We start from the raw sequence: 216,256 nt of genomic DNA on the forward strand, positions 1-216,256 counted from the left end.
ATTACCATATTTGCTGAGGAAACAGGTTTATAAAAATAGGAAAAATCCTTTAGTCATGCCCCCACTGCCACCTTCAGAGAAATTACTTTCTTCCAGAGGGCCCCAGGATTTCCCTGAGTATTTTCAGGGCCTCTCTACTGATCCCCCCAAAATAAGACAGAACCCTCAGTGCCTTGGCCCCATGTTCCTTTTTCAGCAAAGAATAAATTTTAAAAATGGCTGCATCCATAAAGAAGAGTGAAAGGATGGACTGAATTGCACTTGCTCAGTATTTCTGTCTCATCTGGGACTTTGGGGAAAGGATACATCAAAATTTGAAGGTTTCCCCTCCTAAGTGCTCCCCCATCCCCACGCTTCGGTAGAGTCCCTTCAATACTGTTTGTGAAATTTGCATGTTGCTGCTAGAAGAGACCGTCAAAAGACTTGGACCATCTCAAAAGGGTGCTATACCTGAGCAGCCTTGGGCCAAAGTGAAAGGAGACCAGAACACTGGAAACCACCCCTTACTCCTGCTTCCAGCACTTTGTGCACAGGCCACAGTGAAAAATTCATACTGGAAGGTGGAGCTCAGGAAATGACTCCATCGGTGGGGTTACTCTGGGTTGGGATCACGCATGAACCACTCTCAGCTAAATGCCCGAAGTGCTATGCATGTGGCACTCCTGTCACTTCACACCCAGCCCCAGCCATAAGTTTTATTGCCTTGTAAACTTGAGATGCCTCAATCTAAGACACGTAATCACATTCAATTCTGAAACAATTTCTGGTGTCCCAAGAACACCTCTTATATACCCTTCTAGTCACTCTCCTTGTGTCCTTACTTCTGTTGTTTTGAGTATGTTATCCATATACATGTTGCTCCTTTCACAAGTGAGTGAAGTCGCTCAGTCGTGTCCGACTCTGTAGCCTGCCAGGCTCCTCTGTCCATGGGATTCTCCAGGCAAGAGTACTGGAGTGGGTTGCCATTTCCTTCTCCAGGAGATCTTCCCGATCCAGGGGTTGAACCCGGGTCTCCTGCACTGCAGGCAGACTCTTGACTGTCTGAGCCACCAGGGAAGAGCCTTTCAAAGGCCATCACATTACCAAAGCTGTTTACAAAGTCATTGTCAGCTGTGTCAAATGCCTCACAAAAAAATCATCTAGGGAATTCCCTGGTGGTCCAGAGGTTAGGACCCCTCACTTCCATTGGAGAGGGCACAGATCACTGGCTAGGGAAACTTGCATGCCGTAGGCGCAGCCAAAAAAGTCTATACCAGTGCCATTTTTCTTCATCCATTTATCAGTTCATTAACAGTCCGTCATAAACATGAGGAAGAGTTAAAGCACATTCCCTCTCTTCCCGGAATGTTCATTCTCCCGCCATACTCACTCCTGGGATGAGTGATTCTAAAGATGATTCTGATGCCTTTACAACACAACTGTTGAAGACGTGGCGAGGGTCACAGCAAGAGAAGTCTAAGTGTGAAACCACCCCCATTTGGTCCTGTGGTAAAGATTGCTAGTACTTTAAAAGTTTTTTGTTTGACACTTAGAGGACTGCTTAAAAGTCATCTTTGCTTCAAACCTGACATTTGCATATACTTTCACATGCATTACCTCACTGAATCATTACAACAATCTTGTCACATAGGATATTATTATACGTATTTTGCAGAAAGGAAACTGAACCTGGACGAGGTTAAATGGTTTGCCTGAGGTCACCACAGCATGAGGGGAAGTGACTGTACCCACCTCCAACCCAGGATTTCCGACGCTTCGCAGTACACTATTGCAAAGCTGTCTCTTCATGTTGGTTTGTTCTGAAAAACAGAATATTGCTCAAGAAGTCCATTCAATAAGAGACCTTAAGAGGGTTTTTCTTTGTTGTTGTTGTTTTTTTTTTTTGCTATAAAGACAGAAACTTTCTGGCTAGTCAACGTGTCAGAAAAGACTTCCAAAGTCAATCAATGAGAGGACATCAAATCATAGATACCAGTTTTGATAGTGAGTGCTTTGGTAAAATAAGTCTTAACATTGGTTTTCCAGACTACATGGCACACTGTACGGTATGTAGAAAAAGAAGCACTGTGCACAAGGAACATGTGCACACGTGTGTGTCAACATTCTCTCCCCAAATGTGGCCACAGAAGAAAGTGCTAAGCAGACTGAAATAAGATAATATTTATGGCTGAAGAAATTCGACTTCACATAACGGCAATTATGAACAAGATATTTTCCCTAACAAAATTACTGCAAAACAAAATCTGGAGAAACTAAGTGTTTCCCTATGTCTTCTTTATTTTACTCCATGTGCTCAAAAATGGTTGCGACAAAGAAAGAGTATAGCAAGCAGAGGCAGAAGAGTCCTAGCCAGACGGCCTCTGCTGAGGGTTGCTTTTGCTTTAGAAACTGGAATGTGTCCAGGCTTGATTTTTATTTTCAATTCACATTTCAGATCCAGCTCCCCAAACTCTTTGATCTTTCTCCCTGTCTCCTTACCCGGAAGAGAACCCTTGGCCTTCTCAGCTGGGAGCTGGGAGCACACGTGGAAAGACTGGCTCGGATCCATATTCTTTCCAAATTTAGTCACACAAAGGGGCCTGCAAGGGAAAAAAGAAAGGATGAAAGCGGCAGCCGCCGGGACTTCAAAGGCCGCGCCGCCGCGCCGGGCCCCGCGCAGGCGCCGCCCTCCGCGGATATAAGGCGCGGCTCGCGCGCGCGGGCGGCCTTTCTGCGCGGAGGCTCCGCGCGCGTCCCCGGCTCGAGGGCGCGTGGAAGGGGGCCCCGGCGGCTGAGGGAGGGGCCGGAGGGCGGGCGGAGACAGGTCCTCACACCAAGTGAAAGACGCCTGAGAAAAGTTTTCAGAAAGGAGGGAAAAGACTTTCACGTCCAGCCCAGGAGGCGAGCCGTCCCGGCGGCCCAATTGTATTCCAGCTCCCACACCCGTGCCATCCCTTCCTGGGGATCTCCTTCCAGACTCTCACGCCGACTCCTTTGCGCCGGAGGCCGGGTCCCCGCGGGGGGTTGTCGGGGGTTCGGGACGCGAAGCCGAGCCGCGAGGGCGCGTGGCAGGCCTCTCCCCGACCTCCGCCGCTTCTCTGAGCCTATCGCGGGCTCCCCTTGTCCTAGTCCGCGAACACCCCGTCTTGCCTCTGCTCGCTGCGCGTGGGCAGAGGGTTGGCCGGCCGAGCCCACAGGTCGTGGGGTGGGATGCGGCCCTCCCTCGCGGGCAGTGGGAGGACCGGGCCCGCACGGTCGCAGGAGACGCCGCCGGCGGACTCCTGCAGCCGACCCCGCGGGGCCGCGTTAGGCTGCGGGCGCCAAAGAGCGTCGGCCCCGAGGGAGCCGGGCGTCCGCAGGCGGCCGGATTGGGGAAGGACGTTTTCACGGTCCCCCGAGTCCTCGGTTACCCCGGAGGGCGGGGGGAGGCTGGGGGGCTGAGTTTTGTTTGTATTCGGAGGAGGCGAGAAGAGGCGGAAGAACCCCTGGGACACAAACTGCCATTTCCCGCCCCCCGCTTTCCGAAAAGTCCGTTAAACTGAAGATGCCCACAGCTTTAGTCCCCTGGTGACGCCGGGGTGGGAAATGGAGGGGAGTTGGTGTTCCGTCCCTGGAATCACATTATTCGTTTTTCTAGCCCTTCACCCTCGTGTCTCTCTCTTCCAGCATCCTCTTCCGTACCCCCTCCTCCGGCCACCTCCTTCCTCTGGGATCCCACCAAAGTTGTCTCTGGGAGAGAGTCCAGGCCACACAAAGGGGGAGACCCGGAGCCCAGGCGGGGGCTTAGGGCTGAGGAGGCGGAGAGGGCTCTGAAGGGCACCGCGCTTTTCTCTCTTCCCTGTAATTAAGTACTCATTGCGTGTCTGCAGCTGACTTGACTTGGCAGCGACCCCTTCCCCCCACAGGTAGGAGGGGTCTCTGGTGTGGGTGGGGGTCAGTCTAGTCCCCCTGTCCGCATCCGCGGGGGGCTGGGCTGTATGCACCCTGCCGACTTCGAGAACCGTCTTTGCAGCCCCCCTCTCTCCCTGTTCCGGCGCAGGGTGGGCGCCTCGCCCCCCACGCGCAGCGCGGGCGTCGGCGCCCGGCGCAGAAGGAAGTGTTGCTATAAAACAAGTCACAGTTCGCTCCCAATGTAAACCCCAACCAACCAAAGCCACCAAAAGGGGAAAAACCAACAGCAATCCAGTCCTTAGCAATTGTTTCACGGTCGGAATTAAATCACATCAAAACGCCCCCTGAAACCCACATCCTGAAGGAGTGAACCTGCAACAGCTAACCTTCAGTCGTTCGCTCGAGTTCACACGAATAACCTGCCTCTACATCCGAGAGAAGGGGGCGGCGGCGTCTCTCGCTCGCAACACCCACCAGGTCCCGGACCTTGCGCCCCAAAAGGCAGCTGTGTATGTTCATAGCAGCCCCCACACGAATTAGAAGAGACCTCTCCGCGACACAAATACCTTTGCCAGGAACTTCACTGAACCTGTAAAGGAGGGAAGGAACGTCTTCCCCGCGGTTGCCTCGCCGTCCAGTGTCTCCCAGCTTTTCTCCCTGAAGAGACAGGCTTCGCGTGGAAATGTCAATCTTCCTCCCAGACAAAGCTTAAAAAAAAAAAACTTGAATGAATGCTTTCTAAAAAAGCCCCTTTTAAATGCACCTCATCAGAAGACTTGCAACAATGCTAAGGACATCAGCGAACGAAACACCCCGCACGCCACGGGGAGGGAAAACAGTCACGCAAATAGAGTAAGACGTTGGGTAATTTCGTTAGAAACAGTGTTTCCAAAGGTGAGGTTTGCCGCAAAATGCAAAACGCAGCCACCTACCCTCGGCCCTTATAGTAAACAGTTCCACTAGTTATTGTTCCAAAAATTCCCATCTTCTCGAGCTCTTAATCTCCAGGACACCTGGAGCTGAGCTCCAAATGACTCAGGGAGTCCAGAAAATTAACATGAAGGAGTAAATGGGATTCGAATTAGTTGCGACACTTTAACGGGGAGGGGGGCAGATGTAGGAGTCGTCATTTAATCTCTTTGGCTTTCAGAAAATCCCCCCTCCCCCACCCCTTGACAGTCTGATGAAAAGGAATCTCTACTCTGGCTGTTTTGGTCAAACTGCCTTTTCCAGTTCTTTTCCTGTCCGTCGAATTGGCGCATTTATGGGACGACTTTTACCTTGTTTTCCCATATTTGTTTTAGAACAGAGGGTATGTGTGCTCAGTCGCTAAGTCGTGTCTGACTCTGAGACCCCATTGACTGTAGCCCTCCAGGCTCCTCTGTCCATGGGATTTCCCAGGCAAGAATACTGGAGTGGGTTGCCATTTCCTTCTCCAAAACAGAGGGAATAAATGTCTGACATAGCTACATGTTCACGTCTCTGAGACATTACACTCACTGGTGCCTAGTGAAGTTGCATAATGCTACCAACCAAAAAGTAAAATTGGGTTTCCCCCCATCTTTTAAGTGTTGCCTTACACATTGTAGAAAATTATTTCTCTAAGGCATAGCATTCTCACCTATGGAGGATTTAATGCTTTACTCTCTCTGGCTTCCATCACCAGCCCTTTAATGTAACCCTAACCTGAGACACAAGGACTGGGACACGACTGAGCGACTGAACTGAATTGAACTGAGCCTGAGACAGAAATTTTCCGTGTGACTACTGGCCATGCTCTATGAGACCAACTGAATGCTTTTAATGATAGTTTTAAAAATTGCTTCCTAGTGAGTTCCCATCTCAAGTAATTACCAATAAGCGATATTTTGAGTGCTCACTTAGAGCATTGTTAGTGTCTTTACTCATACGCTGTCTAGCAGCATGCAATTTCTTCCTTACACAAAAGAAGAGGGATCTTTACATGGCTATTCCTATATAACAGAGCTAAAGTCTGATTCTGTAATGTTTTCCCCATTTTCAATTTAAGGGAGATGGAGACACATCTCTTCCTGTCTCTTGTTTACTGTTCTGAAGTTTTACAGATGGCTACTGTATTGGGTATAATAATTTTGCCTGGATTTTTAACTGAGGGAGTTTGAGAGCCAAGGAACAAAATGTGATGTGTTTTCAAACTTCAGCTTCGTTTATACTGTAACTTTCACAAAGCATCTCCTTAAAAGTCCTGTCCTTGTACAAAATGCATCAAAGAGACGGTGGAGGCTGGGAAATTTTTGAGGTTGAATTTGGATTTGCATCTTCAAGGGTCTCTTTGAGCCCGAAGTCTGAGGTGCCAGAGACTGCCCTGTCCTCCCTGCTTCTACCAGCTTCACTCTCCTGGGTCCTTTTGCCTCCCCCCGCCCCACACTTGGGTGGTTTTTTTGGTTCTTTATGAGGTTCCCACACATTGTGGCATGTATCGTCGAAAATACACGAGCGACCTAGTGTAACTGTGTGTGAGCATCCTATGGTGAGGATGTAATGAAAAAGATCTTGCTTAAAAAGCGATAATTAAGATTCAGTCTTCGGTTTTTTCTTCCTCCTCTTTTTCTCGTTAAGTCTGGAGGTTTTATTTTTGTTAGCATGCGTTCCCTTGTCCTTTTACATGTATTTAGGAAAGCCACAACTCTCTTTCTTGTTCTTCTTGCTTCCGTTCTCTCTTATTAGTTGAGCAATGTGTTATGTTTCCCCTTTTCCTTCTCTGTGTCCCCGATTCCCGCCTCATCCCCTCTGTCAGAGCATCCATCAACGTGGTGTCGATCACAGCTGCGGCGGCTTCTCTTTCATCTTCTTCCCACCGCCAGAGCGAGGGAGGGAGAGGGAGAGGCGGAAAAGAGGTGGGGGAGGAGACTGGCGGAGGAAGGAGGGGGGTGGGTGGGAAGGGAACAGGAGAAGAGACACTTAGATGATGGAGTTAAACCGCTGGGGCAGAGTTTCTTGTCAATTTCACGCGGGCAAAGCGTGCCTCTCGTGGGTTACAAGAAACGCCGGGTCCTTCCATCCCTAGCCAAGTTGCCTGAATCTTCTCCCTAGGCGCGCGCGCACGCACGCACGGACACACACACACACACACACACACATATACACAAACACACCCCCCCCAAACCTAGGACTCGTCCTACAGGCTCTGGGAAAAGAAAAAAAAAAAAAGTCCTCAATCACCACCTCCTTCTCGCCGGCCCCCTCCCCCCCACCTCAGCGGGCAGCCAAGGAGAGCTGGAGGCGGGGGAGGGGAAGGGGAGGAGAAGCGACGCAAGTGGGCAGCTTTTCAGCGCCGGCGAGGCGCGGGAGGAGGAGAGGCGGCGGGGAGGCGCAGCCGCTCACCTGCGGGGCAGGGCGCGGAGGAGGGACCAGGCTGCGCGCTCTGCCGCGAAGAAGCTGGGACGCATCCGCGGCCCCGCACGCGGCTAAGCTCCGGGCGTCTCCCACCCCCCGGCCGGGGGAACCGGAGGGGTACAGCTCTTTGACAAGCGGCCCGGCGGAGGCGTGGAGAGCAGCGAGCAAAAGAGCGAGCGAGCCAGACTGAAGAAACTCGAGCCGGGAACAAAGAGGAGTCGGGTTGTGTGTGTGTGTGAGTGTGTGTGTGCCGGCTCCAGCTCCCGGCAGAATCTTTTGGGTCCGAGGTCCCTGCTGTGACGCCCGGAGACCCAGTAGTGCCCTCCACTGCCGACTCCCTGCGCTCGCCGGCACAAACTTTATTCTTGGCAAACTTCTTCTCTTTCTCTTCCCCTCCTCCTCCGCCCCCCACCTTCTCCTCCGGCAGATTGAATGCGCCTGGAGAAGGAAAACCGAAGCGAAAGGGAAGGAAATCAGAAGCTTTGAAACGGACATCTCCAACCCGGGTGGCTTTTTTTTTTTTTTTTAAATCTTCCAGGAAGTGGACATTTCATTATCTTCTGATTCTGCTTACACCGTCTCTACTGGGGTAAACGGGGCCGTTTTGCCCAGCTCGCTCCTTTTCTCGGGAAACAAACTCCTGGATCGTCATCCAGGGAAGCTAAGGTGGAGAGATCTGCGAAGAGTCGCACCGACAGACCCTCCCGTGCACTTTGGAGAGTCGAATCTCCTCCAGAACCGGCGTCCTCCGCGCGCAGACCCCGGAGACACCGGGGGCGTGGGGCGGCCGCCCTGGCAGCCTAGCCTAGCGCGCGGCACAGACGCCCCCAGAGGCGCCGGCCGCCGCGGTCCTCGCCGCCCTGTGTTGTTCGGCCTCGGGGACGGGCGCCGGCATCGGTCTCCGCCGAGTGGGAAGGCGCGGGCGGCCACCAGGGCTCGGGTGCCGCTGCAGCAGCTCCGGCTGCCGGCTGCCAGCCCGGCGCTCTCCAGCCCGGCTTCCGCCCGCTCTACTCCCTGACGCATCCTTCCAATTCTCCTTTTCCTCTCCCCCTTTTCGTTGATCCCTTCTCTTTTCTGCTGTTGCCTGGGGTGCTCCCCCCGCGGAGCGGAGATTATACAGTGGTCGGGATGCCCCAACTCTCCGGGGCAGGCGGCGGCGGTGGGGGGGACCCGGAACTCTGCGCCACGGACGAGATGATCCCCTTCAAGGACGAGGGCGATCCTCAGAAGGAGAAGATCTTCGCCGAGATCAGTCACCCTGAAGAGGAAGGTGACTTAGCCGACATCAAGTCTTCCTTGGTTAACGAATCCGAAATCATCCCGGCGAGCAACGGACACGAGGTGAGCTGGCCGCTGCCCTATCCCTGAGAGGCGTGCCGGATCCCGGGAAAGAGCCGAGGGAGGAAGGGAGGGAAGGCGCCGGGCATCCCGAGTCCCGGGTAGGTCTGCTGGGAGCGGGATGGGGGGTGGCTGGGCTTCTGGTCAGCGTTCTTCCTGTGTGTGGGGTGGAGGGGTGTGCAGGGAAGCGTCCAAGTGTATCAGTTTTGGCGTTCGGTGACTAAACCGTTGGTTTGCGGCCAGGAGAACCTGCGCTTAACCCATTGACGTTTCGCCTTCGGCCTTTTTGGTGGGGTTCAGGGGGTGCGGTGCATTAAGGCGAGGATGTCTGAACAGCGCTCCTGAGAAGTTCTTCCGTAGGACGGAAAACAAAGTGCACCCGCTATCTCTCGGTAGATGTCTGCAAAAGTGCGTACACCACCAAAGGCTTAGGTACAGACGAGCAGAGCCGCAGGGAGAGAGGAAGGGGTGGCGGGCCCAACTGCCGCCGAGTGGGGCTAGCGCGGGGCCCGCCCGCGGAGGGGGCGCGCGCCCGGGCGGCGGGGGCGGTGCGGAGCTGGGTCCTCGCGGCCGCCGGGCCAGCTGCCGGAGCCGTGGGCGCGCCGAGCTGAGCCACCCCAGGAGGGCTCTCTCACTACCGGCTGGTTTTCCCCATCCATCGCCACTTAAAGGGGAAAAAAAGCAAGCTTAAGTTTGGGCCCGAATCAGGCCTTAAATCTATGCAGAAGAAGGGCGAGTCAGAGAGAGGCAGCGGAAGCCAGGGCACCCACTCAGGGGAGGGTGGAAAGCGCTTATCAGATCTCTTGGCCCGCTGCGGGCGATAGCGTTGGTAACCCGAGTAGAGTAAATAGAGACACGTGGGTGCTGGCGAGAGCAAGCCGCGAGCGGGACCTCGCGGAAGGGCTATTTCAGGCCTCGCGGAGAGCTTCAGAGGTGGGGGAGGCGGATGGACCCTGATACCGGACACTCCACTGGCCACCGTTGTTCAACAACTGGGAGACGCTTTGGAGGAAATCCGGTAGAAAAGTCCTGACACTCAAATGGTTTCACCAACGCTTTTTCCCTCCAAAGAAATTTGGAGGGTATATTCTTTTTCCTTAAATGGCATCCTTCTGCCCCCAAAAAGAAAGCCTGTGGTTTTGGGGGCGGAGACATTTTGTGTTTTAAACAGCAAGCTTAAGAGCACCTCAGAATTACCTTCTTTATCCAATGGCAGGGGTGAGTAACGCGTTTTGGAAGGCCCAGGGCCTGGTTCCTGAGGAAAACATTGGGATGTTCTCTCTACCCTGAATCTTTCATCTCAACATGCCAACTTAGGGGGGAAACTGGGGTTGCCCAGAGCATACCTAACTACACTTAAAAGATTTGTGACTGTGTATTGGGCGGGGAGAGGAGGTCACTGGGAGGACACATGTCCAAGGAACCAAATAGCCTCTGAAACACTTGAGGCCAAACTCAAATTTGTAGAACAGCCTTTTCAAATTTCTGCCCGTTTTCCTTGCCCTTCCTTTTTCTATAAATAAATCTGCCACCCACTTCACATTTTCTACGAGTTTTTGCCTTGGGGAGAAGGGCGCTGCGTTTGAAGCCCCAGAACTCAGGTATTAGGGCTCTGTTAATCTTTGCTGGTGATAAGTGGGCATGGGGCAAACCCAAGGAAGATGGTGAAGGGGTAATACCACCGATTTGCACGTGGTTGAGTCTGGGTGGATGGTGGTTACCAGAGCTGATATTAGCTGGGCTACCTTTTAGTTGTCTGTAGCTCGACTCTCAAGTTTTCCTCCTTTAACCACAGAATAGTTCACTTTTCTCTTGTAAGCTCGCACTGACAGCCATGGGGTAGCTTAGGAGCAGTGGAGCTCCTGCTGTGATTGGTTTGGGACAATTGCCTAAGACCCCCGGCTTGTGAGTCATGGGCTTGTTTTTATTTAAAATGTCATTTTCAGTTGCAAGATGATATTTCAGCCTCCTTTTAATCAGCTCTGACTGAAGTAAATAGTGGTTGAAGAAGCTATCGAAGTGAACAAGCCCCGCAACTCAAATTCCTATCATGTTAGGTGTCCAAGCATTCTTGATGTGTTTTAGTAAACAGTGGTCAGAACAGCGAGTGGATTGTTGACAAGTTTGTTTCAGTTATTATTGTTGTTTGTAGTTTCTAGTACTGTAGAGGTAGTTTTCAGGAACACACTGAAAAGGTTTCCCAGGACTCAGTCCGAGCCTGCCCTCTTAGATCAATAAAGCAGGTAGACTGAGTTGCATCTAATCCCCCTCTTTTGAGTTACCAGTGGATATGCGGTTATATCATCATTGTCACAAACTCTAAAGCAATTTTCTTTCTTTTGGGGGTGGGGATTTGTGCTGGTAGGTGGCCAGACAAGCACAAACCTCTCAGGAGTCATACCATGACAAGGCCAGAGAACATCCTGATGATGGTAAGATACTAATTCTACTTTTCCCAACTTTATTATTTAACATGTACAATTTGTGAATATTGGTACATTTTGCTATTTTTATTTGCATCCAAGAAACTCGAAGCAGATTTAATAAGATTGTGCCCATTGTTTGAGCAAAATGGTAAAGAAAACCCAGAAAACTTATTGCTTACCTCTAATACATATTTCCATAATTATAAAACTGAATGAGTTAAGGGCCTTTGAATTTCCTTTGGCTTCCAGATTCTTTATGGAAGAGAAATGTCTGTAATGAGTATTTTTCTTTTCCTCATTTTCCCTAATATTCTAATTGTCATAGATCTTTAGTATTTTTTTTTTTCATGCATTTTTACAAAGAGTGACAGTCTATACCGATTTATTTTCCAACAGGAATAGTTTCAAGTGGGCCTTCATTTGTTTGCTGTTTCTTGTTTTAGTGAGAAGGCAGGCACTATATGCGCAGACTAAATATAACTCAATAAAGAATAATCTAATATGTGAAAATATAACACTTTAATCTTGAAGTTAAGAACTATGCATATGAAACATGATGGATTTTCTCCCTATTTCTGATGCTTGCTCAAAACTGTAAAAATCCTGTATATATTTTTTGAGACTTAAGGAGAACTCCTTGTGACTTTTAAAAGAATCTGTGATCTATAGGGTTCCCTTGTCGAACAGCCTGCATTTCTGTTCTCCTTTAATTACTTACAATTGGCCTGACCAGAATGAAGGGTTCGCACATACATGTCAGCCAGGGGAAGAAAGGAAGAGAACTATAATATCAAGCTTCCTTCTGAGCTACAAAGTAGATACACAGATAAAAGGGAAGAAATGTATACACTGAACACACACACGCAAACACACTTTTCTTTGGCAGTGTAACATAAATGTAGCACATAAAATGAAGTCTCCTGGAGTTAACCCTTCATAAATTTGGGTAGTTGCCCATATGCTAGACACAACTTGCTCCATCAGTAAAATCTAGAAATTTTCCAGAAATCCAGAAGTACAGGTAGAATTTTTGAGTTTGCCTATAAAGTGGAGCGTAACTTTAAGTGTATAAATATATATCTGTGTGTATAGCTGAATAGTCTAGTGTATTTATATTATAGGTTTGTATGCCTTTTTTCATGTGTCTGTATTTCTTAGTCCAGTTAGTTAGTATTAGAGCAAATTAACTTAGATGGATAACACTTATTTTGTAAAAACACCAGTCAGTAGTGGAAGTAAATTGAACCACATGTTTTTAAAACATCTGGTTCACTGCTAAGCCATTTAAGAGAGTAAATACTGTCAATATAAAATAGAGCATAATAACCCAGTTATAATATTTTGTAAACAAATCTTTTATGTAAAGTCTGTAGTACAACTATTAACTTTTCAATGAAAAATACAGTGCTATAAAAGGAAGTCAAAGCATTATTGATTGTTCTTTGCCTTCTCTTAGGAAAGCATCCAGATGGAGGTCTCTACAGTAAGGGACCCTCTTATTCGAGTTATTCTGGATACATAATGATGCCAAATATGAATAATGACCCATACATGTCAAATGGATCTCTTTCGCCACCCATCCCAAGAACAGTGAGTAACATGCTGATGTTGCAAATTATTTTCAGAAGTGCTAATTAATTTGTATTTTTGACAAAATGTTTGTTTTTTTAAACTTACCGGAAATGCTCTCATTATATATGACCAGTTGTTGCTAAATAAGACATGCTATAAGGAATGACTGCCTTAAAATGGTGCTACTTTTTGATATTTTGACTTTCGGATATTAGCTTTTGGTTTATTGGTTAAGATGAATAAAAAAACATCATGAACTATCATGATGTCAAGTGAATTTAAATCTACAAACTCATGATTTTATGAATATTATGCTTTCTACTCTGATGAGAGAGAGAAATTGATTTAATCTTACAATTAACTAAGTGGTCTATGGCTTTCACTGCCGGTAAGCTATGTAGAATCAGAATTCCTTTGGCTCACTTGGAACTGAACATTGGGAATGTTACTTCAGCTTTTAAAACAGTGTCTCATTTTATTGTGTTAGCTAATGTTTCTTTAAAATCAGTTTAGGTGTAGGGGAGCAATGAGCTATTTTTACTTTATTGTCAGTTGCTAAGAAGTATAGCTTGAAAATAACTCTTAATGAAAAAAAATTTTTTAAGTGGTGGCTCAGTTAACTTTTAAGTTCTAAAAATGTAGAGGCATTATAACGGCCTTATACATTATGGTTAACATGGAAACCTCAATGTATATAGTCAGAAGACATCCAAGGGGTAACTTGTTTAGTACGTGAATGTGAAATAGAGTTTTCCCTGAGGTTCATCTGTTTGGAGGTAGTGGTGGATTTTTGCTGATCCATCAATATATTTACCTACTTTCTGGGCCTCACTCCCCCTGTGCCACCCAAACCCCAGTGCAAAACATATTTGTTTGGGTCTTGGGGATGATGTTTCAGTCTAACTGGCCCTCCTGCGAGTCAAATCTAGGATCATAAAATGGAACCTGTATCTTTGCCCTATTAGCCCAGTGCTTTCACCAAGTGAAAAGAAAAGAAATCAGTGGAAGGCATCTGGGGCAAGTACTGTCACTGATATCTCAGTGGACAGAATCTGGGAACCATGCAATACTCCAAAGTAGAAAAGAGAAATATTTCCTAATCAGTCATGAACAAATAAAGAGTATTTGCGGTTATCTTGATTATCTGTGGCCCTCAGCTGTTGAAGAGATCGATCTAGGAAATATGACCACTTTTGGGGGGGCACTGTGATTTAAAAGTTATTTTTTCCCATGAATTTCAAAAAGATATTTGACCTCTTTAAGTAGGGAATAAGAGTTTTCCAATTTTCACATAGAAGCTAAAATGGAGATCTAGGAAATCTTATGATGGTTGTTATAGGAAATAGTGATTTCACATTTTATTTTAAAAGGCTTTTCAAATATTTAATGATAGAAATGTGTGTGTGGTACATATGAATCTCTTACCTAAAAAGTGAATGAACTAATAAAAGCAAATACAGTTTTTAACATTTAGAGACCACCCAGATAAATGCTTTTGAGTTTTAAAATTTGTAGGAGACTTTGTTTCTATTGAATTAGATATGCATGCATATCAGATAATTTAAAGTTGGGCTATTTTTTTCTTGTTGATGTTTTGAAGGGGTCGGGGAAGGAGACTATATTTTAGATAAGAAATAACTGAAGATTTTTGCTGAAGGCTTCTTAGAATATAACAAATAATCTTTCCAACAAATCAAGCTATAGTCTCTGACTTGGTAACAATAGAAAATAGCCACTAAAATAATCTTACACTTTTAGGCTGTGAACACAGTTAATGCTTCATAAGTATTTGTGGAATTTGTTCTTCAGTTCAGCCAGTTCTTCTTTCAAGGCAATAATTTTTTTAAAGTCAATAGAATAAAAATCTATTGTTATTTATATTGTTATTCCCAAGGATATTGAAAATTAAGCTGCTCTTCCTCTTTAAACCAGCCTTTTCCCCTAGCCCCTCAGTATACTAATCATTTTACATTGATAGAATGGAAAGTATTTATTGTTAGTGTATATATTAAAATTTTGAGGTCAGTGAATTGAACAGTCATTCATTGTTTAGGAAAGATTTGTGGCCAGAATAAATGTTGGTGGGGGTAGTGTAGAGGAAAGGGGTGTGGTTAGGAAACAGTTACCTTCCCCTCCTATCTGCTGCTTTGCTTTTATTCTGTTCCATTTTAGAACACTTTTATTTTAGGCACCTTTTCTTGCCAGTATTCTGCAGTTTGCCCAATTCCAGAAGCTTTGCAGTTTTAACCACAAGACTATGTTCAATTTTTCTCTTTTAGGGTCCAGCCGAAGTGGGTCGCAGTCTTTGGTTTTTAATATGTAACAGCTGTTTTTAATGCTAAGCCCCAAAGCACTTTAACCGGAAGGCAACCCCTCCTCTTCACCCCAACCACACTTGTGCCTCTTGCTCTTTAACTCTGTTCTTAGCAGGACTGAGTGTTTGTGCAGCGGACATCCACAGTGATAGGTTTGCATCCAGGGTGTCAGGAGCAGGGTGACCATTTGTGTTTGGACTTAGGGTGGGAGCAGTCCCCTGTCAGCCCTGTGGCTTGGATTTGCATCACAAACAACCCCTTGTTTACTGTATCTGCTGCCCTCAGGTGTTAGGATTAGAATAACATCTGGGGGATGGTGATGAGGGAAAACCCAACTGCCCCTTGCCCACACAGAATCTTCTGTTTGCTTGTAACCTTAGATAATGCAGAGAATACCAGCCATGGCCAACTGGCACGCACAGAAGTGTTTCTGCTGGTAGCTCGTTTTAACAATCCCGTATGCATTTGCTCTTTTTAAGACAAACACTGACATACATTTGCTCACACAGCCCTTACTCATGACCTAAATATAGAGTTACCTGCACAGGAGAACCACTTTTGCCATTCAAGCTGTTTTTTTCCCCCATCTGAAGGAAAATTTTAATTGGCTAATTACATCCTTCCAGAACTGGAATTCTTAGAGGTGTGTCTATACTAGAAATCTTGTGAATGGGTGTCTCATAGAATTTGAAATAAGAATTCTTGTTCAGATAAATGAGGCAGGCCTAGCAAGAAAGCACCTATAATAATAACATGTTTGGTGTCAGTGTGAATTCTTAAAGCACAGTAAACCTTGGCTTGGGATGGTCATTTTCACTGAGTGTGAGAAGATGCGGTAGCCTCTTAAATATTTCAGAGCAAGGGCCCTGGAGAGTTTATTAAAAGCATACTCCCAAGACCTTCTTTCTCTGAGTCTCATTTATGAAAATCCTTGGAGGCCAATGGCGATGTCTTAAAACGGACTACATAGTTGGTTGTCTCCTGTGCTGGGTCCTGGCCCTTGTGTGCCTGAAAGCCGTGAGACAGTGAGCTTGGCTGCCTTTACATAGTGAAAGTTCCCATTGGCCTCACGCACTGTGGTTATTCGTCTTAGGTGTCAAACTTCCATTTGTCCCTCAAGCAACCCAAATGTTTAACACCTCTGAAGAGAAACGTCTTGGTTCTCTTCGGCTGCTCAGGGAAGGAACAGCAGCAGACTCAGTGCAGGAAGCGACAGCAGACGTTGCTGCTCGGCTCACACCAACCGCAGCGACACCTGGGCAGGAGTGTTGCTGACTGCGTCGTTGGCTTCTTTGTGATCTTTCTCAGGATGGATTTTCAGGTGGGAAAGGAAGATGTCTGTGTTTGAATTTCATCATCTTTTCTTATTTTTAGTAGATTTATTTTTCTTGTTTTTGCTCTCAAAATGCTTCAGGGTTCTTTTATAATTGTTTTGAGCAACTCACTTCTGTGGTATGGTTTTTACCTGGAGGGGGGTCAACATTTTGACGTCTAATGAGCAGAATTATCCCTCTTAGAACTTTGTCTTAACCTGCCCCCACCAGCTTCTACCCACGTTTGTGTTTGCTTACAGTTAAAATTAGATTTTTGTCATCGTTCACATCTGGAATTAAGGAACTAAGTGAACATATCTGATCAGTAAGGCAACACTTACCCATCTGTCTCTCACACTACTGCATAGCTTTGAAAACAGTCACAGAAATAGTCATCGATGGGAAGACAATGACTTACTAACTCTGTGCAGAGAGACTCTGGCTCATATTTTCAGCAGAATTTTTAAGTGTCTTTTCACTTTCCTTGAGGAGCTATCTCATGTGACTTACTGATTAATGATTTAAAATTTCCTACTATAAGTTGTCTACTTTTTGAAGCTAAGTACATGAAATTTTCCTGTTTACCTTAAGTTCAGGAGAAGTTAAATTTTAGAAAGTGTATTCTATCTCAGATTTGAATGCAATCTCAAGAGGATATGTGGGAAAGCTCCTCAGAGCCCCAGACTCTTCTGTTTGATTCGTCTTAATTGTATGGCTACAAAGTAGGGAAAGGACCACAGTCAGAATAATTGGAAGTGAGTGCCATTCCCCCTTCAGATAATTTAGGTATCTTATGACTGACTGGCATGCTAATTCAAGTGTCCCAGGTGCCATGCTGACATGACCTTTCAGGAGTTGATATTGCCTTGCATGACTGGTACGGCAGAAAGTGTGATCCTTAGTCAGATAGGTTTTTTTGAAGTGACCCTTGAAATTTCTTGTTCATTCATAAAGGCATGAGAACAACCCAGGTTCACTAAAACAAGACTGTTAAGCCAACTTGCAGAAAATCTTGCTCTTTGAAGTTCCCCTCCCCCTGCCCGCATGCAGGTCCTCAGCTTGGTCTCATCAATCCCATTATTTTGATCCATTTCTCTCTTGCAGACAGACTTGTGTAATTCTAACAGGAAACCTCAGGACCTCATAAATGGCTCTGTCTGGACGTCAACTTGTGACCTCACATGTATTCTTCATAATATCAACTGAGGAATTTTTTACAACTCTTGAGTCTTGTTTTTAACTGATCCTGTTAGTTCTTTAGGCAGAACTGTTTTTGATGTATGTGACTGACATTTTTTTAAGCAATGGGATCATTCCATTCCTCTCTGACTCCCCTTGCTCCTCATTTGCATATTATAGATAGAATTTTATAAAACTGATTTCCCTTTGATTTCAAGATTAACTTGAAATTTAAAGAGAAAATATGCCAGCACTGTCCTTGTGCAAGCAGAAAGGCACATATATTTGATTCCAAGGCAAAAGTAGAACTCAGCATTATGTAGGTGCTGCTGTTGTGGAACTGAATGTTTTTTTAAAGAAGATACTCATTTCAAACTTGTATCTTAAATTTATCACTTAAGTGACCATGCCAGACTGATCCAGTCTGTAGAAAGCTAATATTGTAGCAGTTGAGAGGCTTGGTAATGCTTTGTACTGTCCCAGCAGGTTCTTACTCAATTATTTTTTTTTAACTCTCAGCTTTATAACCAGACACACCCTCAGACACTTCGTTTAGGCCTCAATTCTTACGAGATTTTAGCTATATGTATTGTACCAGCCATTGGACTTTATTTAAATAATTTTAAAAATATATTTTAGATTGATGATCACTTTTTAAACATTAATTGTGACCTTATGAAGTTTCTGTGGGAACTGTCGACTCTGCTATATGAGGGGTGGATAAAGGGAAGGTGCTATAATTTAAAAAGAGGAGTGGCTCTAGCGAAGTTTTAATTTTCTGTTATTATTGTCAGCTTCTGTATGAAATAGTTACCAAAACTGTTAAAAGCTGACATACAAAGGTATTTTTATAAGTCTTTTTTTAAAAAAAAATCCTGAACATTTTTGCAATAAAGCCTATCCAGCTGCAAATGATAATTGATCAGTTAATCAGAGATTACTGATGAACTTTGAGTTAGTTATGTGTTAGGAAAGCACAGAATAGACACTTCAGTAGATTTGCTGAATAAATAACATACTAGAAAATTTTCATGTATGGTTTTCACATATGTCCAAAGGATCTGTCTTTATTCAGCCAAATCCTATATGAAAATCTGAAGGTGTCTACTAAATAATCCTTAGTGTTTTATTATTGTACTTTTTTTGATTTGTTGCATCAGTGAAAAAAAAAACAAACCATTTAAACCATGTCTTTAATGAAGAAGTCAGAGTCATTGCTTGCAGAATGTCAAGTTTCTGAGTAATAGCTGAAAACAGTCAGCTGGAGAGCTCCCTGCTAGAGTGAAAAAGAATGGGACTGGGTCCTCATTTGAGGACTGATCCTGAGACGTACTTATCTTTACTTAGGTCCTGGAAACCTAATTGAACAAGAAGAGATGATGTAAATGCTTTTTTTCAGAAGGGTACTTGAGACGGAAATGAAGTCATAATAAAAAGAAAACTATCTTCAATTATGTTGCAGTATCATATGGTTAATGCTTCTCAATTCATTTTTATTCTTTCCCAGATAGAAAGGATATTTCTTTTCTCAGTAACAGGTGACGTATTTTGAGACACTAAAAAATTCTGCATGTGTTTTCTAAATACGTGTAGTAGCAGCGGTGCTGACTTTTCTAGACCAGTATGTGTTGTAAATTGATTATATCCTTTGGGAATACGGAGACCAAAATTTTTGAGTCTTTATTAGGTGGAGGTAGGCAGTCCCTTGTGAAGGCTGAGCTTGTGGAGGAGGGAAGTCCTGGGCAAGATGTCAATAGATTCGGGGCCTAGTCCCATGTCCATCACTCGCCATCACTCTCCGAGAGCCTTGGACCTCTGTCAGCCTCTGTTTCCTTGTTTATCGTGAGGCATATTAATGTCTGGCTTGCTTACCTTATATGGTTGGTGTGCAATTCAGATGGCACAGACCCTGCGAAAGCACTCCATTTTCTAGCCAAGGAAGCAAAGCACAAGTCTCATCCCAGTCTGGTAGGAATCCTGCCATAAAAGGTGCTTGACTGTATTTAGGAAGCTCCTGAGAAAGGGGAGAAATTTTTGTTTCTTACAGTGTCACCATGCTGACTTAGAATCTGGATGACTGGGTAAAGGCCTTGCAATAACCTTAAGAAAATATCTGTGTAAATAAAAGTTTTGGGGAGACAGCTTTCTTCTCCTGGGCTCTTTTTTCTCTCCTAGTTGTTAGGAGAGCATCATTTCTTCTACTAAGGGAATGAGATGCATGAGCGAACAGATTTCTAAATTAAAGATTTGTTAAAATTCTTACATCCTTCTGTTATTTGGTATGAAATTGCCAGGTGACTCTTAAGTCCTTGGATTGGGGTAATAATTGATTTTTATTTAGGAGACTTTTTTTCCTTAATCCTTTGAGAGCTGGGATTCTTCTTCCCACTGCGAACAATCTATAGAGAAGAGATTTAAGAACGTCTTGTGAATGTAGAGGACGACAGGCGAGCTATTTTTCTTTCCCCTTGGAAATTTCTTCTGACTTAAGTCTTTCTTGCTTTCCTGGCACCTAAAAAAATCAGGTCCAAGGGGATAGGCTGGCCGGGCAGCAAGGAGAAATCAGTGCTTTTCTAGTCTCATTGGAAAATTCCAGCTTCCATCCTTTCAAGACTTTTCTTTTTCTCTCAGTAAAATTCAATGAATGTTAAATATATATATCAATGTAGAGTTAGCTTTCTCCAGTTTTAAACATTATATATTATGCCTTGTAATAATTATGAACACATAGCTTCCTGGCACTGTAGTTCATATGACTTGGACCAAGGCAAAAACGTATTGTGATCTTACCTCAAGTGTGTCAAACTTTGTCTTAGACTCCAAAACTTAGATTTTTTTTTTTTTAAGTCTGAAACAAACCCAGCAGTACCAAAGTAAAAATTTTTACCAGAGTAAAAAATGTTTACTGTTTACTATAACTGGGCTAAGCAGCTAAATAGCTGACAGGGTTAGGAAAAGAATCGAGTCTCCAAGACGTTGCTTGAATTGGTTTTTACTCAGTTTTTTGGTGTAAGTAAAAAGTTTAAAATTAAAACTCAAATTCTTTTGAAAGGGAGAACAATTAACTTTTTTTTTTTTAAGTATTCCCATGTGCCAGGTACTGAGCTAGGCAGTTTGCACAAATGAAAACTGTGGCTGGGTGTAGTAATCTCCATGCTAGAGATAACAGCCCATCCTCAGGGGCAGTAGTAACCTACTTCAGTTTAGTGAGCAACCGAGTCATGGCTGTTCCCTTTCTAAGATCTGAAGACTTGTTAATTGTCATTTAAAATACCCAACCATTACTGCCTTTTGGAACATAAAACACTGATTAAATGAATCATATGTTGATTAAAATATAAAACCCAAAATTATTACTTTGAAGATTTTGTTGGCAGTTTCTTTTCAGTAATACTTAGCTATTTTTTATGAAAATAAAAAGAAAATACTTTCATTTAAAAAAGCAGTACACTAGAAAACTCAGATGACCAAAAGGAATAACAATTATTAAATTCCTAGGATCCTGCTGTCAGAGATGGTTGTTAAAGCTCACCATGCAGCCTTTTAGACCACTTCCTGTGCACATTTAGAAATACATGTAAACATACATAAATATATATGTTATATACTCATGGCCATGGAAGCATAATATGCCATTTTTTCCTGCTTGTTTTCCCACCAGTATGCAGTGGATATCTTTTTTACTCTTCTGTAATAACATTTTTAATGATGCCTAATGTATTGCCTCGGAGAAGGCAATGGCACCCTACTCCAGTACTCTTGCCTGGAAAATCCCATGGACGGAGGAGCCTGGTAGGCTGCAGTCCATGGGGTCTCAAAGAGTTGGACACGACCGAGCAACTACACTTTCACTTTTTACTTTCATGCATTGAAGCAGGAAATGGCAACCCACTCCAGTGTTCTTGCCTGGAGAATCCCAGGGACAGGGGAGCCTCGTGGGCTTCCATTTATGGGGTCACACAGAGTCAGACATGACTGAAGCGACTTAGCAGCAGCAGCAGCAATGTATTGCCTAATTTATTTATAATCAGTCTTTTGTTGGTAAGACATTTAGATAGTATCACTTTTTTTACCTCTATCTTAAGCAACATTTGATGGAGTGCGTATTTTCTAAGTACGTCTTTGCACACATTCTGTTTCTTTGAAATGAATTACTAGAAGTGGAATTGTATAGTCAAAGGCAGTGCACCTTTTGAAGTGAGGGACGGGGGTAACCCAACAATGTGATTTAACCCTAAAAAAGTTTTAAAGTCAGTATTTAGAAGTATAATTAGATTACGTTCACATTTGGTTATGGTTGATGTTTTGAGGCCTTCTTCCAGTCAAGAATCAGTCCAGCAGGAGACAAGGAGCTGGACAGATGGGGAGCAGAATATGAGCTTCATTATTAATCAGGCTGGATGGAGAAAGTGGCCTGAACCACGACACAAGTTTGGACTTCCTTTGACTTCCGCATGTTGAACACCACTAAGTCACAGGCCTCCCCAACAGGAGCAGGGAATTTACCTCCAGTGGAACTGGAGACAAGAACAAACTCATGTTGGGGGCAAGCTGGCCCCAAAAGAGAACAAAGGGTCAGTCTGTCCTTGCTCGGTTCTTCCTCCAAATCGCCAGATATGAGTCGCCCTCCCTTGTGGAAAGTGAATGAGGGTGTGGGAGAGACAAAGGCTACAGCTACTGCCGAGAAGCTTAAGGAGGAGGGGACAATGAGAGCGTGGTTATCCCCTGAGTCACGATCACTGACAGACCAATGCCCATGGCCAGTAGTGGTGAGGTGCGTGCGTACACGATGGGAGCTGCCGCAGAGCACTGCTGTTGGAGTCAGAAAGGTCTAGAGCTCGGTGTCTGCTGCTGACCTGTGACCAGAAGGTCTAGAGCTCGGTGTCTGCTGCTTACTCTCTGAACCTTGGTTTCTTAACCTGTAGCATAGACTGCCACTTCTTCTACTGATACTGACAAAGGTACAGTATAGGGTACTCTGCATTAGTAACAGTGTTTATGGAAGGCAGGCCAACTGCATCCGAGTTTACTGGTGTTCTTATTAAAAAGGCACATATGTAGGCCCCCCTGCAAATGTCCTGAACCGCAGGCTGCAGGTCGGCCATGCGTGGGCACTTTAACCCAGGCACTTCAGTGATTCTTACCTAAAATAAGGTTTAGAAAAATAATGACCAGGTAGACTTTCAGTAAATTAACTGAGGTTCCGATATCATGAGTGACTCGTGGCAGCAGTCAGGCGCTATGGCCCCAAAGCTCACTCTCCGCCACTCAGCCCTATCCCTCAGGGAGACCCCTGGGACTCTGTTCGTGGAGACCTCCAGGGTTTTGTACCCTTCCTCCACTGACTGCAGAATGAAAGCCACGTTCTTTTCAAAGCTTTCTGCAATCTGGGCTCATCTACCTTTCCAGCCTTGCCTCCTTACCCTGCAGCTTACAGTTAAGCTACATTTCCACACCTGACTCCTATCACTTTCCCAAATTCTGGTCTTCGGGTTGTTATGGCTTGCTCTCCCTGGAATGCCCTGTTTTTTCTTCCTGCTGGCTTAGTCTTGTTCGTCCCTGAAGATCTGGGCTACATGGTATCTCCTCCAGGACGCTCCTCCTGATTTTACCACCAGCTAAGACTCTGCTGTCTCCTGGCGGGCTCCCACAGAACCTTCTTCATAACTGTTATCACTGCTTACAGTCGTCGTCGTCTGTGTCTGTCTGTCTCACTCACTGTTAGTTCTTTTAGACAGGGAGCTTCTCTTACTCATCTCTGTGCTCACAACCAGTTATACTACTTGGCAAAGAGCAAATTAGTCCACAGATATTTGTGGAATATATAGAGCAAAGCTTTTTAAAATGTATTAATGTAGAGCAGTAACAGCAGATATCAACCTATATTTAAATGGAGAGTCTTTAACAAAATACAGACTAATACAGAATCACATACCTGAAATTGAGCTCAGAAATGATCTGAACATGAAGTATATAGTCCATGGACTAGACATTAGCTGTTAGTTTTGAGTATTTAGTAAATGTCAGGACCTGTTCTGAGCACTTAATGTATATTAGATGATTTAATCTTCACAGTAACCCTGTGATATCCCGAATAGCCCTATTCTACAGATGAGGACACTGAGGCATAGGGATCGTACAAGTGGTTAAAGGACCACTGTAAAACTAGACCAAGAAATGCTCGGTCAGATAAAGAAGGTAATTTGGCAGGATCACACAGCTAGTAAGTAGTGGTACCATGCTTGGACCAGACTTTGACCCTCACTGCAGATGCGTTGGAGAAGGAAATGGCAACCCACTCCAGTGTTCTTGGCTGGAGAATCCCAGGGACGGAGGAGCCTGGTGGACTTCGTCTGTGAGGTCGCACAGAGTTGGACACGACTGAAGCAACTTAGCAGCAGCAGCAGGATGCTTTCTGCAACTTCAGCTATCACTGCCGTCACTGGCACTCAGAAGATGCTAGATGATTGTTGAATCAATGTATTTTTCATCAGGAAGATGTAAAAGATTTTTAACTTATTTGTTGTTCAGTAGCTCAGTTGTGTCCGACTCTATGTGACCCTGTGGACTGCAGCATGCCAGGCTTTCCTATCCTTCACCATCTCCCAGAGCTTGTTCAAACTCATGTCCATTGGGTCAGTGATGCCATCCAACCATCTCATCCTCTGTCGCCCCCTTCTCCTCCTGCCTTCTAGCTTTCCCAGCATCAGGACTTTTCCCATGTGTTGACTCTTCAATCATGTGGCCAAAGTATTGGAGCTTCAGCATCAGTCCTTCCAATGAATATTCAGGGTTGATTTCCTTTAGGATTGACTGGTTTGATCTCCTTGCTGTCCAAGGGATTCTTCAACAGTCTTCTCCAGCACCACAGTTCGAAGGCATCAATTCTTTGGCACTCAGCCCTTTTTATTGTCCAGCTCTCACATTCTACATGACTACTGGAAAAACTATAGCTTTCACTATACCGACCTTTGTAGGCAGAATAATGTCTCTTCTTTTTAATGTGCTGTCTAGGTTTGTCATTGCTTTTTTTTTCAAGGATCTTTTAATTCCATGGCGGCAGTCACCATCTGCAGTGATTTTGGAGCCCAGGAAAACAAAGTCTCTCACTGTTTCCATTGTTTCCCTATCTATTGGCCATGAAGTGATGGGGCTGGATGCCATGATCTTAGTTTTCTGAATGTTGAGTTTTAAGCCAGCTTTTTCATCTCCTCTTTCACCTTCATCAAGAGACTCTTTAATTCCTCTTTGCTTTCTACCATAAGGCTGGTGTCATCTGCATATATGAGGTTATTGATATTTCTCCTGGTAATCTTGATTCCTGCTTGTGCTTCATCCAGCCCGGCATTTTGCATGATGTACTCTGCATAAAAGTTAAATAAGCGGGGTGGCAATATTCAGCCTTGACTACTCCTTTCCCAATTTTGATGTCCATTGTTCCATGTCAGATTCTAACTGTTGTTTCTTGGTTTGCATACAGGTTTCTCAGAAGGCAGGTAAGGTAGTCTGGTATTCCCGTATCTTTAAGAATTTACAGTTCGTTGTGATCTACACAGTCAAAGGCTTTACAGTAGTCAATGAAGCAGAAGTAGATGTTTTTCTGGAATTTTGTAGCTTTTTCTGTTATCAAGTGGATGTTGGCAGTTTGATCTCTGGTTCCTCTGCATATTCTAAATCCAACTTCAACATCTGGAAGTTCTTGATTCATGTACTGTTGAAGCCTAGCTTGGAGAATTTTGAGCATTACCTTGCTAGCATGTGAAATGAGTCAGTTGTGCAGTAGTTTGAGCATTCTTTGGCATTTCCCTTCTTTGGGATTGGAATGAAAACTGACCTTTTCCAGTCCTGTGGCCACTGATGAGTTTTCCAGATTTGCTGCATATTGAATGCAGCACTTTAACCTATAGAGGGTTTGTGAACAGAAAAAATGTATGAAATTATAAATGTCTTTAACATTATTTTTGGTAGTAATAACTATGGTGCTAGTCAAAAGTGCTCATGTTTAAGGCAACAAGTTAGATGCAGTGAAGAGAGGGGAAACTGGAGGAGATACAAAACAGATGGAGAAAGTTCTGGCCTGATAATAGAGGGGCAGTGTTAGTGGAAACAATAAATTTAGAAAGAGGAGCAAGTTTTAGGACAGACATTCATGAGTTTGACTTAAGGACTATTCTATGTTTTCTTTTCTATGTTAAGAAAACAAAAAATTAACCCATATCTGCAACCCAGCATTTTACATTATGGACATCGTTTTGGTCTATAATTTATCTAAGTCAGCCATGCCTCACAAGTATCACTTCACTTCCTCTAATGCTGCCTGAACCTTGTTTAGAAGCCTCTGTGTGATTATAAAAAATAGAAGTGCATACTGACCACAGGTGAGGGAGGAATAGTATTAATATACTACTGTATAATATCTAATGAATTCACTTTACCTGCATTTTTCTTATTAAATACTCACTATATCACTATGAAAGGAACACTACCAGGTTTCCCATCTTTTCATTCAAGATAGTGACACACACACAGCTTACATTGTTTACTGTAGTCTCAGAGTTTAGTAAGTGGTAGAACTTGGATTCAAAGCCACAGACCCATTTTATAAACTCATTCCTCCCTCTAAAGAATAACCCTTAGTGTCAATAAATTACATTGAAGATTAAAAACATCTGTTATATTTGTGTTTTGTTAAACACTGTAAGTGGTTCGGCTTAAATAAGTTCTCAGGATACTTGAAAATTGTCTTCAGGTTTAGTCAACACATAATCATGTAATTGTTCAATGTGTTCTTGAAAATTCCCAGGAAATATTTGTTTGTTGGGTGTATCAGCCACATTTTGATAAATGCTTAATTTTTATGGGAATTCCTATAACTTAATTCTAGGGCCCCAGTGTCCACAAATCTTAAGGACTCAATAGAGTAATCAAATAGCAGTGTGGCCAGAAGTTTTTGTCATTTTTGGAATCTCCTTGGCGAATGATGTTGCCACCTTATTCCATAAGAACTGAGTAGTATTGGCAAAAATCTGCTGCCAAAGAGTGTTCTTTGCACAATAAGCAATTAAACTGTGGTAGGTGCTTTGTTTCTAGGAGCTGTTTGTAGTGATTTTTGTGGTATCATGATATTAGGTTACGTAAGAGAAATTAGCTTAGAATTAACTGGAATTGTGATCATTCCTGAGAAGTTACAACAGTGGGTTTCCTTAAAAAAAAAATCGTTTTTGGCAAGAAGATAATTATTAGAAACAATCTTCTTTCTCTCAAAAGGAAATGCCTTTGTTGTTGTTTTAAGGTAATATATATATTTTTAAAGTTAGGGGAAAATTCATTAAAGAACAGAAAAAAAATGCAAGTGCCTTCTGTCACTCATATAATGGTTTCATTTATGTTTTTCTTAAAATTTTCTTTCTCCAACTCTACATATAATACAAATTTTTTTTTTAATAAGAGGGCTCATAAGGTTACTGTTAAAATTTTTCATCAAAAATATGTTGTTGCTCATCTTCCCATATGAATGAGTAAAGATCTATATCATCATCTGTTGCCATGACTGGATACTACCGAGTTATAAGTTTATTGATTTTATCCTCAATTATGGGTGCTCTTTGTTTTTCTTATTTTGAACAATGCTAAAATAAAACCTTGTTAAAAATACATATTTATAATCTATTTTTATAAGTTATACAGAATTAAATAGATTATAGAAATAAGCCTATTTAAATAGACTTCAGGTAAATGTGTTTTTGCGTATTTATGTTTATCTGAATCACTGGATCATATCTTTCTTGATTTATGTGAGCTTTTTATGTATAAATATATATATGGCTCAGCAGATAAAGAATCTGCCTGCAGTGCAGGAGACAGAGGAGACATGGGTTCAGCTCCCTGGGTCAAGAAGATCCCCTGGAGAAGGAAATGGTGACCGCTCCATTATTCTTGTCTGAAAAATCCCATGGACAGAGAAGTTTGGTGGGCTATAGGCCAGGGGGTCACAAAAAAGTCAGACGTAACTAAGCAAATAACACATGTTTATAGATAAAGCATATTAACCATTTTGATAACAAGAAAATGCCTTCCAGCATTAGCTTGGCTCATTTCATGTACTTTATTTCAGAAGAAAGACCCTCTTTTGACTCTTGTAGGATGGTACAGGAACCAGAGAAAACATTTTATTTCCTTTCACTATCAGAAGTTACCTGTCATAGCAGTCTCTGAATTAGCCTTCAAGTCTAGGGTTAAGCGAGTTTCCTGGTAGGATGAAGACAAACACCAAAGAATGTTTATTTGAGGAATGATTTCTCATTCATCTCATAAATATTCACTGAAGGTACTTATTTTGAAAGTCATTGTGCTGAGCCCATTGTTAGTATATGACAGCAGTTCCTGAAGACAGTATTTGTATGTGCCAGCCTTTCTCGATCTGCTTTCAGTTCAGTATGGACCATCAGAAATATGATAGAGAGTATTTGATTTACTTGTTTTAAAATGGTTATGGAGATAGTTCTATTTGGGTTGGGCCAGGAGAGTTGCTTTAATAAATACTTTTTTAAATTAAAAGGTTATGCATAGTAAGTAATCTAAGACTTACTTAAGAAAGCAATAATTTATAGAGCATTTTGTTTTATTTATTTTTAATGTAAAATAAGTTAGGACATTCATCATAAAGCATTTTAAATTGGCAAGTTTATCAACATGGCTGCCAAGTTAACTGATGGTTGGTAAGAACCAAGGCTAGGAGTCAGACCTCCTCTGTGCAGTTGTTGGTACTGTGTCTCTGTTTCATTAGCACCATCACCAGGAACCTTTACATTTACTCTGTGTACTCTCTAACCACATTTTAAAGAGTTATTTTCAGACTTGACCACAATTAGAATTAGGGAAACAGGATCTCAGGAAGGTAGACAAATTTACCTTTGGTTATATCACGTAGGGCTCAGAACACATGCCCTGGGTCTCGAATGCCTGAACCCAACCCAGGATCAGCTCCTTGCCGGCTGTCCAGTGGGCAGATTACCTTTACCTCTCTGTCTCTCTCTTTACTCACAGTTTGAAGATTTTCCTAATAGTTGGAAACACAGCAGGAAACTATTGCTTTGGAAATGGTGTTACTTAGTTATCACATATATTAAATATTTGGTCAAGGTCCATGGCAGGGAATCTACCTGCTAGGAATAGGTATCAGGATAGACCTGTGAATTAAAGGCCTGGGGATGTTTGTTTTCATGTCTTCCATACTATTTATTAAATAATTCTAAACTAAAATAATTCTGAACTAAAACCACATTTAAATAATGTAAAATCTTATTAACTAGATTTTTGAGGCAGTCTCATGTATCTGATTGGGGAAATTAGTAAATTTTTCAAAAGGAAATGTTTCTTCCCAAGATGGAAAGAACAAGAAAAATGTGAGATTTAGCCTACAACTGAGAAACTGGTTCATAATTCAGGGACATGTGAGGTGTGTATGTAATGTTTATTGGTTGTCTGAATAGTTTCTGAATAAATTCTGTAATGTGTATGCAATGAGAAATTTGAAAATAGTTGGCTACTTGAGGAAAAATAAATTTTAAAAGGCTTTTAATTTTTTCTTTAAGTTCTGTTGCTAATTTCATGGGAACTGGGCGGGGGTAGTATTGACAAGAAGTTAGGCAAGGCATTTATTGGCTATTGGTCTTTGAAGGAGCTCCTAACATTTTCGAGTCTTGGTTTTCTTGTCTAGAAGTGGTAACAAGTGAGGATGGCATGGACTGAGCGAGGCACTGTCACATCCATGTGCTTACTTTGTCTGAAAGCCCCTGGGCTTCTGGGTGCTAGACCCCTGAGCTGCATCATATTCGCATCTCTCTCTCGCACTGCTTTATCAATATTGACAGCATCAGAACCAACACCAGTGCTTTGGCAAAGGAGTTTTCCTGTTCTAGGAGTACAGGAAGGTCTGATGGTATGAGAACTGGAGAAAACTGACCCAGTACTGCTTTTGCCTGGCTCTGGGAAGGCATCCTGTTGTCCATTAGTAAGTTCTGGGAGCACCCCCAGTGCAGACTAACCATACAAATGAGATCTGGGCATCTAATTTGGATAGTTCCATGCAGTTGAGTTGCTGATTGTTAAAGGTCTGTCTTCAGAGAACCAACTCATACCTCTTTCTGCTTTTCCTTTTCTCACAGCCCAATATATTCCTAGAATTCCTTGCCCACAGTTATCACCCAGACACTGCACTTCATAAGTAAGCATTTTGTCATTTTAAAGTCACAGCGTAGCCCTGTGGACAAGGATTAAGCCACACAGCACTTTGACGCAGGGAGAACATGTCTGGGAGGGTTTTAGCCTCTACCTTTTTTATTTTTTTTTTTAATTGGAGAGGAGGAATTTACTCATGTATTTAGTATTTATTCAATGATTATTTATCCCAAATAGCTTTACTGAGATGTAATTCCTGTGCAGTACAATTCAGCCATTTGAAGGGTACAGTTAATGGTTTTTAACATATTCACAGATGTGTGTGATCACCACCACAGTCAGTTTTAGAGCATTCTCATCACCACGGAAAGTAATCCCACACTCTTCAGCTGTCACAACCCATCTCTCTCTTCCCTTACCCCACCACCCCAGGTCTGAGCAACCAGTTAATCTTGTTTTTCCGTCTCAATAGATTTCTCTGTTTGGGACATTTTATAAGAATGGAATCATATTAGGCAGCCCTTTGTCACTTGCTCCTTTGACTTAGCAGAGTATTTTTGAGGTTCATTCATGTTGTAGCCTGTTATCACTACTTCATTCCTTTTACTCTCTGGCTTTTCATGGCTGAATCTCCCCTTACAGAGGTTGGATACTCTCCCTGACAGAGGTATGAGCATCGGTACAGAGAGAAGATGGGTTAGGTTAGTCTATCTGGGGAAGGGGGAAAGGTAAAATCAGTTGACATGACAGATATATATATAAATGTAATATATATAAATATAAATCAGATACTTATATGTAAATCAGTGATGAGAGAATATTTTTGATTGCAGTTCCCAATCAGTTAAAACATTTGACCACTGTAATTATTTATGAATTACATACATAAATTACACATTTATCTAATAACTCAGAGTATACACTTAGGGTACTGTTTATAGTCATTGATGGAAGCTGCAGATTCTTCTTTCAAATAAAATAATCTCTCGTTATTTTGGTTAGCTTCTTGTTAGATCTCATCATAGATTTTAGCACTAAGGCAGGCTCTTAAAGAGTTGTTATTAGAAGTAAGGTGACTGTCAGCTTTGCCATTTTCTTGAGTTTCCTTGTGCTTTCATTATTAGCATCTTCAGTGCCCTTGGTACTCTTACCCACCTGACATACAGAGTGAAGGCAGGCCTTTTCTGAGACAGTCTGTATATTAAAGGTATTTTGTAAAGCTTAAATGTTTTGATACAAATGTGAGTGTTGACATTGTGACGTTTTCTTCCTGCACCGATGCTGTGTGCTCTCGTGCTACATTGTAGCCCGCTGTTCTAGACTGGTGGGAAAAGTAAAGGGAAGCTGTGTTCCTATTTGAGCCAATGAGATATTTCTGACAAGCTGGCTGCTGTGTTTCCTGTGAAGGTTTTTTTATGAGACAGGCACATTCTGCACACATGTGAGAAAAAAAAAAAAAGTCTTCCTCTTTTTGGCCTGTTAGGGAGGTTCTTTTCTGTGCAGGTCACTTGCAGATGGTTCAGAATCCCCTGGGCTTGCTGCACCCTGGGTTGGGGGCTGAGGCTGTGTGTAACTCTGCCGTAGCCCCACTGAGTTACCTTGTGCCAACGGTGCAGAATCTCCTGCTTGTCCCTGTGGCCCTGCCCTCTAGCAGCTCTGTGGGAATCCTGCTGCCTTCCCAGAGATTAGATGTCTGTGCTGGGCTGTTTGCTATTTTAAACCAAAAATGTACAGTGTGTGCAAGTGATGAAACTGCTTGGAAAGAAAGCCCTCTGCTATCTGAGGCAGCCCTCAGTCATTCCTGAGCACACTGGAAATTGGGAACCATCCAAACCTTGACATATTGATGTGGCTCTCAATGGTAGATCTCTATGCTAGTCCCCAGAGGACATGCCCGATAAGAAGCTGGTCGTTTGACTAGGACAAGGCAGGGAGGCCGCTTGAAATCATCTCTGGGTATAAGACTGTTTCTTCAAAACAAGTTTGTGACCAGCTTTGTTCTTCACTGAAGAAATATCCAAAGAAAATGGGCTTAAACTGTTGAAAGAATTTAGGTTGGAAGAATTACTTCAGAGGGAGGGATTAATAAACACTGAAATGGTTTATCAAAGGAGGAGCATGGAATCTGATTATTGAAAGGTTTTAAGAATAAATGTTTGTATGAAGCGATTTAAATGCCTCACCTGGAGGGATCCAGACAGTGGGCTGGGCCTCTTCCTGGGCCTCACGCACCTTGCCTCCCCTACTCTTCACCTCTGAGGCAGTGGTATTTTCTTTTCTGTCAGCAGCATGCAAACCCTCTAGGTCCTCCAAGAGATTATAGTCCTTCCTGAAGGGAAAAATAAATAGGCCAGCATATAGATTATGCTATATAACGAGTCTCCTGTGTATTATTATAGTGTTGCCACCCCAACTCTCAATTATGGCAATTTTTGCTGAGGGGCAGTCTTAGGAGTGTGTGAGCCCCCGGCTCCTGAGATTTCCTTGCTCTCAGTGTGTCTCTGCTTAGCCACGGAGGTGTCGCTCTGAAGGCTGCTGGCTGAGCAAATCGCGCTAGATCATCTCACATCCTGTTCAGGTGACTGAAATTCTGAAATTGAAGATTTCTCTGAAGAGAGCCTTGAAGAATATTGGACTCACTAGAAAGGGCCTAGGAAACGTAGGCTGCTTGGTCGTGAGCAAGGGTCTGGGTTCAGTTAGCCTGCAGTGACTGTCCCTCAGGTATGAATGAGAAGCGGGGAATGCTTCCAGTGGCTATTCGGCTTGATCGTTTGCTGGAGAAGGCCAGTGATAGAATCATAAAAGAAATGCTTTTTTCTGGTAATCGGAAATTAGACTGAGGCCTTGAGGTCTAGAAAATGTGATAAGCTTATTAGGAATGCAACGTAGAAAAAATAACTGGAACTTACGTCTGGCAATTTCTGAAAATGGTAAAATTCAGGAAAGATAGCATTTTTCCAAGAGAAAAAGGTCTGTATTTTGAAATGTCATTATTCATGTTTTCTTGCTGAACTTTGTTGTTGCAATTCTAAGTTCATTTAGTTTGTACCCCTTTCCCAAGCACAAAACCAAGCAAAAAATAAACTCCAAATAAAACAAGCATCAAAACTGTAACCCAGTAAACTGAGGTAGAATCTTCCAGTTCAACAAAGTTTGATACAAATTTTTCAGAGAAGATTTACAGTTGGGGACCTTACAGCCATGCCTGTTGATTCAAAATCCTGTCAAACACACAGAGGCAGCTTTTGTTCATCAATTACTTGGTGTTTCAGAACTAAGAGATTTTGTACAGAATGAAAGGACGCAGCTATTTGATGATCATTTCTTCAATGTCAGTATGTTTTAGAACTTCACAGACTTGAAAAAGCAAAAGACTCATGGTTCATGAGTAATAGCTACATAAACTATATTAAATCTTTTTGAAAAGGGGGTTTTAATAAAGGAGATGCATTCATTTTTGTAAGTTTTGTAAAAGTTCTGCTTTTCCACTTTCTCTATCCTGAAGTCTCATCCTGTATTACGTTTGGAGCTTCTTTATAGATATAAATTGGGGCAGATATTTTCAAAAGCAGAAATTTAAGTATTGGAAGACAAGGGGGTTTTTTGGTAGCCGATGAGTAGAGATTACTGGACATGCATAACACTGTGTGTAACTCTGGAGATACAGTATAATGATTTATGGTTGAGTTGCTTGTTTTCTGTGTTGATTTTAAATGTGGTAATGGATATTCCCACAGCATGCTTGATAAAAGTTTCCAAGATGTCTTAATTTTTAAAAAAAATCAGAAACACCTTCACTGTTATTTGCCACCATAAGAAAGCTTAGAATATTAGTGTTGATACGTTTTGGTTGCTGTATCCTTAAGAATTTTTCTGCCGTTTGGTGGCTTCGGGTTTTGATTGAAATGTCAAGGTGTAATCATGGCAGACTGATGTGTGTCTGTGTATCTGGAGCCAGAACTGAAAAACTTCCGCTGACTTTTCTGTTTTTCTTCTCTTAGTAGTAAAGAATTACGCATTTACAGTTTCCCAAATGAACGTGTAATTTGTCACTGACGCAAATTTAAGCTCCCTTAAATATAAACTGGAGTGGAGAGGAGGCAGTTCTTAAGCTGCAGGGTTCGCCTTGCATCAGGTGTCTGCAAAGTCTTTAGATGCAATGCACGTTAGGGTCCCTTTCCCAATTGGAATCACTTACCCCACCGTTTTCATTTTACTCTTTAGGCTTGAAGAAGTGTGTATTTAGCCATCAGTTCATTTTGTGTGGTCTGAGTTATAAAAATGCCCCTGCTGGTTTTTCCATATGAAAAACATGTTTCTCATTTGTGGAAACTTATATAAATTTTTTTGGGGGGGGGGGCTGGGCTTTCTTTTGTGCTGCTTTAAATTAAAAGCAAATGTACTTCCCTCCCCTTCATTCTTGATTCCCCACCCCCATCTTTGCATGTTCCAATTACAGAGTTGTGAAAATAAGTCATCTTTCGGCTTTTGTTACTTTAAAACAGCTCTCGGTGATGTCAGAGTCAATACTAAAAGCATTAAGAATGCTGGCAGACTGCAGTGCAGCTGCAATCCAACATGGTGCTGGAAATGGGGTTGAGAGCATAAAGGCTTTCCATATTCCCAGGGCGCACAACTGCTTGCGGCCTTGGCTTTGATCTCTTCAAAGGCTGCTGCCTCCTCCTAGATGGAGAGACTTGGCTGCCACTCGCTTGCATTGAAAAAAGGCAGAGGTCTCTATTCAGGCAGAAATCAATCACTGTGCAGAAACAATTATGTGTAATTCAACCATCATGAAAACAGGACGAGATTACGGGTTTGTTACCTGAGTGACTGTGTGGAGACAGGGAGCAGAGAACGCTGGAGTCCTGCTGACATGCCACATCTCTATGACAATTCTAGACATATGAATGGTGTGGCAGGCGGGGGAGGCACGGCGACAAATGCTGGTCACGCTGTCCAGCAGAGCAGAAAATGAGGTTACAATTGGGAGATAATGTTTGCATATGTAACCATATTTCAGCAAGCCGAACAACTTCAGGGAACAGCCCCTCCGAAACTCCTGTGGGTATTTATATGTACGTACACTGGCATGTGAATGTGATATTAGCTGAATTAAGACAGAAGTCATCCTAATAATTTGAGAATTAGGCTGGAAAAGAGAAAGTAAACTTTGGGTTATTACATTTGCTAATTTGGAATTTATACTGCTGACACCAAACTCTGAAAACACAACTAAGTTCCTGACCTAATATATGTGAGCCTGACTTTAAACATGTTGTAGTTTGAGGAACATTTTTGTTTTGAATTTGGTAATCTGCCTCAAAAAAAGCCTTTTGTTTTTTTCATCTTAGTTTAAACCCTTTGGGAAAATGATTTTGTCAGTTGTTCTGTCTTCCCTTGTTTTCACATGTTATTTTTCTAAAGCAGGCTTCTGAAATGTGTTGGAAGTTTCCTTTCATTGTGAATAAAAACAGGGCCTTTTTTCTAGGTAGGAAATAGCTTTCTGCTTTAAGTAGCAGTATATTTAATCTCAGAGCCCTGACATGCAAAGCTGTCGAGGCATTTATTTTTATTTTAACTTGCTCTTGTCACCTAACAAAGGCTTAGGAGTAACTTCACACTTTGCCAGCTAGCCCAGCTAAAGGGCGGGAAAAGGCGAAAATAAGACGAAAACCTAGATGGCTGATTATAAAATGGTATTGCTGCTGCTCAGCTTGCTACCCAGGCCTGGGTTTACCTTTCATGCCGCTCCAGCTTAGACATCAGAGGCGTGAGAGCTGCTTTGAGTTACAGATCTTCAAACAATAAGTCAAAACAAAAAAATCAATCCCCTCCGGTCCCTGGGTGCAGTTATCAAAAGATAAAAGAGAAAAATAAAGTTATGCTAAAGCAGATAGAGGAAAGGAGTAGATATGCCAAGGAAACTCGGAGGACAAGTGCAGAGTTGAAGTGGGCCTCGTGTGAGCCAACATCAATGAATTTTTATCTTATCAGAAAGTTTTAGGGCTGCCAGTTCTTTTCAAACTGGATCCAGTCTGCTTGCTCCAGGGCTGCCTGGAGCATTGGCTTTTATAAGGTTGCTTCCCACCCTCTCCCCCTTTAAATATAACCACATAGGAATTAGACTGCTTTTCACTCAAGGTATAAAACTTGCCACAGACTTCAACAGCAAATTAGGGGTTTCAATAATCCCTTGATATTTTGAATATAAATTGAGAATTTTTTTTTTTAATGTTTATTGAAAGCTGTAGATTTACATGAAAAGTAAGGCAGATCTCTACAGTGTGTATTCTTTCTTCAAGCCAAATTACTAAGGAGAGCTGGAAAGCCCCCATGAATTCTTTTTGAGGTAAGAAATCTGTGTTTTTCCTCTGTTTTTTTGTGGGTAATGTCAGATATTTTTGGAGATTAACTTTAACTATCTTTCTGAAGCCGTTTGGCCAGCATTTTGATATATGAGCCAACACGTATTTTTATGAACCCAAGTTAGAGTTTAAAAGGCTTATATTTTTAGGTATTATAGAAAACTGAACCTGTTTGCGCACTAATTTATCGCTGTAAACATTTCTGAAATCAGTTCCTTCATTAACTTCCCTAAAGGCCTTTAATAGATGACAGTGCAGATTCTCTTTCTACCTTCCCCTTGGCTTCCCTTTACTTCCTCAGTGATAGTGGCCCTGAGCTTCTGCCCCCGGAGCCACCACACTCGTCGCCTTAACCACCGTAGAGCCTGACCTGCCTCTGTATCTCAAGGGAGAAAAAGATAGTTTGGCTTTATAGAACTGGATGCCCTGCTATTTAAAGAAACATGTTCTATATATAAACTGTAGTTATTCACTTGAGTACAGTCATCATAGCTTTCATTTGCATAGTTCAGATGACTCACTGTTTTGAAAATTAAGTAAACTCAAATGGAAAACAACCACACACTGCAGGTTGCAACTTTTATTTCCTAGTATAGAGTTAATGAGCAGAAAAATGGCAGAGCCATTTCCACACATCTAAGGCTTCCAATTTTCTTGAACTATTTAATGAATGTACTTTATTATAAACATTGAAGCTAGCAAGTATGTGCTGTAGGCCCTGAGAGAAAAAGTGAAGTTTCTTTTTAGTTTCTTATAATTAAGCTATCGTCGAGAATTGCAGTCTATATTTTTAGGCCTTTGTCCTCTGACTCTCCTTCAGGCTAGATTTGGCTTCCATTTCTACTCTAGTCTCTCTCTTCCATTTCCTACCCTTAATCCCATCTTGTCATCCTTCCAGGCTACTTAGCAGATGTTGTTGTGTCTTCACGTTTACATGCGAGGAAAGAAAGAAGACTGGGGGAAACGGGTCAGGGTGTACGCACATGCAGCGTGTGGGTTCCATGCTCTAGCAAAGTCTGGTCTGTCCCAGCTGGCAGAACCTCTGAATTCCTGACATCCCAGCCCTGAATACTGAGCTCAGAGCTTTTACTCTCACACCGGCAGTAGCGGCTCCAAGGGATTGGAGGGGGGGCAAGGGTGTAGCGGTGGACTATACCCACTAATCTCCAGCAATATCCTCAGCCTCCCCAGATAAACACCTATGCTAAGTAAAAGCATTCTTCAAACTAGAACCTCTAATCCCTTCTTCCAACTAGATTGCTGTCCCTAAGCTCCTTTTATGTAGAAAAGTACACACTAGGTAAATTGTCAGGCATCTTCCCCTGTGTGTGTGTATACACACACACATACAAATACATGTACATGTAATGCAGTGTTCCAAGCTGATGAGTTCGATTGCCTGCACTTGAATCCCAGCTCCACCGCATCATGGTTGAGACCTTAAGCAAGCTACTTTAAATGTTTTAGCCCTTCCTTTCCTTACTGTATAATGGGAGTAATAGTAGTAACTGCTGTGGGGACTCTAAAGGTAATGCAGATACAAAGCATTGGTGGCATTTAGGTACTGTGTTAGTGGCTCTTGACTTCCTCACTCAGTCAAGACATTACTTGCAGTTTGCTGCTCATTGTTGAGATGTTTTATCTATTTATGCATTTTTGATATTTGAATTTCTTTATGACCCACTCCCAGAGTAGACCCCAGGCTGTGGAGGGAAGTGTGGAGTCCAGCATGTTTCATCTAAGCTTGAATGTCTGTTGAAGATGCAATAGTGAGGGGTTTTGTTATAATGATCCTAGGAACTGCATAATCATGGGAGAAAATATATGGTTAATATTTTGTTTAACTCTTAGGTTTCATAATTTGAAGTTGAGGAAAACAATCATAATTCACATTTTCCTAGCCTTTTTGAAATAGCTTATTTCTTTCAAAGGAAAAAAATTTTAACCACATGAATGTTATATTTTCCATCCTATATTTGTTAGTTGGATATATTCCATAGGATGGTGTTAAGTTCTTCTACAGAGTCTATGCATATAGCATCACTTGCATTTAGAGTAGTGAAAAGGAGAGCCATATTCAAATATTTTGAGATACAAGTGAAAATGGGTTAAAGATGTAAAATTTATAATATCTAGGGATTTGGTGGATGAAACAAATAGGATTCCGGTGACTGGATGACTAAATCCTCCCGGCTACAAGCAGAGTCTGGGCAGCCCAGTAACGACTATCTGTCCTTCCTCCGTTCAGCCTGCTCCTTGCCTGCCAGCGCACGCGGCCTCCCACCATCAAGCCAGCCATCGTCACTCGGCTTCAGCTTCCTCCTTTCAGGTCTTTGAGGGCAGCTTTATCACACACAGACTCCAGAATTTTAAATCTCAGTTGCAGTGTGAAGATACCCATATGATATTTAAAATATTACCTGGACCCTGTTTTAATAGGAAATCTCCAATTTCGGTGATTTGTGTTGTTTTTGTAAAAACCATTGAAGTTAACTTATGTAACAATTTGACTCCTTTTAGCTTCAAAATTCTGTATTGTTAGAAGAATAATGATTCAGGAGAAGGGCACCAAAGTGTTTTTTAATTAATGTTAATTAACATAAGCTTAAAAATATTTGAAGTAAAACCTCTGAATTTTTGACAAGTCAAATAAACAGTGTGAGTAAATAGCTTTATCCTTAGCAGAAAGGAACAGACAATCTCTCAATTTTTTTTCCAATTTGTTTGAGGTATAATTGACAAATTAAAATTGTATATACTAAAGGTGTACAAAAAATGTTTTAGTCAACTCAGAATTTTAAAGGAACACTTAAAACTCTTAATTGCAGTCATTTAATTTTCAGTGATTATGTACTTATGTAGCGACTTCACAGAAGTTATTGGCCAGTATCTCCCGTTTTATTCTTGGCTATTCGGAGTTAGAACATTCTTTCAAAATCTTACAAGCATAGCAGGGTAAACAATCACAAACATTTATGCTTTTGAAAGAAAACTACAAATCTTACTGGAGGGCACATGACCCTAAATGATTTTATGTGACTCTTCAGGCCTGCTAAGAGTTAAAAAGGGAGTTTTGTGAAACATGTAAATCTTGCCTCTAGCTTTGCTGTTATAAGACTCCTAAAAGGCAAACTTTTGGCATTTGACCCTTTGTGTTGCTTTCCAGATTTGAGTGGGTTTTCCAGAGTTGGAATGTTACTATGCAACATAGGCATCTAGAGTTTAAAAAAAAAATTAAAAAGGAAGTTAAGGAGATGTGCGTTATTTCATTAGAAGTATTGAACTGCCAATTTAGCATACGTATCTCTATTGAGATTAATGCTTTGATTTTGGAATATTTGGTTGAATAACCAGTACAACTGAAGTATTGAAAGTTTGGGGGGATATATATATAGTAGAAGGACAAAGCAGACAGAAAGATAATTTATAAATTGTAGAAAATGCTCAGTCAACATGACGTTGAAATTTAAAAGGTAAGGGTTCTTCAAAGAACTTGAGCACGTAGTGTTTTCCTGTGTGTCTTAGAAAAGATAAACTATGCCTTATAATTTTAGAGTTTTTGATGTTGTCTTCAGGAAATCATTTTGCATTTAAATTAGAGGTGTTTCTTTTTTTCTTGTCTGCCGTGTTTTGTTTTGTTTTCCTACCTGAATTTTAACCTTTGAAAGATTTGCTTTTCACTCCACATCATCATCTTCCTGTGAGTGGCTACTGCTTTCAGGTAAAATGAGCCTGGTTTTTGTTCAGTTGGCCTATTTGTCTAATAACTTAGTAATTGATTTTCTTTATGAATGGTAAGGAAGAAGTCAACCTAAGAAATTTTTAAAAGGATGTACTTAATCACACGTACCATTTGATGTTCATTTGGGTAGAGGGGTGGAGGGCAGTGATGAAGCCAAAAAGAAGAGATATTTTGGAGCCAGCCTGTGGTGTGAGTGGGAGGCTCCCAGTGAGGTTAGCCCCTGAAGGATTCAGAGTGGATAATTATCTACACTATAGGGCTTGAGGAGGCCTACAAGTCTCTGCTTGCCTAAAAATCTCTCCCCTGCTGGCAGCCCATTGAAGTGTCACTCAGCCGACCTACTTGCTCCCGATTCCACTATTAGAGGTTCTTTACAGATAGAGCAGGGGTGCTGCTGCCTCCGGCCCCTAATCTCTGCCCTTAACCCAGACGCCAGGGATGGGGCGCACCTGAGAGGTAGGATGGTCTAACATTCTGGCTGGTAGACAAGCTTTACGCCTCTCCCCTGGTGGGGCCCAGCCCTCTGCAAGAGTAACTCCATCATCTCTCATGGTCCCGCCATCTCTCACCCCCACAGGGAGAGGCACCTACCTTTTAGGGCCATCCCTGAGGATAAATGGAATCACTCTTGCATGTGTATTTGAGACCACTGTCATTTGCCTTCCTCTCACTCTTTTCCCCATTTTCAGGCTGAACATTCTTAGTTCCTCTAAGCCTCTGCTTTTAGAATTATTGCTGTTCTGGCCCCCCTCCTTGTTACATGCTTTGTTCTGGTTCAATAAAGGCTTGCAGTTTTAATGCCTCAGTGCTTCAGATTGGGTCTGACCACTGCAGTATATAGCTGGTATGTGGGGTTCTTCATTCTAGGCATTAGAGTTCTATTAATGCAGCCATTAATTTGGAAAACTCAGCAGTAGCCACAGGATTAGAAAAGTTTTCATTACAATCCCAAAGAAAGGCAATGCCAAAGACTGTCCAAACTACTGTACAATTGCACTCATTTCACATGCTAGCAAAGTAATGCTCAAAATCCTTCAAGCTAGGCTTCAGCAGTACATGAACCAAGAACTTCCAGATGTACCAACTGAATTTAGAAAAGGCAGAAGGACCAGGGATCAAATTGCCAACATCTGTTGGATCATAGAAAAAGCAAGAGAATTCCAGGAAAATATCTACTTCTGCTTCATTGACTATGCTAAAGCCTTTAACTGTGTGGATCACAACAAACTGTAAAAAATTCTTAAAGAGGTAGAAATACTAGACCACCTCAACTGCCTCCTGAGAAACCTGAATGCTGATCAAGAAGCAACAGAACTGGCATGGAACAACGGACTGGTTCAGAACTGGGAAAGGAATGCAGCAAGGCTGTATGTTGTCACCCTGCTTATTTAACTTATATTCATAGTACATTATGCAGAATTCTGGGCCAGATGAATCAAAAGCTGGAATCAAGTTGGTAGAAATATCAGCAACCTCAAATATGCAAATGATACCACTCTAATGACCAAAAGCGAAGAGGAACTAACGAGCTTCTTGATGAGGGTGAAAGAGGAGAGTGAAAAAGTTGGCTTGAAATTCAGCATTCAAAAAACTAAGTTCATGACATCTAGTCCCATCACTTCATGGCAAATAGATGGGGAAAAAGTGGAAACAATGACAGATTTTATTTTGGGGGGCTCCAAAATCACTGCAGATGGTGACCCTACCCTTGGAATTAAAAGACACTTGCTCCTTGGAAGAGAAACTGTGACAAACCTTTACAGCATATTAAAAAGCAGAGACATCACTTTACCAACAAGGTTCCGTATAGTGAAAACTATGGTTTTTCCAGTAGCCATGTATGTATATGAAAGTTGGACCATAAAGAAGGCTGAGCATAGAAGAATTGATGATTTTGAACTGTGATGCTGGGGAAGACTGTTGAAGAGTCCCTTGGGCAGCAGGGAGATCAAACCAGTCAATCCTAAAGGAAATCAACCCTGAAATATTTGCTGGAAGGACTAATACTGAAGCTCGAATAGTTTGGCCACCTGTTGCGAAGAGCCAGCTCATTGGAAAAACTCTGATGCTGGAAAAGATTGAAGGCAGGAGGAGAAGAGGGCGACAGAGGATGAGATGGTTGGATGACATCACCCATTCAATAGAAAGGAGTTTGAACAAACTCCAGGAGATAGTGAAGGACAGGGAAGCCTGGTGTGCTGCAGTCCCTGGACATGACTTAGCAACTGAACAATGAACAGCAATGCAACCATAGGTTTTAGTCATTTCTTGACATCTGGACTCAAAGTTAATTTGAGGCAACTAAAATTCCTCTCTTCTTCCAACATATTAGTATATGGACCCATCATATTAATCCATATTAAAGCCTCTCTTCTCAGTGTTACTTAGTCATTTCTAGCCATTTGGGATCATTTTGGATTCAGTGATAGTGTTTTTTACATTTGCTATTTTCTTGTCCTATTGGAATTTGAAAGGCAAGCATCTTCATTTTCTTTAAGTCACTGATTTAAATTGTGTGTGGAGACAGGGCTAAGAACAGATGTACCGAGCAATTCATCAGTACTCTTTGGGTATTTTGGAAGGATCTTGCTTGGACTTTGGAAGCAGGTAAGAATCCTAGTTTTAGTTTTGGCTTGCAGTGTGACCTTGAGCAGTTAACTTCTCAAGATGTTAATTTCCTTATATGTAAAGTGATGATACCACTTGATTAGAACAGTTGTAAAGATTGGAGATCATGTATGTCAATTATCAAACACAGTACTTGGCACATAGTAGTGGTCAGCAAAGATTAGTTCTCCTTTTTTCCTGTGCTTTGGAATCATAAAGTTTTTCTTTTTAATTAATTTAATTTAATTGGAGGCTAATTAGTTTAAAATATTGTGGTGGTTTTTGCCATACATTGACATGAATCAGCCACAGGTGTACATGTGTACCCCCGCCCTGAACCCCCCCCCCCACCTCCCTCCCCACCCCATCCCTCTGGATTGTCCCAGTGCACCAGCTTTGAGTGCCCTGCTTCATGCATCGAACTTGGGCTGGTCATCTGTTTCACATATGGTAACATACATGTTTCAGTGCTGTTCTCTCGGATCATCCCACAGTCACCTTATCCCACAGAATCCAAAAGTCTGTTCTTTACATCTGTGTCTCTTTTGCTGTCTTGCATATAGGGTTGTTGTTACTATCTTTCTAAATTCCATATATATGCATTAATGTATTGATATTTTTCTTTCTGACTTACTTCACTCTGTATAATAGGCTCCAGGTTCATCTGCCTCAAATGTGTTCTTTTTTTTACAGCTGAGTAATGTTTCATTGTGTATATGTATCACAACTTTCTTATCCATTTGTCTGCTCATGGACATCTAGGTTGCTTCCATGTCCTGGCTATTATAAACAGTGCTGTGATGAACATTGGGGTACATATGTCTCTCAATTCTGATTTCCTTGGTGTGTATGCCCAGCAGTGGGATTGCTGGGTTGTATGGCAGTTCTATTTCCAGTTTTTAAAGGAGTCTCCACACTGTTCTCCATAGTGGCTGTACTAGTTTGCATTCCCACCAACACTGTTAGAGGGTTCCCTTTTCTCCACACCCTCTCCAGCATATATTTGTAGACTTTTTGATGGCAGCCATTCTGACTGGCATGAGATGGTACCTCATTGTGGTTTTGATTTGCATTTCTCTGAGAATGAGTGATGTTGAGCATCTTTTCATGTGTTTGTTAGCCATCTGTATATCTTCTTTGGAGAAATGTCTGTTTAGTTCTTCAGCTCATATTTTGATTGGGTCTTTTTTTTTTTTTCTGGTATTGAGCTGCATGAACTGCTTGTTTATATTTTGGAGATAATTCTGTCAGTTGTTTCATTTACTATCGTTTTCTCCCATTCTGAAGGCTGTCTTTTCACCTTGCTTATAGTTTCCTTCATTGTGCAAAAGCTTTTAAGTTTACTTAGGTCCCATTTGTTTATTTTTGCTTTTATTTCCATTCCTCTGGGAGGTGGGTCATAGAGGGTCTTGCTGTGATTTGTGTCAGAGTGTTCTGCCTATATTTTCCTCTAGGAGTTTTATAGTTTCTGGTCTTACATTTAGATCTTTAATCCATTTTGAGTTTTTTTGTGTGTATGGTGTTAGAAAGTGTTCTAGTTTCATTCTTTTACAGGTGGTTGATCAGTTTTCCCAGCATCACTTGTTAAAGAGATTGTCTTTTCTCTGTATATTCTTTTATTATGTCTTTTCTCTTGTATATTTTTGCCTCCTTTGTCAAAGGTAAGATGTCCATAGGTGTGTGGATTTATCTCTGGGCTTTCTATTTTCTTCCACTGATCTGTATTTCTGTCTTTGTGCCAGTACCATACTGCCTTGAAGACTGTAGCTTTGTAGTATAGTCTGAAGTCAGGCAGGTTGATTCCTCCAGTTCCATTCTTCTTTCTCAAGAATCATAAAGTTTAATCCTCCATCCTTATGTCTTGGATTAACTGATTCATTGTCTCCCCCATCAGTTTCACAAGTCTTCTCTTTTCTAGGATTGAGGGCTGCTTTTGACTGTTCCTCTGGTGCTCTGTATTACTGCACATTTGAACCTTAAATAAAGAACTTTGGATAAGTGGTTGACCTGCTGCCTAGGCCTCTTTCATTACACTGGATTAATTTATCAGTTGATACTTTGGAAGAAAGGTGGCCTAGGAGGAGACACAGTAGGAAGGAAGGAGCGCTGTGATAGCAGTGTTCAGATAGTTGAGGAGTGTGGGACAGGAAGCAGACTCACTTCGTGTGGTCATAAAGGACAAACTTATACAGGTCCACAGTCCTTTATTCATAAATTTGGAATTGAAAGATACCTACAAATTGAGTGTTTTGGTAAATTTGGTAAATCTGACTGTTAATTGATATGAAGTTATTTATAATCTTTATTCTACTGAGTGTGAATACTCATGTGCCTCACTGCACAGATAAAAACATGTTTGATTATAGAGCATTGCCCTGGGCCCCACTGAGGACGTACATGATATGTTGTGTGTGTCCCATTTTACCTTTCTAACATCTGAAAAATTGAGTTATAAAACATATGATCCCAAGGGCTTTAGATAGATTGTGGACCTGTACCAAAGGGTACATAGAAATTTTAGAAGAATACCAGTCTAGCTTAGGGAAGACTTTCTCATATACTTGGCAGTAAACTGGGATTATTTTCCAACATGATGACATCTCTAGCACTGAGGTCATTTGTGGCAGTGGTGGGGAGGGGCTGTGCAACCATGTCTTAAAAATGTTGTCAAGGGAGTTTTATGATTAGGAAGCTGGACCTATAAAGTCTTCCAGTCCTGCATGCCAGAGTGCCAGCACCTAATGACAGAGAAGCTCATAACTGCTTTACATTTATTACTTATGTCTCGTGATTACTTAAAATGCGATAGTCGTTGTAAAGTTTAAATTTGAAATAAAAGTTATATGATAAACTCCTGTTTCGTGAGGTTGATCTGACCCAGACGTTCTCAAAGTGGGGTCTGGGGATCAGCAGCATCACCATCCCCTGGGAGTTTCTTAGAAAAAAGCCAATCTCTGTTCCCATCTCAGGTCTGCTGAGAACTCTGAGCGATGAGGTCCCAAACCCCGTGTTTTATTAAGCCCTCCAGGTGGTTCTGGTGCATTCTGTAAGATGAGGTCCCGAACCCCGTGTTTTATTAAGCCCTCCAGGTGGTTCTGGTGCACGCTGACTCAGTAAGCAGTACTGAATTGTCATGACAAAACCCCTGGGGGGGCCCTGGTGCCTGCAGTCTAGGCCCAGGTTACTCTGTGTGGAGTAGCTATTTCAAAGGGGCTAAAAATGAAACTCACATACAGAAGGGAGAGTGTGGGGGGAGTAAAGGAACTGTAACTGGGACACCGAGAAAAGGCTCACTGGAAAGAGTGTGCTTTTAGAACAGGTAGGACTTTGGGGTACAGATGGGCTAGTATTCCTGGCTCAGAGGAAGGAACAGTTCTCTCTCCGCTGGGAAAGCAGTTGTGTCTGGATTGTCAGTGGGGATATAGCACTGACAAGAGAGGACCAAGGCAAGATACGAGCCAGAATACTAGATTACATGTTTCACTACTTTTGGATGTAAAATCAATGTTGGACCCAAGTGCCTTAACTTATTTATCCTCGTTAAATTTCATCTTGCTCAAATAGACATGTCAGTTGAGTCCTGTAATATTTTGGATTCCTGACTTTCTCAACCCCATTGCCTAATTAGATCCTCATCCAGGTAATCAATAGAAACTTTGAACTTGTAATTGCAATCTCCCTCCAAGTTGACCTAAATCCTAACATCATGTTAGGTGCACTTGCTGAACACAAAGAAATAGTCTTGATTTCTTGTGTGGTTTGCAAAAAAAAAAAAAGAAGTCCTTTTGTTTAATCATCATACCCATTTTACTGAGAACTTTTTACATTTTAAGGTTTTTATTATAAAATATGCTTTACACTATATGGTCAGCTGCCCAGGGGCAGCATTTTGTCTGATTTTCAGCCTGTCAGAAACTCTGAATTTTTATTTTATGTTCTCAAAGAGCCCATGCCTCACAAAAGCCATACTGGTGATTAATAGCATGAATTGCCTTGTCCCAGAAAGCTACCGAGAATAGGGGCTCACGGGTAGGTTTTCCATAACCTCCTCTTAGATCATTCAGGCAGTTTGTGGAGACTGACTTTGATATTGTTGCTCAAGAGTTGACAGTGCTTGCAGATGCCTTTCTTTTGGCCGAAATTATGTCTAGTGATATACGGAAGTGTGTTTTTGTGATGCCTCTTGCATAATCATGTAGGCATTGCCTATGTACTTTTGAGTGGTTTAAGTTAGAAGAAACTGTTTCTATACAGCACCTCCCACCACCATGTAATAGTTTCATCCTGTTTAGCACAAAAAAATATGTGTACCTTATTCATTTTTTTCTTTGTTGGTTAAGGACGAGCCTAAGCTCCAGGAAGCTACTTGGGAAGTCAGGGAAGAGAACATGTTATTTTCACTTCATAGCAAATTAACTAGAAAGCCTTTTGATGAACTGTAAACAGTTAATAGTGTAATCATAGGCTAATAACACTGCATCATAGGACCGTCAACATAGAGAGCCTTCTTGTGCCTTTAAGGATCTCATCAACATTATCCAGGTAGATAGTTATCTGTCAAGCTCTTAATGGCTTCTTTTAAAGAGAATCATATAAGCATTCTTAATCATTGGTTCTGGTCACCTGTGTTACAGGCTGTCAGTCCTCTTTTTTTCAACTAAATTCCAGCTGCCGATCTAAAAGTTCTTCTATGAAGGGAGGGATTTAAAGGGCTATTTCAACTCATCCTGGAATGCAAAGGGAAGTGAAGGAAGTATTTTAAAGTGATCTTGGTAGTGATGATGTTATGGAAAAAAGAAATGAAAAATAGAATCGCTATTGACTACCTCAGTGACTATTCACTTTGAACAGCACTGCTACCCATTACATGGCTTAAGAGGACAGTGTTTCTTTCCTAAGTTGTTACCATTTATTATTGGTACTTCAGTCAGGCTAAGAAAATTGTTCAAAGAATACACAATGTGATTCCTAGGATTACACCCTAGTAATATTGATATCGGGGCTTCCCAGGCGGCTCAGATGATAAAGAGTCTTCCTGCAATGCAGATCCCTGGGTTCAGTCCCTGGGTCAGGAAGATCCCCTGGAGAAGGAACTGGCAACCCACTCCAGTATTGTTGTCTGGAGAATCCCATGGACAGTGGAGCCTGGTGGGCTAGAGTCCCCGGGGTCGCAAAGAGTCAGACACGAATGAACAACAACAATATTGATATAACATTTTTTATCTAGGATATTTGCAACTAGCTTTTAATAATATAAGATAAAATAGTGTATTTCTAACTTCATTTTAAAAATTCAGATACCAAGATATGATCCTGAATTAACTGGAAACATTTTGTTGTCGGATAGCCTTATGAAGAGTGAGAAGAACCACCAAAGATAGCTTTGTCATTTGTTTTTTTTAAATGAAATACCCAGGGCAGGGTTTTTGTTCTATATCTGAAATTTTCTCGGAATTTGAGAAGAGTTATTTCACTTGGGTTGTTCTCTCTTCTTCTGCCTCTCCTTTATTCTTGAATGACCATGTTTTTGAGAACAAAGCATTCAACATTCATGCAGTCTATACATGGGTTGAGCTTCTAACCTACTCCTTACCAAAAAGAAAAAAAATTATGACTCTGACGCTTAGAGAAACTATGATTCAGAGATACTCTTTCCTCCAAAATTATAATTTTCTTTGGAATTCTAGTGCTGTTATAATGCTGGAGGCAAAGGGAATGTTCTGACTGACCACTGGTTCTTGGGAATGGAAAGATTTAGTGTTCTTCTGTCTCATTCTGGTGAGCTGGTTGGAACTGACCAGAGTTCTATATAGGTCAGAGAGACTGGTCAGTGGCCCAGATCCTGCAGGGTGTTCAGGGAAACTGGATTTTCTGTATTTCTTTCTTCTGCCCTTGAGAGCAGCAGGTTTGATGATGTCAGGAACTGGAGAAAGGACAGAAACAGAAGGTGGACAGAGAGAGTGGTGAAGATGGTTGCCCGGTGGATGCTCTTTGGGGTTTTCCCTGGCCTTCTTTTCTGAAGTAAAAGTGATGCCTATGATTTTGTAGTGTGGGAAGGTTTCGTTTATTTTATCTGTGGTATTTATTTGATTGCTACAAACAACCATTTATGATAGATGTTTTTATGAGTTCTTTTCCTCTTTTATTTTTTAATATATCTTAAAGCAACAGCAAAGGAAATCAAATGAACTGATTCATACATAGCCTTACTATCCTAATAAATAGCTCTTTCATTATTTATGATCTTTTCTATTTTCTAGTCCTTGCCCATGTACACAAAAGTATTTTTTTGACATTTTTGTGATTGTATCTGCTTAGATATTTATCCCTTATGGCTCAGACAGTAAAGAATCTGCCTGCAATGCGAAGGCCTGGGTTCAGTCCCTCGGTTAGGAAGATTCCCTGGAGAGGGGAAGACTACCCGCTCGAGTATTCTTGCCTGGAGAATCCCATGGACAGAGGAGCCTGGCTGGCTGCAGTCATAGGGTTGCAAAGAGTCGGACACTCCTGAGTGACTAATGCACACACACAGCCTTTCAATAAGAATGGGTGTTGTATATTTAAAACTATATATTTATTTTCTAGTTAAATATATTTCGCAATTTAAAAAAGGACAGTTTAAAGTCAACTTTAAAATAAGTTATTTTAGAAAATTTATGGTTACTAAAGAGGATGAATTAGGAATACAGAATTAAACTACTATACATAAAATAGGTAAGCTATAAGGATTTGTTGTATAACAGAGAATTATGCCCAATATCTTTTAATAACCCATGATGGAAAAAAAATCTGCAAAAAAACAGAATCTTTATGCACCTAAAGCTGACACTATATTGTAAATCATCTATACTTCTGAAGTAAGCCAGAAAGAAAAACACCAATACAGTATACTAACACATATATATGGAATTTAGAAAGATGGTAATGATAACCCTGTATGCGAGACAGCAAAGAGACACAGATGTTTAGAACGGACTTTTGGACTCTGTGGGAGAGGGAGAGGGTGGGGTGATTTGGGAGAATGGCATTGAAACATGTATCCTATCATGTAAGAAACGAATCGCCAGTCTATGTTCGATACAGGATACAGGATGCTTGGGGCTGGTGCACGGGGATGATCCAGAGAGATGATATGGGGTGGGAGGTGGGAGGGGGTTCAGGATTGGGAACTCACGTACACCCGTGGCTGATTCATGTCAATGTATGGCAAAACCAGTACAGTATTGTAAAGCAAAATAAAGTAAAAATAAAAATTAAAAAATAAGATAAGTAATGTCTTTCCAAAGGGCAGAAAAAGTTCCAACTCCTTCTTACTTTTAGTCACGTCAATTTATCCTTAAAGAAAAATACATCCTCTTTTTTTTTTTCCTTGATATTTGAATCCCACCTTGCTTTTCTACGAGTGACAGATTTCTTGTCAAGCTTTTATGGTTACAGTTTTTTTTCAATGTCAATAAAATAATTTTGCTTATATTGTTAACATTGACATTTAGGAGCTCTTGTTCCAGTTTTATCTTCTTTGTCGTTTTTATTGAACCTCTAACTTGTCTTTGAAGGGCAAAACTGAAGATCTTTGTGAAAGTCCTGACTGCTGGACCCTCCATTAGTAAGAGGTCCTTTTTTGGGAACTCCACAACTGTTGAATATTGTCACTTTTATATTGGGGTTTGCATGTATATTTCTTTTTGAGACTACTACCCCTCTTGAGAACTGTATGTAATTCACTTGCTGTTTTTCCCCCAACAGCCGTACTTTATGAAAACATACTCTGCATGTGTTACATTAGCAGACCTTCAGTATCTGGAGAGAGAAAGAAATGGGACTTGTGGGACTGAAATGTCTAGCACTGGACCCTGCAGAGAAGATTCGGGGCCGTGGTCTAAAGTGCTGGAAAAGGGGATGCAAGGACAGGCACCCAGTCCTTGGCCTCATTCTCTTTGCCTGGCCTCAAACATTTGAGACTTTAAATTTCTATTTCCCACTGTTCATCCTTTACTATCTTGACAAGTTATACTCCATACATCCATAAGCTCTCTGTGACTTCCTTTTTCCCTCTGTATTTATATTCCTAAAATCTCTGATTCCTCACAGTGGCAGAAATACTACAGTACATTTTCTGCTTAAATAAGTGAGATGTGGCTACAATACATGCTCTGTTCTTGTACGTGAAATATACCATAAGACCAGTTCAGGAGACTGCCCGCTGTCCCTGAAGTAGATTGGTGGGTGGTTTTCAGCTGCATGGAGAAGAGACCGTAAAATGTATGCCAGTACAATGGCAGTTGTAAATAGTGAACCTCTGTGCTGGCTTCTCTCTGCCCTGACTTCTCCACCCCTCTTCGGCCTCTCTCTCTGGAGGTTCCCAAGATTTGACCTCAGCAATTTATATAGCCGTCTTGCGGTGGTCAGCATTTCCTTGGGTATACAACTTTATAAATGAAGTAAGTAGTTTTTAGATGTCTTTCATTCCCTTACTAGTCTCCCAAGTTTAGAGGACTCTGAAACAACCTCAGGAGCCCTGCTGAAATGTAATCCAGAGAATCAACCTGTCAAATGGGAAGTGTCCAAAGTGCAGTGGCGGGTCTCTTCCAGGTTTCCATTTGTTATTCTTTCTGCTAAAGTGCCCCCTCCCACACAGGGAAAACTCCTACCAGCTCACACATCATCTCTCCGGAGGGGCCCTTCTTGGGCCCTAGGTGGCCTTAATCACTCCTGTAGAATTATGTTGTTGTTGTTGTTTTTTTAATTCATGCCTCACAGCATTTTACACATTGTATTGAAAGTTCTTCGTTTACATCTCCTTCCTTCCTCTTATTAGATAGACTGTGCACAGATTCTTCAGGACAGGGGTCACCTTTATATGATTAGCCTCTAAAATAGAGCCACATATACACAATGGATGGCACTGTCCATCTCATTTTTTCCCCTAAGTATAAAAATTAAGGACATGAATATGTTAAGAAACTGTTAAATTACAGTTTTGATCACTTCTGATGTCATTTATCCTAACTTCTGCACATGACAAAAGCAAAGACAAATTCTGTCTGGAAGCGCTACCTCTAAAATAGGTCTCAGAGAATTTCCGTAAATAAACAACAGAGAGAGGCACTAACAGTAAAGAAGGAAAAGCACAACGCACAAGGAAACATGGCCCCATAGTTAGTAGATTCAGTTGAGTCAGACACCACGGTCTTTAAATCAGCATTATTGTATGTATTATCCAGTATGGTGGTAGTCCTTATATGTATGTGACTCTTGAGCACTTAACTAAGAAACTGAATTTTTAATTTAATTTAGGTGGCCATATAGCTAGTGACTTCTTTAATATATGGAACAATACAGCTTTAGAAAATAGAATTATTATACACTTAGTTTAATATGTTTAAGAAATAAAAAGGAATTGAAAAACATGAGCAAAGATCAAGAGACTAGAGAAATATGACAGCTCTGAAAAATAAACAGTTTTTAGAAAGGAAAAAGTTAAGTGTTTAAAGCTGAAAATTAAAATGGATGAGTTTAAGAGCAGATTGGACTTAGCTGAAGGGAGAATTAATGAAATGGGAGAGAAATCTAAAGAGATTTTCCAAAATACATAGAGACCGAAAAAAAAAGGAAAATTATGAAAATTAATGTAGAAGTTATTACATGTAAAGACCACCCCGAATAAGCTGATAGAATATGATAATATCAGACAAAGGATGATAAATTCTAAACTATCATGCTTTTAATAATATAACTTCAAAATCTATAAAGAAAAAAATTGATAGAAACACAAGGAAATATGGACAAATCTACCTTTCAATAAAGGATTTCAACATATCTCAATAATTGATAAAATCACCAGATGTTCCTCCTGCTCAAAATAATTAAACTATAAAATATTTGAACAACACAATTAACAAACTTGATTGAATTATGTGGATTGTTGTATCCAGCTGCTTTGTGATATAGAATAATTGGCTAGGAATCAAGTGTTACCAAACTTAAAATGGTTAGTTATCATACTGCTGAGTTGCTTCAGTTGCATCCGACTCTGTGCAACCCCATAGATGGCAGCCCACCAGGCTCCACCGTCCCTGGGATTCTCCAGGCCAGAACGCTGGAGTGGGTTACCATTTCCTTCTCTGAGTTATCATACAGCTGTATTCTTTCATCAAAAAGTTATTGGGTTGGCCAAAATGCTCATTTGCATTTCTCCATAACAGTGTGACAGGAAAACCTGAATGAACTTTTTGGCCAATCCAATATTAATTTAGAAGAAAACTACAAATACTTTCTAGTCTTTTTTCGATAAGGAGAACTCTTCCAAATGCCTCAAAGGTCAAAGAAGATATTTAGTACTGAATGGTAATTAAAAGTTGACATATGAAAACCAGTAATATGCAGCCAAAGAGATTCTTAGAGAGAAGTTTATAGCCTTGAATGGTCCTAATAGCAATACAAGAAAGAGTAAATAAAGGTGCGATAAATATGTGATGAATCAAAGAGAGTGACTGAGACGTGAGAAGTGATTGCAGCACGGTGCAGGTGAGGGTCTAACCTCCATTTGCCGCTAGCAGTCATTCATGACTCTCTTAGTCTTTCAAAATCTTGACCAGAAGATGTTGTCCAGGTTACTGGGAACAGCTGGTCTAGAGGGTGAGAAAAGGAAAGTGTTTTCTCTGTAATACTCAAAATACTAGGACATGCTTCCTTTGTGCTTTGGTATCTCTATTTGTTTACTCAGAGCAAAAATGAAACCAACTTAGTTGAGTGGATTAGTATTAGCAGGTTTGGTTTGGCAGATAGGTTCTCAGAGTGCAGTCTCTGAACCCCTGGGTCCCTGAGACACATTTGAGGGAGTCTATGAGAATGAGATCAGAATAGTTTTCATGATTATATTGTCCTTTCTTTTTTTTTTTTTTTTTTGCTGCTTCACTTAACTCTTAATATTTGCACACCAGTGTTATGAAAGTAACAATGAATGAAACTGGTGGCCGCACAGGTCAAGGCGGTAGCACACCAACTCTATTGATAGTGATTGTATTCTTTACTGTAATGAATTCAATTAAGAAATGTTGGTGTCCCCTGATAAATTAGTAAAAGTTATTAATTTTATTATTAATAAAATAATATTTGTTTTCTTTTCTCAAGAGAATGCCTGTGTGATTTTTTTCTTTACAGAATGATTAATGATCAAATATGGCTATTTAGACTTGACTTTTGGTACTTTTTATCAGAACTAAGTGAAGTGAACCTGTCACTTTCTAAGGAAAATATACATTTATTACCAATAATAAAATTCAGACTTTCAAGAAAAAAATTAGAATTTTGGACGTCTTGTATTCCTCTCCATAAGCTTAAAGCCTGAATCCTTAGAGACTTTTCTAGTAAGATCATTAGTGATACTGAAAAATGTGATTTTGATATTGTATAATGAAATATGTCAATATGTGGAAGATCTGCCATAACAAAGTAAACCAACGTTCTCAAAGTGATCAGTGCTTATTATAAAATCATACATAGATGAAAAATCTATTCAGTGTGCAAAATAGACTAATGGATTTTCATTTGACAGAGTAGGGAAAGTTCACTTGTATGGTTTCGAATTTCATTTTGCAGCTAACCCTTAAGTGAAACCATTGTTTGTCCAATGTAGTATAATACCTACATTATCTTACAAGTATAAGAAGAATATTCAAAATTATCTAAAAAAGCTATTAAAATAATTTTGTTTTCACTACATATCTGTGTGAGGCCAGGTTTTCTACATCTATTTTAATCAAAACAAGATACCATCATGCATTTTATGCTGAAGCAGATATGAAAACGCAGCTGTTTTCTATTAAGCCAGATGTTAAAGGGATTTTCAAAAAGGTAAAACACTAGCACTTATTTTCCATACTAATATTATTTAAAGTCACATGTGATGAATTTATTGCTATTGCTTTTATAAACAAGTAAATACTTTGAAATGTGCTGTTTTAATTTCTATAGGGTAATTATTAATAGATATAATCTATATAAACAAAAGCCCTTTGAGGTCCTCAATAATTTTTAAGAGTAAAAGTCTCTTGAAATAAGAAAATTTGAGAACTACTAGTTTAGTAAGTCAGACTTTTAAGCCCTTTCATGGGAAAGACTGTATGCTGCCAAAAGCATAGATACATACCTAGGGTTTTTTTTTTTTTTTTTTTAATGCTATTAAGATACCTTACTTAATGATATTAAGTTATGCACCACACTGTTCAGAATAATCCCAAATAGGCCATACTGGCAAGACGTAAGACATTTTATTGAATGCTTTGAGCTTTTCTTTTTTCTTTTTTTTTTTTTGCGTGTTTAAGTGTTGGTAATTTTTCCTATCATTTTGTACATGACTGTAGTATTATTAAATAACATTTTGAACCCTGTAAATCTGAACCCTATCATATATTTGAAGTAGAATTGAAAATTTCTTAAGTGAAAATTTATGATGAGAATCCATCATGTCCTTTTCAAATTAAAATAAAATTTCAATGTGTTGATTCAAATATCAAAAATAGAATGATCTTTTCTAAATGAAAGTAGAAAAGAAAATTTTCTCATTTCATAAAAACAAAGGATTCAGAACCCAAAGACTTGCTCTTTTCCTCAGTATGTGATTTTTGGTAACCTGATGTTTGCACTTTCATCCTGAATGTGGGTGTTGGCCTTCACCTCTACAGATGGGGCTCCGATCATTACCTTTTCTCTTGGCTTTTAGACCTTGGAATTCCACAAGCACAATCAGGAGATGGGAGTGAGAAAGAGGAAACAGTCATTTTACCGTGTTACTCATATATTCTAGAAAGTGAAAAAATTAATTAAGACTAGGAAGCCCAGCTTCCTGCAGAATTTGCATCTATAATCTACATAGTTGATCTGGTGAGAAGGCAGAAGAAATTGAGTAAAGTCCTCCTTTTTAAATTTTATTTTTATGTTTCTTTCCTTGGTGTAAGTTTCTTGAATGTATTTGGTCACAAAGCATGTGCGGCGAAGGACAGCTCCCTCAGAAGGGTGCAGAGCTGTCATCTACCCACACCAAAATACATGTTTGGAAAACAATAGTTATAAAGTTTTTGCCTCAACCAACAAGGAGCTTAAGAACAGATTTGACCATAACCACCAATGTATGTGAAACAAAACCCAGAGAACAGGTTGGGTGAATGTTGTGTTACACTGTCTCATTAAAGTAAATGAGTCAAGATTGATCTAATTACCTGACACAGATTCAGCATATTTACCCACTAAAGCAGGCGGCAGTGGCCATCTCCTGCCACAGCTGTTTGTTTAAATTACTCACATGAGTCATTCTGAGAAGAGACTCTGCCTTTAAAAAAATAAAATAAGTAAACAGACTACTTGAAATCTCTGTCTTGTACCTGATAGTCATCTAAAAGAACAGGGTAATTTTGTACTTGGGAGAGTCCCTGGCCTGAGGCCTTTCCAACCCTGAAGTGGCCTCGGAGGAAATTAGAAGAAACGTCTTTGTATTTGTCGCTCATGGGAGACACGGTGCTTTATCGAGTCTGTCACCTTCCCTGCTAGTTCCTCCATAGCACTGCAGTTGGTGTCGCATTTAGCCTAAACTCAGAGCCAGTATATGAAAAATATGGAGGTCGACTGCCAACAGATCTGTTGAGTATTTATGTCAATGTTTAACCAATGAAGGAATCTGGATTTGTAAAAAGATGATGAGAGAGATGAATAAGCTCATCTTTGGAAAAAACAATGCAGCAGAAATAATCATCGCTCCTCCGATATGCTTGGAGGGAACCTGTCCAGTGGTGTCAGATATAAATCTGACTCCTACCTCTATCGTGCACCAGCTCTGGGATCTTAGGGAACTCATTTCGTCTTTCTAAGACTCACCATTCCCCTCTCCTAAAATGGGGATAATTACAGCAATCTTAAAGGGCTGTCATTGGGATTAAACATTTGTTTAGCACAGTACTTGGTGCAGAGTTAATGCTCCAAATGGTAGTAATAGTAATTGTCACTGTTATCTTTGCTAATTTTAAGTTGTATTTCCCAAGTACTAATTAAGTCCTGTTATCTTCTAGAGCCTTGGTTCTCTTACCTCTACAATGTGGGGTTGGTGGGTGAGCTCCAAGTAACTCTTCCTGCTGGACATTCTGAGCCTGGTTTAGGAGGTTGGCAAGCTGCCCAGTGGAGGGGCCATGACATTCCCAGCTTCCCTGCCTCCTCTTCCTCCCCCTCCCCCTCCCCGAAGCAGCCCCGGCCAGTCAGCTCCCAGCAGGAGGCTGCTAGATCAAAGCCCTGGGAAAGGTCAGGCATTCCTGGCACCAGACACTCAGCTGGCTAATAGCTGCCCTTCCCTGGTCTAGTCCTGCCTGGGCACCAACTCCTACAAACAGAGGCTTTTCTGGAAGCTGCTTTTGGGGCACTGGGGCCCACCTGAGCTGGGGGGGGGAACTTAAGGGAGAATTCTTGTGTGGAGGTCACCATCAAAAAGCCTTAACTTATGCTTTTGCTTTCTTCTGAGATACATAAAAGGTGAGAATAGGATGGTGGAGGTCAAGTCTTGTCAAAGATGTTAATGAGTGGTAAATGGTGGCACAAGAGGTACCACCATTAAAAATGGTGTCCTAAAACATACTAAGGGATCTGTTTACAATATATTGAGTAAAAGACTAGATTGCAAAACATCATCACGGTCATGGTTTTTACATGCATGTGTGTGAAACCAGTAGAGAAAAAGGAGGGAAGGAACTCTGTCAAAGTGCTTTTCTGGGTGGCAGTCAGGTAGTTTTTGGCTTTTACTTGGATTTTCTAAATGTTTTACACATGCAGAGAATTCTAGTAAGGAGAAACAAAAGCTGTTTTTGTTTTGTTTTTTAAAGAAAGAAACCAAATTGTCTTTCAGAGAAAAGTTTTAACCTTTCAAAGAAAAGAGGATGTGTGCGTGTGAATTGTGTGCAGCAACGCCTGGAAGCGACCTGTTGCCACTCTGGGAGGCTTGTGGGCTTGAAGCTCTGAAAGGAGCAGGCTCCTTCACGTGTGCACACTGCGTGCCCAGCACTGTTCTCAGTGCTCTGGGTCTGTTACCTGCATGGAAGTTCTGTGTGTGTGTGTGTGTGTGTGTGTGTGTGTGTGTGTGTGTGGTGTGTGTATAAGAGAGAGTGCCATGGTGAGGTGAATTGGGGTCCTGTAGCCAAACACAGTTAATAAGATGTAAAGGGCTCTCTGGATCCTTTTCTCTGACCTGTTGATTCTCTGTCTTGTTAGCTGAGTCCAGCCCATGTCCTCCCACTCTCATGACTGGATCCCAGCCTTGGTTTTCAGGGTCTACTGTTCACTTAACTTGAAGCTCAAAATCTTACCTGGGTGTGAGCACATCAATGAGTCTGTGGCTTCACTCAGAATTAAAACCACCATTTCTTTCCTTTTTGTTGTAATGGCTTCAATTCTGTCTACAAAAATAACTCTTCCATAACTGCTTCTCATGGAAGGACAGAAAGCAAGGTAACAAGGAACGGGTACCCTTGGCCTGAAGGCTTCAACCCATAGACATATCTAAGCCATCTCTCTGTGTTACAGGCAGATCTCTTAACTCTCTGGGCCTCAGTTTCCTCATTGGAAAAATTCAAAGACAGAATTGAATGAATTTCAAGGTCTCTCATTGCTCTGATTCTTTGAAGAAGTTTCAGTGCAGTCTTTCAACATTTTCTGTTACATGTTTTTTTGTTTATTTTCTAGTATATTCCAGAAGCAGGAGGTTGAAATCTTACTGTATATTTCTACAACAGCCACGAAAGTCTTCCTTTCTTTAACCTCTTCGGGTCTGTTAAGTGCCTCAGCTGTGTCCTGTAGTTTTAATGGCAGTTTTCTTCCAGTAGTATTAGTTACTAATTTATTTTTGATGGAGCACTCAGAGTTATCAATATTGGGATTAATAGCAAAGCTTTCTGCAAAGATCTTTATCTCCTCAAAGTGAAACACTTTAAAATAACATTTAAAGAATATAGAAATTTTTAGAAATTTAAAGAACATAGAAATTTTCTCAAGGTTATAAAGCAGAGGAATGACTTGGGCTCGCCATAACCACCGAGAAAGGAGGTGGCTTCCCAGTCTTAAATCATATCCAACTTCCCTTCCTCAGGTCTTTGTACTGTTTTCACTTACTCCTGTTCTCATAATGAGGTTGACACATGTGTTAAGCTGGGCATGTTGGTCTGATCTATTTGGACAGCTCATTTTCCAATATATAAAGTTGTGTGTTTGCATGGCCAACAGAGATTTTCTGTCTTCAATAGAGGAGTGTATCAGTTATACCAATGTCTCTGTGTGTGTGTGTGTGTGTGTGTGTGTGTGTGTGTGTGTATACATATATATATATATATGGGAAGGGGACCTTTACTTGAAAGCTTATAATCTAAAATGGGTAATAAATACACTGCTCTAAAGGCAGCCTCTTGGACTTAGGTTATGCATAGCAGGCCAGAGGGAGCACAGTGCCAGTGGCTTTCTCCCCAGGCAGGCAACCCCGCCCTCAGCGTGCCCAGGCCTGCTGCTTGAGGTGGTGCAGTCCTGGGGGGTTCAGGGGCCATGTTTACTGAGGGGCCGGATAGTTCCATTGATGAGGACAATTGATGTGTCACGCAGGACGTGTGCCACTGACCGTGGTCCTAACTGCCCTCTGTAAACCCTTTTCCAGGGCGCAAGGTTTTTTCCTTGCCCTCTTGGCTGCTGCTCATTGCTATTCAGTGTCTTTCCCGAAACTTTAAATCCCGTGTCATCAGTTCATGGAGTCCGTCTGCTCGTATGCACCAGAACAGTCTTCAGTTTCCTAGAGAACACTTGTTTCCATATTACTTTGGGCTGTTTCCCCCAATTGTGTACCTTTTCACCTCTGTGCTTTTGCTGCTTTCCTCATTTTCACCTTTCCCCTTTAACACAGGACCCTTGGAGTGGTTGGTGTCCAGTCACTCAGTCGTGTCCGATTCTTTGCCACCGCATCGACTGCAGCATGCCAGGCTTCCCTGTCCTTCACTATCTCCTGAAAGTCACTCAGACTCATGTCCGTTGAGTCAGTGATGCCATCCAACCATCTCATCCTCTGTCACCTCCTTCTCCTCTTGCCCTCTGTCTTTCCCAGCATCAGGGTCTTTTCCAATGAGTTGGCTCTTCATATCAGGTGGCCAAAGTATTGGAGCCTCAGCTTCAGCATCAGTCCTTCCAGTGAATATTCAGAGTTGATTTCCTTTAGGATTCCTTTAGGATCCTTTAGGTTTAATATCCTTGATGTCCAAAGGATTCTCAAGAGTCTTCTCCAGCCTCACAGTTTGAAAGCATCAATTCTTCGGCTTCAGTTAATTCTTAGAATGGTAGGGGTGATGAAAACTTGCTTTCTGAAAAAGTGTTTTCTGGAACAGCTCAGTTTATATTTCTTATTTTCTTCTTATATCGACAACAGTGATGATGATAGTGATACCACTGTTTGTATGGCTTTTTTTTTTTTTTGCAAAGTCTTTCATGTAGGCAAGCTTGGTCCTCCTCCCTGCTTGTACTTATACATGGGCTATAGTCCATAGGGTCGTAAAGAGTCAGACATGACTGAAGCGACTTAGCACACAGCGTCCAGAGCTGAATCTTTTACAGCTACGAGTAGAACAAGCCAACTTTCAACTCAGATCTGCCTTTTCTTTTATCCTAAGCGGTGGTGACAGCAGTGGCCAAAGGGTAGAAGTAGCCACATATGGCTTCGTCCTCCCTTTCCTCTGTCAACACACAGCCCTGCCTTGTGTTCATGACCCCAGCCTCCCCACACGGTGATGGCTGTTTTGCATCTGCCCTTCCTTCCTTTATAAAGAGTGCCAGGGACATCTTGTTGAATTCTTCGAAGAGCAGATTTGTACATGTCTTATGTTTTGATATTTTGACAGCGCAAGGTGCAGACTTGGGTTAAGGTACTTGTGATCTGCGGCAAAAACAGGATGTTTTAGGTGAGCCTGACTGTACAAGTGGTAGGCTTGTGGCAGGGTGGGTGCTCCCTGACTTCAGTCTCCATTTCCCCCTCCACGCCCACAACAGTTCTCTTTGTGTGCAGGTTAGTCATAGGACTTGTCAGGGGACAAGTCACTCAGGAGGTGCTCCCCAGGGCCCCTGTTACACTTGGGGGCTGGATGGACCCGTCCCACCTGCCTCCTTTCTGCCATCATCAGAAAGCTTCTGTCCGTGTGCTCTCTCCCCAATTTCCAAATTGAAAGTTCCGGGTTGGTGGACTTACTGGCTTAATGTACTTCTTCCTCTTTGGTCAGGTGTGACATTAAACAAAAAGAATGGTTTCCACCAGTATCGTTAATTAAACACATCGCATATTTTTCAGTTCAGTAACGTCTTGCCGCAGTGCGTGGGCTCGTGGCGATACCAGGCTTCCATTCCTGGGCTCCTCCCTTTTCCAGTGTTGCTTCTACTGCACCAGCGCAGTTTCTGACAGTGATGTTTTTGACTTTGCCTAACCCTGTACTTTGGGGATCTCTGGAGGATGTCTTAGGGATAGATAACCCTTTATTGTGTGGAGTTAGACCCTGGCTTGAGTCTACCGTTTCTGAGAGGGCTGTTTCTATAAAAGGGCTCAGGTGTAAAAGGACGTGTACGTACTTAATCACATTCCTGTTAAACCATTTGCACTAGTTACGTTTGGTTACTGTGCAGCAAATGTTGACATATTTTTACGTTTTACCTATTTAACTAACATATGAATGTATGTCAGTATTACGAGCCAGGAAGTGATCCAGAAATGTAACTGATAGTAGCTTACTTAATCCTTAACAGCCTGTGAACTAGGTATTGATGTCATGGGTAAGAAGATGTAGTGCCAATAGTCCGGCTTAAGCGTAGACCCTAGATCCATCTGCCACTCTTTCATATGCCGCACCGTTCTTGTTCAGTCCTCCTCTCGCTCATCCTTTCCCAGCTCTCCCTCTTGTGAAGTGGCGGAGGTAAGTGTCAGAATCAGGACTGGGAATCCACATAGTAGCTGTAGAAGGGAATCTCTTTTTGTACCCATCTCTTGTTTTGCCCTCCTGTCTTCCCCTCAAGCAGGAGTTGGTAGGGACTCTCTAGGGTGGCCTGGTTGCTGAAAGGTGACTTAGCCAACTATGCAGTTCATTAACTGGATCCGCAGGTACACTCAGCAGGTGGTGCTTTCAAAAAATAGCTACAGGCCAGTATGCTGGGAATCAAGATAAAAACACAGCTCTTGTGAAGTCATCAAAGCGTCAGCTACATGCAGGAAAAAAACAATGGAAATGGGAAGAAAGTCGAGAGCTGAGTCCATGGGGACGGGCATCCTTCGTTTACCGTCGTGGGCGTCTGCTCAGGTCATCATCGGCGTGATGATCTTCTCTTCTTCCTTTGGTGACTCATGTTCTTCGGTGTATCCTATGGAACTACTGGGTGAGGGAATGGTAATGTGCTGATTAGCCCCATATTGTGTTTAGAAAGGACTTCCCTGTTGATCCGGTGGCTAAGACTCCGTACTCCCAATGCAGGAGACCTGGGTTAGATCCCTGTTCAGGGAACTAGATCCCACATGCCACAACTAAGACCCGATGCAGCCAAGTAAATACATAAAACTTTTTTTTTTCCTTAAACTTAGAGGAAATTTTCCCAGATTTCACGAAATTCAGCATAGAAAGAAGATTCATCTTTCTTCCAATTAATAAATGCTCAGTATGGACAGGTTTCAGAGGGCTTATGGTTGTAGGACCCATCCAAGTTTTCAAATAATATTAAAGATTGCCTTGTCCTGTTGAACAGCTACTAAGGGCTTTGAATTTTCTATACATTTTTCTTAATTCTTTTCATAACACTAACATTTAATGTTAACATTAACACTAATGTTGGATGTTAACATTTCCATTTTTCAGTGGAGGAAACAGAGAGGTTTATGTATTTAGACAAAGATTAGGAACAGGGCAGAGTCAACATTTGAACCCAGATCTGCGAGCCTTGCACTACACCACGAGGCCTGTGCGGAGTGCCCATGCAAAGTGAGGGGCCTACATTAGCTCAGATGATTTTATGAGAGAAGTAGAGAGGGGAGCATTCGCAGGAGGGTGAACAAATCAAGAACACTGATGTGTGTCTCCTTGAAAAATAACATCCTTTGTTTTTTTTCTTTTTTTATGTAAATGCCAGTAGCACAAGTGTCAGTCTCAAAGACAGCTATAATCATCCTATTAGCAACTGTCTAGGCAGTAGACACATGGCTGCATCACCAATGGCAGATTGAAACTATTACATTGCACCAATAGTAAATACCCATACTGTATGATGCTTGTGAGAAATTCTGACCTCAGAGAAACAAGTATAAAGTACTGAAACGTGTTAATTTTAGAAAGTGAAAACATGCCCCCATAAGGAAATGATTATAATACTTAGTGACCCCTATTGCTGTACTCAAAATAGCAGACAGAAAAATTTAACAATTATGTACTGTTTGGAGGATGTTAATTTTCTACCCAGAAAACTATTCAGCCAACATTGCCACCTGCCTTTCTTCCCCATCTCCCGTCCCTACTGGAGGCTGCTCACCCTTGCTGAATATAAACAGTTGAAGGGAAAAGCAGCTCTGATACAAATCCTCATTATTCTCTCTTTCACACCCTTCCCCCCAGTAGACTTTAAAAGTGATAATTGCTTGAAATACTGGGAAAAAGTAATTTGTATTGGTAAAGCTCCAGTGAACTTCAAACAAATCTGTGTTCTGTAACGGTGACTTGTTTTTAATTACGGGTCTGGGTATTTCCATGGACCTGCTGCTCCTGCCCCACACCCTCATCCTGAGAGCTTGGGACTTGATGGAAAATGACTTGTCTGGATTTTTAAGAATCGATGTATATACAGTGGGAGACCATAGTTTAGAACCTCTGTGAATGTCTTAGTGTTCAGGAGGCTGAATGTTTTGGCTTCTGTTGCATCTAATGCTCATTGGCCACTATTCCAAGTGCTTCACATACATCTATTTCTGTTCCACATTGACATAGTTACTTACCATGAGCCAGGAACTGTTCTAAGGGGCTTGCAGATATTAACACATGTACTCTTCATGCAGTCCTGCACCTGGGCTTAGGTGGCGCTAGTGGTAAAGAACCCACCTGCCAGTGCAGGAGACATAAGAAACAGTAGTTCAGTCCCTGGGTCAGGAAGATCCCCTGGAGGAGAACATGGCAATCCACTGCAGTGTTCTTGCCTGGGAAACCCCATGGACAGAGAGGCCCGGCGGGCTACAGTACATGGTGTCACAGAGTTGGATATGACTGAGTGACTTAGCACACACCCACTCTTCATGCTACCTTTTAGGGGTGCTCCTGTTCTGGTTCCCACTTTTCACGTGAAGAAACTGGGCTCATGAAGATGGAGTGACTTGCCAAAGATCATCCAGCTGTTAAGCGACAGATGTGACATTCAAACCCAGGCAGTCTGGTCCAAAGTCCACACTTCAGCCCCTTTGTATACTAGAAGACAACTTGTTTCTCTTCTTAGAGGCCTTTCTAGATGACAGCTTCCAGCAGGGGACCAGCATTTAGCTTTCATCTGCTAAATATTGAAACAAATTGACCAATGAGGACGTGCTCAGGCTATAAAACACTAAAGGGGAATAATTGACGGCCATGCAAGGAGTGCATTTCTCTTCTTTCTTCCAATTTAATTTTTCCACTCAGATATGCCCAAAGATCGCATGCCCACAGCGGATAAGTAGCTTCTAGCAGATGTAACAAATTATCTTTTGTATGCCAACCTCCTTTATTATCCAAACTACATCCTTCAGTTCAGTTCAGTCGCTCAGTCGTGTCCGACTCTTTGCGACCCCATGAATCGCAGCACACCAGGCCTCCCTGTCCATCACCAACTCCTAGAGTTCATTCAGACTCACGTCTATCGAGTCAGTGATGCCATCCAGCCATCTCATCCTCTGTCGTCCCCTTCTCCTGCCCCCAATCCCTCCCAACATCAAAGTCTTTTCCAGTGAGTCAACTCTTCGCATGAGGTGGCCAAAGTACTGGAGTTTCAGCTTTAGCATCATTCCTTCCAAAGAAATCCCAGAGTTGATCTCCTTCAGAATGGACTGGTTGGATCTCCTTACAGTCCAAGGGACTCTCAAGAGTCTTCTCCAATACCACAGTTGAAAAGCATCAATTCTTCGGCGCTCAGCCTTCTTCACAGTCCAACTCTCACATCCATACATGACCACTGGAAAAACCATACCCTTGACTAGACGGACCTTAGTCGGCAAAGTAATGTCTCTGCTTTTGAATACGCTATCTAGGTTGATCATAACTTTTCTTTCAAGGAGTAAGTGTCTTTTAATTTCATGGCTGCAGTCACCATCTGCAGTGATTTTGGAGCCCCCCAAAATAAAATCTTGACAGTGTTTCCACTGTTTCCCCATCTATTTCCCAAGAAGTGATGGGACTGGATGCCATGATCTTCATTTTCTGAATGTTGAGCTTTAAGCCAACTTTTTCACTCTCCTCTTTCACTTTCATCAACAGGCTTTTTAGTTCCTCTTTACTTGCTGCCATAAGGGTTTTATCATCTGCATATGTAAGGTTATTGATATTTCTCCCAGCAAACTTGATTCCAGCTTGTGTTTCTTCCAGCTCAGCATTTCTCATGATGTACTCTGCATAAAAGTTAAATAAGCAGGGTGACAATATACAGCCTTGACATACTCCTTTTCCTATTTAGAACCAGTCTGTTGTTCCATGTCCAGTTCTAACTGTTGCTTCCTGACCTGCATACAGATTTCTCAAGAGGCAGGTCAGGTGGTCTGGTATTCCCCTCTCTCTCAGAATTTTCCACAGTTTATTGTGATCCACATCCTTAGGTAGAAATGGAAGTTTTTACACATCAAAGTTTGTATGCTAAGTTGGGGACAGGAGGGACCTATTGCATTTCATACTTGGTCTGGATCTGATCCTGTATTCCTGGTTCACAACGAGTGAAAAACACACAGAAGTCACCCTTAATTATTAGCAAGATCTTTACTGCAGATCCTTTTAATGTAATTAAGAGGTTTAATAGAGATAGGAGTGTGAGGGGAGAGAGAGAGGAACTTGCAGCTCAACAGGAAGGACTTGTTTGCTTGTTTTCTGTTTGTTTTCAAACCTAATATTTAACAGTTAATTCTAACCTCGTGCAAGTATACCTCATAAATAAATTAAGAAGGTAGTGATTTGTACAAGTATTGCGGGTGATCCTGTTTACTTCATGGGGAAGAAAGAACTGGTGGGATGAGGTGGGAGGTCTTTCCAGTCACTTGTTTCTCCTGACCATGAGACTGTTTGTATTCTGATGGAACTGTTCCCAGTGCCAAGGCCATGAGACATCTCCTATGTTGTAATACACATTCAGTTACTATACACATTCAGTTACTGTACACATTGAGAAGGCAACTACCAACTGTTACACATGCTGTTGCTTTAACTTGGATAGGAAAAATGGAGCCCAGTAGAACATTACTGCAGCACCTCTTAACCAGATCAGGTTACAAGGAGAAAAGGGTGTACTCTGAGTGAGTCAATCTGGAAGAAGTCGAAAGTAAGAAAGAGGTGCTATGACAAACTGATCGCAGATAAGATGATTAACTGAGACCTTTTCATTACCAGCATGATGTTATGGCTTGTTATACAACTCATCTCTTGCAAAGCACCTGAAGGTTGATGTGGAAAATCTGAGCTATTCCGAGAGGAAACCTCAAAGTTGAAGCACACTGTTACAAAGCCACAGAGCAAGGTTGAGGTCCCTTGCAGCTGTACACTTTCCAGAGTGATTGAATAGGTGATTGGGTCTCAGTCAGTACTTCATCTCTCTCTAGAATTCAGTGCCATTGAGTTCCACTTTATGGCTCTCTCTGTCTCCTCTACCCCTTCCCAGGGAGCTGGCCCTTTGTAGCCAGCTTAGCTGTGGATGTCTGGCTCTGAGACATCAGAGTTGTGCTTTCTGAGGATATCCTGGTTCCAAGTATAAGACCTTCATGTGGTAGCTGTCCTCATGGGTTCTGTGCCTGTATTAGGTTTTCTGAATCTTCTTTTTCTTATCAATATAACAGTGGAGGTGGCAGTGGGAGGCAGCGAGGATGGGGGGAAGGAATGAAAGTGGACTATTGAATTCCGCAGTCAGTTCAGTTCGGTCGCTCAGTTGTGTCTGACTCTTTGCAACCCCATGGAGTGCAGCACACCAGGCTTCCCTGTCCATCACCAACTCCCAGAGCTTGCTCAAACTCATGTCTGTCGAGTCGGTGATGCCATTAACCATCTCATCCTCTGTTGTCCCCTTCTCCTCCTGCCTCCAATCTTTCTCAGCATCAGGGTCTTTTCCAGTGAGTCAGTTCTTTGCTTCGGGTGGCCAATGTATTGGGAGTTTCAGCTTTATCATCAGTCCTTCTAGTGAATATTCAGGACTGATTTCCTTTGGAATTGACTGGTTTGATCTCCTTGCAGTCCAAGGGACTCTCGAGTCTTCTCTAACACCACAGTTCAAAAGCATCAACTTTTTGGTGCTCAGCTTTCTTTATGGTCCAACTCTCACATCCATACACGACTACTGCAAAACCATAGCTTTGACTAGACGGACCTTTGTCGGCAAAGTAATGTCTCTGCTTTTTATTATGCTGTGTAGGTTGGTCATATCTTTTCTTCCAAGGAGCATGTGTATTTTAATTTCATGGCTGAAGTCACAATCTGCAGTGATTTTGGAGCCTCCCAAAATAAAGTCTGTCTCTGTTTCCTTTGTTTCCCCATCTATTTACCATGAAGAATTCCATGATAGGCAAAGGATATAACACCCCAGTTTTTTCTTTTCGTGTTTTCAGTGTGTTTGTGTGAAGATAATCATTTTCTTGACAGAAATATAGGGGAAAGTTTTGTGAAAAATCTAAACATTTACACCTGAAGCTGAGTTCAGTGGCTCTCCAAAATAAAATTCATAATATACTATTTCTTTTTTTATTTTTTAGCATTTATTTGACTGCACCGGGCTCTAGTTGCAGCCTGTGAGATATTCATTGCCATTTGTGGGATCTTCAGTTGGCATGTCTACTCTAAGTTGCAGCAGGTGGGATCTAGTTAACTAATCAGAGGTTGAACCCAGGCCCCTGATTTGGGAGTGCAGAGTTTAGCTACTGGACCACACGGGAAGTCCCTGAAATTTCTTTTATACAGGAAAGCTCAAGTAACACTAAAATTTCACTTTGTTATAAAACTGTGTTTCTTTGACTATAATCCTAATACATAACATTCTTAGTGGAAATTTTAGAGCAAACAGAAAAATACCAGAGACAAGATCACCTCTTGTGTCACAAGTTAGCCTTGAGGTTAACGTGTCATTGTATGTGTTTCCAGTCTTTTTTCTCTCTATAGATACTATGGGAAATTTCACTTTTCCCAGAACAAAGACTGCAAATCTGTGGGACATTTCCTAGAACCCCTTTCCCTGTCAGTGCCCATAAGCTCCATCAGGTCTGCCTACAGAGGTCACTGACCTCAGCCCCTCTTCCAGGCGTGTGTTTGTATTCATGTGGAAATAAAAATGACACGGGGCATAAAGCAGACAGAGTGGACAGGTTGAAGGCCAGTCGGCCTTTTCACCAAGACCAGTGGCCTTTTTACCACAAGAGGCATGTGAAGTGTGGGTTTTTTTTTTAATAGTTTCTAATCAGACTCAAGTTGGACTCTGGCTGACACACTGTCAGTGTCTGGCCTGCTGTCTGATTTCTACTCGTCCCCCTGTTATTCCTCATTTTTCAGCCTTCTCAGTCAGGTGGGTTTCCTCTCTGATCACTCAACAAAAGTTGAAAGCAAATATAAATATGTAAACTGCCATTCATTATCAAGTGTTTTTTGATGACCGTGTGATGTCGCTTTTTCTTATCTATTTTTCTACCATTTTCCAAGTGGGCTTGGGAAAATGATTACTATTTCTGCAACCGATCTTTCAAGCTCATCCACCGTAGAGGTAGCATTATGGAGGTAGAGGATGGCCGGGGCCAGAACCCAGATCCTGGGCCACACTTGGGGGGCCAGAGCCCAGATCCTGGGCCACGCTTGAGGGGCCAGAACCCAGATCCTGGGCCACGCCTGGGGTCTGGGGTCGGCTCTGCCACTTTCTCGCCCAGTGACCTCATGAAAATCGCTTCGTTAATTTTGTTTCATTAAAGGACAACAAAGTGCATACCCTAACTGGTACATGAGCCTGTGGTCTTGTGTAACAGGGGAAATGGCGCCGAGAGGCTGCGGGGTGGAGGGGAGGGGAGGCGAGGGGTGAACCTGGTCAGTTGAACTTCATGGCAGTCAAAGGCCATGACACCCCATTTTGTTTCCCTCAGTGGACCTAAAATGTTCTTAGAAAGTGTGTGTGCTGACAGAGCCCAGTGTCATTCTTCATCCACCTGCCTCCCTCATCCTTGCCAACAAAGGCATCCTCTCCATTCTCTGAGGCTTCTGTGTAGAAAGCCAGAAGGCGGTTCTCCTGGCCGCTCCCCTCACGCTGCGCAGCCTGCCATCAGGCACAGCTCCCCGTCCTCTGCGTCCTCTGAGGCACTCTCGTTGGCGATCCTCCTCCTGTGCCTGCCACTCCTCCATCCCGTCACCTCCTGCCAGACTCACTCGTCTCCGCACTGACCTAGCCTTGCTTTGAACGCTGCATGTGATAGTTACTCACGTATGGGTCTCGCCTCCGAGGTCCGTGAGGACAGAGATGAGGTTTTCTTTTGTTTGGCCCCTTTGCCATCCTCCCTTGTCTGGCCCTGCACCTTAATGTGGTAGGTGCTCAGTTTAAAGTTTATCGAGTTGAGCAGAAGTGAACTGATTGAACTGTTTATTCCCTGAGCCAGATTTGGCTCACTCTCGAGCCTTTCTAGTGGATCTGGTGGCTTCGTGCTCTCGTAGGAGAAGCGAAGGATCTGGATCCCGGCTATAGACAACCACGTCCCCAGCTTTCCTCGACTCGCTCTTCAAACAGACCGACTGAGGGTAGTCAAACTTGGAGCCCTTAGGCTTCTTCCAGCTCTCAAATCCCACTTTAATAAACTGCTTTCCTCTTGATCACTTTGAAGTGGCAATTTTCCCCTCTCATATGAGATAAAATGAATATTTCATCTCAAGCCCAGGAGTCACTCTGCACATATCCGGTGATGGGAGGCTAATGAGAGCCCTGACAGAGACTCCACATTCGAAGAGTGGGATCGTTTCCATTGTTTTCTCGTAAACATTTGGCCAGATCCTCCATTGAGAAATGAGAAGACTTAAAGTTTTCATACATAATGGTTAAAAACCATGATTTGAACATTATTGAAGTTAATTTTGAAACCACTTGGGATTGGGAAGATGGACATATTTGAAGTGAAAACAATTTTTTAAACTTAGACTGTAGCCTTGAAACTTTTTATTATAACCCCAGTAGTCCTCTTAAGGAGTGGATAATACATGGCAGTGGATTATTTACACACTTGTAACTTTAAAACTCGCTGCCTTTTTAAGTATAATATAAAATATCTGCCATAGTACTTAGAACTCCAGGTTGCACACACAGGCTTCCCAGGTTCCTGCTGCCTGTAAACCTGGCCTGCTGGTTGGGCCTGCAGATAGTCCCTGGAGGCTTTCCTTCCATGTCTGCCCTGATCTGAGTCTAAAAGGTAGGCTCCCTTCAGCGCCCATAAAACATGCCTGCCTGCCTGCCTGGCAGCTGAATGCAACCTGAGAAGTCCGTGCCAATTCCCTGGAGGCTTGCACACACCGTAATCATCCCCTGGCAGGTTGGAGAATGCCTGGAAAATTCTCCAGTTCCCTAGTGTCCATTTGCAGTGGTGCCCACAAAAAGTCAGACAGATGCCTTCTATGGACCGACCCCAGAGAGAGGCCCTGGAAGGGCAGGGGCACAGCAGGACCCGTAATAGCCCTCCTGATGGCTTGTGAGAAAGGCCCAGGAGTGTGTCTGTAAGAGAAAGGGGGGCTCACTCCTTGCTGTGTCCTCAATATGATTATCTAGGTGGCATCTGTGTCCCTAAACACACAGTGTGTCATGGTGTAGGCTGGGCTTTGGTTCTGCATAATTCCAAGTTTAGCCTTTTGAGATTGCCCTTTCATCATTGCATGTAAAATTACAAGGTTCAGAGATAGAATACACACACACAGTAAATATCACTTGTATTTGCCTTACATATGTAGTCAAATTAGCCTTCATTCAGTCCATATCAGTTATTGCACCTTTATTTTATTTTTTGAATTGAGGTATAATTCACATACCATAAAATTGACTATTTAAATTGTACAGTTTAGTGGGTTTTAGTATATTCTCTTAAGTTGTGGAACTCTTACTACTGTTTAATTCCAGAACATTCCTATCACTTAAAAGGATCCTTACCTACCAGCAGTCATTCCTAATTTTTAACTCCCCTCAGCCCTGACAACCACTTTTCTTTCTGTCTCTGTGGATTTACCTGTTCTCGACATTTCATAGAAATGTGCTAGTTTATTTCACTTCATATGTAGTTCTTAAGGTTTAGCTATATTCTAGCATATATCAGAGAAGGCAATGGCACCCCACTCCAGTCCTCTTGGCTGGAAAATCCCATGGACGGAGGAGCCTGGTAGGCTGCAGTCCATGGGGTCGCAAAGAGTCGGACACAACTGAGCGACTTCACTTTCACTTTTCACTTTCATGCTTTGGAGAAGGAAATGGCAACCCACTCCAGTGTTCTTGCCTGGAGAATCCCAGGGACGGGGGAGCCTGGTGGGCTGCCGTCTATGGGGTTGCACAGAGTCAAACATGACTGAGGTGACTTAGCAGCAGCAGTAGCAGCAGCATATATCAGAACTTCATTCTTTTTTCTAACTGCATAACATTCCATTGTATGGATGTTCCACAATTTGTTGATCCATTCATCAGTTGATGGACATTTGGATTGTTCTGCCTTTTGGCCATTATGAATAATGCTGCTATGAATATTTGTGTACCATATTTATATGAACATATGCATTCCATTCTCTTAGGTACAATGGAATTGCTAGGTCACATGGTAATTCTATGTTTAACTTTTTGAGAAGTTGAAAAACTATTTTCTTACCTATTTCTTTGAAATATTTTTAAAGGCCTAAATATCACCCAGTTAAAACATTTTTAAGGGAAGTAGGAGTTAAACAAGTTAATATATATTGTTAGAGGAAATGTAACTGAACTAGGAATAAGCTGAGTAGGAAAATTTTAGGTTGTGTTAAATACAAGAAAGCATATTATTTACAATGATTTATGTTATCTCTACATTAAACTGGCTTAAATAGGGTTGATGGAGAAAATGAATTTTCATGGATTTTTTAATAGACATATTCAAACTCTGGTGAAATAAAGCTTAATTATTTTCAAGAATTAGCAGTAATAATCAAGGTTGAGAAGGTATCTTGAGCATTGCTAATTAACTAGAACACTTGAGAGCCTGAGGAAATGACCCTTGTTAACATAAACTGACAGTTAAAGGGAAGGTGAAAAACAGAGGCACGTAGGTTCCCTAAAATGTTGCTTTTTGTTTTATAGGCAGGGGTTTTCTAAATAGAATGATCGCTTATATTCTTCCTTGACATTCTATTCATCAGCTTGGCTTGGGAAATTGCAAGGTTCATGGATAATGTATTGATTGATTATGCTGTTCATTAATGTGTTGCATAACCATTCCTAAAACATAAACACAGATGATGATGGGGAGGGGAAAGGTGGGAGGGTGGCAGGTTCTGTGGTGCTTTCTTGTTTGGCTATTTGCTTGGCATTTCTCACGCCTGCGTCTGAGGCCCTGTGGCCTGTTCCAGGCCAACTTTTCCAACCTAAGGAGAGAAGTTACTAACCACTGGATAATCAGAAAATGGGCTGCATCGTGGTTAGATGTAAGAAAATAGGGTTTAGTCCTGCCTTTCTTATTTCCTTTGTGATGTTGGACTTCCCTGAGCCTTCTTATCCTTGTCTAGAAAATGGGGATACTAATAATACTTCTTCTTGCAGGGTGATACCAAGATCCAAAAGAGACAAGGAACATGAAGACATCTTGTAAACTAACGTCAGTTGGTTTTGTCATAGTTCAGTTTGGGCTTTCCCCCGCAGGATATCAGCCTTTCCTTAGAGTGCTCATTCATAGCTAGACCAAACTGCCAATGCTGTGTCCTCTTTGCAGTAAAGTACTTAAAGGATACCTGGAATCTAGATTCCAGGGTTCTTCAGCGTTTGTTGTTTTATAGACCATCACTCTGTAGCCATATGACTAACAGCGCTTACTGGTGCTGAATATCGGCTCAGACTGCCAGTGTAGACTCTGGGCTGGCCTTCTGCTGCATGTGTTTCTAAGTCGGGAGGCCACCATCTCCCTGCTCGGTGACAGGGGATTGCCACTCCTTAAGTCAACTAGGTTTGTCTTTGAAGGTTAATGTAGTGGTGGAGAGTCCAGGTAGACTTGGGGTGCAGGAGTACACAGTGGTACCTGTGTTTTCTGCAGAAAGGGAGAGCCCTCAGTGGAATTTTGGCAGGATGACTCATCTCATCTGGAAGTTCTGTTTCTTAATCATAATTAGCACAATCTTACAGGTCCTTGGCCTGGGAAAAATTGGTTTAAAGACAATTAAAATGCTCCTTCCCTTTAATGTGCATGTGTTTTATAAGCTTTATGAATGTTCCTTCAGATTATCAGTACACACTGCCAGCAAGCCCATGCCCAATCAGAAGGGTGACACTGAGCCATCTTCAAACTGATTTTTTAAATGTTCAGGTAAATAAGTCATCTCTGATCATATACAGTTCTTTCTTTGCTTCTTGACATTCTTCTTCCTTTCTCCTGTTTACTCCTAGAAGAAACAGAACTTCAAGATATAAAAATATTGAAATTCAAAGCTTTAGAACCCTTGGGATCACAGAATCAGTGGTGCTAAAGAGAGCATTGAAGATACTCAGGCCCACACTTCTATCATTTGTTGATGGCAAGAATCCAAACCTCAGACTCAAAAACATGAAGCTGTTGCCCCTGATTCCTGTCTGCCCACCCCTCACATGTGTTCACCTTTCTTGCTACCTCCTGTGTTGAGAATCATCTTTCATCTTTGGTCTGTCTTGGCCCCCCAGTATATATATTTGCACTTTTTGTGTTATCAGGTAAATCACTAACTTCAAACATCATTAAAATATTGGTATTCAGATGGATTAGGTGACACGTGCTGAATTGAAATATTTATAAATTGAAATATTCTTCATGCGTTCAGATGGACCATATTGTAACATACTTGCCTCAGAGAAAAAGCATTCTTAAACACAGAAGTTATCTTTTTTCATGAATCGCCTTATGTGTTTATTCTTGGCTGTGCCAGGTCTTTGCTGCTGTGTGGGCTTTCCTCTGGTTGTGGCGAGTGGGGGCCGCTCTGTTGCTGTGCACAGTCCTTTCATTTAGGTGGCTTCTGTTGTTGCAGAGCGTGGGCTCTGGGGTGAATGGGCTTCAGTAGTTGCAGTACATGGGCTCAGTAGTTGTGGCTAGTGGGCTCTGGAGCGCAAGTACAAAAGTTGTGGCGCACAGCCTTAGTTGCTATGCAGTATGCGGGATCTTTCTGGATCAGGGATTGAACCCACGTCTCCTGCACTGGCAGGTGAATTCTTTACCATCGAGCCACAAGGGAGCCCCAAAGACGTTATCTTAATGGAGAGTAGAGATTTCTTTGAGGCTGCAAATCAGTAATGAAACACAGTGATTGAGAGGATTTTTTGAGGCCGTTATTAATTGTTTCAGCAAATTTCTAAGTTAGCTTCATCTGGTATTCACCAAACTCATGCGTGTGGACTCAGGTAATAACTTTCTCCGTGTAGGAAATGAGATTAATGACTTCTTTTTTTTGCAAAGTGGAATTAATACTGTATTTACATAGTGTTGTACGTTTGCAAAGTGTTTTTCCATGCATGATCTCATATGATCCTTACACAAACTTAGCTGGGGAAAATATTAGCCTCATTTAATGAGCAATCTGAAATACAAAAAAGTATGTCATTTGCCTAAGTTCACACAGCAATTATCAGGTAGGACCCGGAATAGTATCCAGGTCTTTTGATTTCAAATCCTGTATGCTATTATGATCTGCGTGAGAATGAAACCCAGGCCAAAGCTTTGTTAAAGCAAAGAGTAGAGTGTCTTAAGAATATTCCTTAATTAACCCTTAAATTGTTTTTGCTCCTTTATACTTCTCCCTAAAACTCATAATTGCTTTCCAGTATCCCTAAGTTGATTCTCAATTCTCTACAGAGAATTTATGTCCTACTTCTTGAATGAATGTGCTATAAAGACAGCAGCCTCTCATCTCCCTCTTCATTAGTATTTAGCCCAATACCAGGTTCTGTGCAGTTTACCTGGATAGTTGCACTTTGAGATACTGCCCTCATGCTGGAAGCTGTATTTGTTAATGCACATATGACATAGTTTCAATTATTTGCTTTTCTGTGTAAAATTCATTTGTTATGGATAACTTTCAAAAATAATTACATGAAGCATTTTATACATTTTTGGGCTACGTGAACTATTTCCATGAGAAGAGGGAAGACAAAGCCTACAAATCTTCTACAAATCTCTTCTCACTCCTGTCTCCTGACTCACCCAGTGCTGTTGAGGCCCAAGGGTGGGGAACCAGGCAGAGTAACTGATGACCAGTAGCCACATGTCTTCCAAGTATTCACAGGGCCTAGGGACATGGATCAGGTCACCTTCGATCAAATAAAATGATAATCTTTGGAATTTCTTATTCTGAAATGGTTTCAGACAAAGATAAGGATATGTTCCTGTTACTTGCAAAGAGAAATAGGAAAGAAAAGTTTGTTTCACCTGGCAGTTTAGGAAGGGATTCAGTGTTTGCCAGTGGTGTGCTGTTTCATGTTTAACAACCAGCTTGCGGGGAAGTGGCACTGACTTTTCACATTTGCCAATTTTCATGGTATAAGTAATCCCACCATGGCCAATTTCAAACTACCAACATAGTATTAACAGGTTCTCAAAATTCCTGAAAATGTAGCAGTCAGCTCTAGAGAGCTAGGAGAAGCCAGCTCCAACACACTGCTATAAATTAACAGTAACCTAGGTTGCTCTTGGGAGAGGTTGTAGGTCAGGCATTCAGTATCTGCCTTCAGTTCATCAGCAAGTTTTCCAAAAAAAGATGCAAACTAATTTCATAAAGGACATTTATTATTCAAGTAGATGCTACGAAATGTAGTTTATCTTTGATTTTATATTCACAGGAGTATCCTTTTTCACCAACGGAGAATAGTTATTCTCATCTCTGCTACTCTACTTTTCCACTGGCTATAGGATATTTTTCTTCAAAATGCACAAGTAGAACTGAGTTTTTAAAGAGTCTGTACATTTTGCTTCCTCTTTTTTATGCCATTGAGACAAATATTTTCAAGGAAAGTTTGCTATTCTAGTTTGACTTATTTGGGGGCTTTTTAGATGAATCAAAATGTGGTGAATTATGTAATAAAATCCTCTTAATGTAATCTGCTTCATTTGTCACTCAGGTTTTATGCCTCAGTTTCAACTCATTTCAAGATTTTGTCTTCAAATCCAAAACAAAAGGTTCTTTTCCCTTGACTCATATAAGTATATCCTATAAATAGTGATATCTATAGCATCATTTTCACTCAAGATAAATTCTAGTGTTTTGTTTTTTTTTCAGACAATATACTCTGATGTGAGATGAGAAAGATGATTACCGATCAAAGGCTGAGTTAATCATTAACTTGCAATGAATCTGAAAATGTGTATTAGGTGTTTTTTAAAACAATCTGTGCTGACAAGTTGAAGAAGTTATATATAACTGCTATGCAAATCACCTTTCATTCAGAAGGCTCCCTGACCCATAAAACATAGATATTCTTTAGTAACTCCTTTTGTGCTATATAATGTGAAATGCTATAGTTTTATATTATGTCATCTAAATATTTGGTTTTAAACTTACTGACTTGGCTTTCAGTATGAGATATTGGAACCTAAGGTTTGATTGCCAGCTCTGCCGTGAAACTTTTCTGATTTTCAGTTTCCATAAGTTTCCTTTTCCATAAAAGGAACTTTTGTTAACAAACATGCCCTTTTTTGTTTATTTGTCTTAAGTCACATTGAGTACAGTAGGGAAAGGTACATTCTTACCTACAGATTTTGAAACTATGAAGCAGAGCTGCCTGTTAGAAATATAATGCAAATTCACAACTGTAAGTCATACATGTAATTTTAAATTTTCTAGTAGCCCCATCAAAAAAGTAGAGAACCTGTATAATTAATTTTAGTAATAACTTTAACATAGTATAACCAAAATGTTATTTCAATATATAATCAATATGAAAAATTACTGAGATATTCTACATTCTTTTTTCCACAGTAAATGTGTGAAATCCAGTGTTTTATAATGATAGTACATCTACGTTTGGACTAGCTACATTTCAAGCCCTCAGAAGCTGGTGACCATATTGGACATCATGGCTCCACAGAATAACTTTAATGCTTATGTTAGAGCATAAATGTGACATTCATACATTCATAGAAAATGAGTTGCTTTTCCTAATAAGCTTTAGCTTTCAATTCAAGTTATATAGTTAGTAGCCAAACCCAAAATGATTTGTAGTCTTTCCTTTGATTTCTGAAAGACTCTTCAGCAAATTCTATAGAAAAATGAGGATTCCCACAGACTTAAATGTTCATCTTTTTTTAAGCTGAGACTATTTTACACATATGGTACTTACTGAAAACAGACCACTTGATGGGACAAAATTGGCTCAAAAGCCGTCTTATTACTGTGTATAAATGCTTCAAACCTGACCTTAAAACAGAAGTCAACTTTATTTAAACTAAAATGAAGCAAATGCTTTTCATAGTTACTTTACATGTCAAGGATCCCTTTTCAGTATGAAAATACTAGGTTTAAGCCTGTTGGGCCTTGCTCCTATGGAATTTTGTATCATCCATTTGCAACCTGGGCACAGATCAGCTCATCCACCCTCCTGGGTAGCTGTGGGACTTCCCTGCCCTCAACCCCACACAGTGTCCCTGCTTCCTCCTCCCCCGAGGAGATCTCGAGTCACCCAGGGTCACGGTCTGGACCTTCTGAGTGCTGTGGGCAAGTCTTCCAGCCCCCTGAAACTGGATAATAGATTCTTCTGTGGTGACAGTGGGGACTTAGCTTCCCTTTACATATGCTTTACATATGCTAGGGCCGTGGGTAGAGAGTCTTTTTAACCAGCCTGTGCTCAGACCAGCCCCAGAAAACCTGCTGGAGTCTGTGGAGAATGGATGGCTGGCGAGGTTAGAGGAGAACCTCCAGGGGTCCACTTGCCCCAAAGCAGTGTCCACCCTCTCTGGTTTCAGAGTTCCTGGAGTTGCCTCTGCATCGTCCCCCGTTGCCCGTTGTCCTCACGCAGCCTTATCACGGCTACGGAGGAGACACTGCCTGCCGCTCCTGCTCCGCGCGCTCCGTGGTAGACACAAGGCCCTTGCCCTGCTTCTCACCTGCCCTCACTGACGTGGTTGCATTCCATTACTCCCCAGTGACCTACACAAACACCACTTTCAACAAGCTGAGTAAACTCCAGCTTAGTAATAAGAATAAATTTTTATGCAATGATTGCTGAAACGCTTCTCTCTTAGAACAGGGTGGCAGTGTTTAATCTCGGGTCCATGGACTGCACCGTTCCCTCTCCTCCCCTGCACACACTGAAACCTCCCGCCCTAGTCCATGGCTGTTTCTGTATAAAAGCTTCTCTCAGATCATGACGTCTGTGATCCAGAAAATGTTACATACGTTGGAATCTCGCTCTACCCACGACCTTCCTTTGTAAAATGGTACGTACACACATGCAACCCATAGCATCCATGCTCCTCCAGCCAGTCGCCCAGGCGGGCTCCTCCTCCTCATTCTGCCTCCTCGGAGTCAGTGACCCTTCCTCTCACCTGTGCCTCATTGCTTTATTCATCTTCTGAATTAGCCACTGTCAGGCCTTGCTCATAATATTTTACCACTAAAACAGTAAGTCTCAAACCTGTTTGTTTTGGTTTTTGGTTTATCTTGAACGACTCTAGTTCTTCCTCTTACTTTTCAAAGAGCAGTCTTTAACATGAAAAGCAAAGGCAGTGTTCAGAGGATTAGGGGTGTGGTGAAGGTGTTGTGAAATCAAATAATAGGATGTTGCAACTTTACATAATTATAAGTCATTTTCCCTTTTACTCTGATCTTTTCTCAGCTTCACCCCAGTCCCTCTATTTATAGACTCTAGTTACTGGAAAGTAGGTCCCCTTTAGGCTTCCAGAATGAGTTATTGCCCTTTGTTGCCATTCTTTTCAGCACTTCACAGTGATCAGTTCATCTATTTGGGGTAGAACAGATCTGTATTTAATCCAGGTTCAACCATTTACAGGCTAACCTGTGTGACCTTGGGCAAAACTTAAACTTAGTGAGTCTCAGTTTGTTTCCTTATTTGAATATGGAGATCCCAAGTGTAAAAGTATCACTCATAGGCCGCAGAATACAGTGGACACTCAGTGAACATCCCTTCTCTTGTCTTTCTCACCCAAGCATCCAAGTTTTAACCTATGGCTGTGATGTATTTCCCTTCTACCATGTTTATTTTCTATAGAATTTAGTGCATTACTGCTGCTGCTGCTAAGTCGCTTCAGTCGTGTCCGACTCTGTGCGACCCCATAGACGGCAGCTCACCAGGCTCCCCCGTCCCTGGGATTCTTCAGGCAAGAACACTGGAGTGGGTTGCCATTTCCTTCTCCAATGCATGAAGGTGAAAAGTGAAAGTGAAGTCACTCAGTCATGTCTGACTCTTCACGTTACTAGTGATTAATAAATGGTATGGGAGTTATCTGACTCTATATTCACCCTATAGGGTCAGATAATTAAGCCAAAAACTTCAGGTTAGACAGAACCTTGTAATAAAAGAGTTGCACTTAAATATAAAATAATGATTTCTCTAAAAAATTTACTTAAAAGGCAAGTAATTTGGCCAGAATCTAATATGTTGGCTGTTATCATTTTCTTCAAAATAAATCTGTTCAGAGCCCCAGCTCTGTTTAGTTCTTGCTCGTTTCTGATCCTTAAGCCATGACCCTGTTGTTAATGTGGAACTTCCCTTGCACATAGCTCTCTCTCCCTGATTCCCCTGACGCTGAGAGCAGGTGAGGGGGAGATGCGTGAATCCTCTCTCAACCCTTCGCCTCTGAGCCACCACCGCTGTCCGCTCTCGTGTGTGAGTAACACACTGTTGACGACATAGTCCCCCGGTTAAAAAAAGAAAAAGGAGAGGAGGAAGACACAAAACGAAATCTCAGAACTTTCCAGTGTAACCAGAATAACTTTAACACCAGATAATAACATTTGTAATGGTACTTCATTTTTATCTGCTGAAAATCAGTCGGTGATAACATTTTGCAAACGGAGAAAGAAATGAGAAAGTGAAGTGGGTTATCTGATGACATCAGGTCTTGCAGCATCCTGAGCTGATCAGAGCCATCCTCTGTCCACTCTCTCACTCCCACTGTTGGCTTTAGGAGAGAGTGGCTATGGGGTAGCCCTGACATAGTCACAGGAGCCCTTGGAAAGTGGGTTTTTCTAGTGGTTGTAGAAGAGGAAGTCAGTGTATGGGCTGCTTGACAGGGAATATGAGTCGTCCCATCTGACAAGCAGAAGGGACCGGGGACTACCACAAGGCACAGAATTCTCCTACCAGCAGGAGGGAGCTTGCAGAGCCTCCTGACAGAAACTCGGTCGACACCTGTGACACCCTGAGCCGAGTGCCTGGTGACACCACCGGGATTGGTCCCCGTGGAATCTGTGATTTAAACCCCCGCAGTACATTGTGATGTGTTAAGCTGCTGAGAAATTTGCAGTAACTTTAGGCAGCAATAGAAAACATGAGGATCAATCCCTGTTTTTAATTTAAGGGTGTGAATTCTTTCTTAAACAGACTTCTTAGTGTTGAAAGCCTCATTCGGAGTTTAAGTCACAAGAAGTAGGTATTGAATGTCTCCACTTCAGCAGGACCTGTGCTGATGCTAGGGATGAGTTACCAAGACCCACCCTCTATCTAGTGAGAGGAGACAAGAGGTAGCAACACAGTGTGGCGAGTGCCTGGCATCCTGTCCTGGGGCTGTAAGCACAGAGCCGGTGATAACTGGGTGTACCCCAGGAAGGTGACGAGGGCTTCTTACACCAAAGGGGACAAGTCTATTCCCAGCCAGTATGTGTCAAGGATTCCTTTGAAGAAAATAATTCAAGTTGAATGAACGAACATAAGTTTAGGGTTTTATATTGAGTTTAAAGAGTTGAAGGAGTGGGAAAAGTTTTAATGTCATTTTAAAAGATGTGGTGTATATTATGTTTGATTGTTGGCCTTTCAGATTTCTCTTGTGGATTTGTAACACCAGCAAATAGAAAGGGAAAAATGATAACTTAGTGTATCATGAAAGCACTTTACCTTTGTACCTCATTGATCAATTTCTTTCTGAGGTTAACTTACCAGATATGGTACTTTTCACCTTGTTAGCTCAGATCATCCTCAATCAACAACTATCTCTGTACTATTACTTTACTGCAGGCCGTGGTTCTCAACGCGTGGCCTGTGGCCCCCAGGACTCCTGGAGACAGGAGGTCCCAAGGGCAGAACTGCTCTCACGGTAACAGCAACACTTTGGTCTTTTCTCCTGTGTTGGCACTTGCATCAACGGCCCAGGAGCAACAGTGGGTAAAACGATTGGTGCTTTGGCACCAAATGATACTAATAGTCATTAAATTCTACGTCACAACACGCTCCTAGAGGAAAAAATGCCAGAGTCATTTAGTAATATCCTTGATGAAGCAGTAAAAAAAACCATCTTGACCCTTTGACTGCATAACTGACAGGCAAACTGGGGTTCTTTGGACTTTGGCACCTGGCAGATACTTTCTCACAAATGAGCAAGGTAAGTCTCTCTCCTCAGTGAAACAGTTGATAGCATTTGTTGCCAGTGATAAAATTTGAGCTTTCAAGCAAAAATTAAAATATGAGAAAACATGTAGCTACTCCGTGTGGTGGTGGTGGTGATTTAGTCACTAAGTCGTGTCCGACTCTTGCAACCCCGTGGACTGTAGCCCGCCAGGCTCCTCTGTCCATGGGATTCTCCAGGCAAGAATATTGGAGTGGGTTGCTGTTTCCTTTTCCAGGGGATCTTCCCGACCCAGGGATTGAACCCCAGTCTTCTGCATTGCAGGCAGATTCTTTGCCAACTGAGCTACGAGGGCAGCCCATAGGCTTGATAACTTCTCAAATCCTTCAAGCTTTTCTGATGAGTGATGATATTAATTAATGTGATTTTTATATTGTATAACAAAATATGTCAACTCAGTGAACACTATTTTCCATATACCCAATGCAAAATGATACATGGATATATTCAAAGTGCTCGACAGAACAACCAATTTTAATATAAGAATAGGAAAAGTGTATTGATAAGGTTTTTGATTCTACATTGCAACTGGCTTTTGAGAAACTACCACTTGTTGAGTTTTGGTTTAGTATCAAAGAAGAATATTCACAGTTATCTGAAGAAATTATTAAAATAATCCTTCCCTTTCAACAATGTATCTGTGAGGTCAGATTTTCTTCTTCTACTTCAGTCAAGATAACATATCAAAATGGAGATCTGAAGGTAAAAGCAGATATAAGAATCCAGTTGTCAAGGAAAAAAAAAAAAAGAATCCAGTTGTCTTCTATTAAACCAGTTGCAGAAGGGAGAGTTTGAGGGGTAATTCACCTGAAAGAAAGCACAGTTCTAAATTCTAAAATGTACTGTCTTAGAGATGCGTGGTTTGAATTTTGAGGAGCAGAGTATTCATTTATTGGCCCTCTTTCCCCTTTCCTCTTTCCTTTATCCATTCCGCGAATACTTATTGAACACATATTCCAGGACTTGATAGGCGTTTTATTTGCGTTGTTCAGTAATCCTCACCTTCATCTTGTGAGGTATGATTCCACCCATTTTACATGTGGGAATACTGAGATTCTGAAAAACTACATGACGTACCTAAGTAGGCATAGCAACTGAGTGGTGTTTGAATGTTTGGGATTTGAACTCTCTGCCTCCAGTTCCCGTGTACTTGAATATTAAACTGTATCATTACTCATTGAACCCACTTGGCAACAAGAAGATGCCAGCACTGTCTGCTGTTAGTTCCTTGGGACACATGCTGTAGACTTCAGGGTCACCAACTTGGATTTAAATCCTATCTCTGCTGCTTAACATCCTGTGATCTTGGATGAACTACTTACCCTCTCAGAACCTTGGTTTTCTTCTCTGTAAAACATAAATCACAACACCTGACTTAGGGGTAACTTCTGGATTAAGTGAGGAAACATATGGAAATCATCACTGTATGGGGAAGTGGGAACATGAAGGGCCCTCCACACTGTTTCATTTTAGCAGTGGTTCCGGCGCTCTGCTTGGAGTCCTGCTGGTGACATCAGCCTTCTCCAAGTGGCCCATGGTTCTTTCCAGACGCTTCATCACCGTAGGGCCCAGGGCAGGCCACACTCAGCTGGCAGGGTGGTTTGGAGCAGCAGTGGAGAGAGGGGCTGAGTGGTGAGTAGTTGGGGCGGGACGAGCAGGACGTGGGTGCCTGACCGTGCCAGCACAAGTTCTCTCCCCTCTGATTATGACGTAGCTGTGTCCAGAAGGCCTCTGCCTTCTCATCTATAAATGTAGAGATGACGCCACCCACCTCTGTGGATGAGTGGCACAGATGCAAAGGCACGGCTGTAAGGCACTTCCTGGGTGTCCAGGACACATTAATTCCTTTCCCTACAACATGTTCCTTCATTTCTTCAGGAGAATTTAACAGATGTCCAGTAGAGACCATTCCTTTGCCTCTGAAGTCGGGCTCATGGAATATTTGTCCTTTGTTAACCTTAAGAGTTTTTCCAGTTCCTGCTCAGGAAATCTGCAAAGTCCTGGAGCTCAGCATTATCTGGGAAAAAAAGCTGCTGCGTCACAACCAGTCATGGTCCTAGATGTGACAGTCACATCAGATCTGAGTCAGGTGTTTATTGTGGTGGAGCTTAGGAAAGTTTTCCAGGTTACTTTAGAGTTCTCATTAACACAAGAATTATTGTATCCTTTTGGGGTATATTAAATCTGTTCTTCTTTGGGGGAAGGCTTGAGAAGCTCAGATTCTCAGAAGAGGAAGGGAAAGCACGATACGAAATAATTTGGCTTCTATTTCACCAACACCAGACTTCTTTAGAGTTTAATACGAAGTAAAGTACCACCATAACAGTTCAGGCCAGGTGAAATTCCTCATCACAGTAAGTTGGTGGAGTGTTAAAATTCCCCTGGCTTCAGTTGATCAAATGTACAGCCAATTGAAATGGAACTCAAGACCCTCACACACAGCCTGTTCCTGCATGGTGAGTTTAGTGGAAATCTGGTTACATGAAAAATGGGGACTGGCTCCCTGGACAGCAGGTTTCTCCGCGAATCACTCCACTTACCAGCAGGCCCACGACCTGAGCCAGGAGGAAGCTGAGCCACTTTTTAGTCCTTCCCAGAACCGCATCCTCAGAGGCTGACAGCATGTGCGACAACCTGAGTTACTGCCAGCGGCAAGTAGGTCATTTCTGGGAATGCTGCTTTGGGGGTGGCTCTCAGGGACCCTAAGTGGCACCCACTTGGTGTCCACAGGAGGTGTGGGTTTTATTGGCTATGATGTCAGAGCAGTCTTTACCTGCAGGGACCAGCCTGGGTGGCAACCAAGCTGGCTTTCTTGGAGTGTTTTCCAACCCCGGACAGAAAAGTGGCCATTGAGCGGGTGCAGCTCTGACCGCTTCGGCTGAGGTGCCTCTTTGTCTGACGTGATTCCTGTGCCAGGGACGGAGACCACACGCTCATTTCACAGATGTCATGTACTGTCAGCTGTGGTCCACTCACTCAGCATCCAAGATTTTATGAACTGGGCTCTTCAGGGAGGCCACATGGTGTATTGGTAATGAACGTGGTCTCTAGAGCCAGGCGTCTTACATCTGAACCTGGCTTTGCCACTGACCGGCTCTGGGCCTCTGGGAAAGTTACTTACCTTCTCTGTACTTCATTTTCCTCCTCCGGAAAAGGCAGATAATGGCCTCTATAAAGTGTTGAGTACATAAGAAGTACTTGGCTAAGTGTGAGTTGCTGTAGTTATTGTGTGCTACATGGGTAGGGTGGTCTGATGGTAGCCTTTCCAGTTTGGGAAAGTACTGTGGGCTTCCTCCTGTGTGGGTGCTGAGTGTAGACAGGAGAGCTGTCTTCTCGAATCCATCCTTGATATTTAGTACCCACGCCCCGCTTCCAGTACCTGCTTTTTCCATCTTTCACCTTTGCTCCCTGCTGGGGATGTATAGCTGGGATCAGTAGATGAAGGTCTGTGGCCTGACTTGACCACGTGCTTCTATGTGAGCTTAGACAAGGTACTGAACCCCTCTCTGAGCAGGCATGGAGGATTTGGGACGACTTGAGGCTGCCAGGTATCTTGGAAAGGTGGAGTAATTGCACATTCTATTTTCCCAAGATGATCGAGGAAGAAACACTTGTTGGGACTATCTGGTGGTTCTAAGACTTACCTGATTGTCCCTGTGAATGAAAAAGAATCCCCCCCGCTCCCCCATACAGGGAGATGTGTGCTGAGAAAAGCACAGGGCAGGGTAGGGGAGGATCCAGAAGACTGGGGGCCATACTGGCTGCGCAGGACCCAGCGGAGTACCAGCCAAAAGAGATGGAGTTTCCCTCCTGCTCGGTCTCGTGGTACTGAGTGCAGCAGGGGCTTCTGTCCCCGTTGTCTTCGCAGTGACCCTGTATTCCTGGAGTTGTGCAGCGAGCGGAGCTGTCTTACTTTAAGCGCTGACAGTAGTCACAACGTGAGTACCCACCCATGCTGACCTCTGATTCTCAGCTTCCTGTCTTGGCAAATAAAAATCTTGGACCAAATGAACTTCTGATTTCTTTCAGGATTAATATGATACAAAGCGATACAGATATGCACTGTCTATTCTATCACCTGGTTCTTCCTCTTCGTAGTACTTGATGCAGTCTTTTTAGATTTTGCTTTGGGTTTTTCTGTTCTGTTTTTTACGTACTTCTTTTGTGTCTCCAACACCTGCATCCCCATTTTCAGGCACCTAGAAAGGAAGCTGCCGTGTACAGGACAGCAGCACCAGATCGTGTTCGGCACATTTTAGGTGGTAATGAATATATGCATATGCCCACATAGACACCTGTAACCAGGCATTATAATATAGTGTCATAAATTTGTCTGTAGAAACTAAGTGATCAATTATTCTTTCTTTCCTCACATACTCCCCTCCCCAGTATGCAGCACATTGTTATTTGGAGATTAGCAGACTAGAATTAAGAATGGTCATATAGGGAGTTTGGGATTGGCATGTGTACACTGCTGTATTTAAAATGTGTAATCAACAAGGACCTACTGTATAGCACAGGGAACTCTGCTCAGTAATATGTAATGACCTAAATGGGAAAAGAATTTGGAAAAGAATAGAGATACATGTATATGTGTAACTGAATCACTTTGCTGTACACCTGAAACTGAGACGTTATTCATCAACTGTGCTCCAATATAAAATTAAAAAATAAAAGAAAAAAAAACCCAAGGGCAGATGGGGAAACAATGGTCATATTTTCTGTCTTTTTAAAACTTGCACAAAGTAGCGGTGCCCTTGTGTGCGCAGGTAGTATCAAGGGACAGTAACTCCTGACGTCAGAGGAAGCCCACAGTTCAGGGCTGAGGACACTTGATTGGGGAGGTGCTATGCCAAGCGTCTGTGGTGTCGGTTGGATCCTTTTATATACACAGTGGAGGTGGTCAGCAGGAGGCAAACTCTAAACCTTAGAATTGTGCTCGCTCATATTATTGAGATTTCATATTGCTTTTATTATTTGGCCACAAAAATGGACATAATCCTTGTTGGCTTTAACACACCTACTAGTACTGCTTTTGCTACCCATCTTGCAAAATATAAGACAAGGCCAGAGCTTAAATTAAAATCCTCAGCTTCTTATCTCCTTCCCACAGGAAAGCAAATCTGTGTTGAAAACCGTAAAATTAAGAGGAGAGCAAGGATAGCATAATTTAGCAAAAATTCATGGCACCAGATTCTGAGCTATATGACTGGAGGGATAGGTCAGACATTAAGAAGATGCTGCCTGCTAATGCAAGTTCCTTAAGGTGGTGCTCTGAAAATAAGAAAGGCACGTAAAATGTGTGTGTGTTATTTATATATATATAAATATATATATATTTGCAGAAGATTTCTGCATTGCTTTACTCTTTTTAACTACCCTAGGAAAATATCTTTGTAGATTGTTTGGCAATTATGCTTCTTATGAGACTTCTGAAAGGGAACTCGAAACAGTTATTCTCAAGTATAGTTGAATTTCATTTGTTTTAGCATTTGAGTGTTGAGATTTTCGCTTCCATATTTAAAGGGGTTTATAATAATAACATCCTCACACCCACCCACCCCCCACTTCCTCTAGCACTCTGAATTCCTTATATTTGAGAAGCTCATTCTGTGTATTTGGCATACTGTATCATTAACACTTGAAAACCATGGAAAAAAATTTTTTTAACCTTTTACACATTTATATGCATAGATGTCTGTGCAGAGGTGCGTAGAGAAAAGGCGTGTGGCTTTGATAATGGTGCTCTACTTAATAAACGCCAAGGGCTATAGGAGCATGCGAGTTCTACTGTTAGAGGGGAGCTGGTAATTATAAAATAAGGGGAAATCTAGCGAGGAGAGCATATCATTGTCTAAAAAAGTGTGATTTTTCCCCCCCTCGCTTTTTTTTGGTTCATAAGTTTCTTTGGGTGGAGATTGTAATGATAGGGTGTAAAGAATTACTAACTATAAAGAGAATTAAGAGTTACTAGAAAGATTACTCCTAATTTTCCTGAGGATGGTTCTTTCTGTTGGAACCACATACTTTTTACATCTTATTTGTAAAACAACAACAACAACAAAAAGGGACATAATCAGTGTATGTAGTAGGTACAGCCGTCATACACAGTTGTGTCATGGTTCTCAGCCATTCAGATTTGTCCCTACACTTTAAGCAGTTTACACTGTGCATTTTTCAGGGACTTACACAAAAAAATTTTAATAATATGTTCTTTTCTGGAGAAAGTGATTTCACATGTATTTTAGTCTGTAGAATAGTAACAGTCTATTTAAACTAGCATGATGAAGGCATGTTTGAACGAGTGAATTAGAGAATATTTAGAATTCATTAGAGTTTATTCCTTTTAAATTCATGAGTTACTTATTATTATATTTCTAAATAGATATTTTTCTGAGACAGCCTAAATTAGGAGATGAGTTTAAAATCAGAAACATATTGTGCATATAATTGTGTTGAATTGTGTGTGTGGGGTAGTTTCTTTTAAAACAATCCTCTAATCAGGTTAAACTGCCTGAGTCTTGTTTGTATTACTGATGTGCTTAGTAAGCACTTTATTGAGGGGGCAGTATGCATGGGAGATTCAACTTTAACACCAAACAACAGAATTCCAGATTTCAAATTGAAGTCCAAATAAATAACCTGAGCCTTTAATGAGTGTTACTATTATATAGTCTTAGAATTCCAAATTAAATAGTAAAATTTATTTTTAAACAAGTAAGAGACATAAAATATGTTAAATATAAATGTCAAAAATTTGAAGTGTTCTTATAAGCTATATTTTTCATTATGCAGTTAAACCCAAGATTAGAAATTCCATTTTATCTGTTAATACTTTTGGAAACTAGAGGAACTAAAGATGAGCTAAGCAGCTCTAAAGCATGATAAATGATGGTCATGTTTGATTGGCGAAACCATAGAACATGAAAAAAATGGTATAATTTGGCTCTTAAGGATGTACAATTCTGTTTGTGTGCACATGAGCACACGCATGTATGTGCGTACGCTCAGTTGTGTCCAACACTTTGCAACCCTGTGGACCCACCAGACTCCCCTGTCTGTGGGATTCTTCAGGCAAGAATACTGGGGCTGGTTAACATTTCCTCCTCTAGGGGATCTTCCTGACCCAGGGATCGAACCCACATGTCTTGTATCTCCTGCATTGGTAGGCGGGTTCTTCGCTAGCTGGGCCAGATTTACTGCTCCACAACTCTAGGATTATGAATTTTATAAACTAAGATGATGTCATTACAGCAAATTTATATATACGAGGTTGTTTAAAAAGTTGCCTTTTAAGTTGGAACATTTATTCATTTATCTATTCAACGTTTATTGAATGCCCATTTTATGCCAAACATATGTAATGAATAGAGTTACTAAAACATTCATAACTTTTGCTCCAGAAACTGTTTATTGACTTAAAGCTAAGGAGATAATCCAAAAGGGGTGTAAATATGTATATATAGAGAATTGATGTCATGGAGTAATGGTGACCAACCTAAATCTCCAAAGGGGCCTAGGTTAAATAACTGATCGTTTTCTTGGTGGGATATTCATGTACTTAAGGCATATTTAACATGAGAAAATCCTGAAAATCTTAAGTGGGTAGAGCAGATACTTCAGGTGTTTAGGTCTGGAGATAATTCTTGGTTGACTTTTGAGGAGAGAGGAGACAGGAGCTGGGAGTCCATATTAACTGTTGTCCTTGTGGTTACTTTGCAGTCAAATAAAGTGCCCGTGGTGCAGCCATCCCATGCGGTCCATCCTCTCACCCCCCTCATCACGTACAGCGACGAGCACTTTTCTCCAGGATCACACCCGTCACATATCCCATCAGATGTCAACTCCAAACAAGGTGAGAGCCTTGCTGCCCAGGCCTCTTTGGATAAGGAAGAGCCTCGTCTCACCAGTCTGAGTGACCTCACCGGTGCCTCTGCTCATGTCATAACACATTTGTAGGAGATAAGAGTAATTTATTTGATAGCAATTTTTTAGTAAGCATACAAGAATTTGTTGTTGGCCTTTTCTTTTTCGGGATAAAGAAAAACAAAAAAAATAGTGAAGGGTCATTTTCATCGTGACAGCTCTGAAGATCTATGATCACAATATAAACCAATATGTTGTGAAAATATATTACAAATTCAGTCCTTGGCGCCCCCTGCCATATTCATTTATTTCAGCATGTACTACGTGTTGATGATAGTACTGAAAAAGAAGTTAGAAAAAGGACAAAGTTTTTCTTCAAATGTTATATTTTTGAGACTTGTGATTTCCTTTGGTTTCAGTAATATCCCTGTTGTGTTTTCTTTTCTTTTGGTTGTTTCTCAACAAAAATTATATTTAAAGTACAAAGGGTTTCCCAGGTGGCGCTGGCGGTAAAGAATCCACACGCCAATGCAGGAGACCTAAGAGACACAGGTTTGATCCCTGGGTCAAGAAGATCCCCTGGAGGAGGGCATGGCAACCCACTCCAGTATTCTTGCCTGGAGAATCCCATGGACAGAGGAGCCTGGCAGCTACAGTCCATAGAGTCACAAAGAGTCAGACACGGCTAAAACGACTTAACACACACACACATAAAGTACAAAACCATCTCTGTCTAAAGTCAAAACAGACTAAGTGTTGGTGGCTCAACTGTGTCCAACTCCTCATTACACCATGGACTATAGCCCACCAGACTCCTCTGTCCATAGGATTTTCCAGGCAAGAATACTAGAGTGGGTCTGCATTCAAAGCAACATGAATATTCTTTGGCTTCTCTACACTTTTACCAAGTTCTGCTTCTGTGTCATTTACAGAGAAACATACATCATAAGAAGTCTCAAAAACCAAAACGCCTGTTTCTAACGTGAGGCATGAGGGTTGGTGTGGTTGTCGGACGGACACAGAGCACAGGCCCTCGAAGCCTTCTGGTCCCAGCACCCTAAAGCAGGCCTTGAGAGAGGGGCAGTTTGCTCACAGGGGAGCCCTTGCTCTCTTCATGGGCATGTACACTCGGGACTCAGCAGGATCTTGAGATGTTCACAATGAAAGATCCTGTAAAACCATGTGAAGGCAGAGAATGTAAAGGGTAAAGGGGCCAAACATGCCTTCTCCAGCACTTCTCCCTTTTGTCCAGCCCTATCTTTGATGGATCATGAACAACAGTATTTAGTAAGTGTATAAAACAACAGTGAAGTTCAGAGGTTGGGTGTTTTTCCTACCTCTGTGAACACTTTTAGGTTAAATATATATCATCTTCATTTCCCACCTTAATTAAAAAGACGACTCTTTGACAATTTAGTAGGACTTTGCTTGCTTGGAGCCCCAGTACGCCTTCTTAGAGAAGGCAAGAATCACTGTGGTGGATGTTTCTGGGTTTGTCTCTATTTTATTCTCATTTCCAGCCCTTTCTCTCCTCTACTTCCTTTTGTAAAGGATCTCCAAATAATCAGAAACAACAGAGGCAGCTGTGAATATGTAGTGAGAAAGGAAACGTAAGACAAGCGTCTTCGGCAGAAAGCTGAGTTTGAGAGGGAAGCTCGAGAATATGACCTTGGCTGTGGCAAGTTTGAGGTCCCTTTGGGATATCTGAAGGGAAGTGTGCAGGTCACCATCCCAGAGCAGGGCCTAAGCTAGAGATGCACGTCTGGGAACCATAAAGATGCAGATGACAGTTAAAGATAGATGTAAAAGCCCCAGACAAACTATTATCAAAAAGAATCCAAGAGTATGTTTTATTTAGTTTTAAACTATTTATTTACATAACAATTACATAGTATTTACCTAATCCCAGTCCCCGTTCAGAGCACGTTGAAATGAACTTATTTAAAAGAATAACATTATAAAAAATTTTAAAAGAGTAACACATGATGGTTCAATAGTTTTTCTCTCACAAATTCTAGGAGAGTTTAGATTTTAAAACAGAAATTTTTCTAACTGGCTACCAATTGCAATTGCATTTTCTCTTCTGTTTCCATATCTTACTGCTACCCTACCTTGTTTTACCTTAATAATTGTAATTTATCATTACTCCTCAAACCTTTTCTGTTAAACAAACTTTTCAGGACTAGAGAAGGGACTAGTGGGCATGACCAGAAATTGTCTGCTTGCAATTTCTTTGAAATATTTTGTGCTAAAAATTTGTGATTTTTGCATTCTACTCTATAATACTGTTTGCTTTTGTTGTAATATAAAAATCCTGTTTTAATTACTTTTTTGTCATAGACTTACTGTATCCCATCACCATGTAGGTAGGGGGATATAAAACCTTGGTTAAAGAATTAATTTACATGATCTTGAGTTTATATCATTCCACTTGGGTGCAATCATCACCAAAAAATAAGTATGATGGAGAAAAGTCTAATGCTTCTTGGATCTCTTGCCTTTATTCTTCTCTCCCCTGCCTGCCTTTTGGTTCTATCATGTACAGCTGGTTACAGCATGATGGTACTAAGCTGCTGATTTCAAAGTTCCTGGGTGGCTGGTTAGCTTTATCCCCCAAAATAATAATAATAATAAAAAAAGAAACTCATGTTCATACTCTAACTCTAGTTGGGCTTATTCAGTAAATAGAAACAGTTTGTCAGCAGAACCCATTCTTATTTTTAAGAAAATAACTTTAGGTTAATTTCCTGTTAGGAATCACACTAGTTTTTATGCATGTGTGTTGGGGTAAGGTGGTAGGTGCAAGTATAGTTGTAAGCAGAAGAAAGGAAGCTAATATCCATCATTTAATATTTGTTAAATATTAAATGATATAATAAGCTAATATCCATCAAAGTTCCACTCATTGTGTCTGATAAAAATGTTAAGAGGAAGAGCTTTTAGGAAATACTGGGTTTATGTACCTGTTTATATATTTGTGTCCTTGTAAATAACAGCAAACACTCAACACAGCACTTACCAGGCACTTTTCTTTATTATATATGAATGCATTTACTTTTCAGAACAACCTCGATATTTCATTTTTATTCTGATTCTGCAGAATAATAATTAAATAACTTCCTCAAGAACATATAGTGAGTGGCAGAACTACTATATCCATGCAGTCTGACCCCAGAATCATTTTAGCTGTATTTATAAAAATTTAAGGCTATATTGCATATAGCCTCCAGCATATGCACTCTGCTTAGTCACTCAGTGGTTTCCAACTCTTTGTGACCCCATGGACTGTAGCTCTCCAGACTCCTCTGTCCATGGGGATTCTCCAGGTAAGAATACTGAAGTGGGTTGCCATGCCCTCCTCCAGGGGATTTTCCCAACCCAGGTCTCGCCCATTGCAGGCAGAATCTTTACCATCTGAGGCACCAGGGGATCCTGTATAACAAGTGCTCAATAAATACTCGTTAAATAAATGATGTGTAGCACAGGAGTTGGTAGAGAGACACACACTTTTAGGAATCTTTGGAAACAGGATCTTAAGACAACAATGAGCTATTTAGAAAACACAGACCCACTTTCTTCTGCTCGTGTAATGACCTAAGCCATACCGTGTGTGTACATGCAAATGGCTTATCGTATTGACCCAGCATGGGTAATGTGTTCATTTGTTTAATCGCTCAGAATTCTATTCAGAGCCTTCTCTGCGAGACAGCCATGGTTTGATACACAGATAAGGGAAAAAATGGTCTTTTTTTTTTTTCCTAGCAGTGATAAGCTCACACAGGAAATGATTTGCACAAACTCACTATAAAACATAATGAAGAACATCTTAAGTACCATGTTAAAAGTACAAATAAAATGTTGTAGATTCTAAGAAGAAAGATCTCTCACAGCAGTAAGAGTTAGAGAATATTTCATGAGAGAAAGCTATCTGAAATAGGAGTAGAATTTTAATAGAAACAGTCAAATACCCATCACAGGAACCAGCGTGTAGCAGGTGCTAAGGAAACGGTAGTTCCCTTGTTTGTTTTTAAGCAGTAAAATCAAATCCAAATACGAAAGACAATTGTATTTTTTGTTCTGTCAGGTTATTCCTACACCAGATCACAAATGCACTGTTCTCAGTGTACTTAAAAACACAGACTCGTGTGGAGAGCAAGGTTTCCAACTCCTCTGCTTAGAGGCATGTGACTGAAAGCAGTTCACTTCTCTACAGCCCAGAGATAAGATCCCAGGACAAATCATATTTTTTAGGTACCTAAACAGTCACTTCATCTCCCTAACAAAGGGGTTAAGGTTGACCATTCGCATAGTTCAGCCTCTAATTATGATTTTCAAGTTCAAGTTTCCAATATTCTTCTGTGTTGGTCAGGTTTTTCAAGACTGAGCAACCCCTCTGCAGAACAAGAGCTTTGGAGAATCTGGGGATGAGGGAGGCAGCAAGTTGGAGAAACTGCCCTATGATTCTGCCATGTCAAGAATCACTACTACAGGCCCCCTGCTGCCGCTGCCTCCCCAGGCCCAAGTGAAAACAAATCCCAAGGGCTCCTCTGTGATCAAAAGAAGCAGTATTGACAGCTTTTTTATAAAGGGAGATTTTTATGGTAACTCTGCTAAAGTGAACTTCCAGCTTCCATAAAAACAGTTGCCAGGGGCTCTGCTTCAGAGAGAGAGTGGATCCACAGAACTCCCTTAGGTCCTATTGTATCCAGTGCTTTTGGTGACTTGATGATATAAAGGAATTTAAAAAAATACTCATTAAATTTGAAAGTGATAAGAGATCAAAAAAGAAGATTTTAGACTCCTTTTAAAAACAGCAAAACCTGAGATGATCTCATGTAAACTCCGTCAAAAGAGATTAAAGACCTTTCTCCTTCCTAGCTACTTCTTCTAAGAGTTAAAGAATAGTTTGTCCTAACTTCAAAGTCAAATTAACATCAACTTTGAAGACAACACTTCTTAAGCCATTCCCATATGCTCAAGGCCTTCAGTATCTTTTAATATCCAAATGAAATTCACAGACATTTTGAATAGTAACAAAGCAGAATACGTAAAGAACATCTTCTGTATACTCACCTGATTTTGCCTATGAGGCAATATAATTATAGCCACTGAATGTATATTCGGGTTGTTAAACCTGGGGATATATGTTTATACAGGATAATGCTCTTTTAAAGCCAGATTAACTGTGTAAAGAAACTCCTGTGGCTTTCTTCTGTTCAGAATCCCTTTCCCCCAGATATGAATGTAACGTTTTGTTTTGCGTTTTTAACGTATACATCGCACCCCTTCTTTTCAGTGCCCAAGGTAAGATGTAAACAGGGATGTCAAGTGGGACTAGGATTAGGCATCATCTCTGGGTAGTTTCACAGCTCTAGGGTAGTGTGCTCCAGGGAGTGTGAGCTCGTGAAACAGCGTGGCACGCTCGTTCTCTAAGGAGTACAGCTGATCCAGGCCGGCTTGACCTCGGAGCCCAGGGGACTCGACCCGGTGAAGAACTCGGTTGGAGCTGCAGTGCCAGAGACCAGATGAATCCTATCACGTGCGGCCATTATGGGGCTGAAGATTATTTCCAATTAATCTTTGATCCTCTGAGGTATCACATTTCCCAAATCTACGTGCCCATAAGGGAGCCAGTGAAGGTCTGAAACGAACGATTGACCTAATCCTTGAACACCGTGGCAGGCCTTCTGCTTATGAAGCGCTGTCATTCTACACAGAAACAGTTGTCTACGCTTTTCCTAGCCGAAGTGAAATAATGAGGCAAACTTAAGTACCTTTACAGTCTCATTTTGATGCTTGTTTTACTCGCAGTATATTTACTGTTTTAGGAGCCCCTCAAGATGTACCACCTTCGGACGTGTTTTCTCAGATGCTGAAATCTTGAGTAAAGATAAACGGACTTCTGTTAAATCAGAAAATTAAATACTGTCTCATTCTACACCTTAAGTGCTAATGATAAAATGCATTTTCTTGCTTTCTATTTCTCTCAGAAATTGAATGTCCTGTGAATCTGCCTCTCCATTGTTCTTTTTTAATAGGCATGTCCAGACATCCTCCAGCTCCCGAGATCCCTACGTTTTATCCCCTGTCTCCAGGTGGTGTTGGACAGATAACCCCACCTCTTGGCTGGTAAGATCCTTCTTGCAACCTGCAGCCAGACGTCTGATATCTCCTACTCCCCATTTATGGAAATTAGCTTTATGAATAATAACACTTGTGGAGTTAAAGAAACTTCAACACACAAGGTGCTAACTTTATTTCATTTCAATTTAAAAGATTAAAAAACATACAGACTTTGAAATGGACTGAGTCCGTTTGCTAATATGTGTAGAAAATGACTGTGTAGCATTTGCTTTGAAGCTTATAGTTTTATGGATTCAATTTGTGGCTCTGGGCATTTACTATGCCTGTACAAAGTGTTCACTGTGGTTTTTCTTTTCTAGTTCTTTATGAACAACTTATATTTTTGAAGCATAACCTTAGATATATTGAATATCGATCTTTGCTTATAAATGGGCAAGTGATGTAAATGACAAATAACTGTAACAAATGCAAAAGCATCTTTTGAATTTTAATAAAGTAAGTACCAGTTTGAGTTCAGAGGAGTGAAAAACTGATGAATGGGCTTTATCCTTTCAGAATCCAAATGTTCTCTATTTTTGTTGTTTCTGAAAGATCCATACCACTGTTTTCAGGTTTTGTTTTTTTTTTAAATTATAAAGGTAAAGGAAAAGAAATGTATTTAGAGAAGAATCACTTCATACAGTGGAGCCTGTTTCTATCATTTTATTGTTAGTTAGCACATAGCTTTCCCTGCCCTCACTCCCACCCCTCGCCCCACTGCTCACTCCACAGACAAAGGGCTGCACCTTCAGCAAACGTTTTCTCTCCTTTCTTCCCTGACTGTGTGTCCTTGCAGACCCCTGGCAAAAGCCCCAGTTTCCCTTCCTCACATCCTTACATTATCTCCTCTTCATAAGGAGGGCTTATCCTGCCATGGATATTCCAGCTTTCTCTCTTCTCTTTAGCATTAACTTTCTCAGTCAATAACTCTGTTTGGACTTAATTGATTATGCGAACACTTCCAAACCTACATCAGTTATTCTGTCTGAACTTACCTACTTAAGGGCAATAATCCTGGGCTGAGTTCCATCAGTGGCATCTGGAAATAAAGACTTTGTAAATGAAAAATGTGACATGTAGGAAAAACAGAGGGAGAGATGGAATTCTCAGAGCAGAGAGAAAATAACTCCATGAATTGATCTTTTATTTCTTGCCTGCAGCATGGGTGTAAGGGTGGGAGGTGGGGTGCAGGGTTTTCAAAAATGTGTTCATTTTTATATAAACTTTTATTTCCTCCTTTCTTCCCTTCCCTGAAGTTCTCAAAGATTCTGATAAAGAATCCGTTATCCTAAAAAGAATAGTTCACAATTCTCAGGTTCTGTTATATTCACTAAGAGCTGTTCACATGCCTACTTTGTGCAAAGCATCAGTGGGGCTGGAGAGGGGCAGGGGTAGAAAACGAGCCACCCATGGACTGCAGCGGGAGGGTTCCTTCAAGGCACTAGTGATGCTTGGGGTGGGCGGAGGGTGAGGAAGGGAAGCAGCTGGGTGAGTGAGCAGTACCCCCTCGTAACACGCCCCAGATTCTGGTTGAGGACCTCCCCTCATCAAACTCTTGTTGCTGGTTGGTAACTCATGTTTTGTCATTGATGGGTTCCTCTCTTCTGTGACCTCAGGCAAGGTCAGCCTGTATATCCCATCACGGGAGGCTTCAGGCAGCCCTACCCATCCTCACTGTCAGTCGACACTTCCATGTCCAGGTAGGTGGAGGTGGAACCGGGCGCGCCAGGACAGGCTGCTCTTGCGCGCTTGCGTCTTGTGCGCCTCTGCTTGCCTCTCGGCCCGGCGGGCGCACAGCTCAGCCCGCGTCTGTCTGCGCAGGGTGCCTGGCTCCCACACTAGGCGTCCTGGGGAGTCCCGGGAAGGAGCCAGACTCCACGCCCCACAGCACCAGCCACACCCGTCAGGCAGACGGACTCAGCCACCCTGGAGACCGTACCTCCAAAAGACTTCGCCGCCCCCCGACGGCGGGAGGAGAAACGCCCCCAGAGGGGACATCATAGGAAGAGCTTGTTCAATTCAAAACATGCTGAGGGTGGGTCAGCGGGAGAATACAGACTGGCTTTTTTTTCTTTTTTTCTTCTGTGAGGAAGGTTGTCTCAGTTTCATGTGACGGTGTCTGAAAAGGCCCAGGTAGTCTAGAGCCTTCCTGGACCGAGGCTGTGGGAAGAGAAGGAACGGGGCTTCCGGGCTGTCAGGCCGAACGGGCTGTGTGTCCTAGTGTGTGAATCAGGCCCTGTGTGGACGTAGTGGTGTGAAGCTCTGCGAGGTCTGCTGTGCCACACCGCTCTGTGTAACGCTTTTGCCTCTGGAAAGGACGGCTTTTGTGCCCTGTGCTTGATGTACACACACATTTGTGGTGTATCATCTGTGTGTTCAATGTGGCTTTTTCAAGGGAGCTAGCATTAACATGCTGGAAGTCAAACTGTTGGGTTAGTAACTGGTTGTGAATCTTAACTTTTTAATATATGTATGAAATTTGCAGTTTTCTGTGGTGAATTTCAGCTTTTTCAAAAATCATTTTATTCAATAAATTGTACACCTAACTGGTTGAGAGGGAATGAAATTAATATCCTTCCTCCTAAATATATTTTATACATATATTTTTACAGTGTATAAGAATTGTGTGATGATAGGATTTTCTCATAGGCAAATAACCAGCATCACATATTTTTGCAAATAGTCCATTTAGCAAGCATCATAATTTGATCAAGTGTTTGTATTTTTCCCATGCCTCCTTAATTTTTAAAGATTTGTTTCTGAAATATTACATATCCAAGCAGAGTCCCTTCTTTCCTTCCCAGAAGAAGGAATTAACTGTACAGACGGTGATGAAAGACCTGAGAATGTTTTTTGTTGAACTACATGTTTACTTTAAAACAGTTTGAAAGCAGAAATTTCTAAAGCATATCCAGATTTATCAAAGAGCTTGTTGAAAGTACTGTCTTTGTTTTATTTTTCTTGCATGGCAGTTTCCCTCCTTTGTGTTGGATGGTGGTGGATATTTTGAGATTTTTTTTAATGCTCTATAAGCATACTCTGGGAAAAAGCCTTTATTTGAGCTTGTGTAGTTTTTACCTTGAAGCAGAGCTGTATCCTTCCCTTTAATTAAATTATTCCCCTTAATTTTGTTATCAATTTTCCATGAGGCTAGATCTCTCAGACACTACCTTCTTTATGTGCAGAAAATTATTTGGTATGATGCTGATGGCAGCCTTATTAAATCAGAGACTGAACAAATCTTCCTGCCCCTTGTCTGCTCAGTTGCTCTCTCCCGATATTAGGGGAAAAGCCAACAGGAGAAGACTTAATCTGAAGGTCCACTTAGGGATGTAGGCAGAGATTTAAAAAGATGATGTCTGTAGATTTTAACATCATTTTAAACAGCTAAGTCTTCATAAAATATTCTATTTCCAGTAATTATTCTTACTGAAATTCTTCTCTGAAAACTGCTTTGCAAGAAAAGTGACTCACCTTTTTTTAAAAATCCTATTGCCTAGAGCCCTCCCAGGAAAAATGCCAGATTCCACCATTAGCTTGAAAAAAAAATCTGTTAGGTGGTGTGTAATTATAAATATTTTCCACCTGAATACAGAGAGAAAAGAAATTAATCATCAGCCTGCTCTTATAGTTAATATGTCTGTGTGTGAAGACGTGTTTTTACTCTCAGCCAATAGCAGTTAGTGAGTTGTTTCAAAATTCCATCCAGCTCTTGCTACAGCAGTACATTTTGTTTTCTCGACTTTCCTTCTTTCAGGTTTTCTCATCATATGATTCCTGGTCCTCCTGGTCCCCACACAACTGGCATCCCTCATCCAGCCATCGTAACGCCTCAGGTCAAACAGGAACACCCCCACACTGACAGTGACCTAATGCACGTGTAAGTGCGCCTCTCTCTCCACCTGTGAACGCCTTATGGTACCAAGGACTTAAACCCCACCGTTTCTCCTTTGCTATTGTCGAATCTTACCCCTATCTGTTATCCTGAAAGTCAGTGTAGCTCCACCTTGAAAGCTCTGCCCCTGAGGACACGGAGCAGCTTGATTCTCAGTGCTCTGATTTGGTTCTGAGATGGAAAAGGAGCACGAATCTCAAAAGATGAAGGGAAACCCACTAAAGAGAAGAGATCTTCAGAGCGGAGAGGCTGAAGAAACGGAGCTGTTCAGCCATTTAGTGCAAGGCTTGAACTGGGTTCCCACTCTTGGGGACCATGAGCGTGAAGTAGATTGGGGGGTTCAGTGCATTTCCTCCTAGAAATAGTCACCCTGCCTCTGCATCAAGGCTTTGGAAGCACTGAATTGAAAGGAAGGGGGCAAAGCAAAACCCAGGATTTCCTGTCGGACCAGGGTTGTTGCAGGCTGTTACAGCACAGCTGAATTCTCCCAAAAGATTAGTAATTAATTGAATTTCTTAATCTAGAGTTTGTACTGGAACAGAAGGAATGCGGTGGCAGGGAGCATGTGAACACTGTCCATAAGACCCCTGCAAGTACAGGCAAAGCCAGTGTGCATTTGTCTGGGGGAGAGAGCCTAAGGTTTCATTAGCTTCTCAGAGGAGCCCTGACCCACAGACGTTAAGAACGTCAGTTCTAGAGGAGGACTGACTACCTGCACTGTATGTTCAGCTTTTCCTAAGGTGACCAGGGAGCATCTAAAATCTAGATGCAGCGTCTTCACAAGCCCATTTCTGTGTTGGGTTCAACCCTTCTATAGCTATAGGTAAGCTTTCGCAAACCAAAGGATCCTTATTTATCAACAGTAGATGGGTCACTCTTTTTAAGTAGACAGTGTCCTGGGGGCTGTTAGAGAGCCCAGAGGGTGGTCCCAGCCTGAGGTGGACTCATGATAGAAGCGGATGCTCTGCTCCTCCTCCCATCTCTTCCTGATTCGTCTAACCCCTTCCCCACTCCCAACTTTTAGGAAGCCTCAGCATGAACAGAGAAAGGAGCAGGAGCCAAAAAGACCTCACATTAAAAAGCCTCTGAATGCTTTTATGTTATACATGAAAGAAATGAGAGCGAATGTCGTAGCTGAGTGTACTCTAAAGGAAAGTGCAGCTATCAACCAGATTCTAGGCAGAAGGGTAAGTAGTGGGATGGTATGTAAATGTTTATGGTAACCGTGGAACTGGTTCGTTAACAGCTGCCCAAATGCACTTACACATCAGGTAGTCATAGAACCATCTGTATAGTCACCAGTCACTTGGGGAGTAACAGAGAGCGCATGACAACCTTTAACAGAAATGATATAATGCATTGTATCAACAACTGAGATTGTATCTGGCACTTGGAACATTTCCTGTAAATGATAACTATTTTCCTATTATTATACTTTAAATGAGTATATCTGGAGTGTCTTTTATGTGCCAGGCAGTGTAGTAAGCATTACATAATTATTGCGGAGTAAAATAGATGTAGTCTTCACCTTCACAGATCTTGAAGTTTTGTGACAGGATACTGATATGAAATAATTCCTTATTATATATACAATTAAAATTGTGATAAATACTGTCAATATGAAGAGCAAGAATCAGAGAATAATGGAGGTGGGGCGGGGCTAGGGAATGGCCTCCTGAGAAAGTAGTTGAGAGATGAGTGGGGTTAACCCCTGATGAAGGGGGTGAGGTGGACTCTTCCCCACATGAAGCAGTGTGTGTGTGTGTGTGTGTGTGTGTGTGTGTGTGTGTGCAGACTCTAAAGCAAGAAAGCAGGGAGCTACAGCAAGCCCTCTGGGGCCAGCCATGTTTCTGGATAAACCCTGGCAGTCAGCAGTGGCTGCTCCTTCCAAGATGTAAGCAGATCATTCTTCCTTAAAGCTTTACATAGAAGAATTGGTGTGGGCCGGAGAAGTCTTAATTCTGGAAGCATTGTTCTCTGATTCTCCAGGTGTACATGGGCCAGGTTTCTCGATTGCCCTCCCTTTCTGTTGATGTTGTTGCTTCTTTCACCCATGCGGAGATATTTTTCTGAGTACCTGTCATGTCCCAGGCACTAGACTTGTAACTAGGACAGACACTCTTAGATTTCTTTGTCCAGCCACCAGCCCAGAAACGAGTCAGTCCGTCCCAGTACTTTTCTCAGGGTTGAAATGGGTTTAGTTGGGTATCTGAAGGGTGGTGGAGAAAATTGGAATTTTTCTCATTGAATTGCATTTTACTATAATTCCATTGAAGTTTTAGAAATGCTTCAGCTTAACTTGTATGATGCTCCTCATATATGTGTGGTGACTTCTTAAAATATGATCTTGTGTATTTGTTTTTGCAAACTCTCAAGAAATTCATGGTTTGCAAATGAACATTCAGAAGAAGGAAGGTTTTGACAACCTTTGTGGGACTTAAAGGTCATGTTTTAGCTGCTGCTGCTGATCATTTTCATCGTGTTTGTTAAAAACCTCATACATTTCAGCATCCATGACAGAAAACATTAGGAGATTTCCAGTCCATGTGAGGAAAGCAGATGGCGGAGAGCAGGCATTGTTGAATTATAGATTCCTGTTGGATGGCATAAAAACACAGCTATTTCCAATCTTCAAGACCCCAGGTTTCGGGGGTAGGATGTGGTGGTAGATTATAGCTCTTTTGGTGCCCTGTGTACAATACTCTATCTCCCTGTGGATTCTTAAACACTTAATAACAATAATTACAATGATTTTCAAAGCCAGATCATAGCAGATGAGTGATTCCCATCATTTTTTTTCCCCTTGACCCTTCAAAAGAAGAAATTAGAGGAAAAGAAGGGTTCTTTTTTCAGCTTGTGTAAAACACTTACTTTTTTTTTCTTTCCCCCAAGTTAAAGGTCCATGGTCCTCCAGTGGGAATTATTTTCCTGCTCAAGAGAGTTAAGGATATGATATGGACGTATGCTTCCTATTTTTAATGCACATTTCCAACAGTTGCTACTTTCTCAGCTCCCTTAACAATCCCCAGATCAGAGCATGTGTCCTAAAGGATGGTTCTCATTTAGGGTCTCTCTCTGTCTTTGATTTGGACACCTGTTTCTATTTATAGGTCTCTGAGATCTTTGATTAAGATCAGGTTTTCTATCCTTTCATAACTCCCCTCTGGCAGGATAGTTCTTGCTAGTTCTTTAAAGTTCCTAGCTTTAAAATCATGAAGTTTTACACTAGGATAATTAGAATTCTTAATAATGGATTTGAAATTCATCCTGGAACATTTTATCTTTTGATTTTTACTCACCTTTATCTCTAACATAGAAATGTTCATTCATATGAATGACTCCAGTTTTCTTCTTCATACTATAAATAATAATAAAATAAATATTATTTTAAGGTTTTTCTTTTTCAGACCTTCTAGACTATTAAAAGAAGTCCATTTATTGCATATTTATTGTCAGAATTTCTAAATCTTGGAACTGTGTTAAGTTTCTTCAAATGGGTATTTTCCCAACAACTTGATGAATCTTTCAGTAAGCAAAAGAGATGGAAAAACGCTTTTAGTCAATATGTGTTTCAGAAATGCCTGTTAAGATCATCTTTTTACCTTTGAATCAGACTTTGCTTTTGTTTTTAACATAAAACTTTAATATATCATAATTTTACTTAACTGTTTTACTCTAGTAAATGATGCTTCATTTGTGAGTTGAGTTTGTGAATTATAAATCTCTAGGAGCTAAAAGCAGTTGAAAAGGCAGGTAAACAGTTTAGTTTGTGGTCTGTTTTTTAACTTTGAATTTTGCTCAGTTTTGTTAGCTGGGGTCTTGTCAACCTAAATTTCCTGCTGTAACTGAAAAATTCCTGCTTGTTTAACCGGTTGTTTGGGTAGAAGACCCAACCTCCATACGTATTTTGGGAGATAAGTTTTATTTACTAGTCCAGATAAAATGTATCTCTATACTGACATATTTGGAGAAGGCAATGGCACCCCACTCCAGTACTCTTGCCTGGAAAATCCCATGGACAGAGGAGCCTGGTAGGCTGCAAGTCCATGGGGTCGCTAAGGGTCAGACATGACTGAGCGCCTTCACTTTCACTTTTCACTCTCATGCATTGGAGAAGGAAATGGCAACCCACTCCAGTGTTCTTGCCTGGAGAATCCCAGGGACGGGGGAGCCTGGTGGGCTGCCATCTATGGGGTCGCACAGAGTCGGACACGACTGAAGTGACTTAGCAGTAGCAGTAGCACTGACATATTGCAGTAGTATGAGAGATTATTGATCAAATGAATGAACAGATTTACAAAGTAAGACTTCTTATCTTTTTTCTTCTTAGTCTTCTTTTTGTTCCTTTTTGATAATGCTTTGCCTCTTGCCAATCATGTTAGCACCAGAACTATCTAAATACTAATGATGAGTCTTTTTTTTTTCCCTCCCCCAAGGTAGGCTGATCTCTTCCACTGTGCCTGGTGTGGCTTTTTCTCCCCGTGAAGGGCTCTAGGTCAGAACCTCATGTTTAGAAAAGTGGCTTCCCTGGTGGCTCAGCTGGTAAAGACTCTGCCTGCAATGCAGGAGACCTGGGTTGGGAAGATCTCCTGGAGAAGGGAATGCCTGGCTACCCACTCCAGTATCCTGGCTTGGAGAATTCCATGGACTGTATAGTCCATGCGGTCACAGAGAGTTGGACACAACTGAGTGACTTTCACTTTCACTTTCAGTGGACAGAGGCAGTGAGACTTTTCCTGCCTCAGCTTCCACTGCTCCCCAGACATGCCTTCTTAGGCTCAACTTGACTAATTGTGATTACTCTGCTGGTACAAAGAATTATGTCTCAGGTAACTTGTTTCAGGTTTTGTATTTTTTCTATCACCTCCCTATCTGCCCTCCCTCTCCCAACGTTTTTTTTTTTTTAAAGAAAACTATATTATTTGATTTGCCTGTAGGCTCAGGCCAAGTTCCTCTGAGTGTCATGGTTCCTAACTTTACACTTTGCACTTCTCAAGCAATTAAATCATTGTGTCATCAACTTAGAGGCTCTGGCCTTCAAGGGGCGGTTTGAAGGGAGTGGAATCCATTGCCCTGCCTGTGGGTCCCACCACCTCTGGCCCGGAGGCTGGAGGGGAGACTGGGATGAGGCCACAGGCACTTTAGTGCTCTCTTTGAGGTGAGGTCCCCTCCTTTCCAGGGGCAAGGGCAGCAGGTGTTTGTGTCCTTGAGGAGGCACATCCCCTTTGTGCTATAGGGACTGTGTCCTGACCACTGGACCACGGTCATCGAGCACAGCCTCTTCTTGCTCACCGCTCACTTCTTGCTCTCTCTCTCACCTCTCCTTCCTTTCTCCAGTCCAGTCATACCATTCTTTCCATCATTAAAAAAAAAGGCAAGAAGAAAGTAATTAAAATTAATACGCACAGTAGACATGAATGAGAAAGAACCACCCAGCCTTTAACAGGAAGTGAAATAGAAGCAGTACACCCTAGAATTGGGAGCGCTGGAGTGGAAGCGGAACTCATCCAGAGTGTGTGCAGGCACACATGTGTGCAGGCACACATGTGTGCAGGTGCGAGTGGTGTGGGCTCTGGCCCATGCCTCCTACAGCCACTGCCCCTGTGCCGTCACCCCCGGCCAGTGGGTCCCCCAGAGTGCAGCCAGTTCTCTGGGAGTTGCTGACAACAGACCCTGGCATTTGGAAAGTAGGAGGACGCACTGGGAAACTGCTACTGAGGGCCTGGGGTAAGTTTTATGTAAACACACAAAGTGCCAGTGTTGTTGTTCAGTCATGCAGTTGTGTCCGACTCTTTGTGACCCCATGGACTGCAGCGCACCAGGCCTCCCTGTCCCTCATCATCTCCCAAAATTTGTGATGCCATCCAGCCATCTCGTCCTCTGACATCCTCTTCTCCTTCTGCCCTCAGTCTTTCTCAGCATCAGGGACTTTCTCAGTGACTCAGCTCTTCACATCAGATAACCAAAATAGTGGAGCTTCAGCTTCAGCATCTGTCCTTCCAGTGAATATTCTGGGTTGATTTCCCTTAAGATTGACTGCTTTGATCTCCTTTCTGTCCAAGGGACTCTCAGGAGTCTTCTCCAGCACCACAGTTCAAAGGCATCAATTCTTTGACATTCTGCCACCTTTTTTCTTCTTAGAAGAAATGGAGTAGGCCTCATAATCAACAAAAGAGTCTGAAATGCAATTCTTGGGTGCAGTCTCAAAAACGACAGAATGATCTCTGTTCGTTTCCAAGGCAAACCATTCAATATCACAGTAATCCAAGTCTATGCCCCAACCAGTAATGCTGAAGAAGCTGAATTTGAATGGTTCTATGAAGACCTATAAGACCTTCTAGAAATAACACACAAAAAAGATGTATTTTTCATTATAGGGGACTGGAATGCAAAAGTAGGAGATCAAGAGATACCTGGAATAATAGGCAAAATTGCCCTTAGAGTACAGAATGAAGCAGAGCGAAGGCTAACAGCGTTTTGCCAAGAGAACACACTGGTCATAGCAAACACCTTCTTCCAACAACACCAGAGAAGACTCTACACATGGACATCAGCAGATGGTCAATACCAAAATCAGATTGATTATGTTCTTTGCAGCCAAAGAGGGAGAAGCTCTCTACAATCAGCAACAACAAGACTGGGAGCTGACTGTGGCTTAGATCATGAACTCCTTATTGCCAAATTCAGACTTAAATTAAAGACAGTAGGGAAAACCACTGGACCATTCAGGTATGACCTAAATCAAATCCCTTATGATTATACAGTGGAAGTGACAAATAGATTAAAGGGATTAGATCTGATAGAGTGCCTGAAGAACTATGGACAGAGATTCATGACATTGTATAGGAGGCAGTGATCAAGATCATCCCCAAGAGAAAGAAATGCAAAAAGGCAAAATGGTTGTCTGAGGAGGGCTTACAAATAGCTGAGAAAAGAAGAGAAGCTAAAGGCAAAGGAGAAAAGGAAAGATACACCCATTTGAATGCAGAGTTCCAAAGAATAGCTAGGAGAGATAAGAAAGCCTTCCTCAGCGATCCGTGCAAAGTGATAGAGGAAAACAATAGAATGAAAAGACTAAAGATCTCTTCAAGAAAATTAGAGATAACAAGGAAACACTTCATGCAAAGATGGGCACAATAAAGGACAGAAATGGTATGGACCTAACGGAAGCAGAAGATATTAAGAGGTGGCAAGAATACACAAAAGAACTATACAAAAAAGATCTTCATGACCCAAATAACCACAATGGTGTAATCACTCACCTAGAGCCAGTCATCCTGGAATGCGAAGTCAAGTGGGCCTTTAGGAAGCATCACTACGAACAAAGCTAGTGGAAGTGATGGAATTCCAATTGAGCTATATCAAATCCTGAAAGATGATGCTGTGAAAGTGCTGCAGTCAATATGCCAGCAAATCTGGAAAACTCAGCAGTGGCCACAGGACTGGAACAGGCCAGTTTTCATTCCAATCCCAAAGAAAGGCAATGCCAAAGAATGCTCAAACTACCACACAGTTGCACTCATCTCACATGCTAGTAAAGTAATGCTCAAAATTCTACAAGCCAGGCTTCAACAGTGCATGAGCCATGAACTTCCATGATGTTCAAGCTGGTTTTAGAAAAGGCAGAGGAACCAGAGATAAAATTGCCAACATCCGTTGGATCATCGAAAAAGCAAGGAGTTCCAGAAAAACATCTGCTTTATTGACTATGCCAAAGCCTTTGACTGTGCAGATCACAACAAACTGTGGAAAATTCTTCAAGAGATAGGAATACCAGACCACCTGACCTGCCTCCTGAGAAATCTGTATGCAGGTCAGGAAGCAACAGTTAGAACTGGACATGGAACAACATACTGGTTCCCAATAGGGAAAGCAGTCCGTCAAGGCTGTATATCATCACCTGGCTTATTTAACTTATATGCAGAGTACCTCTTGTGAAATCCCAGGCTGGGTGAAGCACAAGCTGGAATCAAGATTCCTGGAAGAAATATCAATAACCTCAGATAGGCAGATGACACCACCCTTATGGCAGAAAGTGAAGAAAAACTAAACAGCCTCTTGATGAAAGTTTGAAAGAGGAGAGTGAAAAAGTTGACTTAAAGCTCAACATTCAGAAAACTAAGATCATGGCATCTGGTCCTATCAATTCATGGCAAATGGATGGGGAAAACAGTGGAAACAGTGAGAGACTTTGATTTTGGGGGCTCCAAAATCACTGCAGATGGTGACTGCAGCCATGAAATTAAAAGACGCTTGCTCCTTGGAAGAAAAGCTATGACCAACCTAGACTGCTGCTGCTGCTAAGTCACTTCAGTTATGTCCGACTCTGTGCGACCCCATAGATGGCAGCCCACCAGGCTCTCCCATCCCTGGGATTCTCCAGGCAAAAAGGCTGGAGTGGGTTGCCATTTCCTTCTCCAAAACCTAGACTAGACAGCATATTAAAAAGCAGAGACATTACTTTGCCAACAAAGATCTGTCTAATCAAAGCTATGGTTTATCCAGTAGTCATGTATGGTTGTGAGAGTTGAACTATACAGAAAGCTGAGCATTGAAGAATTGATGCTTTTGAACTGTGGCACTGGAGAAGACTCTTGAGAATCCCTTGGACTGCAAGAAGATCCAACCAGTCCATCCTAAAGGAAATCAGCCCTGAATATTCATTGGAAGGACTGATGTTGAAGTTGAAACTCCAATACTTTGGCCTTCTGATGAGAAGAACTGACTCATTGGAAAAGACCCTGATGCTGGGAAAGACTGAAGGCAGGAGAAGGGGATGACAGAGGATGAGATGGTTGGATGGCATCACCTACTTGATGGACATGAATTTGAGCAAGCTCCAAGAGTTGGTGATGCACAGGGAAGCCTGGCATGCTGCAATCCATGGGGTCACAAAGAGTCGGACACAACTGAGCAACTGAACTGCCTTCTTTGTGGTCCAGCTTTCACAACCATTTTTGACCATTGCAAAGACTACAGCCTTGACTATACGGACTTGGTTGGCAGAGTTACGTCTCTGCTTTTCAACACCCTGTCTAGGTTTGTCATCGCTTTCCTGCCAAGAAAGCCATCATCTTCTGACTTCATGACTGTAGTCACTGTCCACAGTGATTTTTGACAGACCTAGATCAGGAAATCTGTCACTTTTTCCACCTTTTCCCCTTCTATTTGCCACACAGTAATGGGGCTGGATGCTATGATCTTGGGTTTTTTTTTCTTTAATATTTAGTTTTAAGCTAGCTCTTTGACACTACTCCTTCACCCCCATCAAGAGGCTCTTGGTTCCTCCTCGCTTTCTGCCATTAGAATGATATCATCCGGATATCTGAGGTTGTTGATGCTTCTCCTGCCTATCTTGATTCCAGCTTGTAACTCATCCAGCCCAGCATTTCTCATGATGTGCTCGGTGTATGGTTTAAGCAAACACGGTGACAGCAGACAGCCCTGCTGTACTCCTTTTTTGATCTTGAACCAGTCAGTTATACCATACAGGGTTCAGGCTGCTTAAAATCCCGAACAGTGCCTTGCTGTTTTGCTCTGTATGATCTATAAATATCTGTTACCTAAAGGGAAATGAAAAATTTGCAAGGTGTCAAGTGCTACATTCTCCAAATTAGATCCTTCAGTCTGAAAGTGTAGATGTCAAAATAAATTTAGGCCATGCTCCTTGTTTTCCATCAGAAGAAGACCAAACACAAAGTGTGCGTGGCAATTATACCGTGCTATCTGTGCTCTCCCTGCGGACAGTCAGTGTTTCTATAAATGTGAGGGGAGGGTGAAGAGATGGAGACAGACTGATTTTTGATGTCTTGCTTTATAGACAGGGTCATATAATGAAGGTTTCAAATTCCTTATATGACAGAGTGGGAGAGTGTGCATGTGAGGTGAGGAGATATCTGTGTGGAAAAGACCTGTGGAAAGTTTGCATTAATAAATAGCACTTGGACTCAATGGCAGAATATGCCACAAACTATGAAAAAGGGGTAAGTTGGGTGTTGAAGCTTACTGGTGAACACTCTCTTTAACTGGCCCTGGAGGAGAGAAAGGCTGGGCAAGAGGCCATTTCATTTTGGATACTTGGACAGGTCTCATGTAATGTGAGAGCAGGACAGGAAAACAAAAGTTGGAATCTCATTGCAGCCACCAAACTCCAGATGGATTTCTGCAACACGTGGTCAAGTCTGCCATTTAAAAGTCAAAGATTACATTCTTAACATTTTCATTCTCCACTGTCTGAAATATGAAATATATAATACTATCGCTATTTTGCTTTTACTTGATTTCCCCCCCCCCCCGCCTTCTCCTTTGTTTTTCAGTGGCATGCCCTCTCTCGTGAAGAGCAGGCTAAATATTATGAATTAGCGCGGAAGGAAAGACAGCTACATATGCAGCTCTATCCAGGCTGGTCTGCAAGAGACAATTATGTAAGCGCCTTCTGCACACCGACGGCTCTCTCTTCTCACTCATTCTCTCCCTGTGTTACTCTCGTAAGGGAAATGTGCTGTAGAGTGTAACTAATGCTGGCATTGTTTTCTATTTTTGAAAGTTAATGAACTTTATAATAAAGACTTCATGGTTATATTTCATTTTGAAAATTGCACTGTCATAATTTTTTGGCTATATGCTAATGATATTTTTAAGTAAGATTTTTTAATCAAAAAAATCCTTATCATTGAAATGTTGGTGAAAAGATTGTTTTTAAAGCCCGCAGTCTCATCATGTAAATAATGATGAGATGATTATTATTAATAACTAGTTAACTCTCTTCCAGTATATTTTCTGTGCATATTTTTCCCTTTTTACTTGGATGTGTGTTTGAGGGTGGGTGGTTGGGTGTGTATATACATACACTTTTGTACCATGCTCCTTGCTCTTATATACAATACGTGTTTTTCTGTTACGGCATAGTGTTTCTGTGTATCAGTTTTAATAGGTACGCGATATTCATTGAGTGAATGTCACAGTTAACCATTTTTTCCCTGCTTTTTAGTCATTTGCTATTTTTTTTAATAAGTGGAAATAATCCTGCAATGAACTGTGCATAATAACGGTTTTTTTTTTTCCTGTATTTAGGACTTATTTTTATAGGATAGATTCAAAGTAGTAAAATTGTTGAGTACAGATTATAAAGGCTTTTGATATATATTGTCAGATTTCTTTTCAAAAAGGATTACGTTATTTTACACTTATTACAATGTATTCATGTGACTGTTTTGCCACAGACTAATTAGAACTAAGTAAAAATCCACTTTTTTGTTTCATATTAACATACCCTGATGTCCATTATATGTTTTATTTAGATGGAGTAGGTATTATCATAATTTTCAGTTCAGTTCAGTTGCTCAGTCATGTCTGACTCTTTGTGACCCCATGAATCACAGCACACCAGGCCTCCCTGTCCATTACCAACTCCCAGAGTTCACCCAAACTCATGTCCACCGAGTCGGTGATGCCATCCAGCCATCTCATCCTCTGTCGTCCCCTTCTCCTCCTGCCCCCAATCCCTCCCAGCGTCAGAGTCTTTTCCAATGAGTCAACTCTGTTCATGAGGTGGCCAAAGTATTGGAGTTTCAGCTTTAGCATCATTCCTTCCAAAGAAATCCCAGGGCTGATCTCCTTCAGAATGGACTGGTTGGATCTCCTTGGAGTAAGCACCTCGTTTTTATTTCCAGTTCTTTTATTACTTTTAGTTTGAACATCTTGTTCTTGTCTTGATACAGCAAAAACTACTTCTGAGAAAGAATACTGTAAGTGATATCAGTTGTATCATATTTTATAGAGGGAATGTTTTTGATCACTTAAGTTCTTAATTTAAAAATTTGAAGATCATTTTCATGTTTCTTGTGAGGCTAGCATTCAAGTGCCAGCTAGGACTGTCTTCCTATTAGACACAGTCGTCCTTTTTAAGAATGGCGAAGCCGTGAATCAGCATGTAAATTAACGTGTGGCCACTGCTGTGGATGATCCTGTGGGGCCACAAGTGTGAGGTCATACATCCCATATCATGAGGCACAGAGATGTTGGGGACACACTGTCTCCTGTAACATGGAAGAAAAAGTCCCCACTGGTCAGGATCTGGAGCTTCCTCATTGGATACAAGTATGACATAGGAGGTAACAGTCCTGCTGTTTGTGACTTGGGAGCAGCAGCTTCATCGACTCTCCTGGATTGTGTCTTGGTTGCTTTAGTAACTGCCGCATGCCAGTTGTCAAGAACTGTCTTAAATGCTTTGTGTGTTGTTTTCTAGTCCTTAGGATAATCCTGTGACATAAACAGTATTGTTGCATTTTACAGATGAGGGAAATTGAAGAGTCAAGAGGTTAGGTAACTTGTCTGGGGCTGTGTAGTGGCTAAGCTGCAAGGAACACCCAAGTCCCCCAGACTGCACAGTCTGTGCCATTTCCTTCCTCCAGACAGACCAGCTCAGTCTGCCAGGGCCTCCTTAGGAAGACAGCTTTAGCTGAAGAGTTGCCTCTCAGAACTGGGCTTCTGTTCTCTGGACTGTAATTAGTATTTTCTGGATAGAGCCTTTGTGATGCCCTTTAAGTGGGAAGATCAATCCCCCAGCTAAAGGGTTTCAGTCCTAAAGTATACTCCTTTAACCCTGTCCTGGGTCTCATCCGGATGTGGTTGGCCTGTAGGGAAGAATGGTCTTCCTTCTTTGACCCCCTGGGAGAGCTTTGCTGTGCTGAGAATTTACATAGATTAAGTGTTGCATGTTGAATGTCTTTTTTTTTTCTTTTTATGTTATTGAAGTATAGTTGACTTACAGTGTTAATTTCTGTTGTACAGCAAAGTGATTCAGTTGTATGTATGTGTGTGTGTGTGTGTGTGTACTTTTTTATATTCTTTTCCATTATGGTTTATCACAGGATACTGAATATAGTTCCCTGTTCTGTACAATAGGAACTGGTTGTTTATCCATCCTCTATATAATAGTTTGCATCTGTCCCTAATACCCAATCCTTTCCTTCCCCACCCCACCCACCTTAGTAACCAAAGTTACGTATGCCTGTGAGTTTACTTCTGTTTCATAGATATGTTCATTTGTGTTGTATTTTAGATTCTACATACAAGTGATATCATGTCTTTGAACGAAGTTTCTGTTTCTGATCCTTGAAGAGTGAGTTGCCACTTGTAAAAAGAGATAAAAGAAACATATGTTCTTTTTCTCTCTCTACCCTTCTCTCCATGTGGAGAGATGGGAAGTAGTTTTTAAGGAAGACTAGTGTAATGTGAATTTACCTTTAAAGATTTTCCTTGGCACAACTTTTAAAGGAAATTGTTTGCACAGTTTGATTTTTAGGATCTCTTTGAATGAAGGGGAATCCCAGCTTTGTAACTTAAAATTTTTATAATAATCAAAATAAGCCTGGTAATTACTAAAGCAAACAGAAGTCAATCAAGTGGTATCAATTTTAGCTAAAGATATTACAGAGTATTCTTAGGAGTACAAGAATACAGTCTAAATAAGATATATGCTCTGTATCTTAGCTTTTCTTTGTCAGAATACTATCCTAATGCTCACTGAGATCATATTAAATATATATCTCAATATTTAATATTAAAATGCCCTAAGGCATCACACATTATATAGCTTCAATTTGTTTTTATAACTTTCATTTTGTAACTGGCTTTCATAAATCAACAGTGAACATATATTCTTAGGTGTATTGTTATATTTGTATTATTGAAGCTTCTAAATGTAGTGCTTAAAACCCCAGTACTATTTATGGTTTTCATGAAAAGTTTATTTACTACCATGAAATTTTGTTTGTTTTTGTGTAAACTAACACAAATATATCCAAACTCCATAAGTCTTTTTGTCTACCATAAATGTAAGTTCTCTTGAAGCACAGGTGTATTCCTAGAATATAGTACAGGTGATTTCACAAAAGCAACATTAGTCTGACATGTCAGGCCACAGTTGCATGTTCTAAGCACGTGCTAGGCATGTGCTGGGTGGCAGAGATGAGCTGAGATTCAGGCAGTGCTGACAGCCCTGTGGTAAGGGGCCCAGGGACACAGCTCATCATGGCCCCTGTGAGGAGTCAGATTATGGTGGGAACCTCTCAGAGAAGAGTCCTACATGACACTTGAGATGAATCTTAAAAGGGTGAATGGGAGCTTGGAGGAGGAGGAGGTGAGGAAGAAAGCGCCATGTACATGAAACTACCTTATTGCACCTTCTGAAAACCATAAGTCATTGCATGGGAGGGAATGACTTATGTGAAAGGGGGACAGTAAATGCCTATGAGAAGCATGTTCTTCCTCTGTCTGCTCCCCTCTTCCTGGAGTACCTTAATCATCTTAATATGACTCCACTATTTTTGGTATGCCATTTCCCAAGGTTACTAATATCTGTTGTTTGCCTTAGTGTTTATGAGGACAGTTTCAGTCAACTTTCCCAAGATCAGGTCATGTGACATGAAAAAAAAATATCTTGAGGTGCATGAAAATACATACTTTTATATATTTGTACAATATACTCAATATAATCTTATGGTTTTATTTTTTGTGAATGTGATTATTACAGCAGACAGAGAAGCTGGATGTGATGTGTGTTCTGTTATACTTATTTGAAAAGACCATCCTAATCTAGGTTGGTCATTTACTATTCATATAAGTGGACTACATACTGTGTCTATGCCTTGTTACAATTATTTTTGAGGGGAAAGTAATTATGAAGGAAAACAGAAAATTAAAGCAGTATAAATAGACCTAAAATGGAAATATGTGATTAAGGTGATTTTGAACTGCATTTTAAATTGCAGGAATATTCATGTTGTTATGTCTTTTAGGAAGCAAGGTCTTTAGCTGCCGTAAATGAGTCTTTACGATTACCTTTTGAGTTTTCTCAAGTTCTGTCTTACCCCGCTACTGCTGTCTCAGTTATGTCATATCTGTGCCACAGGGGCTGAAGATCCTGTTAACATTGTGGATTTTTAATTAGATGGTCGAATTCATAGTAAGGAAGATTTATCATCACCTCTACCAGAAGTGGATTCTAAGTGTGATGGTTAGCAATAATAGGAGTACCGGAGTACCTCCTTATGTGGGCTTTCCTTGAATGGGAGGTGGTGTCTGTGGCCACAGCCCTTGTTGTTGCTGTTTAGCTGCTAAGTCCTGTCCAACTCTCTGCTGCCCCGTGGACTGTAGCTTCCAGGTTCCTCTTGTCCATGGGATTTCCCAGGCAAGAATACTGGAGTGGGTTGTCATTTCCTTCTCCAGGGGGTCTTCCCGACCCAGGGACTGAACCTGCGTCTTCTGCACTGGCAGGTGGATTCTTTACCCCTGAACCACCAGGGAAGCCCACCACAGCCCTAGGACATCATTATCCTGTGTGCGTGTGGCCACTGCCAACTCAGTACTTATGACATTAAATGTGAAGCTAAAAAGACAAAGGTCACAGATGAGAACTGTTCTCTTGCTCTCGGTTTCTAGGTACGGATGGTAAAGAAAGAGATAATGAGGCATCTCTCTCTCGGTTGACTGCCTGCCTGTCCTTTTGTATCACAGTCATCCATGTGCTCACAGTACAGTCTATGACAGTGTGCCTGTCTTCTTCCAGGGTAAGAAAAAGAAGAGGAAGAGAGAGAAGCTACAGGAGTCCACATCAGGTAGGCCCCATGTGCCTTCGCAGCCCATTCTGCTTCTGAGGAGCACCTTTAAAGCAGTCTGCATCTTTCCATACACTGCTTTATTCTTCAGCTCTACTGTGATTCCTAAACTCGGCTTTTCTTCCTGAAATTCCTTTAAAATGTTTCAAAGACCTTTCTTTTACATGTGACTGTGTGAAGGTACATCTAAAAAGCTCCCCCAAGCCCTGTTCCTGGGAATCCTCGTTGTTAACTGTGATTGTTTTCCTTTTTCCTTGGTTTTGTTTTTGCTTTTGTTGTTTATGTCTTCTCTTTGCTTTGACACTTCTGTTCTTCTAGTTGCATAATTGCTCACGTTACAGTTTTTTATGATGACCCTGTGATATGCCACCTTGTATCCCCTGGAGAATCTTTTCTATGGTTTGGGGTTATTTAAAAATATAAAACATGATGCTAGGGTTTATCTTTCCTGTACAGTAATTCAAGGCATCAATCAGTGAGGTCCTATTTATTTCCCCTTTTCTTTCATTAAAGATAAGGCCTCTACTTGTACTGCACAAATAAAAATGGCTGGTATAAGAACCATAAAAAAATAAAGCAAAGAGGTCCACATTATATTGTAGCTACTACGTATTTGGAATGTACAAAAACCTCTTCAATAAAAATTTGTTAAAGACACAATTTTCTGCAGGTACAGGTCCAAGAATGACAGCTGCCTACATCTGAAACATGGTAAGAACGACTCTCTGGTCCTACTGCTGACATTATTTATAAACAGAGGCACTTGCTTGTGAATCTTCTTGCTTATACTGATGCCATTCAGCATTGCTCCTTTAAAGAGGAAAGCCCACCAGAATCAAAGCAGTGCTTTAAAACATCTGATGGTTTTTATACCGGCTATAGACTTGCAATATAGTCTGTGTCTCTCTTCTTCCCCTTTTTGCCCCTTTAATCTTTCCCCATTCCCTTTCCCCTAACTCTCGTCAACCATTCCTTACTAACCAGTGGCAATCTGCCTGCTTAAAAGACAAGTAACAGAAACCAGCAAAATGTCATCTTACTCTGCAAACCTGGGGCTGTGCTGGAGGAACTCAGGCCCACACTGGCTCAGGACTTGGAAGGTTTTGCTCTGTAGAGACTTTTTCTCAGTTGGGATGATATTTAGAGGCTTACAAGTAGCATATTTATTTCTAGGGAGAAAGAGGCTTCATTTTTTTCTGTTTAAATATATGGCTCATGGACTTATTAACTATGTTGTACTATCAAGTTCTTTATTGGTAACCATTGCTAGATCTCGCTCTCATCTTTATAGCTAAATTTATTTCATTCCTGCTTATGGTAGTTATTTGATTTTTGACCGTATGACCAGCAGCCCTGGTGGAAATCTGGCTTTGTAAACTACCTCATTCTTTGCTAGGCTTCAAATTCTTAGTGTGTCTGTGAATTCTCGGTTCTCCTCCGAGGCGCTCCCTTTGATTCTCTTCTCTCTAGGAACCTGCATTCAGTCCCGTCAACTCCCATCTTTGGCGTCTGTCTCGAGTCTTTCCTCCCACACTCAGCAGTCCAGAGCCTCAGCTCAGGTGCTCTAACTTTCCCTCTGGGTCACTGTACTAGCCTTTGGATAACTGTCCTGCTGCCAGACTTCATTTCTGCCAGTTCTTTGTGTTGCTCTCAGAGGGATTTGCCGAAACACAAACGGATGGTGCCACTTCCCTGCTTAAAAAGGGCCAGGGCTTCCCCCCCACCGTCTGAAGGACACAGTGCAGACCACGTTAGCGCGGACCTGCGTCTACCGCCTGCTCAAGGTTCCGTGTTCTGCCTCTCCTCACCGCCAACCATGTGTCCTGTGCTCTGTCCAAACAAAATCATTTGCGTCCCCCAGACAGATGGAGGCTGCTGCACGTGCTGTCCCTGTGCTCAGAAAGCCCATTTCCTCTGCCTGAGCATGGTGTTTCTCAGGAGGAGAGCATTAGCTTGTGGGTCATTTCGTTCTTGACTAGAACCAGATGACCACTTAAACTTTTAAAACTTAATCTTGGTGCTAAAATTTCAATGGACTTTCCTAGGAAAGCCTGCAGAGATTTTGGTACCAAATAGATACGAATTTTACATCCACTGTTTGCCCAGCTTGAGGTTCTTAATCTTCATTTCCCCCCACTCTAAAATGGGAACAGTAAGTGCCACCCCTTAGGGTTCTTTGTTTATCATCAGTGGCCTCCCTTCATCCCTCCACCCCACACCAAGACCCAGTTCAGCTGTCCTCTCCTCTGTGAGACTTTCTTCATCTTTATTCAGAGTCCCAGAGCTCTTCACAATTTCATCATTGTTGTTTTATGATTTCAAAAGTCCTATAAACTAGTCGTTAGTGGCAGGCTTTTCTCCGAGTATAAAGATCAGCTCTTCGTACAAGTGACCAAACGGGTATCAGAAAAATAATGTCACTGATGTTCACATTCAATTCAACTTAATAGCTATTATTGAGGACCTCTTCTGAGCAGGCCTTGTAGCTGGGTTACCAGGAGCACAGGCCCAGCCCCCGGGTACTCACAGCATCATAGTTTAGAAATAGTTCTAGTAGTAAACACATGTGCTTTTGTACCTTTTTTGTCGCATTTTATTTTTTGAAGACTGTTGTCCTTTTAATTACTGAACACCTGGGTATGGACAGCAGCCCCTTTAATGCTTGGCTCTAAATGGAAAACCCTCATAAGCACAACATGCTAAGGACTGATAATGCTCTGATCTACTCTGTCCTCTGTTTGCACCACCATCTTTAATGCTGTTTCTATTCAAAAATCATGCAGAAATGTGTTTCTATACTTCAGACTTTGATATTTGGTTTTGTGTCCTTTATGATTAAATAGTATTTCAGATTCGAAGATTAGCTAAATGCCTTTTTGTTCTAGAATGTACCCCAAGTATCTCCTTTTTAAAAAATCACGTTACAGTGATCATTATGCTTCCTTGTCACTTTCATCTTTGCTCTTTTTTTTAAGGTCAGGGTGTCCCCTCTGCCCTGCTCCAGAAAAACACAACAAAGCTTACTTTCCCCCCGCCCCAAGAAAAAATTCTTAGCTCTTGTCAGCTGGGCTGCACTTAATCAGAGTCTTCAGTGTTCCTCTCCCGTCTCGGTGCTGGATCAGTCATGCAGCCTTTGAAGTCCTGTCCTCCACACTACCCTATTTTAGAGAACGGCACGGCCAGTCATTTGATAAGAGTTACTAATCAGAGAGGTCAGATTTGCATTCATAAAGATTTCAGCAAATTAGGAATGATACCACCCCTACTGTTTCCCCACCCCTTTCTTTGTTTTAAGAATTCAGAAACTTCTATGGGTAGTAGTTGACTTGTTTAGTTATTATGCAGCATTTATTGGGCACTTTATAAATGCCAGTTAGCTCTGGAAATACAGCATTGAATGAGGCTCCAGAGGTCCCTGCTCTGTTCTGCTTACATTGCTGGCAGGGCAACTGATTAAAAACAAACAGAAACGTGTAAGTGCTGTAATACAAATAAAGCAGAGTGACCGGAGGGTCGGCTTCGGGCTGACGATGATAAAAGGCCTTCTGAGGGGGTGGCGCTCAGTAATAACCGATTATTTCCCATGGAGGGTATTCTGTGTATTGTTCTAGATGGAAGACCAGGGCAACAGAGCATCCTGCTGTTAGAAAGCGCTTAGACTAGGACTGAGGCCACCCAGGCTCTCACAGTCGCCCTCTCTGTGCCATGTGATGACCTGGGGCAGTAGGTTTAAGTCAGGAGCCTCTGGTCCTGCAGCAGAAGGCAGAAGTGAAAGAGGACTGTTTGCTGGCCTCTAAGCTCCCAGCTGCCTCCAGTCCCAACTTTTCCTGGTTTGCTTTGTGCTTCCACGGGCTGCCCTGCCTCCTGAGTGTTAGAAAAGGGACTTGAAGTCTCTTTTCTGTTTACTAATCTGTCCTCATTCTAGGTCCGAGTGGAGTGGCACTGTAGAATAAGGCGCCTGTATGATCTTGAAAACGACGTGCTTGCCCGTAATCCTGTGTAGGTCGCCTCCCCTCGCCCCCGGAATGAGATTCAGAAGCACTGCCTCCAGCTCGAGGCTTCGCTTCGCTGCTGATGGCGCCATGTGGCCTCTTGTCTGTCAGACTTCAGTCCCACTTGTGCTGGCTCCACCTTAGAGAGGAGCTCGAGACAGATGGAGGGTTTGCTTAGGCTCGATCCTGCCCACAGTGTGCGTGAGGACTCTTAGGGCTTGCTCTCAGCTCAGAAGGGAAATCCTGAAGTCAGGCTATCCCTGCAGGAAGGCAAAGCTGATGGAACGCAGTGCCCAGACGGGGAAGAGGCTGTGGCTCCAACGTGAAGAGATTTTTGAGAGGGTTTCCCTCTGTACAATGAAACTTACCGTTATCCTGCTCTCCTTAAAAGAAATTCCCGTTAAATTAGATCACTGAGCTTAGACGTCTGTGATGTAGCTCAAATGGTAGGGAGCGCTCATTACTCTGAACTAGCATGGGATATGGTGGATTATAGGGAAAAGACTCCTCTGTGAACAAAAAGCCATCTGAGAACTCGTCTCCTTAAAAGACACAAGTTTCATTTAATGCTTTCACTTTGTTGGTGGGAAATGCCATTGGAGTTGCTTCATACACCCAGCCGTGTCCCCATCTGCCTGTGTGTTTCAACTTTTGTGCATTCTATAAGGATAGTCATTCTGGTGAAATCAAGTTGAAACAAAGAAATTAGCATTAACCCAGACTCAACATCTTGTAGCCAACTTTAGGAATAATTAGAATTAGGATCTATAAAAGGCATTCCTCCAAATCAGAGGTGATTTCCAAGCTGTGGGATCTTTCAAGAAATCCAAATTCATCCTTAGCTTTTTTTTTAACTAACTCTTCATTTGTGGGAATGCTGGGAGCCCAGGGCCCTGGGCAGTGAGACTGCACACATTCTCCCGTGAAGGCCAATGTCATAAACACCAATTGTTTGTTCACTTTGTGAACATCCAGTGAGGTCTACTTGTACAAATCAAGAACTGCTTTAGGCAGTGGGGTGACTTGCTAAATGAACCCTGCCCATTCCCAGAGGAACTCTCAGTTTAAGAGGATACAGGCATACAAATGAACAATTACAAAATAATATGTTTTATGGTAGAGAGCAAGCACCTACAGCCACTGTGTTAACGAGAACAAGAAGTATTAATACACAAAACGAGCTCAAGGAAGGCTTCCTGGAGTAGTAAGTCACACTTGAGCTGTGCAGTCATGGAAGAATTCTTGGGTTTGAAAGAACAAGGATCAAGTTGTGAGTTTCCAGTATTCTGGTACATGTTAGATTTGATTTATGTAACATCTTAAGGTTGTCAGAAGTCAAAGATTATCATCAAATACTTCCCTTCCTGACTTAAGATTCATGAGGAATTGAAGCAGCAAAGAATTAAGAATTTTTGAAAAGGTGGAGATTATTATTCTGTGTTTACTAACTTAAAAAATATTACTGATTAGTTTACTAATATTTACTTTAGCAAAACATATAAAAAGTCCACTATTTTAAAATTATATAAATTATGATATTTCAGTGTATTTCCTTTGATCATATAACACCGAAAGTCTAGTTTAAAAACAAGCTACCTTTTTAATGGCTGAGTGATACTCCATTGTGTATTGAGTATTACTCAGCATTGTGCATTGAGTGTTACTCAGCCATTAAAAAGAATACATTTGAATCAGTTCTATTGAGGTGGATGAAACTGGAGCCGATTATACAGAGTGAAGTAAGCCAGAAAGAAAAACACCAATACAGTATACTAATGCTAATACTAATATGGAATTTAGAAAGACAGTAATGATAACGCTGTATGCTAGAACAAAAGAGACACAGATGTATAGAACAGTCTTTTGGACTCTGTCCCAAAGGGAGGGTGGGATGATTTGGGAGAATGGCATTGAAACATGTATAATATCATATAAGAAACAAATCACCAGTCTAGGTTTGATGCATGATACAGGATGCTCGGGGCTGGTGCCCTGGGATGACCCAGAGGGATGGTACGGGGAGGGAGGTGGGAGAGGGGTTCAGGATGGGGAACACGTGTATACCCGTGGTGGATTCATGTTGATGTATGGCAAAACCAATACAATATTGTAAAGTAATTAGCCTCCAATTAAAATAAATAAATTTAAAAAATAAAAACAAGCTACCTTTAAAAAAAAAAAAACCTCAAGTTTAGCACACCAAGAGATACAGACAGGCACCCATATACAGACACACTACACTATGATTTTGGCCTTGGAATAATCTTTACCTTGTACACTTGCTAAACTGAGAATTTAAAATATTTTTTCCTAAATGAAAACTTTAGCCTTTATTTTCCTGGGCCAACAGGTGTGTGGGAGAAGTAGTTTCTAGTATAGTAGACAGCACAATAGTTGATTGTGCAGTGCTTGGATTTACATCTTTTAAAAAGTTTTTCTAGCTTTCCATTTGATTGGACTGGAATCCTCCTCAGAACTGACTGAAGGTCTTCCAGGAGACTTGCCTGAAGCCTGAGACTTGGCTGTGTGCTCCTAAGAGTCAGGGAGAGGTCTAAAGATTTTCAGGAGTCTCCTTGAGAAAAAACATTTACTTCATACAGTTTTTAAAGCTCACCCTAGTGAGTTTGACACTTGTGCCTAATCTTTGCCCTGAACTCTGTTCCCCGAGGACAGATGTAGTCACCCACATTAACTATCAGTGAGCCTCTGGTTCCCAGGTAGGCTGGTCAAGTTAGAAAGCAAAGCCAACTGTTTACAGACTAGTAAAACTGGAAATACCTAGGAAACACGAAGGCTTGTCCAAAGTCTCAAAGTAGAAATGAAGGCTTATAAGGAGAAAGTGAAAAAACCAGGGGTGTGTTGGCACTGGAATCATCAAGAGGGAGGCAGGCAGATGCCGGCTTCGGTGCGCTACACGCTGGTGGCTGGGCTGTCAGTCTAGCGCGCGTGGTGGTTTTATCTCGGCAGCTGTGCACTGGTGAGGGCACGGGGAGAGGACCGTGCTTCTGGAGAGAGCTTTGAAAACCTCTGCAGTGCTGCAGGGTCCTTCCCATCAGTTCTGTGCCGCTCTTGAATGGTCAGAAGAGCTAAAACCAGGTTTAAGTTGCCTGGGAAACAAAGGGAAACAAATAGGAAACTGACCCCTAGCAGGAGTGATCATGTGTCATTAAAAAACGATAGTAGACAGAGAGAAGAATAAGGCTCTTATAACCCTCGAGACACGTGGTCTTCAGTATTGTCCATGGAAACCTGTGAAATTAAGATCCAAGCCCTTAAGAATAGTTGATAGAATAAAATGTTTTGGACAAATTTGGTATAATAGAATGTTTTCTCACTGAGTTGTCTGAAACTGAGAGAATTTTCCTTCTGGATAATGGAGTTTGCCAGAGAACTTTAGGTTTACCTGTTTAAGTATCAAAACATGTACTTTTTAACTCTCGTGAGTACCGCTCTTTGTTCAGCAGAGTACATGTAATTTAAATATTTTTTAATACCTCATGCCATTATTCTGTAGTGTAATGTACTGTATGGTATATGGCAACAAGGAATTGATGGTGTCTGACACTTGTAAATGACCCCAAATAACAGGGGATTTCTAAAGATCCGCTCTTTCTAATTTACTGTCTTCTCATTCTGACCAGGGACTGTATCTCTCCCTGACACTAGTAAATATGTTCCTTCAGATCCATTTTGTGGATCTGGGAACCAGAAAACAAAGCTTATTTGAATAATATATACATTAAAAGCAAATAGAGTCTGAGTTGGCATATGGAGGGTGCTCTTATTAGGAAGGGTAAATGTGCCCTTTTTTTTTTTTGCATGAATCTTTTGTTACTGCAGTGAGAGCTTAAGGCCCTTCCACTTCCTCAGCTGTGTTCTGTGGGTCTGAAGCTGCCAGGTCTTAGATCCGAGGAGTGAGTCTAATAATCTGAGGTGATCCTGCCTTAGCAAAGTCACTCTTTTTTTTTTTTTTTTTAACAGAATGAGGGGGAAGAAAGGAAAGCATTTCAGTCAAACAGTAGTGCCCACTTTTTTGTTTACGTCCTAAGTCAAATGACTTGAAGTTTTCTAAATTTTTAGATATAGTCTCTGTAAATATAACAAAATTTTTGCTGCCCTTTGATATTACTTTTCCCAGGTATCACTGTATTTCTGTAGACACTGTAGAAGAAATTTTATAATACATTTGATAAGATAGACTTTGCAGAATTCTCTATTCTTAATTTTCCACCAGAAATTCTGTAAATAATACAACAATTGCTTTTACCCCCAAACGTGCCACATGAGGTTGGAACAACAAAACCAACACTGCTGGGCCACGTATCCTGTGTGGATGCACTAACAGGAGCCTCTACGCCCTGCTTTGTGGCAGCCTTGTATGGGGAGGGATCTTTGCGCTGTTTGAGGGGTGAGAAGATGTCAGGAACTTGTCTAGGCCCGTGCGGTCGGTGTGCAGCAGCGTCAGGCTCAGACCAAGCTCTGTTTCTCTTTAGCGCACGTCTCCACTCTCTGCAGTAACCAACACTCCCTGCACCGTTCAGCTGCTAGGCACGCAGTCTGTCACGGGTGATTATCTCCTTTCATCCCCCTCAGCGACATTATGAGGTGTAATGATGTACTATTGATATTTCTATTTTATAGATGAGACTGAGGTTTTTACATTCAGGTAGCTTGCTGAGGATAACTCAGGTGATGTGATAAAGGCTGGGGCTCACCCAGCCCAGGACTGATATTCTCAGAGCTCATGCTCAGAACCCACAACGCATCGTCACCTCCCTAGGCCCCACACACTTAAGACTCCCAGACTCCTACACATGCAGAAATGACGGTGGAAAGAGAAAGGAGCGTGCGCTAGTTCTACTGCCTCTCTTTCTGAAGGGGAAGTTAGCATCCTTAGTGAGGAGAACTTGTGGAGAGAAAAGGTGAATTGGATAAAGAATTCAGAGATGGGTAGATGAGTCTCCATAGATATTGTCCTCCTGAAGCACTCTGATATACAGAAGTAAAATGGATTTTGAGGCTCTCTTATTCGAAACTTTCCTCGAGAATATTTCTGCAGTGTTTCCCGTGGAGGTAAGGGTCTAGGGTGGGATCTGTGAGGCCCAGCCAACCAGTGTGATGTTGGCTCCCTCTTCCTCACAAGGGAGAGGCAAAGGGCTGATGAGAAGAGAAGCCAATAGCTGCAGATGGGAATAAGAAAGCCCCTAGAGCAGTTTACTCATAGTTACAGGCCTGCTTCAGAGTCGTCTGAACTTTGCCAAAGTCTGGTTGCCCGGATAGTGATTTACTCTGAATACCCACAAGGGAAGAAACCACACAGATGCAGTGACCTTGCCGTGGTTTAAATGACCTGGGTCCAAGCCCAAGGCCAGTGACCCCTCATGGCCCTGACCTCTCCCTCCTTCCTCCACAGTTTGGGAATCATCTTGCATCAGAGCTTACAGCTGGGGACTGGGGGCCAGCTAGCTTGATGCTGGGACTTAAGGACTAACTCCACTGGAGAAAGAATAGACACCACCAGCCTTCCCAGCCACACATTATCGGTCGTTCTTTTTCTCAAATGCTGGGTAATCCTTTCAAAGACCTGAATCTGCCTTTTGTAGGTTACACTTTAAATCTATAGATTTAAATTTCCCAGTTAACTCTCATGCTCGTTGTCCTCTCGTCCTGCTCTGAGAGCAGGCCATCTTGGGGTGGGCAGCAGTCTAGATGTAGACCCCCCCCCCCCCACTGTCCTAACAGTGCTGTTGACTGGCTCACGGGTGTGGCAGGCGGGCAGGCGAGAAGCAAAGGAGTGGTAACTCAGCTCTGCAGTGCGGTGGAAAGAAATTGGGTTTAAGGCTCAGAAGCTATTTCTGCCCCCTATGGTGACCTTAGCCAAGGCCTTTCGCCTCACATAGCCCGGTCCTTCGGTTGCATGACACTGTGTCTGCCCCAGTGCCTGGTGCCGCAGGGCTCAGCCCACGCTGTCCCTTCCTCCTCGCCAGCTCCTGTGACCTACAGGGAACCAGGAGCCCCAGCGAATCTCTAGAGGTCCCTCAGACCAGTCCCTGACAAGCAAACGCCTCTGTCCCCTCTAGAAGGACAGGGCAAACCAGCTCTGTCATGCTCGCTCTCTGCTCTAGAAGTCCGCTCTCTGCATACACACATGCAGAGGGGCGCCCGCCCCGAAAGAGCAGGCTTGTGTTGGTTTGCCCGGAGGTGAGGCAGGAAAACTTGGCCGTGCGCAGGAGGTGTGTGGTGTGCTGCGGAGAGGTGGACGCTCTTTACAAAGTCTCTGCTTCTGTTCACCTTTCACAGACTCATCTCTGATGCTCTCTTCTCAAACTGCACATCATAACTAAAAACGTTTTAAAGTTCCTGCTCCTTGCTAGGAACATTTGGGAGGGGAAGGATCTCTTACTCCAGCCACCTTTGTGTGTTCCTCGCCTTTTCTGTACAAGGAGGTGCTGTTACATGACGGCAAGGCATCTTTCGGCGTGCTGTGCCCGCGTGGCTGCACGTGACCAAGTGGGTCCTCGTCACGTGTCAGCCCTCCTCTTCTCCACCTTGGCCTTGCTGATGGGCTTGGTTCCTTGCCCCTTCTGCTGGAGGACAGACTGGGGGGTGGGGTGGGGCCACAGAACCCCAAGGATAAGGGCTGGCAAAGCACTTGGCTTCCAATAAAGGCTGATGTTTGCACTTAAGAAGACATCTCCCCTTTCCCTTTCTTCACATGTTTTGAGCCAAGGTCATCTCCCAGACGCAGGTCCGTCTTGAAATTGAGATTTCCCTTTAGCACTTGGGCTCTTAATAAGCAAATCTGTCTGTCTGGGCTTCTGGTTCCATTTGGTTAGCAGGATATTCTGTCAAGATTGGAGTTCAGTCCAGGAGAGAGTGCTGGATTTCAGCTGGATGTTGGGGGAGGGCAGGGTGTTTTCTTGTGCCTGCTTCAGAGTCACTCAACAAATGGCCCACGTGGTGACTCCTCGCGGAGGGAGCCCCAAGCCTGACATGTAAGATGGGACTCCAAGCTCCCTTTGAAGCGGGCACAGTAATTGCAGCTTTGATTGCACTGACTCCGCTGCTGGGTTGGGCTGCACAGGGGTTTGCCTGGCTAGCCCAGCCTCAGCCACAGCCCCCCAGTGAAGCCTTAGATGTGGACGTCTCCAGTCTCCCAAGCCTCATGCCTGTGGTTTCTTGAAAAGAATCTTGATTTGACCTGTTTTATATCTGTAAAGCAACACTTTAAGGCCCCCATTTTTCCCATTTGGGGTAAAATTGGTCTCCCCTGACAACCTTATATTTTAAAGGACCAACCAGGTTCAAATAAGGTGCCCATTTGATAGACAGTTTCTTTACCACTTTATTTAAACACTAATAAAACTATTAGAGCATCCAAGGTGGGAAAGAGTCACTTTTTGATTGGCAGTTGTACAGAGCACCACTAAAACCAGCTTCCCAGGAGGATCCTGGAAGAGGAAACTGTGGTGATAAAACAATGGTGGGAACGTGTGACACTACAGAAAGAACTGGCTTTATTAGGAAATGTCGAAATTCTTTCCAGGGCAGCGACCTTGTGATAAGTGGTCATTCTGGCCAGCCAGGACTGGTAGTGGAGGGGGCAGAACGCACCTAGGGTGCTGTGAGGTGGGAAGAGGCCGACTCAGTGAGCGGGCAGTGCAGGAGGGCCAGGGCACCACGGGGCCATGCAGGCTGCCACCCCGTGACTTGAGGGTCAGCCTGGGGCTGGGCTGGGGACAGGTTCCAGCAGCGGGCTGGTGCTCGTGGCTGCTGAGGCCAGTCCTTTCTGAACAGAGCTGGCCTCCCGCTGCTGTGCACTCCTGGCCCAGGGCTGCTCAGCCACTCCTCACCAGCAAGAGCAACCTGGCCCTGGCCCTGGGAGTCAGGGGTGCCCAAGCACCTGATACTAGGAATCTGTGGGCAGTGCCTCCACCCCTCGCCCAGGCTCTGCCCCTGTCTCCTTGGAAAGCCAGGCCCTTTGCTGCGCTTCCCTCCTCCTGTGTGAAGCATCTGTACTCTGCTCAAACTTTTAAAAACCACAGAGCCGTAGCGTGGTTTTCCTGTCAACTGGGCGAAGGGTCATCTTGCAGAAGAGGAGCTGAAGTCGCCCCTGGAGGCCCCGCCGTGTTGCAGGCGGCGTTCCGCCCATTGTGCTTTCACTTGTCTGTTCACTAGCCACCCAGATGAACAGTTTCTTCACAGCTGTGATGATGCGTCTCCTTGAGGGACAGCACTGGCGGTGGTGGCCGTAGTAATAATGCTAACACGTAGCTGGTAAAAGCCCTAAGCGCAGGGACTCACTGTGCACTCTGCGCTCTGCAAGTCCCTCCAGGGTACTGGCTGCGCCCATGCTCACCTCAGCCCACGGCACCGCTCCTCCCGGCTCCTGGGCTACGGACTGCTCTTCTCTGAACAGCACCGGGTGGACTGGAACTCACCATCCTGCGTTTAGTTTCTCATTATTAAACTATTTCAAAGTTCCCTTTTACTTCTCCTCGAAGGTTTCTTTCTACTCAAATAAAAAGCATAAAGGAACGCACTCCCACTATTGAGAATTAATTTTTCTTCAAGGAAATGTTTGCTTATAAAAGGGCATTGCCGCCTAGACAGTTGAGATTCGTCTGAGCTGCCAGGGGACCAGATGGGGGATATGACTTCCCTGCAGCTGGACGAGGCCGTCTCCCCAGCTGCAAAGGAGGGGCATCGGATGCTCTCCACGGAGGAGCTGAACTTGGGGGTGCTTTTGCTTTCCTTTTCTCTCTGATTCTGTTGCAGTGTTTTATTTGTAATCACTCTTTGGGTCTAAGATTATTAAAACTTCTGGGATTTAGGGATTATCCTTTCTGAATGCTCTTGTCATTAGCAACATCTTTAAATACTTGTTGAGTGTACAACCCAAGATAATATTAGAGATCCCAGTTGTTATAAAGGGAAAAAAAAATACTGAGGATTGAAGCCTGAATATTGGAGAAGCTTATGCTCCTCAGACTGAATATGAGCGGACAGAAGACATCCTGGCCACATGGCTGCTTGTGGGAATGTGGGGCACTAACTCACTTGAGTGTGCTTTCAGTCTCCTGACAGGGTCACAAGGAGTGTGACGCAACCGAGGCGACTCAGCACGCACGCACGCATGCAAAGCCCTACAGTGGCTCCCCACAGTGGACTAGAAAGACCAAACACTCTAGAAGGACAGCTCCTTCCCTGAGCTGGCCATTGCCCGCCATTACAGTGCATGTTTGGCCATTCTCTTCTGATGTTTTTCAGATTTATTTTTAAAAACCATGATCCAAAGTATTATGTGTATTTCACATAACTCTGTACATATATATATACACATATACATGGAACCAAGGTAAACACTTCAGTAAAGTACACTTATTCTCTAACGTAATCTCAGGATTTAGGGCTACCTTAGGGCAATCTGTCTTAGCTATCACCAGATCAACAAAGAGGATTAATTAAATGCAGAGCTCTTAAGACGTGCTGTATGCAGCTGAGGTTCAAAATCTGTAAAGGTCTGTGGCAAATGCGCATTAATAGCATTTTATTTGTTCCTTCTCGAGGTGGAAAACGAAGCTCATTCCCAACATGCAAAGCCAAGGCAGCGACCCCGGGACCTCTCCTGGAGATGGAAGCTTGTTGAAAACCCAGACTGTCTCCACGGCTTGCCCAGTCGACCCCAAAGGAGAAATGACACCAACTTCACCCTGAGGTCACTGCTAAAGATGCTGATCCATAAAGACAATCACTGCCAACCCCCTTTCATCTACTGCAAGAGCCAAGTTCCACAGTAAAGCATATAAGGTTTTTTTAAAAGAAAAATTAAAAAGCACCTGAGAATGCTAGCAGGCCCTGGGTCAGCTGAGCAGCTTTCCTCCCCCGTCTCCGCTGTGCACTTCCCAGAGCATCCTGCATCCGTATCTGTAACCTTCTGGCAAGGACAGTAACCTGGCTGCTTTCGCCTGCCCCAAGCACCTGAGCACTGGGAGCGGCTGCAGCAGAGCCGCCAGCGTCCCCGCAGGAATGTGGGGAAGAGTTCCCTGTTTCTGGCTTCGTGTTTCTTCTTCTTCTTCTCAAGCTTTTATTTAACAGTGCAAAAAGATCTGTCTTGTTTGCTTTTTTTAAACTTGAACTTTTTTTTAAATTTACACTTCTTTTATTTTTCTTGTATATTTTGCTAGCTATGAGCTTTTTAAGTAAAATTCAAAGATCTGGAACTGTTTGAAATAAAAACGAAATGAAAAGAAGCCTCCTTCTTTTGAGAGAGATCTCGTCTGCTAAGTGGCTTCTCCGTGAATGACCTGTAACAATAGTGGCCTCTCTGTCTTTGTAAGGTGTCTGATAGAGCTAAATAAACATAACAGCCAGTCCACTCTGTGGGTAGCAGTTGGCAGTCCTCTTTATTTTTCTTATGATCTCTTTTTTTTTTTTTTTATGGTAAACCTTAACAGATACTTTCAGCAGACCAGTTTGCAGTGAATTTTCATTTCTTTCCTTCTTACCCCCTTGTTGTAAAAAGCCCAGCACTTGAATTGTTATTACTTTAAATGTTCTGTATTTGTATCTGTTTTTATTAGCCAGTTAGTGGGATTTTATGCCAGTTGTTAAAATGAGCATTGACATGTACCCATTTTTTTTAAATAACAAGGCACAGCCTTTGCCCCAAACTGTCAATCTAACGTTTGTCATTCCAGTTTGAGTTAACGTGCTGAGCATTTTTTAAAAGAAGCTTTGTAATAAAACATTTTAAAAGTTTTTTTTTTAAAGAGTGAAATTCCTGATGCTCTTCAGTTGGTAATGGTGACCTGAATCCACAGGCCAGGCCAGAGCTGGCTGGAACTCGTGACCGAAGGCCTCCCAGCGCAGCCTCTGTGAGGACAGGCCCACGGCCGCCCCGTCCGCAGGCCGTGAGTCCTCAGAGGCCCTTGTGTGTGCGGCCTGGACCGCTGCCGCCGCCTCTCACAGGACTCGGTGTGAAAGTCAGGGCTGCGGGATTCAGGTGGGAGCGATTCCTTCCTTCCTGAGCCCGCAGGCACCCTGACGGGCAGTGCTCAGCACCTCTGCAGGTGCCACCCACAGTCAGACCCCTGCTTCTCAAACTGGTCTCCCCCAGTCAAGGATCCCTGTGTCTAACTCCCACTCATCTCCCCAAATCGACAGTTTCCCAACTTGGAGTCCATAATTCTCCCTCCCTTAAGCTTCTGTTATACTGTTATATAGCCTGGTATCAGGTTTAGCAAATCCTACATATTTTAAGTTTGAAGCATCAATATTTCATGATCTTCACAAAGGTTCCACAATCCATTGAGCTAGTTTGAGAACTACTGACACCACTGGTCTAACTTCAATCTCCTGCTGAAATTCTAGCTCTGTTTCCTTTTTTCAACCTTCAATACAGCTGGATAACAGCTGGCTACCATACTTGTAATAACCCTCCACATACTGTACTTGAAGATTGCCATTAAATCACCCCTCAAATTTCTCTTCTCCAGGCTAAGTAATCCCAATTCCTTAAACCTTTCATCATTGGTCCTTTAATCATTTTCATTACTATCCTCTGGAACCTCTCCAATTCCTCCTCATTTAGTCCTAAACTTGAACCAGGGGAAAATATCTATCATGTTCAGGGGACCTACTTGTTAAAGGTTTCATTTTCATTTGAAATTCTCTCCATTTTCTTAACATACATGAACCAAGTGGTTGTAACTGTTTAAAGCTGCCACTGTTCTCTCCAGTTAACTAGAAAATGCTGTAGGAAGTGACACTACTTTGGAGGGAAAAAAAGGAGCAACATATTGTCCCTTCTAAGTTTTAGAAAGAAGCTGATTAGTAGTAAAAGTCTGTCCACCAAGCAAATAGAGCAAGGATACAAGTGAGACTCAAGCCTCAGCCAAAGCCCACTCAAGTCGCCTCTCCTGGGTTCCTCCTCTGCATTTTTATGACACAAAAAATGAATAAATGATATTGAAAGAAATGGCTTGTCTGAATCTCCTGAGCCAGTTGTTTCTTCCACAACTTGGTCCCTCCTAGTTCCTGGATTTCCTTCAGAATAACTTTTCCCAGGTAACTTGGGTGTTCTGGCAGTACCCACCCTGGCCCATTCTACGCAAATCCTGCTTCTGCAGGCAGGAGAGTCCAGAGTGCCCTGAGAGGCACACACAGACCGGGGCTGCTGTCCTGGGGCATCCGGGCAGAGGGACTCCCTGCCGGGCCCTGCTTCTCTTCAGTCTTGCAGTGATTCTCCCTCCCCGCAGTGAGCTCGGAGCTGGCCTGGGCCAAGAAGGACAGGCCAGCCTTCCTGTGGGGCTCAGCCTTTCTCCTGGGGTTGTGGCTGGGCCTCACGGAGGGTGCTTTCCTCCTGGCTTTAGTTTGTTTGCTTGTAGGGTTTCTAGCAACTGCCTGTTTAGCTGGAAGAAATCTTGAACAGTTTCACTGTCCGAAATGTCACTTTTTTTCCTCTGCACTTTGGGCTAAAGTTCCAATAATACGGAAACCTCTGAATAGAGGCCCATGAGCAATAACAAGATGTGTGCATAGGTTTCCTTTTAAAGGAGAGAAGTCACGAGGGAGAGAAGAGAAATTCCACGTGACATAGTAGTTGTACAAATTACTATATCTGCCACAGGATGTCATTGTTCATACATAGAAATTTTAAGAGCTGCCCTGTGAAAGCTAGGGATACATACAGATACATGCACACAAGACTTGAACTACTTTTTTATAGAAATTGAATAGACTAACAGAGGTCCATCTAGTCAAAGCTATGGTTTTTCCAGTGGTCATGTATGGATGTGAGAGTTGGACTATAAAGAAAGCTTGAGCGCCAAATTGATGCTTTTGAACTGTGGTGTTGGAAAGACTCTTGAGAGTCCCTTGGATAGCAAGGAGATCCAATCAGTCCATCCTAAAGGAGAGCAGTCCTGAATATTCATTGGAAGGACTGATGCTGAAGCTGAACCTCCAGTAGTTTAGCCACCTGATGCAAAGAACCAACTCATTGGAAAAGACCCTGACACTGGGAAAGACTGAAGGCAGGAGGAGAAGGGGACAACAGAGGAGGATGAGATGGTGGGATGGCATGACTGACGCAACGGATATGAGTTTGAGTGAACTCCGGGAGTTGGTGATGGACAGGGAGGCCTGGCGTGCTGCAGTCCATAGGGTCACAAAGAGTCAGACACGAGAGCAACTGAACTGACTAAGTTAAGCATCTTAATTCTAATAGAAGAATGTGGTCCTCAGCGGTGTCATAGGTATAGTAAACCGGAGTTAAACACAAATGGTCGATGCACTCATTCAATACCTATTTACTGGGCACTTGCCCCCTAGGAAAATGTCTTTTGCTGTTAGTAAGCTTGTTCACCACCTGCATTTGTTATAACACAGGCATCCTTCTCTTCCAATAGTAAACTTTAAATATCAAGTTCTTATAATGGAAAGAGGTTCACAGTGGGGAAAGCCCAGGTTTGGAGAGCTGGACAGTGTCCTCCAACCTTCAGTTCACACCTCCTCTTGGGCTGGAGAAGACCTCACTGACCTCTAAAGACAGCGAGTGGAAAATGAGAGATGTTCCACACATATAAAATTACTAGCAAATTAATTTTCTTTGAATTGCTTCATAATCTATTATTAAACTGGTTTTTTTCCCCCCAATGTAAAAACATACTTTGTTTTCATCATGCCTATAGCCACAGAACATGGGAACATATTTCTTCTATCCATGGAAGCAGTTAGTAACCAGACCTAACTATTCTGTTTTGGACCAAAGACCGAGGAAATACCTACACAAAGTGGGCAGAGTCTGGATTTTATTGGGTCATTTACATTGGTATATTTATTATTTTTCTTTACCTATAATATCTTGAGATTATTATTAACCACCTAAATTAATTTTTCAGAGAAGGCAATGGCAACCCAGTCCAGTACTCTTGCCTGGAAAATCCCATGGATGGAGGAGCCTGGTGGGCTGCAGTCCATGGGGTTGCAAAGAGTCGGACACGACTGACAGACTTCAATTTCACTTTCACTTTCATGCATTAGAGAAGGAAATGGCAGCCCACTCCAGTGTTCTTGCCTGGAGAATCCCAGGGACGGGGAAGCCTGGTGGGCTGCCGTCTATGGGGTCACACAGAGTCGGACATGACTGAAGCGACTTAGCAGCAGCAGCAAGTTAATTTTTGATCTCCATTAAATACACGGAAAATCTGGTAGGAAATTATTATTTGCTGAATGGAATGAGAAAACTGCCTACAAACAGACAATCACACAAAAGTTTCTCTTTGTAGTCACAGAGGGATTAGTAGATTAGTCTCTTCTGTTTGTAACTTAATTGTCTCTACACTGCAATCATATTTTCTCCCATCAGGAAAAAGGTATAAAGCAAAGTAAAACAGAGCCTTACACAAAATGGCCTGTAGTTCTGACAGGTCCTGTCAACCTTGCTCAATTGGAGAAAGGCAACCCACGGTTTTAAAATCTAGCTCACTCTAATGCCTGGTTCTAGCCATCATGCTGTACATAAAGCAAAGCCTGTGCAGTGCTCACGGGGACTTTAAAAAGCCCAGAGGTACCTGCTGAACAACTTCATCTGTTCCCCACATGCCAACATCTAGCACAGACTGTGCCTGCTCCAATTCCAATGGTCCAGTTAGCTGGCATTCTTCCTTCCTCAGTGCCTGATCTCAGAGAGCTCTAACCCATCCAGGCACCGCTTACAAAAATGGCCCATCTTCCAGAAGACCTAAACAGACACTTCTTCAAAGAAATACAGATGGCCAATAGGCAGGCACATGGAAAGATGCTCAACACTGCTAATTAACAAAGAAATACAAATCAAAGCTACAGTGACATACCACCTCACATCACTCAAAATGGCCATCATCAGAAAGTCTACAAATAACTGCCGGAGAGGGTGTGGAGAAAAGGAAACCCTCCTACACGTGCCTTTAGAAAACGAAAAACAGAATTACCATATGATCCAGCAATCCCACTCCTGGGCATAGATCCAGAAAAAAACTGGATAATTAAAAAATGGACATTATTCACAATAGCCAAGCCATGGAAACAAATGTCCAATGACAGATGAATGGAGAAAGAAGACGCGATACATATATACGGTGGAATACTACTCAGCCAGAAACAGAACAAAACGCCATTTGCAGCAACATGGATGGACTTCGAGATTATACATAATGGAATTCAGAAAGAGAAAAATACCATATGATATCACTTGCATGTGGAATCTAAAATATAACACAAAGGAACCTATCTAAGAAACAAACCCGCTCAGGGGCAAACAGAATAGACTAGTGGTTGTCAAGGGGAAGGGATGTGGGAGAGGGATGGAGTGGGAGGTTAGGGTTAGGGGATGTAAGATTTTATACAGAGGATGGATAAACAACAAGGTCCCACTGTATAGCACAGAGAACTATATTCAATATTCTATAATAAACCATAATGAAAAAGAATATAAAAAAAGAATGTATATATATAACTGAATCACTTTGCTGTACAGAAATTGTTCAGTCGCCAAGTCGTGTTCAACTCCTTGCAACCCCATAGACCCTGGCCTGCCAGGCTCCTCTGTCCATGGGATTCTCTAGACAAGAATACTGGAGTGGTTTGCCATGCCCCACTCCAGGGGATCTCCCCAACACAGGGATCCAATCTGAGTCTTCCTACGGCTCTTGGACTGGCAGGGAGGTCCTTCATCACTGGGCCACCTGGGAGCCGACCCCCACCCACCCAAAGGGCAGCAGATTCTCTCTAAACATCCCCACACGCGTTGGTTCTCAGCCTAGGATGTGCGGGCATCCGCTGAAGCTCTGCCAGGTGTGCAGGCCCCCCCTCAGGATGACGGCTTCCCTCCTTCACGCATCACCTTTTCCCTGATGCCAGTTAAGCAGGAGTGTCACCTGGGCGCACTCAGGGCGGACAGCCTCTCCCCTGGACGCGGCTGGAGGATGAAAGGCCACAGGACCAAACGGAGCGCACTTGCTCTGCCCCCCTGACCTGCCCCGAATCCATGTGGTAAGGCAGGCTGCCGCTGTACCCGCACGCTTCCCTGGAACTTCAACACAAGCGGAAAAGCCCTGGAAATCCACCTCCCACGAGCAGGTGGTGAAACCTCCACAGGGCTCCAGAGTTCAGCCCTTCAAACACCGTGACCAGACAGCTTGGCTCAAACACGCCTTACTCCCCAGGTCTGTTGGGGACGCTTCTGTTTCCTGTCTTCTAAACCTCATCAGGTTTTCCCTTCCGGCATGTGCTCGCTCGCCTGAGAACAGGCTATGTGTTTCAGGCAGGCCCGAGACCTGGCCACCCAGCCCCACCGCAGCCCTGTCCGTGTAAGGCCTGCTCTTCGCTCTGCCTTGCTGACCAGTGGCCTTCGCGTTGCTCCTGTTTGCATACCACCCCTGCCCTGATTTCCATCTCTGTTAGGAGCCTTTTTTCCAGGGTCTTAAATCATCCGCAGTCTATCAAACACAAAACATCTAATACCTCGGAGACAGCCGCCTCAGCTGCTCGCTAGATGCTTCCTGCGAGTTTCTTTCCAGGTCAGTCGGAAAAGGTCCGCACGCCACCCACCGCTTTGGGAAGCACTTCCGGAGCAGCTGCGGAAGTGCCACCACGGCTTCACTTCTATGACTCTCTTTTACTAGACCCGTGGGACTGTTCCCAATCGTCAGCCCACTTCCCCAGTGGTAAAAGTTCAGGCTCTCTGTAAGCCTGTAGGTTTGAGGTGAACTGTGGCTTCCTTTCAAATAGGGCGCAGAGGAGGGAGGTGGTGGCAATCCGTCTTTTAAGCCTGGCAGAGAGCTCAACACCTAACATCCATCATCTAATTTCATCTCAGCCACCTCGTGGGACAGGACCCATCATTCTGCCCATTCTGCCAGCTCTCTCCAGAAGACAAGTAACCTCCCCCAAGGTCAGGCTGCATAGGTAAAAGAGTGGAGCTTAGCACTAGATCCCAAGTCTGTTTAATTCCAAAGTCCTTGGTGTTAATCATTTATACCAATTAATTCTGCAACAGCCATAGTTGGTCATTTTAAATAAAACATTAAATAGAATTAGATTTTTCTGTCTTTCAGGAGTTAAAATTTGTTCTGCCATAGAAATAAAAACTGTGATTATGAAATATTGAGTTATTTTAAGAACAATTTACACAACCAAATGGGTTGAAAATGCAGCAATGCTTCCATTGTCCAAAGCATTTTTGATTAATATTTATGTACCATCAATGCCTGTTTACAGGAAAATTGGTTCCACAAAATTACAGCCACACCTTGTATTTTGGTAAGACTTAATTGGTTACTTAGATTGAAATGTTAAAGGGATTAAAATCAAAGTGGGTCAAGACAAAAGCTTGTTTCAAAGTGTGAAAAGTGTAATTTGCAAACTATGGAAGTGTAACTAGTGTATGTTGTTTAGGTGGTGACTATATAGTATCTGGTCCTGATTTGAGAGCAGAGGACCTGACTGACCACAAAGACCCTTCTCCCCTCGCAGCCCTTGGCAGGCAGTAAGCTGTGCTCACCTGAGAAAGCAGACACTGGAGCACGGGGCTGAGAAAGCCACTCTCCACTCGGGTGTATAAGAAGATGTTCAAAATTCTTTCCCAGACCCAGACATGACACATGCAAGAGGATTTTCGTAATAACAAAATATTCAGAGGCTAAGAGCACATGGAGAAACCTCAGCCAGGAAAAGGTGGCTGCAACCCTCCACCCTCACCCCGGGCAGGCTGACGGCCACATCACTGAGTTTGCTCTTTCCTGGAATCCAGTGGTCAAGAGTGAGCCCTGCCATTTCCAGGATGAGGGCCCACATCCTGTGGGCAGTCCAGTCAGAGAATGAGAAGGAAAGGAAGCCCCTCCTAAGCCTGGGGCTCCTGTCAAAGGTCAGGAGCCAGCCTGAGTGTGCAGGGGGCTGTCAGACCACAGGGTAACCTTAAGTAATGGAAATGGTGATGGTGTCACAGGTGCTTCCTTTTTTTCGTTAGGAAATATAAGAATAACCTACAAGTTTCCTAAACCAGGTTCTATGTGTGGTAGAAATGTATGCATATGGTTATTTTTCCATTATGCTCTAGTTAGATTTAAGTAAAAAAATTTAATAAGCTCCCCTTTATCCATCATGAAATGGGTGGAGGACAATCTTAACCATGAGCACCGTGACCAAGAATTCCAAACAAGGATGCCCATTTTAGGGACAGTACTGTAAGGAAGTCTGGATTTGAAATTTTCAAATTTTCTATGTTATATTTTATCGAAACCTAGTTCTAATCCTGACTCTGTCACAAAACTTCTGGTCACCTTGAGCACATCTCATCAGCTCTCTGTTAAAGAGGCCACTGGACCTCAGGGTTTCTGATGTCTTTCCAGCCTCAAAATTCTATCTTGGAAGACACTTTCTCAAGCCAATGATTAAAAGAAGCTTATGTTACACTGTTTCTTTTTGTTGGCAAAGAAGAAACAGATGTTCCTTGAAAACTGGTTTTTGTGCCTTTATTACTGCTTTCCTGGTAAGAAATCTGGAGTGACAGCTACAGGCAGGCTGCACATAAACACCTTCTCCGGCCACTCCTCCCTCACCATTACCACTCAAAAAAGTGACTACAGGCCAAAGACAGCACAGCTTCCGCCTAAATTACCAGCCTTTACTTTTATAACCATTTAAACAAATTATGATTTTAAATTATACATTGTTTATTTCAATTCAAATTTTCACAGATTAAAAAAACTGCATTTTATTAGAGTCAATTTGCAGCAATGATTTCTCATGGGAAAAAAAAAAGACAGACAATAATCATTCAGATTTCAGATGTGAACAAAACATCTTCCTGCACTTGGAGATCTTCCCACTAATCCAGCAGCAACATCTCAATGATGAGTTGAATCAAGACATGATACCTGACATCATGCCCAAAGGAGGGTAAGGCTTGAGGCTGCAGGCAGTAGATAACCCAGTAAACGCAAGAGGCAGGTGCTGCCTCGCAGCCCTCCACAGACACAACACAGTGTGTCAGTGGCTGGAGACTTTCCCGTGTGGTAACAATGGACACAGGATGCTCTCGTTACAAGTAAACGAATTCAGGTTCTGGTAACTGTTCATGAAAACAACAGGTTCAAAAGAAATGTCTGCTCCAAGGCACCAGGGTGTAAAGCTTTTTAGAAGATACACAGAAATGAACAGACTGAAAAAGGGAAAGGGAATTAGTTTCTCAATGGAGAAATCTGCTATTACTCTAACTCTTGTAAATGATTACTTCAGATAGATTACAATCAAAACGTACATCGAACAGATCGTGCTGTGGCAGGAACATCTGACCAAAGACCATTCCCGCGGGCACTTGGGGAGCTGCTGGTATGTGCTTATGGGGCCTCGTCCTCGAGCCAGAGAAGCTGCTCACTTGTATTTGTAAAATCCTTCTCCAGACTTCTTGCCAAACTTTTTCTCTGCTACCAGCTTATCCAGGGATGGGCAGGGCTGAAACAGGGGGTTCTTTGAGTCCATTTCATGCCAACCTATTGAGAGAAGGAAAAAGAGCTTAGGATGAAGTGCTGGGTTTATCTTACATCTTGGCATTCCCAGGGTGAGCATGTTGGCCGGAGTTGCATGAGTGAGGCCCATGGGCCTCTCCCACGTCAGAGTAGGAACCCTTCTCCCCACGCTCTGCCTCCAGACTCGCAGAGGCAGAGGGAAGGCTGAACATGAGCCTCAAAGCAGGGCTGCACCACTGGGCCATGTCTCGCTTGAGGCCCAGCTCTCCCATGGCCCTTCTGTTCATCCAGTCCCTTCATGGAAATAGCTGATGCCAAAGGTGACCTGGTTAATCTGGTGCCTGGACACCAGTGACACAGTGAAACGACTTCAGGCATGTTAAAAATCTGAAGTTGCTGCTACTGGTATTTTCTATCCTCATAAAGTTCTTGCTTCACTAGAACCTCCCCTTGCTCCTTCCCATAGGTATTCTTTGTACAGCTTGGTACTATGAGCTACGTTCAACTTTAGTAGCCACTACAGTAAAATGAATACACATTTTAAAATGGTTCTGCATCTTGAATGCAGTGGTTACACAGATCAGCATACCTGACAGAATGACTGTGTACCAACGCCAATTTCCTGGCTCTGCTAATGTACTGTGGCTGCTGTATGACATGCAACCCTGAGGGGAGACTAGGTAAAGGGGTACACAGGCCCTGTCTGTGCTGTATTTCACTGAATGCGGGACTTCCTACGAATTTATAATTCTTTCAAAACAAAAGATGTTTTAAAAAGTTGCCTTATGAGACTAAGCAGCCACATTTTCCCTTCAGTCATGTTACTTGAATCTTTCAGCTGGCGGGAAAGGACTTTGGAAGGTCTACCAAGGCTTCTTATCTATTTAAATAGGCATTTAATTTAATTCACTGCTGAAAGAGACTACCTCAACTCAACTCAAGACAGACAACAGAGAATTCCAATTCTTACCATCCAGGATGAACTTCGTAGTATCCAGCCCAACATAATCGAGAAGCTCAAATGGACCCATGGGGTACCCGGCGCCCAGCTTCATAGCCATGTCGATGTCCTCCTTGGATGCTTCACCTAAGCAGCAGAGGGCAGCACTGAGCCACCACCACCCTTCCCATGGCCACCCTGTCAGTGCTTAGTCCCTGAATTACTAGTGTTCTACGTATCACGCACATTCAAGAAAGTTCTGGAGTCAGGATTTCTGGCTTGGGTAAGATTTTTCTAAGAGGTCACAAGATTTTCAAAGCTACTACATGAAGCTACTCTGTGAGGTAAATTCTCAAGCACTACCATTCTGTTCGTGGAGAGAGAAGGCCCCAGAGGCCGGGAAACATTAGTTTCTTTCTAATGGATTGGGATTCTCCTTCTCTGGAATAACTTACTAAAAATCCTTTGAAGCTACAGCATGTTTGTGATTGATAAAGGGACTTATTTTTAAAAAAGGAAACAATGAAGCTATATGTTTTTCTATGTATTGTATGTATGATTTTCTTTTTTACCTTTCTTGGTTTTGTAAATAATGAGTCATTCCTTTGAAATCCCATGCATATAAACTCTTCAGTAAAGATTATGTTTAAAGAAAAGTCCAAACCTGATTTAGAACTGCCACTCAAGTTTGAAAGTGTGTTGAGGAAACTAAGACAAGAACCAAAGTGCTTTTTCCATGGAATATTATCCTTCACATAATGTCTGTGGACCAGAGGTCTTTATAGAGAGCAACCTGTCCCCTTTCTCCAAAATCAGGAACACAACTAGCCTGTAACAAGTGTCTATGTGGAATTTTATTCCAAAGCATAAAGAAATGGTCAGTTAAAACAAAGCTAAATTTAAAAAGTGATTAAAAAACTTAAGAGAGGACGTCACAACCTAAATATTTCAGATATTTTAGGCATGAGGAACAAGAACTACTTAAACATGCATAAAGGTTCTATTTTTAAAAGCATATGAAGTACTAAAATAATGCCAAAGGATTTCAAGGTGGTTCAAGATGATTAAAATACCAACCAATTATTTTTCCTGGGTGACTTTATCGGTACTCCTCTGATTAGTCAACCAGAGGTTCCTGAGAATGATTTGAGTTTCAGGTCAGAAGAGAGCAGAAATGATCACACAGACATTAGCCTTATCAGGCAGCCTCACTCTTTCATTCAACTTCTGTTTAATATCTGTTATGTATCAGGCACCAGAGACCTGGAGTAAAATAAGACAAGCACTGCAGTGTTCATAATCTAATGGGAGGATTCAGATGTGCAAACCAAAACTTTCATCTAACAAGTGCTGAAGATTCAGGAAGATTCACATGGCTATGTGGGCAAAGATGGAGAGGTTTACTCACAATGCTATGACTTCACCAAAACCACCACCCAGGCAGGGTCCTGATGGTCCTGAAGAGAATCCCCAGGGAAGAGCGGGCAGGGAAGGGCATTCCAGGCAGCAAGAACAGCATGTGCAAAGCAGGAATGAGAAAGCACATGGCAGCTGATAAAAGAGTCTGCTGAGAGGATTTCATTAGGCTCCCAGGCTTCTGCGGTGCAGAGGCCAAGTGCTGAAGCAAGCCTAGCATGCTCCTGAGGCTCGCTCCTGCTGCTCCTTGCACTGGGATCCTGTCAACATCTGCAGACCTCTGCTCAGGTGTCAGAGCATCAGACTCCCCTCCTCTCTGCACATAACCTAAGAACTATCAGGACTCCAGGCCAGGACTCCTGCCACCCCCTAGACTGCATATTTACCTTTCTCAAGGATTACTGGTCATAACCTAACATGCTATCTATTGGTTCACTCGCTACAGGCTGTCTCCCCTTATTAGAATATCAGCTTCCTGTGGGTAGAAATCTCACAGCATAATGGTTCCAACTTACCTTAAAGCCATTTAATCAAATCAATATTCAGGAGAGACAATAAACCCTAGAGTCAAGACTGTTATCCTAGATTCAGAGACTCACTTGACTATTTCTAAAAAATAATATGAAGACATAGCACATCATGGGAAAAAAGTCTGAACAGTTTTACAAAGTCAGCACAATTCTAAAAACTCTGTTCTGAGTAAGAGAGTAAAAGGCGGGGGGCGGGGGAAGAGAGAGAAATATATAATAGAGACTAGAATGCCAAGTGGGAGTTAAACATGGTATCATGCTATAGATCATTAATTCCTAATCTTTGGTCAAGCACTTAAAATCTGATACCTTCTCCAAAGAAAATGTGCATACACACAAAATTCTGCATCACCCTTAGAGGGTTGAAAGCGGCCCGCCCCCCCCACCCCCGCCCCCATCCCCTAAATCTGGACAACAAAGAAGAGCATCCTCAGTGAACTCCAGCTCTTCTACAGGCCTGGGAACTGCGGACCTGCCAGGAATAAGCTTCTTCTGCTGACTCATCAGCACCACCTACCAACCATTCTTGGCAAAACAACAAACCATGGTCACGGGCAACAGGATCAGAATCAGCGCAGCCACCATTCCTTTATCCATCAACAGCTACCTAAAGCCTGGCTTACACACACACTTTGGAAGTATGAAGATGAGGACCCAAACACTGAAAACGGAGCACAGCACGAGAAGAAAGATGTGTGCCACACAGCAGGCACGTGCCCTGAAGCAGAAGCAAAGCATACAGTTAGGACAACGACAAAGATTACATCCAGCTCGGAGCGAGCACTGGGGACGGCCCAGTGGGGCCTTGAGAGAAGGTGGGAGTAAGGTGTGAGGCGAGACAAGAAGGCAGAGGGTGAGGAGAAAGGTGGCTCCCTGGCGAGGACACTTATCCGGTAGGCTCCGACGGAACCACTGAACGTGTCCCGAGCACGGCAGGGACACTGTGAGCAGGATGTCACACGGTGACTGGGGAACAGGCTCGTGACACTCCCAGGCGTCACCCAAGAAAAGCTAACCATGCAGCGCAGCACGCTGCCAGAGCTGACTCTGACCTGTCAGTGGCGTCCGATAGCAGGTGCTATCTGCTGCAGCCACCAGCCTGCTCAGGTCTACAGAGAGGGCCCTGGCCCCAGGGACGAGATTATGGTGGGAATGCCGACAGCACCAGGCGTGAAGACAGAGGCTGCAAGGCACTGGGGAGGAAGGCCTGACCCGGAAGCAAGGAGGCTCACAGCCAGTGAGCATGGGGAGGGGCAGCGGCGTGCCCGAGACCCCACGGATGGTTGGCAGAGGCACTGCTAAGGGCCTGTGGACTGTGAAAGCTGTTCAGCTGTCCAGGAGGCCTGAGTGGACAGTGATGGAGCAGATTCTCTGCTCTAACACCCCACACATCCTTCCGATGACCCCCTACCGCTCAAAGCAGCACTCCACCCCCCTGTCTCAGAGGGATACTCACCTCAGGTATATCAAGTATTTGTTATGTGCCCCAAAGTCACAATGAAACCCTACTGCCTAAATACAGTGGTGTAAGGAGGTGGGACCTTGTAGGGATTGGAAGAGTCACAGGGCTGGAGCTCGCAGAGCTCTTCCCAGAGTCACAGGAGAGCTGGCTTCCTCGCTCCGCTCTCTGCCATGTGAGGACACGAGAAGTCAGCGGTCTGCAGCCAGAGGAGGGCTCTCACCAGACACTCGATCGTGCTGGCATCCTAGACGTGGACTACTGTCTCCAGAAACGTGAGAAATAAACTGTGGTCATTTATATGCCAGCCAGTCTATACCGCTATTTTTTTTAAGAGCACATAAGCTGACCAAAATAATGTCATACAGAGAAGTTCTCCACCATGAGTTTGGAAAGGGGTGGGCTAAGCTGCCTTCATGGTCCAACTCTGCTGCCGTGCAGAAACGGAATGCACTGTCCCCTCACCCTTCTGGACAACACAATATTGAGGAGAGCAGTTTAGAAAAGACACAAGGTAAGTGTGAATCCCTTGTTGCCTGAGGAGCCGCACTAAAGGCAGGCTGACTGGCAGAGGGAGACGAGATGACAGGTGGGGAGTCAAGTGACAAATGAACAGACATGGCAGGTGAAGGAGGATAATCCAAAACACTTTCAGATTTCAAAGCAGAACGGAGGTAGCTCAGTCGGTCACTCCAAGCAGGGGAATGCAGATGGGATGGCAGGCGGGCATGTGAGCACGCTTGCCGCTGGCAGAACCCTGAGGTGGCAGAAGGGACACAGTAAGAAGCCTGAGGCTGAGGAGTCCAGACCCCAGCGTGGCTTTCCAGGAAATAGCACCCACCCACTCATAATACGCAGCACCTTCAGGACACTGAAGCAGCACCAAGGGCAAAGTAAGAGCACTTCCCCTGTGGGGTCAGTTCCCCTGCCCAATTTCATCTCCCAGGTGGCTAGTGATGCTGAAGGTCAAAGGCACTCCATCTGTACAGAAAAGGACCACTGCTGATGGGAGGAAAGTGGAAGACAAGAAAGTGACTTTCAACTTACAGCCAGACACGCAGTTCAGGTGAAAATGTATCAAAACTGACAGTATGTGTCAGTGAGAAGAACACCATTAAGAGGTGGATCACCCATATGCTATATTCTAAAACATTACATTACCAAGAAAACCCCTGTCTTTCAAAGTAGGGCAAAACGCTTCATGCTGTCTTTGAGGTGTAATTAGATGTATTTGCTGATAGAGAAACACAGAAGTGTTGGTTTGATCTAGAAGCAAGAGTGAGGCAAATGCCTCCATAGAACACAGAGAAAAGTTTTAATATTTAAAGCAGATTTTGAGGAAGCAAATATGCTTTCATCTCTCTGGAAGAGCTGGTATAAATGTTTTGTTTCAAAAATGACATTCTCAGGAGCAAGCATTTGTGAATGAAGTAACTGAAAACAATTACAGTTGCTTTTCATTCAGTCCTATTAAGGCCTATTTGCCTTTGAAGCAGAGATGAAACAATTACCTTTCCATAAATGCCTTAGGGAAGGTAGGCAGGAAGATACATGACATTTTCTAACCTTGGATCATGTCCCAAGTCTATTTCTACAACAGGGAAAATCATTCTTTGTCAGTCTACCAGTATTGACGAAAAACCATTTTAGACCATTCTTAAGGTTAAAAAAAAAAAAAATGCATCATAACATCATTCAGTAAGGACGGACACCACTGTCAGAAACATTCCTTGTCACATTACAATCTTGTTACTAATTTCCCATCTCCTGTCACAATTTTACAACCTTAGGGAATTTTAAAGGTTCCCTAGCCCAGTGATTTTTATATCGCTGTCATTGTTTTAAGCAATGAACCTCTTAGCCAGAGACCCAGGATATAAACCCACGTTGGCCTATGACTGCTCTGGCTGAGACTGTAGCTGGAGGTGGCCAAGTGGGAAGTCCCCAGAGTCACCCCGGAAGTCTCCAAGGGAATCAAGGGGGTCCTGGGAACACAGTGACAAAGGCACCGGGCTCAGGGTGAGGCTGATTCACAGGAGTCCGCGAACAGAAGCTCCTCCCCTGCTCCACAGGGCCCGGCCCTTCCCACAGGAGCCCTACAGGCCTGCTGCTCCCGGCCCGGGCGGGGACAGCTACCTCGCTCACACAGCCTGACTGCTTCCATGAGGTACGGCACCAGAAGACGGTTCACGATAAACCCAGGCGTGTCCTGTCAGAGCAGAGAGAAAAACAGACAACAAGTGAATTTCTGTGAACTTGATCTTTACGTAAAGTCACCAGCTCACTCCTCACCCTGGATTATCACACACATTTATCAAGCTATACATTTTCAGTGTTTCAAAGTGCCAAGACAGCCTCGCTTCTATGCCACATGACAATTTAACCAACTATTACAGTAACCAGAAGCCCCTACTGCACGGGTCCTGAGAGGAGGAAAGGCAGAGCCAGGGGTTCACTAGAAAGAGCACAGCTGTGGGAGTGGGCGGATCTGGGCTCAGGTTCGAACACTCTTTGACCTTGCATCATTCTGAAACTCAGTTTCATCATCTGGGAAATGGGAGCAGTAATTTCTACCTCACTAGTTGTGAAGATAAATGAAAGCACATACAATGCTGCGCATAGAGCATTATTATGCTCCCCTCAAACAGCAGACCCTTTATTCCTCTCCTCTCCTGCATTTCTTAACGAGTCTAGAAAAATCACACTCCCTCCTGAACGCACCTCAGGAACACAACTTCCCAGCTGTTGAGGATTTCCTCAGGCTCTTTCCTATGTGCACTCCGGCGCGGGGCACAGGACTCTGGAGCTGGGGACAGGGCCCGGGACAAACTAGCGGGTCCCAACAGACCGAGGGCCTCTCCCAGCTCACCGACCAAGACTCCTCCCCAGAAGACCCCTTTCTTCGTTTCCCTCCTCACTCCAACACTTAGCCGTCTCTCCTGGAGGGATGGCGGGAATGCGGATTCTGTCTGCTGAGCTCTCCTGGGAGCCTGTGGGGCAGGCTCGCTTGGCAACTTTTCGGTGGTTTTTAATGGGAAGTTGATTTCCACTAGGTAAACAGAGTGCCCCTCTTTTAACAGAAGGCTGTGACCCTCCCTCAGGAAAAAACCCTCACCCTGGCCCAGGCTGTGAGTCCCGTTTCAAGCACACACTGGGCACTCCATAAACATCTGAACAGAGGTGCCCAGGCTCCTGTATCACTCTACTCACCTGCCTGCATACTGCACCCACAGGGCCGTTCCTCCTTTCACGCTGGACCACCTGAGACCACCCCTAACCTACCTCCCAGGACACAGAGATGCACAAAAGAGCTTTATCTGCCTAACCAACACTATATTCATATATTATGCTGATTTATTAATAATAACCAGGGCAAACCTGTTTTTTAACTTCAAAAAGTTTACTGCAGAAATTCAGGACAAGGTAAGGTACCTGACTACAGGAGGCCACACCATACACAAGGTTAGAAATCAGAAAGTAGCCTGGGAAAAATATTTTCTCCAATATTATGGAGTGTTCATATACTGTTACAAGGCTGCTCTGGTGGCTCAGTGATAGAGAATCTGCCTGCCAATGCAGGAGACATGGGTTCAGTCCCTGGGTTGGGAAGATCCCCTGGAGAAGGAAACAGCAGCCCACTCCAGTATTCCTGCCTAGGAAACCCCATGGACAGAGAAACCTTGTAGGCTACAGTCCACAGGGTTGCAAAATAGTCAGACACAGCTTAGTGCCTAAACAACAAAAAATCGAAGAAACATTCAGTAAAACAAAATAGCACGTTACCAGTACGGTTACTGGCAAGGGGCTTTTTCCCCATTATGATATTCAATGCTGTTGAAGATACACAGAGATACTCTCATAACACTGGAATGTAAAGAGACGCGGCCCTTTGATAAAGCAGTTTAACTTGACGTACTCATACACCTTACATTTTTCATATACCTTTACTTACTTATTAAACACACTTTATTTACTGTACTTATTGTAGAGCAGGAATTGTTTGTCCTAAGAACTTTACAAATAGTCATTCACTTATTCCTCACAGTAACCCTGTGAGGTAAGTTCTATTGTTGCCTCTGTGTGAGGCAGAGGATACCGAGGCACGGGGAGGTGACGAGACATGCCCAAGGCTACACATCCAGTAAGTGCCAAAGCCAGGATGTGAGCCCAGGCAGGCTGCTTTGCCTGTGAAGTCTTCCTATGAAGAAAGATACAGTTTAGGCACACTGATGGCATTCTTCTCTGTTGAGTGTTACTAAGCTACAATCCTGGAGGCCAAATCCACGTCTACGTGTGAATCAAGTTTCACATCGCTCCTTGCAGGTATGGCCCATGCTGCTTCCCTGTTACACAGCCCAGCCGTCGCAGCAGAGTTTGCACACCCTAGAACACTACTATCTGGCCCCTGACAGGAAAGTCTGCTGACGCTTGTTCTATGTGATTTCCTCTACTATCTGGATGCCACACCCAAGGGCCTGAATAACTGACCCTGAGAGTGAGTCAGGGTCTAAAAGTCTCCCTGAATGCCTAAGGTAGCACCTAAAAGGAGAGTCCTGCAATGACGTAGCAAGACCAATTTCATGAGACCACAGTTCCCAGGCCTGCCCCTGCCATGGCTATCCCGACGGAAACATGGATCATCGCTCTCATGAATTAATGACTTTGCTGCTAAAGACCACCCCTGGCTCGTTCCTGCGCTCTCATTTCACATCTAGCTTTTCATCTGCTGCACACTCATGTCTTTTCTCACACAATGGCTACTTTTTGCCATGAACAAAGCAAAAACTGGTAACAAAGTACAACCATACCCTCTGGTTATTAATGTGATATATATTTTTTTAATCCAGAAGATTTAAAACCATAAAACTAAGCCAACAAAAAATGAGTGTTAAAAAATGAGATTCCCTAATATAACCCTGCTAAGTCACATCAGTCGTGTCCGACTCTGTGTGACCCCATAGACAGCAGCCCACCAGGCTCCCGTCCCTGGGATTCTCCAGGCGAGAACACTGGAGTGGGTTGCCATTTCTTTCTCCAATGCATGAAAGTGAAAAGTGAAAGTGAAGTCGCTCAGTCATGTCTGACTCTTCATGACCCCATGGACTGCAGCCCACCAGGCTCCTCCACCCATGGGATTTTCCAGGCAAGAGTACTGGAGTGGGTTGCCATTGCCTTCTCCTAATATAACACTACAGTCCTGGAATTCAGGGGACTGGCCTATTTAAGTCTGCTCTCTTTGGCTATTGGGGTCCATGTTGACAGATGACTTATTCAGATGATTCATAAACAACTGGAGTTTTCATGGATTAATTCAATACTGTGAGTTCAAACTTGAGACTATTTTGGAAAGTAAAAGTATGCTATGAGAAGAACCACAATGATATTTAAAAGATTACAGTCAACTAAGCTATTCCACACCTGGGTATATATCTGAAAAAAACAAAAACACTAATTCAAAAAGATATGTGCGTCCCACTGTTCATTGCCAAGAAATGAAAACAACCCAAGTGCCCATCAACAGACAACTGGCTTAAGGAGACATGGCATATATACAATGGAATACTACTCAGCCATATAAAAAAGAATGAAATCCTGCCATCTGCAGCAACAGGGATGGACCTGGAGACTACTGTGCTAAGTAAAATAAGTCAGACAGAGAAGGACAACTCCTGTACATCACTTACATGTGGAATCTAAAAAATACAACAAACTAACGAACAGAACAAAAGAACAGGCTCACAGACATAGAGACCAAATTAGCGGGACTGCAAGGAGATCCAACCAGCCCATCCTAAAGGAGACCAGCTCTGGGTGTTCACTGGAAGGACTGATGCTGAAGCTGAAACTCCAGTACTCTGGCCACCTCACGCGAAGAGCTGAGTCATTGGAAAAGACTCTGATGCTGGGAGGGACTGGGGGCAGGAGGAGAAGGGGACGACCGAGGATGAGATGGCTGGATGGCATCACTGACTCAATGGACATGAGTTTGAGTGAACTCTGGGAGTTGGTGATGGACAGGGAGGCCTGGCGTGCTGCGATTCATGGGGTTGCAAAGAGTCGGACACGACTGAGCGACTGAACTGAGCTGAACTGATGGGGTGCGGGTGGGGTATGGACAATATAGGGGTGAGAGTGGGAGATACAAACTAATAGATGTAAGACAGGTCAAGGAGGCATTATTTCACAACATGGGGAATACAGCCAATAGTTTGTAATAACTGTAGATGCAAAGTAACCTTTAAACTTTTAAAGTGTAAAAAAAATTAAATTATGGTCAAAAAGATAAATGACGTATTTACAAATAACTAGGCTTTCCGGTGGCTCAGTCAGTAAAGAATCCGCCTGCAATGCAGGAGACCACCTGAAACGTAGGAGACACAACCCCCTCCAGTATTCTTGCCTGGGAAGTCCCATGGATGGAGGAGCCTGGCAGACCACAGCTCATGGAGTCACAAGGGTCGGACACGACAGTGACTAAACCACCAACCAGCATAGAAATTTGTAAGGGCACCTTGGGACACAGTCGTCCTTACAGAAACACTACCAAGTCATGCAGAAGTGCCGCTCCTAAACTTGGGGGAAACTAAACAAGAACCACAGCAAATGCAGAGACTGAAGGTAATCGGAGCAAAGCAGGTGAGAGCACCAGGGATAATCTTACATACAGTCACCAGGACTCCTTGCTAGATGCAGCTTGCCCTTTACAGCCTGCAGGCCGACCTGCCGAAGAGCTCTCCTCTCCCACATCAGCCTACAGCAGGAGAATCCCTCCTGGCGTAAGTCAGAGTCCCAGAAAAATCACCCCCTCCCCAGGCCACCCATACGCTACCTTGCAAGCAACAGGATGCTTCCCCAGGGCTCTGCTGAAGTCTAGCAGAGATTCAAACGTCTTCTGGCTGGTCATTGGAGTTTTAATGACCTGGAAAGGCAAAGCAGAGAAGAATTATAACCATAAAGTCAGCAAACAATTTCAATAGAACAGTTCAAGGAAACATTGAGAAAAAACGGCCACACAGGTGGCAAAAATTTTAGTTTCATAAAAGAAGGATCTCAAGCCAGAAACAGAATATCCACTTCAAGACACTGGACTATCACAGAACACACAAAATCAAGGCTAAAAAAACTGATATAAATGTGTGCACATGTGTGTAGGAAGTTTTATAGACTTTGTCACTGAGACTTGGGTTCAAACCCCAATCACACCACTTACCAGCTCTGTGACTCTGGGAATGTTTCTAGAAATTGAAATAACATTGAAATCACTCTACCTATCCTCAAGGAGCTGAGGTGAGAATGGAATTAGATTAGGAAGTAAAGCATTAAGGGCAGCTCCAAGGAAATGCTCAGTAAATGCTGACTCTTTTTAGGGTTTTACTCGCCGCTGCTAATGAGTTCAGGGAAGTAACTGGAAGTCTACTAGAGTACAATGCTTGCCTTTAACACACTCTGCATGACGACGCACCTTCTCTTAGTCCAAAGATGAACAGAAGGAGCCCCAGGAAAACTGAGTGATGCGCCCAGACCACCAAGGTCCTGTGGTCTCTGAGGGGGCCCTGTAACCCCCTATTACTCCACCCTCTCCCACACAGATGCCCCAAAGGCCAACAGCTTCCTCTGCCTCAGAACAGGCTCATCCCAGAGGGGGGCCTTCATACCCAGCAAATGCAGGCCTAAGGCTGGGGTGTGCCACCTGCCCAAACCCCGGGAAGGCCCAAGCCACACCCCGACCCTCTCTGTGAGGTGCACGGCAAGAGCACGCCTGCTGCCCCGCTCAGAGTGGGCTGTAGGGCTCGACAGGGGTCAGCACCGGGCACACCGGGCAGTCAGCTCACAGGAAAGAGCTCGCCTGTCAGGAATTAGATTTCAGCAAATGGAGAGACCAGATGAATTTATATAAGTTAAATATATAATTTAAATGCCAGTTAAAGGATTTCAATGAGAGTCAAAGCCAACAGGCTTGGCTTCTACAGCAGACCCTTTATGTAAGCTCAGGTGAGTCAAATCAACCCCTGGTGCCTCACCTTTCACATAGGAAATAGGGATGACGATATCTGACACATCCTCTCTCTCAGTTCTAAGAGGTCTGTGTGGGGTAATGAGATAGTGTCTGTGCAGGATGGAAAGCGCTATATAAATGAAGGGACTCATCAGCATTATCATTCATGCTTTAATGTGGTCACAGCTTGGGATGTGCTGGTATGCTATGGCACGAAGGGAAGCTAATGAGGGAAAACAGACAAAAGGCGCCATTAAGAGGGGGTTGAGGATGGCATGATACTGCTCTGCAAGCACCACAAATCAAACAGCAACCCGAGGATTATTCAAGAGGAAGCGGAAACATCACCTCCATCAGGACCAAATAGACTGGGCTGTGACAAGGGCTGCGAGTCAGGGAGTTTTAAAAATAATTTGGTGACTTAAAGGAGTCAACAGTAAAGAGTTTTGTTTTGTTTTTAACAGGACGAATGCATATTTATTCACTCATCCAACAAACAACGTGCTGCAGATATTCTGTTCCAACACAGGGTCTGAAAAATTACACACATACACATATGAATGTGCCCAGTCCCAAGTAAAGGAAAGGAGACACTCAACTTACAGTCCATTTTGGTGTTTACCACCAGGGACATACACTCAAATGCTCAAGTTAAAGAATGAAAGGTGCGTAAAGAAGAGCACTTTTAGAAAACATTTTCTAGAAAATGTTAACATTTGTCAAACATTAACTGTTAATAATCAGTGTACCCTATTTCCAAAGACACATATGGACATTATCAGGTAAATGCAGTTGAAAACAGTGTTAGAGTTGGAATATGTCCGTATCTTCGAAACATGTACGTACATGATATAGTGACGGAAAACGTGGAAAATTGCATTTCACTCCCTCGCTCTTTCCTGCACTAGGAAAAACGCTTTCTTCTATTCCCTGTGACCCTTCAGTCCCTCAGCTTCTTCAAACACAGCCTTAGAGACTGGCGGTAAATTAGAAGAAGCCAAGAAGCAGTGATAGCGGAAGAGAGAACTCCTATCCTAGGATGGTTCAGAGTAGCCCCTGAAAGAAAACTGTCAGGAAATTTAGTCATCCTTAAACTAGATGCCAATGCTTACAGAGGGGAGGGGCTGAGCATCAGGAGGTGGCAGAAACAAGGGGACACCGGAGGGAAGGGGGCCTGGAGAAGGCAGCAGTGGAAGACCACATCTCCACTCTCTCCCAGGGAGCCCCGGCTAGTCTCTGGAGGTCTGCCTGGATCCACAACCCCCACACTTCGCACGGCAATAACTCCTCAACCTCAGTACAAATGCTATTTAATAGAAGCTGCTCCTCAGACCCTGTAATTAGCCCCCCTATAAAAGGCAAGTTGCCGCATTTCAGTGCAAATTATCTACTGTGACTCCACCTCCCTTGTACCTGAGTCTCGAGTAAGCAAGCGGTGGCAGCAGCCCAAGAGCCCTCCCTGGCCACCTCCCTCCACCTCCCGGGGCTGAGGTCAGGAGGTTCATAGCTCTGGTCACAACACAGAGGAGCTGTGCCTCCTGTGGGGACAGTACAAAGGCCCTGTCACCGGAGCTGACACCAGTGTGACCCACCAACAGTGGACAGTGTAATACAGCAGCTCCGGGAGGACACCAGGCTTCTAATAAAACTCCCCATCCAGCCTGGACAAGACATCATGAACGTGTGTGGTTCTCCCCTCCGTGGCCTCATCAAGCCAGTGGTCTGCAGTACCACCTTCCCAATCTGATGTTTCTCTCTGCACTGCTCATCAGCTTACAAACAGTAAGTGATATCCCACACAGGTAACAGCCCTCCTGTACACCACTGGTCAAAAGAGAGGTCTGCAGAGAAATAAAGCCCAGGGGCCTTCCTAGATATTAGGTACTGTTTCTTCCTTTGGCTCTGAAAGGAGACTGGCTAGAGAAACCCAAGCACAAGCACAACCAACCTCCCACTAAAATCCGTGGAGTGCAACCCCCGGGGGCAGGGCAGGTGCCACTCAGAAGCAGGGCCGAGAGCAGGCAGAGCAAGCCCGCGTGCACAAGCAGACCCCACTGACCTCCACAAGCTTCATCAAAGGCACTGGGTTGAAGAAATGGAGCCCAGCGAATCGGTCTTGTCTGGTGGTGGAATTGGCTAGGCTTGTGATCTGCAAAGAGGAAGTGTTGCTGGCAAAGATTGTGTGTCTGTGGAGAGAAAGACATTGGAGTGTTGGAATGAGTCCCATCTTTGGAAACAGTCAGGGAAAAGACAACTTCATTAACATTAGGCTGAAATCAAGTGACCTGCTTCATTTAAATTCTGAAATTTTTAAATTAAAAAGTTACTTGCTCCAAAAGTCTGCTTAGTCTTTGCTAATCCTCAATTTTAGGCAACAAAATTTCTCCTGGCTACTTGCATTATTTAGTTTACATGGTACGTGAAGAACATAAGGAGGCAATAACGTCAGTCACAAGATGAAACTGCACGTGAGCAAACACTGAGGAAAGACAGGATGCATCACAGACACTCAAAATGAACAAAAAACTGTGAAGAAACACCTGACTCCTCCGTGAGAAACATCTGACATGAACGAAAATCATCTCCCCTCAAATGAAAAGCTTTACTTTCCCACTGATTCGGAATTAAAATGAAAACAGAAGGAAACCAACATGGTCCAAAAGAAGTTTTAAGGTCACACTGGTAGGTTTGGGGAAGGAAGGATACATGTGGACACATGATAAACACAGTTCAATGCATTCTTATTGTAGTGAAAGTGTCAGTCACTTGGTCGTGTCCAACTCTTTGCAACCCCGTAGAATCCAGCCCACCAGGCTCCTCTGTCCATGGGATTCTCCAGGCAAGAATACTGGAGTGGGTTTCCACTCCAACCATTTCCTTCTCCAGGGGATCTTCCCGACCCAGGGATCAAACCCAGGTCACCTGAATTACAGGAAGAGTTTTTACCATCTGAGCCACCAGGGAAGCCCTATTCTTATTATAAAATCTCCTTAAAAAGCAGTACCATCTTCTTTTGTGTATATAAAATATTATTAATTTTAAAAACTCCATACTAATTTCAACAAAACTTAATTTTTAAAGACCTCAGTAAAGTGGGGTGCCAAGGGCATGACAGGCAAATCTTTAGAGATGGGCACGACTTATCAGCTTTCCTACAGCACCACCTTGTGGGTAAATATACACGAAACGGCCCAACTCTACTAATAACAACCACAAGGGCTTGGCCACAGCACAGGAAGGGCAGTGGTCCCTTGCGAAGATTAGGGTGTTCCTGCTTGCCCAAAAGGCAGTACTGTAATCTGTCTGAAATCAGGAGCAAGTGGGAGGGGAGAAGAAGGGAAGGGAGAAGAAACCAGTAATCTGGGAAGAGCAGAGAAGAGTGAGGTGAAAGCAGCTGGTGTGCTGGTGGTGTACACTGGTACAGCCATGCGATGGAATACTACTCAGCCACTAAAAAAGGAGAAAATCATGCCATCTGCAGCTACATGGATGGACCTAGAGATTATCACACTGAGTGAAGTCAGTCAAAGACAACCATCACGTGGCATCACTTCCATGTGGAACCTAAGCTAGACGCAAATGAACCAATCTATGAAACTAACAGAATCATGGACAAAGAGCGCAGACCAGTGGTTGTCAAGGGGCAGGGGTTTGGGAGAGGGACAGAATGGGAGCTTGGGGTTAGAGATGTGAGATTCTATACAGAGGATGGATAAACAGCACGGTGCCACGGTACAGCACAGAGCACTATACTCAGTACCCTAGGATAAACCATACTGGAAGAGAACGCATGTGTAACTGAGTCACTGAGCTGTACAGCAGAAATCAAACACTGTAAATGAACTATGCTGCTGCTTCTCAGTTGCTTCAGTCATGCCAACTGTGCAACCCTATGGACTGCCAGGCTCCTATGCCCATGGGGATGCTCCTGGCAAGAATACTAGAGTGTGTTGCCATGCCCTCTTCCAGGGGATCTTCCCAACCCAGGGATCAAACCCGGGTCTTCTGCAATGCAGGCAGATTCTTTACCACTGAGCTGGTACACTTCAATTTAAAAACACTGGCCAATTTCATGAGTAGGATTCCACTGTATGTATGTATCACATCTTCCTTATCCTTTCCTCTGTCAGTGGGTATTCAGGTTGCTTCCATGTCTTGGCTATTGTAAATAGTGCTGCAATAAACACTGAGGTGCATGTATCTTTTGAATTATGGTTTGCTCCGGATATATGCCCAGGAGTGGAATTGCTGGATCATATGGTAGCTCTATTTTTAGTTATTTAAGGAACCTCCAAACTGTTCTAGAATCCTCCTGCCAATGTAGGAGAAACAGGAGATGGGGGTTCGAATCCTGGGTTGGGATGATCCCCTGGAGGAGGAAATGGCAACACACTCCAGCATGCTTGCTGGGAGAATCCCATGGACAGAGGAGCCTGGTGGGCTACAGCCCATGGGGCTGCAAAAAGTCAGACACGACTGAAGGGACAGAGCATGCGTACTGTTCTCCATAATGGCTGTACCTGTTTACATTCCTAGAATAGTGCAAGAGGGTTCCCTCTTCTCCACATTCTCTCCAGCACTGACTGTGCAGATTTTTTGACGATGGCCATTCTGACTAGTGATACCTCACTGTAGTTTTAATTTGCATTTCTCTAATAATTAGTGATGCTGAGCAGCTTTTCATGTGCCTTTTGGCCATGTGTATCTTTTTCTGAGAAACGTCTGTTTAGATCTTTTGCCTATTTTCTCATTGGGTTGAATGGTTTTTTGATATTGGGCTTCATGAGTTGTCGTCCCTCGTAGCTCAGTTGGTAAAGAATCTTCCTGCAGTATAGGAGACCCGGGTTCGATCCCTGGGTCGGGAAGATCCCCTGGAGAAGGAAATGGCAACCCACTTCAGTATCCTTGCCTGGAAAATCTCCTGGACAGAACAGGAGCCTGGTGGGCTGCAGTCCACGGGGTCGCAAAGAGTCGGGCATGACTGAGCGACTAACACTTACTTACTTCATGAGCTGTCTGTATACTTTGGATGGCTAACATTTCACAGGGCTTCCCTGGTGGCTCAGACGGTAAAGAACCTGCCTGCAATGCAGGAGATCTGAGTTTGATCCCGGGATCAGGAAAATCCCCTGGAGAAGGAAATGGCAACCCACTCCAGTATCCTTGCCTGGAAAATCTCCTGGACACAGCAGGAGCCTGGTGGGCTGCAGTCCATGGGGTCACAAAGGGTTGGACACGATAACATCTTATGGAGGTACTTTTTCCTCATTCGGAGGGTTGTCTTTTCATTTTGTTTATGCTTTCCTTTGCAATGCAAAACGTTTTACATTTACTTAGGTCCCGTTTGTTTATTTTTGTTTTTATTTTCATTACTCTAGGAGGTGGATCAAAAAAGATCTTGCTGTGATTTATAGATCAACAGAATAGGACAGAAAGCCCAGAGAAAAACCTATGCACCAACGGTCACTTAATTTATGACAGAGGAGGCAAAAATATACAGTGGAGAAAAGACAGTCTCTTCAATAAGTGGTGCTGGGGAAACTGGATAGCTACATGTAAAAGAATAAAATTAGAATGCTGTATGCAAAAATAAACTAAAAATGGATTAAAGACCTAAATGTAAGGCCAGATACAATAAAACTCTTAGAGGAAAACAGGGGCATAACACTCTCCTACATAAACAGCACTTCACTTTTTAAAGCACAGAACAGTGGCCTTTCTCAACAACTTCCAAGTTGGCCAATTTAAAGGTCAGGCAAAGGGGCTTCTCCTTAAAAAAAAAAAAAAAACCTTTTTAGCCAACATTCCTAACCAAGACAGTCTGGCTTCTGTCACATGGTGTGACAGCCCCTAAGAGAAGTGAAGTTGCTCAGTCATGTGTGACTCTTTGTGATCCCATGGACTGTAGTCCTACCAGGCTCCTCCATCTGAGGAATTTTCCAGGCAAGGGACTGGAGTGGGTTGCCGTTTCCTTCTCCAGGGGATCTTCCCAACCCAGGGATCGAACCCAGGTCTCCTGCATTACAGGTGGACGCTTTACCCCCTAAGCCACCAGGGAAGCCTGTAAAGTACGTGAGCATGCTGATCAGCTGAATGACGCACAGGGGACAGAAAGACAGGCCTCTCCTCTTTGTCAGGGTCACCAGACCACACTGCCCTAAGGGCTGTCAGGCCAGCAGGCCAGTATGCAAGTGTCTCTCTTTAGCCACTGCTCGCTGGTGGCTGCCTAAGAATTCCTGTTGTCACATAATCTTAATCTTTGAGTCCCAATCAAGACGGGTGACGCCTTTCCAAGCAAACCACAAGATGAGCATGAATGAACACGTCAGGGGTCAACATCGCCAGGAGCCACAGGCAGAACTAGCGCTGCACATGTGCGTGGGTCACTGATGCCACACAGACAGTCCTGAGCCAGGGACCCTGCGTCTGGCCTGCACGAGGCTAGCTCTCCTCGCCCACCCTTTGCCAGGAAGCTGGGTAACAACTCTGTGCTCCTTAAAGGACCCCAATTGTTTTGACTTAACTCACAGAAGGCTCAAAGCAGGACGACCCTGGAAAACCATGGGAACAGAAGGCATTCCCTTCAATTACATTATCTGTTGGTTTCATCCAAAAGAGGGGACACACCAAATTGCTCTGAGGTTGCTTAGCAGACGTCTAGGGACGTGACCGAGTGCCTCCACCCTCTCGCCTGGGAGGGGCCATGACGCAGACGCTGCAAGAGACCAAGACCTGCCCCTGGATGGACCCTCCAATTCACGTAGGAAAAACTCTACTCTCCTCTGGGGACAAGGACCAGATTCAGGGCAGCCCACACCTCAGGAAGCAAACTGGGGGTGGAGGATGGAGAACAAAGGAAACAGTGCTGGCTCTTCTGGAAACAGCTATAGAGTAATAAAAAGAAGTCTTAGTGTCAGGAGACTCCTTCCCAGGAGGAAAGCCCAAGCGCCAGGAAGGGAGCCCCCAGCACCAACGAGGTCTCCCAGAGGTCACGTACTCGGCGGCAAACTTGTCCAGCCTCTTGAACAGCTCGTTCTTCACCTGCAGATTCTCTACGATGGCCTCCACCACCAAGTCTGTGCTGTGCACCACGGACGCTGCATCCGTGCTGGTCGATATGCTGCTCAGGGTCTTCGCCACAAACTCATCAGCACCCTAATGCCACGGGGGAAGGAGAAGAGAATGGTCACCGGGCTCGCTGCAAAATGCTTGATGCGCTGCAGAGCGGGGAGCAGGAGGGCGAGGACAGGACAGGACACCCCAAGCAACCTGAACGTGCTCTGGAATCCTGAGAAATAAACTCTCTACGTCTCTTCTTAGGGTAGATGGCATCTCAATGTGCTTCTGGACCCTAGGGCAAGAATCAGCCTGTAAACAATCCCAAGTGCTGGTCAGCACACTGTCGTGTGTCAGGCATAACCCTTAGCCGGCTCTGCTCAGGTTACTGCTTGTTCACAGCATTGGTATTGGCCTGTTCTATCTGCTCCATGTCAACAAACAGCTGTGTACTGTTCCACGACAGCACAGGCTTGAAGCCTGTGATCTGTCTTCCAGAAAAGGGTAAAAGTGGCTCTCAGCCCCACCCACGAGTCTGAGAGGTGGTGCTGACTATTCCCCTCCAGCAGGAGGCAGGGAAGAGCTGCCACACTCAGCAGTTGTTTATCAACTAATAATCACCCATCATGTGCAGGCAACTGGTGGTTCAAGAGCACATGCCAGACACAGCCTCTGCCCTAGAAGAGCGTACAGTCCTGTCTTTTCCTCATTTGTACCTGCAGGTTTCCACAAACAGATCTCAATCAGGGCAAAGACAGGTGGTCCCCTTATTAGCTGCCATTTTACTTCAAGATATAATTTGCCCATGAGGATTCAAAGCAGTCCAGCAAAGGCATCCAAAATCATCAAGGAATAAACAATTCTCAGAGCTGTTCAAATGGTATGTGGCAGCCTGGGTGGCAGGGGAGTTTAGGGGAAAGTAGATACATGTATATGTGTGGCGGAGTCCCTTTGCTGGCCACCACAAACTATCACAACATTGTTAATCGGCTATATTCCAATATAAGATAAAAAGTTTAAAAAAACTATCAGAGCTGATCAATAGAAACATCATGCAAGATGATAGCTGATTTTAAATTTCTTTTGGCTGCATTTTAACACGTGAAAACAGGTAAAACTTAGTTTTATTTAAGCCTAAGATATCTAAGCTACTATCATTCCAACATGTAGTCAATATAGAGATGTCTTGTGTTCTTTCTCTACTCAGTCTTTGAAATCTGATGTCTGTTTTACAATGCACCTCGGTTTGGACTAGCCACAGTTAAAGTGCTCAGCAGCCACCTGTAGCCAGTGGCGACTGTCCTTATCAGCGGAGAGCTAGATGAATACAGTTTATGTCAACTCAGCAAGCAGAAGCTGACCCTTCAAGCATGTCCCTGGCAGAGGTGGGAAATGCCAGGAGACCAGACTCCTGAGGAGTGACCAGTCAGGAGCGAAGCATCTTGAGAACAGATGCCACCTTTTTACCCTCAAGGTGGGGCCCAGAGCCTCAGCCCAAAGAGGGACAACTGGCAGAAGTGTGCACAGTAAACAAGTGAGAATGCAGGTTATTTGGATCCAATCACTCTGTCCTTGCTTCCCCTCGGCCTTCTTCAATCCCACCTGACCAGACCCTTGTCATAACATGCTCCTCTCTATCGCGACCAGTGAGGAGAGTTTAACCTGCTGTGATACATACTGCTCAGATTTCTTTAGGGAGAACATAGAATGATCTCCTCTCCTGCTCCTCTGATTTTTAAAAGGTGACTAGATTTTAAGAAGATGCAAACCCAAATCACAATGAGATACCACTTCATACCTCCTATGATGGCTGTTACAAAAATAACACTAATAATTGTAGGCCAGGATGTGGAGAAATTGGAACCTCTGTACATTACTTGTAGGCATGTAAAATGGTCCAGCCATTGAGGAAGACAGTTGGGTGGCTCCCCGGCAAAGCTAAACCTAGGATTGCTATATGCCCCAGTGATTGCACTGCTAGGTATATACGTGAAAGAAGTGAAAAGAGGGACTTGAACAGACAGCACACTCACGGTCACTACAGCACCATTCACAACAGTGAAAAGGCGAAAAGAACCAATAGTACGGCTATTTACTTCTCCTGCTCTGTTATCAGTCCCCGTGGAATATTCAGTGATTATGTTATTATACTGGCCTAAAGTTAGGCCTGTTTTATTGGCCTCAAGTTTCAATTCAAACATTTAAAAAGCAAGCAAAGGCCAGAACCCCCTCACAAATGTGAAGTGGTCAGAGAACTGGTCTTGAAGATAGTGATAACAAGAAATCACCTTGGGGTTTTCTGCAAACTTCTTCTTGGCCACTTTCCGCAGACTTTCCTCAATTCCCTTTCTAGATTTTGCCAGGATGTCCTCTGTTTGGTCCACCAACACTACTGTGTGGCCAGTTGCTGCAGCAACCTAGAAAAAAACAAATTAAAAAAAAAGGCAAGAAAACATAAAATTTAAAAAAAATTAGTAGATAGGAATTCTCTGTGGTCCAGTGATTAGGACTCGGCACTCTCACAGCTAGGGCCTGGGTTCAATTCCTAGTTGGGGAACTAAGATCCTGCAAGCTGCTCAGCACAGCCAAAACGAACAAATAAAACCCAAGAGAGTTTCATATTCTACATGAACTCTAGCACTATTCTACTCAAAGTACCACATAAACATGATAATAAGCCAACAGTAATTAAACACACACTTCTTCTCAGGCACTGCTTTAAATCCTTAACATAGATGACAACAATTCTCAAAACAACCTTACAAAAGATCAAGAGATGGGCCCACAGTCACACAACAGGTGTCTGGAAACGGGTATGTGGAGAGGGCTCGTGCTCCACGCACCTAAACTGTTTGCACAATGTGGCGCACACTCACACCTGCTTTCCTTCCCAGTGTCTGAAATTTTGGCACTGGCCAGGCAGAGGGTACCTGTGTGACCAGCCCCAATAAAAATTCTTGGCTCTGCATCTCTAATGAGCACCCCTGGTAGACATTTCACAGGACCTGTCGTAACTTGCTGCTGGAGGAATTAAGTGTGTCCTGTGCGGCATCAGCAGGAGAGGACTCAAGAAACTGGCCCCTGGTTTCCTCCAGACTGTGGCCCATGTGACTTTCCCCTTTGCTGATTCTGTTCCGTGCCCTTTTGCTATAATAAATTATAGCCATGATGATGACTATATGCTGGTCCTGGGCTTCCCTGGTGGCTCAGATGTTAAGGAATCTGTCTGCAATGTGGGAGACCCTGTGTTAGGAAGATTCCCTGGAGAAGAAAATGGCAACCCACTCTAGTATTCTGGAGAATTCCATGGACAGAGGAGCCTGGGAGGCTACAGTCCATGGGGTCACAAACAGGCAGACAGGACTGAGCAACTAACACTGAGAGAGGTGAGATGAGAAAGTCACGAAATCTGGAGAAGGGGGGCGAATCTGGTGGGGAACCCTAACATACAAAATAAGAAAACAGATCTCAGATTTCAGATGCATCTAATGATGAAACTGAACTGCTCAGAGAGAGGCACCCCTGAGGAGCAACAGCTGAAGGGAGGTATGATGACTACCGGTGGGGTACTTTGTCCAAAAGGGGGCAAGCAGAGGTGCTGGCTCGGGGACCTTCCATTTTTGTCTCAGCTCCTCTGTGTGGCAGTCCCTCTGGAATAACACAACTGATTTTCACCTTCCTCTTAACCTCTGACCTAGCTCATCCTTTGAACAGGACAAACGGGATTCCTCAGATTCCTCCCTGCCCAGTCCCAGTAGCTCTCCCTCACTTCCACTTCTAGCATCACTCAGCCTTTTTTTGCCCTCGGGGCTTGGGGAGGAAAATTCAAGCACCTTTGGAATCAGAGAAAAAGCTGAAGGCAACAGAAACAAAGAAAGACAGCAGAGGTACTTCGCCGGTGGTTCAGCGGCTAGGACTCTGTGCTTCCACTGCAGGAGGCATATGTTCGTACCCAGGTTCAGGAACTAAGATCTCAGAAGCTGCAGCGAGTGGCCAAAGAAATAAGAAGAGAAAGTTAAAGCAGTGTCCTTTTGTTTTGAAACTTTAAAATCCCACTGAGAAAACACGGGAGGAAAAAAAACACTCAACAATACAAAGCTCCGTATGTCAGATGTCAAAGAAAATAAAAGCCGCACGGTGAAGAACTCCGTCAGGAATCAGGTCTCAGAAGGCTGGGTACACCTTCTGTACCCAGAAGGAGGAGTACACCTGGAAGATGCCGTTCTCCCAAAGAGTAAGGCATTAGCCTTAAAGAGGTGGAGGGGAGCCAGTGAGGGAGGGGGGATCGCGCCATCTCCCTAGAAAGCCACGTGCAGAGTTACTGTAATCGTGTGTGACTATGACAGTCACAGGGCATCTTTGGTTATGTTGCAGATAAGCTATAACGCCATCCCCTTAAGATTACCTTTTTAAAAAACTGCAAACAGAACTAATCCAAGAGATGAAGCAACCCTCAAAACTTCAAGTGAACCAAGACAGACTTACAAGAACACTAAAATTCAACTGGGAAAATACGTGGCCAAGAAGTATTTTCAGCCTAAATGAGGACTTATCCAAAGTCCTCTGATAAACAAGCCCAGCTCCCCCACCCCCACTCCCGCCCATAAGGAGACACTGGGCAATTCAGTCATTGCTTTTCTTCATCCTGCGTCTGCATGGGCACCCTGCAGATGGTACAGTATGCAGACACCAACCAAAATCAGCTATTAAATCAAAGCCCTCTAGGCAATGTTCTAGAAGAACAAACAAACTGCACATGTCAAATGATCCATGTCAAAGCTACTGTGTGTGCAAAGTGTCTGTTTACTTTCCCATATCAACCAGAATATACAGGAGTGCAAGGAGGGGCCAAGTCTCACAAAGGTAGCAGACAGACCTTCCCAGTGTGTCACTGATCACATCCTTACTCTGCAAAACGTCCCTCAGCCCCACAGCGCCTCATTGGTCTTTACAGAGGCTGCTCTTGTAGGAACTTAGCTTAACTGTTTTCCCTAACTCAATTGCCTCAAACATTTTCTACAATTTTGGGATCTTCAAAATGCCTAGACTAGTATTTCTGGTCTAGTGAGAAAGCAATAATTGTATACTCTAAATGGTTATCCCTTTAAATACTTTCTACTTCAGCTTTCCTTATCTTGGTTTACTCATAAAGCTTCAATAAAATACAAAGGAAACTTTATGGGATTGCTATTCCACAGTCAGAAAAAGATATTCTAGTTTAAACTCAAAGTAGACATGGCTAGTGGGGAATTTCCTGGCAGTCCAGCAGTTAGGATTTTGGGCAGATTTCACGGCCATGGCCTTTGTTCAAACCCTAGTCAGGGAACAGAGATCTCACAAGCTGCATGACATGGCCAAACAAACTACAACAACAACAACACCACCACCCCACCCAAAGGGGACACAATGAAGACTGAATGGAGAAAATATAGGTGAAAAGATACATTTAAATTCTTGAAATATTATCCATTTTATGATGAAGTTCTTGGTTGCATAGCAATAACCTACCATTTCAGCACAACTTCAAGTAATTTCAATGAAAGCAGTATTTTCATTCTACCCACCTGTAGACAGCAACTCAATCCAACCTAAAGAACTTCCCTTAGAATCATTTGTTTGCAGACATACCCGAGAGGCACAAGGTTGGCAGCATCTTGAGGGTAACTTCCTGTCCTATTCATCTTCACAAACCCAGTGCCTGGTCCATGGTGGTGAGAGGGTAACAGGTAGGAAGACCAGGGGTCTCCAAACAGAAGAAATAGGCTGCAAGTGTCAGACATTTTTTTTCCTCTCTTAAGCGGTAGGAGGAAACAAACAAGTGTTAGATTTTTTTCCCCTTCTCTACACAAATTTAAAAAGAGGTTTCTTTTAAAATTCTGTGTTGTCATGACAACACATGGTTCCACCTGCACTTAACTTTTCTCAAGCCTTGAGCTAACCAAAGCGTTTTTCCTATGGAAATATTTGTCTTAAGCTACGTTAATGAACTATGTATCTACATTGCCTAATGGCCCCAGACAACTCACCTTGTGCCAGTGTTATGCCAAAATGCATGTTGTGGGTGAGGGGCTTGGTGCCAGTCTCTGAGTTGTGAGACGTTTCCTTTCTCCAATTAGCAGACTGCTGCTGCTGCTGCTGCTGCTGCTGCTGCTAAGTCGCTTTAGTCTCAGTTGTGTCCGACTCCTAGCAACCCCATGGACTGCAGCCTACCAGGCTCCCCCGTCCGTGGGATTCTCCAGGCAAGAGTACTGGAGTGGGTTGCCATTGCCTTCTCCAGCAGACTGCTAGTAGCTATATAACATCCGGCTAAAGACTGGCAGGGGGGCACTTTTTCTGCCCCCTTCTGGTGTCTATGTCAGAAGCTTTCTCTATCTCTTTTATACTTTAATAAAACTTTATTACACAGAAGCTCTGAGCAATCAAGCCTCGTCACTGGCCCCAGATAGAATTCTTCTCCTTCAGAGGCCAAGAATCCCAGCGTCTTTCATGGCTCAACAACAACCTTTCAGTGGGCACTCAATGCATATTTGCTGAAAAGTAAATGAACAAACCAACCACAGGTAGCCCACTGCCTGGTATGTATCAGATACCTGACAACATTTCCACGGGATGAGTCCAATGTTCTGATTTTATTCATCTCCTCCAAGTGGGGTTGGTGTTCCTCCCTACTGTTCTGGGCTATCATCAAGACAGAGTGAGGATGCAGGCAGCCTGTCGCCTGTCCCCATGCAATCCATGTCAGACCTGAAAGGTGCATGACTGCCTCCCAGACTGGCTCAATAAGCAGATGCAACCTTAAGCACAGCCAGTAGTTAGATCTTCGCTCATAGCTTCGGCTACATGCTGGTATGAAGGCTAAAGCCAGAAAAAACATAACAAGAAGTGCTGTGTTTTTCTTGGAAGCCAAGTAATTGTACTGGGATACACAAACAATCTGGACAGGGGAAAGTCTTCAAATAGTTTGGGTGAAAAAAATGCAGATGATTACAGAACGCTTTACACCAAATGACCAAGGGCCACACAAAAACTTTGGCTTCTCTGAGGTGAGCACTCTTGCCCCACCACCCCAACACCTGAGCTCCCCTGGGGTAGAGAGGAACCGCCTTACCGCAGCATGCTGGGCACAGCTCTGCATTCATTCCCGTCACTACTGCTGCCTCCTCCCGACTCAACCACCACGCAGGGCCTGTTCCAGGCCCCGGGATAAGGTGATGAACAAAACAAATCCCCTGCTCTCAGAGAGCTTTCACTCCTCATAAATTATCCTACTTGGTCTTTATAATAGCCTTTGGGGGAGGCACTGTAACAGTAAGCGAACAAAGCTTGGACGCGAGGGGCCTTGAAGCTAGGCCTGCCTGTATCCCGAGCTCACATGCTGGCTGTTGACCCTGCACGGCATGGCTGGGTCCGAGGGGAGCAGTCTGAAACAGCTCTGAACTGGGCTAGAGTCAGACTCTGGAGCCTACCAACTGTGAGACAGAAAAATTCCTTAACTCTCAAAGGCTGTCTCCTCATGTAAAATTGGAGCAGAAGAGTTGTTGAGAGGATCAAAAGAGTTAATACATGTTGAGAGGATTAAAACAGTTAACACAGTAGAACTGTTGAGAGGATTAAGAGTTAAAGAACATGTGATATGCTAGGCACCCAGAACAGTGCCCAGGATATCACAACAGCTTAATGATTTTATTCTAGGCAGGCCCATTCTTCCTTCTGTAAGGGTCCAAGGCTTAATAATAGATCCAAGTACTGCCTCTAAAGGAAAATATTTTACTTTGCCTTTGAAATTATATCTTCAGATCTCACGACTTGCCCCCTTTCTGGTTTTCATTTTCAGGTTTTCCTTTCTGTGTCCCTAACAGGTTAGGAACCCTCTTCATTTAAAAAGAACGTTTAAAAAGCAGGGGGAACGCCCACAAACTTCCTTAGCCACCTGAAGCTGACCTTTGCTTCACTACAGAAGTCCTTTAATCGCAGGGGGACACAGCTGTCTGCGGAGCACCAGCTCTGCTGAATGCAGGAACACATCGAATGTCTTGCAAGCGTTAAAGCCAATGCCTGTTCTTTGGCCTCATCTACTTTTCCACAGCCCTACACACTGCCAGCTAAGCCTTCCTTTTTGAAGTTCTCCGATTTCTTATCTCTATCTGTTCCTTTTAGCCATATTAATTCTCTCAATCTTCTCAAAGTTATCTTTCAAGGTTCTGCCTTCAGTATTCTTCTCCTGTGTCTTTACATCTTTTCTTTCTGGAACCTTAACCATTCTCATAACTCCAGCTAGGCATGACACCAGCACATTCTGTCCTAAGCTAGTCTATGCCACGTGCGTTATGCTAGGTCGCTTCAGTCATGTCCGACTCTGTGACCCCATGGACCGCAGCCCGCAAGGCTCCACTATCCATGGGATTCTCCAGGGAAGCATACTGAAGTGGGCTACCAGGCCCTCCTCCAGGGGATCTTCCCGACCCAGGGATAGAACCTGTGTCTCTTATGTCTCCTACATTGGCAGGAGGGTTCGTCACCACTGAGCCACCTGGGAAGCCTGCAGTCAATACCTTGTGACCCTAAAACCAGTTCTCCTGACCTCCATTAATGTTACCACTATCCTGAGGGTCACAAGAGTTGCTGGACAACACTTTTTTCTTAACCTCCGCCCTAATTACATCCAAAGAAGTTCTATTCATCATTCAAGGCCCATTTCAAAAGCTACCCTCCCCAAATGAATGTCCTTTTTTGCCGGGGTCCAGCCCCGGTGGATCCAGGGAATTCGAAGGGTGGACGGCGTTGGCGTGGAAAGACTTGTTTACTTATTAATATAAGATTAGATTAAGAAACTGTAGTGCAGTAGGAAGATTAAGTGGAGAAAGAGGGCTGAATAGCTTGGTTTACGCGGAAGACCAATAAAATTCCAGACAAGGAATTTGCACCATCTACGTTGGGCCACCGGTGCCCGCTTGAATATCTAAGGGTGCCTCGCCTTAAGCTCCCTTTCGCGCGGATCTTAATAACCAGGGCAAATAAGTAGACCTGGAGAGCCTCCGCGCCCCAGATGGAAATTCAGCCTGAAATTAAAGTAAAGAGCAGAGGGAAGAAAAGGGAGAGAAAAAGAGAGAGAGAGAGAGACACGGGGGGAGCCAGATTCTCAAGAAACCAGGCCGAGACCAGTCCGAGAAACTGGTCTGAGAATCTGGTCCGAGAATCTGGTCCCGTCCTTTATTGTTCAGAAGGCCTTTTATACTTTTGATAAAACATGGAGATCAATGGGTAACACAAAGTTATGCAGCGTTAGCAGTCCAGACTCTTATCAAAACCAGGCTTTTTTCTCTGCATACCTAATTGTATACACAAGTCTTAGGTAATTTACATCATCTTCTAGCCAAAAGGGCCAGTTAACATTTTACAGCCTTTTTTCTGATAAGGGTTTGTCAACCACAAGACTTATTTGTGTTGATCTTCCCAAGGTCTGGTGCCACTCTCAGAAAGCACTAAATAAAGTTACATTCTTACACAGCAAGGATACAGCAACTTATAACAAGTAGAGGGAGTACAGTGATTTACAGCAGAAGAGAAGCAATTAACTCAAAAGTCTAGTGTTGCTAACATCAAAACTACTATGTATCTTTTTCTACATCCTGCTTACATTAACATCCTTCCAGGTGCCTAAAAGATAAAGAATAAGGAGGTCTGGCAGCAATCCTTGAGTCAACAGTGAAAACCCTCTACCAATATAATTTTTAACTCTTTAGAAAAGGCTCTGTATCTTTAAGATGCTTTTAAGCTTTGTGCCTCCCACGGTTGGGGGGCTGTAAGCAATTCACAAGCTGTAAGAGGTCTGGGGAACCTGTTAGGCAGGCTAGAGAGCTATCAGAGGGGTTTAACTGAAACATCCCTTTCAAATGCAGAAGACTAAAACCCTGAATTGACTTTTTCCCAGAGAATATCAGAAAAGCAGAAAAGCAGAGCACAAAAGCCGGCAGATTTTTGTTGGGGTACATGCTTAGGAATTTCCAGAGGGGTCCCTGAAGTCTGAGCACGCCTTGCGTATGTCAGCTTCCTTCCTCATGACCTTGTCACGGGCGGGATTCCTCACACTGGCTCCCGGCACTTTTTCTTGTTTTAAACCTTAGAGGTAGACTTTCACTGCTGTTACTAGGCTGCTTGACACCAGTCAATGGTGCCATGCGGTCTCTGCTCTTGGATCTGACTCCCTTAGTGGTGACACTGATCTGGCCCTTAAGTCCCCTGCCACTCATCACCTGTACGTGGTCTTGTCCGGTAACTCACTGCTCAATACCAGGTGCCGAGAGCAGGGTGGCCAAAGCCTGGGCCTTCCCCCAGCCCCGTCACACTACTCCTTGGGCTGCTTCCCGGCTCCACAACCCCGCCCTGAGGTTCCCTCCCTCAGAAGCACCTCCGCCTCACTGAGGCCAGCCCATAATCGAACAGAGAGGCCCTCTCTCCCTCCATGAACGCTCTCTCAACCTCTAGCGCAGGTAGTCGCTCCTTTGTGCTCTACTGATGTACAGATACAGCAGGTCCTTCCTGCAGGACCCTAAATATAGGAAAAAAAACCAGTGTGGAGCTGGTGAGAGTCACAGCTACCAATGATCACTCAGTTGTTAACGGCAGCCCAAACCCCAGGACATGAATATAAGAGAGAAATAAGAAACAAGTGGTTGTAAGCGATTTCAAGTTGTAAAAATCTCACAAATTTTAGAACAAAGGTCATAAACCAAGGACGATGTAGGAGAAATTCCAGATGTGAAAGATAAATCAGACATGGAAAAGTTAACTAACACCAGCTTTGGATGATGAACTCAAAATATTGAAGGACAGCTAGAGACCTTTGCAAAAGACCTGCCACATCGTCCACTTCTTCAGAATCCGAAGTAGCTGTTACCACAAAGCCCAACACAGGGTATTTCTGTCATACTCCGAACTTCAGTCCAACCAAAATTTCCAGTAAACGCAAATTTCATATACATATATGTAGTGCAGTTACATACATACGCCTTTTTTTAAATGCATACTTTTTAATGTCCCTTTTTCCTTACCTAAGAAGATATCCTATGTATCTGTAACATCATATTTTAAGTGTCTAAAGGCCATATCTTAAGGTAAAGTATTTAACCCACTGAAACTTTCATCTGTCTCAGGTGACATCCCAGATACGGCAAGCAGGCCATCTGTGCCTTCATGACAGTTAGCTGCTCACATTTGCACCTCCTGTGGACGGTGAGCAATCCTAGAGCAACAACCACACCTTACCTCTCACCCACCTCAATGTCTAGCACAAAGGTACACTTAATCTTCATGAAAAGAATGTGTGAACAATAGATCTAGTTTTTAAAAGCTTCAATTTGTGAACTATCTTAGGAATAAGTTCTCAAGAAGTCATGACTGATTTTGCTACAGAAACTCATTATAATATCTCTATTATTTTGGTGGGCAGATCAACCATTTTCTGGCAGTGGTGGTGGAGATGCCAGGCAAAAGGGTAACTAGAGGGCAACTGCCGTGTAATATGACCACCTCTGTACTTTCAAAACTGGATTTATGCTTAATTTCCTCCAGCATGTCAATGTGTCCTGTACCATTTATCAAATGGGCTGTGCACAAAGAGACACGCAGACCCTGTGTGTGTCCATCTGTGAGGGACATGTGTGAGCCAGGGCAGGGATGGTGGCAGACACACAACACGTTTCCCTCCAATGTAGCTTCCTTCTCTGTCACAGCAGGGAGAGGGTGAGAGGCACCTTAGTTTCTCAACTACTGCAAGGTCAGAGAGAGGGAAAATTACTTACTGTTCAGCTTTATTAGCTACAGATAATTGAGACCATCAATTTACTAGAGCAGGAAAATCAGTGCAACTGCTTTCAGGCTTTTTAGCCCTGAAATTATTCCTCCTAAGAAAGTATACAGAAGAGTAATACATAAAATACAGGTCAGGGGAGAGGGGTTTGGGAACCACCAAGGAACCGCTCTGAGCTCCTAACCCTAAAGTCCATCAGAGTGTAGTGTTAAAAACCTCTGATCTGTAAAGTAATTAGCCTCCAACTAAAATTAAAAAAAAAAAAAAGCACCTCTGATCTATTCAGAGATGGCTATTATTTTAAAAAAAGAAACAAAAACAAAAAAACATAAAATAAGTGTTAGTGAAGATATGGAGAAACTGGAACTCCTGCACACTGCTGATGCAGTCCCTGTGGAATATGCTATTAGAGTTCCTCAAAACACTAAAAATAACTACCATATTATCCAGGAATTCCACTTCTGGATATATATCCAAAAGAACTCCAACACAGACCTAGAAGCAACACTCTAACACAGCTGCAGACCATGTTCATGGCAGCATCCCCAACAGCCAACAGGTGGGAGCAGCCCAAGTGTCCACTGATGGATGAAGGGGCAGACAAAACGTGCCACAGACATGCCATGGAATACGACTCCACGAGAAATATCCTGATGTAACATTATTCCTCAGAGAGGAAAGAAGTTCTGACACAAGCTACAACACAGTGCACCTTTAAGGTTTTTAGATGAAATAAAGCAGTCACAAAGGGACAAACACTGAGTGATTTCTCTCATACGAAGAATCTAGAACAGTCTGATTCATAGAGACTGAAAGTAGAAGGATAGCTGCCAGGGGCTGGGGGAGGGAGAGATGGGAAATTATCATGTAACGGGCATGTACTTAAATGCCACTGAACTGTACATTTTTTATGTGCATATTTTCAGTATTATTAGATAAATGCCAAAGCATTTCCCAAATAGTTACACTAATCTATTGACACATTCCCACCAACAGGAAATATGAACTTCCTGTTGCTCCATATCCTTACCAACACTTTATCAGATTTTTCAAATTTTTCCAAGCTGATGTGTGTGTATAGTATTTGTAGTTTTATTTTAATTGTAGGCTAATTACAATATTGTAGTGTTTTTTGCCATACACTGACATGACTCAGGCATGGGTGTACATGTGTCCCCCATCCTGAAACCCTCTCCCACCTCCCTCCCCAACCCATACCTCTGGGTCATCCCAGTGCACCAGCCCTCAGCACCCTGTCTCATGCCTTGAACCTGGACTGACGATCCATTTCACATATGATACTATACATGCTTAAATGGTATTGTCTCAGATCATCCCATCCTCGCCCTCTCCCACAGAGTCCAACAGACTGTTCTATGCATCTGTGTCTCTTTTGCTGTCTCGCATACAGGGTTATCGTTACCATCTTTCTAAATTCCATATATATATATATATATGTGTGTGTGTGTGTGTGTGTGTGTTAGTATACTGTATTGGTGTTTTTCTTTCTGGCTTACTTCACTCTGTATAATCGGCTCCAGTTTCATCCACCTCACTGGAACTGATTCAAATGTATTCTTTTTAATGGCTGAGTAATACTCCATTGTGTATATGTACCATAGCTTTCTTATCCATTCATCTGCTGATGGGCACCTAGGTTGCTTCCATGTCCTGGCTATTATAGACAGTGCTGTGATGAACATTGGGATACACGTGTCTCTTTCAATTCTGGTTTCCTCAGTGTGTATGCCCAGCAGTGGGATTGTGGGTTATATGGCAGTTCGATTTCCAGTTTTTTAAGGAATCTCCACACTGTTCTCCATAGTGGCTGTACCAGTTTGCATTCCCACCAACAGTGTATCCACAGCCTTTCCAGCATTGATTGCCTGTAGATTTTTGGATACCAGCCATTCTGACTGGCGTGAGATGGTACCTCATTGTGGTTTTGATTTGCATTTCTCTGATAATGAGTGATGTTGAGCATCTTTTCACATGTTTGTTAGCCATCTGTATGTCTTCTTTGGAGAAAGGTCTGTTTAGTGAAGTGTACATTTTTAAAGTAAGTTTTACTTTATGTATTTTTTTGTTTTTACCACATACAACATACAAAAACCTTTAATCCAACACACCTTCATTTTACTGAGAAAAGCAGCAGCAACTAAAACAAAAATATTATTCACCTAAGATCACATATGTATCCAAAACATAATTCTGTAAAAGGTACTTTTGTCTAGAATACTAACTAAGCTTTTCAATGGCTCCTGGTGGTCACAAAATAAAAGCTCCTACACACAGCACACAAGACCCTCCAGGAAAGGGACCCATCTCCTCTCCAGACACACTGCTCACTGTTGCCAGAGACCGCCGCAAGGCGTGTAGGTGCCTACAGCTGCTATCACCGCTCATCTCCAGGCCTCTGTACTGCCCAAGCCTTCTCCTCAACTTCCCTCATTAACTAAGCCCAAGTATCACTTCCAGATACTAAGCACTGCCACCCCCAAGATCCTCTGAGTCCCAAGCAAGGAGTCCCCCACGTTCCGGTAACACCCCTGCATTCCCCTACCACTGCACCCACCACAGTGTCACAATCGGCCATTTAACTGCCGTCTCCCCTACTCCTGTGCTTAGTGCTTAGTCCCTCAGCCGAGTTTGACCTTTGTGACCCCATGGACTGCAGCCTGCCAGGCACCTGTATCCATGGGGATTCTCTAGGCAGGAATACTGGAGTCGGCTGTCATTTCCTCCTCCAGGGGATCTTCCCAACCCAGGAATCGAACCCAGGTCTCCCACATTGAGGGCAGATTCTTTACTGTCTGAGTCACCAGGGAAGCCCAAGAATCCTGGAGTGGATAGCCTATCCCTTCTCCAGGGAATCTTCCCGACACAGGAATTAAACCAAGGTCTCCTACATTGCAGGTGGATTCCTTTCCAGCTGAGCTACCAGGCAAGCTCCTCCTCCTAGATTCTGACTAAATGAGACCCACACCGACACTCTAGAACTAAAATGTCAGAAGTTAAAGACAAAGATTAACATTGTAAAATATTAAAAGCATCAGGAGAAAACCAACTTGCTACACATAAGGGAATCCCCAATAAGACCATCAGCAGAAACACTGTAGGCAAGAAGGGAGGGGCACAATGTATTCAAAGTACTGGAAACAAAAACAAAAATAGAAACTTTCAACCAAGAACATTCTCCCTGGCAAAGCTGAGTGAAGGAGTTCATCACTGCTGCTGCTGCTAAGTCACTTCAGTCGTGTCCAGCTCTGTGTGACCCCAGAGATGGCAGCCCACCAGGCTCCCCCGTCCCTGGGATTCTCCAGGCAAGAACACTGGAGTGGGTTGCCATTTCCTTCTCCAATGCATGAAAGTGAAAAGTGAAAGGGAAGTCGCTCAGTCATGTCTGACTCTTAGCGACCCCATGGACTACAGCCTACCAGGCTCCCCCGTCCATGGGATTTTCCAGGCAAGAGTACTGGAGTGGGGTGCCATTGCCTTCTCCGAGTTCATCACTACTAAATCTGTATTATAAGAAACGTGAATGGGACTTTAAGCTGAAAAGAAAGGGCACTAATTAGTAACAAGAACACATATGAAAGAATAAATCTCACTATGAAGGTAGACATATATAACAAAGGTAGTAGATTAATCACTTATAAAGCTAGTATGAATGTTAAAAGACAAAAAAGCAGTTAAAAAAAAAACATGATTACTATAATTAGTTAAGGGGTTGTTGTTGTTGTTCAGTCACCCAATCGTATCCAACTCTGTGCGACCCCATGGACTGCAGCACGCCAGGCCTCTCTGTCCCTCGCCATCTCCCAGAGTTTGCCCGAGTTCATGTCCATTGCATCAGTGATGCCATCCAGTCATCTCATCCTCTGATGCCCTCTGCTCCTTCTGCCCTCAATTTTTCCCAGCACCAGGGACTTTTCCAATAAGTCAGCTGTTCACATCAGATGACCAAAATACTGGAGCTTCAGCTTCAGCATTAGTCCTTCCAACAAGTATTCAGGGTTGACTTCCCTTAAGGTTGACTGGCTTGATCTCCTTGCAGTCCAAGGGACTCTTAGGAGTTTTCTCCAGCACCACAGTTCAAAGGTATCAGTTCTTTAGTATTCTGCCTTCTTTACGGCCCAGCTCTCACAACCCTACGTGACCACTGGGAAGACCATAGCCTTGACTCTACGGACCTTTGTCGGCAGAGTAATGTGTCTGCTTTTCAACACACTGTCCAGGTTTGTCATCACTTTGCTGCCAAGAAGCGGTTGTTTTCTGATTTCATGGCTGCGGTCACCATCCGCAGTGATTTTAGAGCACAAGAAGAGGAAATTTGTCACTACCTCCACCTTTTCCCCTTCTATTTGCCATGAGGCAATAAGGTTGGATGTCATGATCTTAGCTTTTTTAATATTTAGCTTTAAGCTGGCTCTTTCACTCTCCTCCTTCACCCTCATCAACAGGCTCTTGAGTTCCTCTTCGCTTTCAGCCATTACAGTGGGATTATCTGCATATCTGAGGCTGTTGATGTTTCTCAAGTCTATCATGATTCCAGTTTGTAACTCATCCAGTTCAGCATTTCTCATGATGTGCTCAGCATATAGGTTAAACAAACAGGTTGACAGCAGACAGCCCTGTCGTACTCCTTTCTCAATCTTGAACCAATACAGCCTTCTAACTGTTGCTTCTTGACCTGTGTACAGATTTCTCAGGAGACAGATAAGATGGGCTGGTATTCGCATCTCTTTAAGAGCTTTCTACAGTTTATCATGATCCGCACAGTCAAAGGCTTCAGCACAGTTGATGAAACAGAGGTAGATGTTTTTCTGGAATTCCCTAGCTTTCTCTATGATCTCACAAATGTTGGCAATTTGACCTCTGGTTCCTCTTCCTTTCCTAAACCCAGCATGGACATGTGGAAGTTCTTGGTTCACATAATACTGAAGCCTAGCATGCAAGATTTTAAGCATGACCTTACTAGCATGAGAAATGAGCGCAACTGTCCAATGGTTAGCACATTCTTCAGTACTACCCTTCTTGGGAATTGGGATAAGAAAAGGTCCAGTCTTGTGGCCACTGCTAAGTTTTACAGATTTGCTGACATATTGAATGCAACACCTTGATGGCATCATTCTTTAGGGTTTTGAACAGTTCTACTGGAATAGAATAGTTAAGGGATACACAAGATTAAAAAAGTGTGAAATGTGACATCAAACACATAAACCAAGGAGGGTTATTAATGCTGAGCATCAGAATAGGGTCAAACTTAAGTTGTTATTAAATCAAATACAGACTGTTACACATACAAGTTACTATATGTTAGCCTTATGGTAACCACAAAGAAAATTAAAATCAATGCAGGAAATTGAAGGTATCTGAAATACATATAAGAATTCATAAACATTTCCTACAGATCAATTAGGGGAAAATGTACAATACAATAGTAAAATAGGAATGAAATCTAATAAGACATTATATAAGAATACATATGGCCAATAAACATATGAAAAGGGGTTCACCTCATTAGTAAACAGGAAATTCTAATAAAAACACAATGAAATATCACTAAACCCACTAGAATGACTCAAGGAACAAGAACATAATCCTATAGAGCAAGGAGGACCTTCAAACCCTGACGGCAGAACTCTAAACTGATATAACCACTTTGGAAAACTGTTCAGCATTATCTGTGGAAGTTGAATATATTCATATTTTGTAATCCAGCAATTTCACCCAAGAGAAACAAGCACATATGTGTGTCAAAAGTCAGGACCATGACTGTGGATAGCAACAGTGCTGTGAGGGTTGATTCCAGCAGGTCTAGAATTAGCCTGAATAGTTCTGCTAAAGTTCTAGCATCACAATGATCCCTGGTCAAGGCATGAAACCTACTGCTTTACGGTGCTGCTTTGTAACATTAAGAAGTCTGGAGGTGGTTTGTATCAGCTTATCAATACTGTTGATAAGAGTGATATTGATGATTCACACCTGGTTTTTAAAATTACATTACTGAAGGTTCTTACTTAGAAAAGAATTTCACATGTCTTGGATGCAAGGAAACCAATCACACTCATTTTTCTCAAATTAATCAATGAATTATTCCCAACTTTCCGAGGAGATGGCAGTGGAAGAGTAGATCACAAAAAGAAGCAATCTTTTTTCATTTCCCATAGATATATTTTCAATAAATAAGGAGGACTTTCCCTGGCACTTTAACTTGAGTGCCAATAATCTGAATCAACCCACTGAAGACCCACTGAGGACTCTAGTTTTATATGATAGTGACTACAAGACCTTGAGGACAAGAAGTCTGCAAGGGGGAAAAAAAATGTATTTGAAGGCTATGTCCTCAACTCCATGACTTCTCTAGCTTTGGTGGAAAGCAGGCTTAGCCAGAGAGAAATATTTTTGGACAAGGATGCTTCAGAGCTATAAAAATAGGCCCAGTAAATAGCACACTTGTCAAAAGGCCGAAGTACTCCAGTCACAGGGCCAAGGAAACATGCCAAGCAAAAGTGTGCTGGATTTCTATATTTTTGCAAACATACCACTAGATTTGAAGCCCCTTCTCTGAATTATTACTTGAGTTATCAATTTGTGAGAACTGCAGCAACTGGTCCAGTGAGGGGTTCCATGTGCCTTTACACTACAGGAGGGCTACATTTCAACATTACATTCTCTCTGAAAACCGTCGAGTTTTATGTACCCTTTGCCACAACCAAATTCTGACTTCTCGATATCCAGAGGAAGTGTCCACCCAGAATAAGTACACTGAGTCACTGCTCCCCTGAGGCTGCTGCACCTCTGCATAAAGACCTGCCCTTGGGTTCTCAGGACATGATCCAGGGAGAAAAAAGTCATAAATCAGTTGCCTCTCCCAGAGCTGGCAAGTCTGGGTTCATGATTATCTCTGGTTATGCAATGCCTTAAACTCTGCCATCAATACCAGTTGTATTCACTTACTTCAACAATCAGAAAAAGGCATTCTGTTGAAGCGTTCCACCCCCACCACAGCTGGTTTATACTTAAAACTGTTAAGTTCATTGGTTGGCCTCTTTAACTTATATTTTTATACTTAAAAAACTATTTCTAAAAAGCCAAAGGAATGTGCCTCCGTTTTTAAGTGAGTCTGTTAAATACACAAGTTTTTAAAAATGCAATAAGCATCTGGGTTTGGTGATGGAGAGAAAGAATAACTTCTCTTCCTGGACTCTCCACTCCCATCTCCCACAAATTCTGGAAAGGAGATGGGATAGATGGACACATCCATGGCATCAACTAGCTCTCAATCATATTAAGAATCTCTGAAGGACATTGACAGAATGCATACTTTCTGAGTAGAGAAGAGAGTGCAAATCCTAACTATTCTCTAGGAAGATTAATATGGCAATGGTTATTAGGAGGGTTTTTTTCCTCTATTAGATTCTGCGGAAATTAACCAATTAAGATCTTTCCTCAACAATTCAGGTATCAATCCTTGTTCTAGGAATTAGAAAGGAAAGAACAGGGGCAGGAGCACTCCTCAGAGCCTTCTGCAGAACGGTGGACATTCTGACAGCAACCCCGTCTTCAGAGGCGGCCATAAGGTCAATAGTGGCAATCACAGAGGGAGGAAGCTCTCTGGGAAAGCTGGAGAGAACAAAGAAGTCATGCCAGGGGAGTCTGAGTCTACTATGGGCAGAAAGATGGTAGCAGAGGATGGAGGTGATCAGCTAAATCTGGAGCTGAAGAAAGGACAAGATGCTAACTGTTGACTCCAGACACACACAGATCCCCTTGCCCATGGAGGCCACACTTCTCCCCAAAGACAGCAGAGGCCAAAAGGTACATGTAGAACTGTGGTCATCTCAGCCACAGGAATCTCCAGCCAGCAGAACCGTCAGCGAAAGACCTGAGTTCCGGCCTCAGCTCTGCCGCTGACCCTTGAGCCCAGGTGACAGCTCTGCTGGGATGATTATTATAATGGTCACAAGAAATGACAGCGACATTAAAGTACTTAGAACAGAAAAAAAGTGCACAAAACACACACACACACACACACACACAGATCTGTAGTGTTTTTTAAGTGCCAAGCTCAGATTTAAATGCTCTGTGAGTATGAACTTACTGTAATAACCAAATACGAGTAGAGAAAGCACTAAGGTTATCTCTCAACAACCCACACAATTAGCTTAAAATCTTTAGAATTGTTTGAACTTTCCCAAACTGACTATCAGATCTTTAAGCATTGCTAAAAGAATCTAAAATAAGAGAATCCTCACCAGATTAGAGCTGATGGATCTACACCAAATAAAAGCAGCTAACAATTATTAAACAGCTTCCACTGAACACACTAGTACAGTTCTAAGCACTTAGCTCATTTCCTCCCTCAGAACACTAAGACAAGTAACACTATTTGTTGATAAGGGAAGAAGCGGAGAGAGGTTAAGAGACTCGCTCGAGATTCCCACGGCCAGGAGGAGAAGGGCTGGAACCCAACTCCAGCAGGCACCTTTCAGCCTGCTCACTTTCAATCACACTCAGCAGAAGTCATCCCACATTCAGCATAACCTGGAGGAAGATTCAGCACAGCGACCAGCAGCATTACCTGCCTGTGGTTCCAGGAGAGCTAGGCAGTGAGGTGTGTGCCTAAGGCAGAACTCGGGAGAGGAAATGAAGTTAGAAACTCAAGAAAGGGGCAGATAATTGTGAGGTGCATCCAGGACACGGCAGAGAAAACCCAAAACCTGACTGAGGTACCATTTCTGCTCCACATGTCCAAATATATTCCAGGGCATTCATTTTTCTGCCTGTCAGCCCTACCTCTGCTAGAGTATCCCCAGCCACACCCCAAGTCCAAAGACTAACATGCCGACAGAAGCTGATTTTACTGTCCCCAGTACATCATGGAGATCAGCCAAATTAAGCCCAATTAAGAACCCTGCGACAACACAGGAAGTGAGGGAAGAACTTCACGACAAACACAGCCCATGCGCCTGAGAACAAAGTCAACACCTGGGAATAAAACTACTCCCTCCATAAAGAAGTCTGAGTCCCAAAGGAGAGCTTACCACTTAATGATGGTGTCAAGCTCCTGAGATCTTAAAACTTCTTCTAGGCCCCTGCACTGCTTTCAAGCAAATTTCAACAGAGGCAAACTCACTGAGGCAACAGGGGAAAAGTAAAGCTAAATAACACAAAGCAATTCTGATCCTTCTTCTCTTCAGCATCAGAAAATTCAGAGTTGGGGGGTGCAGGAGAAAGAGATGGGTGAACCAATGCAGAGCCGACAGAGGAGACTTCCAACCCACTTGAGTCCTCAGTAACACAACGTCAGGGAAACATCTATCTGTAGTTTAGGATACGGCTCCCACAACCCTATCCTGTTTTAACAGCCTAAGGAGTTCTCCCCAGAAAAAATATGCACTTTTGCTCTTTAAGAGGGAGCAGAAGAAAAGTCTTTGGGTGCGAACCCAGCTCCAACCCCCTTCAAGATGCCAATTCTCACTTCCTCAAAGTATGGCATACTAAAAGGAAGGTAAATCAGAAAGCCAAGAAGTCCACTCCTGAAATGTCATTCCCAGAAATCCCACTGGCTGCCCACCAGTAACTAAATGAAAGCCATAAACTCTCTGAGCTCCTTATAAGAAAAAAAGGCAATTCAGGAAGCAAAGCTTAAACTCATTCTACAAACTGAAGAAATGCACAGCTAATAACTTTCTTCCTTTTTTCCCTTCTTTACAAAGCAAAAAACAACCCATCCCCTACTCAAGGGTCAATACTGGTGGAAGTTTCTCTGCTGGCCTAAATATCCAGCTGAAGATAAATTGGCAATCAGACCCAAGTAAGAATAATGTGTGAACACACAAAACAAGTTAACTTTACTTAAATATTAACCATGAGTCCGTTGTGTGTGCTTTTTTTAAATTTAAAACAAGCAAAAAAAAAAAAAGACAGGCAAAGAACTCTTGGACAAAACAAATATACATATGGTCTGTGCTCTGATCAACTACATATTATTAAACACAGAACTCACTTGTCTTAAATTGCTTAATTGCTTGAGAAATGTGTCAGGCTCCCACAAAAATCCAGGGTTTTTTTTTTTCATCCTACTCAACATGAACTGGAACACATGCCAAAAATGACAAAATTTTAAAGTATTAAAAATGTAAATAGAACTACACCTTGATTAAAATTTAAACTACTTCAGAAAGAGTTCTGGAGAATGAAGCTAAATGCAAATTAACGGCGTAATTTAGGTGTTACTTTGTGCTTATGCTTTTAAAGCTTTCCTGAAGAGGATAAAAAATGCCTTCCCTCTTTTCAGAGGTCCCTGAACACACTGCATTGCCAACTGGCATTCACCTTGAAGATCAAGCAAGAAGGGACAGAATCACAACCAACACTCTCCATCTTAACGTCACAGTCCTACCACAGCAGCAAGATCAGAGATGGGAATGGTGTGAGAGGACAATGACAAAAGAACAAGGGCAACACCATAAAGGTAATAACCCCCAAGACAGCTAACATTCGAGTTCCTACTAAATGCCACCATGCTAAGTGCTTGATGTGTGCTAATCCACTTGATCCCTCCACTCTCCTAGGAGGCTGGTCCTACCTCAGAGGTTAGTAAAATAAGGCACAGAAGCACGTTTCCCATATCAGTACAGCCAGCGTGAGGCAGGCCAGCACAGGCCATCCCAGCTCCCCACAGTGAACTGAATACAATCTACAGTCGAGATGTAGCAACTAATAAGTCTACGGCACTAAATAAGCAAAAGAGATTTACCCAGTACCAAAAGCTGTAGGTCAAGGAGCATAAGGAATGAGGCAACACTGCCTCAAACAGCATGATCTAGGGTCAAGTGCAAAAACAGATCAAAGCCAACCAACTGGCAGAAAGTGGCACAGAGATATTCTTCAGGAAAGGATGATTCCCCTCTACAGGACTAAAACTGCCACCCACAGTGGCTGAGGCTCTTTTAAACCTTGTTATGTAAGGACAGAATTACTTAAATCTTTGGTCTTTATCAACTTCTTGAATGACAGTTCCATTATATTTCCATTCTGAGGGGTAAACAGCTTTTTTTTAAACACCTTAGGTTTCAAAAGGCACACCTCAGGTTTCAAAAGGCACACCTCAGTCCAACTATGCAAGGATGTGATCCACAAGTCTGAACTGCATCAGTGTCAAGCTCCTTTCTCAGATGAAAGCTCCAACATCATACTTATAATCTTAGGTTCTACCTGTGTGCATTTTTGTACAACATAACACTCTTTTTTGGCCAATAATGGATACAATATTCCAAGAACTGAGCAACTTGAATGTGTACAAAAGCTGAAATGTGCACAAAAACTTTCAACTTAGCTTCTAATCCTCTTCCACTGATGTCTTGAAGGGACCATCAACTATAGTTTCTAACCCATTTCCTGTATTGTTACTGGGAGCTTAAGGCTCTAATCGGAGAAAGTGTTGGCACCCCACTCCAGTACTCTTGCCTGGAAAATCCCATGGATGGAAGAGCCTAGTAGGCTGCAGTCCATGGGGTCTTGAAGAGTCAGACACGACTGAGTGACTTCCCTTTCACTTTTCACTTTCATGCATTGGAGAAGGAAATGGCAACCCACCCCAGTGTTCTTGCCTGGAGAATCCCAGGGACGGCGGAGAGTGGCGGGCTGCTGTCTATGGGGTCACACAGAGTCGGACACGACTGACGCGACTTAGCAGCAGCAGCAAGGCTCTAATATTTTGCCACTAAGATGCTGTTTACAGGTTTTTAAGCAAACAGTATTTTATACCTGCCCACGATAAATCTCTCTTTCACGGAACAGGGAGATTTGGGTGGAGCAGGGATATACAAATGCACTCAACCTAAACTTTCTTTTGAGTATCATGTAGTATATAAAATGTGGAACTTTCAAGGTTAAAGAGACTTACTCCTCCCACCTCACATTTAATAAAGATTCCAGAACCCAGCACCAGGCATGTACACAATAAATGCCTGAAGGTGATCTGAGAAGAAATAGGAGTGTCTCAGGGTAAAACATTAATGAAATACAGATTTCAGGAGAAACTGCTATCAAATTAATATGTTGCAAAAAACCTGCAGTGTAGGAAAGTTTAAGGTATATAGTAATAATAATAAAAAAAAATTTTTCTGAAAAGGAAGCACAGAAAACAGATGCTGTGGCTAGAAAGAGACACTAAAAAAAAATTAAACTCTATTATGATCACAGCCACTTGAGTACTCCTTCAAGAAAAATTAGCTAAATGCCTCCCCGCCCACAATACAAGTAGGAAAGGGCTGAAATGCTGAGAATATTATCAGCTAAGCTATGAAAATCACGGCTACCTGATCCGATCTGGAAAATAACCGTTAAATATCAATAAGTAAAAATACAAGTATCACAGCTTGTGCGCGCGCGCGCCTGCTCAGTCGTGTCAGACTCTTTGTGACCCCATGGACTGCAGCCCGCCAGGGTCCTCCGTCCATGGGATTCTCCAGGCAAGAATCCTGGAGTGGGCTGCAATTTCCTCCTCCAGGGGATCTTCCCAACCCAGGACCTAGGTAATAACTGCACACCTGACCCTGAATCACAGCTCAGCTGGAACCGGGCAGAGTCCTGCAGATGCAGTGAGATTAGAGGCTTCTTCAGAGCCCTCACTCGCCCCCTCCCCCAGTCTCCCCAGCGCCAGAGGGCACTGGGTCAAAGACATCTCGTGCAGCTGTTAGTGAAGTCTCAGGGCCTCACAAGCTCCGATTAGGTAACTCTACAAAATGCTACAAAAGTGCTGACTACTATTCTTTTCAGCAAGCAAAGGACACACTCGGCGGGGAGAAAGAAGACCATTTAGGAGCAGAAAACTGCCCTGACTAACGACTGCAGAATAACTGATAAAACTAAAACTGATCGCAGTCCGGGTCTCGGGAAGCAAACCCCGAAACTGAGGCTCGGCCCAAACACACTAGACCTTTGGAGGAGTGAAGACCCACAGGCCCAGAAATTTCAAACTACACGGGGGAGGGTCGGGATGAAGACTCTCCGAGTCTCCCGTGGGCGCTGGCCTCGGGCCGGACCCTCCACTCCGTGTCACGGCGTGCAAGCGCCTTCCTGTCAGGACGGGCCGAGAAACGAGCGGGCAGAGGTGCCCGCGGACGGCCCACCTGGGCAATGCCGGCGCCCATCAGCCCACCGCCGATGACCGTCACGTGCTTGACGAGGATTTTCTTCGCCGAGGCCGCGGCGGTGGAGGAGGAGGACATGGAGCGCACGAACTGCCTGGTTACGAAAGCCATGGTGCAGACGGCGAACGCAGCGACAGGCACAAGACCTGGCGGAGAAGCAACCTGCACGGAGCCCAAGAAACAGCAGCGACCTGACGTCAGGGGGCGGTGGCCCAGGCGCCCAGGAGCCCGCGCGCCCTGGTCGTCGCCGTGACGTCATCGACGGCGGGGCGTAGCCTCGTGGCCCGCTTTCCCCATTGGCCGAGGCCCCAGGGGCGGCGTTCGAACGTCCAAGCGCGGCGTCCAAGCCCCATTGGGCTGGTTCGGGTAGCCGCCGGTCTCTGGAGAACCCGAGGACTTGAACTCAGTCACCGCCGCCAGGCCAAGCGCGGAGGGGCGGTTAGCGCTCGGGGTACCGGCCCAGGGCAAGTGTTTACTCAGAGAAGCTACGGGCCCCTTGTAAGGGGAAGTCGTGGTGTTCCCTTGTTGACTCCTCGCTGTTAGTCCTCGTGTATAACTTGGCGCCGAATAAATACGTGCTATTTGGCAGTGGTGATGGCGGAACCAAAAGTGAGCACCTTCCTTTCACGTCATTAAATAACCAAGTCTAGGGAATATTCTAACCCAGTGCGTATTGTTCCTGCTAAAAACGGAAGGAAATAAAGTGCTCACACCCAAAGCAGTGTCTACTGACAAATGAGTTTTAATGTAAAAATCAGGCCTACTAAGCAAAAGAGAGATCTAACCTTTAATTGCCCGTTTCAACTTTACATCTTTATCAGTGCAGGGAACGAACGTGTGGACAGTTTAGTCAAAGAGCAACCTTTGTAGTGTAACATAACAATAGGCCAATTTTCTCGTGTAATTTTTAGTTATTGTGCCTTAGTAATACAGAATTTTTAAAATTTATTTTTAAATATTTTATAACGAGTCGCCAACCCACCATCCAAAGTCAGCCTCTTCCTATTGGAAGTAACTTACATAGTGAATCCCTTGTTCACCATTCCTTTGCTTTCATCTCATTTCTAATTCTGTAAAAATATGGGAGAAGTGCTTGTGTTGAGCATTCCATTAGGCTTGGGACATTTCTAAGGAGATCATTATTGGCTGAAGACACTGTCACATCCAAATAAAGTCTATTAAATGCTATAGTGTGTGTGTGTGTGTGTGTGTGTGTGTGTGTGTGCATATGTTAGTTGCTCAGTCGTGTGGGAATCTTTGCGACCCTACTGACTAGCCTGCCAGACTCCTCTTGCAAAAACCAACAAGACTAGAATTGAAATGAGTAGATTACACAGAAAACCTAGTAACTTGAACAGATGAGTTAATTTATGAAGAAAGAAAGCATTCCAGGCACAGCCAGGAGCACATGTACGGGTAGAAATGTAAAAAAATATTGCCCACGAGAAAAGGATGAAGAATTAGATACGTTTAGGGGTGAAGCTAGGATGGTAGAATAGGAGGATGCACAGATGATTCTTTCAGTGGATTTTCGTTCTTATTTCAAAGTTGTGTCTAATGCTAAGCCAAACATATTATATTGTCATCACCACGTATATTTTTTTAATGAGTTTGAATGCCAAGTCACTTCAGTTGTGTCCAACTCTTTGTGATCCTATGGACTGTAGCCCACCAGTCTCCTCTGTGGAATTCTCCAGGCAAGAATACTGGAGTGGGTTGCCATGCCCTCCTCCAGGGGATCTTCCCGACATGGATGGAATTCATGGATCTCACTAGTAGGCAGTTTGTTTACCACTAGCGCCACCTGGGAAGTGCTTATTGTGTGTAATGTAAAACATAATGCCTGAGTAATTGATACGTTTTCAGATCTCTGAAATGGCAACCCACTCCAGTGTTGTTGCCTGGAGAATCCTAGGGACAGAGGAGCCAGGTGGGCTGCCTTCTATGGGGTCACACAGAGTCGGACACGACTGAAGCAACTTAGCAGCAGATTTCTGATTTCCTTTCCTCAGAAAAGAAAGAACAACCACTACAGTATTTTTTAGCAAATCTGAGGCCGTCTGTATTATGTGAAGAAAGGAGCACTGGAGTGAGCATCAGGAGTCCTGCTCAGTCCCTGGTGTGGAGTATGACCATCTGCAGACAACCTGGGCTTCAGGCACCTTTCCAGCTGTATCACACTCAGAGTCTGACTCTCATTTATGCTCTTCTGAACCAGGAAGGCCACACTGACCTCTATTCCTGCCCAGTCCTGATCAGATGACAGTTACAATAGAATCATTCTTCTTTTTGCCAGAACTGCAATTCTTTTCCTAAGTGCAGCCTTGGGCTTCTGGGCACCTGGTAACAATTTCTCTGGTCCTTGACTTGTACGTTCACCCTGTTCTTGGGGTGGTGCTTCATTTCTCTCTGCAGGAAGAGTGGAATACTGGGAAGCATGGCCCTGGTCACCGATTAATTCAGAAATAGCAAAGGAATGGTATCCCTTTTTACAGGTAAGGAAACTGAGGCCCAGAGAGGTTCAGAAAGTTAACTGAAGTCACACAGCTTAATGAATGGCACAGTAGAATTCAACCCCAAGACAGTCTGTTTTAAGGGCTCATGTTCTTGACCACTGTGTTTTTTGCCTTCCTTCATAGCAACCCTAAGGTTACCACTGCTATCCAACTCCAAAGGTGAAGAAACTGAGGTTCTGAGTGATTAAGGCATTTGTTAAATGTCACTCAGCTTAATCACTGGCTAGGCTCGGATTTGAATCCATTCTAACGTCACTCCTTTCATAATTTCATACTCCTTAGAAAGAGCTGCTGCTGCTAGAGGGGAAAAAAATGGGGAAGTGGGCTCCAGTAACACATATGTATGTCTAGATTTGGAGCTTTAACTGTTATATTAATGTAGTCATTAATGTTAAGCAGATTAATATTTTTAGACCTTCCTGCTAATTAGCTCTGGTACTGTGAATTTTGCACAGTGATTCCAGTATGTACACCTGAACACTCTATACAGCCATGTGTTTTTTGCCATCCTGATTTCTAGCATGTGGACTCGCGCTTCTCAAATGGAAACATCCATTAATAATTGTCTACTGATCACCTCTGCTTGGAAACCCCTCAGCTACTTCACTGTAACATACCAAATTTGCACCTATTATTTTTCTCCTCCCATGATGCTTTTTGCCTCCTCTTGCATTCGTCATCTCAGTTCATGATGACCCTAGTCATCGACGAAGAGCGTTTCCCTTCCCCCTTACCACCATGTTGGTTGGTCAAATGTCATCAATTCTACCTCATTGATTCCATCCAGGATTCCTCCCTTTTGCCCCCCTCTGCGTTTATTCAAACTGTCTCCAAAGTATAGGCTGAGCCCATTCCTAACATACCTTGATGAAACTAATGTCTCTTCCTCCCAGTTAATGTTTCACATTCTTCTCAGACTGATTTCTCAAGTTATAAACTGGATCACTGTACTCCCATCCTTTTAAAGACTTGACCCACAGGATAATGACCTAACTTCTCAAGTCCTGGCCCCAGTACTCTAAACTCACTCATTTCCTTCTCCAGTTCAGTTCAGTTCAGTCGCTCAGTCGTGTCCGACTCTTTGCGACCCCATGAATCACAGCACGCCAGGCTTCCCTGTCCATCGCCAACTCCCGGAGTTCACTCAGAGTCACATCCATCGAGTCAATGATGCCATCCAGCCATCTCATCCTTGGTCGTCCCCTTCTCTTCCTGCCCTCAATCCCTCCCAGCATCAAAGTCTTCTCCAACAAGTCAACTCTTCGCATGAGGTGGCCAAAGTACTGGAGTTTCAGCTTTAGCATCATTCTTTCCAAAGAAATCCCAGGGCTGATCTCCTTCAGAATGGACTGGTTGGATCTCCTTGCAGTCTGAGGGACTCTCAAGAGTCTTCTCCAACACCACAGTGCAAAAGCATCAATTCTTCGGCGCTGAGCCTTCTTCACAGTCCAACTCTCACATCCATACATGACTACTGGAAAAACCATAGCCTTGACTAGATGGACCTTAGTCGGCAAAGTAATGTCTCTGCTTTTGAATATGCTATCTAGGTTGCTCATAACTTTCCTTCCAAGGAGTAAGCGTCTTTTAATTTCATGGCTGCAGTCACCATCTGCAGTGATTTTGGAGCCCCAAAAAATAAAGTCTGACACTGTTTCCACTGTTTCTCCATCTATTTCCCATGAAGTGATGGGACCAGATGCCATGATCTTCATTTTCTGAATGTTGAGCTTTAAGCCAACTTTTTCACTCTCCTCTTTTACTTTCATCAAGAGGCTTTTTAGTTCCTCTTCACATTCTGCCATAAGGGTAGTGTCATCTGCCTATCTGAGGTTATTAATATTTCTCCCAGCAATCTTGATTACAGCTTGTGTTTCTTCCAGTCCAGCGTTTCTGATGATGTACTCTGCATATAAGTTAAATAAGTAAGCAGGGTGACAATATACAGCCTTGATGTACTCCTTTTCCTATTTGGAACCAGTCTGTTGTTCCATGTCCAGTTCTAACTGTTGCTTCCTGGCCTGCATACAGATTTCTCAAGAGGCAGGTTAGGTAGCCTGGTATTCCCATCTCTTTCAGGATTTTCCACAGTTTCTTGTGATCCACACAGTCAAAGGCTTTGGCATAGTCAATAAAGCAGAAATAGATGTTTTTCTGGAACTCCCTTGCTTTTTCCATGATCCAGCGGATGTTGGCAATTTGATCTCTGGTTCCTCTCCCTTTTCTAAAACCAGCTTGAACAACAGGAAGTTCACGGTTCACGTATTGCTGAAGCCTGGCTTGGAGAAGTTTGAGCATTACTTTACTAGCATGTGAGATGAGTGCAATTGTGCAGTAGTTTGAGCATTCTTTGGCATTGCCTTTCTTTGGGATTGGAATGAAAACTGACCTTTTCCAGTCCTGTGGCCACTGCTGAGTTTTCCAAATTTGTTGGCATATTGAGTGCAGTACTTTCACAGTATCATCTTTCAGGATTTGAAATAGCTCTACTGGAATTCCATCACCTCCACTAGCTTTGTTCGTAGTGATGCTTTCTAAGGCCCACCTGACTTCACATTCCAGGATGTCTGGCTCTAGATGAGTGATCACACCATCATGATTATCTGGGTCGTGAAGATCCTTTTTGTACAGTTCTTCTGTGTATTCTTCCCATCTCTTCTTAATATCTTCTGCTTCTGTTAGGTCCACACCATTTCTGTCCTTTATCAAGCTCATCTTTGCATGAAATGTTCCCTTGGTATCTCTAATTTTCTTGAAGAGATCTCTAGTCTTTCCCATTCTGTTGTTTTCCTCTATTTCTTTGCATTGATCGCTGAAGAAGACTTTCTTATCTCTTCCTGCTATTCTTTGAAACTCTGCATTCAGATGCTTATATCTTTCCTTTTCTCCTTGGCTTTTCGCTTCTCTTCTTTTCACAGCTGTTTGTAAGGCTTCTCCAGACAGCCATTTTGCTTTTTTGTATTTCTTTTCCATGAGGATGGTCTTGATCCCTGTCTCCTGTACAATGTCACGAACCTCATTCCATAGTTCATCAGGCACTCTATCTATCAGATCTAGGCCCTGAAATCTATTTCTCACTTCCACTGTATAATCATAAGGGATTTGATTGAGGTCATACCTGAATGGTCTAGCGGTTTTCCCTGTTTTCTTCAATTTAAGTCTGAATTTGGTAATAAGGAGTTCATGATCTGAGCCACAGTCAGCTCCTGGTCTTGTTTTTGTTGACTGTATAGAGCTTCTCCATCTTTTGCTGCAAAGAATATAATTAATCTGATTTTGGTGTTGACCATCTGGTGATGTCCATGTGTAGAGTCTTCTCTTGTGTTGTTGGAAGAGGGTGTTTGCTATGACCAGTGCATTTTCTTGGCAAAACTCTATTAGTCTTTGCCTGCTTCATTCCGCATTCCAAGTCCAAATTTGCCTGTTACTCCAGGTGTTTCTTGACTTCCTACTTTTGCATTCCAGTCCCTTATAATGAAGAGGACATCTTTTTTGAGTTTTTAAATCCTAGCCACAAAGAACCAAGTTGATTTTTTAGCTTATAAATTGGAAACTATCTTATATAAATATGCTAATATTTATAAATGAGTTGAAGGGTAAAATATATTTTGACTAACTATACTTCTGAGAGTTTCAGAGCCAGGTATTTATTTATTTATTATTTCATTGAAGGGGAGGAAGCAAGGGTAAAACAAGCATTTAACGAGTGCTTAATTTGCCAGGCTCTGTGTCAAGCATGTGATATGTATCTTCTCATCCACTCCCATTAGCCTAATGTTACTGTTTCATAATGTATATGTTTATTTATATTCATTCATTATATTCATATAATTATATATAATAATACATAATTATACTCATAATGTATATGTATATTTCATAATGTATATGTTTCACATATGGGATGACTGAAGCCTAGAGCAGAAAATAACTTGCCTGATGTGTGATAGGGAGAGAGCATAGAGCCAGGTGTTGAGCCCCAGGCTACCCGAGTGCAAAGTTGTTGCTCATAACCAGTGTCCTAACCTACTTCATCATGATGGATATGTTACAGCAGAGTACTGAGGATGATTAGAAGGTTTTCAAGCAGAGAACGTGTTATAAAGACATTTCAGACAGAAAAATGGATATATAGCCTGTAAAGGAACAAAGAATAGAGAGTGGTCTGGAAATACAATTAACGCAGGATGGATAACAAAAGCCCAGGGAACTTTTGGGTGAATGAAGATGAGATTGGAAAGGTAGGCAGCGGCCAGATCAGAGTGGATGTTTTTATGAGAATCATAATCACACTCATGTTCTTTTGTTTTTTAGTTTAGAAATAATTGAACTTATAGAAAAGTTGCAAGAACAGTGCAAAGAAACCCATGTACCTCTTACTCATATTTACCTATTGCTAGTATTTTATCAAATTGCTTTATCAATTGTCTATATATTTATCTATAATAGATATTTTATATATATAGGATGAATAATTTCTGAACCGTTTAAATGTAAGTTACATACATCATGGTCCTTTATGATATTTCAATGCATGTTTCCTAGGGATAGGGGGATTCTCTTACATAATGATAGTAATCAACTTTAGTAAATTTAATATTGATACAACATTTCTATCTATTTGGGCACCTGTAATCCAATTTAGTTAATTGATCCAGTAATGTCCTTTATAGTTTTTTTTTTCTTCTAGTACTTAATCCAGTCTAGAGTCATGTATGGCATGACTCTAGACTGTTTCTGTCTCTCTCTCTCCCTCTTTACAATAACAGCTTTATTGAAGTTTTAGTTAATTTGTTTTTATTTTTATGTTGAAGCACCAGCTTTCCCATAAACATGAGTTTGTATACAAGGAAAGGACCAAATATCCTTGGAAGATATCTTTCAAAAACTATAATAATCAACAACTCTCTACAACTCTTTGCATTTCAAGTAGGGAGAGGATTGCTAAACAAACTCAGATTGGAAAAAAGCACAATGAGAACAAATGCTGCCAAGTGGGGTACAATGGGAGAAGAGAGTTTTCAGTGGTGGAACTTCCATCTTTAGTGTCATGTATTAGAAATGCCAAATTGGTATATTTGTCGTGGAAAATTTTCTTTTAAATGAGGCACAACCTAAAGAAAGAAAACTGAGTAGTAAATCTGAATAAGAAGGAACTATAAGATATAGGTCATTTAGTAGTATTCTTTTCACTGTTGCATTAGTAATTTAACTTAAAACATGTTTGAGAAAAATAACTTAACCACAGTCTTCTGGTCTGTTTGACATTCTAAAATATTTTCTTGGGCTATTTGTCAGTATATTTGTGCTGTGCTGTGCTCAGTCATGTCTGACTCTTTGCAACCCCATGGACTGTAGCCTGCTAGGCTCCTTTATCTGTGGAATTTCCCAGGCAAGGATACTGGAATAAGTTGCTATTTCCTTCTCCAGGGGATCTTCCTGACCCAGGGACTGGACCTGTGTCTCCTGCATTGGCAAGTGGATTCTTTACCGCTGCGGCACCTATACCCCTTGTCAATATTTCTTTGAAATAAAACTACAACTCGGGATGAGCCATCTTTGCAAGACATATTTTACATGATGAATATGCTCGTGTGATGCATCTGAGACTTGCTTCATAATAAATCACTACAGAATGAGGCTGGTCGGAAGTGGGATAGTGTAGATGAAGCAAGATTTGACCTTAACATCTGTATGAGTTTCAAAATGTCCGTAACTTCTTTATGCTTGGAAAAGTCACTTCCCATTCCCATATCAGATATTTCAGGAACACATACAAATATATTATTTTTACTTGTTAGGCCTCTTGGGATGAATCTGGGTGTTTGGAAAAGAGGGAAGAGTTGTTTAATTTTCTAAGTAATTAACCAATTGCCCTTCCCAGGTTGCGCCAGTGGTAATGAATCCACCTGACAATGCAGGAAACGCAGAGATGCATGTTTGACCCCCCTGGAAAAGGAAACAGCAACCCAGCCCAGTATTCTTGCCTGGAAAATTCCATGGACAGAGGAGCCTGGCAAGCTACAGTCCACGGGGTCACAAAGAGTGGATATGACTGAGCAGGCACACAGCAACAACCAATTGCCCAGCACTGTTTTTTAAAATATTTTGTTCTTTCATACTGTGACGCCAGAGGAGACTCTTGAAGAGTCCCTTGGATAGCAAAGAGATCAAACCAGTGAATCCTAAAGAAAATCAACCCTGATATTCATTGAAAGGACTGACGCTGAACCTCCAATACTTTGGCCACCTGATGCAAAGAGCTGGCTCATTGGGAAAGACCCTGATACTAGGAAGGATTGAGGGCAGGAAGAGAAGGGGGCAACAAAGGATGAGATGGTTGGATGGCATCATCGATGCAATGGGCATGAATCTGAGCAAACTCCAGGCGACAGTGAAGGACAGGCAAGGCTGGTATGCTGCAGTCCATGAAGTTGCAAAGAGTTGGACACGACTGAGTGACTGAACAACCGCATGCTGCTACTTTTACACACAAGAGGATATGCTATTTTGTTTCATTGATTCGTCTGAATATTCTGGCTTTAGTACAAAACTGTTTAGTGACTCATTACTTTAAAAGTAGTATCCAGGGACTTCCCGGTGGTCCAGTGGCTAAGCCCCCACACTTCCAATGCAGTAGTTGCAGATTTCTTCCCTGGTCAGGAAATTAGGATCCCGCATGCTGCGCTATGCAGCCAAAATAAAAAGACAATGAAAAAAATAAAAAGACAATGAAAAAATAAAAAGAAAAAAAGGTAGTATCCACCAAGAAATAAATCCTTGTGTATAAGGTCAAACAATTTTGGACAAAAGTATCAAGATCATTACTTGGGGAAGACAGCGTTTTCAACAAATAGTGTTGGGAAAATTGTTATCCACATGCACGAAAGTTAGACGCTTACCTTATACCAAATACAAAAATCAATTCAAAATGGATCAAAGACCTACACATAAAAGCTAAAACTATAAAACTCTTAGAAGAAAACAGGGGAAAAGCCTCATGACGTTGGATTTGGCAATGATTTCTTGGATATGACACTGAAGACACAGGCAACTAAAGAAAAAATAGACTGACTGGACTTCATCAAAATTGAAAACTTTTGCATCAATGGTCCTCTGGCCAGAGGTGGAAGAGATGATGGAAACTGAGGATTTTAATAAACAGGGTAACTGTAAATAACGAGGAGGTCTCTGGTGGAAATAAACTGGGTGATAAATCAGGAAGTATTTTATCCATTTATGGTATTATAACAAAAACACCATAGACTTGAGATTCTTACAAATTTTATTTCGTATGGTTCTGGAGGCTGTTGGTTAGTCGCTAAGTCGTATCTGACTCTTTGGTGACACTGTGGCCCACCAGGGTCCTTGGTCCATGGGATTTCCCAGGCAAGAATGCTGGAGTGGGTTGCCATTTCCGTCTCTAGGGGATCTTCTGACCCAGGGATCAAGCCTGCATCTCCTACGTTGATAGGCAGATTCCTTACCACTGAGCCACGAGGGAAGCCCTTCTGGAGGCCAGAAGTCCAAACTCAAGGCCTCTGCAGATTTGCTGTCTGGTAAGAGCCTGCTTCCTGGTTCATAGACGGCTGTCTCTGCATTGCATTCTCATGTGACAGAAGGGACCAGGCAGTTCTCGGGCTCTTATAAGGACCCTAATCATTCATGAGAGCTCCACTCTCGTGACATAATCACCTCCCAAAGATTCTACTTCCAAATACCATCACACTGGGGGTCAGATTTCAACTAAAGAATTCTTGGCAAGGGACACAAACATTCAGTCTATAGCAAAGATTTCTCGGGAAAGGCCACTTTAGATTAGACTTTAGTGGAAGCTGTGCCTGAGGAGGTGACCTCTGAGCTGTAACCTGTAGGAGAAAGACTGGGCCATGGAAAAAGGCTGGCAGTGGGCTCATCTAGAGGAAAAATCCATAGGGTGGGGTATTTTAAAAACTCGTCTTCCTGAGCTAAGAAGTGGAACTGAGACAAGCCCTTGATACTTTGCCACCATGGGCTTGTACAGATTCATCCATCCTTCAACTCATGCTGGATTTTGAAGTGGGAAATAATAAACGTGGGCTTTAAGACAGCCCTGAGAGTAACTGTGTAAAAGATAGCATATTTTAAAAGAATTATCCTCCTGCCTGGAGATCATGCTTATATGTGGCCATCTCTCTCTTTCTGGAGGTCTGTTCCCTCTTCCACTTCCTAACTTGACATCTGGTAAAAGAGAATTTTGCTTAGCAACTCAAAAACCCCCAAAACCCAGAAGTGACACTTAGTTAAAATTAAAAGTTTAATAAAAACATCAAAATTTATGTTCATGATGAGGACTAAAAGCAGGTATCAGGCAGACTTATAAAACAAAGTACTATTTTTTTTACACTTCAAGTAAATCATTAAGTACAAAATCATAAAACATCAACACATGGGAGGAAAGCACTAACAGTCTTTGCAGTGATTTGCCATTAACAGATGTTTTTAAAGTGCTACAGTTTAAGGCATTATGTTTTAAAGTTTAATAAACATCTTATTTCAACATACTCTCACAGAATAGTTTTTTTTCTCAAATTAGCTGCAAACTGTTTAGGGAATACTGAAAATGTATTTATAAATCGAGGAGTAATAAATTTGCTAATGCAAAGTTAATAGTGCAATTCCAAAGCATATGCAATTCCAAACGAGGAACAAACTGCCCTGCTCACTACGCAGGGTAATCCACACCATCCATCCAAGATCTGCACGACAAACTCTCCACTCACTCACAGTGCCTAGGCATTTCATTCATTAGGTTTTCTATTTTAATTAACAAAAAATGCTCAAGGCACCTAAAGATTGGCCTGTATTCCATTTACCCATGTTGAAAATGCAGAGGCTGCTATGGGACCTAGTGGAGAAAGTACCAAGAAGTGGCACAGGAAGAACTCTCCTGTTATAAACTGGTAGGTGTGAAACAAACAGCGGTACTTCTTATTAATAACTACAGGAAGTCCTTAGCTTTTCTAAGCTTGAGCTTCATCAGCTACAAAATATCATCCTGTGACTGGACAGTCTGTAAGAATTACATAAGTATCCAACCAAAGCATAAAGTATGGTGCCAGGATGAGTAAGGCTCAAAAAGGACAGCTGCTCATGTTATATCACGATTCCTTCTATATACGGAGAATACTGGGAGAATAGAGGAAAGGCCTGGCCACTTCTGGAGCACGTTCTCTGTGGACAGGTCTGCTCTCCATTGTCTAGGACTGCTCAGACATTGATCATCCTGGCTTTGTGGCAGCAAACCCCCATGATTGTGATAAATGAAAACACCCCCCCATATTTCCAAACACCTCCTGAAAGAGGGTGTTGCCTTTTTCGAGAACTGCTTTTTCAGAAGGAGCTTATTTATTAAGAAACAATTTAGTTATCTTAATAAGCAAAAGAATGCCTTCCTGTCTTTGTGAGTCTTCAAGGATGAGATATGTTAGGCCTACTGGCAGGAAGGAAGAACAGGAAAGGGACGTTCAGTACAGCTCGAATCCTTCCCTTATAAATCCCAGTATCGAAATTCCTGAGCTCACTCTTCAGGGCTCAAGTTACAAGCCAGAGCTACATCCTTGTGGGTAAAGACAGCAGAAAGGAATCCTGCCATGAAGCCACTTCTTCATCCAGGCTTACTGTTCATGTAGTTGAAATAGAAGGCAGACATATACACTCAGACCATAGCCATTGCTCAACATACTGAACAAGGGTTCTCTTCATCCTCTGTCTACAAAGAGCAAAAACTAAAATCGTAAAAGGGTAATGATACCAAGTCCCCTAAAACGGACATAAGCTCTGTTCCAAGGTAAGTTCTAGTTCATTGTCTCTCAAGCCCACATCCTTCTCTGATGAAGTATTAAACTCTGAACACCACTTTTAGGTTGCCATGGGTCTTAACCAGGTAGGTCTTCCTTCTCCCGGATTCGTTCTCCAGAACTTAACAGCATCTTAGTGATGTCAGAAAAGATACAAGGCATTTGACCACCGTTCAAGCCGAGATGAGTGTCTGCAGTAGCTCAGTGGTAAAGAATCTGCCTGCAACGCAGGAGCCGCAGGAGACCCAGGTTTGATCCGTGGGTCTGGAAGATCCCCTGGAGAAGGGAATGGCGACCCATTCCAGTATTCTCGTCTGGGGAATCGCATGGACACAGGAGCCTGGGGGGCAGTCCATAGGATCACAGAGTCGGAGACAACTGAAGTGGCTTAGCACGCACACACGCATGCCAAGATATAAGGCAGGTTTTGTGACCACTACCTTCCATGTGGAAAGACTGAGGCACTGAGAGATGAGATGAAATGCCCACTGGTGGAGCCCACTGGGCATAAAAATCCGTATCGCCTTCTTCCCCATCCACTACTTTGGTCGCAATCCCCCAAGTCACATGCATTATAGAAATGGCTGAAGTTTCCTGCAGAGGAACCACCCCCCTCAAAAGGAAAAGTCCCACATGTTTAACCCTCTTTCCAATCTCTCTCTGATCTGAGCCCAGCCTAGATTTTCAGAGTTGCCAGATCCACTGTCAATTACAGAAGGAAGAATCTGTTTAGAAGAATGTGTATTTATATTTTCTGCACCATCTTTTCATGGAGATGTTCTTTATCTCTTTGAAATGATTATATTAAATGGATGTGGGGCTAAAGTTAGACCATATTTCCCAGTCAGGATTGGTTTTGAGTCCTTAGGCAAAACAAACGTGAAACTCTGCATCAGGCTCACGAACATCAGGAACAGCTCCATCTTTGCCAGCTGCTCTCCCATACACACTCGCTTCCCTAAAAATAAGACCAGAAAAAAGGGATTACAAGACCACCCCTTTTCCTACCTCAAAAGGGACACATTTATACAAAAACTCTAAATTGAGTGTTTTAAAGGCAGACACAGAGAGGTTTGAAATAAAATTGCCACATATACCCCAGGGTTTCCCACAGTCTATCAGAATTTTTACCAAGTTCACATTTTAGCTAACTCCTACTCCCAAAAATCTATGCTCATCCTAGATAGAAACTGGAGACGGACCCAACAAGGAGGGCCACCTCGTCTCCTCCATACCTACTTTTCTCTTTCCCTGCTCTTACTGGAAGATTGAAGAGCAGAGACATCACTTGAGAATCTCTGGAGCATTCCTTTTCTATAGAAAGAAGCCTCCCTGCCCTCATCTAGGAACTTGAAAGAGTAACTGCTGAGATCAGAGATCCCACCCTCTCACCCATCGTTCAGGCAGGTTGAAAGCTGCTCTTAACTCTAATAGGTCTCTGGGACTTAAGCAATCACCTGGACAACTCAAAAAGGAAGATTTCTAGTCACATTTAATGATTTAAAATCAACTGCTTTCATTTTTTTAAATATGAAATGAATACAGTGGAAATGCATTGTCTAAATTATTTCTCTCATATATTGGCTTGTCAAGAAAGACACATTTTTAAAACAATATCATGAAATAATAAAAGATTCTTCTGGTTCTACTTCTTTCTTAATTATACCATTAAGAAAATAAAAGTTTAACTGACCTATCCCGAAAGGAATAAACGTTTCCTTTTTAATAAGTTGTCCTTGATCATCCAGAAATCGATCAGGGTAGAAATCATTTGGTTTCTCCCAGATGGCTGGGTCTCTGTGTACTGACCATAGGTTGGGTAATATTATTGTGCCTTTAGGAATGGTATACCCTTGGAGCACTAAAACAGAACAAAACCACAGAATCATTCAACATGCTTTTACTAATAGCTCTCAGTAAACATCACTGTTTGAAAAAAAAAAAAGAGCTAGTTATGTATCTAGGTTCTTAACCTGCTGAGAGTAAACTTTCAGGTCCTTTGAGGGCACGGAAAAGACCTTATTAACTGTTATCATCTCCACATGATCCCTGCTGCTGCTGCTGCTACTAAGTCGCTTCAGTCGTGTCCGACTCTGCGACCCCATAGACGAGAGCCCACCAGGCTCCCCATTCCCTGGGATTCTTCAGGCAAGAACACTGGAGTGGGCTGCCATTTCCTTCTCCAATGCATGAAAGTGAAAAGTGAAAGTGAAGTCGCTCAGTCATGTCTGACTCTTTGCGGACCCCATGGACTGCAGCCTACCAGGCTCCTCCGTCCATGAGATTTTCCAGTCAAGAGTACTGGAGTGGGGTGCCATTGCCCTCTCCGCCACATGATCCCTAGACCCAGCCTAAGACAGAGCACAGGAGCTGCTCTGATGCATATTGAGTTAATAAATTCAATCAAACCATTAAAAATTATAATTAACAGAAACATTAAAATAGAAATCATGTGGCATGTCAAGTAAACTGTCCCCAAAAATTATAAATTCCTCCCTGGTGGCTCAGTGGTAAAGAAGCCACCTGCCAATGCACAAGACACAGGTTCGATCCCTGGGTCGGGAAAATCCCCTGAAAGAGGGCATGGCAACCCACTCCTGTATTCTTGACTGGAGAATCCCATGGACAGAGGAGCCTGGCAGCCACGCTCTATGGGGTCACAGAGAGTCAGACATAACAACTAAACTCAGATGGTAAAGAATCTGCCTGCAATGCAGGACACCTGTGTTTGATCCCTGGGTCGGGAATATCCCCTGAAGAAGGGAACAGTTAGTTACCCACTCCATTCTTGTCTGAAGAATTCCATGGACAGAGGAGTCTGGCAGGCTACAGTCCACGGGGTCGCAAAGAGTCGGACAGGACTGAGCAACTTTCACTTCACTTCAGACAACAGTAATTCTTATATATAATTTACAGCTCACAGAGTCTTTTATGTCCACACAATGCAATGAAGAAGGTAAACCAAAGGGATATAACAGGACGTCAGCACTGGCTCTTACCAGCTCACAAGATCATATGTACTTTAAACAATGCCCCAAAGATGCCGCACATACTTCGTATCTAATTTCCACCAAACTGTTGAGTGATCCAACATCATTTATAAGTGATTGCCTCCTACAATTGTCTTATAAGTAGATAAGCCCATTTCATCACAGGCTGTCTCCAGAGGACAACTCCTGGCTATGAAGGATATTTACAGTCTGAGTGCCTGTATGTCACTGTAGGTGAGAGGCTGAAACATGTGCCCTCAGAATCAGATGGGCTCTTCTAATTCTTCGCCATTTGTGCTTCAGTTGCAGAATTGTTAAAAACGATGCAGGGTAATTCCCAGTTGAACTCCTTAATTCCAAATTTAGCCTAGCTCTTCAGACCTCCAAGAACAGGAGGACAGAGAGGGACCTTTGTTATTTATTGTATCTGCCAGTACAGCTACCTTAAAGGGCAGCAGAATTTGCCTGACCAGTGTACATGAGCATGCTTTGAAGGCTAGAGAGCCATTTACCAGACAGGCAGTGCTGGAACACCAGCCAGCACAGCAAACAGGGACAGTGAGGCTGAAGCATCCCCTGGACATTTGACTATCCATGACCATGCCGACCCCCCGCTGCACCCTCACCTCAGGTCCTCCGGGTGAAGGGGCTGGGTTCCCCTCAAGGGCATTCCAAGGAGGAAGGCTCTGGACTTGCCTGTTTTCTCTGAGGTCATGTGAGGGATGGAGAGCGGAACCACGGTGCTCAGCCTCTGCACCTCCATGATGGTGGCTTCTGTGTAGGGCATCCGCGCCTTGTCAGTGAGGGAGGGGGCGCGGTCAGCACCAACGACCCTTGCAATTTCTTCATGAACCTTTTCTATACCAAAAAAAAAAAAAGGAAAGCAGAATCCAAAGGATAAGCCAGGAGAGACCGCCCTCCCATGCTCACTTCCCATCACCACACCCGCACAGTTGGGAAGTCAGCAGTAGAAGCTGACTTAGCCTCCGTGAAGTGAAGCACCGGTCAGATATCCCAGTAGAGGCAGCTGGTCCCAGGGACTCTGTACTAGCCTGGGACTCTTAACGGAGCATGGCAGAGCAGACAGAGGGGCCAAGGGGAAGGTGCACTGGATTCAGGACCAGTCTGAATCACTCTCTCGTATCAACTTTGAACTGGTTCTCTAAGCTTTTACCTGTGACGACGTGTGACAGCTCAACATGACCCCCAGTGACCTCACCTCTTGGTGGTCACATCTTTGTGCCGTCCCCTCCCACTTTATACCAAACTGGTCTCTGGGACCAACAGAATAGGCAGAAGTGACGATATGACCATTCTGAGCTTGGCTAGTTGACCACCACAGCGTCTGTCTGGACCACCCACTCTCGGGTCATTCACTCTGGGAGAAGCTGGCAGCCAAGTCAAGGTCTGAAGGGCAAGGCCCGCCAGCAGTCATGTGGGTGAACCATCTTGCTAGAGGGTCCTAGTCAAGTCTACAGGTATTTGTTGCCCCGGCCAACATCTTGATTATAATTTCGTAAGAAATCCTATGCAGAACATCCAGATTAAGCTGCTCCAAATTCCTGATCCTCAGAAATTATATGACATAATGAACGGTTGTTCTTTTAAGATGCTAAATTTTGGGATAATTTGCTACTCATCAATAGTTAATGAATGCAGGTAGGCAAAATCCCATCTATAGTAGGCAGACAATGGTCCCCCAAGGTGTCCATAATCCCTTAGAACCTGTGAATATGCTATCTTATATGGTAAAGGGACTTTGATTAAATGAAGGACCTTGAGCTGGGGAGATTATGCTGGATTTTCTCGGTGTGCCCAGACTAATTACATGGGTTTTAAAATTGGAGAACTTTTCCCAGTTGAGTTTAGAGTCAGAGGGAGATGTGACTATGAAAAAATGGCCGGAGAGATACAAGATTGCTGACTTCAAAATGGGAGCAAGGGGGCCACCAGCCAAGGAAGCTGGAAATGGCAAGGAGATGGATTCTCCTCCAGAGCATCCAGCAAGGCACGCAGCCCTGCCAATGTCTTGATTTTGGCTCACTGAGACAGTGTCAGACGTCTAATGTACAGAACTCTAAGATGACAAATTTGTGTTAAGTCGCTCAGTGTGTGGTTATTTGTTGTAGGAGGAATGGAAAATGAATACACTTCTTCCCCCTGTCCTTCCACTGACATTCACTACCTACTGGTATTGATGTGGTGGAACTAGCTCTGTGACCTTGTGAAAATCACAGAACTCTGGGCCTCTGGTCTCATTTTCAAGAAAGATGGATGGGTTCAGATGATTATGATACTCTTCAACTCTAAGAGAGTCCTCTCTAAAGTTCTTCCTTCACCCTAGATTTCACACAGAATCAGACCTGTAGAGATTTAACGCAGATGCATGCAAGCTGTGACCTTAGTGCCACTGTCTAGAATCTTGGAGTTTCACTGTTAACACCTTACCAATTCCCTATGAGATGCAAGCATTTCCATTTTGTTTTCCAGCCCGAAGACGTTGCTTATTGATAGGAGCCACAGGATCACCAAGGTTGTTGATCCTGATTTAAATATCCTGGTTTTGCCATGAATAAAGGAAACATCTGTTTATTACCTTGAATGTTGGGGTGCAGTGACATATACAGGAGGCACCAAAGCAAAGAGTTCGTTGTGGTATCAGTGCCAGCAATGAAGAGATCGCCAATGATATAAAATAAGTAATCTTCATCAAAACCACTACTGCTATTATTTTTCTTCTCCTCTTCCACATGGAGAAGATACATGTCGATGAAGTCCTGAGGGTTCTCTACATCCAAAGACTCTCGATGGTCTTTGATGATTTTTTTAAGGAAAATGGTTAAATCCTTTTCAATCTGTCTTAATTCCTTAAACGGTCCAAAAGGAAGGTAATAGAGCCAGGAGCATATGTTGACCAGGAGGAGCTGGGTGTTCAGACAAATTTCTAATGCTCGTGACATAAAATTAAGCATTTTCTTAAATTCACTATTGGTGTAATCGAAGCGCCGACCAAAGCACAAAGAGCAAATGATGTTAGAGACGGCGTTGTTGACGACGGGGAAAGGGTCGAAAGGGGCTTCTCCGTGCCTTTGCATTTCCTCTTTCACATATTTGAATTCCTCAATAATCTTGGGCTCCAAGCTAAGCTTTCCCAAGCCAAAATGACGAAGAGTTGAATGAGAGAACTTCCTCTGCTGTTTCCAGACTGGACCGTAACGTGCAAATACAATCCCTGCAAAAGGAAACCAAGGAAAGACGGTGAGAGACAGCAAAGCTTGATTTAATACTGAAGAGGACCAACCATGAAGTGGACTTGTATTTCTCAAGTCACTTGTGCAAAGCTCATATATGTATAGATAAGGACCACCAGCCAAGAAGAACAACTGGCAAATTTTAGTTATCCAGATAGTGTATGTTTCTAATAACAAAAATCATATCTAATTTCATTAGAAAACTTTGCTAAAAAGCTTATTATAACAACTCCGGGTGAAATAAGAGAAAACAAGACTCGATTTCTAGAGTTACATAAATTTCAAAATCTTATTTTCTTAAAGTGAACCCAGACTTAGAAAATATCTCAAGCTAGGTACATCCATATTCTAAACATTATGAACAGAAGAAGAAGCACAGTAACAGAGTGCACAGGAGGGCAGGGACAATATCTGAGTTTGCTGTTGCTGCTAAGTCACTTCAGTCGTGTCCAACTCTGCGCGACCCCATAGACGGCAGCCTACCAGGCTACCCCATCCCCGGGATTCTCCAGGCAAGAACACCGGAGTGGGTTGCCATTTCCTTCTCCAATGCATCAAAGTGAAAAGTGAAAGTGAAGTCGCTCAGTCGTGTCCAACCCTCAACGACCCCATGGACTGCAGCCCACCAGGCTCCTCCATCCATGGGATTTTCCAGGCAAGAGTACTGGAGTGGGCTGCCATTGTCTTCTCCGAGTTTGCTCGTCATTAAAATCCAAACTTCTGACACAGTGGTACATACAGAGGAGGAGCTTGTTAAATATTAGCTGAATAAATCAGTGACCCAACTGAATTAGAACAGTGCTCATCAAAGCTTGGATCAAAGAACTGGCAAGTAATCTAAAATGTCTGTTGTTGCAAACAGCCCTAATTTAAAAGCATCTGAACTCTAGGACATTCACAATCACATCTTATTTGATTCTCACTTATGTCATACATCTTTCACCATTCTCTCAGAGGTTGTATCAAATTGTTCTCAAATATTCCTTGCTTCCTGTCACTTATTTCATCCTCCTCTTTTCCATGGTGTGCTTTATTGTTTCAGCCAGTTCTCCTTCCTTCCCATTTTTCATCTATTTCATTCCTGCTACCTTCAAGGACATGCTTCATTCACTTAACAAATATTTCTGAATGCCTACTATGTACCAGACACTGGGATGCTGTGAATACAGCTGAGAATGAAATAAAGACCTCTCGCAGTGGTTAAGCCTGTCTATGTAAAATGATTCTCAATAAAAAAGAAGCCATAGGGTCAAATGTTCTGAACGATTTATCAGGTTCATTTTCCTGCCTGGAATCTTCCACACATCTGCTCAAATATGATATTCTTTCTAGGCCTTTTGTTTAGGTGTTTTATGACTTCCATTTGTCATCATCTACAAAATTTGGGGCGGGGGGGGGGGCTTCCCAGGTGATGCTAGTGGTAAAGAACCTGCCTGCCAGTGCAGGAGACATAATGAGACATGGGTTTGATCCCTAGGTGGGGCAGATCCCCTGCAGAAGGGCATGGCAACCCACTCCAATATTCTTGGCTGGAGAATCTCATGGACAGAGGGGCCTGCTGGGCTACAGTCCATGGGGTCAGAAAGAACTGAACACAAATGAAGTGTTGTAGTGCAGAGTAGAAATTTTTTGGACCCTCCTGTATTGAACCCATTTCCCTGGAATCTATGTCTTTTTCTTCTTCACTACTGTATTTTGTTGGAGCCTATCCTCTAGTAGTTTCCTGGGAAAGACACATTTCTAAAGATTTTCAGCAAATGTATTAATTGTACCTTTCCCCCTCCATCAGAATTTTGAAGATTGCTAAGAGTACATTGATGTGTTATAAAATTACACACCTTCAGTGTGACTAGGTATGGCCAAACTCCTCTCCAAAGTGGAGAAGACCCCAAAAGTGTGCCTACCAGAAGTATATTAACAATCTCATCAAATAGTTGCCATCTCTTGGCAGTTATCAACATTTTATTTTTGCCAATCATAGGGCTGAAATGTATCTCATCTGATTTTTATTTGCATGTCCCTGATTGTTACAGTGAGTTGGAACAGCTTCTCATATGGCTATTGCCCAAGTTTCCTATTCTGTGATTTGTACTTATAAACTGTGCAATTTTCTTCTTATATATTCTACATGCAAAGCAGATATTGTCTTCCATCACGTGAACTGCTTTTTTCATGTTTTCATGCTACCACTTGATAAACAAGTTTTAAATATGACGGTAGTTGCATTTACCAATCTTTTCTTGGTGGTTTATTCTGTGTATCTTATTTTAAAAATCTTTTCCTACCACAGGTTCATAAATACAACTATTTTCGTGTAAAATTAAAACATTTTGCTTTTTGACATTTAAGTCTCTATAGCCTACCTGGAGTTTATACTTATGTGAGGTATTCCTACTTGTTGTGAAGAAGGAATCCACTTTACCCCCTATTTTGATAATCTGTTATTCAAGCAGCATTAATGGAACAGCTTCTCCTTTCCCCTGCTGATCTACATCACTGCCTCTGTCACACATCTGCTGTATACAGGCAGCTCCATTTACAGGTTTTCTAGTCTGTTTTATTGTATATTGTTGCTGTTGTTTAGTTGCTAAGTTGTGTCCAACTCTTTGGGGCCCCATGGACTGTAGCCCACTAGGCTTCTCTGTCCATGGGATTCCCCAGGCAAGAATACTGGAGTGGATTGCCATTTCCTTCTCTAGGGGATCTTCCCAACCCAGTGATCAAACCCACATTTCCTGCATGCAGGATTCTTTTAACACTGAGCCACCAGGGAAGCCCACTAATTTTCAGACCTTTATCCTAATAAAGGATAGTGAAGGCTCTAAAAGGGTTTCCCAGGTGGCTCAGTGTAAAGAATCTGCATGCCAATGCAGGAGACACCCCTGGGTTGGGAAGATCCCCTGGAGAGGGGAATGGCTACCCACTCCAGTATTCTTGCCTGGAGAATCCCATGGACAGAGGAGCCTTGGGCTACAGTCCATGGTGTTGCAAGGAGTCCGACACTATTGAGAGACTAACACTTTCGCTTTTCAAGGCTCTACAGTTGCCTTTGAGATCCACCTTAGCTGCAGTCCACAAGTATTGTTTGCATGTCTCTTCAATGCATTTGAAGTATAAAGTTCTTCTTCTGTTATGATTCTCTTTTGCCACCTAGGTTAACTGGCTTATGCTGATTTTTTACATCGATGAGGCTAGCTTTTTAGTCTAGAATGTGATCAATTTTAATTAACCTCCAAATAAAGTAGGGAAGAATTTTTATATAAGCAATTATTGGGTATAAGGTCCTCTTTTTTTGAAATTAAAGAAAAAACTTTTAATTTTATATTGGAGTATAGCCAATTAACAATGTTGTGATAATTTTAGGTGAACAGCCAAAGGGACTCAGCCATACATATCCATGTATCCAATACAACTGAAATTTAGCATTGTAAAATTGTCATTTTGAAACTAAAGAAGAAACGGAAAAGACAGTGATTTTTGCATATTGTTACATGACCTTATTAAATCTTTTTTTCACATGAAGGACCAGAGCACTAAAAAATCATCCACTGCGGGTGATAAATACACTAAGCCTGCCACTGTAAAGTCCTTTCCAGCAAAGAAAGCCAGATAACTGTTAGACTCAAATCTTCTTTATCCTTACCAAATTTTTATCCGCCTGATCTCTCAACTATTCAAATACTTATGTTAAAATATTTTGCTCTAACGGTCCTTGTTAATTTCTTTTTGCAATTATGTTTTTGTTATGTGTATATATGTATATATATATAATATTTTAATAATTAAAATATATAATTAAAATACACAAAAATTTTATATATCTCTGTATCTATGTTGTATATGCCAGACAACATTGTCAGCTACATTCAAATTTAGAAATATTTTATCTTCCTGGTTAAAGGGTTCCTTTTATCACCATGTAATGCCTTCCTTATTCTTTGTTTCTTTAGTTTGGGGGCTATGCTGGGTCTTCGTTGCTGCGCTCCGGCTGTCTCTAGTTGTGGCAAGTGGGGGCTACTCTGCAGTTGCAGTGCACAGGCTTCTCATTGTGGCAGATTTTCATCTTGCATGGCACAAGGTCATATTCCTCTGCCCTCACTCCCCTCCCTACTTCAAATCACTGGCTGACCAAGAGGTCACTAAAATCAAAGGTCTTCAAGAGCATCTATTTTCTATTTTCTGCCGGGAGGGTGATAAGGAACTGGTCTAACTGTAGTTTATGCGCACTTCTAGCAAGTGCTGTTTCCAGCTCTCTGGCGCGTCCCTATCTCCTGTGATCACTGGTACTTCGGATTCCTTAGGAAGAACTGTACCACACTCCATTAGTACCTCCCCCTGTGGAAACTTAAGGGCGGTCACCCACCACTCTTTGAAGTCATCTGCCAATCCTGTCTCCATTCTTTGTCTTCAGGTGTTATAGGTACATTTCATCATGGATGGGGTAGGTGCTTCTGTGCAAAGTCCCTCTGGTGTAGTGTGTGATTTTCAAGACAAAGAAAGAATAAAAATTTATGAACTACTTCTGAAACTAGACTCTCTTGTTTACTAAAGCCCCATAAACTATTTTCTAGGGAACCACAGCTTAGTCACACTTCCTGTCTTTAACCATGCCTAAACCTTTCGCTGCCGTCAGCATTCAGAGGCTGCGCTACTGGGCTCCCTTCTCTTTCCTTGGAAAGATATGGCCTCTCACTCTAACTTCAGGATTTTATCCTAATGTTAACTACCATCTAATTTAAGATGTCACGTATGACATCTCTGGTCTGTCCTATTTCTCAAGGAATTTTATTCTTTTGTTAGGTCCTCAGTCTGTGTCACCTACTTATCATCTTTCAAACTCTCACCTTTCAACTCATCTTTAAATCCATACATTTGGATTTTAGAAACATTTTATCTAGCAAAATGCCCTCTATTAGTTTTTCCAATATTTATTTAAAGTCCCCTATGTGTCAGCTACAAAGGACATATGGATTTAAAAGACAGTCACTGTTCTCAAGATGCTTTGTTTTTTTGAAGAACTGGATAAATCAACAACTCTAATACACTGTTTTATGCTGGACTCTACTGAGGTTGCATAGCATATTGAATGTTGTACGGTGGGTTGCACTAAAGTTGCATAATTGGTATGTATGGTATTGAATGTTGCATTGTTGGACTGTACAGGATTGAATGCTGTATGTTGGACTATACTGAATGTTCCATTGTTGGGATACATTGTATTAAATGTTGTATGTTGGAGGTTATTGAGGTTTCAATGTAGACAGAGGAAAGAGCATCCTGTCAGCTGAGTGAAAGCAGTGACATCTGAGTGATACTTCATTTGTAAATAAGGATGTATATGAAGGCACATTTTAGAAAAATGAAGAACTTGGGGGAAGTTAAAAAGGGGCTGGATTATCTTCAGGGAAAAATTCAGGTTTAGCTAAGGCGGGGAAAAGGAGGGAACTCTCTCAAGAGACGCTGGTACTTGGGCGTTGGGTATTGACAACAACTTGACAGGTATGAGGACTTGCCCAGTAGCTCGAATGGTAAAGAATCTGCCTCAAATGCAGGAGAACTGGGTTTGATCCCTGGGTCAGGAAGATCCCCTGCAGCAGGAAATGGCAATCCACTCCAGTATTCTTACCTGGAGAATTCCAGGGATAGAGGAGCCTGGCAGGCTACAGTCCGTGGGGTTGCAAAAGTTGGACATGACTGAGTGACTAACACTTTCACTTTGACACATATGAAGTGCAAGATCTAAGAGGTGTCCAAGGAGACAGTGTCTGAGAATGCCAGGGATGAGTGGCATGGACAGAATTAATGGCATCAGGGTTTCAAACCTTGTAAATACCATGGTTGGGAAGTCTTAGAGTCTTAGAGTGTTTGGAAGAGGTTCAGGCACATCTTCCAATTGTTGACACCTCCATTCTTTTTTTTTTTTTACATCGGTGGCTCAGAGGTTAAAGCATCTGCCTGCAATGAGGGAGACCTGGGTTTGATCCCTGCTGCTGCTGCTAAGTCGCTTCAGTCGTGTCCGACTCTGTGCGACCCCACAGACGGCAGCCCACCAGGTTCCCCCATCCCTGGGATTCTCCAGGCAGGAACACTGGAGTGGGCTGCCATTTCCTTCTCCAGTGCATGAAAGTGAAAAGTGAAAGGGAAGTCGCTCAGTTGTGCCCGACTCTTCACGACCCCATGAACTGCAGCCCACCAGGCTCCTCCACCCCTGGAGAAGGAAATGGCAACCCACTCCAGTATTCTTGCCTGGGAAATCCCATGGACAGAGGAGCCTGGTGGCCTACAGTCCACAGGATCGCAAAGAGTCGGACACGACTGAGTGACTTCACACTATTCTTATGTATACAATGGTTGTCTACAAAGACTTCATCTCAAGGGGGATAGAAAAACACTGAAAAATAAAAACGACCGCACAGCAAAATCAGGACTCTGGTTTGGAAATGATAAAACATACCCTCAATCTAGTTTGGCAAAAAGGCCAAGTAGGCTGTGGATGGAATCAAAAAGCAGAAAGAGCTGGGTGTCACCACATCAGAGAGGACTCAATGCCACATAACTCCTTCTCTCCGCACCCACTTTCACTTCTTTCTGCCTGCCTTTCTTCTTTCTGTGAACCAGCTTCTCCAAGAATCAGGAGCTACCCTGAGATGCCCATTCTCCCATTTTCACCACTAGAGAGAAAAGCCCTTCCAAAACCCTCTATTCTCTAGTTATAACCTGAAAAATGCTGGAGAAGGTCTCACGTGTTCATTAGTTTTGTCTTGAGGTTTTCAAACTATGCCATTCTGGTAAGTATAGTACTTCTTGGGTAGACTTGGCTCTGACTTAAAAAAGTTTTTTTATTTGAAGTAGAGTTGATTTATAATATTATATTAATTTCAGGTATACAAAATTAGTTTCAGGTATACAAGATGATTCTGTATTTTTAAATTATACTCCATTTAACATTATTATAAATATTGGCTATATCCCTGTGATGTACAATATACCCTTGTAGCTTATTTATTTCATACCTAGTAGTTTGTACCTCTTAACCTGACTTTGTAGCTTTATTAACTATTCCTGCTCAGGAACAGAATCAGATGGATCAATAGGTTTGATGGGCATAGCTAATGTAGAGCATCTTTATGGCCTACCTAGCTGACTATAGCTTTTATGCTTAAAAACAACATCAACTTGTCTAAGCACAATCATTTGAAAAACTCAAATAAATAACTTTCCTACATGCTAGAACTCGTTGACAATGTGTTAAGTGAACAATTTTCAGCACATGACTGTTCAAGAAACACTCCTTCTCTGCTAGTCTCACCAATTTCAGTAGCAAAATTCTTTAAAGACAATTTCTTGTAAGAAACATTTAATAACACTATTGGTCTCCAGTTCCTAATATCACCTTCTCTTATAGCCTACACATCCTCCTTCTGGACAATGTCACATTTTATAATGTTGCCGTTGGCAACGACACTGAAGGGAGTGAGCAGGGAGTGAGGAATGTCTGGGCACTCCTCAAATCTTGCTGAGTCTCTCAGCCTTTCACTCCTGTGGCCGATCTCCTTCAAGCTGACCATGCCATCCACTTCCAGATCTATGAAGTCAACCCAGAACTCATCTGCTCCTTTGTCCCCTGATGTGCATCTTGAGATAAATTTACCTTCTCCCGTTTTATTCTTCACCTTTGAAACAATTCCATTAAAAGATTCCTTGACTATCTACATTTTCCTGGGCAGATGGCCTATTGTTTATTCCAAGTAAAATCCATAAGCATTTCCCTTGTTACATATGGTTCTTGCTTTACCTTCCCCTGTCAATCACCTTCACTAGCAACAGAAATTTCTTCCAGCACATTTGCCCAACATACATCCACCAGAACACCAGAGCAGCATCGCTTCAGAAGTCCGAGCTGTGTCTTGGGGGAATTAATACTTTTAGGTCAGACACTGAAGCAGCAAATTATCCTGGGCACCCAAGACTTTCCCCATAAGGAGGGATCTAATAACAAGCTGTGATCCAACTAATACTTAAAAACCGCCTTGTTATATATAACAACTACCTTATATATGTAATAATAACCATCTTATTATATATAACTACCTTATGTATAATAATAAATGCTTTACAATATATTTATGTATAATAACTGCCTTATTATATTACATATAATAACTGCCTTATTATATCTAATAAAGCAGTTTTTAAGTATTAGTTGGATCACAGCTTGTTATTAGATCCCTCCTTATTTAGGAAAGTCTTAAGAGCCCGGGATACTTTGGTGCTTCACTTAAAGTATTAATTCCTCCAGGAGGCAGAGCCTATTGTACGGAGGAAGTCAGAAGGAGAAAGACAAACATTGTATATTAATGCATGTGTATGGCATCTGGAAAGACAGTGCTGACGAGCCTGCCTGCAGAACAGCAGCAGAGTCACAGACACAGAGGACCGGCTTGTGGACACAGTGGGGGAGGGGGAGAGGGGACTCATGGAGAGAGCACGCGGAAACACACACGTCACCATCTGCCAAACAGAGCTGGTGGGGATTTGCTGCTGACACACGGAGCTCAGCCCAGGGCTCTGTGACAGTCTAGAGGGGTGGGACAAGGGGGCAGATGGGAGGGAGCTCTAAGGGGGAGAGGACATATGTATACCTGCAACTCATTCACGCTGATGTACGGCAGAAACCAGCATAGTATTCTAAAGCAATTATCTTCCAATTAAAAAAGAACTGCCTTATTACGGATTATTGACCAAACTATACAGCCACCAAGAAGGACCTCAAAGAAGAAAATCCAATTCTTACCTTTAAAAAATCAGGAGGAAAAGACAGGCACGCAACAAAAGTGACAATACAATGTGGTAAGTACAACAATAGGTGCTTGGGTGCATGCATTCATTCATTTCTTGACTACCTATTCTGTGCCAATTAGTGGGGGTACAGTGGTTGAGATGACCTAAGTCTTTACCCTCACAGAGGTCACATTCTGGAGGAAGACGGGGTTGGTAATAGGCTAAATGCTTTCAAAATGTTTAATGAATGAGTTTAGTGAAATATGAATGAGATTAAGTTATGATATTGGACAGTGTCTAAACTAGAAGTGAAAGGTGACATTTGACCTAAGAGATGATAAAGAGTCAGCCAAGTAAAAAGTTATTCCAGGCCCAAGGATAACAAAACCCAGTAGCCAGAGGCAGTCACCAACTTGCCAGGAATCAGCTTAGTGTGTCCAGAGCAGACACTGTACTTGTAATGTACAAGCAAAGAGAGAATAGAAAAAGATAAACTCCAAAAGGCAAACAGACGCCAGATCCTTTAGGGCATATAGGTCAAGAACAGGGTCAGAAGCAATTGGTTTTAGTGGCAGAGTGACATGATTGGTTCTGATTCGTGTTTTTTTTTTTAAGAGATCCCTTTGATTGCCGTATATATGAATGATCAGAGCTGAAGCAAGCAGGCTAGTTAAGAGGTTTCTGCAGTAAGAGATGAGAACTGATTGTAGCTTGGATAAGCTGGAGATGGGGAGAAGTGAATGGATACAGCACGTGGATGTATCTGCAGTAGGAACTGACAAGACTTACTGACTGACTGGAAGGGAATGGGATGAGAGTTTAAATGAAAACAGTGGTATCACAGAGAAAAGAGTAGCGCACCTCTGCCTGGGAGGGTAGAGAAATATGTCATAGAACATATCCTCAGAGAGGAGACATTGAAGCAGGTGTGAGAAAACAGTGCACAAGTATTGGCGAGGATGTGGAGAACCTGGAGTGTGGGTCACTGCCGGTAGGAATGTAGGTCATTGCCGGTAGGAATAGAAAGTGGTGCAGCTGCTATGGAAAATGGTATGGCAGTTACTCAAAAATTAAACACAGAGTTACCTATGATCAAGCACTTCTGGATTTACACCCAAAAGAACTGATAGCAGCACTCTGAGTGGTTATTTGTAGATACACAGCAGCATTTTTCGCAACAGTCTAAAGGAAGAAGTACCCAATAGTCCACCAAGGGGGAATGGATAAACAAAGTGCACTGCAAGCGTTAAATTGAACAGCAGTCACTCTTAAAAAGGAAGAAAATTCTTACACATGCCACTAGATGGATGAACCTTAAAACATGTATGAGGTGAAATATATCAGTCACAAAAGGATAAATACTGCATGATTCCACTTAAATAAATTACCTAGGATGAAAAATAGAATGGTGGTTGCCAGAGGTTAGAGACGTTAATGTTCAGTGGGTGTTTAGTGTTTGTTTAATGGGTATAAAGTTCCAGTTTTGAAAGATGAAGAGAGTTCTGGAGATAGCGGTGATGGTTTCACAATGTTATTGACTTAATGCCGCTGAACTGTATGCTTAAAAATGATTAAGATGGTAAATTTTATGCTATCTGTACTTCACCACACTAAAAAAAAAAAAAAGAGAGAGAGAAGAAAAGCAGGCAGAAGTTCTCCAGGTGACCATGAGATGAGAAGAGAATTCCAGGGAGAAGCAGCAGCCTGTGTGAAGGTGTGGAGAAGGTGAGGTATGGACTATGATGTGTGTAATTTTCAGTAATACCAAAATTAATATTATAAACATTAAAATATTAAGATCATCTTTACTATTCATTTAAAATCCTGATGCAAAAAATCTGGCTTAATCCGGGTGTAAAAAGCCTGAATCTCTTTATGCCACATTCCAAGAAGGGTAAGCAGTAGTTCATTTACGTACCAGTTACTGACTCCTACTTCCTGGTGGCACAATGGTGAAGTATCTGCCTGCCAATGCAGGAGATGCAACAGACAAGGTGTTCAACCCCTGGGTCAGGAGATTCTCTGGAGAAGGGAATGGCAACCCACTCCAGTATTCTTATCTGAAAAATTGCATGGACAGAGGAGCCTGGTGGACTACAGTCCATGGGGTCGCAGAGTCAGACACAACTGAGCGCACACACACTACACTACCACGCCACTGCGTGCTAGGAAGGACAAGGAATTACTCTGTCCTCCTAGATGTCAGTCTAGTGGTGAAGACACAACTTTTGAGCCCAAGGTTATAAAATTCTGGGTACTGATTACTGCAGCGAAGGAAAAGTACTTTTGCAATTAAACAGGTTCCAACAAGGGAGCCTAACTTACCCGGAGCAGAAGTGAGGGAAAAAACAAAACTGCCTGCAGGAAAGACATTGAAATTAACACCTGAGTTAAGGACAGGATTGGCACAGATGGAAAAATAGTCTGGGACCCGTGCCGGCCAATACAACAGAGGGAACACTGATAAACAAAGGGCAACTGTGATATCCGACTGCAGCAAAGATGTTTACTAACCCTTAAAACTGCCCAACTTAGACTTCCATAAGCAGGAATCACAGAGGCTCTGAACCTGATGTATTAGGCTTGTCAATTGGCTCCTATCTTATCGGAAAATAATCACATTAAATTCTTGCACTCAGAAGGCCAACGGTGTAAATATCCCTCTCTGTTTTTAACCAGGCCAAAGTTTCTCGTCAGGAACACAGCCTGAAGAGTGAGGCCCTGTTCTGGGAAGGAGTGAATACTCCTGGGGCAGATGGAGCCTATCCCAGCTGGACCGACGGGATCCAGGAGTGGGAGGCGCGCCTCCCTCCACCTCCGGCTGCAGGTGCGAGGCGGGCCGGGTGCGCGGCCGCAGGGGCACAGAACCCACAGCCTCTGCGCACCTGCAGCCCCAGCCGCACGTTCACACGGCCCGTGACCCCCGAGGCGCGGCCCAGCTCACCCTTTCCCTTGGTCATGATGGAGGTGAGCGGCACCCGCGGGCGGTCGCTGAAGACCTCGGCCTGCTGCACCAGCGCCTCCCGCACGCTGTGGAAGTCGTTGAGGACCACCACCAGGTAGTGGCCGATGAAGAAGCTAAAGATGTTGCCGTACACACGGCCCAGGTCGCTCAGGAGCAACTGCACGCCCTGGCCCGAGGCATTCATTCCTCCGTTTCTCGCCCGGCGATACGGCCAGCTCTTCCTTCGGAGAAAAGGCGGCAGCAGCACGAAGCCGAAGTTGCCCACCACGGGCCAGGGCGCGGGCCCGGGGGGGATGCCCCTCTCCGGGAGCCGCGACAGCCAGCTCCAGCCCAGCAGCGCGGCGAGGACGAGCAGCAGCAGCGCGCCGCCCGTGGGGTCCAGCCGCAGCAGCCCCGGGGGCGCGTGCAGGAGGCGCAGAGGCCAGGGCGCGTCCTCGGTGGGGGGCGGGGGAAGCCCGGGGGAGGCCATGGCCTGTGTGCCGGTGCCCGCAGTCCCGGGCTCTTGCCGCAGACCCCACGAGACTCTCCCAGACACTGGTGCCGGGCCCCAGGGCCAACTCCCCTTGACGCCTAGGGGCGGGGAGAAGACGCGGATGCCACTCCGGATTGGCTGCGCCCACCGTCTCCGCCTGTCCCTCCAATCAGCGTCGCCCGAGCGGAAACGGGGACGCGCTCGCAACCGCGCCGTTGAGGTCTGCGGACCCGGCTGGGCTCGCTTTCTGAAAGTTGGCTGCTTAAGCCGGGTCGCGCCCCTCCGCTGGGTCGGACTTGGCAGTGACCTACCCCTGAGAAAAAGATGCTCGCGCGTATTTACGCTCTGGTTGGTTATCAGACTTCCTGTGTCCATTGTCAGTTGCGTGCTTAAACGGTGCCAGGTCAATAGGCCGTTCATATGACTCAGCCTAAACATTAGCACTTTTACCCTGAGTTGGGAGAGAGGTCCTCGCCCCGTCTCCTGGAGCAAAAGGACAGGATTGCTGCTTTATCTAAGTCGGGATTCGGAGGAAGAAATGACCCTTTCCTCCACCCAGAAACAGCAGGGTGATGGAAATGCAATGTGTAGAATTTGTAGATGTAGGTGACCAACGCTTTGGAAAGGAGGGGTGGGTAATAGTCGTGAGAGGCTGGGGGAGGGAGGGGGCGGATGATGGAGTAAAGCGCGTAGAACTTGCGGTTCAGTTCAGTTCAGTTCAGTCGCTCAGTCGTGTCCGGCTCTGCGACCCCATGAACCGCAGCACGCCAGGCCTCGCTGTCCATCACCAACTCCCGGAGTTCACTAGACGGTGGGAATATCTCTTTTGTGCGGAAAGTGAAAGCTCAGCGTGCGTTTCAGCGCGAGACCTAATCCAGAAATTTGCTTGGCGGGTTTAATTAGCTAACAATATAAAAAGCAAATTGGGCGAGGAGGGGTGACAGTATCGTTCTAGGTATGATAACAAACCAGAAATGCTGAGGTTGGCATATTAAGAATTAAGTAATGCTTTCCAAGTCTGTCTTTAATTTTCCATAATTATGGCTCCTCCTTTTTCTCTGACATTACACAAGATATAATTGCCTTGTTTTCCCAAGTAAGTCTCTTACTTCTGTGATGCAGATAGGAAGTATTATGGGCTGAATTGTGTTCACCTGAAATTCATGTATTGAAGTCCTAAGCCCGAGTACCTCAGAATGTGACTGTATTTGGAGACAGGGCCTTTAAAGAGGTAGAGTAAAATGAGGTCATATAAGTGGGCCCTAACCCAGTATGACTGCTGTCTGTTTAAGAAGAAGAGATTAGGACAGCAACAGACTCAGAGAGAAGACCATGTGAAAACACAGGAGGAAGATGGCCGTCTACAAGACAGGGAGGAAGGACTCAGAAGAGATCAACCCTACCAACACCTTGATTCTTAGATTTCTAGCCTCCAGAAACTGAGGAAGTAAGTCTGTAGTACTGTGTTATGGCAGCCCTTGCAAACAAATTCAGAAAGGGAGACCTTGTTCATAATACAGACTATGGATAAATTATTTAAACATGAAACATATAGCTCATCCAGTGCTTCTTAAGGATGAATTTTCCCAAATGATATCCAGGCCTTTCTTGTCAGAAAAAGGAATACTTTCTGCTTCATCCATCCTACTTTAAATAGAGGAATAATATAATAATCAGCAGCAGTAAAAGAAAGCAATACCAAAAGATCTTTGGGGTGGGGAGAGAGGGAAAGGAAGAGGAGAGGAGTATTAAGGGAAACATTTTTAAATGGAATCCCCAAAGATCATTTAAACCACTCACCTTCCCACTGGAATCCTTCTTGCTGGATTTCAGCCAGAATTGTTGGTAACAGTATATCCAAAATATCTAAGTACTATTATTTTGTTATCAAGAGTGGTGTTGAATCTTTAAAAGAGAGGTGTTAAATTACTCTATTTGTAAAACTACAATTGTCCAGCTGGCTTGTAATTCCCTGGGAGGTAAATGCTACACAGGATACTCATCCAGAGTCAGTGAGCATGAACAGAGAGAGCTTACGGCTTAAGAAGAGTTTGCAAAATGCTAATGAAAGGAAAAGTTGAAATACTAATTGTATTATTTAGTTGCACAACTCTACTAGCCATTTAAAAATTAATTCCTTCATTTCCTTTAAGTTCCTATGATTTGCTTCATATATACTCCTTCATACATACTTCCACATATAGTATATAGGTATTTCTGTGCATGTTCTCTGAGCGTCCATTTGCCCTACAGGAAACTGGGTTAACCAATGTACCTACATCAAGTGTAAGGATTACATGAAGTAATGAGCACAATGTCTAGCATTTAGTTTAGGCTCAATGAGTACAAGCTGTAATGGTAATAATTATCTCTGGGTCCTGACTCTACAGGTTGGTGGTATTGCCTTCCCTTTTCACCTCTTGCAACTTTACCTGCCTTTTCCAAAATTAGATTGTGAGACTGGCCAGTATACTTTGTTTTCTATATTCAGCCTTTCAGACTTGTATGATGAATAAATAAACTGGCCCATCTTCAGTATTACCCATATCATTCTTCTCTAGTTGAATGTATTATGATTTTCCTGGAGAGGAGATGAGGGGAGGGAGGACCCTGAAAAGTATTGGTAGAAGGCAGAATCTCAATAGTAACAAAATCCAATTCTCAAAACTTTTTAAAGTAGGATCAGAACATATATTTTTGTTTAATGCCCAAACTGGTCCAGATGTCCTTCAACAGAAGAGGATAGGGATTAAGTTGCTCAGTTGTGTCTG

At 43.0% G+C, this 216,256-nt stretch overlaps 3 protein-coding genes across 4 annotated transcripts; 1 reads left to right on the forward strand and 2 right to left on the reverse strand.

Moving 5' to 3' along the window:
- The first annotated feature begins 8,373 nt into the window (after window positions 1-8,373).
- LEF1 (lymphoid enhancer binding factor 1) lies at window positions 8,374-128,608 on the forward strand. Of its 2 annotated transcripts, XM_068974889.1 has the most exons (12): window positions 8,374-8,586; window positions 10,949-11,015; window positions 12,466-12,599; window positions 89,015-89,147; window positions 95,197-95,287; window positions 96,898-96,981; window positions 99,039-99,161; window positions 100,201-100,363; window positions 109,493-109,600; window positions 114,748-114,796; window positions 115,467-115,507; window positions 128,358-128,472. In XM_068974889.1, the coding sequence occupies exons 1-11, from the start codon at window positions 8,374-8,376 to the stop codon at window positions 115,499-115,501; spliced, it is 1,200 nt and encodes a 399-aa protein (XP_068830990.1). In that variant the 3' UTR covers window positions 115,502-115,507; window positions 128,358-128,472. The 2 variants fall into 2 exon arrangements, with proteins under 2 accessions (XP_068830990.1, XP_068830992.1); XM_068974891.1 differs by lacking the exons at window positions 96,898-96,981; window positions 115,467-115,507 and having other exon boundaries at window positions 128,358-128,608.
- Window positions 128,609-137,457: 8,849 nt separating this feature from the next.
- On the reverse strand, window positions 137,458-182,841 carry HADH (hydroxyacyl-CoA dehydrogenase). The gene is made up of 8 exons (XM_068975228.1): window positions 182,651-182,841; window positions 159,985-160,113; window positions 157,638-157,795; window positions 152,700-152,826; window positions 149,474-149,563; window positions 144,781-144,853; window positions 139,270-139,386; window positions 137,458-138,323 (listed from the first exon to the last, which is right to left on the reverse strand). Exons 1-8 carry the CDS (start codon window positions 182,780-182,782, stop codon window positions 138,205-138,207), a joined length of 945 nt encoding a protein of 314 aa, XP_068831329.1. The 5' UTR covers window positions 182,783-182,841; the 3' UTR covers window positions 137,458-138,204.
- Window positions 182,842-195,802: 12,961 nt separating this feature from the next.
- On the reverse strand, window positions 195,803-213,482 carry CYP2U1 (cytochrome P450 family 2 subfamily U member 1). Its single transcript, XM_068975441.1, has 5 exons — window positions 212,993-213,482; window positions 200,613-201,248; window positions 198,713-198,874; window positions 196,720-196,887; window positions 195,803-195,984 (listed from the first exon to the last, which is right to left on the reverse strand). The coding sequence occupies exons 1-5, from the start codon at window positions 213,480-213,482 to the stop codon at window positions 195,809-195,811; spliced, it is 1,632 nt and encodes a 543-aa protein (XP_068831542.1). The 3' UTR covers window positions 195,803-195,808.
- Between the last annotated feature and the right edge of the window lie 2,774 nt (window positions 213,483-216,256).

This window comes from Capricornis sumatraensis, chromosome 7, assembly GCF_032405125.1.
Source record: "Capricornis sumatraensis isolate serow.1 chromosome 7, serow.2, whole genome shotgun sequence".
Taxonomy (NCBI): domain Eukaryota; kingdom Metazoa; phylum Chordata; class Mammalia; order Artiodactyla; family Bovidae; genus Capricornis; species Capricornis sumatraensis.

Coding starts and splice junctions, on each gene's coding strand:
- HADH (XM_068975228.1), bottom strand. CDS start 182,782: ATGGCTTTCGTAACCAGGCAGTTCGTGCGCTCCATGTCCTCCTCCTCC. Junction 160,114..182,650: donor TGGGCGCCGGCATTGCCCAG/GTGGGCCGTCCG, acceptor GTTTTTTTCTAG/GTTGCTGCAGCAACTGGCCA. Junction 157,796..159,984: donor AGTTTGCAGAAAACCCCAAG/GTGATTTCTTGT, acceptor CCGTGGCATTAG/GGTGCTGATGAGTTTGTGGC.
- CYP2U1 (XM_068975441.1), bottom strand. CDS start 213,482: ATGGCCTCCCCCGGGCTTCCCCCGCCCCCCACCGAGGACGCGCCCTGG. Junction 201,249..212,992: donor CATCATGACCAAGGGAAAGG/GTGAGCTGGGCC, acceptor TTCCTTTTGCAG/GGATTGTATTTGCACGTTAC. Junction 195,985..196,719: donor GTTTATTCCTTTCGGGATAG/GTCAGTTAAACT, acceptor TCTTATTTTTAG/GGAAGCGAGTGTGTATGGGA.
- LEF1 (XM_068974889.1), top strand. CDS start 8,374: ATGCCCCAACTCTCCGGGGCAGGCGGCGGCGGTGGGGGGGACCCGGAA. Junction 89,148..95,196: donor AGATGTCAACTCCAAACAAG/GTGAGAGCCTTG, acceptor CTTTTTTAATAG/GCATGTCCAGACATCCTCCA. Junction 114,797..115,466: donor GCTACAGGAGTCCACATCAG/GTAGGCCCCATG, acceptor AATTTTCTGCAG/GTACAGGTCCAAGAATGACA.